The 288,358-nt window shown below is 41.3% G+C and overlaps 3 protein-coding genes and 1 long non-coding RNA gene across 7 annotated transcripts; 2 read left to right on the top strand and 2 right to left on the bottom strand.

Annotated features, from left to right (window-relative positions):
- Window positions 1-10,596: 10,596 nt before the first annotated feature.
- MACIR (macrophage immunometabolism regulator) lies at window positions 10,597-25,372 on the top strand. The gene is made up of 2 exons (XM_075932054.2): window positions 10,597-10,714; window positions 23,015-25,372. The coding sequence occupies exon 2, from the start codon at window positions 23,036-23,038 to the stop codon at window positions 23,657-23,659; it is 624 nt and encodes a 207-aa protein (XP_075788169.1). The 5' UTR covers window positions 10,597-10,714; window positions 23,015-23,035; the 3' UTR covers window positions 23,660-25,372.
- A 49,773-nt stretch (window positions 25,373-75,145) lies between these two features.
- On the top strand, window positions 75,146-152,660 carry LOC102459455 (uncharacterized). Of its 2 annotated transcripts, XR_016349897.1 has the most exons (6): window positions 75,146-76,192; window positions 111,078-111,124; window positions 114,899-115,022; window positions 141,976-142,120; window positions 148,540-148,585; window positions 151,246-152,660. It is a non-coding gene; the product is annotated as an uncharacterized LOC102459455 (long non-coding RNA). The 2 variants fall into 2 exon arrangements; XR_003088001.3 differs by lacking the exons at window positions 111,078-111,124; window positions 114,899-115,022 and having other exon boundaries at window positions 76,019-76,192.
- On the bottom strand, window positions 94,956-139,273 carry LOC149524161 (uncharacterized). The gene is made up of 12 exons (XM_089779304.1): window positions 139,216-139,273; window positions 135,544-138,111; window positions 131,749-131,940; window positions 129,839-130,006; window positions 128,857-128,958; window positions 122,138-122,248; window positions 119,767-119,945; window positions 106,003-106,160; window positions 104,158-104,200; window positions 99,481-99,667; window positions 95,762-95,897; window positions 94,956-95,055 (listed from the first exon to the last, which is right to left on the bottom strand). Exons 1-12 carry the CDS (start codon window positions 139,271-139,273, stop codon window positions 94,956-94,958), a joined length of 4,002 nt encoding a protein of 1,333 aa, XP_089635430.1.
- A 358-nt stretch (window positions 152,661-153,018) lies between the features above and the next one.
- On the bottom strand, window positions 153,019-171,212 carry NUDT12 (nudix hydrolase 12). 3 transcript variants are annotated; one of them, XM_006116118.5, is made up of 7 exons: window positions 170,543-171,212; window positions 167,816-168,029; window positions 163,705-164,285; window positions 161,538-161,705; window positions 159,674-159,787; window positions 156,823-157,022; window positions 153,019-153,371 (listed from the first exon to the last, which is right to left on the bottom strand). In XM_006116118.5, the coding sequence occupies exons 2-7, from the start codon at window positions 168,019-168,021 to the stop codon at window positions 153,261-153,263; spliced, it is 1,380 nt and encodes a 459-aa protein (XP_006116180.3). In that variant the 5' UTR covers window positions 168,022-168,029; window positions 170,543-171,212; the 3' UTR covers window positions 153,019-153,260. The 3 variants fall into 3 exon arrangements, with proteins under 3 accessions (XP_006116180.3, XP_006116181.3, XP_075788167.2); XM_006116119.5 differs by having other exon boundaries at window positions 171,007-171,212; XM_075932052.2 differs by having other exon boundaries at window positions 170,939-171,211.
- Window positions 171,213-288,358: the final 117,146 nt, after the last annotated feature.

Raw genomic sequence — 288,358 nt, 5'->3', positions numbered from 1 at the left:
TTAGAATTAAAAGGAAATAAAAATAAATTGTCAAGATACATTATGATAGTTGATCTGCAAATAACTTTTTTGTTAGTTGAGAGAGGTGCATGTTTATTTTCTCAGAATGTATTCAGTGGTAAAATGTTATTTTAAAAAGTTTGTGTTTAGCCTTTAGAAATATCATGAATGACCATTTTGATACCCAGAAAAATCAGGGGTTTCAGATGTTAATTGTGAACTCTGTTGAAGAGACTGGAGTATTGTATCTATAACAAACATGTTTTTGTCAAAAGTGCTCCTTGGCTGCGTCTAGACTGGCAAGTTTTTCTGCAAAAGCAGTTGCTTTTGCGGAAAAACTTGCAAGCTGTCTACACTGGCTGCTTGAATTTGCACAAGAACACTGACGATCTAATGTAAGATTGTCAGTGTTCTTACGCAAATGCTATGATGCTCCCGCTCAGGGATAAGCCCTCTTGCGCAAATGCTTCTGCGCAAGAGGGCCAGTGTAGACAGGTAAAAACTGTTTTGCGCAAAAAAGCCCCAATGGAGAAAATGGTGATCGGGGCTTTCTTGCACAAAAGTGTCCGTGCCAATCTAGACGCTCTTTTCCGCAAATGCTTTTAACAGAAAAACTTTTCCGTTAAAAGCATTTGCGGAAAATCATGCCAGTCTAGACGCAACCTTTAAGTATGGAAATTAACTAGGTGCTAATAATAATAATAATAAAAATAATAAAGGACCTTAATAGTCATTTGTTCAGCTTTCAATTTTTCTGTTTTGGGGATGTAATTATGTTAAAGTCACCATAATAGTTTTTAGGGAAGACATGACTGCAAAGTATAATGTATATAAAATTTCAAGTGAAAATAAACCCCTTTGACAAAAGCTTTTCAGGCATTCTTTACGGATAAAGAAAAAAAGATCCCTTTTTACTTTTGTAGCTCACCATTAATGTATATAAAATTATTTTAATTCTGCAGTAGGGATGAATTCAGCTTCTACAGATTTCTACCAGTGTGTGCTCCAGCAGTTCTCTGCTTTGGTCTATTGTCAGATTATTTTTAACTACAGCACAGTAACAAAAAGAAAAGTCCTACAGTAGCTGCTGATCTGTATTGGTTTGATTCTTCTAGTAACTATAACAGAACCTCTTCAATACATGCCAAGAGACAAAGCTATGCTTATAAAGAACTAAAGTAAAAGTATGGAGGGAGAAAAGTGGTCAGCAGAGCCAAGAGTTTTAACAAAAACTTGGTTGCTGTGACCCCTGCTTGCTATGCTTGTCAACCCCCACCTCCCCGCGGGGTAGGTGTTTGGCCAGGGGGAAGGGTACAGGAGCAGGTTGGGGTGCAGGGTCTCAATGGAAGGGGTGAGTGAGAGGGCTGGGGGTGCAGGGTCTTGGTGGAGGGAGTGTGTGAGGGTACAGGGTCTCAGTGGAGGGCATGTGTAAGGGGGCTGGATGATCCAAGGTCTTGGCAGGGTGGTGAGTGAGGGAGATGGGGGTACATACTTTTGGCAGGCCAGGCCAAGGCTGCGGCAGCCCTGGCTCTCTCTCCCGGTTGCAGGGGAGGGCTGGGCCGTGGCCACAGCAGCCCCATCTCTCCCCCTGGCTGCCGGAAGACTGAGGTTGCAGCGTGGCATCCCTGGCTCTCCTTCCACCATTGCCAGCCTGAGGCCGTGACAGCCCTGACTCTCCCTGCCACTCCAGCCACTGGGCCGAGGCCACGGCAGCCCTGGCTTTCCCTCCCACTGACTGCCAGAGAGGGCCGAATTGAGGCTAAGGCCATAGCAGCCCAGGCTCTCCCCCCCGCCCTGACCGCCAAGGAGGGCCGGGCCAAGACCACAGCACAGCAGCCCCAGCTCTGCCCTTGGCCGCTAGGGAGGGCCATGACCACAACACAGCAGCCCTGGCTCTCTCCTCAGCCACTGGGGAGGGCAGAGGAGGGTCAGGCCGGGCCGCAGTGCGGCAGCCCCAGCTCTCCACATGGCTGCTGGAGAGGGCCAGGCTGGGAATGGGTGAGACTTCGCTCCAGGGGCAGGGCTGTGGCTAGCTTTCCCCAGATGGACTTTCACCGCCCATGCTTATTCCCCCAGCCTGTGGATGCAGATGATGTGATGACATCATTCTGTTGTCCTGCAGAAATTTTTTTTTTGTATATATAGAGAGATGATATATTTCATTATCAATCATTGGAATTTGGAGGGATAAATGGGGCAGCTAACCTGCTACACAAACTTTCAAAGTGAACAAAAACACTATACTTCTTCAGCTTGAGTTCATGGCTTAGTGTAAATGTTGGATGATTTTGGAAACACTGGAGAATATTGTGAAGTTCTGTACATTGGTATTGTGTTAGTGAAATGTCCTCAGCTGTTGCAAGAAGTCAAACACCAGATTCTGAAGCACAAAAGGACACGATTCTCAAAAATTTGATTTCAAATTGCTGTGAGTGGTCGCAATTAAGCAAACCGCCCCCTTCCCTTGGGTTCGCTAGGACTGTGCAGAACTCTGGTCTGCCCCCTTGCTTACCTGGGAAGTTGTCAATAAATTTAGACCAATTACCAATTTGTGTTTTAATTAATGAGCATAACTTTATGAATGTTGCCACTTAATGAATAACAAATTTAAAAGATAACAGCTAAGAATTAAAAGAAAATGAATAAAAAAAGAAAAATACAAAAAGCAAATTGTATCTGCTAGCATGATTACAAGGATACTTAGTGATGTCAGCTAACTCATTATCTAGTTTTTTAATTTCTTCTAGATTAATTTTTTAAAAGAACTGCAACTATGAGGATCCTTGATCTTATAGCTTATCAATATTATTTTGTTTTTCTTGATTTTTTAGACTTTTTGTTAGGTTTTTCAGAGTCTTTTGTTAAGTTTTTTGACTCACCCCATCAGGTGTAGCAGCATCTTTCTACTGGCCAGGTAGAGGACCACGAATGCTGTTACGATGCCTGCCTTGGTATGGACCTCTTGCCTCTTGTCGTCAGAGAGCAGCACGTGAGTTCAGTTTCCAGAATGAGTTGTAGATGATGAGGTACCTGCAGTCATTACTGCAGAGTATTTATGGCCTGATCTCTCATTGTCTATTCAGTTCTGTGGTTAACCTGAGATGCAAAAAAAAATTTTCTCTTAAGGGCTAGCGAATTAGCTGAGGATCTTGTAAGCAGATGCAAAGAATTGTTTTTACTTACACCAAATTTGGTGCGTTACTCAAGAGCTAGCGAATGACATGAAGCTCTTCTAATTGGATGCAAGGAATTTTTTCTACTTATACCAAACTTGGTGTGTTGTTGAAGAGCTAGAGACTCAGATGAGGATTTTTATTCTTACAAATTTTACTGCTTATCCTTAATTATCATGTTTCCTAACACATTTCCTAATACACTCCTTCTTAACAGCAAAAAGACAATTCATGTAGTCTGTGGTTAGGCTACTTCCTCTTAAACATAGCTGTCTGTGCTTTTGCTATAGAATTAATTTTAAAGAGCTGCTAAGCATACATGACACAAATATAATTAGAATTTAAAAGAAAGGTTTTTGGCAGCTGGCATCCTCTATTGTATTGACAAATTACAGGTGCAGTTTTACACCACAAGTACTTGAGTTTTGGGGGCAAATCTGAAAAAGAAAATGTGTATGTCCTTCTAACAGCTGAATATTTAAAATAATTACTTAGATAAAAATGCATTACAATTTTCCACAAAAGTGCCTATCCAAAACTCAGTTCACTTGCCATTGTTGTTTTCTCACTTTCAACCTCCACCAGTATATGGGATTCCATTTCAAAGCCTGAGAGTTCAACCATCAGCAGTGAGTGCCACCTCACCCCCATTAGTAAAGTTGCAAAAAATTAAACCACATAACCACAGAAACCATTACTGCTAGACTGTACAGATGTGTACAGAAGTTTTATACACTTTATTAAATTTAGTTAAACTAAAAAAAAACCTTTAAGAAATCTAAATTAATAGTATATAATAACAGTAGTTCCTAGGAAAAGTAATTTTCCCCATTATTTTGATTTCACAGTATTTATAAAATGACAAATTGGAAGTCAAAAGCTGACATGCGGTATTTCTCTAGATATTTCTCTGTGCTTTATTTTTTTTTCCAGTTAAGCAATACTAGCAGCAACAGAAGAAAAAACAAAAAGCTCAAGCATCCCAGGAATTATGCATGGGGTAAATACAAGGAATTTCAATTATTTGGTTTCAAAGAAGGTAATTTGTTAGTCTCTTGGGAGGGGAGCAAAGAGTTTCCATTGTCATTTAGCTTACTGTGCTCTGTGCTTACTTTACTGCCTCAGTCCCCATCACTTGATACTTGTGTACTCTGCCATTTCATGAATTTTCCCATGAGCATTGCTATAGTTACCAGAGCTGTGACACCAACTCTCACTGAATTTACTATCACCGATAACTTGGCCTGCTCCTTTCAATTAGTTACCCTATGAGTTTTCAAATTACTGTTCCTGCTTGTAATCTGTTATGCCATTTTGCTTGACTGCTGATGTTCTAAATTTAGCCTGATAATTCCCCCCTATTTGATTGGTCTTGCATATAGCTGATTTGCTAAATCCAGACATTGTCACTGATTCCTTACTTTCCCTTTGCTATACTCTACCCCTGCTCTCGCTTTTCTTGTGTCATTGGCTCTCTTGTTCCTGGGAAGTTGCACAAGGCTATGTTCTTGATCCCTTCTCATTGTTACCCCTTCTTTAGTAATAAAGCTTCAGCTACTACCTTTATGGCAATGACTCTCCCACTTCTGATTTCTCTCTCCAAATTTGCATCTCAGTCCATTTCTCTGATTACTCCTCCTGGTTGTTTTGCAGTCTGCTTAACTCTTTTCTTTCCACCTGAACACTCTGATTTGCTCCCATTTCGTGTTTATAACACTACCATCCTCTCCATCATTCAATATGTAAACTGGGATATTTTTGACCCTATCTCTGTAGCTTCACATAGCCAGGCAGTTGCCATCTTTTCCGCTGTAATTTTCCCAACATCTGGTCTTTCCTGTCTGCCTACAGAGCCTATGTGATTTCTGTCCTGACTACTGCCTCCTCCTCCACCTCTCCTATCTCTCTCACATACATTGCTTCCTTCCAGTCCATTAAAAACTGGAATGCTACGAACACCTGCCTTGCCCTGACTTCTGGCAGTATCACTCTCTTCTCTGTGAATCCCTCCACTAGCTCCCTTTGAGATAGCACATTAAAAATAGCAGTATAGCTGTTACAGCTGGGCTCTCCATTGCAGTGTTCCCTCTAAGTTTTGTATGCACATGTGTGGAATGAATTTAGTTATGTACACCAATGTGGGAGATGTGAAACACATCACCTCCATATTGGTACATGTAACAATTCTGCACATGGACCATTTATTTGTGGTGGGATTTGGGCTGAAGGGTTCAGAATGTGGGAGGGGGATCAGGGTTGCAGGGTTGAGAGCTCTGGCTGGGGTGGGGGTAAGGATGAGGCATTTGGGGTGCATGAGGGCGCTCCAGGCTGGGGTCAGGGCATTTAGAGTGCAGGAGGGGGCCCAGGGCAGGAGGTTGGATTAGAGGTGTAGGGTATGGGCAGGAGGGAATTCAAGTTGGCGTTTGGGGTCTAGAAGGGAGCTAGGGTTGTGGAGAAGGCTCAGGGCTTGGGCTCTGGGTTGGGGTGCACGGTCTGGAGGGAGTTAGGGATTTAGGATGCTGGCGGGGGCTCACGGCTGGGGATTGAGGTGCAAGGTCAGGTGCTTGTGATGACATGGTTCGAGGCAGGATGGGAAGGCAAGGAACAGCAGCATGCAGAGCCGTCCCTATGCACATCAGGGAGGGCTGGCCCAGAATACAGGGGCTTTAGTGGCTGCAGCCCAGGCCCCTGAAGTTGGAGGCGTGTGCCTCTCCATGGGTCACAGTAACTCTGAGCCCCTGCACAGGGCTTATTAGGCCGCTGCACAGCCACATGAACTCACAGCTTAGAGGGAACTCTAGACCACCTGATTGCTTGGGTAGCTATCCTTACTCTCTGCAGGTCCAGACCCACAATATCCACATAGCTATTTTTAATGCACTAACTTGAGCCCCACTAGCGTGAGTCTGTCTATCTGGCCTGGAAAGCCTGCTTTGAGAGACAGTGTAGACATACCCTGAGAAAGACAGACCTAGGAAAAATGACCTGGTTCTATGCTGACCCAGAAGGCTTAGAAGCACATAGGACGAGGAATTGGGTCTACTCAAAGCAATCTGATGCCCAGCTAGACAGGGTGACCGACTTAGGTTGTGACCTTTCCTTTCCTCCCTCCTTTCTCTTATTCTCCACAAAAAGAATGTTAACTATTGGGTGTATTTACTAAAGTCAGTTGTAACAAGTATTGGGATTTCAAATAATTGAGTTTTTGTAGAGAATGGTAGATTCTCATTTCAAATTAGATAATAACAGGCTGTTGAGGAATTTCAGATGCTTTTGACTTTTTTCACCAGCTAAAGAAGGTTTCTGAGTGGCACTTGATTTCATATTTTCAGATCTTCCTACTTGAGTGAATTTTCACTTGTGACCTTAACATACACATTATAGAGCGTTGTTCTCCTGAAAAGTTGTGTCATGGGCCTAAATGTGATTTGAAGATTGTCATGTGATTAGTACCCAATTCAGTTTGTCCTTTATGGTGGCCAAATAAGCCATTTCCCAGCTGCAGAAGATAGACTGATTGTTGAGGTATTTTGGGAAAGTGATAAGAGACTGGAAAGGTTCAGTGGGATTTTTGTGCTTTAGCACAGTGTTTCTCAACCTTTTTTTTTATAAAGTACCCCTTTAAAAAAATTATAAGTACCCCCAGAGCTAGGCACCCCAGCCCTCCTGCTCTAACCCAGTGCCCCCACTCTTCCTCCAGAGCCAGGCACATCCAGCACCCTGTGTTAACCCAATGCCTTCCCCCTCCTTCAGAGCCAGGTACTGGACATATGGTAATCCTACCTTTGAAGTGCTCACTACCACCGCCTGGCCCTGCCTTGGCAGCTTGTGTGCAGGGAGCAAGCGGTTGCCAGCGCTGTGCTCACCACTTGGGGTTGTGCAATCCCACCCCAGCCCGGCACCCTGCTAGCGAGGTGCCTGGGGGCAACTTCCCCCACTGCCCTCCTTGCTACGCTACTGATAGGGGAGGGTCATTTGGAGCAAAGCTTATTGTGTCGCCTCACCACCTTTTAGCTCCTCTTTACACCACAGGGAAGGGACGATAAGGATAAATTGTACTGAGCTGCTGGCGGGGGTGGGGATAATGAATGTCTCCAGTTTCAGCTGCCCTCCCCACTGGAGCACCCCAGGGAGGCTGCCGGAGAGGAAACAAACTAGGAGAGGTGGCCGTGGAAGTGATTATTTTTTCTCCCTGTCCAAACCGGAGCCACAGCAGCCATACGCTTTCCTGACAGGCGCCTGAGTGCGTGTATAGAGTGGCTGTTAATGTCCAGGCATGTGGCTCCAAACGTTCAATTTGACAGGCACATGCTATCGCCTCTTCCCTGATCCCTTTGCAGGGCGAAATCCTGACATTTTTTGCCAGATTTCACTTGTGTTGACGTACCCCCCCAGACTTCTCTTGCGTATCCCAAAGGGTATGCGTACCACTGGTTGAGAAACACTGCTTTAGCTGTATAAGTGTGTTTGCCTCTTCTGCCACCACAAGGTAAGTTTGTCAAAGCCCAGCACATCCAGCATGATCCTGAGCCCATAAAAACTGGAGAGCTGGCAGTGTATACGTGATACTTTCACAGTGTTCCCAGGACAGCAGTATTGACGGAGGTGAAAGTAAGCTGGTACAGCCCAGTATGCCATACCAGCAAAAATGTGGCCATCCAGGTCATGCGCCATACCAGCTATTTATAGCCTATATGGTATATTGAAAAGATACTGTCCTGCCCCCAGACCCTCTATGGAATGGCCTCTCCTCTGGCTTCCTCTGTATAGCAACAGCCTTGTAGGAGAATGAGGATGGGGATAGTACAGCCATAGGTTGTATGGGCTTGTGGTATACCAGCATCAGGAATATTCCTGGCCTGGGTCCAGTTTCCACCAAAGTTTGGGGCCAGATCTCTCCCATTTGCCCCCACCATTCTGCCCTGCGCCACTGCCAGCTCTGCCTGCTGCCCATGGTCAATTTAAATCACCACATGGGATCCCACTGCCACCACTGACAGTGCAGCAGAGCTAGAGAGGCTTCTTGCCACTCCCTCCTTACGGCTGCTGGCAATTCCTTGTGGCCCCTGGGCAGGAGTGTGGGGGGTAGGGGAGAATGTGTGTCCATGCACTATTCCCAGCAGCTGGAGCAGTGTGTGGAAACACATACCCCACTGAGCTTCAGGGACTCACCTGCCGGCAACTGAACTGCTGCTGATGGCAGCGGGGGTCCCCTGGGCACTGTGGTGGTGAGTTATGACCCTGTTACAGCATCCAAGTGACATAAATTATGCCAGCATAGGTTGTAGTGTAATCATAGCTTCAAAAAAAGATGATCCTGGGAAAACTTGATCAGGTGACAGCCCCCATAAAACCACCTCTATGAATGGCAATAGCTATGGGCAAGTCTATGCTACCTTGCTGCATCAATGTTTGTTGTAGCCCATCTGGTGAAGACATACTATGCTGATGGAAAAGTGCTCTGTCATTGGTATAAATACTCCATCACTACCAGTGGCAGAAGTTATCTCTTCAGGTGAATGACTCCTTCTGACCCGGTATCGTGTGAACACTACTTTAAGTTGGTGTTACTGACATTGGTCAGGAGAGTGTTATTTTCATACCCCAGAGACAGGTATATACATCAATTTTTAACCAGTAGTGTAGACCACCCGTCCTATGTGTTATCAGGATGAACAGCTCTCCTACTCATATAAGTGCTGCCAACACAAGCCTTTAGGTTGGTGTCATTTGGGAGTGGCTAATTCACACCCGAGCAACACAAATTACATGGACATAAACAGGGCTCGACAATCTCTGTAATCTACTCGCCTGTGGCGAGATGATTACATCCCGGAAGAGCCGGGTTCGGGCGATCTGCGCATGCGCAGAATGATTTGTACATGCGCAGAATGCTGGACAGCGCAGCTGGCGACCGGGGCTCACCGTGGCTCAGCGAGCCCTGGACATAAATGATAGTGTGTAGATTCTAACAGCCATACTGGCTCTATCTAGTCCAGTATCCTGTCTTCTGACTGGCCAATGGCAGGTGCCCTAGAAGGAATGAACAATCAGCAAGTGATCCACCCCATTGCCCATTCCCAGCTTCGGACAGATGCTAGAGAATACCATATCTGCCCATCTTGACTATTAGCCATTGATGATGAATCTATCCTGCATGAACTTAGGCTACGGCTAGACTGTGAGGTTCTATTGGACATTTTTCCGATACTTTTGTCAGAAGATGCTTTTCCAAAATTTGGCCTGTCTAGACTGGGCCAAATTTTGGAAAAAAAACCCTCTTTCGGAAGCCCCCTTCTTCCATGTGGAATGAGGAATACAGCCGGTCCCTGAGTTACGAAAGCATTATGGACCAAATGCTTAGCCGTAACTTGGAACCCATTGAGTTACATTGTGACCGTGCTGTTTGTAAGCGTGGGTCGCGTTTGTAACTTGGAGCCCGGATGGTCATAAGTCAAGGTGGCCGTAAGTTGGGGACCGGCTGTACAGGGGCTTCCGAAAGAGTGTGTTTGCTCTCCCACAAAGCAGAGGAAGTTTTTTTCGGGATACCTGACACACACACGCACACATACCCCCCAGCCTAGCTGTACCGTCAGATAGCTCTCTTTTGAACCCTGTCACAGTTTTGGACTGCACAGCATTCTCTGGCAAGGAGTTCCATAGGTTGACTGTGTTGTGTGAATACTTTGTTCTAAACCTGCTACTTATTAATTTCATTTAGTGACCCCTAGCTCTTGTTATGGGAAGGAGTGAATAATTCTTTATCACTTTTTCCACACCAGTCTCAATTTTTGTTAGGGCTCTATAATAGCCTCCCCTCAACTGGCTCTTTTCCAAACCAAAAAGTCTGTCATTGTCTTCTTTCCTCAGAAGGCAGTTCTTCCATACCCCTAATCCTTTTGTTGCCTTTTTTTCTGAACTTTTTCCAATGCCAAGATAGCTTTGGAGGGGAGGAGGGAGGAGGTGGAGAATGGTTGGAGCTACCACATCTGGGGACAGTGTTCACAGATGTGGGCATACCATGGAGTTATACACAGGCAAGAAGATATTCTCTATCCTTCAATGATTCCCAACAAGCTGTTTGCTTCTTTGACTGCTGCTGTGCATTGAGTGGCTGTTTTCAGAGAACTACCCACAATGACTCCAAGATCTCACCAGAGGTCACAGCTAATTTAGTCCCCATGGGGGATCTCTGGCAAGTGGGGCACTAGCGAGGGCCCAGGCGAAGAGGGAAGCAGTGAAAGCGGGCAGTGCAGAGGAGACGCACAGCTTAATTCCACTTCCCCGGGTTAATCGGCAGGCGGTTGCGTCCAGCCCTTCACGCCGCCATTCGTGTGTGGAAGTGGGGCTGGGTGAGGCGTCAGGAGCAGCCCCGCACGCAGCGCGGCGGGCGCCCAGCCCGCACCAAGCCCCGCCCCGGGCCCGTGTGATCTGGGGGCGGAGCGGGGCGGGACTCCGCAGCGTCTCTGTGTCTCTTGCCCGCGATCGCTGCCTCCTTCCCGAGCGCCGCTGGCAGCCGGGCCCGGCGCCCCGGACCTCAGGTAGGGCGGCGGGGAAGCGCTGGGGCCGACCCCGTTCGCTGAGCAGCCGGGGCAAGGCCAGCCCGGCCCAGTTCGTCGCGCTGCAGCCGGGCCAGCTCCTCTCTCCCCGCGGGCCCTGCCGGTGCAGCGCGCTCGCCCCCCGCCAGGGCCAGGGCGGAGCGGGGGAAGCGGCGGCATCGCCCTGGCTGGCTGGTGCGGTCTCAGGGGACGGGGGCGCCCCGAGCGCGTGCCGCGCCGCAGCGGGTGCGGTCGGTGCTGTCTGCGCGCGAGGTGCGCGGCGCGAGGGGAGGCGGGATTGTGACGCCGCTGCCCAGAGTGTGCGCGCGGGGCGCTGGGCTGCGCGCTGCTTGGGGCCCGCCGCAAGGCTGTCGCTTCTGCCTCTGTTGGCACAAGCTTTGCCTTGCGTCAGGGGGCACGTGTTCCGGCTGGTGTAAATTGCGTGTGCGTGGGGGGGGGCAGAGCCGACTCGGCGGAGCGCCTCACCTGCAGGGTGCGGGGGCTCGCTGAAGGGCGTTGGTAGGGAGGATCTGTTGTGTACTGTGAGTCAGTGTGGGATACAAAGGCAGTGTTGGAATGTGCAGCGTTGTATTGCATAGGGATGTGTGTGCAGAGCCGTGTTGTGCTGCACTTTTTCCATGTGTGTCCATTGTAGAACATCTGACGTGTGTAATGGTTGTGCTGTCTGAAGGTGTACAGCGTTTGCTATGTATGTACAAGTGCAATGATAGGGCACAGATTATAGACAGTGTGACATGCTGGCAGGGTATCTTATCCCTATAGTTAAATACCCACATTACAGCAAACTCGAAACTTTTTGTGTGTATAACACACACACACACACACACACACACACTCTCACACTCTCTCTCTCTTTCACAAGACCTCAGGGATAAGACGACAACTTAAGGCTTAACATTGAGTGGACAGCCCTAATACCTTTATTCTTCTTAATCTAATTTTAGTTCTAGTTACTTTCTTTCTAGTAAGAAAAGCCAAGGGGGACTGTTACATCCTGCCAGTTCTCTGAAGATATACTTCCATCACCCTTGAGCCATGGAATTACTCTGTGCAGCAGAGTGTAGTGTTTGCAGTAGGACTGTATAGGGGTGGGGTTGGAGAAGGGAGCAGAGTCCACATGTGCAGTGCACAAGTAGTTGGTGCTATCTTTGCCTCATGGGCAAGAGTGCTTTGGGTGGGGTGGGAGACCTTGGTGCTTCTGCAGCTAAAGGCCTGACTCCACTTTCTACTCAGAGCCCTATATATAGGGCATGTATGCATGCAGATCTTCTTTCATACAGACCTACTCTTCTTTCCCCATCCCCCACCACTTGGCTTGTGGGTTGCATAAGGGGTAAAGTGGAGTTGAAGACAAGCCCTTATATGACACAGAAAGGAATTTCTCAGCTGGCCTACTCTGCTGCCTCTTCTTTTCCCCAAATTACACCCATTTTCCTCATGTTGGGATCAGTTCCCCCGTTAATATATAAAAACTTAAAAAATGCATTGGGAGAGGTGCTGGGCAGTGGGAGGGGCACCCTTTTAAGGTTAGAGACAGTTTAGGAGTGAAATAATCTATTTAACATAGATATTAATGCTCATACATCTTCAGAAACCTGAAAGTAATTAGGTTTGCTGAAGTATATTTCTTATCCATGCAATCACTAAACTCAAGAAATCATTCAAAATCTCGGCACCAACCCTTTGCTTGGTCATCTCACTTCCCATTCCTTTTAATGTCCAGATTAAAACACATACACTGCAGCTCCACAACAAATTCCTTTTCAACATGTAACCAAGCACAGTGCTCATCATCTAGTTCTTTAGGTTCTGCATCTGAGTGCCGCTTTAGGACAGTGGTGGGCAACCACACACACGACCCATCAGGTTCTGTGCGTGGCCCATGAGACGGTTCTCTGTGTTCCATCCACATAGTTTTTTTCCTACTGGTAAAATGACACTGGATAAAGCCAAGGCACGGGAGGTGAGGTACGTGCTGATTACATACACTGCTAACTTTGAGAGTCTGACGCTCGCTCTGCATCCAGTCAAAGTACTGCTGTGATTCAATCCGCACATCACACAATTCTAGGTATACAAGTGGCGTTAGCAAAACTATTTTTCTCGGGGAATTGTCTTGGTTATAACCATATTGTAATAAGAGCGGGGGGGAGGGGCTCTTCTACATCTCAAAAGCAGGGAGCTTGGCACTAGCCTGGGACTCAAGCAGTCCCCTGTTGGCCCAGTGCTCCCCATGGAGCTTCTGCCTTTGAAATGTAGCAGGAGCTAGCAGAAGGCTACATTTCAAAGGCAAAGGTGCCCTTATCAGTTAACCGAATAGTCGATGCAAATTGCATATACTACTTGATTAGTTGATTAACTGAAATTTAACATCCTTACTAGGAGGTTAATAAGCAATGGAGGGTGGTACTTTTCAGTCATTTTAAGATGGAGGGAGGGAGATGAGGCAACAGTATTTACATCAGTTAGTGGATAACTGAAATTATTTTTGTTGCATAGCACTGCTGGCATTGTAACATGGCTCTTCTTATCTTTTCTCTTTTGAGCAGCCATATGCTGCTTACTTGGCCACCAGCCTTAAACAATCAGACACATGCTTTTACAATAAAGATGGATTGGCTGACTGACTGGTAATACTCAGTTCAGTTGTCTGGTGACATTAGCAGGAAATTTGAGGCAAGTCTGGTGTATGAAGCAGTATAGTTTGGCTTTTAATAGCCATTTATCTTGAATTCACATTACACTTGTATATAATGAGTTAAGAGCATTCATAGCTTTCAGCATTTGTTAGCATGTGGGAATGAGTTTGAAAAGAAGTAAAAGGGTGATGTACCCAGAGAGGACATCTATTAGAAATTGTAATACGGTTACTGAACTGGACAACAAAGCATTGGGACCTTTGTGCTTTCCCCTTATGTTCCCACTGTTAAGTTTTGAGAAATTATTTCAGTGTCTAAATATTACCTTTTTATCTGGAATGTCATGTTACAAGGTAATCTAGTATTAATTTAACCCTTGCAAAAATTTTGACTATGACATGGGTTTAGTTCTAAATTTTCATTTTGAATTGCATTAAATAGGTGGTGGGGGGTTTTTTTTTTTTGGTTGTCTTTGTTTTTTTCCCCCTAAATTTTGCATTGTGTCCTGACATAGTGGTTGAACTTAGGATAATATAGTTTCAGAAATGGCACATTCAGAAACCTAAAGATTTGTATTTTCATGTACTTTAGCATACATCATAATAACAAACATGCTTCTGTTTTGCTATAAAAGTAAAACTGTGTAGGTAAAACTAACATAATAGCAGAGAACGTTTTGTCTAAGCAAAGTGGTGTATTATCTTAAGATCTCATTAAAATATTTGTAGAATATAATGAATTTTGTGATATGTAAAATAACTCAGATGCAGAAAACTTAAAATTAACAGGGTATTTGAAGTTTTTATTGCATGAAGTTCTGGAAATCAGGTGTTCCAAAATTAAAAATGTCATCTTAAAGTGAAACTGATCATTGTTAAAATGAAACTTACTTTATCATTTGTATTGACACTTGCATGCAAAAAGTAAGATTGCATAAATAATTGCAAGAAAAGCAAATATTCTAAAATACTCATTTTTAAGAAATCTGAGTTATTAGCAATGTAGGGAAATATATTTATAAAGTATGGTTTTCTTTTTCATTTGTCACAATCTGGTATCCCAATCCATTTAATTGAACTGCTTATAACTGTAGCAAACATGAATGCCTGTGACGGTTAGAAACAACATTTTAGTAGTACATGCAAGGAGATGTTTTTGAACTGTTAATAGATGGTTAAATGTAGGAAAAGGGATACAATACCATTTAAGGCAATTTGTAAATCTTCAAGAAAAATTAAATCTGTCAAACACATTATTTGTGAATATCGTGTAGTAATACATGAAAGTATTTCAAGGAGAATATTGAATTTTCTTAAATAGCCTTATATCCAGCTTGTTTCTTTCAACTGTTTTCACTGTCTGTTCATGCAAGTTAACTTTTAAAAAATGTATTTGTCCAAAACTATATTAAGGTTAACTGATTAAGAGTGTGTGGAGCCGGAGAGCTGGTGTACAGGCAAGGGCTGCTCCAGCTGTATTGCTTCCAGCTCTGCATGGGGCCAGGAAAGCCACTGCCGCTTCCAGAGCCACTTCTTCATGGAACTGCTGGCAGCCCTGCACAGGAGCCTGGTGGGCTGGAGCAACCCTCCACCCATGGTGGACTGCTCTCCTGGGTACCGTTTAACCATTACCTGGTAATCACCCAGTAAGAGTGATGCTTACCAGATAACAAGCTACCCATTAATATCCCTATTTTGAAGTCTCTGAATAAATTATATACTCAATCATGCCAGTCTAGTCCACTCACTGTGACATCTACAGGATGAGCTAGTGGCATGTGCTAATTCTTTGGGCCATCTTGGTCTGTTACTTAGCCTGAACATCTTGTTATATTTTGTCCTTGAAGAATGGGCAGGCTATGTTTGGTTTGGTTTGTAGGAATCTGGTTGTTTTGAATGTCTTCGGTGTTCTCTCTGCCAACTATTCCGTCTTTACTAGTGTTTGTCTGGATCTTGTTGTAACTGATACTTCATGGTCCTTTATTATGATTAAGTTATTCCAGGCAACTTTTCTCCTCATTGCCTGAAAGCAATGGTTTCCAATCTTTTAGAGCATACAGACCCCTTTTTAAGCTATTAAAATTTCATGGACCCTCTCTGGGGGAGGAAAAAAAAGAACAGAAAATAAGCAAAGAAAAATAAAGGTAAGGATTGGACCCACCACTTATTTTTAAACTTTCCATGGACCCCCTGCAGTACAGTCGCAGACTACAGGTTGGGAACCACTGCCGTAAAGGGTTTTGCTACTTCACCTGTAACTGCAACTTGTCTTGCCTTTTGAGAGTTGCCATTCCTTGTTAGGTTGATAATGGTACTTAATACAGTAGTTTATAAAATTCTTGCACTTACTATTTAAGTTCAGTTTGACTTCAGTTCCATCTTTTGATTTTCAAGCAGCCATACTCTCAGGAGGTTTCTCTTCAGATTTTTTCCATCTTTGGTAACCCCCAGGCTCATGTCATGCTGCCTTATGTTTACTTCTGCCCTCTTATGCCTCTTCTTACAGAGCTTTCTATGTTATTTTCTTTCCAATCTGAATATATTTTTCTTACGGTAACATTTCAACTTTTCTTCTAAGCTGGTTGCTTTGTATATTTATGTATTTGTGGAACGATTGTCAGTTGATCATGAATGTGTGCAACTCATAGGTATTATTATCCCTGAAGTTTTCTTTCCCTTTATACCCCTGTCAGCTGACGGTCAGGGCAGTGTCTGTGTGTGTGTGTGTGTGTGTGTGTGTGTGTGTGTGTGTGTGTGTGTGAGAGAGTTACCGAGAAAAAGGTTTAACGTCCGTGACTTTACTGCTAGGACCGGGGTCCCGTCGCAGAGGGCAGCCAACAGGCTGACAGATGCCCCGAATTTATAGGAAGAGCTTATTACATCTCAGATTTCAGCCGCTAGGATACAGGATCCCTTCGCAGCAGGCAGTCTAGGGAAGACTGAGAGATGCCCCAACGGATCTGTCACCTGGGAGTGACACAATCCAAACGCCCAAGCTCTTCCTATACCTGCCCCTTATGACCGGCTGAAGTTCTTTTAAATTGTGCTTGGTTCTATTACAGCAACTGAAGGAGTCAGGTTAAAATTTAAACAGTTACAGGTTTATTGTTACAGGGTAAACTTAGCTGTTAAATGCTACTACTGTGTTACAGATAACACAGCCACTACAAAGGACAGGACAGAAATTACACTAAGAAGTCACTTACAGGTACCATGAAACCCTTTTGGTTCGCTGAGCTCTTATTAAATGCATGCAAAATAGACACCTAGCAGGTATACATTCTCACATCTGCGTTCCAGACTTGGCGTGGCATTCTCTCAATCCCTCGGGAAGAAGTAGGACGAGGTTGGGCGTCCCACAGACCTCGGGAGACAATCAGTACCTGCCAGCAGGTGTAGATGATTGGAGCTCAAATGGGGTGGGCTACTAAACCCCTCTTTATACCCCTTGGGTCATGTAGGCTTCTTCCTGGTCTCAAGTGGCCAATTAGGAAAAATGGCTTTGAACACCAAGTTTTCCAAGAAGGGTGCAAAGCATAATTCACACCTGGGAAAATGCAGACAATGGGCACCTCTGGTATGTGATGGGCGAAGATTCCTCTCCTGGGACAGTGCAGGTGTGTCAATTACTGGTACTAGCCATCAGGGCGACGGGAGCCCTGAGTCGTCAGTTAGCCCAATTACTGTCTGGTTTCTGTTTATGGGAGAGTCAGGGACAGGCAGCATACTTGCGTTCCCAGGGCATCAAAGGCTAACTGCCTTTCTCTTGCTCTCAGGGGGAGGGGGGGACAGAAACCAAGATGGGGTTCATGTCTGGCTACAACCCCCCATTACCACCACCCGCAGAACGCAGGATCTGTCTGTTCAGGAAAAAGATGTCTGGCAATTGTGGCTCTCATCTGTGGTTGGATACTTCATTTCGATTCCATTGAATCTATTTACTCGCAAATGAGACTATTATAGCAGTAACCTCTCTGATTCTGAAAGAGCTTATGAGCATGTTTCTCTTTTGATAAGATAATAAACTTAGAATATTCCATCCCACCTTTACCACCTGTAATTTTTTATTTTTCTTGCTAAGGAGTTTGGAATGTTGAGCCTACTGTGAACTGCAGCACAAAATGTTTTTCCAGAACCTGTGTACTGAAAGAATTCCTAATGGCAGTATTGATTTCAAATAAGATTATGGATAATTTTATAGAATGAATGAAGTACCAGTATCTTAATGTCCACTTATGTCATCCTGTCCCATTTTTAATTTTGACTCAGCACTTCTGAATACTGTTTTCAGCTTCAGTCAAAAGTACAGTTTATTAGAGCTTAGATGCATATTATGAAATGTTTTACGCTGGAATTTACCACCATTTGTTACAATTTTATTCTTGACTTTTAAATAAGACAGTAAAACAAAATATAATTTGAAATTGAGTTATATTGCCTCTTACTCTGAAGTGAAGAAATATTTTAAGATTCATTTGGCAGGGCACTCTATCCAAGCTGATTACAGATTTGCATGAATAGAGTATTCAGAACTATAATTTGTTGCATTAAGTTGATAATTATAAGTCTTCATAATTTCAGTTGTATTCAGACATACAGTTCCTCAGTTAGTTGTATTTGCATGGTTTCAGTTGTCTTTTGAGAAATACTCATATTTGGTTTGTTGGATGTGGAACCAAGCAGGAAAATTAATAGGCCTGTTTTTTCCCTAGGTCTTCTGGATGGTGTGAAGTCATATATCTTGGGGGTTTATTTTGGGTGAATTTTATTTCTTTCAGCTATGTGGTTCAGCTATCCTGATGTATATTTCTGTATACTTACTTAGCTCTAGAATGGATATAATCTTTTCAGACAAATAAACAGTTCTTATGTAAGTGTATAATTCCATCAGGAGATTTAGAGCCATCAAAACATACCAGAAATTTCCACATCATACATATTTTGTGTATGTGTGAAACATACATATACAAAACATTTTAATGATTATAAAGTAAACAATCTACATTTTGTTTTTCTCATTTAATAAATATGTGAAAACTGTTTCTTTTACAAGATTACAGTATTTTACAGCTAACAGCCAACATACAGAATCTGTTTGGGCTGCTTTGGCTTTCCTTTGCCATAGCCATGTGTATTAAACACACCAAAGTAACTTTGCTACATTCTTTAGCAAATTGCAATAGAAATAAAATTCATGTGGTTTGTGTTTATATATTTTATGCACTTAAAGTATTAAAATGAGTAAAGAATAAAATCACCCCTTCTATGACCATACTCCTACAGTATGTTGAATGTATAAATTCCTTTTTTTTCCAGGATGTTCTTAAATACAAGCATACCAAAGTGAATTGGTAGATTCAAGGACTGTAACATTGTTACCAATGTGGTTTTTTCCCCCTCTCTATTTGGTGCAGTTGACACCTTGGCCTGGATCTTTTTATGAACAAATTATCTGTGGGAGCTTAAGCCATATTGAAGAGATTTCTGAGCAATCTGGCTTAGCTCTTTATATTGATGGTGTATAATGATTGCATTACCTCCTGTGCATCACTCTACTTCATCTGTGTCTTTTGGTTCCAATTAAAGAACGGCATGAGTCAGATGTCTTAATGTTCAATCCACAGCTTGGACAGGGAGTGCATAAGCCAGAGGTGGAATACTGAAGAAGATGCATGTAGAATGTAAGGGAGGGAGAGCATGCAGGGAATGGAAAGTGATGCACCAAGAGAAAATGGTGTTCATAGTGGATGTGATGGACTGCATGGTAGTTTTACATAATTCCTACATGCACCTACACCCCCTCCAGCCTTTGCAGATCAACACTGCCTCCTCAGAGTTCCATAGCCACCTCTTCCAGGGGGAAATCACAGGTAGGCTCACACTCAACCCCAGGGATGCATCATGAAGAAAAGGCTGTCCTTTTCACAATTGTGATCTCTTCTCTCCTCACTCCCACCTCCAAGCTTCTGCCCTGGACTTCTTTTTTTCTTTTGTCCCTGCTGTTCCCTAAATAATGATGCATGATTTCTGAACACTAGTCTCTTCAGTGCTTGGGTTGGGGGTAGGAGGGTAGGGCAGGGCAACAGGCAAGCACACTGAATGCAGGGCCACCTCATTGAAAGCAATGTGCATGACTCTCAGAACTGGTCAGAGCGCTGATACAGAGGCATCGGAGGGGGAGTGGGAAATGAGTGTAGTTGACAGGATTAACCGATAAAGTTAAGGCTTATGGGTTAATTGTGTAGTAAACTGCTGGCTGCCGGGCTGCGGTGGCTGTCAGAGCTCAAGCTGGCTGTTCCCAGTGGCTCATCTCTGGCAGCCATAGTGGCTCAGGTGGCAGCAGCAGGAGGCGCCTTCCTCCCACCTCTCCCCCCAGTAATAACTGCTGGCTGGGATTCTATGCTCCCCCCTGTGCCCCCACCCATGGGGGCACAAGATGTGCTAGGGGAGGGAGGAGATGCAAAGGAGGAGAGCTGATTTCCCCACCCACACAGCAGTAACTCCCATGCTCCCTTGAGGGGGCAGCCTTGCTGTGGTGAGTGCAGGGGTGGGGTGGGAGCAAAAGGGTGTTGGGTGAGGGCATGGTGGGGTCATGGGGCAAGAGGTTGTTGGCATGGGTTGTAGGATTCAGAGTTTAAGAGTCAAAGGGCATGGGGTGTAGGAGTGGGGGGGGTGGTCCAAAGGGTGTTAGGCACTGGGGAGCAAGGAGCTGGTTTGGGGCTAGGTGGACCGATAACATTTTATTTGCATATTCATTATTTGTGTAATGAATATGCAAATAAAATGTTGCCAGTGCACCAAATTTTTACTAATGGGTTTGCCGGTCCGTGGTATACAAAAGATGGGGAACCACAGGTCTACACGTTACCATCCTTATTACACCCTGTGGCACTGCAGCGTAAAGCTTAAATAAGCTTTATACTGCAGAGCCCACAGTAAAGCCTCCTCGCCTGGAGCAGAGCTGGCAAGGGAAGCTGGTAGCAGCCTTTTGGACTCTGAGTAGACCGAGGGAGGCACTGTGAGGAATAACTGATGTTGAGGCAGTAAAACCGAAAAGCAGGGAGGGAAACTGGGGGAGGGAGTTTGCGTCTAGAGGACTGTGGAAGGTTGCAGAATGTGTTTAGGAGAGTCTGAGAGACAGGAGACAGATGGGGGGACATGAGGGGAAAATGTGAGGGGGAAGAGAGGACAAATATGGGAGAAGGGCACATGAAATAAAAGACTGAGGCTACGTCTAGACTGCAAGCTTCTTTCAAAAGAAGCTTTTCCAGAAGAGAGCGTTCATACAGCAAAAGTGCACCAAAAAAGTGATCTGCTTTTTCGAAAGATAGTGTCTGCATTGATTAGATGCTATCTCACATTTAAGTTGTAATTGCTATGTACGGAGTGGTTACCAGGGCACTTGTGCTTTTTCCTGGAGGCCTCCTCTTTTGTAAAAAACTCCTCTTCCCTGTCTACACATGCCTCTCCAAAAGAGCTCTCTTGGAAAAAGGCTTCTTCCTCGTAGCAAGAGGTTTGCAACTGTCAGAAACCCTCCTACATTTGTTCGACTTTCTGTTGAAAGGACACAATTGCAGTGTGGACAGAGGTGTAGTTTTTCCAGAAAAATGGCTGTTTTTCTGAAAAATTCTGCACTGTAGTCATACCCTGAGATGGAGAGGTGAAGCCATTGTAGCTATACGCAAAGGGAATGTGGAAGAGTAACTTGGCAACTCCACCACGTAGTAGAGGATAAGTAGTGACTTTCTCCTTCCAAGCGAACATGAGGAAATTGTATATTTTTTTCATTAAGGTTGAATTTTGAATCTGAGATCTTGTGCACAAATTGTGAATCAGGAAGCTCCCCATTGTTTTCCTCTGCCTTTTGAATTACATGATTTCCTCCTGATTGTGTGATTTTTTTTTTTTTAAGTTAGCCTCATGATGTAGGAGCCCAATTCCAGATGTATGCATGGTGGTTTTTCAGTTCTTTATCTGTTACCCTCCTTCATTCCTCCCAATGCAATTTTCGATTCGTTCTTCAGGTCCACCCTCCTCAGTCTCAGAATAGAGGCCAGTAGCATACCCTTAGAGTATGATAAAATAGTTCCCCTGGTGGCAGATAATAGGAATCTTGTCAGATACAGATGCTATTCAGTAATGGAATTCAGAACTGTGCTTCTCGGAAGAGCTTGCCCGGCTATTTCCCCATTCTCTTTCATGTCCTAGGATCTGGGAAGCCATAGAGGGACGCTCCTTTTTGATGAACCACTGAAAATGAATTGACCTGAGAGAGCCACCTGTTATCATTCCATACCTGGAAAAGAAGAAAGATGTGTGGGTTTACATGTTGATGTGACAGTCAATGATTAATCATTTTAAAATAAATTAAATAAAACACTTTTTGAAATAGCTAAAATTTCTAACACAGTCACAAAAGGAAGTGAAAATTTAGTTGCCCACAAGTGTGTGCCATCTAACCCTCTGCCTACAGGCATGTATATTTCTACTACTGATACTGTACACCACAACAGTAATTCTTTGCTCCAAGGATTCCAGCTTTCCAGCACCTAATTTATTGTGCTGTTACCTCCATTTACACCATACTTCTATGCCAGATACCCACAAGTAATACCATTGAGAGTGGATTAAGTGGAGAAAGGGCTGTGAAATGAAGATTGAAGGGCAGTCTGGCGTGTGTGTGTGGTTTTTTTAATGTACCAAGAGTGAACAAAAGCTAGAGTCAGTACCTCTCCTTGTCTTACTGTAAGGTGTTTCTTGTAAGTATATGTTTCCTGTGGTCATACTGGAGTGTGAATTTTTAGGTTTGTGATATTCTGGGAAGTGTCATTCAGTAGCATTTTGTTGCTGTTGCATACGTTTGTGATGTGGTAAATGAAAATATGCTGGTGGTTTACATGGATTATTGCATTACATGTGAATGAGTTGGGAGGTTGTTCTTTTGTATTGAAAAAGTTGTTTACATTTTTTGGGGGAGGGGCATGGTTTATGAAAAGGGTTCATGAAACAGTCCAGAGGACACTCTCATCATGATACATAAGTGTTTCATTTCTGAAAATATACAAAGGTATATTCAGATGTGGCTTTTTGCTGTAGTCTTTGGTCAAGTAGCTTATTGGTTGAATTTTTCAAGCATTTACTCCAGTTTTTTCCTGTTCACGGTTGACTATATCTAGAAATTACCTTTAACTACATTAATGGGTTGTGAAAATGGCTTTACAGCAAATGAGAGTAACACTTTTAGAACAAACAGATTAAAAGATTTCAGCTTTAGGGAGTGGAAAGAGTACTTATGTTGTGCTTTGTCCAGTTAAAATAGCACCATACAAAATGAACGCTATACTTGAATTCATTGAATGCATTGTTTGCAGAAAAGCAACATAAAAATATTCCATCTCAATACTTATGTCATTTTTAGTTAAAACAGGCCAAGTAATTCTGAGAGAGAGAAATGAAGTGCATTTGATACGCTTACTATAAGACACTGTGTAGAATGAGAGATGAGGCAGAATAGAGAGGTGCTGCCTGCATTCTCCTACCCTAGTAAGTTAGGAGTGTTAAGCCTTCTGAGATAATCCTGCTTATCTGAAGGCTTTATACGTATTTTTGTTTGTATTTCTAATTCAGCTCTTTTTTATTTTTAGGAGAGTAGAGTTGTATTTAAAATGGAAGTTGACATAAATGGAGAGACCAGAACAACCATAGCTACGCTTCCCTTACCTATTGCAGAGGTGAGTTCCACAGGCAAAGTGGAAGCAGAGAAACCTCGATGCTCCAGCACCCCATGCTCACCAATGCGACGGACTGTTTCAGGCTATCAGATCCTTCACATGGATTCTAACTACCTGGTTGGCTTCACAACTGGTGAGGAGCTCTTGAAATTAGCCCAGAAGTGTACAGGAAGTGAAGAAAATAAAGTGGAAGCTATGCCCACCGTGCGCTCCAAACAACTTGATTCAGGACTGACACGTTCCTCACGGTTGTACAAAGCTAGAAGTAGGTACTATCAGCCATATGAGATTCCAGCTGTAAATGGAAGAAGGAGACGACGGATGCCGAGCTCAGGGGATAAATGCACTAAGGCTTTACCATATGAACCCTACAAGGCACTTCATGGTCCTCTGCCTCTTTGTCTCCTCAAAGGTAAGAGGGCTCATTCTAAATCCCTGGACTACCTCAATTTAGATAAAATGAACATCAAGGAACCTGCAGACACAGAAGTGCTACAATATCAGCTCCAGCACCTTACACTAAGAGGGGACCGTATGTTTGCTAGAAATAACACATGAACTACCATGTGGAAGTTAAAGCCAACTCCTGATAATTTCTTCATTGCTGCAAAAATCCACTATTGTACTGTGTACATGACTGTCCACATTGTAGGTGGTTGTATCAGCTAAGTATTATCAGAACGTTATTTATTGAATTAAATTTTGAACACCCAAAATGTCTCAGATATTTGGAGGGGAAACATCTTTTCTGATCGATTAGCTTCTGAAGAAAATCTGACTCTAATTGGTGGACATTTCTTTGGGACACTTTTTAACAAAGAAAAGGCTTTTGTACAGGTATTTACGGTGATTTGACACTCAGAAATTGGTGATGGTGTCTGCTTGGTTGTTGCTAACTTGGCTTGCTATTGGAAGTTGCTGTCGAAGAAGCATCAAGTTCTCCTTTTGTCATTTTCTGTACTTTACACTAAAATGTATGTATGGTAATTTGTTGCATTACTGAAAAGAATGTGAAAGTGGCTGAATTGGACCACTTGTTATTTAAACTGGATTGTTTTAAACATTTTGAAAGTGGGTCTGTGCTAGAAAAAGATTTCACTGATGCAAATGAACAAATATTGAAAATTATCAAAGTTATTTTTAGTTTCTTTTTTTCTTCCTCTATTTTAAAAACTTAGGTTAAATAAGTATTTGGAATATTTTTTTTAAAAAAAAATCCAGTCTGGAAATGAAGATTTTCATCAAATTTACTTACAAGGATTATTTACTTGTAATAAACTTTGGTTTTTAAAATTTGTTTTGACATATAAGCAAGGACCCAATTTAGATTTCAACATTATAGATTAAAATGTCTACATTAGAAAGTAGCATTGAATGAAATTTGATTTTTTTAAAATATTTATTTGTATTACATGTATAAGTAATGGAAGGTGTTAAAAACACAACTTTAGCATTGGACTGGAAATTCCAGTTATTTGCAGCACTGAACACTTTTTAAAATTAAAAATCCAGATGCCTGAATTAATTTGAAGGAGTACAGTGCTTCTATAGCAACCTTGAAGTACTGAGTCTGGATTTAACAATGTATATCAAATGCACTGACTTAATTTGTTGCTTCATGACAGCAAATGCAATTTTAACTACTGCAAACTTAAATATGTTTGGAAAATAAATGTAGCTTGCCTCTGTAAAAGTACCATTTTTCATTCTTTGTCTTTTAAAGGTGCAAGTTATTACTGAGGGTGTGAAACCATGCTTGGTTCTGCTCAGTGAGCTATTTAGAAGTTAAAGATTTAAATAAGCACCGTGTCTATGAAATAGAAATAATTTATAATTGAACAGTCATACCTAGCACAATTTTGATTTTTTTTTTCCCAGAATGAATGGAAAGCACTAGTGCAGAATGTGGGTTGTGGAAAAACAAGAATTCTTTTCATCCTTTCACTTACTCCACAGTTGTAGTTGGCTACAGTAAAGAGCCTGTGGATAGTTTTGCATTCTACTGGTTTGATTAGTCTTTTAGGTATGTTAGAAATATTTATAGCTGATGTATATTTTAACGTAAACTGCACCTATGTAAACTTATTGTATTTAAGAATGATCTCTAAAGTAAACTATTCCTATATAGTCTCTAGTTTCACAAACAGAATACTGTCAGATGCCAAAGAGAGATGGGTTTTATGTTTAATGATTAAACACCACTATTTATTGATTTTTTTGACCCTATGAACTGTATTTCTGGCTATGAAATAAAAGGGTGGTGTAAAAATATATATTGTTGTGCAGTCCTTTTGTGCAGAAACTGGGAGGATACTACAAATAACAGTCCTGTATTAGCTTAGGACTGTATGAAGCACTATACTCTAAAGATCTGATTTTCAGAAAGTCAGATACAGGTGACCCTTGACTTGTGATGCGATTGGTTCCTGGGGAAGCATTGCAAGTCGGGGGCATTGTAACTCGAACCCTCATTGACGATTCGCACCGTGCACCGTTGTAAATGTGGGCCGAGGACGTAAGTCGGGGATTTTTGGCCCCTTCCGCACTTTTAAACAATAGTTGTAAGTGCGGGGGTCACAACTCGGGCAGTTGCAACTCAGGGGTTTCCTGTATCCAATTGTAAATATGCTTTTGTGCATGCTGCTGTTGCAGTAGTGTGCTACACATAGACTGGCAGGCTTGTGAGTAGCCAAATGCCAATGTGAAATACTAAGTCATCACATGCATCTAACTGTCCTTGGCTCATGAAATCAGATGCCTGTGTTCATCCATGGTAACGATGTACACCAATTAGGCATGAAATTGCACATGCCTTTATACATACACAAGTGAATGTCTGATGCTTTGAGGATGCTCTATCAGTTTCAGAGTACATAAAGTGGCTCTTGTATTTTATTTACAAAAAATCAAAATTACAATCCAGTGAAATCCCTTGCAGTTTTCTTGCATTCCTGGTGCAGTGTCTGCCATTTAACATAATCTTGTCAAATCAGGGAAGATGAATTAGTTCTTGCACTCCTAAAATGGGTTAAAATGTAATCTGAATAATACTGAACTGAGGAAGTGAGAACCTCATAGGTCAATGTTTCTGAAAGTGTTCCGCGGAATCACACTCAGAAACAAATTAACTGGCTGCCCCGGTTTGTTTATTTATCGGTGCCGCAGCTCTGGAGCCTTGCTGTTCTCATTGGCTCAGTTTCATCCTTTACAGCCAAGGGCAGCTGCGGGAAGTGGCATGGGGTAGGCCACTTCTTCCTGCAGCTCCCTTTGGCTGCAAAGGACGAAATGGAGCCAATGGGAGCCACGAAGCTCTGTGACCGTGGCGCCGATAAATACATGGGGGCGGCCAGTTAATGTGTTTCTGAGAGTGATTACGTGGAACACTTTCAGAAACACTGTCATAGGTTATCTTGAATACAGAGTCTTGGTCTATAATAATCTACCAGTAGAAAAAGAATCTTTGAGTAGGCAAAGTCTTTTACAAATGTAACTTCATAATAAACTAGAAATGTGTTGTTTACTGGTGTACTGAGAGCAGCTTTAAATTCTTGGGAGCATTATAGGGCTTTCTGAAGCCTAGAGAAACAATGGTTTCACTTAAAGCAGAGTGAAACCATTAGCTTTAACCATTCACTTAGGCTGTGTCTAGACTGGCAAGTTTTTCCGCAAAATCATCTGCTTTTGCGGAAAAACTTGCCAGCTGTCTACACTGGCTGCTTGAATTTCCGGAAAAGCACTGATGATCTCATGTAAAATCATCAGTGCTTTTCCGGAAAAACTATGCTGCTCCCGTTTGGGCAAAAGTCTTTTTCCGAAAGACTTTTGCGCAAAAGGGCCAGTGTAGATAGCATAGTACTGTTTTTCGCAAAAAGCCCCGATTGCGAAAAAGGCAATCGGGGATTTTTTGCGGAAAACCACATCTAGATTGGCTATGGACGCTTTTCCGCAAAAAGTGCTTTTGCGGAAAAGCATCCTGCCAATCTAGACGCGCTTTTCCGAAAATGCTTTTAACAGAAAACTTTTCCGTTTAAAAGCATTTTTGGAAATTCATGCCAGTGTAGACGTAGCCTTAGCTTATTCAAGGAAGTAAATGTTGTTTAAGTGCATACATACAAATTCTTACATATAGTGCAGAGACTAATATTTGTAATAAAAATAATTAAAACCAGCTCAGAATTCAGCTTTGCCCTTCATATATTCCAATTAGGTTCAATATGTCAATCAACCAGGCAAAAGAGATACATACATGATAGTTTATTCAAAAGTCTAATCAAACCAAAACACTTGTAGCAGGATGTGAGTTTTGACAAACTCTGGCTGTTGTAACAGGTTGAGGTTCTAGCCTGTAATCAGTGTCAGTTTTGTCAGTGACCTCGATGGAGTCAGGAGTTCACCACAAGTTCCGAGGCTCAGCTCAGACTCTCCTGCTACTGATCTCAGAAATCAGATTTCAAAAGCAGATAATGGGAAGAACTCCATCTAAGCAGACATCAACTGCAGAAGCAGCGCATAAGGCAGCCTTTTAAATAACTGTTGAAGACCATGCAGAGCTTTAAAGACTGTGTTAAGCATCTTGAATTTCACTCGGAAGTGACTGGTTAGTGAGTAGGATATACAAAACACACTCGCAGGGGCACTTTGAAAGCACCAATTGAAGCTTTCACAAGCTCTTCAAGAACTCCTCCCTTGACACCTCTTCTCATCGTTTCACTGACTCTCCTTTTTCTCCCACATGAAGAATAAATGATTTGCCATTTTTAGGCCTTTTGTGGCCTATTTTGATCTTTTCTGTTATGTCCTTAATCCATTCCTGCCCCACTGCTGCACCAGCAATACTAGACCATGTTAATTTACCGTATTTTCCAACAAGAACCTTTATGCCTTCTCCCGTGCTGCCCTTTATCCATGGAAGGACGCATGCAGTATATAGAGCCACTACCCTCCTTAAAACCCATCTCTGGTCTGATACCTATAAATTAACTTGACAATGTTAACTGTTGTGCTACGACCTCTGTTTACAACATTAGTAATTGACTATTAACTTTTGGTCCTTTGTATCCTATTCCACCTTATATCTATTTGTTGTATTTGTCTGTTATGTCTCATATTATATTTTAAATTGTACGTTTCCATCTTTTCATTGTTTATGCCTTGCACAATAGGGTCCCTATTATTATTTGTGCTGTGGTTATGCCTAAACTATTAAGAAGAACTAAGTTTAAAACTGATTGTTTAAGAAGGAGAATGAAATAGGTAACAGAAGCTGATTATGTGAATTGTGGGCACTAACGTCAGTGTATGTTGATTGACATACTGTACTAATATTATGTCCTAAATTCTGAATATATCATTTTGATAACTCCTTGGAGAGGTGAGGTGAAGAAAAGCAAGTGCGATTTTTAAAGATGGCTAGGAAAGATCAGAAAGTCCTAGACCTGGAAGAAGTGATAGAGAAAATCCTTGTGATAATGGAGAGGAAGTTATAACAGCTAGAAAAATGAGCTGATAAAAACAGACCGGTCTCGCAAAACCTAAGTCATGTCAAAAATTGGGTCATCTGCTTTTGAAAAGATGCCGAAAATAATGCTGAGAGCATAGTGGGGCAATGCTATGAACTGGAAAAATCTAATTGTGTTTCAGAATGTGTTTTTTTGATGCAATGAAAAATAGCAGAACTTAAAGTTTGGATTCATAACAAAAGTGCTAAAGTAAAAAGTATCCAGCAAGAAAGAGGTGAGGTAAGTGAGTCCTGGAGTATTATGAGGGTCAGTGTGACACCCAATATTTTCTAAACAAATGACTGAAAGTTTCACTAATATGTTTTTTGCCAGTGATACCAGAAGGAACAAACCAGAAAATGTAGAGGTACAAAATCAAATCCAAGATACCTATATTTGCAGAAGGTTGGCCCGAGTTAATTATAATTTCAGTTAAATTAAGTATAAATTCTGGGCACACACAGAGCATACCCCAAAGAGAAACAAAACCAATATCAGTTGAAAGGGAGGATTGTGAAAGAGAACATAAGCAGAAAAGGGGAAAAAAATTCTTGGAAAGATGAAAGGATGGTGTTAAGGGAAATTGAATCGTCACTTTACAAGTATTGGATATTATTGAAAAAAGTAGTCTGAGAAGAAAGTGCAGCCATTAAAAAAGGAAAGTGAAAAACAGGCCACTATCGAACTTTAAAAAGCTAAGGCTGAAACAACCAAAGCTATATGAAGTGATAGTAACTTTCAGAAAGTTACTATTGATGTATAACCAAAATGTTATAAAAGAGAGAGTATGTGCGCAGATAAGGGATTAAATTGGTGAGACATTTGATAATGTCTTTCACTGATCTTTGATTGTATCCTGTCTCCTGGGATTTATTCCAACATTCCAAATCCCTAAAAAGCTTCAAACAAAATCTATTCCCCCCCCCCCATTCATTCTGAGAATGGTTACACCATTCTCTTCTACTCTAAGCATAGAATGCATACTCTCCCCACAATTATCCAGTCCCAAACGATAATTCTTTGTGTGTGCATGTGTGTATCATGTGGCCCACCAGGGTTGGAACCTTTTCTCCTGTAAGATCTAGATAACGTTGTAAAGATATAACATTTTTATGCACAGAAATTTTATTTTAGTCTATTTTGCAATTGTCATTACATTGGCTTTAATTTTTCCCTTCTGAATCCTGTGCAGGTTGTACCGATAATAATCCATAATACCTGCATTTTATGGGATGGGATACAAGGGACAGAGCCATTTGAACATCACTGAGTCATAGAAAACAATTCAAAGAGCTCCCTTATGTCATCTTAGAAACTTACACGTGGAAGTATGGTTTTAAAAAAACTAAAGTAGGCTTAGCAATGTTGCTTAAAGTGAAATTCAATTTCTCATCAAACAATGCTTTAGAATCCTCCTGAGACATCATGCACTAATACCTTCAGCTAAGCTGTATGAGAATAGTGAATGATTATATTAATTCCTTGCCTGTAATTTTGTCTTTCAGTGCTAACATGCCCTGCTTCATCACAATTTGTTCTGATTTATTATATTTGGCAACTTTTGAACATCTGGTTGTATGACATGGTAATTGATTTTCAGTGTTTCTGGATAGAGGAAAAAATGACACTTTTTGATTTATTTATTTTTGGTACGGGGTGAATTAAGCCTTATGTTTCAATATCTGATCTGTTGTAGATTTCACTCATGTTCCTCTTAGCTTTCGCAGTATGGCTTAGGAAATAATGTCCTTGAGACACACTAGTTGAAGGAGCTGATAGAAACTGCATTGGAGAGAAGAGGACCCTCTAGTTTACCTCCAAGACTCGGAAAAGACCATCAGCAATGGTCTCCCATTCTGTAGAAAATAATTTACAGATAAGGGAATGAGTATTGCCATGTTTGAGTCATCTGTGTAAAGATGAATGAGTGAGCTCACCCAAGGAAACTGCGGAGTAAAAGGAGGAAGGTGCCCCAGGGGAAGCACTGTGGGGCGCACCCCTCAACTTCTTAGAAGAATGGGGGGATTCAGTAAGAGAAGTGCCAAGTGAATAGCTAGAGAGGCAGCAATATAAACTTGGAGGTGAGGTGCAGGACCATGAACACGACAACAAGGCTGTGTCTACACCAGTGCGATCTTGCGCAAAAGCAGCTGCTCTTGCGCAAAAACTTGCTGCCTGTCTACACTGGCCACGTGTTCTTGCGCAAGTTCTAATGTATGAAATCAGGGCTTCTTGCGCCAGAACTCTGATGCTCCCACTCAGGAATAAGCCCTTTTGTGCAACTGTTCTTGCGCAAGAGGCCAGTGTAGACAGGCAACATGAATTTCTTGCGCAAGAAAGCCCTATGGTTAAAATGGCCATCAGAGCTTTCTTGCACAAGAGAGCATCTACACTGGCACGGATGCTCTTGCGCAAAAGCACATGCTAGTGTAGACATTCTTTTCTCGAAGAGTTTTTGTGTGAGAACACACCAGTGTGGACATAGCTCAAGAGTTTAAGCAGGAGGGTAAGGTCACACTGTCAAAAGCATCAGAGAGATGTGAAGGAAGAAGAGGATTAAATAGAGGCTTACAGTTCGGCCAGAAAGTGGTTGCTAGAAACCTTTGAGGAAGCAGTTTCAGATGACTGGAGAGGGCAGAACCCTAATTGGATGGCTCTGAGAGGTTGGTGAGAGGAGCTTGGAAGGAACTTGAGGAGGTGGCTGTATTGTATACTCAAAACCTGGAAGAGAAGGTGAGAAAAATCTGAAATCACATGAAAAACTAACACAAAAGTCAGCTGAATATTTTTGCATACACCATTTGAAAAAAGAAATAACATATACCAATCCCTCAACGCTATAAGGGTGCCTTGAAACTCAGGTAAGCAGGCGTGGGAAACTGGCACAATTGTTATGGCCTTGATAATTGATAATGCCAAAAATAAAAGAAGCAATCAGAGTAATGAAGAGAGAAACTGCCTACAAAGTTTAGAGTGTATTTTGATTAGATAGCTTTGGTTTAAAAATTATTCCCAAATGTGTTTGTATATTCCAGTATAAATATGAAAGATAGCGTGTGTTCAGATTACAGACCCTTTATACTAGCTTTGTAAGCCAGTCTCTTTTTAGCAAAATTTTTGCCTACTCTGGATCAACATGATCAGTTATTTCTCTGAAGGGCACGGAAACCTGAGTGTTGAAATGTGCCAGAATTCTGAAACTGGTATTAGAAGCTTGAGAACCTTATGAAAACCTGAGAAGGATCTAATTTTTTGGAAGTACTGTGCAGAAATCTTTTATTCCCACATTTACAAAAAGACTCTACTTGAAAGTGTTAGGAATTGAGATGCTTTTAGCATTCTATTTCAGCATGCAATACTGCAGTGGTCAGAAAGCTGCCCTGTGTGAATTGCAGCCTGCAAATGGATGAAAGTACGAATAGAGGGAAGCATCCCATAGTGCTGGATGTGGCAGAGACCAGCAGAAATAGGACTAAATAAAAGATATGAGGTTGGGGAGAAAAGTGCAGTAAAGTGTATGCAGTGTAAGAGAATTCAATGATTTCATATTTCTGCTTGAGAGCAAGTTGATTAGCATTTGATGAAGGAAGGGACAATTATGAAAGGTATCCAGAACAACAATAGTATTATAAATAATTAAATGCACTGGAGATTTCAAACTGCCCATCTATATTAGTGGTTTTACTATAGCATTTATCATGATAATATTTAAGACCCTCCTTTTAACTTTTATCAAAATCTTTTACAGAATTCGGTTTGTTATTCAGTAGTTTTCTTATTTAGAACCAAAAAAAATATGCTAATATTAGAAGTAGAGGGAAGGGAGATGCTAACAATGAAATCTATTAAAGATGGGTTGGGATCATCTTTCACAGCAAATGATGGTAGCCCCATTGCTTGAGTCATTTTAAAAGCAGGACTGGACCAAAACCCTCTCACTGCTTACTGTAGGAATCTGAAGTAGGACAAGAAACTCTGAAAAGATGGTTCCCATCTCGTAATTTCTGAGAGAGTCATCTTTTAGAGGTGATCAAGTAGCTCATAAAATCTAAACTGAGATTGAACATTTCAAAAGGGTCTTTTGAAGGCTAGGTTATTTAGAAGTGCTCCTCAATTAAATCAGTTATTGCATGCTAGATTCTCATATTGGTCTGATAATACCTAGAGCATCTGAGCAACAATAAGCCTGAGCTAAATATAGCCCTCTTTAAAATTTCTTCAAAAAACCTAAATGGCTGCATGTGTAAGGAAGGGAGCTTAGAGAGTTAGGAGTCTTAATGGTAAAATTACAGGTTTAGAACAAGTATCTAAAGATACTATTTTAAGATGCTTTCCCTTGAAAGGTAATAACTTTGGAGTTTGAATATTCAAAACTACCAATGCAGGATAAGAAAAACATTCCTAAATGTGCACCTCCTCAGATTATCTGGCAAGCTCAGCTGAATCCATCCTAGTCAGCACTTGTTGGAGAGATTCCCAAGGAAGTTCCAACAGTTGCAGGTTGTGGGAATGAAGATGATTCAGTCAGTAGGTCTCTCTCTCTCTCTCTCTCTCTCTCTCTAAATCAGCAGTGAAGCAATATCTGAAAATGTAGGCATGGGACATAAAGGAGATTCTGCTATTAGCTGATCCAAAGTAAAACTTTGCAAGATTGAAGGGCTTCTCCCCAGTTATCTAACAAAGTTCCAGTGTGGGTAGGGAAATTGAAGTATTGACAAATCTATGCATTCAAAATCATAAGGCAGACCCTCCAGGACAATAAAATTGGCTTAAAATCATGTTATTTAAAAATATTAAATAGGATGGGAGAGGGATATTTTCGCCTTATAATCTTGGCGCCTTTAGGATGCTCTGGCTTCATGGTATCAAGGTTTTCTCTGCTGTCAGGAAGGCTATAAAATGAAAGCTGACATTCTGATGTAATCTCTTGATTCCAGCCATTGGGGCTTTACCAACTATTGCAGAGAGCTGCAATGAACGTTCTTAACTACTGTGTGACTGTGAAACAGCTACTAGTTTCCCTTGAAAGGTGATGGGTGGATTTCAGTGAAGGATGAAGTACTAATCTACATATGTCTCTAAAACATATCTGTATCCTTTGGTTTGAGGGTACTATGTAACCGGGTGGTTGTATTGCTATTACTATTATCAGTAATTTGTTCAGTCTGCCCCAAAGTAAAAGGTTGGGTTTTTTAAGTGAATATGTACGTAGGAAATTAGGGCTCTATTCTTCTCCCATTCAAATCAATGGAAAAATGCCCATTAACTTGAGTAGTGTAGAATAGACCTTATAAAGTAATCCTATATTTTGATAACAGTCCTTCCAACAGCTGCAGGTTTCTATTGACACTTTTTTTTACTGATTATATAAGCAGAGCTTGAGCCCCCAGGCCATTCTGGAACAAATGGAATTCTCTCTAGTCAGCAATTTTCAGAAGAAAAAATTTACTTCTGCTTTATACACTTTGAAAATGTGTTTCATTTGTGATTTAGACAAGGTGGTCGATGTCATATCTTTTATTGGGACCAACTTCTGTTGGGGAGAGAGTCAAAGTGCACTAACCGAAGTTGGTCCAATAAAAGATATTACCTTGCCTGTCCAATACCCTGGGACCAACATGACTGTAACTACCCAGCTTTTAGCTATGACTTTTCTATCACAGGCAGTCTTTTTGCAGGCTGTTTTCTCTCCCTCTCGCCCTCAGGACAGTAAGCTGTGTGTAAAGAGAGAAAACTTTTGACAGCTATTAATGCTTAATACAGTACTGATTTGTAAAAATACTGCCTGTGAAGTATACAATACGTACATATCTGGTTAACAAGTTTACAGAGCTTGGAATCAGCTTTAAGGAATGAAGAGAGAAGTGGCATGCATTGCAGATAGGCATTAAAAATGGAAGAAACCTATTTCAGATCTCTGAAGGAGGGTATGTATGCGTGCACACACATTCAAGAGTGACTTTATATGGTGGATCTTTCAAATTCACATTTAATCCTAATCCAGGGGAAAGTAATTCTGACTAGTCAACTGATACCAGTTTATATTTCCTGTGGAGGAATGGTTAGTAATGCATTATTCACTGGGAAAGATTGATGGATTTCCACCCCATATGGCTAAATGCAGTGCCTTGCATGTTCAAAAGCTTCATCTGAAGAAGTGGGCTGTGCCCACGAAAGCTCATGATACCATCTACATATTTTGTTAGTCTTTAAAGTGCTACTAGACTATTTGTTGTTTAAGTTTTTCCTGTTCCAGACTGACTAGGCTACCCTTCTGAAGTGTGCAAACAGTGAGTAATCATTTTGATTAAATCTTTATTGAGATTGAGTGGTTTGATTGGAAGACTAAATCTGCCCTTAAGCATCCTGATAAGCATTCTTCTGACATCACCCAGACACTATAAATTGTCAAAAGATTAAAGCCCTTTTTTCTGAAATGCAAACTTAAACTTGGAAAAATGTAACCAGACTATGTCTGATGCATTGCCTTTTCATACTTCTATGAATTTCATTTACAAACACTGCTATTAGTTTCTGAAGACAAGTGTGGGTGAAAAAAATCCCTTTTGGAGTATAATCTTGTATTGGAGTATAATCTTGTATTATGCATTATTGTTCAGTTCTAGGATATTGAGAGCAGCACTTCGATTATAGTCCTCTACTTTCAGAGGATTTTGATTATGTATCTAAATGTGAATGTACATGTTTACACTGTTGGGTAAAGAATGTACATTTTAAAATAATGTATTATGTATTTAAATGTTTTAGCAATGCCTTTGGTGTTTGAGTACATTATACATTTTAGTGATATATTAACATATATTAGGTAAGAAAATGGTATACAGGCAGTCCGCAGGTTACGTGCAAGATAGGGACTATAGGTTTGTTCTTAAGTTGAATTTGTATGTAAGTCGGAACTGGCTGCTGCCACTGAAACTGACCAGGGGCTGACTACAGGAAGCCGGAGGCAGAGTTGCTCTGCCCTCAGCTTCCTGGAATCAGCCTGATCAGCTGCTGAATCTGGAGCCTGGGACAGAACAGCTGGGGCACTGCCCGGTAGGTTCCCACAGGACCAACCCGGCAGCACCCCAGCTGCTCTACCTGAGGTGTCCCGCAACAAAAGCCTGGTCTGCGGGGGGGGGGGGGGGAGCGCGGTGCACTAGCTGCGCCCCCTCCCCCCCAGCAGACCAGGGAGACCCGAGCAAAGCCGCACAGGCGGAGGGACCCCGCTGCCCGTGTCCTCTGGGGCGAGATAAGCTTCTCCCGGTCTCCCTGGTCTGCTGGGGGGTCCAGCAAAGCCGCTGGACCCCCCCAGCAGACCAGGGACACCCGAGCAAAGCCGCCGCCTGGGCTTTGCTGGACCCCCCCCCCCCCCAGCAGACCAGGGGGACAGGAGCAAAGCCGCCCAGGCGGCGGGGGTCCCGCTGCCTGGGCGGCTTTGCTCCCGGGCAAACGAGCAAAGCTGCCCAGGCAGCGGCTTTGCTCGGGTGTCCCTGGTCTGCTGGGGGGGTCCAGCGGCTTTGCTGGACCCCCCAGCAGACCAGGGAGACCGGAAGAAGCTTATCTCGCCCCGGAGGACACGGGCGGCAACCCGCCGCCCGTGAGGTCCGGGGCGAGAAAAGCCCCGTTCGTAAGTGCGGATCCGACATAAGTCGGATCCGCGTAAGTCGGGGACTGCCTGTATATATATATTGGTATATCTGTGGACTATATTTTCTTGTTGAATGTTTGTTTTTCTTGCTCAGGGAGGAGAAAAGTTTGAGAGTTTCAGATGGTGGAGTTTCATGCTGATTGCTTTGCTAGACTAGAGCAGATTTGACCGTGTCTGTGGAACTTAGATGACACACCTTTAGCCAACTGCCATTAGTTAATGTCAGTGTGTCCACACAATAGAAACTGTGGAGGTAGTCCTCTGGTATTCATGTTGCTTCAAGATTTGTAGCTACAGAATTAAAGGTGGCAGCAGAAATTCCCTTTTATCTTTGTATGGATAATGGTTTAGAAAATGGAATCACTGGCTAGAAACTTTAGGCCAACAACTTAGATAACTGTGTAGTATTCTCTTATGACAAAGGGTTAAAGTGTAATAGGCACCCCAAAATTTCAAAAGCCTGACATTATACTGCTTTTGCAGGTGAGGCGGTGCCTTCACCTACATTCTTCTAGCTTCCCCCCCCCCCCCCCCCCCCCCCCCCCCCCCAAATGCCATTGTATTGGAAGGATCTCTCTGATTAGAATAATCGTCACCTTCTGGTTAAGGTTTGTTTTGGAGTTATTTTAAGAGGTCTCCAAGCTATCTTGGTCCATTTTTAAGAATTTTTCGTGACTCATGGGTTGTTTAGTCAGCTATGAAATACACTGCTCCTCACCACTGTGTCAGAAGCTATGAGGTGTGTGCTTTGCATGTCATGTCATGACCCATAGCTCCATTGCTATATAGCATAGCACAGTAAAATAGATTATGGGACCCTTACTCTTGGAAGGGAGTAAGCTTGTGAAACTTCATGCAAGTGAATTTGGTTTTAAGTGGCTACCTTTTGAGGGGGAAATGAAAAGCAGAGAGCAATTCCATGAGCTCAGGAGAACTCATTAATATGTCATGGGTTTTGTAGTCATGGAGGAAAAATTAGGCTTAAAATAGCTCCGAATTAATAGGTGCTCATGGGACCTATTCTCTGGCAAATGCTTTATACAACTGGAATTGTTGTCCGTACTGATCTGGTAGCTAAATTAGAATGAGCTATTGAACTGCTTTAGCTATGAGGGCAAAATCTCAGTTTAGAAAAGTTATTTAAAACCTTAGATTTTTTTGAGTTTTGTTCTATGCTCATATCAAGTATCTTTCATATACATGATCTGGAAATGGCGAATAAAAAATTTCAGAATGGCATTTTTAGTAGACCTCTTTGTGTAAACAAAATTTGTATTAAAATATTTTTATAGTTCTAAGGATATGAGCATTTTAAGCTGAGAAATTTCTCACATGTACAATAGAATATTGATCTCTGGTGTTCTTCATTTCTAAACTATCCAAATGTTGAGTTAGAACAGAATTTGAGATGATTCAGGGTATAATTACAATATTATTAAGAGCAGACCTGAGTTTTGAGGAATATTGGTGAAACATATCCTGGGTTTAGGATTTTACTCGTAAGTACAATAGAGTTCTGGAATCCTCAAATGTAGCTCCAGATCTAAGATTTTAAAATCTCCCTTGGCAATCTTTCATAATTAATGGATTGAAAAACCATGATATTTTTGAAGGAGTCATTTATGGTGATTTTAATCTGGCTTCTTGCATTCTTGCATCAAGCCCATGATTTCTGGTTAAACTGGATCATATCTTTTAGAGAGACAGAAGATCTTGATTTAAAGATTGCAAGTGATAGAAAATCTAGGTAAGTTGTTCCACTGTTAAAAATATGCACTGTGTTTTAATCTAAAATTGTTCAGCTTCAGTTTCCAGCTGTTGGATTTTGCAGTGCCTTTATTTGTAGATCAGTGGCTCTCAACCTTTCAAGTCCTTTAAGGAATCTGATTCGTCTTGTACACCCCTATGTTATAACTCACTTTAAAACTACTTGCTTACAAAATCAGACATAAGCATACAGACTGTGTCAGCCACACTGTGACTGAAAAATTGCTTGTTGTCTCCTTTTTACCATATAATTATAAAATCAAGTATAAAGCAGTATAAACAAGCCAGTATATGAAATATTAGTTTGTACTGACTTTGCTAATGCTTTTTTGTAGCCTATTGTAAAGTATCTAGCTAGGCAAGCATCTAGATTAGTTGATGTACCCTTTGGAAGAACTCTGCATATATCTTAGGGATGTATCTGGTTAACCAGTTATCACTAAGCATTACCTTTACTGGTCAACTGATGGCCTGGCTGGCCTGGAGCAGTTCCCCACTCAGCATGAGAAGAGATGCTGCTCCAGCCCTACTGTGCCCACCACATGCCATGGCTGGGTTGCTGGAGCAGCTCACAGCAAGGTGCAGCAGGCCTATCTGGAGCAGCCTCCTGCCCAAGCAGCCCTGTTTTCTGCAGGTGCGGGGAGGGCCTAGCTGGGCCTGGGGACATGATTCCAGTTAACCGGTTAACCATAATGTTTGACTGCTAAACTGATTAAATGGGATTTTACATCCCTAATACCTCTAGGGACACGCATCTGATTGAGAACCACCATGTTAGATTAATATGAGCTTCAGAGGCCAATTAACCCACCTACTTGCACCTGGACTATGGGCCAGGCCTAATTAATGATGAAATCTATCTGGGAAGGGGCTGGGTGGAGCAGAAAAGAAATTGCAAGCAGTGAGGAAGAAATTATTTTGTTGTTCTCCTGCTAATAGAGAGTGAAGAGACCTGTAAGGGACAGGAAGCCTCTGGCAGGGTTAGGACAAAATCTGAGGTAAGGTTTGATTAGTTTTAGTCTAGGGAGATGGCAGCAGGAAGTCTGACAGAATGAACCTTGACTGCTGTCATAGCCCAGTGTAGAGAGCAAGCTTGGATTCACATACCTGCCACCGGTAAGGAGACATGAAGGCCTGAGAAGAGGGTTTGCAGACCCTGGAGCCCGGAATGGAGAGTGGTACACCAGATGGAGGGATCAGGCATTTGTTTTTGTTGGACTTTTCATTACCCCAAATGGGGAGAGACTATTGTCTGAGGGGTGAGTCATGCAAAGTGAGATGACTGCAGGATCGGGTGTCTGTCAGCATCAGTCTGGGGTGCTAGACAATGAAACTGGCCATGCCTTGCCACGAGGGGTACCTTAATGGTGAGTCCATTTTTCCACATTGCTATTTTCTGAAACCTTTACAGTTGTTGCTGTAATGTTTAAAATGTAGAGACCAGAAAAAGGTCACAGTATTCAAGTAATGTTCTCAGTAATACCATACAGTGCGGTAATAGCACCTCCTTGCTTCTACTCGGTATTACCGTGCATATACATACAAAGATCTTATTAGTTTTCTTAGCCATTGCATTGCATCAGGAGCTTGTGCCCAGTTATTTGTTCATGCACCATGATCGCAATTAGAGCCATTACTTACCAGACACCCTGCAAGTGTGACGTATGTTCTTTATTCCCAGATGTATGACCTTATATTTGGCTATGGTGTTACCAAATGTTTTACACATGTTCAATTGAGCTAAGTTTATCAAAACAAATGCAGTTTAAGCATTTGTTAAAGTACTTGCCTGGATAGTTATGCAGTTAAGTACATACTTTCCTGAATCTGGGCCTCACTGACTTCCTGAGTTGGGATGTTTTCCCAAATCGGGGCCTTTGTGCTTACTTTGACTAAAAAAGAAACCACATTATTAAATTAGAAGTCTTGAAGAACATTTGGATAGTTGGAAGGAATACAAAGATAGCAGTGCATGTACTGTTAGTTTTTTAGCATGAACAAGAGACAGAGGAGAGTAGAAATGATATAGTGCGGCAATTCTCAACTAGGGATACGTTTACTCCTTGGGGAGACACAGAGGTCTTCCAGAGGTACATCACCTTACTTAGATACTTGCCTGGTTTTACAAGAGGCTATATAAAAAGCATTAGTGACGTCAGTACAAGCAAACATTTCATACATACAGAATGAGAAAGTAAGCAGTTTTTCAGTAGTGATGCAGGTATGCTGCATTTGTTTTTTTATGTCTGATTATGTAAGTGAGTATTGAGGTGAAACTTGGGGGCACACAAGACAAACTTGACTCCTGAAAGGGGCACAGGAAAGCTTGAGCAGCACTGTTAAAAAAGTGATAGAAATGTAGCCGTGTTAGTCTGGTGTAGCTGAAACAAAAAACAGGACTATGTAGCACTTTAAAGACTAACAAGATGGTTTATTAGGTGATGAGCTTTTGTGGGACAGACCCACTTCCTCAGATCAAATAGTGGAAGAAAATTGTCACAACCATATATACCAAAGGATACAATTAAAAAAAATGAACACATATGAAAAGGACAAATCAAATTTCAGAACAGAAGAGGGCTGGGGGGGAGGTAAATGTCTGTGAGCTAATGATATTAGAGGTGATAATTGGGGAAGCTATCTTTGTAATGGGTAAGATAACTAGATTCTTTATTCAAACTTAGGCGTAAAGTGTCGCATTTAAGCATGAATGACAGTTCAGAGGATTCCCTTTCAAGTGTAGTCTTAAAAGGCCTTTGAAGCAGGATGCCGGTAATCAAGTTGTTGAGACAATGTCCTTGCTGGTTGAAATGGCAAGAAACTGTTTTTTCTTTGTGATCCTGTTTAATATCTGTTTTGTGGGCATTGGTCCTTTGGCGAAGTGTCTGAGACGTTTGTCCAATGTACATAGCAGATGGACACTTTCGGCACATGATAGCATAAATTATATTTCTGGATGCGCAGGAATATGTGATCTTGATCTTATAACTCACTTGGTTAGGTCCAATAATGGTATCAGCAGAGTGAATCTGTGGACAAAGCTGGCAACGGGGTTTGTTGCAAGGGAAGGTACCAGGGTTGGTATTAGTGTGGTATGTCCTCTGGTTGTTGGTAAGAATCATCTTGAGGTTAGGTGGTTGTCTATAGGAGACTATGGGTCTGTCTCCCAGAGCCTCTTGGAGTTTAGTATCCTGTTCCAGTATAGGCTGTAGTTTATTGATAATATGTTGGACAGGTTTAAGTTGGGGTCTGTAGGTGATGACAAGTGGTGTTCTATGGTTGGTTTTCTTGGGTCTGTCTTGAAGTAGGTGGTTTCTAGGTATTCGTCTGGCTCTTTCAATTTGCTTTTTTATTTCTCTGGGTGGGTAGCGGAGATTTATAAATGCTTGGTAGAGATCCTGAAGTTTCAGTGGGATTAGAGCAGATGCAGTTGTATCAAAGGGCTTGGCTATAGATGGTGGATTGTATGATGTGTTCTGGATGGGAGCTGGAAGCATGTAGGTAACTGTATGAGTCAGTGGGTTTTCTGTAGAGAGTGGTGTCTAATTTTCCATTGCTGATTTGTATTGTGTTGTCCAGGAAATGGATCTCTCGTGTGGAATGGTCCAGGCTGAGATTGATGATGGGGCGTAGGTTGTTAAAATCTGGGTGGAATGTCTCCAGTGTTTCTTGGCCATGAGTTCAGATCCTAAAGATGTCATCAAGGTAGCATAAGTAGAGAAGGGGTAAAAGGGAATGGGAGTTGTATCCTTTGGTATATATGGTTGTGACAATTTTCTTCCACTATTTGATCTGAGGAAGTGAGTCAGGCCCACGAAAGCTCATCACCTAATAAACCATCTTGTTAGTCTTTAAAGTGCTACATAGTCCTGTTTTTTGTTCAAAAAGTGATATTGAGCACCACTGCTCAAGAACTGATATCGTATTTCTCATCTTCTAAATTGAATGCAGTACCAAAGACTGCTTGTTTTGCTTATGTTAAGTAGCTGCATTGAAGTCTCTAATATGTGGGTAAATTGGCGGGGGGGGGGGGGGTGGCTACAGTGTCTGTGTTACACTGTTGTGCAGTATGCATGCTATATGTAAGGCTATCTTTAAAAAAAATCCGAGTGTCTGTCATATTATTTCTGCCAGTGAATGAGGGCACAGAGTTCAAGGAAATTTTTCAACTTTAATGCTAATTTTCCTGACTTTTTAAAATAACGTTGTATGAATGTCAAAGGGGTTTATTTTAAGATTGCTGATTTTGTTCATATGCAAAATTTAATGCAGTTTATGCTAGGCCATATTCCTCATTCACTTATACTTGTCTTAACCACAGTGCACAAATGTAATTGAAAGGCAGAATCTAGCTCTATTTTAACGATCACATTAAATATAAATACTACTTCTAAAGGTATGACAGCTATTTTTTAAATCCTGTAAATAACATGGAAGTTTTAATCTCAATTTCCAAAACCTAGACAATGCAAATTCAAGATTAACACTTAGTCCACGTTATAAGAAATAACAAACAAAATCCCCAAACTTTGAAAAGTGTGAACTGTGCATCTTTTCATGAATGTGTGTGGTTCAACTTCAACTTTGTTATCCCCCTTTTGTGTCTCTGATGCTCAGTCTTAATGTTATTTCTGTGTAGTACATATGGGGGAGAGGGATTCATTAGTGAATGGTGGCTGTAAGGAGAGAGTAATAAAAACCAGTTCACCTACCAGATGTCAGTACCAATTATTTCTGTTTTTTTTTTCACTGTGGTGTTACATTGTTGGCTCTGTGTGTCTGACTACATTATCTAAAATCTGCTTGGAGTGTTATCTGTTGTGGGTGAGTCACAAAAGGACAATAGCAGTATGCAAACTTGGGTTCTCCAGCCCTCCAAGAACTGTCCATATGTAACATAATTTATGAGATGTATATATTTTCTGATCAATGTATATTAAAATGTATTGCTTAGGTTTTGAAATCTCTGGCTTTTTGTGATTAGGCTTTAAAAACAAATGATTGTGCAACAATTTATGGCGCTCTGTATATCCCCCACGCAAATTGCTAATATAAATAATAGTGTGTGTGTGTATAGTGTGTATGCATATTAATATAACAGTAATATATTTCACTAAGGGATGGCTTTTAGGTGTTTCTATAGTTTTAATGCTATTCTGGGTATGAAGTAAAAATAGAAAAACCTCTAACTAGAGTTCAGCATAAATTTCCTTTTTGTGTGTGTCAATGCTCAAAATAGCACATTACTAGATTTTTATTAATATCCCACCAAAATGTACCCTCATTATTCTTGATTATTTTAAAATATATTCTATAACCAACAGAGCAACTACTAACACATTATTTTCATAATAACCACAAAAGAACAACACTATTAAAATGTAGGATGCAGCTGGGTTGAATAGCAGAAAAAAATGCAAATAAGGTTATATTTTGTTCTCATGAAAATCTGTAGTTCGCTCATAGTTAATATTTCATGTCATGTACTGATGTACATTCTGAGTATAATTAGGGTTTTAACTGGGAGCATAATACATTTTATTTTATATAAATATATGTTACTGAAGAATATAGACTCTCTGAGTGTTACCGGGGACTCCTTGACCATGGTATTAACTATTACAGATTTTATAGAAGTCTTAGGTTTGGCTTCCAATATAAATTACTTTTGTATTTACATGCTTTGCTTTGTATTGGTTTCATTAGCTCTTGAAATGTAAGTCATACCTATTTGACACTGCAATTACACTCTCTTTTATGCTATATGTAATGCAGGGAAAAGGCTACTGGATCTGTGCATAGAAGAGTAAATGGTACAAGATCTACAGTATCTTTCAGGAGATCTGCAGCAAATGGTAAGTTTACAGGGATGTAAAGAAATGGATCAACGCAGGGAAAATGAAGGGTGCCTTTCACCTCCCCCACCCCAGGGTTATTTTCTCTTCCTTTAGTGAAATTCTCATTTTATTCACTGTTTATTTTTTGACTGAGGAGGGAGAAATAGTATAGCCATAAAACTGAATCCAGCTACTTTTATCCATTACTGTATAGGAGAGCCATGGATTATGTACAGTATGCTTATTAAAGGGAAAATAATCGGTACATGGGCATGGATTTTTAAATGTCAAAGGGAAACCCTATATTCTTGCTGCCCTCAAATCTTTATTGCTCAGAGTAGTCCTAAGGAGGTCAAGGAAGGACAAACATTTTGAATAAAGCCCCATGCCTGAACATCCATTCAAACAGGAAGGGAACTGTCCCTGAGAACTCCAATGTGTAAGTGATTCATGCTTATTAAAAATGTATGCTCTTCTAATACTTAGAAAACTCTGTGTATCATGCTTAGTTTATTCAAAACTCCTGCTCTTCTAATATCCAAAACATCTCCTCTTTCTGTATATTTATATAGTATTAATTTTCACCCTTATTGAATGAAACTGTGTACATGGTGACTATAATTCAGAAATATGCAACAATAACAAAGGCATTACTCATAAATATAAATATGCTCCTTAACATTTGTCTGTCTGTCTCTATGGGTACGTCTAGACTACATGCCTCTGGTGACAGAGGCATGTAGATTAGACTACCCGGCATAGGAAAATGAAGCGGCGATTTAAATAATCGTCGCTTCATTTACATTTACATGGCTGCCGCGCTGAGCTGATCAGCTGTTTGTCGGCTCAGCGCGGTAGTCTGGACGTTCCGCGGTCAACATCAAAGGCATTTGTTGACCTCCCAGGTATGCCTCCTTAAAACTCACTTAAAACTGTTGCTTAAGATCAAAAGCCAATAAGTTTCTATAATGTGCTTTGCAGCCTAGAAACAAACTCCCATGTGATGTGGCAGTTGCTAGGAGAGCTAGCCTTATTTGTGAATAGCAAATATAAGGGATTCAGTTTTCGAAAGCAGATATAGTTCTTTTCCCTTGAACAAAGGCAGCACGAATGGCATTTCCATTCTGTATTTTGCAGTAACTTCTGAGAGAGCTTACTATCTGGGAGGTGAGGCCGTTTGTAGGTGTGATTGTATTTATGTGCAACTTATGCTTTGAAAAGCACATTTGACTTTACACCCTTTCCCATGGCGATACATTTTACACATGGTGACGACAAAAGTAATTGCTTTAAGCAGAAAAAAATTAACTACGAAATGTTGAGCTCTGTTGTCTTGCATCATTTTACAATTCAGAGTGCGTTTTTTCATACAGTCTAAGGATAAAAGGACAGGAACATTCCTGGTCTTTCATTTGTCAATGATAACAAAAAACCTATTTTATAGATTGTGTTAATAAAGACTGAAAACTTATAATAGTTTGCTGTTATGGATAGGTGAAGGAACTAGGACAACAATTCAAACAACATGAGTTTTTTGCTTTTATTTCCTTTCTATTTTAAAAACTGAATAACAATGAAACTTTAAAATTATCAGCAATAAAAAATTAATTTGTGACATTTTTCTGATCCTGTTTATTACCTAAATCTATCTAGGTTTTAAAAAAAATGATTACCCCAGGGTATTGTAAAATATTTACAATGAAATTTTCAGTGTTCCTAATTTCAGTCTTCATTGCATTTCATTCTGATGAAAAATAAGCACCACTTTAACCAAAAGAAGTGTTGTAATGAAGAACTATTTTCAAGTGAAATCATTTTTTCTCTGAAATTATGGAAGCTTCAATTTTGTGTGATTTTTTTTTTTTTTTTTTTTTTTTTTTTTGGTAGCCAAATTGCCATTTTCAGGCAACTTTATAAAAACACACAAAATTATATCAGGAAAAACTGGTGAGGGAAAAATTTAGTCTTGTGTATGCAGCCATTGTAATCAGCCTCTGCTTTCAGAGAACAGTGCAGTTTGATTTGGGCTTTCTTAGTCTGTGAAAGAGAAGAGTGGGTGGAGGTTTGATCTCATCCTTCAACCCTGAAGCGGGATTCCATAGTGGATGGAGAGAGGCTGTTCTCAGTGTGGAGGATGACAAGGAACAATGGTATCAGGTTGCAGTGCGTGTGGGTGATCTAGGTTAGATATTAGAAGAAACTATTTCACTAGGAGGGTGGTGAAGCCCTGGAATCAGTTGCCTATGGAGATGATAGAAACCCTCAAAAGATGGAGATTCCAAGGCTTGACTTGATAAAGCCCTGGCTGGGATGATTTAGGTGAGGTTAGTCCTGCTTTGAGCTTGGGGTGGGCCGGATGACCTTCTGAGGTCTCTTCTTATCCTAATCTATGATCCATGTGTAACCCCTCCTGTTCACTAGCCCAGTGCGAGGTTATTCACTATAGGGGAAGCCTTGGGAATTCTTACACAACTGTGGGAGACTAGGCTGAGGGTCCTTGGTGTGCTCTGCATTGTGTATTATGTTTGCACCTCAGACCAGACCCACTCAGACAAACCACCAGGAACAGGCTTTATTCTTTAAAAAAAAAAAAACCCATAGAACAGGATCACAGTTCAGCAGCCCCTCCTTTCTGCATGCAGCCTGCGTGCTGCTTCCAGCTCAGTCTATTCTGAGACCCTGCTGGGGGCAGAGGGCACATCCTGTTCTCCCAACATGCCTCAGTTTGTACTCCTCAACTTGTAGTTCCCAGGGCTGCTGCTGAAGCACACTTGGACCTTGGGTTATATATGCATGTGCAAATAAAAGGCCACAACAATTTACTTAATTAAATGGTGAAGTTAGTACTTTGTCTTCAGTTAGCTTTCAAAATAGTGGGGTTTTTTTTTTCAAAAGCTAGAAAACATAAGTGCCGGAAGTTAGGGACCGAAACCTGTATTTTGGCTCGTAAATAAAAATGGCTTGATTTTTAAGGATGAATCCATTGAACTCAACAAGAGTTATGTCTGTGACCAAGCAGTCTCCCTTCCTAATACGTCCAATCTTTAGAGCCTCGTATGCAGGAACTTTGTTTCTGAAGTGGTTAATATGACCATAAATTGCCAACTGGCAGTGGCCGATGATATCTATAGTTCTCCAGTTCAGTCTCTTAAAGCCTGTCATTACTGGCAGTGCATATGAAATACATCCAGCCTCCGGATGGCTTGTTTAAACAGAGTCCATGTTTCACATTCATAGAAGAGAATTGGAAGTACACAGATTTGGTAAATCCATACTTTTATATCCAGTCTGGCTTTTTTTTTTCTTTGGCTCTATACCTATTACCTATGCAGGTCCTTCATGACCAAGGATACTAAACCATATGTCTTTAGGATGGATGGCTGTCTGCCTATTTAGATGACCATTTGCTGCCTATATAGAAAAGTCATCCGCTATTTATAGTTTGTTCAGAAAAACACTGTTGTCTTGTATCATTTTGTACTGACACTCTGGATTTTGTTTTTGCCCAAGAAACCTTTGCCCAAGAGCAGATGACTTGTGTTGGAAGCTCTCTAATGCATTATTGAGATAATTGTGCCTGGAACCAGGAGGACATCACCCACGTAATCCAGGTTGGTGTAAGAGTTTGAGCCAAAAGTTATTCTGATATTTGTGGAGATGTGTTCAAGGAACCAATTCATTGTGTACCAGAATGGGGTTAGGGCCAAGTCACATCCCTGTTTTAACCTGGGTCTAGTATGAAACTTGTTACACCTATGGATTCTACCAATGCACTTATGCTCCTGAGTTGTGTAGATTTTGAATTACCCTCGAGAGAATGTTGGGAATACTACCTTATAAAGCCTTCTACAAGAAAGCTCTACTTACAGAACTGAAGGCTGCCTTTAGGTCTATATATGCTGCTGCCAAAAGCCAATTAAATTCATGATGGATCTCATGTAAAAGAAGGAGACCAAGTATAGCGTTATTTATCATCAGGGCTCGCCAAGCGGTTCTGCGCTGTGTGCATGCACAGATCATTCTGCGCATGCGCAAATTGCTCTGCACCAGCTCTTCCGGGGTGTAATCTACTCATCACGTGCAAGTAGATTACATCGTTTGTCGAGCCCTGTTTATCATCATTTCCTATTTCAGATGAAGTGCATTCAGTATTTCTGCAAATTCTGAAAAATAATTTGGTTTTCCAAGCAAGTCATACCTGGTAAAATAGGCCAAGATGAGAACTAAAATCATGCCTTGCTTCAGTTTATCATAATTTCATTGAATGCTTTCTCTGTCTTCATATAAAACACAATTCCTTGTGTAAGCAGGGTCAGGATAAACTCTACTCTGGCATCTGGTGGTGAATTGTGGCAAGTGGTGTAAAAAGACTTCAGGAGCTGATCTTGTTTGCATAGGCACACCCACCCCACCTAGTATGAGCTCACAGCAGCCCAAATGGTCACTTTGGCTGCTGTGGGATCCCCAGTCTCTCTGTTATTGAGGCAGAGGGGGATAAAGTGTTGTTACCCTGATTATGTGAATCAAGGACAGTGGAACTGTTTTATGACAGAGGGATTCGCCATCAGCTAAGTAGCACTCACCAGACAAGGGGCATGGGTTCCAAACCCAATGAAGTGAGAGAGGCTGGGGACAGGTATTTGTACCTGGTGGTGGGGCCCCTGTCTGAGGGCCTGAAACACCAACTGCACCTCCTCCTCTCTCCACTGTAGAATATCAGAGCTAATTTGTATTCCATTAGGAGTCTAGTTATAGGCTGCTGAGCTGACATCGCTTTGGGCCAATGGTGCACTAGCACTGAGGCTACTCTACTATGAGCTGAAATTGCTAAAGAGCTGAAATCACTGAGTGCTGTGGGGAGCCTGAAGCTCAATTGCTGAGCCGCTAGCAGAGCAGTGTGCAGGACGGCTGGCAGAGCAGTTTGCGGGAATGACTCAGTGGAGCAGCTGGCGAGAACAACTGGCGGGCGGCTGGTAGGAGCAGTGGCAGGCGGACTGCAGAGCAGCTGGTGGGAACGACCAGCTGGTGGAAATGACCGGCAGGCAGCCAGTAGGAGCAGAGGCAGGCAGCCAATGGAGCAGTTGTGGGAATGACCGGCGGGCGGCCGGTGGAGTGGAAGAAGTTGGAGAGGTGGATCAGGGCAGTTCGCAGGTGGAGTGTGGCGGAGTGATTCGTGTTAAAGGTGGCAGCAGAACCCTATGGAGAGACAGGGACCACGTAAGGTGTATCAATCCCCCGCCTCCTCCATTTCACCCAGGTTGGAAGGTAAAAACCCTGCAGGTAAACTTTTGAACCCTAGGGCAGCACTGACTCAGTACAGAGACTTGTGGGGTGTTGGACTCTTGGGGATTTGGGGTGATTCTTGGCTGGGAGTGGATCTTTGCTCATGGTTTGGTCTATGAATCCTAGTTGTGGTGTTTTCCCAAATTAATGCTGATGTCAGTTCCCTCATGTTGTTAAAGATTTGCTGCTATACCAAGGCTCTGTGCTTGTGAGAGGGGAAGAATTGCCTTTTTGAGGTGCCCGGGGGGGTGTAAGATTTCCCAGGTCACTGGGTGGGGGCTCGAGCTGGTGTTGCACTACGTTGTTGGGGGGGCGGTCCCCTCGGTACTGAACCCGGCCCTTGCTGCTATTAACTTGGCCTAGCAGAAGGGTTACAGTTATAAGAATCAAGCACCTATTTCTGTTGTCTGGAATAATAGAGGCCAAAAAAATGTTATGAAAGCTATTCTTGCTGTGTCAAAATTCTTAGAGGCTTGTTAAGCTCATTAAGCCAGAAAAAAATCTATCACTCTTGCTGAGTACTTTTCTTTGTGTCCACAAGACAGTAAAAAGCAATGAGATTCTGCTTTAGAAGTGATCTGGAGTGGAAATTGTGTTGCAGAAAAAAGACGCTAACAATGAAGAGATATAATCATGGATTCTTGTTTTTGCTTTGCCTAAAACAGTTTTAGCCTAAAAGTGGCTATGTGAATTTTCTATGACAGCCAGAAATTATTACTTTTCAGGACTATTTCTAGCTCATCTACTGACTGCTTGTGTGACTTTGGGAAGTCACTTCACCTGTCTGTGGCTCTGTTTCTATTCCATAGCTGAAGATATGCATGTGTTTATGGCTCAGGCTATTCAGTCTCTTGGTCCTTGTCATAAGGAATATAGCCCTGTCTTTTGTCTACCAACGAAATAATTAACATCCTTTCTAGTGGGAGAACCACAGCTTTCTGCCTTTATTGATGGGATAGTCATAGGATGGAGAGAGGGTGTGAAGAGGAAAAAAGTGTCTATTCCATGGTGTGGATGAATGAGGAAGATGCTTTGATGGTGGTTGGAAGCATCTGAACAGGCTGATAGAAAACACCCATTCCTTGGAACTCTTGAATTCAAGAGACAGTCTAGAAGGAATGAGTAGGAAACAGCAAGGGAAATCTTTGGCTTTTAAAGGGGTAGGATTCTGTTACTTCATACCTTGTGGATTTTATCACAGGTATGAAACCATTTCCCTTAATTTCTGAAATGAATAATCCATGTATGCAAGGGCCTGGCTTGTTACCTAGATGTGACTTTCTTGGTAAGGAGAAGCAGGATAAATAACATAAATACTCTCTCTAGCATGCCTAATCTGCACTTTGATTCACCTGCACTTTGGTCCAAACGCTTCAATAGAAAGTTTAAACACTAAAAAACCCCTTCAAAACCAGACTACAAAGAGAAACAGCAGAGCTGCAATTCATTTGCAAATTTAACACAATCAAATTAGGACGAAAAAGGACTTAGAATGGTTATCTCACTACAAAGGTAATTTTCCCTCACTTTGTATTCACACCTCCTCATCCATCCTGATGGAATTGGCCTGGTTAACACTGGTCCTACACTTGATAATTAATTCCTTTCTTTTGATAAGCTTGTGTGTGTGTGTATATCTATATCTCTATATACAGGGCTTGACAAATACACTTGCCTGCGGCGAGTAAATTTTACAAGCTGGTGAGTGCAGGGGCAGACTGGCCTGGTGGGCCGTTGTGATGGGCTGGCCGAAGCCCGCACTACGGGCAGCGCGGCCCCATCTGATCCGCTGGCCGGCGGAGGAGCAGAGCGCCGCCAGGAAGAGGGAAGAGCAGCGATTCTTGCCACCGGGCTACCTGCATGCAGCTCTGGCGTGAGCCAGAGGATGGGATGCTGCCAGATGCCAGGATGCTGGTGTGATGTGGCCCCGCCGATTTTAAAAGGCCGCGGCAGCTCAGCTCTGGCTGCGTGTTCCCGGGAGCTGGCTGCAGAGTGCAGCGCAGCCAGGCCCCACCCCACCGGCTCCAGTCCTACCACGGCCCCAGCCCGCTCGCCCATGAGAGACCGCTCCCTTTTGACCGCCCGGCTCGCTGCGCCCGCCCTGCACCCCTTTGTCTCTGCGCCGCCTGTTCTCCGTGCCGCCTCTGCTCCCCTGCACCTCAGACCCCCGGCTCTCCCTCTTCCCTGCGACTCTCTGGCTCTGCGCCACCCTTGTACTCTGCACCATGCTCCCCCCGATCCCTGCCCCCCCAGCTCTGTGGTGCCCATTCCCTGCACTGCCCCTAGACCCCGATCCCTCTGCCCCTACCATTCCCCGCGTCCCATTCCCCATGCCTACCTCGCACCCTGCTCCCCCCCATCCCTGCGTCCCTCTGGTTCTATGCCTCCTATTCTCCGCACCACCCCAGTACCCTCCCCACTGTTCCCTGCATCCCTCTGGCTCTGTGCTGTCCCTGCACCCTGCTCCCCATGTGGATCGGGAGTGAGGGGTGCTTGTCCATAGGGAGGGGCTGGACAGGGCAGGGAAAAGGCTGCTGTGACCCAACAGCCAGTGAAAGGGGGATTTCACTTGAAGTGCCTTTGCCTTTATGGAAAAAAAAGAATGAAAATGCTATTTGCTATTTATAGGGCTAAAATGCCGGGAAAAAAATGAAAACAAAACAAAACAAAAAGACCCATTGTGAAATGCAAACATGTAAAAGACAACAAAAAGGGGGGGAGGCATAAAATGTTTTGCTTGGGGCAGCAAAAACCTTAGAGCTGCCCTGGGGGAAGGAGTGGGGGAAGAGGCTGGGCTGGGCTGTGGGGAGGTGAAGGGAAAAATATGGTGAAGAGACTGGTGCTGAGGGGAGGGTAGGGGAGGGGAGGAGATCAGGAGAAGAAGAAGAAAGGGGAAGGCACCAAGGGACTGGTGCAGGAGAGACAAATCCCAGGGGGCCAAGTGCAGACAATGAGGAAAAGGGCAGGAGGGGAGGTGTCAGTGGGAGGGGGGAACAGGGTGATGCTGGGAGAGGAGAGGGTAAGGGTAATGGGGGCTAGATGGGGGAGGGGGAGGTGCTGGGAGAAGGCTTGAAAGAAGGGGTGGGCATGAGGAAGGCGGGGATGGAGCAAGACATGTGTGAGGGCACAGGGACATGAGGGGAACAGGAGCAGAGGGTGGTGAGGGGGAAGGCATCAGGGAAAAAGAGGGCAAAGGGGGTAGGGGCAGTGAGAGAAGGGGGATGCACCAGGAGGGTGCAGGTGCCAGAGGATTCTGGGGGTGAAGCAGAAGGGCAGACCCTGCAGGGGAGGGACCAGCACCAGAGGAGAGAAGCAGGGCAGGTGTGTAGAGGAAGGTGTTAGAAGAGGGAATGAGAAGAGGTAGCTCACATGATCAGAGTGGGGCTACTGGAGGAGTGGGCACAGGGGGGAGAGAAGGGCTGGTGGAGGGGGACTGGTCTCAGGAAGGCTGAGGGCAGTGAGAAGGGCAGGAGTCAGGACAGCAGAGGAGGGTGAAGGGTTGGGGGGCAGCAAGCACCAGGAGAGTTGTTGGAGCAAGGGGAGGAGACATGGCAGCAGAGGGAAAAGGTAGAGGTTTATAAGATATTTATTAATAACTTGGGTGATATTTATTAATAACATATTAGTAATTACTGTTCTTATTCTTATTAGGAATGTATGCCATTAAAAAAACACTTTTTGGGGAGGAGGGTGGCGAGTCCCTTTTTTCTCTACATGCCTCCGACAAAGTGGCATTTACTCATGAAAGCTCGTGCCCAAATCTGTATACTTTAAGGTACTGCAGGACTCCTCACTATTTTTGCTTTAAAAAAAAGACATTTAAACCAACTGTACTTTAAAAGCATATTGAGTGGGGCTTTTGTGAAAACTTGTTGTATAGTGAATTTGATGATTGAAGTATGCATACAGAAAGTGTCTGTGAATTTGTGTATACAGAAAACTGTGCTCAGAATCTGGGTTGCAACTTAAACTCTGCTTCACAGCAGAGAAATGAGCAGTCTAATATGAAAGTGTAAAGCCTGAAATAGTGCCTTTGTTTGTATTCAGTGTAACTTGTGTAAGGGGACTGTTAGCTCCTTACTAAAATGCAGTGGGGGTTTTTGGTTGGGTAGTTCCCAGTACCAAAAGGGGGAAGGGTCCATGAGAAATCAGGGCCCTGAGACTGACAGTCCTCAGGGACAATGGGAAGAGGTCAACACTCCAGGTCAGCCTGATTGACTGGCTGGACAGGCCAATGAGGGTATTAGGAGGCTAGGTCCCATCCTCCATGTGAGCTGGGATTTTTGGGGTCTCTGAGACAGAAGGGGAGAGCCAAGAAGAACAGTAAGGGGTCCAAGCTGTGCTGAGAAGCAGATCTGCAGTGACAGAGACAGAGACCCACATAGCCCAAAGAGAGCAGATCTTGTGCTGAGAAGCAGACCTGCAGTGTCCAGAGCCAAAGAAGTCAGAGATGCAATGCAAGGAGCTGGAGGCTGGCAAAGCAGCATCGTCTGGAGCTGGGTGTGGTGGACATCTGGGACCAGCAAAGCGGTGGGAGAGGAAGAGGCTATGGGAACGGAGATGCCACCAGCCAAGAGGCCTTGCAGGCCAGACTTGGAGAGGGATTGTAATCCCAACTGGGAGAAGGGTCCTGCCACTTAGAGCCTAGAGTCGTGTTGTCACTGCCAGAGCATGTCCAACCTGCAGCCAGGGCCTGAGAGAGAGAGAGCCCTGGGACCTATGAGGAACAGACTGTGGACTGTCCTTATACTCTGCAAACTGCTGTTTGTGATGTCCCTGTGCTACAGAGCGGGGCTGTGGGTTCTCTTTTAACCTTTCTCATTTTTTCCTTATGCTTTTCTTTTTAATCAGTTGCTGTTTAATAAATTGTATCACTTTGAACTGTATGTAATGATCAGTGGGTCAGGAAAGTATCCAGTCTGAAGAGAGTACCCTGGAGAGGGGGCACCTTAGCCCCTGCCCTAAGTAACTACAGGGTCCGGGATTAAGGCCCAGAAAACCTGGGCCCAGCCTTGTTGGGATTTCGAAGACTCTGCTACTCAGGAGAGTGGAAGGGGAGCCCTCAGGGAGGGCTCAGGGTCAGGGAGGGTAAAGGAAGTGGGAGTGGGGACTCAGATCCTCTCGCTGGCCCATTTCACTGGGATGGTGTAGAAGCCAGAAAAGTTCCCCCACAATAGCGGGACCATTCCCCAGCTTACACCTGTATATGTTTGCTTTTCCTTACTGTTTCATCTTTGAATCTGTAGTTTTTCTATTTAATAAATGTGTTGTTTGTTTTAATCCCTCTGGTGCATAAAACAGTGTGTGTGCCAGAGAAAGCTGACAAACCAGAGGGGAATGGTCTGAGGGTCTGGTAACCAAGGGAGGATGTATTTGGAGAGAATCAGGACAAGAAGGGCTGTTGATGTCAATCTGCAAAGGATAATTGGGTTAATGAGGAACAAGGAGAGACCTTATGCTGCGAGTTGGCTGCTGGGTATCAGGGATTTGAAGCGAAGTTGCACATCACAAAGGCCCCAAAGTTACAGGGCAGGCAGTGACAGAACCCCTCACTGGCATGGATAGTCTCCAAAATATCACACTGCCCTTTTAAAATTCTTTAGTAACCTTTTTCTAGATAAATCCTTCTAATGATTACAACTGAGATGAGGAGAGGCATATTCTGGAGTGCAGTTCAGACGGGTGAGGGGATATGACTGCTGCCATTTTTTCCCCAAAGAGGCAAGGTGGGAGAGGAATACCTTGTATTGGACCAATCTTTATTGGTCAAAGGGACATGTTTTGAACTACTTGGGGTGTGTCTAGACTACATGCCTCCTTCGACGGAGGCATGTAGATTAGCCAGATCGGAAGAGGGAAATGAAGCCGCGATTAAAATAATCGCGGCTTCATTTAAATTTAAATGGCTGCCCCGATCTGCCGATCAGCTGTTTGTCGGCAGATCGGGGGAGTCTGGACGCGATGCCCCGACAAAGAAGCCTTTCTTCATCGACACAGGTAAGCCTCGTGAAACCAGGCTTACCTGTGTCGATGAAGAAAGGCTTCTTTGTCGGGGCATCGCGGCAGATCGGGGGAGTCTGGACGCGATGCCCCGACAAAGAAGCCTTTCTTCATCGACACAGGTAAGCCTCGTGAAACCAGGCTTACCTGTGTCGATGAAGAAAGGCTTCTTTGTCGGGGCATCGCGTCCAGACTCCCCCGATCTGCCGACAAACAGCTGATCGGCAGATCGGGGCAGCCATTTAAATTTAAATGAAGCCGCGATTATTTTAATCGCGGCTTCATTTCCCTCTTCCGATCTGGCTAATCTACATGCCTCCGTCGAAGGAGGCATGTAGTCTAGACACACCCATAGAGATCTCAAGCATTCTATTCAGCTTCCAATTCACTGGGCAAATTTTAACACCTTCCAGATAGGACTTGTACCTGTCAAAAATAATGAGGTTTGTTAAAATAGGCAAGATGCAGCTTTCCAAGTCTATAGTCATTAAATATAAGTAGCGGTGGTTTATGCATTTAGGCTCTGTAAAGACGACCTTATCTAAATGTGACAGCAAATGCCAGAATTAAGATTAACTGTGGAAGTCTATTTTTAAAGCTTACTCAGCCAGAAGTTTCTATTTTAGTGATGTTTGGCTTTAATAGCAATAATTGATTAGCAGCCTTTGGGGAATGAACTGCACAGGATTCATGAGCCAAGTAGAGAAGAAATATTATGTGGTAATCCTGCATTAAAGTAAAATTCCATTTCAAGTAGGGTGTTAAAAGAACATGAGTGATTCTGTCTCTAGCAGACAGTCGCTTAGTGACTGTGGTCTGGTTTCATTTGTGAAGCCAAAGCAAAGTTTTCCAGTTATTGGAGGAAGTCTCTGATACAAGAATTGGATTCTGCAGTGTACAGTGTGAGACCAGAATCAAGCCCTTTTTGCTAACTTTGTAAATGGATAATGCTGATGAAAACATGGTAATATTCCATGCAGGGATTATAAATATTTTATTCTGGAACTCTCAAATTTAACATCAATTATTTTCCTATCTATAAGAGCACCCGTGTCAAACACTACACTTTTGGGGTGGATATTGTTGTTGTTTTTATCTAAAAGAGAGGTGCACTAGCAGAACTAAATTTTTGAACTTAGTAGAAATAGGTTAAAATAAAAATAGCAGATTTGAAGTGTCCTGTGTTATAACCAATGGCATCAGTAGTATTCAACAGCACAGTTTACGTTTTAGGTGATTAGACAGACCATAGCTCAAAACTGCTGTAGAGATGGGACCTCCCTGGTCTGGCACTCTTGGGACCTGAGTGGTCCTGAGCCACAGAGTTTGCCAGACCAGGGGAGGTGAAGGCTCCCCTCCCATTCCTGCTTCTGCCTCCACCCCTGCTGGGGTTGCACTCCTCACTTTCGGGGGTGCCAGTCTGACTGCTCTCCCTGCCTCTGGCTGGGCTGGGGCTTCATTTTCCATTGTCCTGGTCCAGGTGGGGCTGCGCTCCCTGCCCCTGTTGCCTGGGGCTGTGCTCCTGTGTGCTGGCCCCACTGCTTTCAGCCTAGGTGGAGCCACACTTTCTGCTATGCCCACCTGGCTGCTCCTTTCCTGGATACTGGCTCTAGTGCCTTTGTTCCAAGCGGGGTTGTGCTCCCCACCACATCAATCTTGCTGCCACGGTGGCAGCGCTTCCCACCACTAGTTCAGCCCTGAACCTGGCCAACCAGGGTGCTCTGATCTAGCAATATCCGTGGTTCCACAGATGTTGACAGACCAGAGAGTCCCAGATTTTAGAGGTTTAATCTGTAAAGTTATTAACCGTGAGCTCTACAGTACAGTTTAAGAAATGTATATTATATAAAATGCAGCACTATCACCCTCAGAAGTAATCATGTGAATTGTCCACAATTTGGCCGCCTCACTTTCTTTCCCCAATCATTATTTTTAACCCAGTTATGTCTCAAAACTGAAGTGTGCAAACCTCTATTTTTGGTATATATTTCTGCTGAAGTAATAGGAGTTGCTAATGTATATCTGAAGATAGCTACTGGGGGCAGATTCAAAGTAGTATTGAAATGAATTCTCAATATCATAATTTGAGGGAGTTTACTGTTAAACTTGTTCATAATTGCATTCTCCTTGCCTCAGATTAGGGCCTCAGAAATGTTTTAGCCCAGCATGCAGTTATTCCCTGGTAAACACAAAATAGTTTACTTTAGTTTTGCATTCATGTAATTCAGGATATAGTAATTCCCTCATGAACTAATTTTATCAGCACTAAGTTTTATTATCAACTAAATTCAGAATCAATCAATCAACTCAGCTCCCTTACCATTTTCTCTTTTATTTGGTGAGCAAAAAGAGTCCTTTCTTACACTCAGTTTCATGGCATTCTTTTTGTAGGTCACACTATCTACAAATCAAAGAACCAAAGAACCAGTTGATGGCAGCTAGTATAATAGCACCACCACCTCAGCTCTGCCCATTATCCCACTATAGTTTACAATGGTGACATCCTGAGTGCAGGGGTGTTGTTGTCATGTGGATTCCAGGATATTAGACACACAAGATGGGTGAGGTAATATCTTTTATTGGACCAACTTCAGACTTGCTTCACTCACCAACAGAAGTTGTCCAATAAAAAGATATTACTTCATCCCCCTTGTCATTCTAGATGTTACAGAGACTTTTCTGCCAGACAGAAAGAAATGAAATAAGAACAGGAGGGAACGGGAGGAAGAAGAGGTGACTGGGGACACTATGCTCATCTTACAGAAGCACTGAAGTGTGCAAACCTCTATTTTTGTATATATTTCTGCTGAAGTAATAGGAGTTGCTAATGTATATCTGAAGATAGAATCTGCCCCCAGTAGCTAAGTAGTGTTGAAATGAAGCAGAAGAGAGTAGTGGTTTTCATTTTGAAATTTCTGCACATCTCCTTGATATCCATGTCCCATCCTTTTTTCCCAGATGATTAAAAAAAATTAAACTGAATGATTCACAACCTCTCTGTGTGTATGTATAACTCTCTTTGGAAGACTTCCTGTCAGACAGGAAAAACTGTGCCAAGTCTTTAGCTTCCTGCATAAATGCTGTGGTTTTCATTTAATGCTTAGCCCCTCTGGTATAGTATGGTAGATTAAAAGCCTGTTCTCAATATTTTATGAGCAGGGGCAGTAAGTTATATGGGCACCAAGAATATTCCCCCAAAGATCAAGGCTGGGTCTCTCTTCCTAGCCCTGTGCATCTCACCCAGTGCATCTCCTAGTCCTGCCTGCTGCCCCTAGGGGATTTAAAAGGGTCCAGGTGTCCCTGCCACCATTGGCAGCACAGCAGGGCTAAAGTGGCTTCTTGTCCCACCACACTCTGCATGCAGCTGTCGACACATCCCTGCGGCCCCTGGGCGTGGTGTGTGTGTGTGTGTGTGTGTGTTGTCCCCACCCCGAGTGTTCCTGTAACCAATGAGGACTATGGGGGCAGAGCCTGTGGGTGGCAGCAATATGTAGAGACCCCTCAACCCCCACGCTTAGGAGCTACTGCCAGAGAGGAGTTCATTCCACTTACAGGAACTGTCCCAGATAAGCACCGCAACCCCTTCATCTCGAATCCCCTCCTATCTGCAAACTGGCTCCCACAGCCTGTACCTCAATTTCCGGTCCCGTTGCACAGCCTGAACCCAGAACCCAACCTCTCACCCAGAGCTTTAGGCAGGCAGTTGTGAGAGGCATTTGGGCACCACCAAAAATTCTGCAAATATGCAGGCCCTGTTTGAGCCATCTTACCTCAATATAATAAGCAGCTATTCTTGGCCTAAAAGTGTTGCTGTGGTTATATGCAATGAGACGTTTTTGCCATTTAAACCCTTTTTAGCACACTCTCTCTGCTTAAAATCATACCTTCTGAAAGGTTACATTTCCAATCCCCTCTATCCCTACCCCAAAAGACAGTTTTCTGTCTCTTGGAGAGTTGCATTGAAATAAAATGAAGTTCTTTACTTGAAAATTGTAGGTTACAGGAGGGGGAGTATTTACCTGGGGATTATCTGTTCTCCATTGGTAACAAAATTCAGTGGGTCATTTTTACTGGGAGATACTTCATCCTTATACTCACAAAGGTATGTTTTCTGATTTTGATAAGCAGAGATCTAAGGGAATTCCGAGTTTCATATATAAATGGCCAACCTTCATACCGAAATATACCAGAAATTGTATGGCACAAAATGCCTGATCTAGCAAATTCTTGTTCAGATAATCCCTGCTTGTGAAAGGGTTACAGGGGATTTGACCCAAAATTTGTTCCTTATGTATGAAGGTCAATTGAAGAATTTATATTTAATTGTTGTAAACAAGCATCTAACCAAATATATTTTATTTATATTTAAATTTTTGTGCTAATACGGCAACACATCAGGTCAGAGTACTTGTAGCCAGTGTGAAATGAGTTAAATTACTTCAGTCCAGTTCTAAGTAATAAGATGATCTTCTCAGAAGTAATCCCAACAATTAGTATGAAATGTTTTGCTGACAGACTCAGAGAAGAAAAGTATTGAAAGGATCCTGGAGGAAGAAGTCATTTCAAAAGATGAGTTATTGAAGATAGTTGTTGGAATAGAGTAAAAGATTTGCACTGCCAGTATTTCAAGTATTCTATACAGTATTGTATCCATTGTGAAGAGAATTGAGTCAGTCTCCAAGACTGTGAAGATGGCATCTTTAGTGAACACTAACATTATCTGAAAATATATACATATAATTTTGAGGAATGTCAAAATAAAAATTGAATGTGAAGCTCAGTAGTTAATTTAAAAATAAAAATGATACTAATGCTGAAGATAATCCTTGGGAAAAGATAATATAGTGACACATTGTATGTTCTGTAAGTAAAATAAGGCAAATAAGGACATCTGTAATATATTTTAAGTACTGAGGATTTTTCATTAGTGTAACAGGAAAAATGACTTGCAAACATGCCAGAAAATTACTGATTACAGAATCTTGTGAAAATATATATATCTCTTTCATGATGATGAATTAGTGTCTTACCTTCTTGATATTAAATCAGGTCACTTCAGTCTGGCTTTTCAATGACATTTTTAATTCTCTCAGAGAAGACACACAGTGTACATTAAAAAGTAGGTCATGCTGTACATAGATTTCACTACCATACTTATAAAATATGCTTGCATATTGAATCTCCTTGGTGTGAAAAATAGATAGTTCTGACATTGGGATGTGATATTAGAAGTATAGCGCATATACAAATTTGATAGTGATATAAAAGCTTTTAACCCAATTTTCACATGAATGGTTGACTAATTTTTAAAATTGTTTGGCTAATTCAGTGGATATTGCTGGGTAGGTTAGACCCAACATTTTTTGTGTAAATATATGTGGATAATACAGACTAGCATAATATTTAAAGCTTTTATCAACAATTTTTGGTTGGCTGTTTCATGACTCGCTATGCAACACACTATACCATATATTTGTATATGGCATCTCCGGTCTAAAAATGATAAAAGCTTGAGAGAATGGCTCAAAATAACTTTTCTGTGCCTACAAAAAACATATTATCTCAGATTTTCTGGGGGTAGAGAGGAAGGCTGAGTCCCATTCAGTCGATACAACTTTACTATTCTGCCCTTCCCATGGTACTGTATAAAGCTCATATTTCTTCAATTGATTGCATGTGTGGCTTCCACTTTTGCTGCCTATGTGCCCAGTGGAAGGCTGTTGAGAACTTTTCCCCTTAGTAATGCCTGTTGAGGGCTCAAGCACCCTCTGCTGCTAGTCAGGCAGGCTTCTGAGACAAATGCATTTTTACTGCTAGCATCAGGCAGGCTTCTCACATTTTACTATACATACCCTTCATTTAGGATCTTATTAAAGATAAGACAGGACCAGGCCAGAGTTATACTCATAGCCATACCATGAACAGGCTCTCCAATCTACTAGAGTTACGAGTAAAATCTCCAATCGCACTTCCACTAAACTTGGACGTAATTTTCTAAGATCATAGTCGCTTACCTCTGCATAAGTGGAAATGTTTTTCCATCTGGTCTCATCACTATGGAGCATTGCCATCCTGCTGAACATATTCTGGACCGCTTATTGCAACTCAAACTTGAAAGTTTAATAGTTCAATCAAAGCACATCTGACAGCTATTTCAGTGGATAATTGATCTATCTTATCCTATGTCATGTCCATACTGTTTTTGAAAGGCCTAGTAAAATTGTATGCACAGGTGGAAGACCTTGTTCTCCCATGGGATCTAAACTTACTATTGTCAAGATTTATGGATCCCCTGTTTGGTCTCTGCTAGATTGGTCAATAAAAGTGGCATATTTGTTGGTAATCAGCCAGCAAGGTAGAAGAGCTGTGTACTTTAAAGATTATCTAGAGAAGCACAAACTTTAAGGACAAGCGTTGTTTCCAGATTAGAGTCCTCTTTTTCATATCAATCAGCCAATGCATGTGTTTGCATATACCCTTGCACCAAAAGATCTCTGTCATTCTTGGTGTGAATCAGCTGCTTCTGTAAGGCTTCCCAACTATTCATAGCACTGGTGGACAGAACAAAAGAACACGTGGTCTCCAGCCAAATAATCTTTTCTTGGATAACTTCCAGTGTATGCATGTGCTGTGATGTGGCTTATGTCTCCTACCTAACAGAGTCACAGCTCATTGAATTAGATGTTAATTTACCTGAATTGCTTTTCTTTCACATGTTTCAACTGTGGGCATTTGTAGAATGGCAACCTGGTCCCAGTCCACATGCTAGACTCCTGTTATGCTGTTGGTCAAGGTGCGTGAAATGATGCTGAATTGGTTGTGTTTTTCTCCAATCTTTTTTTTTAAATAGACTCTAATCTCACTTCCTGTTTTCAAGACTTGTGAGTCACCAAGACCTGACCTCTGGATTCCCTGCTAGAGCCTGCTCCCCTCTGCACCCCAATACCCCTACTCCATCCCAGAGCTTCCATCTGCACCCAACACTCCCAGAGCTTCATCCCTCATCCCTCCTGCACCCAAACTCCCTCCCAGGGCCTGCTCCTTTCATCTCATCAATCCCTTGTTCCAGGCCAGAGCCTGCACCCAGCACCTAAACTTCCTCTCTTCCTTCCCACACAAATTCCCTCTCAAAGTCTTGGGCGGGAGGGAGGGTGAGTAGAGGGATGTGGGCTCTGGGCATTCTGGCAATCACCACAATTTCTGCAAACCTGCTGTCCCTGAATACATGCATTAGGAGTAAGAAGAAGGAAAGGTATAGATACTCTAATTAGCGACGAAGAGCTAATAATAGGATGACTCAGTAAGAATGAAGTATTTTAATGCCTCCTTTGCTTCAGTCTTCACTAAAAAGGTTAATAGTGACCAGATACCAGGGCTGGCAACAGACTTCGCTGAGCCCTGGGCAATATGGGAAAGGTTCAGTTCTGGGCTTGTTGGAAGGGGCGACGCTGGTGGCAGCCAACTCTCCGTGTTGCCTGACCTGTGCTGTCTCTCCACAGTGAGCCCACAGTGCCACCCAGGACTCCAGCGGTGATTTAAAGGGTATGGGGCTTGTGCTGCTGCTGCTGTGGTAATGGCAGCCCAGTGCCCTGAACCCTTTAAAAAAACCAGGCCCTAGAGCAACTGCCCCCTTTGAACCTCCCACCCCCTGTCAGTGACCAGAGAGAATGAATATTAACAAGGGGCAAGGAACATAAGCAAAACAGGGAAAGAACAGATTAACACATATAGAGATAAGTTAGATGTATTCCAATTGGCAGAACCTGAAGAATTTCATCTAGGATATTTAAGAGGCTACATTCCTTGTTTCTAGACACGTTTTCAATTAGCAGTGCTAAAGCACATTTTGTTTGAATGGCCAAGTTTATTAAACAATCCAGATTGTTCTGTATGACAGTCCTGTCCTCCTCATTGTATTCCATGCCACCAATCTCTGTGCTATATTTTGTCAGCAGTGATTTTATATTCCCAATCATTGGATGATGAAAATGTTGAATGACATCAGGACTAGTTTTAACCCTTGTGGACCACAGTAGAAGCAGTCCCATTAAATTATTTATACCCTAATGACAACTACTTTTTGCAATCTGCCAGGATTTCTTAATCTATTTAACTTGTGCCAGGGGCTGCCGACAAAATTGGTGGCAAGGCATGTGTGAGGGAGGGTCTGGACCCCCAAAAAGGGCGGGGCTTTGGGTGAAAGAGACAGGGTTGGGGGCTAACTTCCCCCAGGCAGACCTACAACACTGCCTGGTCTGGGGCTCCAGTGGCAGTGGCCAAAAACCTGGGCCCTTTTAAATTGTGGAGCTCTGGGGAAGGTGTATCTTTTTGGCCCTTCTCCTCCTCAGCAATCCTGCTTGCACTTTTATTAACATTATCACTATACAATATTTTAATAAGAATGGCATGCGGTACTAAGTCAAATGCTTTATGCAGATAAATTGTTTTCTTTCCTCCTGACAATCCTGAAGTGTGGCAGGATTTTCAGTGTTTTCTATCACTGTCCACACAAAACATTATTGTGCGGCAAGTATCACTGTCCACACAAAACATTACTGTGCGGCAAGCTGGTGCACTGTGAATTCACACTTTGGCTTACTGTTCTGTAACTCACTATGTAAACAAGCCATCAGAGCCTCTTTGAATTATTCATTTAGAGAAACAGAGATCCTGGGGGGAGGGGGGGGGGGCGGGGGAACTCATATAAAATATATTAACATGATCAAAATCTATATGACATCTATAACAGAATTAACCTTTAAACAAGGGATTCTAAAGAAAACTGGTGTTTCTCTTGGAAGTGTATTTTCCTCTGTTTCATAACTGAGTCCAAGAGCGTGTGTGTGAAAGAAATATGTATAATCTTCAATAAGGAGTTTTATATGGAGAGTTGTCCTTATTGGGATTTGCGTGATACACTGAGATGAGAAGATATTCAAGTGTCCTAAGCCAAGCTTTTTACTTTTGGAATCTTGGAAATTTTGTTTCATCCAGATTGTTCTTAGTTTTACTCCCTCATAAGAAGTTACAGCTTTTCTGAGGTACAGGAATAAATACAGATGCAGTGTTCCCTACATTTGACAGATTATATATTCAGCAGTATTGCCTTTTCAACTTTTATATATGCTGCATTTCTGTAATGTTTGGTATTTTCATTGGAATTATAGTTTGGGATTTATCTCAGTACATGAATTTTCAAATACAATGGCTATTGACCAGTAACAGTATCATACATCATTTAAAAACATATTTCCTTGGGATTTATTTTGCTCAAAAACCTGTTATCACTGCATTTATGTGCACTTGAAGGAACTTCATTTGATAAATAGTAATTGCCTTTCATTTAACCCAGGTATTTGGGTGACCTAATTGTCTCCTATGATATTTCACAGCAATGTTCAACTCATCTTTGATTAAATAAACATAAATTACCAAATCACCAACTAAATTAGTTATGTTTAATATGTAATTTTATATTAAAATTAGAGATAGATGGACCGTTTTCCATGAACAGTTTAATTGCCAAAAAATGCCATTTTGGTTCGACTGAAAGAATTTGAAATTTTTTGTTGAATTTGTTAAATAGTTTCAGCCAAAACAAAAAATAGAAATATTTTGGTAATACCGAAACATATTTTTCATCCTAAAATATATTTCAGTTATTTTGACATAAGTGCGGAGGGGTGTTTTCATTTATAAGCTATAGCCCAGTGGTCAGCTGGGATGTGGGAGACTCTGGTTCAGTTTCCCTCTCTGGCTCTTGTGGAAAAACATATTTGAACTTGGTTCTCACTTATTGCAAATCAGTCCCCTAACCACTGGGCTACAAGATAGTCTGCTGTGAAACTTTCACGAGTCTCTCGTGCTGTACCACTTCCTATATATAAATAATTATTGGAGTAGGGCAAGGGTTCTCAAACTTTGTGCACGGCCCCCCACTAAGTTGCGTGTGCTCTCCCCCCCAACTTGCTCGTGACCTCCCTCTAACTTGCTCGTGACCCCCCGGGGGGTTGTGACCCACAGATTTGAACTTGCTTCTCCCTCAAATAGATCCCCTAATATCTCTGTATGGGCCACTCACACCCTTTATATTCATGAAACAAAAAACAGGACTATGCAGCACTTTAAAGACTAACAAGATGGTTTATTAGGTGATGAGCTTTCGTGGCCAGACCCACTTCCTCAGTTCAAATAGTGGAAGAAAATAGGCATGACCATATATACCAAAGGGATACAATATATACCCTTTGGTATATAGGGTCATGCCTGTTTTCTTCCACAATTTGATCTGAGGAAGTGAGTCTGGCCCACGAAAGCTCATCACCTAATAAACCATCTTGTTAGTCTTTAAAGTGCTACATAGTCCTGTTTTTTGTTTCAGCTAGACTAGACTAACATGGCTACATCTCTATTACCTTTATATTCATGTGCTTTGACTTTACTCCTCCCATGGATGGGGAATGTATGGCTCTGTCCTTGACTTGCTGAGCATGGCAGGTCTGTTGCCAACTATGAATTACTATTCTTCCTTATTCCACTTTGCCTTCCCTCCCCAAAAGGGTGAGGGAAGCAGGAGAGAAATTGTGATCTGAAGTGTGTTTTGAATTAATAATGCCTTACGGCAGAGTTTTTCAAAGAGTTCCGCAGACCTCCTTTGGGACAGATGCTAGCAGGCCTGTGCTGCTTCGTTTACCTAAAGATTTCGTAGCCACGGAGCCTTGTGGCTCCCATTGGCTCTGGTTCATCGTTTCCAGCCCGGGGAACCTTGGGAAATGGTGTGGCCTGGGCCAACATGTATAGGGATGAGGGGATTGTTCAATCTCTATGAACTGTTAATTCATATAGGCACACTCTAAGGTACTAAAAAAGCACTATTTACAAAATAGAAACTTGATGTCTAGCAGTTGGATTGATAAATTCAGCTCATTTCCACTTGCAAAACATGTGATGATGATAATGACTTCCAGTCACTGTTAACTTGGGCCAACTTCATAGCAGTGGCCTACAGATGAAAGAAATTGTATCCTCTTATGAATGCTCCAAACAATATAGTCTCTAAGTGTGGAATTTTTAAAAAGATTTTTGAAAACTAAATATAAGCATAGTCTGAATTGTTTACTTTAAATAAAGAAAGCAGTTTGCAGCAAATATTATGAGACTGAAAAAATAACTGTAAAAATCCTTGATTTCCATAGCACACAATCCCTTCATGCCAGGATTTAATTCCTATCAAGTCTGACTTTGCCTTGGGTAATTCAAGGAATTAATTAAATGCATTTCACACAAAAATATGCATCAAAGGAACCACATACCCGGGATTTTTCATGTGTAAATAGTAAATAAATAGAAAAAGAAAAAAATGTGCATATACTATGGAATGGATTATCTAACATGCAATAGCGCAATTTAGTTACAAATTATTTGATAATTCTTTTCCTGCAAAATGAATTAATACAAATTAGGTAATGCTAGATGATAAAGAGGATTCATAACCTCTGAGATACTTTTTCTTGGAGGTGAAATGTGGAAGAGGACAGAGCATCAAAATTAAACATTTTATTTCACCTTGAGAATCTTGGCTGAGAATTCCCCTATTGCTTTCTGCATAACCACTTGATATCCATCATACACGCTTGAAGCTGGCAATATTTATGAGTACCGTGTGTGGCATTTGAATATCCATGATCTGTCATTCATCACTGTGTCAGCATTTGATTGAATTCGTTCATGCCATTTTTACTGATATCTCTCAATACAGAACAGCAATTCACAGATGCAAGTGCTCTGACAACCAGGCTATACAGATTTATAGTAGCATATTTCAGTCACTGCTCAGAAATCATGCCTATAAGGGACAGCTGGTGCATACTCCATTTTAAAAACTGTCAGATTAGCTTTGAATAGGATCTACTTTTAGTCCATTATCAGTTTCCTAAACACCCTGAGACCAGCTAAAGCTTTGAGTATGTGACAGTTAAATTTTCTGGAAGGCATAGTACTATTCCAGGAAGGAAGCTAACCTCTGTTATCTCTGTTTCTATCTGTATATCCTAATATTAAATGGTGTTGGTGCAAACTGTGACCTAGTTTATTATTTTAGGGTAAGACACACTCTTAAAAGTTGTGATTGACTTTCAGAGAGGCTGAGTGCTTGCAGCTCCAAGGGATTCTGTTGGAAATGTGTATGTTTAGCAATCCTGAAAATCAGGGTGAAGGTTAGGTCTGAAATTAATCCATTGTAGGGCTATGTCTATACTGTGACCCATACAATTGTACAGTTGTGCCAATAAAGTGCACCATTGTAAGATGTGCTGTGTGGCTGCTCTTTATTGCCAGGAGTGACCTCTCCCAGGGACAAAATAAAATCACCCACAATGAGGGGTGACTCATTGACTGAAGTGGGGTTCCCACTGACAAAGCTATCAGCAATGGAGATGAATTACTAAAACTTTTGTTGTTTGGGGAGTGTTTTTTCATACCCCGAGTCACAAAACTTAGTGCAGCTTAAGTTTCTTTAAAATAGCCGTCACTCATTGAGAAATGTTAAACAAAGCAAAAGCTAGCATTAGCCATTAGCTTTATAGACCCAACAACAACAATAATTCACAGTCATAACCTTCCCTGATTTTCCACAGAAACTGTTAATGAACAAAAGCCATTCTTTCTTCGCTAATATCATTGATACTGGTGCACACACAAATGTATTTTGGTGTGATAATGTGCTATACCTAAAAGACAGCTCTTAATTTTGCCTAGTCTTAGTTTTGTACTTCCTATTTATTTCCCTCTAAGAACAGAAGTCCCTGGAATGTGAATAATTAAGATAAACTGGTTTAAATAATATATGTACTTTGAAGGGAGATATGAACTGCAGCCTCCAATGCAGGAAACATTAAACATGTTGAAATAGCTGTACTTTACATTAATCCTGATCCAAAGCCCACTGAATTTAATGGAGTGTTTTGGCAACAGGTATATAATATACACATCCCACACCATTTTTATGTTGCCTCAGATACACAACAGCTATGAATTTATTCTCTCCTGAGGTTTAAGTAGCTTGTAATGTGACCTTGGATTAGTCAACTTTCTAAATGGTAAGTATTTAAAAGAAACTACAATATTGATTGGTTAGACAGGATACAATTGCAAAATTCATTTTAGACCACATGACCTTATTTCATCCATCTAGAGTGTATTTAGCAATCTGTTGCTTCACTGCTAATAACATTTACATTTTATGATTTCTGTTCTGTCATTCTACAACTTTGTTTCTAATGATGGCTATAAATCAAATTTAGAGGAGGCATAGCACCTTCAATTAGGCTGTGCTCCAGTTCATTCAGAATCAAGTCTTTCAGATCTAATCCTCTGAAAAGTGGATGGTAGAAACTGAGAGAGCTCAGCACTTTCTAGAAGGGGCCCAATGCCTTGTAGTATTGGGCCCTAATTAAGGCCCTCCACTGAAGATATCCCTCAGTTTTGTGCTGTGGCTGCTAGCTTGATCAGTGTAATCTTGCATGTGGCTTTAGAGCTGTCTGCTGGAATGTGTTTTTACAATGAACTGTTGTGACATGAAGAATGATGCCTCGAGTTTGGATGGTGATAAATGCTTTTCAGTCATACTTTATTTTCTCTCTTTTTTTTTTTCCCCCCCTCCGGAGTCTGACATTGGTCCAGCAGCAGAATCACTGCTGGGTGTTTCTGAGCTTTGATGGTGTTTGGGCTTTTAATTTGGATTTCCTTTGACAAGCTGGACTATGGGGATGTTCCCTCACTATACTAATATTAATAGTTACCAGACAGCAAACCAAATAGTCTCATGTGATTATCGTACATAATACAGGATTCTTACTGAGTTTTCTACTGGTTTGTTTTTGTCGTAGCCTTAGAGACTACAGTCTATGATAAAACTATATTTTATATAGCAAATAAGTTGATTTATTTTTTAAAAACATATTTGGTATAGAATTATCTCAGGGTACCCTGCTATCATCCCCAATGGAGAAATTATATATTATGTCCCTCTTCATGCTGTTCACTAACATATTAATCTTGCAGTTCACCTTGGTGAAGGGACTGCAACACTACAAAGTCTAAACTCTGTGTTTGAGTGAGATGTCAAGGGAATGATGTAACTCAAAAGATAATCTGTGGTGCTTAGGGATTTCACAGTTAAGCACGTCTGATGAATCACTTCTGGCAATGAAGGCAAATGAAGAGTGTACACAGATGTGATTTAATGATGTGAATGACTGGGAGTATTTCTGTTCAGCAGAACAGGTCCTCTGCTTTTACCAGACTCTTTTATAAATGGTTCATTGCAGCAAATGCTTCATTCTGCAGTGTCCAGTCTGTTGTCATCTTGATGTGTTCACATTACATAGTACTGACACTCCAAGGGCATCTGGGAGCTGGAACAAGAACACAAGCATTTTATCTGTGAGGCAATATTTAAGTAAATTTGAGTTTTAATTGGTTACATTTGTAAAAGCTTATAGAAGTTGTTATATAGAAGGAGACATAAGAAGATTGTCCAAGTTAGTAATTTCTACAGATGCCATTGATATTCGCCATTTTATTAAAAGAGTGACTCTCTCGATTTTAAACCAGAATGTCAACATGGAGAAAATAAGTTAAGGTTGCTGGTTGTATGCAAATAATAATAATGCTTTAGCTTGCTGACTGTTCTCCGTGTTGTTGAATCCTCTTCCCCTTTTTGGCTTCCTTCCAGCTCTCTCTCCCTGTTGGCACAAAACACTTCTGCTGCTCTGATTACATCACCCTCTCCTACAGTCTCTTCACTAGCTTCTTGTCTCCTGCTGCACCATACAGCCTTTGCATCTCTTTGTCTTGCCATAATTTGTCTTGTTCTCCTGCCCCATTTCATTCGTGTTGCACCTCCCAATCCTCACGTCTTGGGTTAGCCCTACATCCATATCCATATCCATAAAAATGAGCTGTGGATATCTGCGTCCACAGATTTACAGGGCTGTACCTCTTGATGCTTCCTTTTTTCTCCTCCTATTCTCAGGTTTGTGACTTTTGTTATGCAGCCTCCTACTTCTTATTTGCTAAGTGTCCTCATCTCTTGCAAATCCTTTCTTAAAATCATCTTCTTCTAGGAATGTTGACCACCTTGTCCTTTTCATCAATAATCTCTTCCCTTCCTTCATTTACCTGAATGGTTGTCCTCTGTTTTCTTTCTGTTTATTCTTTTTTTTGTAGATTGTAGGCACTTTGTAGCAGAAAATACGTTTTAACCTGGATTTGTATATAATATGTATATATAACCTGTTGGTGAGTGTATGTTTCAGGTCCCTTTCTATGTCTCATCCACAAGGAATACTGGCTTGTTACAGTCCCAGTGAATGAGTTTCAGTTCAAACAGTAGTGTCTCCTGCTTTTAGCTCTAGAGGTCCTTGGTTCATTTCACTGTATTGATCAAGATGGCAATTGCCATACATGCATTTATAGTATTCCGTACATGATTAGTATCCATGATCATTTGATTTGCACAGTGTGAAGGGAGGGAAGGGGGATTTGTTCATCTTGGGTAGATCTCTATGCAAGTGTTACAAAAAGTAAACTCTATTTTTTATGATTTTTTTGTCTTTGCTCTCTCTCTGTTGGGTAGATTATCCCGCAAGGTCTATCCCTGGTGAAGGTTAGGGGTGATTTTTACCATTTGACAACATCCTCTCTATCAATAACTCTGCTAATAGTCCCTCACAATGCTCCTCCTGTAGGCCTCAAAAAGACCTTCTCAAGGCACTGTCGAGGGCTCCTTTTCTGAGCAGCAGGGACTCCATCTGCTCAGTTCTTCCCCTTCCAGCATGTGGGGCTGGGCAGTCTGCTGTGCAGAAAAACTGGGGAGCCAGCCTCAGATCTGGGGCTAGAAATCTGAAGATCTGATAACTTATTTGAGTCTGTAAGAAGCTGCTTCTTTGAATAGTCTCTAGAAAATCATTTGTATTCTTAGAATCCCAGACATATATTACTTGCTTTTATTAGGAGAAGATCTAGAGATTAGCCAAATTCTCCTGTCAGAGGTTCATGCGGACTTTCATTTGTGCCTGTTGTTTTAATTTTGCAAATAGATACTAGCTTTTAAAATTGGCATATTCACCTTAGAATTATTCAGCTTGCTGAAACATTCACACTTTTTTTGACATGTACCTGAGTTTACCTACTTTTTGATGTATCAGGTAGTTTGTTTTTGTTCTACAGTTTCAGTGCATTTACATTAGTAGCATCACAAGCATTTTCATGAACTACTTGCTCTCTGAGACTCTGTATTTGCCCCAGATTTCATTTCAAAGCTTTTCCCCTGTGAGGTAAAGATTTTATTATTCATATCAAGGAAACCCTTTTTCTGCCTGCTAAAATGAAAAATGCTAACTTGCTTTATTCAAGTTCCTCCAGTAGCTAGTACCTGCAAAAACAAAAACAAAACAAAAAACAAAAAGAAACAAAAAACCCCAACCTTGGATGGGTTATAAATGTTTTATTTGTATAATAATAGACTATTTTAAGGCATGATGCAGTGCTTTATGCTTTTGAATTTTCCATAAGAGTTGCGTGAATGATTTTTTTGAGCTCAGTTCCATGTTAAGAAAGAAAAGAAAGCAATAGAAGTAAAAGACTAAAGTTATCTCTAAAAGGTAAAGAGCTGGCAAGAACAGCTGTGTGCACTCTCTTATAACAAAAGACCATTCCAGGTGGTACCAAAAGCCAAAGGAGGAAATCTGCCTTAGGTACATTCTGTAGGAAATCTGCCTTAGGTACAATTTTTTTATTACTAATGTCTTTAGTATGATTGACGAAAGCATCTCTGCAAACCAAGATTATGTATGTTGGATTTATCAGATGCAAAACAATATTATTAACAAAGTCACATAATCGGTACACTCCTCTTAGTAAGAAATGGCTTTCCCTGTCCGCCTCTAAATGCTGTTGTAGAATCACAGTAGTGCTTTTGTACATCTTTGCTGGACTACATGGGTAGAAGAATGCCCTGCTAGATATATAAAGGTGTAGTGTCCCAATCATAATCTTCCTTATGTTACATGTTCCTAAATTCTGCTTCCCTCTGATCTTTATTAATTATACTGTATTGATTTCCTGATGGAATATTCATTTTGTGGCCAAACCTAAATACCCTCCTCATTTTACCCTTCACTCCTTGCACTGAATATCACAGCTTTCTTTCTTGTTGTAGTGCTGTTTACAAGAGGTCAAGGCCAAGCAGCTGCATGCTGTGGATATGTGCAGGTAATTTCTGCTCAGCCTTTGTTCTTTGACCCACATTGCAATGAGACTGATGCTGCAGAGGGACAGAAAAGAAGCTCTCCCTATGCATTTCTTCTACCATGCTACATATTTCTGAACCGATTGCATTTCTGGGTTCACTACTTTTGCAAGGATGCCAGCTTGATACACTAAGCAAACAAGCAAGGAAATAAATGGATACCAAACAAACCTATGTTATGTTTCAATTAGGCAAGACTTTGTATTACATTATACATTTTTTTGTATCCTCTCAACAACCTCTACAGAGATCTGCAATTGATCCCTTGAGGGCTCCTGGGTAAAAACTTTTCCATTCTGTAGAAAGATTGTTTCTGAGCAGCATCTCCAGAGCAAATCATGTCTGAGCTACTAGACTGTAAACAACAGCTGAGGTCCCAGAGGGTCTAGAATGACCTGAATAAGGTTCACATTGAAGATAGTGACAACAGTACAATCATTTCAGAGTGCATGCTCATGTGTGTATAATATCACCTGTGAATATTTTAAATTTAATATTGGTTCAGGTGAAAGTGCAACAATTGATTCTTAAGATCCTGGCAGTAGTCTAGGATCTACATGATGAAATTGTGTTTGTCATTCATAGTAGTCTGTAAATGAATTTAGCTACTGTGTCTTGCTGTGTTCATATCAGTCATTAGAAGACCCTTCTTCATACGCTTTGCTTTAGTGTAAAAAAAGAAGTAATCTTTATTTGTAGCTGGGTGACACCCACACTTTCACAAGTGCCCTCTGCTTGTATGTGTGTCTGCACTTTTAGTCTTCTGTAAACTGGAAGTGTCTCAAGCAGGTTTACTATGACTCAGCCCTCCAGCTAAGTCTCTCACAGACAGTATGTGAAAGAAAACCAATTTCTTCTGGATTATACCATCCACCAGGGCCTATCCAAGTATCTGGGTATTTCTCTGCCTTTAAATAGTCCTGGCCCTGATATGGGGTTGTACCCCCAAGGCTTCCTCCCTTGTGCCATGGCTCTAGCCTTTTCTGGGCCCAGCTGTCCAGCTAAGCCACTAAAATATCCGATCCCTTTTGGAGGAAGAGGGCAGTCTCAGAGTCCTGAAGGCTGACCCTTCACCAGGTCTTTAGCCCCTTTCCTGATCTTCTGTGTATTTCCTTTCCTTGGCACTTCTCTAGTGGCTAATGGGGTGGACCCTGGCCTGCCCACGATTAGGGGGTCCCAGTCCAGGAACCCTATGCCTAGCAGCTGCCTGCTGCATCCCTTTAACTAAGCTGTGCTTCTATTCCCTAGGTCACTTCCCCACAGCCTCAGCACCTTCTTGATCACTTCACCCCTCACCCTTACTATAGAGCTGAAGTCTTTAACTCACAGTGAAAGGATCTCTCTTGTTCCACATGTCCTACCAGCAACTGAGCTCTCCGTGGTTCTGTCACTCCTTCAGCCAGCCTGGAACGCAGTCTTCACTCTTTCAGCTCCAGACAGCAATCTCTGTAACAGACATACTTAGTGGTCTGCTTGTGCCCCTTCTACAGGGTAACGGGACAAAAAGCCATTGTCATCAGTTTAAAAATACAACATTTTAAGAATTGTTTTTAAGAGAGATAACTTTCCCTCTGAATTTCCCAGGTAAACCTTTCTCTCTGTTTGATAATCTGCTATCACCCAATGAGCTCTGAAATACATTTTGGATGTTTACATTTTCATTTTAGAATATATTGGCCCAAATCCTATAGTCTCCTATGCAAATCTTCGATAGGAGTCAACATCTTTCCCCTACCCCCTGAATAACTTAGAACAAAGACTGTAGATTTCAAACTTCAGCGGTGGCAAAAACTGACACTGTTCTGTTTGCCTTTAGTGAGAGTTACCCACATAAGCCAGGGATGAATTTGGTCTACATAGATGTATATCACATTTAAAGGGCCATTCCCTGAGAGGTATTGGTTATGTGAATTCCTGGCTGTTATAGGTGCTCATCATCTCTAAGGCTGTGTCTACACTGCAGAGTTTTTGTGCAAAAACTCGCAGAGCATCCACACTACAAGCACATTTTTCCACAAGAAAAATTACAGTAGATCGTCAGAAGACAGGGCTTTTGCACAAGAGTTACTCCTCTTTCTAGAAGAAATACACCTTTTTGCGCAAGAGCTCTTGTACAAAAAGGCATGTGTGGATGGACAACAGGGGTTTCTTGCTCAAGAAACCCCTATCGAAAAAAGCACAGGTGCTCTGATGAACATTCTGCAAAAAGTTCTTATGAAAGAAGCCTGCAATGTAGACGTAGTCTCTGACTTGAGTCAGTAAATTCAAAATTTTCCAATGTACCTAAATGAGTTAAGAACCTAAGCACCGTTTCTAAAAATGCAACTGTTTTTTTTTCTTATAACAGGGTTAATTGATACCAATAAGAAATTAGCCAACTAAAAATGATATGATAAAGGGTTTATTAAGGATCACTTATTTTTTAAGTACACAATATATAAATCTCATAATTGAATGTATTTTACACGTCATCGTCATACACTGCTCTTTTTATTGGAGTGTAAGTTCTCTGGGAAGAAACAGTGCAAAGTGGTTGTTACAAGAATATAAATAACATGCCGTTCCCCCCCTTTAGTCATAGCCCAGACCTTTAACAAATAAAAATGAAAAAGAAATGAAATTTTTGTCATTCCTTTGTGACAAGCGAAAATGGTATAATTCTGAATTAATAATCTTATCAAATTAGATCCACTTCAGTCCATCTGCAACACAGATGTGAAAGACACAGAAAAGTAAAAATAATATGGCTTTTCATGTAGATTTTTAGTTTTGTTTTACTATTGATCTCTGACCTTGAACCATAGAACCTCAAGCTGCGTTCCTGTCATATGTCAGTAGCTGATAACTAATGCTGAAATGTAATGTCTAAATTATGGGGTCAAAGCAAATTGAGTAATAAAACTGCATCATTCAGCAAAGGGATACTTCTGTACTCCATGGTGCAATGCTTTTGTCTGAAGCCAATAATTTGAAAGAATAAATAGTTAACTCCTTAATTATGTTTTTGAATGACTGTTGAGAAAATAACTTTTGCCTGATGCCTTGAACAACCAAACATCCCCTCAACAAACCGTAAGACTTGTAGGCACATTTCTCTTCACTTCTTCCCGAAGTGAAAAGCAGTAGAATAATCTCTGGCTTGTCATGCCCCTTTTGGGAAGATTGCCCTCATAGGCAATTACCATTCACTACATGGACAGTTTCTGGAAAGTGACACCTCAACATATTTTCTCAGAGAAAGACTTTTAAAACCTTTTGTGTTCTTTCAATTTCCAGGCATCTACCTTCAGCAAAACAAGGTTTGCAACTTATTAGAAACTAGAGACAGGATTCTTTCATGAGGACTCCATGTTTCTCAAACTAAACACTCTTTACTGAGAGAACTATTTAAAAAGATGCTGCAACTGCAGCTAACATTCCAGCCATCTGCAAATAGACTAACTTCTTGGTGCCTCCTTGAAACTTTGTCCTCTGCAGCACGGGCGGATGACAGTTTTGCGGGGCCCCGGGCAGCGTAATTCCACGCCCCCCCCCCTTTGCCACAGCGCACGTACAGTGATGCCATGCGCATGCGCAGCAGCGCCACGGCGTATGCGCGGGGCTTTCTGAAGCGCGGGGCCCGGGGCGGCCGCCCCGTTCGCCCTGCCCTGCCCTATGTCCGCCCCTGCTCTGCAGGTTCTTTACAGGATGCTACATCTCTCCTTTTTAACAACTGTTCTCTTTGCTGACTCACTTTGGCCAGAGGTTAGTAGTACGTTGGCATAGGGATCCTTGATGCCAAATTCCTCACTTCCTGGGGAGTTCTTGACCTCTGCTTCACTCTGCCCTAAGCCCTGTTCTCATCTCACCTCTTCCCACTGCTGCTGCCCTGCCCCCCTCCCTGGCCTCCTCCTGCCTCAACTCTTTTCTCTTACCACTCGGTGTCTCCTATATGCTGCTGAACAACTGATCACAGTGGGAAGGAAGTCCTGGAAGGGAGAGGAAAAAGCTGATTGCAGGGCAGCTGGGAGGCACTGGGGGGAGTGGGAGGCACTAATCATGAGGCCACCGGAGGGTGCTGAGAGCCCACTATTTTTTCCCTAGGTGGTCCAGCCCTAGAGCACCCTTGGAGTCAATGCCTGTGATAGGGATATGACCTTTTCCAGCAATGTGTTGTAGCCTGTTGGACCTGATAGTCTGTCAGGTTTGCGAACAAGTCTTCCATTTCTTGACTCTGCTGTCATTGTTGGTGGGGGGAGGGGGGGCGTGTTTGTATCCTGTTGGTCAGTGCCCTGTTGATCCTATGTGTTGCTCATATATAGTATTTCTTCAAACTCTCCTCCATCAAGCCAGCTGATGGACATGGTCTAACCTTTGGACCCATTTTTTGGGTGCCTATTGCCTGCCACTACTCTGCAGCTGCCTTCAATTTGGTCCCCACACCTGTCCTGCGTTTGTACCTTATTTTGAGCCTCGTATAACTCATGTTCCACTGTTGCTTGGACTTTTCCCATTGCTTTTTGTGGATATTTGATGGTTGGACCCAGGCTTGCTCACCTATGTGTATTGACTTTAGGCCTTTGGCTTTCTTGTGGTAGTGGGGTGCCTTGGCAGTCTCATAACGAGTTCTGTGTCCTGTCCATTATTTTTCCTTTGGGCTGCAGCAGACTACCCTTTGTGGATAGCAGAATCTTGGTGTTCTCTGCCCATTAGGCCCTGTCCTGGCCTAGTAATCTAGTCCCCGAGGGGTTTATTGCAATGATACAATGAGGACTCCATGTTTCTCAAACTAAACACTCTTTATTGAGAAAACTATTTGAAGAGAGACACTGCAACTACAGTTAATATCCCAACCACGTGCATATGGACTATTGTCTAACTATTCCTTCTTGTCTATTTTGCCTTTGCCAGTAAAGCTGTCTTTGTTGTCTTCACTACTAACTCTACCTTCCCATTGTTTTCTGGTTTGTCAGCAGCAGATGTCTTGTGCTTAAATTCTCATTTTTGGCGCTGGAACATTTACATTCTGATGCAGTGTCCATTGTCTAAGCATAGTGTGTCAAGTATGCCATAACTTGCAAAATGTGCTTATGGTTTCTTGATTGCAGTTCTTGCCTGAGTGCACTCCAGATGGTCTATATTCCAGAAAGTGGAGGGGTAATCTACTGTGACCATGTAGTTTCTGACATCAGAATTAAGAAGTCTGTTCTGACCTTTTCCCAGGGTTGGGTTGGGATTTCATCAGGCTGTAGAGTCTCCTTCTGTTATTCACGACTACAACCTGCACACCTTGCAGTTTTCAGTGTAACATCTCATAACTATGCATTTGTGTCTGGTCAATAGATACATTCACTGGCTCAATTCAAAATTGCCTCTGTCCCTACATGTGAAGTGTATATCCCTCTCATAATGTCAACATTTAAATCTGCTGGGATTACTTCTCTATCCCTTTTAAACAAAATCTGCTCTTGCATACATATGTTTCAGAGGGGTAGCCATGTTAATCTGTAACTGAAAAAAACTTAAAATATAACAAATAGTCTTGCAAAACCTTAGAGACTAACAAGACATGTAGATAGTATCATGAGCTTTCATGGGCACAAGCCACTTCTTCAGATAAATGGAGTTAAGGGGTACAGTTTCCAAATAAGTAGCAGGGAATGAGAGGAGATAGGGGGGTGCGGGGAAGGTGTGAAGAGAAGAAGAAAGAAGGGGGGGGAAAAGTAAAATATTGTCAATTAGAGTGTCCATGCTCAATGAAGCTGATTGAGTGGGTACTAAGTGCTCTTAAGTGCCTGGTATTTGGTTTTTTATGTAATTAGGATGTGGAATGTAGCAGATTACCTTTATTTTAATTTTATCATCTCTATTCCCCATAATCAACCCTGTATTGACTCTGTTCTTGCTTCCACACTTGTCCCTCTTTTTTTAGCTTAAAATCCAGCATTCCTGGTAGTCTATCCTGCCTGTTTTATTTGTTTTAGGAAGTTTGTTTTGTTTTCCTGTTAGTCATAATCTTCCTTGCTATGTTTCTCATTCAATTGCCTACTGCTACCATGTTCCATGTACCACGTGCTGGCTAATAATATGACAGAACACCCCGTCTCTAAAATTATTTACAGAGATGTTGCAGCTACAGCTATCATTCAAGCTGTGTGTGCAAACTACTCCTAACTCGTCCCTTCTGCAACTTGTGCTGCTTTTTTCATGTTCAAAGCTTGTTGCTTTCAAGGTAACAAAGCTTTCTACATTGTCTTTCAACTACATGCTTGTTTTTTTTATGTGGGAAGCTATTTTGCCACCTTATACATGGATCCCATTGCTTTTTTTGAGATTGCAGGTATCTAATAACAATTCCACTATGCCTAGTATATAATTAAGTACCTCAAATATACAGAAGCTCGCTAATCAGGTCACATACAGTATTCATAAAATTGCATAGCAGAATATTTGTAATATTATTCCATATCAGCTCCATGTCTATCAGTTTCCCTTTCAGGGGAAAGAGTGCTGTGCTGTCCTTTTAGATGACATGTAGAATTGAGGCCTTTGTCACTAATAGTCATGAAACAGTCTGCTGTGTAGGTCTTAGTCTGACCAATACTAAGTTGAGTGAGTACTTTTGGTCACATAAAATTCCTCCTGTAGATTTCATTTGGGACATATTCTTCTCTTTCCTTCTTAAAAACTATGTTGTAATGAAGCTGATATAATGACTGCAGCATTCTATTTGAGCCTGACTGCTTTTCAGTAGTGGATAAATGACCTTGACTGTCTCTGTACATGGTTTGTGACACTCATGGCAACTGACAGGATTGTTGAGCCCCTGGGCAATGTGTGTAGGGGGGGAGGAGGAGGGAGTGGTGCCTCCGGCAGAAGGGGCCAGCCCTGATCACTGCTTGAACCAGGTGGTGCCCCATTTCCCCATTGGCTCCCTGTGTGGGGCTCTGGAGTGTACTGCCTGGCACTCCAGCAGCGATTGTAAAATGCCTGGGGCTCTGGCCACTGGTGTTACTGTAGCGGCAGCCAGAGCTCTGGGCCCAGGACTGCCCTCTTTACTGTCCTCTGTTGGTGGGCCTGGGGATTCTTATATAAAGAATGTATTTCTTCATGATCTAATTATAATTTTGGACTTATTCATAGTGGGACACATTCATGGGTAAATTTACTGCACTGTGAACGTATTGTAGAGCAGGGGTGGCCAACCAGTTAGACACTAAGAGCCAAAATAGCTGTGGATAGAAGTCAAAGAGCCATTTGTTATATATTTATTTGTATCTATCTGTCAATAGATAGATATAGTACACAAAATGTAGTGATAAAAATGACATTACAGGACATTTTGAACAAAAAACAATAACAAAGTCTTTAGTCACTTTAAAAATTTACAGCTAGTCCAAAGATCTTCATCAAACATCAAATTAAAAAAAAACACACTTTGAAAATACAGTAATATTCTCACATTAAAAATGAGCATCCCTGCCATGTATTTTAAATTTAATACTACTGCCCTATTATGTCCTGTGATTTTTTAAAAATTAAACTGATCTGAGAAGTAAATTAGCACAATTTGAAGTGCCTGTTTCATTCCAGCTTGTTGATCTCTGGTATGTTTTCCTTATTTCTTTTATGTATGAAGATTATAGTTTTTTATCGTTCTAAAAAGTCAGGTCTGTCCCAGACTGCAAATATGACAGGTTCAAAAACAATAAGAGAGAGACTTGTATCTCAGAATAATTGCTTCAGCCTAGCAAGCAATAGCCTTTGAATTTTCTTTAAAGAAACACAGTGTAAACCAGGTACACGCTGATTCTTTTTTTGCCCAGGAATTTAAATATGACATCTGTGTTGGCTGCCTTGTTCTGCATCCATGAAGACTTTAAGGTGCTTCGGCCCTCCCTCCACACACTAACCAAATGCCCTCCTCCTCCCCCAGAGCCAGGCACCCCCAGTCTCCCTGCTCTAATCCAATGCACCACCCCTCCTCCAGAGCCAGGCACTCCCAGCCCCCAGCGTTAACCCAATCCCCTTCTCCTCCCCCAGAGCCAGGAACCCCTAGTTCCCCCAACCCAATGCCTGGGTCTCACTGAAGCCACCGCTGCAGCCATGTACTTCTCCCTCCAGGCACTGGGGCACTTGCGCAGAGTAGCCGTGAGTAGTCCGGGTGCATGGCTCTGAACTAGCAAAAGCTGCATTTCTTTGAGCAAAAAGCCGCATGGGGCTCAAGAGCCGCAGGTTGGCCACACTGCTGTAGAATATAGGCTAAGGGGGTTTCAATTTCTTCTTACTGGATCACAACTTAATAGAGTTTTTCTCTTTGGCACCTCTCAGTCCCTTCTTTTCCCTTCATGACGATGTTGTCCACACAGAGCTCACACAGCATCCTTCTAGTAACCACAATTAGGGATGTCACCAGTAACTGGCAGCCTGGCCAGGCTAGAGCAGCCCACTATCCGCTGGATCCTGTTTAAGCAATTAACTGGGTAAACATAATGTTTAACCTGTGAACTGATTAAAGGTGATTTTTACATCCCTAACCACAATTGACTGTATAGAGAAGTCATATTTTTGACATATATTTAACGTTGACATATTTTTCTTTTTATGATGAAGCAATCTAAATCACTAGCAACTTCTCTACAGCTTTGAACTACTAACGAAAGCTTTTTGACTACCACTTGTGTGATGATGGACTCTTTGCAATGTTGATTTATGTGCCTTGTTCGTTTAAAATCCCAAGATATCTTATACTCCCAATGAGTCATGAGCATAAGAGTAGCTCTGTCTGAATCCTAGGGAAGACAGAAGTGCCAAGGACCTGTTTTGGTCTCTGTCATCTCTGACTTAATTTTGAATAATTGAAAAGACACAATGGTACAGAGCCTCAGGGGCAGTAGTTTAATGTAGCTCTGGCTAAGGTATATAGGATCTGGACCAGTGTAGTTGGCAAAATTTGTATCCTAAACTGAGCCAATTGATTTGTGTGTGTGTTGCATATTACGTCTTCTGCACTTGTTTTCTCTAACAAGGAATTTGAAGGTAAAAAATGCCAGAATGCAGCATTCACCTTTCTTTCTATTACCAGCTGAGACCTCAAGAGATCAGAGTTCTTGAATGGGGTGGCTTGGGTTCACTAATATTGGAGAAGGCATTCTTACTTGTGCAATTTTGAATGATTATTCTGGGAAATAATCACTACTCTCCTCTGATGGCTTATTTCCATATCTTTCTGGAAATGGAAACATGTATGTGAGACCTGTTAAAATTAAAGAATTGTTTCAGATGTGACCAGCAATAAAATAAAGTAGGCAGTATTATGTCTTACTAAAATTATCTGTCATCTTACTGCTTATTTTAAAATGCCTTGTGATTGCGACAGCTAGATGTTTCTTTGCTCATTTAAAAGGCTTTCTAATAATAATATATACTTGTAGGGTGACAAGTTTCATCATATTGCATCAACCTAATGAACCTCTAAGTGTTTTATTAATTATGAGGGAGACCTTAATGGAAATGGTAATTAACTAAAGACCTTAGAATGTCACTGTTTAACACTCTGCACATGACATGCCTTTCTCTTTTCACGTGTAAAATTCTGAGCAACAAAGCTCCCTTGAAAACAGAAGGTGAAGATCCTTCTTGATACTGTAACACCTAAGTATCTTCAGTGAGTCCTTATTCTGAGGTTTCTAGGTAGCCGATTTTAGCATTACTTGTCACTGAAAGGATCTTTCTCTGTACGAGATGTTAATTCCTGCATACTGCAGACAACTCACAACAAACCTTTGGTTGCTTCCAGTTTGTGAAAATTAGCATGCCATTTTGCCAGTGTAACAGATGTGTACAAATCTTAGTATATAACAAGCTGGAGTATTTGGCAACCTGGCATCCATCCAAGAATGCTGCAGTGTTATACATTTGGCTAAGGCATATTCCATCATTTCTGTAGTTTAGCACTTGATTAACTCCAGTAAATGAGACTGTGGAAGAGGGAAATGGGAGGGGAGGGGGGGAACTAAACACTGTCCTTGACCAGCCCTCTACTGCCAGCAATTATGTACTCGGCAAAAATGTTTTTGTGGCACAACTATGTTTCCTGCTAAATTGCTCAGCCCAGTGTGGGAAACACAGAGGTGACCTTCTGTGGCTTCCCCTTGTGTACATTTCTGCTGAATAGGGCAGAAAAAGAGTTCCAGTTGGAGTGTAGCAAACCTGCTGAATAAATCATGCTTCAAGAACATGACCTGATTTCTTCTCAGTGCAATATCATACTCTGCTAATGGAAGCATTCTCATTTCAATATAGCTTTCTTTTTCCTGGCAGAGGTAAAAGAACCTTGAATATGGATGGTTCTTAGCAATAACTATAAATTCTTGAAGGCAAACAAATGAGACAATGTGTATAACTGACAATGTAGTATAGCAATGCCTGTACATGCTGTCTGAAAACACCACCAAAGTTTAATCTTTGAAAGAACTGCAACAAAAAACATTCTATTTTGTTTCTTTTTTTTTGCTTCCATTAAAAATTAAAATCTAAAGTGAAGCTGAACCAAAACTTGGAATCTAAGCACTTCCCCCATTGGTAAAACCTGGACTGGGAATAGATATTCTTGGCTGGCTGCCATTTCTAACAAACTCTGGTTCCACATATCATCGACCACCATCCAGTTTGGAGCTGGATATTCATTTTTGATCAGATGCTGATCTCAGTGTGGTGGTATAAGTGCAGTGTAACTTCAATGAATGTTTTGCTTTGGATTTATACCACTGTGACTGATCTGAAAATCTGGTTTTTGGGGGGCTTCATTCTCTAATACAATATTCACTTTACGCTATCAACAGACATAATTTAACAGAGAATGAGCATTTATTGATAATTAAAATGTCTACTACATTCTGTCGGGTGGTTTATAAAGGTTGTAATTCCTCAGGAATTTTTGCATAAGGATTTTCCCTTGTATTTTTATTTTCCCTGCTTCTGTGTTCTGTTGATATGCTTTTCTAATGCCTTTTCCTATGCAAGAACAGTCAGACAAATACCTTTGTAATGCACCTGTCATCTTCTAATAAAAAATGAAATGTTATGGTTGTTTTCAAACTTAGACCCACATTATGCTGTCTTGGTACTCTGATTATTAGATAATGTGCCAGGTGAAGCTGGCATCAACCAGAGCCAGATTCAATATTTAGAGGTTCGTTTTCAACAATACAACACAGAATTGGCTTGAGTCCCTAACCATGGGAAAATTACATATCACCCCTAGGTGCTTCTGATGGGCAATACTTCTTCACTTGCAAGCATAGAGTCTGACTGTAGAAAATAAACTTTTAATGAAAGGGGGGGGGAAGTCACATGACCTTAACTATGGAAGATTCTACAAGCAGGGTTCATGATGATAGATGTGTAAGCAGAACACCCACCCCTGAGTACATGGGTCAGTGTCTTTTGCCTCATGTTCTTGAGTGCTATAATCAAAAGTTCCTGGACTGTGCCCCCCCCCCCCGCTCCCTCCCCCTACCCAACTGACAGTGGTTGTTGTTGGTCAGTGAGGAACCAGGGTTGAGAGGTCCATCCCTGTGAGTTCATCTCCCACCTGGGGAAGAAGGCATCTTGCTTGCTCTGCTATCTGAGGACTTCCTCTGGCTGGCTGCCCTGTTAGTCACTGTTCTTTCTGCTAGCTGCACCCTCACCAACTGGCTCTCCTGCCAGTCACTTTTCCTCAAGCAACTGCTTGTTGGTGGCTGACTGCTCACTACTTTTGCTGGCCGCTCCCATCAGCCACCAGTCAGTTACCTTGTGCTGTCACCTGCTTCTCTGCTGCGACTGATGAAGGTTATTCTGATAATGATTTTTAGCTCTCATCAGGCCGGACAGCCACATTGCCCCACAACAAATTAGTTCAGTTCTTATTGAATACGTAAGATAAATGGTTTAATGAAGCTTATTTAGCTCTGTCTTTGAACACTGAAGTGGAACAAGCTTACCCAAACCAGGGGCCCTTAGGGAGAATCCCTGCCTCCTGGCTGGGACACCAGTCCCTATTACTTTCACAGAAGTCTGGCATTCAAGCCCCTGGCTAAATGAAGTCTTTTCAGCTGAGTGACCTCTCTCATTTGGGACAGGTTAAGCACTATTCTGTTCTCTTTAAAACATACAGTAAAAACAACATTTCACTACTCTTCATTCAGTATTAAGGGTTTGTAGCCCAACACCAGCCAAAGCTGCTGATGTTGAGCAAAACCGCTCTATCTGCTATACTGGATATCCTTGCAGAGTAGTTGCCCTCAAGTCTCTCTCCTGTCCCACTATCTGTCAGGGGCCAACTTCTTCAGACCCTGATTACATATTAAGACTGCCTTGCTTAAAGCTGTTACTGTTGTGGACTCGGACCGATATCGTTACAAAGCTTTTCTTTCCAAATATATGGTTGATGTTCTCACAAACTTATTAATGGCTAAGTTTTATTTATTTGTCACTAAATTAGAGAATTGGTTAATGAGTAGCAGAACATGAAACAGAGAATCAGGATGGGGAAGGAGGGCAGAGCAGTCTGAACTCATCTGTGTAACAAGCTTTTCTGAGTGCTGCTGCTTTTATTCAGACATGAACTCTGGTGCTCTCATGTTACCAATAATGTAATGTACTTAATTTTCTATTTAAATAAGAAACTTAAAAAATAGCTGCTGCAATTTCATTTTTTACTTCCTCTGCTTTTGTTCATAAGCCATGTTATGGATAAAGCATACCCCTTAAGTAGGTGTGGATGAAATAAAGATAGTAAGGCAACTGCTATGGTCTTTTAGGAGCCTATGCTCAGACAGCAGTTGTATTTCTGCCAATTAAACCACTTTAAAGCTAAGTCTGTGGTCATATTTTTAGTTCTTCAATCCTAAATGAATATAGGCATGCCTAAGTAAAGAATTATCATTATCAGGGGCTGAGCAGTGCTTAACTTACATGGCAGGAATAGTACTACTGAAAGGGGCAGCTTGTGTGTTTAAAATTAGGACAGACTTGAGTGCTTTGTAGGAGTGGGTCTGAGCACCTTTTTGCTTTAAGCTTTTATCCCACATGTATATAATGCAAGAGGGCAGGAGGAAGGATGCATGCAATGTGGGACTCTACCTCCTGTGGGTTCTGTGTATCACAGTGCATTGTGGCATCAAGCAGACAGCGGCGGAAGAGGCTAGCTACTTTTAGTTTTATGTTCTGTTATCTGGAGGAGTATCTAATCTATTCATTTTGACTTCTACTCATGCCAATCCAAAGCTTCAGGCACTTTACACCCTGTAAACCACACAGTACTAAAATAGTACAGATTAAAAGGCTATTTAATGTAATCTAATGCCTCACTGCTAAATTAATAAAATAATAATGCATCCCACAGCTAGTCAAGTCTTCCGGCCTCCTACCTACAGTGGCTTCAGTGCAAGTTGCAAGTGCTGCTGAAGAGCAGGCATGAGCATAATCTACTATATATTTTAGAGAGTTTGTTTGTTTGGTGGTCCTAGCTCTTACTGTTTAGGAGGTGTTGTTGATCAAATTCGGTACACAACTTCCTCTTATCATAACATAATGCAACATAAGAGTTTGGTTGTGCCAGGAAAATGGATTGTACGTAGAATAGGATTGTTTCTCATAAAATCATACGGAAAAGAGAATTACCAAATTAAGTACAGTCTTCAAAACTGACACAGCTGAGTGAATGTTGAAAGAAAAAGAATCAAAACAGGATGAACCTGGAATAGGATTGCTGTTCAATAAACTGTACAGAAAAGAGATAAAAAGAGAAATTTGGAGTAGTGCTCTGTTTTGGCACAGCTACATCAGTACTTAAGGTTTGAAAACAAGAAGAAAGTATTATTGAAAACCAAATTGACTATAGACCTTTTTGTTAAAACATAGTAAAAGATAAAAGTGTATAGGGATAAAGAAAAAATACACTTGATGGAATTCCAATTGTAAAAATGTACTAAAAATTAAATGGAAAAATTTTAACAATCCCTTTTTCTAAGAAATCCAAAAGAAAAAATAACTTCATAAAAATAACAATGTATGTTTGAAAAATACAATCATTTAAATGAAGCATGTACATCTTCCTTTTATTTTAAACAAAAACCTTAATTGAGTTAAGGACCCGAGCAATGCTGAGTAAATCTACTAATTTTTCCTATATTGAATAAGCGTCTGCCGTCATTTGGATCACTATGTGTAGTGATGGAACCCACCTGTGCTTTAGGACAGCTGTAGTGGGTGCTGAAAAGGTCCAGAGTAAGGCAATGATGATGGATTACATATATAGGAAAGTTAATGTGATGATATGAACTGGCTTGAGCTTTACAGACTTAGGGATGTCTGGTGTGAATGCACACTTCACATAATTGTAATGATGAGTTAACTGCAAGTCCCTACCTTGGACAAAAGCATTATGTGAACCTACCCAGATGTTTTGGTCTTTGTGCTTGTTTTTCTGTTTGTTTGGTGGTTTTGTTTGGTGGTTTTTTTTGGCTGAGTATTGTTTTAGAAAAGAGTGTGGAGTTGAGAGAAGGCAAACAAATGCAAAATGTGACACAGACAGCCTGCAGAAAGTCACACAGATGTCTATAAAGCACATGGCAGGGTGGGTGAAGCCACAAGGGAGTATTTGAGTGAGATGCTAGGCAAAGAAGCAATCTCCTGTTCTTGCTTCCTCCTGTGTTCAGAGAAGCAGGACTTTGATGCACTCCTGTTAATTTACAAAGAAAATACCAGGCTCTATCAATTTTTCCTCCCTGGCAGAACATTTCCAAGGCCCTTAACTCTGAATAACCACTTGGGTCAAAAAGGGGTAACAATCTGATGAGAAATAACAATTAACTAGGAAGGACTATTTTTCAGGGAAAGGAGAATAATCAGAAGGTACTAAACTGAGGTATTCAGGATTCTGAAAAGAAGATTAAAAAGTGAGTAAGCTCTCCCCTTGTTATTTTGTCATCTTAATTCAAGAAGCGTGGTCTTTTGTTTAAATGGCCATTAGAGCTAGACATCTAATCAGAAATACTTCATCAAACCGCATGTAGTCCATAGACTTCACTGACATAGGAAGTCATAGAATTAATTACTCTAACTGGATTGTCCAACTTTATGACTAACATTTTATGCCTTAGTTCTACATATGCTAAACTAAGAGAATCGTATTTCATGATTCAAAGTATAAGATGATTTCTACAAGGGTGAAAGAGATTTGTTTTTTATTTTTGTTTTTTCCTGGGTGAAGAGGTGAACAATGGACAGAATACAATCTCCCCCCCCCCCTTCTTCTGAAGCAGCACAAGCAGGATTCTGGACTTGATGAATGAACGGTCTGATAAACTGTGTTTCTAACTATGTGTTAATTTGTTTTAGTGAGAGAGTTGCAGTAATGTCAACGAGTGCATAACAAACACAATAATATAAATGGATTTTTCAAACTACTCTCACTTTTCAAAAATAATTAAATGAGAAGACATATTGAAAAATACCAAACCAAATCAAAATCAACTTCTGCAGCCAGATAGAAACACTAGAAAAATCCTTGACCTCCCCTTCAGGTATCTAGGAAAAAACCTCAAGAGAAAAATGTAATAAACACACCACCATGAGAAACACCATCAATATATTTTAGTGACAAAAGGAACTATAAATTAGGCTGACTCAGATATATGGACACTGAATTATGTACTGCTATTTATAATAAGAGTTGTCCAATTAGTATGAGATTACACATGTAATTACCGTTCCAGAGGAAGGTGATAGTCAGAGTGAGAAACTTATGTAAGTTGAGAGAACATTATTCAGAAAAATTCCTTTTGGACATCTGCAAGGGGACTGAGAGAAACTCCTAGGAGAAACTGCTCAGTTAAAATATTGTATATCCAGTAAGAGTGCTGTGAATACTTTAAAATCAACCTCATTGATGACAGCTAAGTATGATGCTGAAAAGCAGAGCATGACCTCTGCTGGCATAGGGTGACTACAGGTTGCACTTCCATGGTCTGCACCCTCGACCAAGGAATTTGGCAGACCAGGGTAGATCAGTGCTGGCCCTCTGGGAGGGCTGAGGAGGAAATGCTGTGAATAGGGACTGTTTTTTCCCTGTGAATGCCCCAGCCCAGGAACACTCACTGGAATGCCGTACCGCAAATATTACTGGATGATGAAAGTCTGGATTATAGAAGCCCAACCTTTAGTAAACAGAGAACTCACTCTTTACCCAAAGCCGTTGTCCCCAGCAGTGTTGGGAAAGGGAAGGCATGTGCATTGCATGATGGCAATTCTTGGCTGCCAAATTGCCACTCAGACAATGCTTCTGTTAGCCACTTGACATAAATTAGAACAACTCCCAGGCTGCTGGGATCTATGCAGGCATTAGTGCTGGGTTTGAACTGGCTCTGGCTCAGAGAAACATGACAGGCCATATTTTCAATCCCCTTCCTTGGTGTCCTGTAGAATATGGCTGCTGCTGAGAGCTGCTCTGAAACTTTTAAAAGCAGATATATTTTTCATAGGCCATCTATATTTACAATTATTTGGGGAAAAATGAAATGGCAATACATTTTCCTTTAATTTGTTATTGATTTTGCTTCCATTGGGAAGCATAAGAACCACAAAAAATAAAGAGCCAGATCTTGAAGCTATACTTATTTACACCACCTAAGAATCTAGACTTGATTTACAGCATGGAAGTGAAAATGTCAACCATAAAAAACAGTGTGCCAGACTTTTCTTTCATTTATACCAATGTAACTCTATTGACTTAACTGAGTGAGACTATATTTTGAGTTCTGATATAGTTGCAGTAGAATGTGTGTCAAAATAAATCACACAGTAACGTACCACTAGTAAGCTTCAGAGATGATGTGAAGTGTAAAGGAAAAGTGGGGAGATGGGTATATATAATTTATAAGGCACCTATTAGGGATCAAAGTCTTGTAAAGTTGTAAGAGAAAAGGCTGAATTCTATGACCCTTATCACACGTAGAGCACATACTTATGGAAGTATTCTTATTGAAGCTTTGTCTTGTGACCTTTATATCAATTCTCCTAGAACTATTAACTTTCACACGTGACTTGGGAGGGGGAACTGGTCTCCTCCCCCACTGTCATTATTGAGTCCGGCCAGGATATATCTGGCATCAGCCTGCAGGAGGGTGGGGAGGAGGAGGAGGAGGCGGCAGCAGCCAAGGCAGGTGCCCGTGCCCACCAGCCAGGAGCTGCTCCTGACTTTGGACCTAGTTCGCCCCCTTCCCAGGACATCTCCCAGGCTTCTGAGGAACTCAAGGAGGGCACTTCAGTTGAGTTCTCTACCTTTCCCTATCTACAAGCAGGGTCAGGCAATGGGGCTGCAAGGGGTTGCATGTGCCTCTCTTAGCCTAGTCGGCCTGGGGTTACACAACAGCCTATGCACATGGAGTGCCAATCTGGAGCACTCAACTCCGTGATGCTCTCATACAGGAACCCTGTGTTCCTGGGGAGGCCCTAGGCCAGAAGGCAAGGATACTGTGTCAAGGGATCTTCCAGCTGGTCCTCCTTCGAGGCTTAAAATTAGCTAAGAAGTAGATGGTCGCGGGCGCCAATCCCCTGAGATTTTGTAACGTATTACCTTTTTGTATTGGGATCTTTTCTATCTTCTTTATATCTTGGGATAGGGTGGGTTGTGTACATTGCTCCTGTTTTTGCTGTTTATATTCTAAAATACATGGTTTGGCCCTAAACCTCATGTGCCTGATTATTGGATCAGTAGTCCACCGGTGATAGTGATACAGATTACCAGGTGAACCTTGCTTTTGATTCAGGGATCATTAACAGCTAGTCAGAGCGAGTCTAATTCTATTCTAAATTAACGTTATCTCGTTCCCTGGGTAACAGGAACCCATTAGCGTTTCCTCTGGTAAGCAGCGTCTGCTGCTCACACACACCTCCTCAAGTCACCCCTCCTCCAGCAGGCAGAGATAGAAGTTCTCTGTGGGATGCCACCATTGCCAGATACAGAAGGAAGCTGAGCTGCCCCATCCTCCCTCTCCACCCACAGGTTCCTGGCCTGGCCAGCACCTTCCCATGCTTGCTTGTCTGTGACCCATGGGCACTGCAATGCTCCCCAGGGATTTCTGTGCATCTGCTAGAAGTGCCTGCTATCTAGGCAACATATGACCTTCCTTGAAGCATATGACCATTGTTTGAAATGAGACCTTTGGTGTCAGTTCAGAGATGATTAGGGCTAGGCATCATACATAGTGTCTCCTGTGATGACTGCCCTTGTAACTTTTCTTCACAGCTCGGACAGCTGTGAGCTTGGCATGTCCCCTTACATCCCATGCCATCTACTTGACTCAGCAGGATCCACAGGTGGAAATGCACCTGGGAGTAGCTGATAAGGTAGCAGATGGCCTACCTGCAGTCCCTCATTTGGGGGCTCAAGAAAGAGTGCCAGGAGCAGGCCACTGACTGGGAGGAGTGCTGGGTTGACTGGGAGCAGAGAAAAGCCATCTGGGACAAGCTGGTGTGCTAGTATAATGCCATGTTCTCCATCCTCGCCTCGGTGATGGAGCGTATGGCATCGTGCATGGAGTGGGCCACCAGCCACCTCCACACCCATCCCATGGCTTCCCTTCCAAGGCTCCCCAGAGGCTTCTGGGGTCCAGAACATGAAGCAGTAGGACTTCTAGAGCAGCCAAAACCTCTAGACCACCTGGATATAGGCACCACTCCCAGCCCCATCCCTAAGCCCCCTTTTCCCATGCCAGGTTCTTTTCTGATTTCCGCCCCTTTTCTATATCCCCCAAATAAAAAGCCTTCTTTTTTCAAAAAAGTTGTCTCTTTTGTTTGCTCTGTGGGGGGTGTGCGGAACGAGGAGAGAGGGCAGGGAAAGGGACGGGTGAGAGATGAAAGACACACACAGGGAATGCAGGAGACCCCTGTGGAGAGCCATGGGGAGAGTCTCAGAACTGGCTTTGCATGAAACTATCCTTCAAGGCCTCTCTGATGAGCACAGCCCCTTGCTTTGCTCTCCTGATGGTAGTGGTATCTGGCTGCTCGAACTCCCTGGCCAGATTTTCAGTCTGTCCCCCACCTTGGCAGAAAAGTCCCCCCCCTGCTTTTGCACAGGTTGTGGAGCATATAACAGACCACCACTATGAAGGGATGTTGTGCTCGCTGAGCTCCAGACGATGAGGGATCTTCTGAACTTCCCCCTTACCATGATCCTTTGACACCTGCCCAGCCTGGTGTTGAACTCCTCTTTGCTGGAGTCCAGGCTGCCTGTGTAGGACTTCATGAGCCAGGAGAGCAAGTGGTAAGCTGCATTGTCCAGGATCACTATGAGCATGTCCACGTCTATGACTCTGATGGTGCGGTCGGGGGAAAAAGTGCTGGCATACATCTTTCAGACGAGGCAGGAATTCTGGAAGATGCAGGAGGCATGCACCTTTCCCAGCCATCTGATGTTGATGTTGGTGAAGTGTCCCTTGTGACCCACGAGGGCCGGCAGCACCATGGAGTACCCCTTTTGGTTGATAAATTATGAGGCATGGTGGTTGGGGGCCAGGATGGCAATGTGTGTGCCATCTGACTCTACCCCACCCTGCAACTGGGGATGCCCATGGTGGCAAAGCTATTGACGGTGGTGTCCTGTTACCTGAGGGCAGGGGTGAGCCACTCGCAGAGCTCCAGGAAGGTGGCCTTCTGCATATAGAAGTTGTCTGTATGGCTTCAGTGGTGGTACTTAACATAAGAAAGAAGGGTTCAACCTGAGTAGGGGCTGAAGGAAGAACTGGGACCAAACTAGGCACAAGTGCATTGCTGGATCAGGATTGTGGATCCCTCACCATCACATTTACCCTCCTATATCAATTGTTTTGCAGTTCTTTTTTTAATTGTAGTGCTTTTGCTTATTAATACAGTGCAATTTTATCTTTTGTGTCTTTTTTCATTGCAGCTACTCTACTTGCTAGATCTCAACATCTGTTATTTGGATCTTAAAGTTAATTCTCAGGAAATATTTACTGTTGTTAGTCTCAAGCCAGCTGCACTGACCCAAATAAGGAAGTGCCTAGAAGTGCTATTTTGATTTCCATGTAGAAAACAGTAACAAAAAAGGCATAATTTATGATCACTTCATTATCTCCTCTAAGAGCTGTAACAGAAATACAATGTCATGGCTGTGCTTCAAAAGAGGACAACATTATCCTCAGACGTGAGCCATGACCATTAACCCAGAGTTCATTTGTTTTTAAAAATATTTGGGTTGTTTACTTTTATACTAAGTATGCTCTGTGAAAGAATTTGTTAGCATGAGCTGTGGATGGTACAAGAAAATGGATCATACAGAGGATTGCCTGTAATATTTCATTAAACATTGTGATTTCTATATCAAACCATTCAAGCCAATATGGCAATCCCATTTGGAATGTTGAACATCTTTTCCTCATGGGTGAACTGCACTATCGCATTCATATGTCAGGAGTCCAACCCATTCAGAACTCATGATTTTAAAGCTCAACATTTGGAGCTCTTGTCACTTGCCTTCTGGCTTTGCCACATTGAGTGTTTATATTTCCAAACTTATTATCCACAATTATTAGGGCTAGAAATGTACTTTTCCTGTAAAATTAAAGCTGAGCTGGTCATGTAATCAAGTGACACCATAATCTTTGAGAAAAAGACCAAATATCTTGCAATAAAATCTCAAGAGTTAGTAACTTTGAAACTGTTCTTTCAGTTGACTGTAACTGTAATATGTGTGTAGCAATTCACACTTCTACTTCTGTTTTTATAACTGCTGCAAATTGCAAGGGTCCAGTCTAAAATAAGACATAAAGCAACCACTAGAACTGAGTGAATAATTATTAAAAAAGCCTTATTTGTGAAAATTTATAAATTAATTGGCTAGCTCTATACACTGGGAAAGTGATTGACTGAGACTTCTCCATAGGACCTTACATCTGAACAATGCTTTTTTTTGTAATAATAAAAACAAAAAGGTGCTGGTACTAGGGTTGCCAGATGGCAAAATTGTCGAGCAAAAAACCCCTCAAAAAACCTTCAGGAAAAATTGTTGAGAAGAAAAAGCACTGGGGCTGAAATGAGGTTGCGGTCCCTTTAATTGCCATGTGTCCCACGTGGGCTTTCATCTGGCATGAGTGCTTCCAGAGCTGCTGAGGGGCTGTGCTGGAGGAAAGCGACGAGTGCTCCCAAAAGAGGTGACGGTACGCCGTACCAGTGTGTACCATCACAAAAAAAGTATTGCATCTGAACTGTGATAAAATCTAGCAGATTCTTCTGCATAATATCTCTGTAAATATGACCTTTCCTCTCTCTCTACACAGCTGAAACTCTCATCTAGGCTTTCATCATTTTGTATCTTGGTAACTGCAACATCCTTTATATGGGCCACTCATATCTATCAGAATATGGTTGCAGTGATCATTTTCCTAATCCTTCACTATGACTACCTGGCCTCCTTCTATGCTGCACTAAACAGAAGCCATTTGTCTTCATTTTAAAGGTCTTTCACAGCCTATACTCACCCTATCTTTCATCTCTCATTCAGTATTGAGAGGTTGAATGTTCCATGACCCCAGCCACCACTATCAACTTTTTAAATTTGCTTTCTCTCATACTGCCACTCACACTTAGGAGAAATTCCCCACAAACATCTGCTAAGTCTCCTCATTATCCTTCAACACCTTCTTAAATTTCTTTATTTCAATTATGCCTACCAACAACTTTACAGCGGTCAGACCATTGGTGTGTTGAGACCACTGCCTAACATGCTGACCAGTACCGGTTCATCTTGTAAAAATAAATCCTCACAGGGATTACATTTGAATGATAAAAACCAGAGTAAAATGTAACCTGAAATGTAGTGCTTTCTTCCTTTTTATAAGTACAACAGAACTTCAGAGTTAGAACACCCAGAATTATGAAACGACCAGTAAGCTACATAGCTCATTTAGAACCAGAAATATGCGATTCACCAAAAAAGAAAAGCAAATACTGTACAGTTCTGTTTTACATGTTAACTACTAAAAAAAAAAAGTAAAGTTAAAAAAATATTTGATAAGATAAAGAAATATTCTGTGGCTAATTTAAATTAAGATGGTTAAAAGCAGCATTTTTCTTCTACATACTAAAATTTCAAAGCTGTATTAAATCAATATTCAGTTGTAAATTTTCAAAAAAACAACCATAATATTTTGTTGAGAGTTACAAACACTTTGGAAATTGTTGTAACTGGGTTATATGATGCAGCAAGACGTGTAGTTTATCAATTAAAGCAATCCCCTGTTCACTGGTATAAATCCAAAGTGACTCTGCTTAAGTTAGGGGATCATGGGCCACAAACAGAAACATGAAATGACTACCCACAATGTAGATAACATAAATTAGCTTTTATTTACTAATGTTTACAAAAGATGTATGGTACATGCCACTGCTAAAGTATCTTGTCTGGGTAGGAGATACGGTCTTGAAATGTCTTAAGAAAAGTATGAAGAAAAACTAGAATTTTTCACATCTTTGTCTCTTCTGGTGGTCGGTTCATGAAGTCTTGAATGGCCTGGTTTAGGGTTATCCATTTATTAATTGAGATTTGCAAAGCTGTAATCCATCTGAAAGAAAGGCAAGAACAATAACTGCCAATGAACGGGTGCCATATGTGCCCTTGGTTGAAAGAGACACTTCTCCTGAAATTGGCTTTTATAAATCTGTTGTAGCGTCATGTCACTAAAAATGCTAATTATAAGTAGACTGGAGAGGGGTAGGAAGAGAAGAATTGGCTATAAGAGCAACATGTCTGGGCACAACTTCCAAATTATTTAATAGATTACTTGTTATAAATCAAATCCTACAATTTTTAATCTTGGAGACATCCGTGGGAGTTTTTTCTCTACTAAGACTGTAGAATGTAGGCATAGAAAATGTCTTCATAGGCTATTTTTTAAAAATTATGATGATCAATGTTGTGTGTAATTAATCTGTGAGCACTAGGAGTATTCACTTAATCTAACTGATCACGAAAGGCACTTAGGTGCTTCCATTCAGTGTAACTACATGTTCATGAGAGAAAACATAACAAGTTCCTTCTTGAATTGCCACAATTTAGCCTTGTTACTCCAGTGATGACAGTAACAGAACTCATGACTCATATATGCCAGCTAATTTTGCTGCAGTATGACTACAACTAGCATTACAGAGAAATAAAAACAAATAGGTGAAAACGAAATGGAAGGATGTTAGCAAACATTCTTGAACCACTGTGTTCTTACTTGTTCTGAGAGTCTGGCAAAGAGAAGTGAAACAAAAATCTCAATTTACCGTTTATTTTCATTTACATTCTCGGCACATAGGTAGAAAGTCTGAAATTCTTCAGATGGAGGTTTCATTTCAATTACAGATCTCCTGGAGCCAAGTGACTGTTCACTTACAGTGTAACCTTGCAGGTAAATCCCACCTAGAGAAAGGGAAACAGCAAACAGAGTAGCGCGAATCACTTGCTCTTCTACTGTAAACTGTAAATGCACTAAGTCCTTTCCTTCTGCTTAACAATGGAAAGGTTTATACATTCTCTTTTCAGAGACCTAGCCAATGATGCTTCCAAAAATCATGCATCAGAGAATTAAAATATAAAACTATTCATGTCAATTTTTACTCTGAAAAGTGAATAGAGAAATGTTAGGTCCTCAACTGCTCCTCTCTGATTTCCAGCTCAGATATATTCGGTTTACAATAAAACGAATGTTTTCTCATCTGCCAACCCTACAATTCAGCCTGAGACATGGGGGGTCAAACTGAATTCTTTTAAGTTTGCACATCATCACCATCAATGAAGGTTCTACAAATCTTTGGATGAAAAACACTATACAATTGCTAAATGTTTGTATTATTACAGTCCAAATGTTGTCTTCAGTTACACCTCTGCTCTCCTTGGAATTGCACAGATGTAATAACTAACTGATCTGTTACTTATTGAAATTTAGTAAAAACATGGGTTGCTACATGAAAAGTAGTGAAAAAGCATCAGAAGGGAACTTACGTCACTGAGGTCAACAGATATGAATATATAGACAGCAGTTTCTTTGAGTAAGAAAATGCCATTTGTACAGAGCCGCTTTAAGTAAAACTGGACACTAGGGTTCTAACTTGAAGTAAAGATATAAAGTTAAGACTTAAAATTAGTATGAGTCCAAACAGAAGAGCCTCAACCCATGTTCTACATTCATACAGAAAAATCATGCAGCCACCTTTTTGAGCTAATTGTTTTGGTGCAAACCTCAAAATATGGGTGTTTTATTTTAGTTGTGGGAATTTAGAAGTCACTTTTACAAAAGTGACTCATTTTGTAAAGCACTTTGGGGCCATCATCTGCTTTCAGATAATTATTTGGTGAGCTGTAAGATGATCTGTAAGTAAGGAGTGAACTCCATATAGTTTCTCTCTGTGTGTTTACTACTGATCTGTTAATGAGTGTAATTCCAACACACTGCCAGTAATTTAATTGCTTTTCATTTGCAGTTGTTCATGCTGGCTGGCCCAGATGAAGTATTTCTTAGAAAGACTTTGGCTTGTCATTAAATATGAAGGTGACAAAATATATATTTGGTAGCTTTTGATTTTTGTTGTTCCCTTAAATTAAGAAGAAATTTGGAATTTTGAAATTTGCATTTCTTACTGGTTCTAGTTGTTCCCTTTCTTTAAGTGTTACCATTAGACATGGCAGGATCATTAAAAGCAGCCAAGTCAGCGACTCTGAATAGCAGATATCTGTTTCATGACCTATTAATCTATGTTTCAGTGTCAGACTATACTTCCCAAAGAAATAATAGCTGTTCAGTTTACATTTACATGTAAATTGAACATTTACATTTACAAATACAGACTTTTTTTAAATGAAAAATGCAGACTTGAGTTGGCTGAAATATTTTGCAGATTATGCTGAATTCATTAAAATTGTTTTTTGTAACTGAAATACCAAACCCAAAAATTCCTCACCAAAAGGGAAAAAATTGACATTTTTTAAACTAACAATTTCAATTTGACTTTATCTTTTTTAAATAAAATTAAAATCCTCAAAATTGAAATGGTTTGTTGAAATGAGATTGCTGAAAAATTTGAAAAGTTTGTTTCAGGTCAACCTAAACTGTTCAGTTGACTGTACTGAACCATACGTTATTTACATAACTCTACTTAAGAAGAAGTTCATTCAAAGTTTTATCTTCCAAATTACTAGTCCTATTGACATAATATTAGGTAACAAAGAGCCACCATTGTCAGTGGAAACTATTGATAAGGTACTATCTGGAATAAGATTGGAACAGTCCAGAAAAGAAGTTATGGTAGCAAGAGAAGATCCATTACAACATCAAAGAAAGCTGGTTCAGTTTATTTTAAAAATCGTGTATTTAAGAACCAGAAGGGCATGCAACTGAGCAGTTAGAGCGCAGAATTAGCCTCCCCAATTACTGTTAACTAATTCTAACTCTATGGCTTTGGACAAGTTTCTGTCTCAATTTTCAACCTCAGAAGGATATCGTAAGCACTACTTATTTCATTATCATACAGCCCTTTGAAGCTGAAGAGAGCTATATACATACTAAAGATTTTTATTAAATTATAATATAAAACTCTTAATTGATCATGTAACGAACAGTAAAATAGTGTCCTGTACAACAGCTAAATGGACCTGTAAGTGGTTTCAGTTTATTTTTGCATATTAGGGTAAAACTCTGCCCTCTGTCATAGAAACCCCTTTCCTCTACCTTGTACAGCAGCAAGGAAAGATTCTAAACTCAGTCTAAAAACCATGTTGGAGCACAGAGCAGCTAACACACCAGCTGATTTATTGCGGCCTTAAGGGAAGCTTGCTAGAGGATGAGGCCACGTCCCCAACACGCTGGCATATATACTGTCATTAGCTGCATGCATTAGCAAACCTGTTCACTCTGTGGGATTTTCCTGTATACTTTAGATTTTTCCTACCTTGTACATTCCTGCCTGACTGATTACTTTTCTCTCAGTCCCCTTCCTACTGGTGAAAGAAATCCAATTAGAGCCACTACATATGTTGGAGGACAGCCTGGTCTTCTGCAGTATACCTGAAGCGCTACTGAAGTTGTTCATCCTTTGATCTGAGAGCAAGCCTCTTTGGTGTCTCCTAAATCCAAATCTTCAGAAAGAGAGGGGTGAATTTGCTGGCCCTGAGTCTCATCCCTCTCTCTAGGTGACTGCTACCTCCCTTCCTGCTTGCTCCTCCATCTTCTTGAAACACCTTTTCTCCCCAGTACTGTCCTGGTCCCAAGATTCAATGCTAGTTCTTGAGACCTGGCTTCCCCTTGTACCTTGGGATTTTTCTGTGGGGTATCCCTGATGACCTCTCTCTTGGGGCATGTCTAGACTGGTTTTTTTTTCAAAAGGAGATATGAAAATTTGGTGCTAATTTGCATATCTCCTTTCAAAAAAAAAAGTAGTCTAGACGTGCCCTTGCTGTCTTCAAAGAAGCTGCCAAGGAGAGTCACTGTCTTCCCAATGTACAGAGAGTATCAGGTGAATACCATGAGTTGGGGCTGGCCCTGCCAGTACTCTAAGCTTAGCTGGCTCTAGCTTTGTTGGCTCAGTGGAAGTTTCTCCAGTGGTTAGAGAAGTTTCCCTGCCTCTATAATGAGGAAATGCCATAATCACAGGGAAATCTGCTCCAAGCAATAACTTATGCATATTTATTCAATATTAATATATTTGCACAGTTATTGGGAATATTTATCTGACAGTATCAGGGCAGCTTGCAGCACAGTGTGCCACCAATGGGATGAAATTACGGAACTTCAGTGGTTTTTTTACCTGCTTTTGAAGATTGGTTCTAGTCGCTAACATTAAGCTAGTACTATTTCACTCTCTTTATCTACCAACCCCAATATGCTTTCTGCCAGTAAGGGCACTATTTCACTCTTATACTATTCAAATACTTTCCTTAAAACAGTTGACATGTTACATGAAAACACGGAAACATCCACATGTAATCACTTTAAAAGGGTATCACTTACCTACGGCATGCGTGGAGCGAATGCCAGCATAAAAATATAAACAGCCATCCTTTAGAATGCAATAGTGCTGAATCCACACATCCCTGGATTTATCCAACTGATGAAGGAGACCCAGACACTCTGGGTTTTTGATAGCGAGGGGTGGAAGGCTGGTGTTGTGCAGGGTGACATCTACCCAGACATGATTCTGTAGTGTTGAAACACAATATTTCATGAGGAGCATACTTTTATTGTGTGAAGACATTAGCCCCAAATCTCTTTATTGTTACAGTGATTTGGAATGTCAAGGGTCCTGGAAAAAACAGTTTATAAGCATCTATTTTATAGCAACTATTCTTTGTCTTTTCATTACTAAAGGAACTCTCTGTATTTTCTGTGCATATTACAATTCAAATTTTGCTGGAATTAACAAGAATGGACCAAAACTGTACTAAGAGGATTATCATGTTAGCTATTTTAGGAGTCGCCTGACTTCATTTCTCTTTATTCATGACTCCATTTCTTACTGATGCCAAATAGAATTAAAGATCACCCTTTGAAACATCAACCAAAGTTGCACAGACTAAGGATGTTAAATATCAGTTAATTTACTAGTCGAGTAGTCGATGGACTTTCCATCAACTACTCGAATAGTCGATAGGCACTTCCACATTCCTCCTTTGAAATATACAAGAGCTCTCGGGCTCTTGTACATTTCAGAGGAGGAATGTGGAACTCCGCGTGCAGCCCGGGGCCAGCAAGAAGTCCCGCTGACTCTGGGCTGCACCCAGGCATGCCAGCTTTGAAATCTACAAGAGTCCCCAGTGGAAGCTCTGGTGCATTTCAAAGCAGAAGTGCCCTCATGGAGCCCAGGGTCAGCTGGGGACTCAGAGTCCCCCACTGACCCCAGGCACCATGTTGCACTGCCAATTTGAAATGCCACACGGAGCCCAGAAATTTCCCCAGGCTCCACGTGGCACTGCCACTTTGAAACAACATCTCAGTGTTTCAAAGGGGGCAGCGCCACACAGCTGAGCCGGGGATCAGCTGTGCAGTGCTGCTGCTTTGAAGTACCTCTTCTTCCCCTCTCCCCCTTGCTGCCTCTATCTGATAGAGGAGGGATCAACTAGTTGACTGACTATCCAATAAACATTTGCTTATCGGATAGTCCTTAACATCCTTATCACAGACAAACCCCTGAACAAATATGGCAATGAAACTTGGATAATGTGTGATTATGTGGTAGATGTCTGTGATCAGCCTTTCAATTATTGGTTAAATTGGAAAAGATGGGGATTAATATGAAATTTGAGAGGTGGATAAGCAACTGGTTAAAGGGGTGAAAGGTGAACTGTCAGGTTGGAGGAAGGTTAATAGCGGAGTTCCTCAGGGATCAGTTTTGGGGCCAATTTTATTTAATCTTTTTATTGCTGATCTTGGCACCAAAAGTGGAAGTGTCCTAATAAAATTTGCGGATGACACAAAGTTGGGAGGTATTTCCAATTCAGAAAAGGATCGGGATATCATACAGGAAGATCTGGATGATCTTGTAAATTGGAGTGATAGCAATAGGATGAAATTTAATAGTGAGAAGTGTAAGGTTATGCATTTAGGGATTAATAACAAGAATTTTAGTTATAAGCTGGGGACACATCAGTTGGAAGTAACGGAGGAGGAGAAGGACCTCGGAGTCCTGGTTGATTATAGAATGACTATGAGCCGCCATTGTGACATGGCCGTGAAAAAGGCTAATATGATCTTGGGATGTATTAGGCGAGGTATTTCCAGTAGGAATAAGGAGGTCTTAGTGCCATTATACAAGGCATTAGTGAGATCCCATTTGGAATACTGTGTGCAGTTCTGGTCTCCCATATTTAAGAAGGATGAATTCAAACTGGAACAGGTACAAAGAAGGGCCACTAGGATGATCCGAGGAATGGAAAACCTGTCTTATGAAAGGAGACTCAAGGAGCTTGGCTTGTTTACTTTAACCAAAAGAAGGCTGAGGGGAGACATGATTGCACTTTTTAAATATATTAGAGGGATAAATACCAGGGAGGGAGAGGAATTATTTAAGTTTAATACCAATGTGGACACAAGAACAAATGGATATAAGCTGGCTATCAGGAAGTTTAGACTTGAGATTAGACGAAGGTTTCTAACCATTAGAGGAGTGAGGTTCTGGAACGGCCTTCCAAGAGAAGTAGTGGGGGCAAAAGATCTATCTGGTTTCAGGATTAAATTAGATGGGTTTATGAAGGGGATGGTTTGATGAGAGAACATGATCTTGGTAACTAATTGACCATTCATTATCAGTGGGAAATAGGTCAATGGAGGGATGATAGGAGTTACTATAGAGAACTTTCTGGGTGTCTGGCTGATGAGTCTTGCCCACATGCTCAGGGTTTAGCTGATCGCCATATTTGGGGTCGGGAAGGAATTTTCCTCCAGGGTAGATTGGCAGAGGCCCTGGATGTTTTTCGCCTTCCTCTGTAGCATGGGGTACAGATCACAGCTGGAGGATTCTCTGTATCTTGGGGTCTTCAAAGTATTTGAAGGCTTCAATATCTGAGAGGATAGGTGAGAGGATTATTCTAGGAGGGGTGGGTGAGATTCTGTGGCCTGCACTGTGCAGGGGGTCAGACTAGATGATCATAATAGTCCCTTCTGACCTTAAGGTCTATGAGTCTATGAGTCTAGGTCCTACAATAGACAGGTACTTCTTTAGCTATTATATTTATCTTGGATTCAGTTATTTCCACTCCAATTCATCTGATGAAGTGAGCTTTACCCACAAAAGCTCATGATCCTATATATTTTTGTTAGTCTATAAGGTGCCACAGGACTACTTGTTTTTCCTGGAATAAGTTTAAACAAGAACAATGTAATTTGCCTCCCTCCTTTTTACAGTTCAAAAGGACATCTGGTTCCAAACGTCTACATCTAAGTCTAACACGCTTTGTTTAGCTGCAATTTTTAATGTTGCATCAACCTATGTCATTGTCATCTCATGTCCTTGGGGAGAGTGTCTGCAATATCAGTAGCATCATGCTCTATTCCTGGAGGGGTTTTCTTTTTCACTCAATTGTTATTTCTTCCTCATCCCTTGACAAGCCAGAGAGAGAGAGAGAAAAGAGTTGAAGATATATAGCTAATCACATTCTTTATTGTGAAGTAGAAACCTGTTGGGACTTACTGCAGCAGAGTGCAATAGATAAATGTCGTAATACATTGTGCATTAGTGGAAACAGATATCTCTATCTAGGTTCATTAGGAGGACATAGTGTTGGTGTATTAGTGTGTTGAGCTGCTGCATTTGAGATGAAGTATTACAACCCTGTAATATGATGTTTCTGCTGGTGGTTCTAAAATTTCAGTTATAGCACCTTAGGTAGTATTTCAGAAAATGCAAAGGAAAAAAAAACCCTTTTCTGCTAACTAAATGAATGCAAAGACCATTTAAAAAATGGGAGAACACAATTAACTGAAAACAATACTAATGAAACACACTGTGTGATGAAATCAATATAAAACCTCCCTAAAAAGTGAAACCAGTAAAGTAAGCACCTAGTAACTTGGCAAACAAGTCCAATAAATGGCTAATTATGGTGTTAGTATCTGAATCAAAGTAAGATCTTTCTGTTGTAAGAGGCAAGGTGGACATTGATAGCTTAAGTATGCTTTTTATTACTATGATTCTTTCCTATCAAACTAAAGAATTTTTTTTGCTTTAAAGTACTTTTTGACTTTTTTCATCAATGTTTATTTTTTATTTCTTTAGCTTTGGGTGCATAATGATCATGATTTGTATTTGTTTAAGTTACTTAGACTGTTTTCAGGCCATGTGGATTAATTTGCATTCATACGCTCAGGTCAAATTTATTTGTCCCCAAATATAGGTTTTGTAATAAACACCTAAGAAACCTGAAACCAATAGAAATGTTTTTATTACTGATTCTATTCTAATGGAAATAATTTTAAAAGAAAGAACTAGACCCAGTCATTTCCCTTGACTGTTTGCAAAGCCATCCATGCAGCACACTAAAGAAATTACCCTTATGGAGAAATGGACTATAACTTAAAGACTAACTAATCTAAACTGAGAAAAATAAACAGCATGAATAGTGAAAAGAAAATTAGATTTTTATTTTTTCCCTATTTTGTTAATCTAGGATGTAATTTTTAACAAGAGCATTGTTTTACAATTTTTATTTATTTTCTTTACAGTGTCCCTTTAATGGCATTTAGATATTTTTCCTGACCCTCAGTTAGAATGGTCTGTGCTAAGGCTCAAGCCCAGAGAACAAACAAGCTAAAAAACTACCCTTATTTAAAGGGATACTATGAAGAAAAAAAAATTTTTTTTACAAGCTTAAGACTGTGTAGTGGAGGGTAGGAGTTGGCAAAGGTGGATTCAAGATGTCTTTGCAGCTCCCAGATCTTGGTCCTTATCATGTGTCTGGTGCTGTATATTTTAAATGTTTTGTGTAAATGGCATATGATTGTATACAACAACTCTGTGAGTTAGAGACATGAAACTGACATTATTTCACAGATGGGGAAACTAAAACTCAGTGAGAGTGAGTTGCCTGCGGCTCCCACTGCATCAGAAACAGGAGTAGCACTCTGGAGTTCCTGTCCCCTAATCTTGTGCTCAGTTCATTAGATCAGCTTGCCTGCTGAATAATAAAGCATTACCTGATGGACAGGATGCACAGCTTTATCCATAGCCTCCAGCCACCTACAAAATGCCAAAAAAAGAGAAGAGCTTGGTTTGATAAAATGGATAGATATCCTTCACAGAGTCTTAGTTTTCTGATACGGAAATCTTTCAAAGACATCCTAAGGCTTGAAAAGCTATCTATCTATTGACACACACACACAAATCAATTAGAACATTATTTACAAGATGGACTGGTTACTTCTCAACAGCAGCAGACATCATTTGCCAGAAACAGACTAGGCTTATTATAAGTACAGCAATATTACAGTCAATGGATTCTTTTTAATACAAATTATATGTAGGCAAATTAACAGTACTTTCTGTTTCTTTGTTACTAGGCTTCTTAGGAATTGGAGGAAAACTTAAAAGACTACAACCAACTTTGTATTTTAAAACAAAGGAAATTGATTTCCTGTCGAGATTGTGCAAATGATTTGTATGACCACACCACCACAACTATTCTATGCACATCACATATTATTGTTATTTCTAGTTTTAACTACCTGGAAGATTCTCTGATACAACGATAATAAAAGTTGTGTAAGTACAAATAACATATGGATGGATGGATTGATGAGATAGGGTGTATCAAATAATTTTAGATTTAAACGCATCTCTGATAATGAATGCTAGATTGGCCTAATGCGAGTCAGGTTGTTTGAAAGTATTGCTTAAAAGATACATTACATACATCCTGTTTTTTTCAAAACAGCTTAAAACCTTGGCTGGCCGCAGAAGGAAAAAAATAGATTTTAAAAGCTTTAAGGTTATGTCCACATTGCAGCTGGAAATGTACTTCAAAGTCCAGGTAAACAGGTACATGTTAGCTCTGCTTGAGCTAGTGCACTCAAACCAGCAATGGGGCTAAGGGGGGAAGCATGGGCAGCCATCCAAGTACATCCCTGGGGGAACTGAGTGGGTTTAATATTCAGGTAGGCTAGCCTGAGCTGCTGCCTTTGCTACCCATGACCACACTGCTATGTTTAGTACATGAGCTCAAGCAGAGCTAGCACATATCTATCTACCCAGGCTCAGAAGCAGACTCCCAGCTGTCATGTAGGTGACATTTACTAAATGAGAGACAAAACCAATGCTATGGACAGTGAGACTCAACAAACTCTTGTAGAGAGTTTCATGTAACAGGGTGAGCTCTGGAGAGGGTAAGGAAGGGACTGGAATCTTTTTCAGTACTCTGCTGGCCAAACATTGAATGATATTATAGTTGGGTGTGAAATGAGGTATATACAAGTAAAAATCCATTAGAGGATTTACAGTTCCATTTATGAACTGGAATGAGGCTATGGGAATAAGGCAAACTGCAATTTGTGTATCTTTTTCTGCTTTTCTTCCAAAAGAGGCTTTTCCGATATTTGGCCCATCTACATGGGACCAAATGTCAGAAAAAAACCATCTTTTGGAGCATCCCGTCTTTCTCATAGAATGATGTTTACAGGTATGCTGAAAAAATGTGTCTGCTTATCTGAATTTTTTTTTCAGAAAAGCAGACACATTCCTTTTATGTGGCAGAGCCTAAGAGTGTGTGTGTTTTGTGTGTGTATATGTGTGTGGGGGGAGGTGATTTTCTCTTAAGGTCACAAAAATCAGGCACATTTTGACTCTGGGAAATCCTGAATGGCATGAGGACATGATTTGTTCTGAAAACCTTTAAAAAGTGAGAAAGTTGAAAAATAATTTTTGAGGGCTTACAAAATCAAACCCTCATTCCTATAAGTGAATGACAGGAATCTCTGAGAGAGATTTTTTTCACAAAACATTCCTCCAAGCTCTAGAGAAACCAATTCTATAAATAGATTGTTTACCTCTTCATCTCTTGGTTGGAAGTTGCACAAAAGTAGAAAATCTTGTTTCCGGTTTGAGGCATGCACTTGAACACAAATGGTTTACCCAGGCTGCTGTCAACACCAATTACTGCACCTTCTAACTTTGTTATATCTAGAGGTTTGCACTTTCCTTCATCCTGCAATTGATGAGATAAAGGTGAAGGAAACTTGACCATGTCTTCAGAGCCCACTCTTGGGGAATGTAACTGTTTCCTGAAATATGCAAACTGTCACTTTCCGAGAAAACCTTCCCAGTAGGTTGATTCAAGACAAAAATTTCAAACATGGCCTCTACATTTGCTCCTGCAGTTTTGCTCTGGAAACCATTTTTACTTCAGCAAAATGTGTTTGCACAGCTTCTGACTTTTGGGGACACAACATATGATTTAGGAACTCAAGGTCATTTGAAAGCCAATGTGTCTTATCTCCTTACCAAATTCCTGCATCTTTGAAATTCTAAGGGTACGTCTACACAGCAGGGCTAAAGCTGAATTAAGCTATGCAACTTCAGGTACATCAATTGCGTAACTTAAATTGAAATAGGTTAATTTGGCTTTTGGTGCTGTCTACTTTTCCTTTGACTTCTTACTCCTCATATAATGAGTGTTACCATGAGTCGGAGTAAGAAGTCATCCAGCTCAACATTATTTCGAAATAAAGGCTTGTGTAGATGCACACTATGTTATTTCAGAATAATGTCAGTTATTCCTAAATAACGCTGTTGCGTAGACGTACCCTGACTGAGCAGATCTAAAGTAGGAGATTATTGCACTCTCAAAATTGTGGGCATACATTAAAAAGCTGGATTACAGCATATTTGAAAATTTGGCACTTAATTTAAAACTCTTAAGTCATTAGTTTTTCTCATTAGTTTCAGACAACTTTCTAAAGAGCTAATTGCAAAGTCTTTTTGGAGAGTGGTTTAAACCTCTTTGCTTTTTAGCTGTTCCTGCTGGAGCACTGGCAATTGCATCACACTTACCAGTGGCAAAATAGAAGCTGAGAGTTACTTTTGGGAAACAGGGGCAGCATTAGCGCTATTTTCATAATACTCAAGTAATGGGATTTTGTAAACTAAAAAATGCATGATTATGAAATTGCATTGTCTTTATCAATAAGGGACAGCTTTTCAAACACCATGGAAAGTGCTTATGTTTCATCTTAAAAATATACACACAAACAAATCTGGGCTTCCAGAATATCCAGCTATGTGTATAAAATGAGTATTTGTGCATATTATAACCCTTACAATTACTCATTTTCTTCTTTGTGTGTTTTTTTCTGTAGAAGTAAAATGGCCACCTAATTTTGAAAAGTAGAATCTAAAAGCACACTCATAAGCACATTTCCCAAATCCTTGTGCTTTTTTCCCTCTTTCATAGCATCCAAAGTCAAAACCAATACAATATCTGAAAGGCATACCCAACAGTCAGTACTGTGTGACCTACTTTATAAACAGTACTTTCAATCACAAAACACCCACACTGAAATATCAGGCATAACTGAATGATATGTTGAGGCTCAAAATCTTCCCCATGAATAAGCAGTCTTTGCACAAGGAGTTCCACGGGGAGTCAGAGTGACAGAATTCTAATTTCAGCTCCTGTTTTGTGTTCCCTGTTCCAGCCCATAGGCAAATGGCCTGTCAACTGCTGTGCAAGTTGGGGATAGGCCCCAGTGACAGGACCCTTACAGTGTCAGCTCCACATCATTCCTCCTCCAACTCCTTTTGTACGCTGTGATAGGGAGCCTGTGCAGAATTCTCTTTGGCTCTCAGGAAAGTATGTCCCCCCTTTAATGGACCCTGTATGGCTGGTTCCCAAACAATGTTCACATTCTTTTTCAGACTTATGTGCCCATAAAAGTGGGTGGGTTAGATAAGGAGTGTACATTTTAAAGTAACATCAAATGTCCTTCATTTGTTATTGCCTAGTTCTATTTTTGGTTAGTGTAATCCTCCCTAACAATGAGGTTCACTGTGATGGTTTACTTCAATAGTAACTGTAAAATGATAATGCCTTTTTTGTGGGAAATGTTTTTTGCCACTAAAGGCACCAATGGCTTACAGTTAGAAAAAAAACAGGAAACAAAATCTTGGTGTTAGACACAGACCATGCCTGGGCCTGGAATTGACCCCACTGATTCATAATGCCACTGTAACACATAAATGTAACTGTTGGTGGTGGGTGGAGGTGAAAGAGGTTATACTGTTTGTGTTTCATTGTTAATGGCACAGATTTTATTGATGTAAGGGGCCCCATTGTTCTTATTGCATAACAGCCACAAAGATCTTCCCAGAGTTTGGGCAGGAGAAAACTTGCACGTGCCTGAGATTTCTGTTCAAACCAGTTAAAAAGATGAGCGTATGTATCCAATACTTCACTGAATTAACTGGTCGGTAATATAGACTGCATAGCTATATGTTCATGAACCAGCCCTATTTTATTAAGTGTAAACACATCCAGAGAGTAAATGACATGGTGAACATTTTCCAAATGATTTGCTCTGATCAAAGAATTTTGTCTGAATAGAGTCAAATTTACTATTCTAGTTAAGCTGCTTTGCCTAAGAAAAGGAGAGGACTGGAGAGCTATATGAGCACATTTCATTCTATCTGCAGTAAGCAAACTCAAAATCGACAAAAAAATAAAAGATTAAAAATAAACTAGGAAAGAAAAGGCAAATCCTGAGGACATGGTGTAAAAATAACTTTGCAGAGAAAGAAATCAAATCCTAGAAAATAAAATATGAAAGGGAATCTGAAATGTATTCAAAAATATTAAACAGCATTAGAAGAAAGAAAAAAGAGAGATTGGATGGCTCAGAAGACTGGCAATAGGAAATGTCAGCAATGGGAAATCTTGAGGTCATTGGATCAGATGTGGCCTAGCGGCAATTGGAAAGTATTTTTGCCTGTCATCCCTTCAGTGTACTCCCAAAAACGGAACTCTTATTTTCCTCGTAAACATTCATCCTTCCCCTCTTTCCCATTATAGCTGACATGTCTACGATCCTCACTGTCACTCAAGTTCTCAACCTTAGTGTCAGCTTTGACTTCTTTCTATTTTTCTCCAACTTCCAGTGTCACTGACTCCTGTTGCTGCTCCCTGTGTAACATCTCTAAAATCAGCCCCTTCTTCTTTGCCTTTGCTGCCTAAAGTTCAGTTTTACATATCAATGATTTCTTGGCTGTAGCCTCCTCTCTTTTAGGCTACGTCTAGACTGGCATGATTTTTCGGAAATGCTTTTAACAGAAAAGCTTTCCGTTAAAAGCATTTTCGGAACAGAGCGTCTAGATTGGCGCGGACACTTTTCCGCAAAAGCACTTTTTGCGGAAAAGCGTCTGTGCCAATCTAGACGCGCTTTTCCACAAAAAAGCCCCAATCGCCATTTTCGAGATCGGGGCTTTTTTGCGGAAAACAAATCTCAGCTGTTTACACTGGCCCTTTTGTGCAAAAGTTTTGCGCAAAAGGACTTTTGCCCGAACAGGAGCAGCATAGTATTTCCACAAGAACACTGACAATCTTAAATGAGATCGTCAGTGCTTTTGCGGAAATTCAAGTGGCTAGTGTAGGCAGCTGGCAAGTTTTTCCGGAAAAGCGGCTGATTTTCTGGAAAAACTGGCCAGTCTAGACACAGCCTTAATCTCTCATGTAAGGGGCAGGGAGAGGAAACACTTGGTGGGAGAGCATGGGAGCTAATTTTTTTTCTTAGTAAATAGAGGATTTTGGTCTCCAAAGCTGTACATATGGCACATTACATTATTTGTGAAATGTAAAAATACTTAGTTTTTAAAACAATGGACATCTAAAAAGAGGAATACCTCTGACTGAGAGGGAAAAATACCTGAGACAGGCCAGAAAAAAATGAAAGAAGTTAAAAAAGTGATTCCAGTTTTCAATCCCCCTTGTAAACAACCTATGAACCACAGGTGTTCTCATCCATAGGCACAGAAAAGCAGTGTCAGTTGCTGTCATATGAACACAAATACAATTAATCTTCAAGCCCAGTTTAGGTGCTATTGCTGCTATTTTTCATCAGATCTCTGTGTAGCATCAGCAAAAGTTACTTAATGAGAAACACCTTTGATTATTTAGGTTTCCTGCTAGGGTCCACTGCAGGATGCCTTATCTCATAAGAAGTAATCAGCATCTTACAGGATTAAGCCACATAGGGGAAACAATCAATGGACAGAGTTTGAGAGAACCTGAATCAGGGCAAGTTATGTTATCTCAGTGTGTGACTAGATATCTGGGTAAGAGCATGCAACCTGCTGGTCTGCCAAATGCAACTTCTGCATCACATCAGTGAACAGTATTTTTTGTTTTATTTATCAATAAGAGGAATTCAGAGGAAATGGCTGAGACCCAGGAGCCAGTGGCTTTTTAAACATAAATTGATAAACATGTCCTGTAGCAGTGGGAGGCATGAAAGGTACACAGAAGAAATCAGATTGTATGCTGTCTGCAAATAATGTGGTAGCTCGCTGTCTGTGATAATAAAGCTTTGAGCAAGAATGAAGAACAAATATAAGTGGTATCTCTACAAGTAATGGCTCAGACCTAAATCTATTTATAGCTAAGCCTTTTATATAAAGAGCTTAGGCTTAGCAATGAATACCCAGGCCTGAATACGAGAACAAAGAACTGTATGTTTGTCAGACTGAAATGCTGTGAAAGGTCCACACACTGTAGGCAGAAGATTTCTTTCTTGTTAAAATAATTGGACTCTGAATATACCAAAAGAAATTAGGATAATTTAAAGGAATCTCTCATTCTAAAGCTGTATTAAGAACAGCTTTGAGAGTGTTTGCAATCAACTGAGAGAATGTACTATATAGTCTGATTTTCATATTTTTACAAATGCATAAAACTGTCATCTCTGTAGTGCACTGTTCCAAAATATGAGGTGGAGACTGAATTGGCACTTTGGAAAACAGAGAACTACCTACATTAAGGCTACCTGAAAATTCATTTAGCTATGTTCATTTAGGAAGTGTTTTCACTTTGGCTTTATTATTCCTGATTGTTATTTCCCCTGTTCTGACCACCTAGGGAGTGAAGTGATATGTCAAATTCGGATATGAACAAAGCAGAAGAAGGTAAGAGGCATGTGTCTGCCTATGTGTAAATGCTGCTGATGTTGAGCATTGTGTGGACCAAAAAGAAAAAAAATTGGATGCTTTCAAGGTACCCCAAACTAGAAAAATGTTGGAAGAGCACATCTACTAACATAGGCACTTCTCTGTGTTAAAGACAGCTGCAAAATGGCTTGCAGCAACCATCCAAGAAACAAAGCAAAAAGACCTAGTTAGGGAAAGACCTAGTTAGGGTCCTCTCATTTGGAACTGGTACTTTATTACTATATGGTATCTAGATACCACCGAGTTGAATGCATTAAATATACCTTATGTAGGGAAGAGAGGATAAAGATTGTTATTGAGATGGATTGACATAGGCTTTGTAATAGAGACAGACATGACACAACATCGGTTGTTCAGGAGAGGGGATGCTATATATGTATATTAGACTGGGCTCTAATAATCTTTATTGGCTGGAAGGCCATTCTGTTGTGAATTCCTCCTCTTTCCTCTCTTTCCCTAATACTCAAGTTGTCACTCAGTTACTCTATGCCTTAGGCTTTCCTAGAAGCACTAAACCCGGGAGACTAAAAATGCAATTTTTAAAAACTGTACTATATATAGCAATGGTGACTGATACAAAGTGTACTGTCTGCCCCTTTACTGAAATATTGGGAATTCATAGAGACTCTCAGTGAAGGCAGCCATATTCTTATGGCAGGTTTCTCTGTAGAATGTTTCAGAATATTACAACTTTGATGGAACTATATGACAAGCCAGAATTATGAGGTGTGGACTTTATGTGCAGGAGGATTTAAATGGAAGAGTGGCATCCATTTTTATTCCTGTTTCCATCTTTGCTCATGTCCAGATGCTCCATAGATCATAGAATTATAGAAATGTAGATCTCAAGAAGTCATCTAATCTAACCCTCCACACGGAGCCAGATTAAATATATTGAGACTATTCCTAACGGCATAGCTGCCACACCCTGTCTTGAAGTGGTTTCCATTATATGCAGTGTTTACAATTTGGTTCACACTGGTTCTCTGCACCTCCACGATAAAACTGTTCCAGCACTCCTGCCTAACAAGTGTTTAACTCACCTGTTCTTAAAAATCTCCAACAACAGAGATTCTACAACCTCTTTAGATAACCTGTTACTCAGGAAACTATCCTTATCATTATTTTTTCCTGTTATCAAATCTAAATCTCCTTGGCTGCAAACTAAATCTCCTTGGCTGCAAACTCTTGCCTATCCATGCTTTTACAAAATCTGTCCCTTTTTTCCATTCTCAACTGAGATATTTATCGATGTTTATTTGGCAATTTCCTAGCCTAACTACAGTGTTATTGATTCTGTCCATTTTCTCACCCCCAATCCATCCAAAATGTTGCCTTATTTTAAAAGTCTGATTATGAAGTTCTATGCCATTCTGAATTGGTAGAATCAAGAAAGTAGATGGAATAAATGAAAAAGTAATACAGTATGAGGAACTGAAGGACACAAACTTACACTGGGCTATAATTCAAGTCGTCTGTAATCTTTTGAAATGCAAATTAGTTTCTTCTGGAGATGCACATAACCGCCACATTTTCACATTTGACAATAGTCATCTCTGGAGCTCTCCCTATACTATAGTTTGATTTACTTTTAGTTCAGTCTCCATTTTAATTACCCACCCCTCTCTCTCCCTCCCTCTTTCCCTGTATGTGCTAATGGTAAAAATCTAGGCTGTAGATATGGGCATATCAATACACTATACATTAGTTTTTAAGCTGTCCTTTATTTAAAAACATGTTTTATTGTTGGTTTCTTGAAATCCTTGTAAGTCCACTCTATGTTTCTTTCTAGAATCATGGTGCCTTAAATCTTTTTTACTCTGTGACAAATTGATTATAAACCAAAATTATCAAAGTCTTGAATGTAAATGTTATAGTTTCGTAAATTCTTATATGGTCTTTCATCAGAATTTTGTGTGCATTCAACTTGTGCATTGAGATATTTGTATACTAAACAATTGGAATGACTTCTTCAAACCTGTGAGATCTATACTTAATTGCTGGTAGAAACCAAACCCATTTCCATGATGGGAAAGAAGAATTCCATCCCATCACTTACCCAGCAAATCAAATATATGTGGTTCATTTACAAAACCATACCAGCTGTACTTAGAAGAATACATAGTCCATAGAATCATAGCTATGGGAAATGATGGATGAGGGCACCGAGATGTCCCCAGATTTTGCACACAGTTTCCCCAAGGGCCAGCCCTATTGCTGACCTGCTGCTGGCTTCCCACAGTAGTCCCGCCAGGCTTCTGAAGTCCTTGCAATCCCATTGGCTTTGCCACCATCCACTGGTCTCACAGGCTCTGTCAGTTCTCAGGGTCCCATTGACTGCTGTCCACCTCCACAGGCTCTGCAGCCTGCCAGCACTACTGGCCTTGATGTCCAGGAGGCCCAGCTGTCACCCAGAGTCTCACCATCGGCCTGGAGCTCAGCAGTTGCCCCTAGCTCTGACTCCAGCTTGGATGGCAGCAAAGGGCTAGGGCTGCCAATTCTCCCAGGCTGTAGGAGCGGGGCACCATTGCTGTGAATGGTTGTCAACTGTCAAAGGGGCACAAAACAGGTGTAAAGGAGAGGGCATAATTCAGCACTCCCACACTAAAAATTGTTTCAGCTTCACTGCACAGAACTTAACATCCATTGGAATATCTGGGTTAATTTGTGCCTACTCCTGCTGGGGATTCAAAGGTAGAGGGAGAGAGAGTTCAGGGGCCAGATTTGTAAAGCTATTTAGTGCCTGAAAATGGAGAGCAATGGATCAGATTCTCAGCCTGAATATTGTAGCTCCCTTGAAGCCAATAGAACTGCAGCAATTTATACTGAGGACCTGGCCAAATGTTCCTATTCTAACTCTGATACTGCAAACATGTTAGTAGTCCTTGCTGAGTCTAATGAGACTATCACTTGTGTAAAACTACTCATATACATAATTGCTTGCAGAATCTAGGCCAGTGACATCATCTGAAAAGAAGACAAAACGGCCTTGTAGGCAATGTGACTGAAATCTGTTGCAATAGATATCACTTCATGAATGTGTTGATAGAACAGAATAAGACTGCAACAACAACATGGGTAAATTATTATATAAACAACCACAGGAACATCGGGGCAATTAGTTTAACAGTTTTTTTATTTTTATTTTTCTGTGGGATGGAAAAGGAAATTTTGGGTTGGGTAACGTCAGCATTTGACCCACTTGCCTGTAAAATAGAGCTGAAAAGATCCCTCCACCTCTCAGGGTTTTTTTTGTTTTGTTTTGTTTTTTGTTGGTGATATGAACTAAAACAAGGGCTGAGCTCAAAAATGCAATCTGTATCCCATCTGCTGTAAACAGAGGATCTGATTCTCTTCTCACGTGGCCTGCTGTAAATCAGGAGTAACTAGTTGAAGTCAGAGTAATTACAGCAAGGTAAAACATATTTTTGTGATCAGAATCTGGTCCTGGCTATACTTAGAAACTGGTAAATACAACTTAATTGTTGGAAGGAGGTATGCAAATAAGACCCCAGAAAATACTTTACCCTCTGTGTTTTGTTTTAAATAATGTCTTATATTCACTAAGAATCTGTGTTCATCAGTGAGATGAGCTGGGGACATAATGTTTCATGCGTTATCTTATAGCTGACATGGTCATATAAATCTTGAGTGAAAATCAGAGCATAATTTGTAATAGAAAAGAGAGAGGGAAGAGCCAAATCTATATGTATTATTCTTTCCTTCTGGCAGAAATAAATACCCAGAAGAAATGACTTTGCCAAAAGGCCTCATTCAGATCTCCGTGACTTCATTTTGAGACTGGAGCTATCAAAAAAGTGAAGACGTGCATTAGGAGGAAGATCAGATTGAACAGGTATCTCTGTAAAGAGCTCTTCAAAGGACCCTCAGACCACAAAATGCAGTTGAGAGGGCTTCATATTTCTAGGTGTTTAAAAACAGCATTTCTTTGAGGCAATGAAGAAGGCAGGGAGGCTTTTTTTATTGTGAAAAAAAGAAATATTCATTAAAGTAAATCAGGTGATTAGAGGAAAAATACAGAGACTTTATGTGGTCAAATACAAATGATGGTAACAATGAGGAACACTTCCTTGTCCCTTGCTCATGTTAGTTAGAACTCTACCTGATAGAGTTCCCAAAGTGTGTTGAGTAGATAAGTGAGAAAAGAAGGCATGAAAGGGTAGAGATGAAAGAACTGGTTTGGAAGAAACTCTCTCCATAAAAAACCTGTAACACAACTATAGGACCTAGCTCAGATCAACCCTGTTGAGAGTTTTGATATGGTTGAATACTTTCTTTGAGGCCAGAAGAAAGGACTGCAGGAAGACTGAAATATTTCTGGATTCCTCTCAGCTGGAATAAAGTGGTCTACAAGCCCACCCCTGAAGACGCAAAAGGAGCCTATTAGACACACATGAAAAGATGGGGGTGGGGACTGTATACTGGGAAGCAGTGACTCTGAAAAAGATTTGGCAGTTTTGGAGGATAATCAGCAGAACGTGAGCTCCCAATGTGAGTCTGTGGCCAAAGGAACTCATGTGATCACTGGATGCATAAACAAGGGAGTAGAGAGGGGTTATTTTACTGCTGTATTTGGCACTAATTTGAGCACTGCTAGAATACTGTGTCCAGTTCTGGTGGACTCAGTTCAAGAAAGATGTTGCTAAATTGGAGGGAATTCAGAGAAGAGCCTCTAGAATGATGGAACATTTAAAAAACATGCCTTATACTGCTAGGAGCTCAAACTATTTATCTTAATTACCATATTGTCATTACAGTCACTAAGTATCAACACAAAGAACAAAGATTAAATTGTGGGCTCTTCAATCTAGCAGAGTATAATATGAGTCAATGCCTGTAAATTGAAGCTGGTGATTATTTTGAGGAGGTTCTATGGCTTATTTAACAGAGGGAGTCTTGTCTCTTCTTGTCTTGGAATATATGAAAAAGACAGAAGACAAAGAACCTACAGGTCACTGACTGAAGAGGCAATGGGGAGGGAAGATGTCCTTCCTCCTATAGGAGAGAGAGGGCCTGCCATGCTGCTGCTGTCCCCTGCTAGATTATTAATTATTATTTATATAGTGGTGATTTCTAGAGATCCCAGTCAGGAGAGAAGCCCCATTTTGTTAGTTGCTGTATGAACACATTGCTTGAGATGCCTAGAACCTGTGCGGATACAAAATTTGTATATGTATCCACATTGATAGCCACAAAAATAAACTGTGGATATCTGCCCAGATGCGGATACCTGCAGATATAAAATGGATATCCGCTAATTTGAAGGATTTCAAATACAAAGTCTGTATCTGTATCTGCATCTTCATCCGCACCCATATCCACAAAAATGAGCCACGGGTATCCACATCTACACCCATGGATTTGTGGGGCTCTAAATATGGTCCCTTCCAGCCAGAGATAAAAATCTATTATGCAACAAGTGAGGATAAAAAAAGAACAGGTGCTCACGAGAGAGTTCACAGTAATAAGATCACATAGTTACACAGGTGAGCTACATGCACAGTTTGATGGGTCTGAATCATTTAAAAGTTTTTTGTTTAATTAATAATTAAATAAAGTTTGCTAGCTCCAATTGCCCTCTAGTGTAACCATTACAAGTTGGTTAGTGTTTAATAGGAATCTAAGTGGTCGTAGAGAAAAAGGCCTCTCAGGTTGCCTACTGACAATGTCAGATGGAGAAAGAAGATCCAGCAGGCTGTGTCTGAAATTGTCAGAGGGAGTAGCAGGCTGCTATAGCTCACCACCAAAAAGGCAGAATCATCAAGGAGTAGCCTTTGCCTCTTGGGAAAAGGAGTTTAGGCAAGGAAGGCTGCAGGGTCATCCAAGGCTGAGATTGTTCAAATGATTATCTGAGCTACACAAATTAAACCTGGACTCATCTCTTTAGAAGTTTCCCCCCTCAGTCTCTGTGAAGCTTGTTCAATTTTCTGTTCCCAAAATCCTACTTTATATGGAAACTCTGTAAGGATGGTGATTGAAGGTTGTTGCTTCTGTAATGTAAATCCGGCCAATTGATATGGGGTAGGAGGAAAAGGGAGGCAAAGGGGACAACTGCCCCAGGGCCTGGTGATTCTTTATGTAAATGCATAATAAATATCTGGTGCTATATTCAAGCCTGTCACCACATGAAGGTGGACACTGTAGGGACCAGTGTCCATCAGGAGGATTCAATGTAGATGGCATTTCCACTGGAGGCTCAATAGAAGATCTGTTAGGGTATGTCTACACTACCCTCCTAGTTCAAACTAGGAGGGTAATGTAGGCATACCGCACTTGCAAATGAAGCCCGGGATTTGAATTTCCCGGGCTTCATTTGCATAAGCGGGGAGCCGCCATTTTTAAAACCCTGCTGGTTCGAACCCCGTGCAGCGCGGCTACACGGGGCTCGAACTAGGTAGTTCGGACTAGGCTTCCTAGTCCGAACTATCGGTACACCTACGAGGAATAGGAAGCCTAGTCCGAACTACCTAGTTCGAGCTCCGTGTAGCCACGCTGCACGGGGTTCGAACCAGCGGGGTTTTAAAAATGGCGGCTCCCCGCTTATGCAAATGAAGCCCGGGAAATTCAAATCCCGGGCTTCATTTGCAAGTGCGGTATGCCTACATTACCCCGCTAGTTTGAACTAGGAGGGTAGTGTAGACATACCCTTAGTGCAGGCAGATAGGAGATATGCCGTTTCATAGTATCCTGCCATCCCCACTGCAGGGGCTTATGCCAGGACTATGCTGGTGGAAGCTGTCCAAGGCCTTAGAATAAATTCCCAAAGAAGGCTGTTGAGGCCCAAAGCATAAATTAGTACAAAATAGAGTTAGGTTTCTTTCTGGAGAAAAGGGGGATTAAGAGTTATACAATAGGGAAAAAACCCACCTACATAAGAAGATACAATTACAATAAACCAATTAAAGCCATATCTGTTTTTGGGCCGGTAGTCCTTGTCCTGTTCCTAAAAGATCTATGTTGCAGGCACAAGTTAGAATGTTGCAAAAAGGGCCACAATTTCTGGGTGCTTGCTTTTCGCACTGAAGTAAATAACATTTTATAAATTGTTTGAAAACACTGTGAACCAAAAACATGAAAAATCAAATTCATTCCTGTCTCATTCCAGTTTTATGTTAGTTTTTCTTCAGTGATTTATCATTTAGGAGGTGTGCAACATGAGTGTTACATACATTTGAGGGAGGGTGCACTGGCTGGGGAGGGAAGGGAGAGAAATAGTAGTAACAGCAAAAGCTACTGAAGAGGATGTATGTTAAAGAGTGAGACTTGCTGCATAATACATCTTCCTATTATTTTCTATCTGCTATGCCTTTCATTGCCCCCCTTACTGCATGCTTTACACTTATATTGCACATCCATTGACTGACAAATCATTGCAAGGCTCTAATTTACCCCTTGACATTGACAAATGTTTTCTGGCCAGCTGACACCACCAATTATGCTATTTGGCCTACAGACTTCCCTGGAAGTTGGGCCTACTCCAGAGTGAAGGATAGCTAGATCCTCAGCTGGTGACACAGAATAGCTCCACAGAATTGGGACTCCACCCCTGAATTTGACCTTCAGATCTTCCTCCATTAATTTTGTTTTAAAAAGGGAAGAACTAATGCTTGAACTGGTTAATCATGTTTTTTTATAAGCTATAAAGTGTTTTACTACAAAAGACCAAAAATAGACACACTTAGAAATCAGTATATTTAATTTTGGAAGCACAACTTTCTGCTTGAGTAATTTTATTGCAAAGCTACATAAGGGATGGGATTGGCAACTTGTCATTATATGCAACACCTACTAAAATGCTTTGCAAATTGTCCTATAATAGGATTGTGTAACAGATGAATTCAGCTATTTGTAGGCATAGCAGCTTGGAAAAAGATCCGTTATCAAAGCACTCCACCTACTGGATGCACATTGAAATGCAACCACTAGAACCCTTAGGAGCTGTCCAGCAGTATTTAAAATATGAACTCCTGTTACGATGGTGCTCAGGGTAAATAAGCAGATGTAAAGGGAAACTGTAATTTAGATTTTTTAATCTCTTACTATGATTACCAAGAAGAAGTCACTTCGAAGCATTCATACATTCAATCAGTCTGCTGATTTTAGCCTAGAATGTTTCATTAAGATAAAGCATAGGATAGGGTGCCTACAGAAGTCCATACTGTAGTAGAAATCCTGGGAGAAATTATGGCCATCTCAGACATTATTTGTCACGTAGCATCAACTTGCTGTTTTTAGGGAGAGCCTAGTACCAGCTGTGGCATAAGTCTTGTGCAGTACCTTACTTCCCACTCTTGCTATGGCCTGCGCCTCCACAATTTTCAAATTGGGTGCAGGATTACCATACTCATGGCTAAGATTAAAAATATTTATCTCAGTATGTGGGTATAGAACTCCTGCACTTCCAAAATTACCATCTCATTTAATGTCTCTCTGAGCTGTTTTCTTTGTTCATAACACACGCTAGACATGTCATTATATCTGAGCACACTTCCAGTGCATGTCACAGCACACCACTGATGCACCTCTCCATTGTAAATTATGGCATTGTTTGCTTTCTCACCATATCCTCTTTTCCTTACCTTCTTGTGCTTGTAGTAGTGAAGACAGCCATCATGTTTCAGCACAAACCATCTTTTCCTCCAGCCCTTCAATATCCCCGAGTGAGTTCGCTTATGCAAATATCCTCGACATGTTGGCCTGGGGGTGTTGGGACAGCGGCTGATGTCTGATCCAACCAAGAGAGTCAAGATATCAGGGCCTGAAATGTTTCATTAGAGATATTTGAGAGTGGACCAGACCTGGAAATAACAAGTAAGCTAAACTAAAATTGCATTCTTCTTCCTTGAACAAATATTAACCAAGGAATGAACAGAAAAAAAATCTGAACTCATTTTATACTGGAGACAGCACTGTATTTTCAGGATCCATTTTCCAAAAAGCCTCTTAAGCTAGGCCTGCACAATTTTCCTTGAGCCTCTATCAAAATCATATGTGGGAGAATTAAAAGGACTACAGCAAATTGACTCTCAACATGTAAACATGGATGTATTTTGGTTATACTCACTACAGCTACAGGAAAAATATGCAATTTGTTTCTGCAAAATGCTGTACCCTGAAGTAAACTTTCTGCTATCCATACTAGACCCTGGTCCTCAGTAACAAACATACTGCTAATGGCTGCAAAGAGCCAAACTGAATTTTCCCCATGAGGAAATATCAGATATAAATAACATATTAGTGTTTTGGAGGTCCCTTTCAGTAGACAGCTCTCTTTGAGGCATGAGCCCCAAAATCAATATGAAGAATGTGCTCTTTGTCACATGACATTTTTGTCTAGCTTTCAATGATAGCAGAAGCAGATAATATTAGAATTGACAGCAAGGAGAATATTGGGGTCTTTTATCTAACCCACACTTATATCTTGTCATCTCAGTGTGCCACCAGTTTCCATTTACTCATATCACATCCCTGATGTCAAATTCAGACACCCATCAACAGTAAAAATATAGAATACGAAGTCCATCTTGTTTTCTAAATTTAGGAGAATCAAGCCTATAGTGCTTCCAAAACCACAGAAGTAGAAATTTTAATACTTGTCTGTGCTCCTTTCTGTAATTTACACTCTCATTTTAATTACGGAAATAACTTCACTTACGAGGCATTTGCAAAACATCCTTCTGAAGAACATAAATAAGATAGACATAAGAATGTAAGAATGACCATACTGGATCAAACCAATGGTCCCTCTATCCCAGTATCCTGTCTTATGTCCGTGGCAGGTTCCAGAAATGTCCAGAGAAAACAATCAGAACTAGAGCATTTATTGAGTCATCTAGTCTCAGCTTCTGGAAATTAGAGATTTATGAAGACCTAGGGCATAAGGTTGTGTCCCAACCCTAACAGCTATTGTTGGACATATCCTTCATGAATTTATCTAATTCTTTTCTGAACAAAGTTATACTTTTGGCCTTCACAATATCCCTTGGCAACAAGTTCCACAGAAGTACTTCCTTGTGTTTATTTTAAACCTGCTGCCTATTAATTTCATTGGATGATATTTGGTTTTTGTATTATGTGAAAGGGTAAATATCACTTCCTTATTCACTTTCTCAACACCATTCATGATTTTATAGATCTCTCTCATATCTTCCCTCACTAGTCTCTTTTCCAAGTTGAACAGCCCCCAGTTTTTTAAATCTTACCATGTATGAAAGCTGTGCTGTGCTGTGCTGTGCTATGCTGTGCCCCCTACCAAGTTTGATGCCTTTCTCTGTAGTTTCATCTAATATTAATACATCTTTTTTTAGATGAGGTGATTAGAACTTCACATATTATTCAATGTGTGGGCAGACCATGGATTTATATAGTGATATGATATTTACAGTTTTATTCACTATCCCTTTCCTAATGGTTCCTAACATTCTGTTAGTTTTTTTGACTGCTGTTGCACACAAAGCAGATGTTTTCAGAGCTATCCACAATGGCTCCAAATTCTCTTTCTTCAATGGTAATAACTAATATAAACCCCATGATTTTTATATATAATAGGGATTATGGTTTTCCAATGTGCATTACTTTGCAATTATTAACATTGAATTTCATTTGCCCTTTTGTTGCTCTGTCACCAGGTTTTGTGACATCCCTTTGACAGCATTGTGCCTCCAGCAGCAATTTTCTGAAGCAAATTTTTAAAATATTTTAAAAATCAGCTTCCTTTTCCACTCATTCTTTAACTGTGAAGACTTTATTTGGTAAACTGAATAAATGAAAATCATTTTGCCTGCTTGTCCATTTCCCAATATGATTTGGCAAAGACTAGATAAACAAGTGACTCTACATTCAGTTTAGTGTGTTGACATCTTAAACTGTGAATTAAATTTTCACCATCAATTGCTCTCATCACTTTCATTAATCCCTGTCTCATGGAATTAATGATGAGGTCAAGCTTACCCTTTCTTGCCAGATTTGCAGCTTGTGAATGCGGCATGCTAGTGACGTCATTTCCATTGACAGCCAACAGAATGTCCCCCACCTGAAGCCCTGCTTCCTCAGCTGCACTGTCTAGAACCAAATAGAAACAAAGGATTTTATTTCAGGAAGGTACTACAATGTACGTAATACTGTTCACATTAGAAATATTGTTTGTATTTAGAATTTTCTAATATTTCACAGAAATCTTGTTTCCTTTTAAATATGTAGGGACTTGACTCCTCTGCATCTCCAGAAGTGTACTGCAGTGAGTTCAGCCGCTTTTCAATACACTTCTTTAGTCATGTGTTCCCTGAATTCATGAAAATATAGTGTCAGATTTTTTAAATGAATTGTAACTCGTCTCCTAGGTTTTTATTATGAAAAGAACTCAAGTTCCTTGGAGAGCCTGACTTTGTACACCTAAACTTCAAATCCTTTTGAAAATATGTTCCTTAATGTTTATACACAAAAACCCCACTATTTAGAAGGCCTCCTATGCATATTGATAGTCAGATTGCTTGCGCTCTCTCTCTCTCTCTCTCTCACACTCACACAGGCTACGTCTACACTGGCATGATTTTCTGGAAATGCTTTTAACGGAAAAGTTTTCCGTTAAAAGCATTTTTGGAAAAGCGCGTGTAGATTGGCAGGACGCTTTTCCACAAAAGCACTTTTTGCGGAAAAGCGTCCATGGCCAATCTAGACGTGCTTTTCTGCAAAAAAGCCCCGATCGCCATTTTCGCGATCGGGGCTTTTTTTGGGAAAACAAATCTCTGCTGTCTACACTGGCCGTTTTGCGCAAAAGTTTTTCGGAAAAAGACTTTTGCCCGAATGGGAGCAGCATAGTATTTCCGCAAAATACTATGAGATCGTCAGTGCTTTTGCAGAAATTCAAGCAGCCAGTGTAGACAGCTGGCAAGTTTTTCCGCAAAAGCAGATGATTTTGCGGAAAAACTTGCCAGTCTAGACACAGCCACAGAGTATATTTTACAGCATCTCCCTTTACAAGACAGTTCACAAGTGCATGGTTAGCCTAAAAGTCAATGAAGTCTGACATGATGCATTATCTCACTCAGGGTGCATCTACACTGCACCTTTATTTCAAGATAACTAGCATTATTTCGAAATAACAATGCAAGCATCTACACATCCATTCTGTTATTTCAAAATAATTTTGAAATAACTGATGGCTTATTCTGAAATCTGCAAACCTCATTCTACCACGAATAACGCCTATTCAGAAATAGCTATTTCGAAATGACGCATGCGTAGACACTCCACTGCTGCTATTTTGAAATAGCCCCTCACCAGGACCATTCTAAGTACAGTAAAACTCCAATAGTCTGGCATCCAACTGTTGGGCACTCCTGATACTCCGCTTAGCACACTTGCTGGCTGTAACCAGACGGAGCATAAGGTTGGGGGTAAGAGGGAGTGAGATCATGTTACAGTATGGAGAAGAGCGTTTTGCTTCAGCGAAGGGGAAACGGGAGGGGAGGGGAGGGGGAGAAGGATCAGTTTACACCATGGAGGAGAGGAGAGAGACACGAAGAGGAAAGGGGAGGGGAGAGGGAGGGAGATTGTGTCCTGGCCAGCTGTTAAGCCCTGCAGCTGTACCGGACCTCCTGATTCTCTGGCAAATCTGATAATCCAGCACCACTTAGGTCCAAAAGGTGCCAGATTATCGGAAGTCTACTGTAATTCATCCCCAGTGCCTCCTAGGGCTCTAAATTGAGATAGCACGTCTACATTAGGGAAGACTGCCTCAGTCTAAGTTTGCAGATGATACCAAACTGGGTGGGGTTGCGACTTCTTTGGAGGATAGGGACATAATTCAAAATGACCGTAGCAAGTTAGAGAAATGGTCAGAGGTAAACAGGATGAGGTTTAATAAAGAGAAGTGCAAAGTGCTCCACTTAGGAAGGAACAATCAGTTCCATACATACAAGATGGGAAGCGACTGTCTAGGAAGGAGCATGGCGGAAAGGGATCTAGGGGTCATAGTGGACCATAAGTTGAATATGAGTCAACAGTGTGATGCTGTTGCAAAAAAAGCAAATATGATTCTAGGTTGTATCAACAGGTGTGTTGTAAGCAAAACTCGTGAAGTCATTCTGCCGCTCTACTCTGCACTAGTTAGGCCTCAGCTGGAGTACTGTGTCCAGTTCTGGGCGCCACATTTCAAGAAAGATGTGGAGAAATTGGAAAGGGTACAGAGAAGAGCGACAAGAATGATTAAAGGTTTAGAGAACATGACCTAGGAAGCCAGGCTTCATGAACTGGGCTTGTTTAGTTTGGAAAAAAGAAGATTAAGGGGGGACATGATAGCCGTTTTCAAATATCTAAAAGGGTGTTACAAGGAGGAAGGAGAAAATTTGTTCCTCTTGGTCACTGAGGACAGGACAAGGAGTAATGGGCTTAAAGTGCAGCAGGGGAGGTTTAGATTGGACATTAGGAAAAAATTCCTAACTGTCAGGGTGGTCAAATATTGGAATAAATTGCCAAGGGAGGTGGTGGAATCTCCCTCTCTGGAGATATTTAAGAACAGGTTAGATAGACATCTGTCAGGGATGGTATAGATGGAGCTTGGTCCTGCCTTGAGGGCGGGGGGCTGGACTCGATGACCTCTCGAGGTCCCTTCCAGTCCTATTATTCTATGATTCTATGATTCTATGAATCTAATTTTCAGGCTTCCCTGCAGTGTAGACATGCTATTTCGAAATTCTGGAATAGCCTATTTCAAAATAGCTCTGCAGTGTAGCCGTATCCCCGGACTTTTCATGTACCTTGTCTTGTGGGCATGAAACTATATGGAACCGTTTGAAATCCAGAAGTGAAAGGGAGAATTTTTAACTCACTTTCAGATCATTCTGCACAAACACTTCCACTTGAGCAAGCCAAAAATGGTTTTGAAAATATTATCATTTTTAATACAGTAGAACTTATTTTAGATAAAATCTTTATTGTCCAAAACAGGGTTATATCCCTTTCCAAGAAATATTTACATAAAAATTCACACTCTCAGTTGGAATCCCAATCTTCAGAATAAAGTCCATCTTCCCTATTAGATTAGGATAAATAAGATTCTGTGATACTACACATTGAAAAAAAGACTGAGACTAAGGTACTGGAACAATTTTTTATAATGGGGGTATTGAGAGCCACTGGACCAAGCTGTAAGTCCTGTATATGATAGAATCCACTTCAATCCAGGTGTGGGGAGTATGATATGGTAGCTCCCCTGCATTGCTAGTTCCAACACCTGTGGGCTGAGTGTAGTAAGTAGGAAAAGTTCCCATTAACTGCACCAGGCCTCAAAATTGTACTTTTTAGTCCAATGGCTAAATTCTACTTTGCCTTATTTCTGTCATCCCCATTGTTTGGGGTCTAGTTGTATGAAGAAGGCTATCAGAAGTCAGCCCTAAATATTTTTTAATCTTTCTCCTTTAAAAGAAAAAGCATCTGCTATATGGACAGTAAAATTGTTCCTGCTTCAGTACTGCTGTTGGATCACTTTTGTGTTGATACATTCGTTCTTGAAAATGACACATACAAAAGACTAATGCAAATGCCAGCTAGGAATATAGGATAAGTTATATATGCAGAAAATATGCTCCCTTTAGGAACACTAATGCACAATCACTTAAATTCTACCTATGTGTGTCTCAGACTCACATTTTTCTTTCATTGTGTAATTAAGCATTTCTAAATGTACCACACAATAAGGTTCTTTAGAAAACTCACTCAGTGTCCTTAATGTTTAAAATATGTATAATTTTAAATTACCCAAACACTATCATTTAGTAAATGTGTGTTCTACAATATATTTCCGGAGGCTGTTTATAAGCAGTGGGGAACAAATTAGAAGGTTAACAGTAAGTAGTAGACGCAGCAGTAGTATGAGTCTCTACCAATTTCAGAAAAAATAAATTCAGATGATAGATCAGCTGTGCATAAAATGGTAACTCAACCATTTAGAGTTATATCAGGCTTCAAGAAGCCGTACAAGATTTTGCCAGTTGATTTTACCAGTCTTCTATTTCAAAATATTTAAAAAATTCATAAGGATCTCACCTGCAATTTTTATGTTGTTCCTTAATACAATTAGCCACACTTTAAAGACACAGATTTATAAAGCAATCTGGCTTTAAAGACTAATGCTTTTTTGGCAAACAACAAAAGTATTTACAAATAATAACAGAGATAGATAATTTATAGTAGCTACTGATTTTTCAATCTATTTTCTTAGCCATGGTGTTAATGTTACTTCTGTATTATATGTATGCTTCAAGCCAAAATTGTCCCTTCATCCTACTCCCAGTTACCCTACATAAACTCTTATTATGGGTTACATTTGCTGATGGAAGAGGCCAGGTGGAAATTTTCTGCAGTGCAGAAGCAGGCTAAGCTGTTTAGTACCAGGAAGAACAAGAATCTCTTCTTTTTTCCTCCTTAAGAGCAAAAGTAGAGGTGACTAACTTTGCATGGGTGGCAATGAGAATTTTTTTTTTCTCGGCCTAGTGTCAAAAATGAGTTGTGGCTGGCCAGACCTAGCAGTTAGACCCAGAGTCTGCAATCACAAAACAGGAGGCAGGAGTCAGCTGGGTCAGAATGCCAGGGGAACAGGAGCATAAAGCATGGGGTACACAGCCGAGAACAGAGTGGAACACAGAAGTTTGAACAGCTTTCTTTTCCTGCTCCTGTCCTGAGAAGAGCCAGCAGACAAACCACCCAATAGGTCTGGAAGGGTGCAACCTCATTTTGGGGTTCAGATAAGTAAGTACCTGCAGGTGTGTGGGACTTTGGCTACTCTTTTAAACCCTGCAGATCTAGGTTTGAGATCCATGGAGCAACTAACTATTTCTGGATGATACCACATTTTCACTACTTTTAGCAATGGTAAGTGCACCTGGTAATTTGATATAGCTGCTAAAATTATTAGTAGTGAAATTATTAGCAATGTTGATATTTAGTTTTGTCATCATTCTGTTCAGAGTCAACACCCCATTGATAGAAGTTAAGAGCTGTAGTTAAGCAGCTCACAGTTAAGCAGCTCACAGTTCTCTCAAAATGACATCAGTGTCATTTTACACCTGATTCATTCTGTAAAGGTAATCTTAACAACAGATCTAGAGATTTCAATTTCAAAAAAGGAATAGAAGCTTACACTCAAGTAAAATTACATGGGACTTTTTGGAAATAGGACAATTATGAGGCTATTTGAACCACTACATAATCATACTATAGATCGGGTCTTGCGTGTATGTGATTCAAAAGTCACATTCCTCTGACAGGAAAAATTAATGGTACACATAACATACAGATAAACAAAATTATGATTTTCTTGAATGTGTACCAAAAATGCAATGTTTATTTACTTTCATAATACATGCCAAGAAATCATGGGATAAATCCTAGACAATATTGCAAAGGAAATGTAATATAAATTATCCACTTCTAACATATTATTTTTTACACTGAATAAACCTGTACTTTGCATGGGAAGCTCTTCTAATCTGAAGATTTTATTTTTATCATTTAATAAGCAGAATATTTGCTCTGAGGCAACAGGTTAGATTGACTTTTAGAGCTGAGTAGATGCTTCACATACAAAGCATGACTGCAATATAAATCTAACAATGTTCAGACCTTAAAGCTTTGTCTGGGTTTCTGATCTAAGTCATAAAGCTGGTAAGATTTTTGACCTTTTCTGCTATGCCCGTGGTTCTATGTATTGGTTTCTCTACGCTCCATTTCTTTCTAGTAATCTTGATTTTTTATACGAGTATGATACTGTTTGGTAGTGCAACATAGATTGATCTGAAATATATTTTTCATGGTTCTATACAGTAGACAGATTTGCAGCCCTCTGAGGTGCAAACTCTAAAGCCCATATAAATTGTCTGAACACCGGGCCATCATTCGGGAGACAAGACAGTTTGGCACATAAGCCAGGAAAAAGTCCCAGCTGCTCAGCTTTGAATAGCACAGTTATTCTTAGTTAGTCTCCCTCCATGCTACTGGAGTGACATAAACAGGCGATGTTGATATACCCACGGCCAGAATAACATTCATCAAGCGGTTCTACCTGCATGTGGGAGGAGCATGAACAGACTCTGGATAGACTTTCTTTTTTCCTCTGAGTTTCTGCTGTTTCATGTGTAAATAAGGAGCCTTTTTTCTAAATCATCCCCAAGGATTTAGCTGCCAATTATGGCAGGCAGGCAAGCAGAGTTTCAAACCCCTTCTTTGGGAAGAGGATTGAGTCATGCAGCTATATACAGCAGAAACTGGCTTTATGAGGCCACTTTAGAGGGGAAAGAATCCCTTCCACATAAGGAGTATGCAGGGGCAGTTCGTAAGTATAGGCAGACTCGGCGGTCACCTAGGGTGCCGCCTTCAACGGGGTGCCCAGGGTGCCCAATGATTACGTTACGGCCATTGATGGCCGTGCAGGCGGGAGCGCCGATTGCATGTTCTGCCTGGGGTGCCAGCTGCTGCAGGTGGCCTCGAGGTGCCAGCTGCCACAGCCGGTCTCACGCCGCTCCTGAGAGTATGATAGCATCTGTGGTGTGAGACTTGTTGAGCTCCCAGCTGACTAGAACCTTTAGATAGCTTGGATTTGTTTTACCTAGTCCTATGTAAGTCACTTTAGTATAGTTTCATAATAAAAATTAATCATAACAGACTACACTTACTAGTATCCACTTCTGTCACAAGGATGGGCTTTGAGAACTGGATTCGGAATCCCCAAGGGTAATCACCAATTCCTTTTGTGATTCTCACTGTTCGTTCACGAACTGTAAAGGAAGGAAAAGGGTTGACCTCAAAGTCTCTCTTTATCTCTGCAAATCAAACTCAATTGAACCAATAGACAGACATCCTTAAAATCTTGCCATCTAAGTTCAACAATGTGCTGAATTTTGAACAAGTATAACTCCATCCCTTCCCAAGGCTATCATTCTTTTTTTCATGCTAAAAACTTATTTATCTTCCAGAGCTCTGTCCCTTCCTCCCATTCATGGCCATTTATGCATCTATTCAAATCCAAGCCTGAGCCTCGCGGGTAGGGTTGCCAGGTGTCCGGTATTGACCTGGACAGTCAGGTATTTTCGCCTCCTGTCCGATTATAAAAATCAGAAAATACTGGACACCTAAAATGTTCAGTATTTTCTGATTTTTTCCCATCAGGTTGCAAAAATACCGGATTGTCTGGGTCAATACCGGATATCTGGCAACCCTACACACACTCAGCAACTGGGCCCAGCCTGCCATTCCCCGCTTACCTGGTTCTGCAGGAGAGCTATCTGGTCTGGAGCAGTGAGAGAAGATGGCTGCCGGCTGCCGGCAGCCTGTTAGGAGAGGCAGCACCCAGCCCCTGTTCTTAAAGGGGTCATGCTGGTTTTTTTTTCCTCAACAACTTTGGTCTCCCCCCCTTTTTTTCCAACAGAAATGTTTGGGTTTTTGGGGGGGGGGGGGCATTTGGTATTTTTGGTTAAACCATCTGGCAACCCTACGCATGGGCAAGCCAGAAGCTGGATCCATCTATGGGCCATAGGTTCCCCATCTGTGCTCTACTTCCTGCCCTCCATATCTGGAGTTCTCTGTGCATGACCATACATCCACAGAACACCTAGACACATTGTGAGGACACTGTATTTGTAAGTTTATAATGCTCACCTGTTATTGGCCTAGGCCTTCTACTGAGACATCTGGGGCTATCATCTGGGCTGCTGTCATCCCCTCTGAAAACCCACGAAGCTGAATGAAAGTTCTCTGTGTAGAAACCACTCTCCTCATTTTCACTACGGAGACTCAGATCCACTGAACGGGATTCCTCTGAGTTTACTGGGAAGATACAAATGAGAATAATTTACTTTCACTAACAAATAAAAAACATGCCATATGTGTAAAAGGAGTGACAGCAAAGGATGGAGACTAGTTGACACATTTTATTACATAAGAATAAGGATGGAATAGGAAAAAAGGATTTAAAAAATAAAGTTGTGCACTTTTTGATTTTCTTGTTTAAAGACAGCCTGAAAGGTTTTTAATTTTCCTTGCATCAGTCAGGATGGGATTAGTTCACGGAAAAGACAAAGGAAGAGATGGGACACTGAAGTTGGGGGAGGGTGGATATCTGAAAAAGAGAGTGAAGCTGACCTAGTGGATGGGTGGAACTAGAAGGAACTAGAGAAAACAGCCCGTCAACAAAGCAGAAAGAATATCCAAATGTACTATAATTCCATATAGTTCCTAATATAATGGTCATAATCTTTTTATATAGTTCTGTAACTGTGGTGCTACTCAAAGTGCATGCTCTAAAAGCCAAAGGATATAAGATAAGACTACCTGAATCCAAAGGAATAACGCAGTCTAATTGTTCTTCCAAAAGTGGAAATATTTCTTAAACATGAACATGTCTTTCCTACCCATTCTTATCAAGTTCAGTCTGCTGTAAATGGGCCCAACACTATTGGGTTCATGGTAACTGTGCTGGCTTACAGGACAGGTCTGAACTTACATCTACACCCTTCTCTGCAGTCTTATTGGTTAGCAAACATTGAATACAGTTTCTGAAAATTCAGTGTCATGATTCAGTATTATAAGTTCTTGGAAATTACCATACTGTAGAAACTGAAAAACAGCAGGAGTGTGTGGGAAGGAAAAATCAGGAGCTAAAATAAGTGAAATCACTCAAACAGTAATTGAGATATTTGCCTGTTATATTTTTAGTGTTGTTGAAGCTGTGCTGATCCCAAGCTATTAGAGAAATGAGGTGGGTGGTGAAATATATTTTATTGAACTGACTTTTGTTGGTGGGAAAAACAAGTTTTGAACTGACACAGACTTCTTTTCAGTTCAGGGAAATGTACTAGGATGTACACATTTCTCATACCTGAAGAAGAGATCTGTTTAAGGGCGAAAGCTTTTCTCCCTTACTAATAAAAGTTGGCCCTGTTAAAATATTTAAAAGGTATCACCATCTCATTATTATTATTTTGGTTCTTCTACACATGGGTGGTGGGCTTAAAAAGTAAGGGGAAGTAATGCTTTCCCCGGGTCTTAGTGCTCAACCTGTCCCCTCTTCCTATACCTATTGTGACCATTCCTGAGGGTTCCTCAGCAATCTACTGCTGCTTCCAGACTGGTGACTCTTCTCCCTACAGAGGAACCCAACTTACATGAGGGGGAAGAAGGAAACATAGCTCAGCCAAATCAGATATAATCACAATGAGTCTGGGAAGGCATATTTCTATTTTCTCCAAGATTGTGACTGAGGTTACAAACCTATATCATATTCACACATACAAGAACTAGAGAAAAGCCTCAGGATCAGGAAGTAATTTCCAGTTTATACTGTGTACCCAATTAAGGACTAGACAGGCATCCAAAATGAATGAAAAATTCCGTTTAGAGGACAGCATCAGAACACTCAGCAGTATATTCTTCAGACGAGAACAATATAACCTCCCGTTGGTTACTTAGGTTGTGCCATCTGAAGATGAAGTCTCCTGGGTTGATAGTTCTGATGGCAGTGTTGGTCATATAAGGGAAGAGGTACATTTGTAAGCCCATTATGTACTCACTTGATATCTCAGTAATCGTGCTGTTTATGGAGCTCCCTCCAGTTGAACTGCACTTTTTACTATCTTTGAATTGCTTCCGTTGCCTGGCCCATCTGTCTATTGCTTCTTCCTGGGAGCTATCACTGGCTCTTGTATCTTTTAACACTGGATCACCAGGTAGCTTTATGGTCTTATTCACATCTGACTTCAAATCTAAATTAAGATGTTATCTGAGAGTTAGATATGTGAGATATAACAGTTCTTTTACAAAATGTTCTGTCAATTATATTTTTTTAAAATGGATTTTTCCCCTCATAAATTATGATATAATGCATACAACAAAACATAAATCTGTTTGCAAACATATCAGACACAGAAAATCAAACTAGCAAATAGCATTTTAAATAGTCATGGGCCACATTCAAAGAACTATCTAAAGCCTATATGCAAAGGGTGCTAGCTGAATCCCTTCATGCTTGGGAGGACAAAGATGTCTGAGCAGAGAGGGCAGGCAGGTTTATCAGGAGAGGGCAGTACCAGGAAAATCGAACCTACCTGGAACTCCATTGGAGATGACTGAATGAGAACATACTTCTTCTAGGTAGCAGTGACCCAACAATTTCTTTACACAGTTCTCAAACCCTGGATGATCAAGATTTATGCCACTGAGCCCTTATTCCAAGCAGACATTCTGCTGCTGAGCGGTAGGAAACTAAATTCTACTAGGGTAGGTTGTTCAGAAGCAAATAACGGGAATATTTTTTATATAATTTAACGTTTGAAAAAAATCTTTTCTCCCCATACAATTTATATACTTAAATTATTATTTACTTTCAATAACATTCTGAAAACTATTCAAATTAAGGATGCTTTGTGTAGCATATTTTAAATATAATGTGATTTGGAATGCTGATACTCAGTGTATTTTGTTAGAGCTATCATTTCATGTCAACATTTTACACAGAAAGGGGCTGATTTGACATTCCTGAACTGATCAGGTTTTGCTTGGGTTGTTGAATCAAATCAAAATGCATAATATATCTATTTCTGTCTGAACCACTGTGGTATGTCACGTCAGCTGTACTACATGTGCTTCATGCCTCCATTCTCTTTTATGGAGGGTCTCCCTGGCCCGACTACATATTTTATGATTAATTGAAATCACCAGTATCCCATGATGCATCCTCCTCAGTCAGAGAGTAGACTACACTGCATGATAATGTAGTCTAATCAGAGATCCCACCACAGAGGGAGAATAGGGGCATGACGTACCATGATATTGAGGTAGGTAGACACAGATTAATCTTCAATTGACCCAAAATATAATGTTTTGATTTGGTTTACAAAACAAAATGTTTCTATTTGACTCAACCCGATCTGAAACAAAATATTTTCTTTAGATTTTTCAACAGAATTTCTGGAGGGAGAGAAGGAGATAAAGTATTTTCCTACAGAAAATTTTGATTTTGCACAAACCACAATTTTAATTTAAAAAAAAATTGATGGAAAATTCACAAACAGCTTTAATATTTATACTGTAAAAAAGGTACACCTTGATTTTCATGTACAGTGTGAGTGCTGAATGACTACATATTAATATTGAACTGAAACATAAACAAGGATATTTCCTCATAATCTGACTTTATTATAGACAGCCACTGTTGCACATGCTACTCTTAGTGCTTATTATAACACTGGGCAGTGGTATCTTTTCCACGTTGTGGTGATACAAAACTAGATGGTGGTGGGTTTTTTTTTTTTTACACCTTTGAAGGCCGCTGTGGCTTTAAGAACAAATACGGTAGCACACTTATTCAAAGATTTGCCACAAAACATGGAACAGCTAGTTCCCATGTTTCAATGGTGAACTATAAATAAAATCCTGTTGCTATTAGGAAAAGTAAGGGATACTATTCCTCAAAAAAAGAAAGAAAAGGCTATGTATTTTAGGCCATTTGAAAGGACTTTTAGGGTACGTCTATACAGCGGTGCTATTTCAGGATATATCTGGTATCCCAAAATAACATTTTCTGCTCGTTATTTCGAAATGCAATCAAAATAATGGACTTGTTATTACAACATCCCAGTAAATCTCGCTCCATGAGGATTAAGGGACTTGTCAGAATAGTGGTCTATTTCAAAATTTGGTGCTGTGTAGACTGCGCCAAATTTCAAAATAAACGGTCTTGAAATAAGCTCAAAATAAGATACATAATATGTGTAGCTCAAATTGTGCAGCTTATTACAAGCTAGCACTACTGTATAGATGCACCCTTAAAAACTGAATTTGTGGTCCTGAGGTGATCTGGTCCTTTATGTTTCTGAGGCACTATTTCAAACAGATTTGGGAGAGGGCAAAATTGTGTCAGCATATAGAACATTACATTGTATTCTGCAAAGTTGGGAAAGTGGATAGGAGGGTAGAGAAGACATACTGGAACATATAAGCCCATGAAAAGTTAAGGAAGGGGCAACTGCTCTTTTCCCCTTAGTAAATGATGCTCCTGATATGTTTATACCATACAAATGTATGGTAAGTCACTATCAAATATTTTTGTTAAAAAGAACTATGGTTCCACTTAAGTCCCCCCCTACAAACTATTACACTTTCTTGACAAAATTTTACACCTTTAGAATTCCTTCTGAAATGTTAATAATGTCTGAAAATGAATGATTAAGGGATCTAATCAATGTAACACATCACTACTATCGCCTCACTGATTTACCCAGCTCTGGGTAAATCATTTTTGGTCCCCTTCTTTGTTTTGATCTGTGATGGAATGGTAATTTTATATAGGGCTCTACTTTCAATGGTGCACTGCACTGGCCAAATTTTGCTCCCATTTAAGTGAATGGTAAAACTCTCATTGGCTTATATCTGTCCTTAAGTTAACCATTATTTCAATGGGTGCAGAGTTAGGCCAATGCTGAACGTTTTGAAAATCTCATTTTATGTGTGTAAAGTAATATATCTAGAAAATGTTAAGCTAGAATTAAGGAGGGATCATGATAACCATGTTGGAAATTAGAAAATTAAAAAAAAAATTCAATTGAATTTCCTAAGGATGATCTATATATAGAAGATAACTCAAACTGTTAAATAAGGGACTAGATAACTGAGTCTTTTTACACTGCTTATTATATTTTACAATTTACCCAGATATTCTTATGGGATATATAGATGGGAGAAAAGAAGGCAAATAGGAAATTTCAGAACAGCTTACAGCATATGGTTAGCATATATGTCTCTGTAAGGGCCAGTTTTCTCAGATAAGTAGAAAGAGACAAAATGTAAGTAAAATAATTTGATTAAGGTCATCTAACATGCTGAAGACTCAGCCAGGATTAGAACCAGGATGTACCTGGCTTTCAGTCTTTTGCTGAGGTCACTAGACCACATGTACTATTAAACATGCTTATGTGGTTTCTAAATACAGTACAGAGCTCTGAACACATGTCTCATGACACCTATATTAATCCTGCTCAGGCATCTATGTTACTCACTGGGGGATCACATTGGTGTGTTGTTAGGATATGTCAAACTCTATGTAGCAAAGCTGTTTTAAAGTGTTCTTTTGCTAAAAAAGAACTGGCTTGTCTGTTTCTTCAGAGAAGGGAGTGATGAACAGAGTATAAATAGCTAAACATACTACCAGGAAGATGACACAATGAGGATAAGAAGCAGGATGATCCTTGGGTATTCCACTTCTGTTTTTTCCAATCTATAATTCATCAAAGCACAAAGGGCCAAGCCATTCCCAAATATGCAGCTTATGCAAAACTATTAACAAATACAGACAGTTCTGGAATGCCTACCTTTTTTACTAATCTGCTTTCTGGGTGACATTGGTGTGTCTGTATTCTGGCAACAATTCTGTGTCTCACATTTTTTCTCAGTTTCTTCAGAGCTGGATTTAACTAACTGCTCTATTGGACATGCTACAGGCTCTGTTCTTGAATGATCAGATAATTGGCTTATCTCTTGTTCACTGCAAAGGTTCTCATTTGTTTCTTTGGTAAATGTGCTCTCGGTGAAAACTTTCTTATCTTTGGGACTCATTGAGGAGCTGGACATTGAGGTAATCTGTGTGGAATCATCATGGAAATTGGCTTCATCCGTAAAATTGCTGGATATGTCCCGGATCTCAGAAAAGTTCTGTAATTCATTATCTATATCTGACTCTTCAGTATCCAACAAAGGGGACATACATGATTTTTCTCGTATGCTGTAGGGTAACTTAGGCTCATTTTTTATCTCAGAGCCAAAGGAATCAGCCATCCCCTTACTGTCACTTTGAATGATGAGCCTTCGTTCTCGCTCTCCAGTTATTACAGTCATCACTGATCCTTTCCGTTTCTTTATTGCTACCTCAGGCTCTGGAGTACCTGGATGAGCATACTGACTTGACTGTAGTGCTGAATATTGGCTTTGGACATAGTCTATGCCTACTGTATTAGCTATGCTTTTGTCACTAGCCTGGTCATTTGAAGGGCTTCTTGAAGGAGAAGAGATTGGAATTATCAGGGCTTTATGCTGTATTTCACTATGGTCTTGTCCATCAAAATGATGGTCACTCTCTAGTGTCTCCTCATCAAAACCACTTTCTGTAAACTCAGTGTGTTTATCATATACAGCAAAGTTCTGCAGAGGCTCTGAGTATCTATGCTCCAGTTTCTGTTCTACATTAGAATTAATGCTGGAATTGAAAGTTTCCACTAATGTCTCTTCCATTTCTTTAGGGTCCCCCATATAGTCTGCATAGTGAGTCAAGAAGAAAGCATCATCTATACTTCCTTCAGGCTCTGAATGGTAAATGGTCATGTCATGATTGAAGGAGGTGAAGGCATACTGATAAGATTTGAGAGCTCGCAGACTGCTGAATGATGTGAAGCTGGAACATTTACAAAGTTCTGTACAGCTAGTATGAGTCTGAGTATTCTTGCTGTAAACATCTATTGCTTTGGCCTGCTTGGGCAGTACTTTTAAGGATAAAGATGGCAATGAATAAAAGCCAGAGTCTCTTCTGAGGTGAACTGGTGACAATACATCAACGGTGGTATCTGGAAAAGACTTTCTTCTAACTGCTTTTGGCTCCGGATATGAAGCTAACGTAGTATTCTTTATGTCAACAAGACTGTGGTTTCTTATTTGCCCTGCTTCATTGGTCTCATCTATAGGTTTCTGACCAAAGCTTTTTTCACTTGATCCATTAGTATCTAAAGGGCAATCACTATTATAACTAAATTCTGAGAAGATTATCTTGTCTTTACAGCTGTCTTCTTTTTCACTGGCAAAATCCTGAGTCCCAGTTTCCTCCAGTTTACAGATATGAGTTCCTTCCTCCCAAACTGGTAAGGCCGTAGGAAAGGTGTCAGGTTCCTTTCTGTCACTGATTGGGAGCAAGGATGCAACCTCTGCAGGGGTAGCTAAACATATTTCTTTGCTGTCAGCAAACTCTTCAGGTGGAGGAAGAAGAAGATACCAGTCTGTATATGTATCGTTTGTAAAAGACTCTTCCTTTTCATGAAGGCTAAAATCTGACTCATAATCCGTGCTGCAAGATACCTCTGTTACAGAATAGTCTGTATCACTGGAATAAGTGTTTGAATATTTCTTGCTGCAAGTTCTGTCATGGGTCTGTGTGTGCTTACCTGATTCTATATGAATTATTGGATTTTGCTTTCTATTGTAGTATTTCACTTTAATTTCCGTTCCTACAATGCTTACTTTCAGTATGATGTTCTTGTTGCTGGCAATTTGTATTTTGTGCTTAGAGGATGCCTTGTAATTCTCATTGTCATCTACAGAATGATCATTTGATAGACCTTGGTGCTTATGACATGTAGAAGAGTGACTTTTCTGATATTGCTTGTTGCGATAGCACTTTCTGTTCTTTTGACTTTTCTCAATTACAAAGCTTGTACCAGAATCAAATAATGATCCCTTCTTCATTTCTACTTTCATATTAAAACCACCACATTTTAATTCTGCAGTAGTTACTTCACTAGCTGAATCACAGGACTCTGGAGAACTTGGGTTGTGCTTCAATGTAATTTTTCCTTTTGGTAAGGCTTCTGATTCATCAAAAGTGAATGCAGCTAGGACTTCTTCCTGCTGATGAGAGAATGTCAGTGGAGAGCAATCTTTTTCCTTCCCACCTTCTTTTTCACTGTCATCTGTATATTCTTGTTCTTTATCTTCACATGCACCTGAGTTATTCTGTTGCTCATTCTTTGGTGCACAAGAATCATCTCTCCTATTTCTTTCAGACTGCTCCGTATCTACTGGCTCAGAGAAGTTAGCTTCTACTGCGTCCTCATCTGCTTTATTTGTAAGGCCTTTTACATTTTGCTGGCATTTACAAATGGCTGGCAAATGTTCATCTAAATGGAAAAAAGGATGAAAGGCTTTTGTAAAGATCTATGTAAGCAGCATCTTAGTCTTACAGTGTTTTTCATACTCAGTACTTATGTCACCGAAGGGTAATACTTTAGAAATCCATACATATCATAAGAATTGACCTATTTTTCTTCTTTTTAGTATCAATCTACTACACATTTAATGTAAATGCAAATTATTTGTTTTGTACTGTAAAACCAAGTAAGCAGTCTCTCTCACACCAAGAATCAGCCTACCCATCTGGAATTAGTAACAACCACTCATTTTTATCCTTAAAATGCTCACACATGAGATTTTACACAGTACAAATGTACTATGGCATAATGTGTTCATTTAGAAAGATCTATTTTTCTTTCTCTTGTCCCCTAGGATATTTGTTCCTCTCCTGAGCACACATGGAACAATCAATAGCTTATTGAATGTGCAATTTTGGATACATTATATGAGAGCTGTACTTATTATAATCCTTTTACAGATGAGCAAACAAGGAGATTAATTAATTTAACCAAGGTCACACAGAAAGCCAGTGCCCAGGCATCATAATATGCTATCAGACAACACTGTTTCCCAATGGGAGTTGTACTGTGCAAGATTTCATTTGTAAATTATATGAAAATACATCTGCTTTGAGCCCTTTTTGAATAGTCTTTAAATAACAGAGAACAATAGATTATAGTAACATCTATTACATTAGGATTAGTTCATATGTTATGCTTTATATACTTTCAGAAATATTATTTTCATTTGTGTCCATATTATAATTTCTCCACATAATAAATCTGAAGTAAATTTGGAACATTTAAACACCACCTTTGACTGCACATTTGCAGAAAGAGAGAAGATACAGTCCAACACCAAGTCTCAGGAAGCTATCATCTCTGTTTATTTAATAACGATGATTTGGCATGAGCATAAAACAAATAGCCCTCGCAGGAAATAGCTTTAGGGATCTTAGATGCATTGATCTCAGTCTTTAATCTTGTTTTAATTATGCTACTATAAATCAAGTATTTCTAGAAAATCTCTAGAAAATGATCAGCTCGGATGCTTGTGCTATATATTCAAACTAACTATTTCAGTGAACTTACATTCTCTGGCATCTGAGCTTTTTCTGCCCTTGCAGCTTTTTCTTCTCTTTCTGCTCATTTCTGAGACCTGAGGACATCCAGATTTTACTCTCCTGCGTGGGGAAGAAAAAACATTGAATCATAAAAATTATTCCCTCTGTAACTGCAAGGTTGCTTTCTTTTCTATTATGGCTTCTCTTCTTGAGTCCAGTAGGACTACAGATTGGAATTCTGAATTGGAAATTGGAGCTTGAGCTTCTAGTTGTTTTGCTTCATGATTCAGGGACAGATTTTCTAATCTGTTTAGATACCAAGATTGCAGATAGGGTCTAGTGAGATTTTCAGAGGCACGGTCCCAATCTGGTAGCTGGTTCTTCCCATGCTTTAGGATGTGGGGTGGTCACTCAGCATTGTGGGGATGCAATGGAGGTGAGAGGCTTGTGCCAAAGCTCCATTCACTCTTTGCTCTTTTGTATTGGAGTGGGCTGCTCTCCCACCAGGGCGGTTACCTACAGTGTGGGTAATCCATGCAAGGGACTAAGAGAAGAACTTATACAATGTAGTTGTTAGTCCTTTTGGACACACACAGGGAAATGATACAAAGACAAAATCACTTTATCATCTGAACATTTTTCACAAAGCAGTAATTCCATATCTGACCTCATCCTCAAAGGAAACCTGCACAGCCCTTTCAAAAACACAGCCTATTAACTCTGTTAGGCACTAAAAATCATGAACTGAACAGAGAAACAGGATTCAATAGCTAACTACGGGGCTGTGCTCTCTGCTCACTATGCTTGCCTACCCTCTCCTCCCTCCCTCCCGGCTGCTCTCACTTTGCTGAGAGAGGCTGATGATGTGATGACATCATTCTGTCACTCAGCAGGAACATTGTGTTATCCAGAAGAAAAAACTTTTATATATATATAGAAAGATTACAACAAAGTGTAACACACCCCACCCATCCCTTCTTTCTGTCATATGACTGCACATGTGTTAATGGGTCACTCTACCTTTAGAATATATTCTAACTATACTTTTCATTGTGTTGTGATGATAGGAGTACCTTTCCCAGACCTGAAAAAGAGCTCTATGAGGCTCCAAAGCTTGTCTCCCTCTCTCTCTCTCTCTTACCAACAGATGTTGGTCTAATTAGAAGAGATGGTATTTTGCCCACTGTCTCTCTCTGACCACCTTGTGTTGTCACATAAGTCACATTAAAAACCCCTGTGAGAAGCAGTGCCTATCTTCCCATAGGTACTTCTCCTGAAGCCCTCAAAGATACGTTGGCTATGTCGATACTGGCAATTGAATGAGGTGTTAAAGTGACTTCTCCCAAAAGCAGTGGTGACTGCTGGGAAGGGACACAAGGGGGGGGCACTGGCCATGTAACTTCCCCCCAGGTGACTCCTCCTTGTGACACCCCTAGCCTGGGGGAGGGTCCGCCTCTTCCTGCCCTTGCCAGGCCCTCACTCCACCCTTTTCCCCAAACACTTTCTCTGCCCCCTCCCCACTTCTGCTTCATGCCCACTCCACCTCTTCTTCCCAATGTGATGTGGCTTGGGAGATTAGCAGGGGCCAAGCACTGGCCACAGGGGTCAGACTCCTTCTGCACTCACCAGCAGCAGTGGGAAGCAGCCTCAGACAGCACCTCTACCTTCCGCGCCACCAGTGTGTGTGGGGTTCCTTCCCTCAAACAACATGGCTGAGAGCTGGGGAAGCAGGGAGGTCTAGAGCCTGATCGCTCTGCTTCCTGCTGCTGCTGGTGAGCACAGGGAAAGGCTGACACATACTGCCGGTGTCAGGCCCTCCCAAGCACAGGATGTAGGGTAGTTGCCCTCATTTGGGATGGCTCTGCCAGATGCTGGCCTCTTATCCCCTTTGGTATTGGAGGGCACGTGACCTTTCGTATCCCCACCCCATGAATTACCCTTCCCAAAAGACAAAGATTTGCCAACAATAAGCACTGTAGTGAACAGTACTTTGTTGGCAGGGGAGCACTCATCAGAGATGGAACTTTTTTGTGGTCAAAAGAGATGACAAGCAGCAGCTACTCTACGTGACTTTTAGTGACATGGCTGTTGAGACACAGTTGTGTTGCTAAAAACTGCATAGTGTACACAGTACCTTTGTCTGCATGTTATAAACCGTTGTGTACATTAACAGTACCCAATAAATACAGTTATCAACAATTAAAAGTCTATACTATTTAATATGACCGTGTAAATTGCCAGTATTGCTGCTGGTGCTTCCACTACCTAGGAACCATTGTTTAGAGGGTTTAGGTTTATACACTGGATTAGCAAAAGTATTGGTTAAAAACATGAGATTGTCAGGTCAAGTACTGATGTTAGCACTGGAATGCAATATTTGATGATGCAAGCTGAGTTTGAGAAAGTAGCTGTGTAGTGAATATATTGCTCTCTGATAGGGCATGTCAGCCAGGTCACTTGTTTGATATGCTAAAGTAAATATTGCTCTTTTTTTTAAAGAACATTTTACCAGACAAGGAGAACATGTTCTGTAGTTTAAAAAAAAAAGGCAGAATAAGAACGGCGTGCACAAATATAGAAACACCTCTCCTGATGTACAAACTGCTAAATGTAAGACCAGATTTGAAGCTAAGGTTAGTTTGGCAAGTCAAACAAAGGAGAGGGTGGCTAAGAGATCATCGATGGTGCAGCTCTATTACAAAGTAGTGCAGCTCCATTAGAAGTTTCATTTGTGAGGTCCTTACAGTTTTTTTTATTGTTGAAGTATTTTCTAAATCTTTCTCTACAGGAAGTGTCACCATCTGGGTGTAAGAAGCAGCAGCATAATTCAACAAATCTCACTACAGGCTGAAACTCCATAATCCAGACTTCCTTAGCTCAGCAACATCCCAGGTCCAGCATTGTTGGGGTGACCTCATGGGAGCACTCACAGGGTAAGCTGGCGGGCTGGGGTCAGGACTGTTGCCAGACTAGGGGAGGCCGAGAGAGCAGAGCTCTGTGTGGCAGCAAAGCTGTTGGGCAGAGTGACAAGTTCGCAGTCACCAGGAGTAGGGCAACAGCCAGCAGAGCACCTGGGGGGACTGTGGAGCCGTCAGGCAGAGCACGGAGTCCTGGGTGGCAACAGGACCCCTTGGGCAGTAATGGAGACTCAGATGACAGCCAGGCCCCTCTCAGGGGAGAGCCCCGGGCAGCAGCAGAGCAGTTGGGAGCACAGAGCCCTGGGCAGCAGTGGAGCCGCAGGGGGAAAAGCAGAGCTCCTTGCCACTGAGGGGAGAGCAGGAGGCTGAGAAGAAGAGTGGAGTTCCCAGAGCATTGACCTCCCGATCTGGCAAATTCTCTGGTTTGGGACTAGTCAAGTGCCAAGGGTGCCAGACCAGGGAGGTTCAACCTGAATTAGGGAGGCAGTGTGGCCAAGTCTATAGTGCACTCTGGTGACCTGGATTCTGTCCTGAGCTATTTTTTAAGCTTCATAATACAAAAGTGGTACCAGCCAGCAGAGATTGTCATGGTTTGGCTTAAAGGCAATTCTAATATGAAGCTAGAGATTTTGACTTGTGCTCTAAGGGTACGGTCTGGGTCTGGGTGGTCCAGATGGTTAAAACTGGTTTGGTGGAGTCTTTCTTTAACAAGGAAAGCTGGATGGTGTGATTTACTCAGGGTGATTGGCTACAGCTACTCATGTGTGGTAAAGACTATCCTTGTTTATTAATTTACATTTGTGCATTGTTATTTATTAATGTTGCAGACTCTGTGCAATTAGTCACTCTGTTCGATTGCCTAGGTCAGAAAACAATTGGCAAATAAATCCTAAAAGGCACACACGTGATCCAAAAATGTTGATGTTTTTACTACTTCCCCTGATACTATTTATCCCCTCAGGTTCTCTGCTTCACATAGCACAGGTCTTTTGGTTGCAGTGATGTTAGCATCTTTACCTTCACAGCTTTTTCCACTGTGTTCCTTCTCAAATGTTGTTTTCCCCTTACAGTACAAGTCTACCTACTTGGTTTTTTTAGTTCCACGTCGTAGATTGGTAGTGAGAATTAGGAATCTTACCACCTATAATCCTTAGTCACATGAGCAGTCCCATTGATTGCAGTAAAGATTACTTGAATGAATAAGGATTGCAAGATAAGACTCTTAACCAGGACTCAATTCTGTACACTGCTGTGACCTTCCTGTGAGAAGCTGAGCATTGACAACTCTCATCATCTTAAATGGGTGGTAAGGGTGCACAGGAGTTTGCAGGAATGAGCCCGAGCTCTATGTGCTAAGGTTATTCCTGATATAAGCTGCTGCACTCTGGCTGGCTCAGAATAAGTGACCAGTATTTATATCTCCTTAACTAACAGACGTGAGTGGCAGATTATCCCCATCCATAAAGCTAATTAAAGCTTCTGTCTATAGCTTTGTTGTGAGCACCATAGTTCCTATTTCTAATAATGGACAATATATTTCAGTACTTCTTACATGCCTTGATATTAACTCTTTGAGACCAAAAAGCTGCCTTAACAACATGCCTTTTTTTAGATCCCACTGTTCTCTGTTAGGTGTGAATGGCTGTAAGGAAAAAAAAATTCTTTAACTCATAGTAGGGATTCAAATGTCGGGCTGTGGAACAGAGTTAAATATATTTTATTATTTTTCTAAAACACTTGATTGTTTTTAAGAAAGCAGTAAATATTAAAAACATGCAGTGAAGTGACATTACAATAATGGACATTGGCCAGAAAGGGCAAATAGAGCAAGAACATTAAAGACAAATATGGAGAAACAAAGTATATAACTGAAGAAGAAACAATGAATCTGAATTAATTTATTTTCTTTTCATATCAGACACACTTTGTAAATGTTTGGCATTCTTTCAGCATAAAAATGATCTGCAAAGTAGTGTTCATTCTTTTTAGTAATTAATTATTGTAGGTTTAAATGACATAACTCTAGCTATAATACACACAATGTTACATTGAGCAGTCCTATTCAATCTTGCAGCTAAACATTTTCACACTCCAGAAACATATAATGCTTTACACAATAGTCAGCTCTCCTAGCTACCCAAAATGTCATTGCTAAAATAATTGGCCTCTTGTCCTTCCTTCCTCCCCCATATGACTCTCTTACCAGGTTTTAAATAATTTCCTGTCTTCAAATTCAATATCATTTTCTTCACACTCAAGGCCCTACATAAACATATCCCTACCTACTGCTCTTTCTTATTGCCTTGCATTACCTCTCTCACTCCCTAAGTTCTTCAATATCCTCTCTCTACTGCTGTGTTCATCTCCTTCTTCAACGTGTTTTTGCTCCTTGTATCATGTTGCTACTTGCCAGCTATGTTTAGAACAGTCTGTGTCTGCTTATTTTCCAAATATTCTCTCTCCTGCCTTCTTTGAAGTAATTTTTAAAATCCATTTGTTTCTGAATACTTCCTATTTTGCTCTCCCCACCCGAAATCTGTTGATCTCTACACCCATTTTTGTTTTGTTGCATCTTATCTATGTTCTAATTTAAACTCTTTGTGGTACAGAGAGGATCTTGTCCTTCAATTTGTCAATGTGAAGCTTACAGATAACTCTAATGAAGGTCCAATCTTTTCATCAAATTATGTAGGCAGAGAGACTCCTATCTTGCTACCTTTCATATTTTATATGACTCATTCCGCACTGCCTCTTACTCTAGGAATGCCCTTCCACTAAACCGTTCCACTGTTGACTGTCAGCTCAGTTTGATTACTCCTTAATATGCATTTCTGTAGTATAACCTGTAAAAAGAATTTTTTATGTTAAACACACAACCTCACAAACATAAGAAAAAACACATGAACTGCCATGACATGTGTGCCTCAGTTAAGTATTTTTTTTTATCTCCTGCTTCTACTGATCTATATTTTATTCTCACTTTATTCTCAGGAAGAGACGAGACTTGTCTTTCTTTAAAATATCTTCAGTAGAGTGCCTAGCAGACAAAGCTTCTGTCGACAAAGAGCGTCTACACTACATTCAGTTCTGTCAACAAAGCAAGCTGCTTTGTCGACATGGCAGTGTAGACGCAAGGACAGTTTACATGCAATAACACTTTCTGTCGACAGAACTCTGTCAACAGAAGGCGTTATGCCTCATAAAATGAGGTTTACTAACGTCGACAAAACAGAACTCAGCAGTAGTGTAGACGCAGGTATAGTTTTGTCGACAAAAGCCCACTTTTGTCGACAAAACTCTGTAGTCTAGACACACCCTGAGAATTAGAAGTAATTTAAATACAGACAAAATTTAAAATTATACCTGGGCTATCAACGGGGGCTGTGGAAAGAAAATGGAATTTACCCCTCCCCCTTTTCTTTTAAGGAAGGAAAGAGAAATCCTAGGACTCTGAAGGTATATCTATCTACACAGCAGCATTATTTCAGAATAACTGATGTTATTCTGAAATAATTTGGTGTTTGTCTTCACTACAAGCCTTTATTTTGAAATAATGTCGAGCTGGAGGACTTCTTACTCCAACTCATGGTAACCTTCATTTCACAAGGAGTAAGGGAAGTCACAAGGAGTAAGGGAAGTTGAAGGAAGAGTATTCTTCCTTTGATTTCCTGCTGTGTAGACAACACCAAAAGCCAGATTAAGCTATTTCGATTTAAGCTATGCAAATGACATAGCTGAAGTTGCATAGCTTAATTCAACTTTATCTCTGCTGTATAGATATACCCATACTGTCAACCAGACATGACTCTGCACATCCCAAGTGCTTTAATGACAATGAGGCTGTTCTGTAAAATGGACCACAGACCCAAAACACATTGTGACCTCCTGAGTGTAGTTACTAATATTATAGGTAAAGGATTGTTTGACTTGTTTTATATCTGGTTGGTTTGGTTCAGTTGGTTACTCACTAAAAGCTGCTTTCTATTTGACCTCCAAACTCTCTGTGTCTAGTGTAACCTGGCACTTAGTAAATGTTCATTTTATTTTTTCCTCCAATCATAACATACATACTATTAATCTTAAATCTTTTCTTGATTACACTTACAATTCACAAGTCCCACAGAAAAAAATCTTTGACATGGTTGCAATACTGTCAGTGACAATATTTCTTTGGATGAGAGTCAGGTTGACATTTAGCAAAGATTATTGTGACTATGGAATACACACAAATAACACTGATTCTAAGGGGAAAAGAAGACCAAACAATTTTAGATAAAATGAAAGTTAAAACTCCATCCTGGTAGCTTGCAGCACTACAGTGCCCCGTCCTCAACGCTCTCATTCCCTAAGGCAGAGGGGCTATTACCTTGTGCAGCATCGTCTGCCCATGCAACAGCACGGATATGAATTGGGGTCACTCTCTGGAGTGTATCTGTATGGGATAGGATTCATGAGTGATGATTATGATAGACAGGAGAGGTGTTAAATATTAAAGAGGTCTGCCTGAATTGACTTAGTTCAGGATAGATATGTTAGAAAACACCTGTTTCTTGGTTAAATTGTTTTTATTGGGATTGTTGATAGAGTACCTATCTTCTTGTACAGGAGTAGGGAAACATTCTCTAAAGAGGTAAAATACGCAGAGGGAAGAGTTGACATAACCAGTTTTAGTTAACTATCATATAGTGCACAGTTGGTAAATTAGCAGTTACCGACTTGCAGTGCAACAGGCACTGCTGGTTAAGACATCACAACTCTCTGTTCTACCTGTATCATTCCTTATAGCCACCACTACAGTTGCTCCTTGAATTCTATCCTATGCAGGTATATATTCTTCAGAAGAGTGCTCAAGTACTATTTCAGATGAGTGTAATATAAATAACTGGGCAGATAAAATATTTGTACATAGAATTTAAGTACTAAATAAAAAATCAGATTTAACACAAGGAACCAAAATCTATACTTTAAATATCAAATGTTATTTAGGAAACCTTCATTCACATTTAATTTACAGAATTAAATGACAAACTTCAATGTAACTCATGAAGTTACTCAAATTCCTTAAACTGAACTTTTTTTCTTGTTGTTTTGAATTTTTATAGTATTTCTGTATTTTATAAAAAAAAAAACCAGATGATGTGAAAGAGTTACAACAATTATGTAGCTACAAAATCCACTTCTGACATTAAGGCCAGTTATTTTGAAACAAAAAAGATGTTTATTGAAGCATCTGTCATATGAGCGAAGATTAATTTTTCTTAGCTGTTCACATTCTCCATGTGTTAACACAGAAGCCTCATGAGTAGTTTTGTTTTCTAAGACAATGGACGTGCTGGGTATCTTGTTGGAGTGAAATGTTTCCCTTTGCACTTTTCCCTTCCTGTACTCTTAGTCCAGCTTAGCAATAATAGTATAACTATAGACAGGCATCATTCCAATTACCAAAGGAAAAAGACACCCTTCTTGGCTAAAATAAAATAGGAAGAACAATAAACAACTCACCTGGGTAAAAACTTTATCAACTCTTCAGGAACGTCTGGGTCAATGCAGTTAGTTACATTAAAAATAAAGAGAAGAGACAGAATTCTTCAGCGTGTTGGCCTGCTCTACTTCTTTTGATTTCTATTTCTGTCCCTTAAGCACAGAATCTGATTAGTATATTTAATTCCATGTAGCATCAGGAATGGTCCACCTTTAATCAGCCTCATTGGCCTCCACCTTTTTTCCTTCATATATTTTACAGATTGAAATATAATAATTAGAGATGTTCTTGTTACTAATCAAACTGTTAAGATACTTACATAGCAAATTCTCATACAAAATTCAATTTTGATAGTTATTTGCCAGGTTAAAATGTGCAGCTCAACAAAATTTGTAAACTGAAACTATGAACATTTTCCCCACAGGTTTATATCTGTACAATAATATATTTTAGTTATAAGACATATGCTTAAGGGAAGAGTCCTAGTACGCATCAAATATTTAATTGTATATACAAAAGTCACTTCTGAAGTCTCAGATAATATATGCTGTATTTTTAATGTGAGCTTATTGCTCAGTGTTTCTTCATATATATGTACTATTGCTTTGTTTTTTATTTTTGCACATCTCTAGCATATATGTATTAATGCATTATATGTTTTTAATGGAAAAATGTATTTTATACAGGATAAAAATGAGAAGTAATCAATGTAAAAGTGAATAGGAATGTATGCCCTCAAACAGCCCTCCTACTCTCACATTTCCATGTAATCACAAATGCTTTTCAGTTGCTTTAGTATGAAAGTGGGGGAGGAGGGACTGTGTTTTAAACAAGTGCCAAGGAGGTTTCTTTCATGTATTGAGCCATAGAAATACATCCTTAATCGGATTAAAGCAAAAACAATAAAATAGCATTAGTAGTTCAATAGACAATATTTCTCTCTCTCCATCAGTACTGGTCCAATGAACTGGCATGCTTCACAGGAATACTCCGCTGTGGTAAGTGTATTCTACTGACTGAGACATAACATTAAAATCGATCTAATCTTGGTCAAATTCCAATCTGAGTAATTATATTCTGTCTACTTTAATTCCCCATGCTACATTTCAGTTGCGTACATTCCCAATGTGCTGCAATGCAGCCTTTCATACAAGAGGTGGCAGCATTTCTGTTAGCTGATCCAAGTATATATTTGCCAATAACTATCTTTAAGAATTAAATGAATGTATGTGTGGAGCAGATATTTTTCAAACTAAAATTCAGTTTTACTACCTTCAGATAATCAAATGATACCAACAACAAGAGATTTCATTTAAACTAAGTGGCAGCACAATATAAATGAAGTCATGGCAAACAGCTAGCTAAAATATTCTTTATTTTCCAAAATAACATATCAGCATTATCGTTTCATTACAGGCATATCTGATATATTAAAGAGAGGGGATATAGTGTTTTTGACCTTCCTGAAAGGTACACCTTTGGGAAGAAAAAAAGGGATGTTCATTTACAAGTGGCAGGGAAGAGGGTCAGTTTCACATTTATATAATGTAACTGTTTAAAAAAATGAATGTCCTTATAGGCTACAAATAAAACCAGAGAGTAAATGATTATGAAAACATTATTTTATTTTTCACAATTTACCTTTCATTTTCTTTGGGGAAAGAAATACAAAAACAGTAAGTGACTAGGAAATAAGGGATCTTTCCGGCTCTTTTACAATAGCACATGGAGATTCAAATTTTTCATAGTGTGGTCTGTGTCATAAGAAAGAGAATGTATTGGGATGTCTGCCTATGAACTTCACATTCATTCTATCTCTATGACAACTAACATGAAAAATTATTATTAGCAAAGGGGTATACATCTATATTTTTAGCTGCTTGTGATAAGTGATTTGTCTTTAAAATGTCTACATCTCCTCACTTTACCTCCCCCTCCCATATGTTCGAGTTTCTCCCCTTGTATATCTTTCCCCACTTTTAGTTATCATCCTCCCTCCTGCCCACGCTTACATACATCACTTAGTCCTCCTCTCTACTTCACATGCTGCCCACTATTCCTCTGCTTCCCTCAACATGATGCTACCTGATCATTTCTCTCCACTTTCCTCCATCCCGGGGATGTGCCTCAGGGTGCTCCTTCCCCAGACCTCAACATAGTCCAGCTCCCCACCTACTAGGGGAGGTGAGGTCATATCCCAGCTGTGGCTGGAATGACTTGGACCTGCTATGATCAAGGTATTCCTACCCCTGCTTGAACCCAGCTGCAGTGAGGCAGCCCTCCCGACCTGAACAGGACACCTATCCTGCAGCCTCAGCCCCAGAGTTGCTGTGGCAGAGAAGGGTGCTTCTTTTCCCCTCTCAGGTGCTGCTGTAAGAAGAGGGATTCCCCCACTCCATCGCTGTGGAGCAGCTCCTGCATCCCAAACCCCTTATCTTCAGCCTCACCCCAGATCTCACTCCCCTAGCCAGAGCCATCACACCCATTCACCCCAAACATTTGCCCCAGTGCCGAGCCCCCTCCCATATGCCAAACCCAGTGGCTCCTCCCCTCATGAATTTTATGATGTGCACCAATATGAAGTAGACATGTCAATGTATAGACGACATGTTTAACCAATAAACCTAGACTTATCGCTTAATACTGTTGACTACACACATTCCTCCTTCCCCCTTGCTGCCTCTGCTACAGATCTGCCTACCCTCCCCCCCTGCACGACTGCCTCTGATAGAGAAGCAGCAGCGCAGAGGGTGAAGGTGACAGTATGCGGATTCCACTTGCTCCCTCCTAGAGGTGGTGGTGGTGGGGGAGGAGAGGTGGCCTAAAAGGTAGCAATGCGGTGGAGGGGACAGGGAAGGCTGCCGCAAAGCAATTTCTGTCTGCAGGGAGCTTGAACCCCCCTACAGACAGGGGCTGGTGCCTCCCGGCACAGCTGCCTCTGTATGAGAAGCAGCAGCGTGGGGCAGCAGGAGGGAGCTGGTCTGCTGCCCCGCTCCCAGGGGCTAACAAATAGTTGTATAACTGCTAAAATATGATACGGTTACATGACTATTCAATTACAAGCTATCTAACATCCCTAATATGAAAGTGGTGTGTCACACATCACTTCGATATTGGTGCCCTTATCAGAATTCATTCTGCAGATGGGAAAGATTAGAGGGAACATTTAGCTTGGGTAAGAGTTTTGCATGTTGATGTAGTGTAATCTTGTCTTTGTGCAAAACGGTTTAGAATGGCTATGCCACAAGCACCAATTTCTCCTACCCATCAGGCAGAGGTAATGGTGAAAATAAATGCTGTTTTCATGGACAGATCAATATAAAAGCATGTTGCCATGGGCTCCAAAAGTGGTCTGGTCAGGGTGCGATTTTGTAATGTGTGGGTAAAGGTTCTGGAGACCTTTCAGGAATCTCTTCATGAATAGATGAGTGAAAACAGAGTTGACAGCTATATTGGATTGTAATGAGAGGGCAATCAAGTGTACATGAATGGGATTGATAGCCCCAATCTTTTAAGGTGTAAAGCATAGTCCAAGATGAGTGGTAAAGAAGTGTTCATTGCTTTGATAAGGTCAGAACCTTGTCCATTTTTTATGTTAGTGCAGCAAGTTGTGACACATCTGTCATTCAAGAGGACATTTTTTATTGCCTCTAAACAGGTCACCTCTGAATCATGAAACCAGGGAGAATTCATGCCTCGCCTTCAGCTGTGGATTGGGATGGAGGATTTGACCAATATTCTGAGAGAAGCAGGGTGGACTTGGTTGCAGAGAGATCAGAGTACATAAATATATCAAAATTGTTGTGGCCATGCTGGAGCTATAAGGATGACCCAGACTCAATCCCCTTGCATCTTATGAAGCACTTGAAACAAGAGGGAAAAGGGGGCAAAGCAAAGAGTAGCAGAGCATCCCATGTGAAGAGGAACTCATCTTCCAGAGATATGAGGCTTTGACCTGCTTTTAGGCAGAACTGAGAACATTTGGTATTTTCTAGTGTGGCAAAAAGATTTGTGACTGGCAATCACCAGCAGTTGAATAGGTGGTGTAGGGTTTGTGTAACTAGCCCTGACTTCTGGTCTTGGGAGTATCTCCTGCTCAGTGGGTGTGCTTGGGTGTTCTGGTGTCCAGGTAGGTATGTAAGCTATAGGGCTGGAGCATCAGGGAAGTGAAGTGTCTTAATTGGTGGCCACATCAGTGAAGGTTGGAGGTTTTTGGAGGGTGATTTTTTTTTTTTTTGCTTCTCACTTGTGTAGTCTCCAACTGATTTTTCTGTGGGTCAGTAGCCCCCGACCCAAAAAAGTTTCCCCACTCCTGCCATAAATAAGACAATGTTGAAACCCGTTGCATTAGACATAAATTAATATTTTACTTTATTTAAAATGAAGTTTAGTAAACTAAGAATGAGAAAGTTAAATGCTTAATCTGTCCAATAATTTAAATTAATATTTCCTTTCTTACTGGTTAAATTAAATCATTCTCCCCAGCTGCAGCAATAGCAAAATGGCTTGGGTGTAATTATATAATTAACTTCAAGATTCCATTAGCAGCTGGTGATCTGCAGAAAGGTTTGCATCGAGCCAGGCGGGCCGTGGGCCACAGGCCAAAAAGTTTGAGACCCTCTGCTGTATAGCCTTCCATTTTGAAAGAATTCTTAATTGTCATTAATTTACAATGAAGGCTCAAAATCTGAAACTGTACTATAAATTACTAACATTAAACAAACAACAATAAATTAATATTTTATTTTTCCAAAAGACTGTCATCTCTTCATTACTTTTACAATTGGTATATTTAAGTTAACTAACATTTTTGGTTATACTTTACTTGCATAAGCAGCATTCCTTAATCCCTGAAATTTTAAAACGCTATTTTGTATTTAGATTAAATGTTGTTTTAATTACTGTCTTGTCTAATTTAATTTACTTGATTTCTGAGGTCTGTACACTAATTTGCGCTGACTAAAGAAGCTAATCTGCGATGTCATTTGCTATCTACCAGTCAACAAGTCAGTGACTGCTTATAACAGTATTTTATTTTAAGACTAATATTAGATATAAAACACATTACACATATAGCCTCCATTGAATGTACTGCTAACATGCGATACCTGAAGCTAATAGATGTTCTAGCATTAAATGGTGACATAGCAATAAATTTTAGTAGCAAAGTGTCTTTTGGGATGTGGGAAAGTGACGAATAGCCAAAAGTGAGAGAAGTGTGGAAAAAAGGGAAAAAACAGACAAAATTGCAGGTAAACATAGGGGGAAGGAATCAGACACAAGCATAATCAGCAGAGTTATCACAACTTACACCATGGCTGACTTTAACCTAATGTCTCAAACAAAAAAAAAAGCAGATCCAGATGAGGTCAGACAAGTGCTGGGAAATAAAAGGAGGTACAGTGAAGTGCAAAATCACCTATTACAAAAATTCCTGAAAAATAACAATTTAATGTTGACTTTTTTTGGTTTGGGGTAATCAGTGGGTCACTGGCCCACTCCAACACATTTCTGAAAGGAATCACTGAGTGCAGGTATGTATCAGGAGCTAAATGACAAACTCAAGAACAACTGTGGTCACACACCTTAGTAAATAACCAGTTATTTCTAATATATTTACATTAGCAGTCACTGGAAACAGTAATTTAACACAAATAAATCAGTTCCTTGCATTTAAAGGTTAGCATTCATTCCAATCCAGTGTTTTATCAACTGGTGTGCAATAGCTTGACTCGGTGGCACAAGGAAAGAATGCTGGTTTCCTTTAATGAGAACGTCCACAACCTGCAATAGAAACAGATTTTGTGTTGGTAAATTTATCTTATAAACACATGGAATGCAAATTTTATGAATATAGGAATTTCCAAACTGGAGCGATTTTGTGGTCCTCTCCATCTACATTATCATTTCTCTGATGGCCATTACCAGATGCTTCAGAGGTGCAAGAGATCAGTAGGAAGGTTTTTTAACCTGTCAAGTAGTAAGTGAATTATGCACTAAAGCCTGCAAACTCACTCTTGTAATACCTTCTAATGTAAGTGTATACACTTTCATTAACCATATACATGTTTAACTTTTTTGTGAAGCTGATTGCTAAGGCATGAATCACCAGATGGCACTGTTACACTAACCTAAAAGTCCTTTTTCTTTGTGTGTGAACAAGCTTTTAGTTTGAGAAGAAAATCTTGTTTATTTTTCTGATGCAGATTTTTGGGGATCTGTGGCAGACACCATTGGAATTGAATAGCTAATTAAATCGTAGCGGCAGAGTTGCTCCCTGAAAAGCAAGCATTAGTGTTTATAGTAGAGATCACCTTCATGCTATTTGTGATCATCTCTGTTCAAAACATGCATATACTGTTTAAAATAAACAAGTTGCTCTAAGAATATTCCTAAACTCCATGCTACTGATGTCTCTTTTAATGGGAAACTGACTTGCAAAGCTCCAGCATTTGAAATTTCTCTGCAGATAGGTGACACAGTTAAGATATTGGACTAACGGTTTCACAGGGCAATGAGGTGCAGAAATTACATGGTGTATTTATTAAAAAGCATTTCCTTTCATAAATTGTAAATGTTTTCTATTTTTATGAATATTGCCCCTGGTTCTGTATTATGAAATAGTGAAGAGGAGCTCCTGATTTAACTTTTCTACATCATTCATTATTTTATACTTCTACATGCCCTCTCTATTAGTGATATTAAGAAGCAGTTATTGGCTAATTGAGTAGTTGATAGAATTTTTATCGACTACTTGATTAGATAATAAGAGAAGGCAGCCCAGCTTGTACCGGGACCCACCCCCACTGCGACTCTGCAGTTTAAATGTAGTAAGAGCCTGGCTGTCTGCCCGCCTGATCCTTGTACATTTAAACTGCAGAGCCGCAGTCGGGGTAGATCCCAGATGCAGTGCAAACCAGGCTTCCTGTCTGACTGGAGCAGCCCCTGTCCCTGGCCAGCTTGGGCCACGGCAGACAGGGGCTGCTTCTGGAACAGACTCCCCTGCCATCCCCTCCACACTGCTACCTCTGATAGAGGGAGGGGAGGAAGCACAGGGACAGGGAAGGAAGCAGCACTATGGATATGGTGCTGGGGTGCAGCAAAGGGGGGGGGAAATGTGAGTAGCGGACTAACCAATAAGCCTACTTGCTTACATACCTACTCTCTACCATGTTCTCTTTTATTCCAACTTCTCCTCACAGCAAAGTCTTTTTATGCTTCCAATTATTTTCTCTGCTTCTCTTAGTACCACTTTTTTTTTCATTCCAGTTGAAGATATCTCTCTGATACATAGAGTGGCATTATAATTTTTTAAATTAATTTTCTATTTCATTATTTTTTCTACCAATGGGTGTGGGGTTGATCGTCAATGGAGACTGAAAAGATGTTTCCATTGAATTCTCTGCAACGATTACTGGGTCTTTTACAGGGTGGTCAAATTTAATTTAAAACCCAGAAATGTGTACATCTAGTTAAAATTGCGTCTTCCAATGTGCATTACCTTCTCATTACAGTAAGATGCACAACAGAGGGATGTTAAAAGTTGGCTAAACAGATAACTGTGGAACTACTGAAAATTTCAGTAGCTATATTGTTACACACTTTATACTCTTCAGTATAAAGCTTAAATAAGTAGCAAAACCTCCTCTTCAGGAGCCAGGGCAGCAGCGGGCAGCCCTGCCTGCCTAGCTCCTGGGAAGGAGGCTTTGCTGCTCTGCTCCACCAACGCTGCCTCCCTGGGAGCCGGCTGAGTTTAACTGACACCATTAACCAATAAGCATCAGCTTATCAGTTAAACAGTTAGTCGGTTACTCTAACATCCCTAGTACAAAGTACCCTCACTTCATGCTATGAACATATCTGCAGTATTTTAAAATTAGTTTTTGATAGATTCTTTCAAATTAAGGACAAGATATTGTCACAGAAGCGATGGATTCTGTGACTTTCAGAGACTTTCACTTGAGTCCTGTGCCCTGAGGTGGCCCTGGACTGTCAGCCCCTTCCAGGTAGTCAGGTGCCCCTATTATTTTTAATAGGCTTCTATGAATTTTTGCTTATTGCTCAAGACTTGTATCTAAGGCAGCAGCAAGGGAAGGGGTACACATGGGAAGCTGGCTTAAAAGCTGCTCCCCTCCTCTCCCAAACCCTAACCCTTCTCCCCTCCCCCGTGGAGATGGTGCTGGGAAAACCAGCTCCTGCTTTCCCTGCACTTGCTGTCTCTCTCTAAGAGCGGCAGCGGAGGGAAGCGACTAGTTGAGCCACTACTCGACTACGTGATAAGCATATACTTGAGCAGTCGACTAGTCACTTACATCCTTACTTCAGACAGTGAAAAATTACATAATAAAAACAGACCATAGATATGAGGAAGATGGAATTGAAAGCAATATGAAAGTAGAAAACAATGCACACATCTTTCCCCTTAACTTCTATTTTTAAGGTTTTACATGGAGTAATATGGCCTGGTGCCACCTTTACTGTCAGTGAATGAAGTTTTTGTTATTTATAGAACATCACAGACACACATTTGCTTTACATATAGAAGACAAGGACCCCACCCCAAAGAACTTGCAGTTTAAAGTATATATAAATATATATATATATAATAATATAATGCTAACCAACAGAAAAGGTAGGAGAAGCAATTCAGCAACAACAAAATCCTCATGTATTTGTTTTATATTTGTTTAAAATTCCTTCAACAGAGTTTTTCATTAGTTTTTTAGTTTTACCCATTTAGACTATGATCCTGAAGTGTGCTGCACAGTAAACTGCAGATCAGGGGTTTACAACTGTATAAAAAAATGCCAAAAAAATAACAAATCCTTTTCTGTCTCTCAAAAATAAAAAATATTTCTAATATTTTTAAAAAGAAAAAGCCTAAAAATGAATGCTGGTTAACATTTTGTATCTAGATGTATGAAAAATCTGAAGAAATAAATGGAAAGGAATTAGAATAATCAACAGATTCTTCCCCAAGAGAAGCACTGAATAATTAACCATGGCAAGAATGTGTTGTAATAGGCTTGCAGTTTGCACAGAATTACCATGCAGTCTTTTATGAGCCAACCTTTCACTGGCTGTGTGTAATTTACAATTACAAAAATAATCACTGTATGATGTAAGGCATATAAGCACTTATTCAACTTGCTGAAAGAGTGCATCCCTATTGTACACTAGAACAGATACAGTCACAGAACAATCAATAAGAGAAAGAAATTAAATTGAACTTTACCTGTTCTCTAGTGAACCAACGGGCATCCTCTATTTCATTCTTGTCAACTCTAATTTCTGTAGATATTGCAACAGCTAAGCAGCCAATCATTAAGGAGGAGGGCATTGGCCATGGTTGACAAGAGACATACTGAACATGACCAATTTTGACTCCACTCTCCTCCTCTACTTCTCTTCGAACAGCATCTTCTATTGTTTCCCCTAATCAAACAGGGCAAAGAACAAGCATCCGATGAAAATTCTCCCAGCAAGAATTAAATTTTGTGCTTTGAAGTGACTCAAAAGAATTAAAACTGCCTTGAACATTTATCTACAGGGTTGCAGCTCCCAGATTAAGACACAGATCTGAAGTGTGAGAAGCCGAAGCACAATAAAAGAAAGGCGGGCACCAAAGCAACATTTTCAAAATGAATAAAAATAACATAAAAATTATAAAAATATCAGAATACCAATCATAATGTATATTTTCTATGTATAGGTACCATTACTCCTTGAAATTACTATGAGACATATATAGAAAATAACATACTTTACTTCAAATTAACTTTGAAACAAGTAATAATTTGCTAACAAGTAAATAATTTTGTTAGCTTTAACTTAAGATTTCCACTATGACTATAACAGTGTGAAAAGTTAGTTTAAAAATTAACTAAGTCTTTCAAAATATGTCATTCAACAGTAAAAAGATGGTGGATATTCAACTACACTCACACCCATGCCTACATTACCCACTCATACACATTCTTCATCTCTTCAAGGAGTTCTCTTTGCACCTCATAACATATAAAGAATCAAAAATACCACACACTAAATTTCTCTCTCTCAAATTGTAATGCAGAACTTAACTCCACCCGCATGAACATTAATATTTATTCACTGTGGACTTATGTACAGTGCATGAGTTTATAATACATTATTTGTATAGTGAAAGCTTTGTTATCCAACACTCTTTTAATCGGAAAACTTTGTAAACCAGCACTGTCCCCACCACAATCCTGTTGCATCTTCAGGCGTGTGTGCCTGACTCTTGCCTGTCCAGCCAGCTGTTACGAGGCTTCTGACAGCAGCACTGTCAGCCAGTATCAGCAGCAGCTGCCTTCTTCCCTTCAGCCTGCCTCAAGCTGCTGGGAGTCGGATCTGCCAGTAGAGGGTGGGGACACAGCAATAAGCGTTGTTATCTGGCACATTCAATTAACCAGTAACACCTATTCTCCATGAGTGTCAGACAACAAAGCTTTTGGTGTACATGGGTAACGTTTGAGGCCAGTTAATTTTCTTACCTTCTCGCTCTTATTTTTGAAAATCTTGGTCTACAAACTTCAGAAGTCTAGTATCCTATATATTTCCCATATAAGAAGGAGTTTTGTTCAGCAAAAGGATGAGCTGCCAGGTATGACTAAAACATGAATAAATGTCACCTTTATTTTGTAAAAGCTCAAGTGCAAAGAAATACACCACCCTTCTGCCAAACGCAATGGTGATAAGTACCACTTGGTACAGTAATATAAAACTCAGGATTCTCTCTCTTATGTCTTGACAGTGCCTCTTGCTCCTTTTCTTCTGTGGATAATAACCAATTATTTTCTTCCTGCTTTGCTTTAGATATGCAAGTGCCATCTCCCCTGCCCGAATTAACATATTGTAACACAGATATTATGGTTACGTAACTCCTGATCTTTTTCTGAAATTCTATCATTAAAGGCTCCTTAAAGTAGATAACCTAGAAGTCAACATAGTGTCTTATCTGCAGCTATTTCCAAAATTTCCTTCTCTGAAGTTTAAATTGGATCTGCAGTTACTGGAATTTCTCTCATACAGATCTCAATATACTCTGCATCATCTGGGTTTTCTGTTCTGACTAGAAAGAGACTAGCTCATTAATGCAGAAGGTTGTGTTTAAACAACTGGGCATTTCACTGCCAGGTAAGAGGCAGTCCTTTCATAGTCATTTCATAATTAATAAAATGTTGGATAACGTACATAGATAAAAGGGGAAGACAGAACAAGCGAGGGAAAAAAAAATCTTAACTTTTTCAAATTCTTATTTTATCTGAACCGGTTCATTCAATCATACAACAGAAATCAGTCACACAGAGAATTTTTGGATCTAGCTATGCATTATGATTCCTTTAGTGAATAAAACAAATTAGTGTGTTTCATGAAATAATTTTTGCTCCTTTTCCACACAAAGGAATGTCACTACAACAAACTACATTTAAATTACACTTAAGGATAGTGACAAAAACCAAGCAATTCACTGTTATGCCATAATCTCTGCTCCTAACATGTGCAGTCAAGCACCCTTCTTCTCCCCTGCTGTTCATTTGTACTAAAAACTTCACAGTAATGAATGAGTGGTTTATTTCTACTGAATTAGACAATAAAGGAGAAGTTTCAGCTGAAAGGGATGCCAACAAGCTGAAACTCTCATGTGTGTAAAAATGTTGCACTCTTTATAATTATGTTATTACCTGAAACTATTATTGCTGAAAACAATAATTTAGGCCTTGATTCTGCAAACACTTTAGCACATGCTAAATTGTAAGCATGAGAAGTCCTGATTACTTGAATTTTAGTTTCTTCCTGGCCAAATATATTCTCAGAAATACCATCAGGGGAAAGGAAACAAATCCATAATAAGTAAGGTGGGTGGAATATTTATTATAAAACACATAATAAATACTATGCACATTTACTTGACCTAATGTGGATCAAATTCCTGACATGCTTTTCAAAGTATAGTACTGTTTAAAATCAGGAAAATCCTTTTGATAAACTCCAGGCAATTTCAAGGGTAAGTTGGGACAGAAATATAAAATAGATTGTCACTAAAGCCATGAAGAAAATCTCACCAGGCTCTACAAATCCAGCAAGGCAGGTAAATAAGCCAGGAGGAAACCTCTTCTGCCTGCCTAAAAGGCACTGGTTCCCATCTGGATGAAGGACTTGCATTATCACTACAGGATCTGGAATGTACGTAAAAGAAATATATTAATATTTAACTTTTCGCAGGCTCAAAATATAGTAATAAATTGCAGACATATATAATCTTTTTTTAATATTCAGGGTATAAATACAGATATAGCACATTTAAGAGCTTAAAATTCCAATTCTGAAGATACCCCCAATAGGATGACCATATTTCCCTATGCTGAAAACATATTGAAATGAGGGATGTTAAATTTAGATTAACTGACTAACTGAATAGTTGATACAATTTGCATTGACTATTTGATTGGATTATAAGGGTACCTCTCCCAGGGCTGTTGTTATGCTTCAAAGACGAAAGCACTGTGGGAAGCATGGCCAGCGGGGGACTCAAGCAGTCCCCCAATGGCCCCGTGATCCACGCAGCATTTCAAAGTGGCAGCGCCACGTGGAGCCCGGGGTCAACTGCGGACTCCCCTGCTGATCCTGGGCTCCACACGGTGCTGTCACTTTGAAGTACCCTCTTTTCTTCCCCCCACTTTGCTGCCTCTTTCTAATAGAGACAGCTACGGGTGGGAAAGCGACTAGTGTGTTATCTATTTCAGTTCATCTCATGCAAGTACTACAGTGCAATCGCTTTATTGTGAAATGTAAATGTATATTTTTTTACCTAACTGCACTGAAAAACAAAACAACTTTAGAGCTTATAAGTCCACTCAGTTCTACTTCTTGTTCAGCCAACTGCTGAGATAATGCTCCCCACTTCTTATTTACAGTTGTCATCAGAAAGTGAGAACAGACATTTGCATGGGACTTTTGTAGCCAGCATTGCTTATTTGTGCACCAGATATGCTAAATATTCATATATCCCTTCTTGATTCAGCCATAGTTCTAGAGGACATGCTTCCATGCGGATGACTCTCGTTAAATGACTAAACTACTTGGGGACGAATTGTATGTCTATTGGCTCTGTTTATGGATTTAAATTGTAACAAGGAGGATTTAAGTTAGACATTAGGAAAATTTTCCTAATTGTAAGGGCAGTTAAGCACCGGAACAAATTACCTGAGGAGCTTGTGGAATCTCTGTTATTGGATGTTTTAAAGAACAAGTTAGACAAACAGCTATAGAAGATGGTGGTGGACTATTCAGAGGTGGGGAATATTTTCTGGTTGGATGCTACCCACCAACAGCCCCGGTGCCAACTCTGCCCACACATCTACACACACACAAGTGAGAAGCAAAAAACCAAAAACAAAGAAAGCCTCAAACCCTCATTAACCTAGCCCCTCAGTTAGAAGAAAACAAAACAAAACTCTTACAACAGACCTGGTTACCAAATAAGAAGAAACTCCCTCCCCCCCCCCCCCCCGCCACCACCACAAAACAAAACAAAACACACCCACAAACAAAACAAGCCTAAATAGATACCTATCACTCACTCTTGACTCAGGACACTGAAGCTCCTCTCGCGTGCTGGCTTGGACCTTTCCCCAGCAGCGGGAAGAGCCAGTACTTGTGTTCCAGCTCCATGGGCAGACTTGCTACAGGACTGGATCACAAGTGCTGACTCACCCAGCTGCAGGGGGAGGCCCCAAGGAGCGAATCAAAGAAAGCAGGGGGCCGGATCCAACCCGTGGGCCCTGGGTTCCTCACCTCTGATCTGGATAATACTTAAGCCTGCCTCAGTGCAGGGTACTGGCCTAGATGGCCTATCAAGGTCCTTTCCAATCCTACGTTTCTGATTCTACGATACAAGACAATTGTTTATTTTTATGATATTCTTACCAATTCTTGGGTATGATGTATTGTGAACACCTTGGAGGCTAGGACAATCTTCTTTTAAACAAGTCTTTTTGTAGCCTCCTTCCTCAATCTTGGTTGAGCTGCCACATGTTGGGCAGAATTGGTATCGGTTATGCCATGCTAGCACAGATCTGGCCTGGGCTACTATGCCTTTAAAATAATGTATCAAAATGATAGAGTCACATAAAATCAAACTACAAATCTTTTAAAATATATAGCATAAGAATATTCTTGTAATTCAACAGGAAAATCAAACTAATAGCACAACTCAAAATGTTCTCTTGATAATCTCATATTATTCCAATTCCCCTATATGTTTTCCCTTTGTAATTATGTTAACTTGATGCCTGCATTGTTCTGAATCCTGTGCAGTTAATTACACGAGTGCAGGATATAACAGCTTAACGATAATTGTAACTGTGTTCTGCCTTCTGTGGTCCCTAGATGGCACCAACATTAGGTTTCCAGCCACCAGCTGGGGGAAGATCCACATCTCTCTCCCTCCAGATGGAAGATTAAGGCTGCACAGCTCCCTGATTTACACTGCAATATCCTAAGAAGCTGTTTTGACTAAAGGCCAACACTTGTGCTTTGCTTTCTCTTCAAGTGGCTATGAACAATGTTATTACTAACAGCTATAAGAGATTTTTCTAGGCACGTGCATTTATTCTTAAGATAAAAGTATTAGAGAAAGAACATAAAGAAAACATTATACAACAGTCTTATGGGGCCCTACTAGTCCAGACATTCCAATCCTTGGTTGGGGCCCAACATGGATATATGGTCCTGTTGTTTGCTGGTTCAGAAAGATAGTCCTGAATCAATTTAAACTCAGTCTATTTATATTAAAAGCTCTTTGTCGGCTGATTTCTGGAAAATCCAATCTGACCTACTACAGGCAGTCCCCGGATTACGTACAAGATAGGGACTGTAGGTTTGTTCTTAAGTTGAATTTGTATGTAAGTCGGAACTGGTACATATTGTAGGGGAAACTGTAGCCAAACATTTCTCCAGAGCTCAGTTTTATTCTCCCACACCTCACTTCCCTCAGTCCTTTATTCTCAAGCTGAGGTGTCTGCTGAGAAAAGCCGCTCCGCATCTCCCTGGTCTGCTGGGGGGGCGCTAGCTTCGCGTCTCCCTGGTCTGCTGGGGGGGGGGGGGAGCGCTAGCTTCCCGTCTCCCTAGTCTGCTGGGGGGAAGCAGCTAGTGCACGGTTGCCTCACCCCGTTTGTAAGTAGGGATCCGATGTAAGTCGGATCCATGTAACCCGGGGACTGCCTGTATATGAAAAATCTTCCCAGGGATAGCACTTCTCTGGGGATATTTATAATTAAGTAATTTACCTTAATCATCCCCTACTGTTTTTAGTTCCTGATGAAGCAGTAGTAACCCTCCCCACATAGAAGTAAATAAACTCCTGGGGCCACAGTGTTATATAAACCATTCATAAACTTAAACACAATATATTCCCCACAGATATTGCATACACTTGGAATATTATTGCCTGGTTTTGCACACATTATTATCTTTCACCTGTGTAGGCAAATTTTTGTACAAGCAGTGGCAGCTAGTGACAAAGTCTGGTCATGGATCTATATATATCCCTGGAAAAAACACAATTTGCCTGTATTACAGCAGCTCCCCAAGTGGCGAACGGTCGAGTTACAACCGTTTGCACTTACGACCAAAGCTCCCATGGAGCGGTCATAAAGGTGGTCCCCGAGTTACAAACGTGACCCGCGCTTACAAACAGTGCAGTTGTGTGTAACTCAGTGGGGTCCAAGTTACGAATGGATCGAGCTACGGCCAAGTGTTTGGTCCGTAACTCATTCGTAACTCGGGGAGAGGCTGTAGTTGGCCAGCTTTCTTTTCTTTTTAAAATTGAAATTTCTATAAAAAACTTTGCACCTTTTATTTGAGGATCTCAACACGTACTACAAACAAACAAAAAAAACTCTCTTGTGTGAAAAACATATATTATTACAGATTATTATAGGCATACAAACTGGGCAAGGATTTGCTGAAGATCAAGCAACTAAACAGTAGGATAGGAGCAAAAATAGGCACCAACAGCGGAGTCCTTCCATGGACTTGATCCCACACTTTCCTGTCTGGATAGTTGCTAAAAGTTATATTTTGGACACCTTACCAGCTTCTCTTTCAGGCAACTGCAGCAATGCAGGCATCGGAGGATGAAGAAAATAACAGTCTTCATGTTTCTGTTTAAACTGTTCAGCAAAGGTGGCATCTATGCTAAGGGCAAACCAAGCAACCAGTCCATCATCTTCATCTTCCTTCAGAACTCTTCCATTCAGAGAAGCCAACTGAAGTTCTACTCCAAGAAATATCAAGGTGACTTCTTCAGTTTGACTCATGTATTCCTTTACATCCTTGTGGCACAGTCTGCAAAGCCTGACTTCAGGCTGCTGATAACTATCTTCACCACCACCCAAAGTGACCAAAGGGCTTAAATTTGAGAAAAGGATGTATATTGTAGCTGGATGATTTTGTTTTCTGTTTAACCATTTAGAATCTGTTCTTTTATCACTTCTTCTATCCAGAAGTGTCCTGCTAAAATAATTTTCATATTCTCTTACATAATTTGGCAGAAAAAAAGGCTTCTGCCCACCTTTAACATTTTCTAGTAAATTGGCTATATGCTTATACCCCCAAAATTTAGCAATATCCAGTGCAGTCTGGCTTGATTTATTGACAATGGACCTGTCACACCTATAAATAGAAAAGAAAAATGATGGTTACCATAGTGACTGTGATTCTGTAAAAGTCTTGCTGGACGACATTTTCATTGTAAGTCACATCCATATCACCACTTAGCTTTGGGGACCTTTAGGAAAGCAGTCCCAACTGAGGCCATGCATGTATTCTTTCACAGCACTGAACATTTAGAAATGTGATGATAAAATGACCATATGGTCCCAACACTTTCACTTCCTCTTGCTAAATACAAGTGCCAGGGTCTTAGATTCCAAGGCAAGAAGGGACTACTGTGATCATCTAGTTTGACTGTCTGTATAACAGACACAGAACTTCAATAATAATTCCTATAGTATAAGGAATTACTTTAAGAAAAACATCCAAATATGATTTAAACATTATCAGGATGAAGAATCCACCATGGCACGGTAAACTGTTTTAATGCTTTATTACCCTCATTGTTAAAAATGTATACCTTATTTCCAGTTTCAATTTGTCTAGCTCCTGAATTGTGTTACCCCTTTCTCTGCTAGATTAAAGAGCCCCTGTGAAATATTTATTCACCCTGTAGATACTTGCAGACAGTAATCAAGTCACCCTGTAACATTCTTTGTTAAGCTAAACTAACTGAGCTCTCTGAGTCTGTGAAGGCAGGTTTTTCTAATCCTTTACTTACACATCTCTGAAGCCTCTCTAATTTATCAACTACCTTCTTGAATTGGGCAGAGATTTCTAACAATGGTTGCAGGAATGCCATGTACAGAGGTAAAACAATGTCTCTGTTCCTACTGGTGTCACATGACAGTAGGATTTGGAGATAATTCTCTCATATTTTATAACTACCTAATTAACTTTAATGGAATACAATATTAGAAATTAAAGACATTTTGGATCAAAACCCTAGAAATTGTTCCAGGCCTGGAAAGAACAGGTTTCCCTGCAGAAGGGGAAGAAGTAAGGCACACGGACCACATGACCCTTTCATACCTTTGGCTCTGAATGTTCAGTTCTGCAAGAGGGAGCTCATGAAGCTGTACTGGGTGATGCTTTCTAGAAGGATCTCAAAGGTACCAAAAGACACACCAGAAGTGAGAATATGCGGAGGCAAAACTATCAAAGAATAATCAGGAAAATATACTGGTAGCAAAACATTTCTACTTTTAAGAAAATATTTTTGTTTTTAATCACTCTCCATTTCTTGTCTAATTCATTCAATGGAACTAGATTTCAGCCTTATGGACATCACAATTCACTAACTTGGAAACAAGAGGCAAAGGCTCTGGATGCTCGGTCTTCAAGCCGTTTTGGGAGATCTGCCGAATGAGCATTTTAAAATCATGCTTTGGGAGATTAACTGATCCACATAAGCATCTTTCTTTTTCATAGCTGTCCACAAAATGAAAGAGCTGGAAAAAAAACTGCTATAAGGCATATATTTAACTATTTATAGAAAAAATCAGAATACCTAGTAGTACTTGCTATCATGGGATTTCAGCACATATAATCTGTTTCAGACTAGGGGAAAAAAGATCACAAAAATAAATAATTGAGTCAACCATACAATTTGATAGTGAATTTTCCTTTTCCAATTAGGATTACTTGATCATTTAGAGACAAATTCTGTATCACTGACATGGCCTCCGAATGAGAAGTAGAAAGGCGCTCCCCACACTCCCCTCGCACACCAGAACTTAGGAGAGCCTAACCTAGTAGAAATGAGGGGTTCAGTGGGAGAGGGCTGCCCAGGAGTGGACTGGGGGTGTGTTATGGCTCAATTCCCCAATGTGACAATCCGAGTGCAGAGATGGGGGGCCAGTTAGAATAAACTCTGCAAAACAAGTCTTTGTGACTCCCAGAGACAAACTTGTTTGATCTCAGGCCCCCTGAGATCCAAAAAGACACTGATTTCTTGCTGCCACCACCCAAGTGACTAAAAGAAAATATTAAATGATTTTCCAATATACATGATTTTCCAGGGAAGAGATCCTTTGGGAATCCTTTCGCCAAAGCAAAGCTCTCCCCTCAACTTCCATTTTGCTTGGAGTTGGAAAAACAAACAGAGGGAATCTGCAGTGAACAGTGGACTCTGTACAGTAACTAGGCACGTAACCTTAAGGACACAACAGTCAACCAATATCGGTTAATCAAAACAAAACTACTGTTGTAAGCATAGTAAATGACTAGGTGTTAGCTAGCTATGAAGTGACATAGACTCAGAGAAAATCACTGGGCATAATCCTTATTTACAAAAGAGAAAAAAAAATTAGCCAGCTCAGTCATGATTTCCAAACCCCCAAACAAAGAAAACAATAAACCCTGATGAACTAACTAAACTTTTCCCTACTTACACATTTCAAGAAGTCCGTTCTTGGAGAAAGAACCCATCTCCCTCAGTACCTGGGAGAAACTGCTCTGATCTTAAACAGGCACCACCCCTGCTGCTCTTATTGGCTGCAATTATGGCCAGAGTAGTGGTGGAAAAGCCTCCAGGTAGCACTTTGATGCACTGCAATTTCCCCCATCTGTGAGTGAGGGGGTAGAGGAAAAGCAGAACGTGGAGCCACTTCTTCCCCTGCCAGGCAGAGTTCAAGGGTCAGATCTGGCCCAGCTTACCTGACACTAGCCTGCAAGGTTCATGCCTTCCCCCTGCAGTGGGGATCAGGTGCTAGTGGTTAGTGCCTGCATCAGCTCCCTGAAGCAGGGAGCAGGGGGAAGCTACAAGCCTCGGGGCCGGATCCAGGCAAGCCAGGGGTCATATCTGGCCCCCAGGACATAGGTTCACCCCCAGAATATTAGCAGACATATCTAGCTCTACCATGTTTGACTTCAAGGCAGACAACACAATATACAATCTAGTCAGTCTTTGATATTGATTTGTTGGGCTGACATGATAGGAAGATAGTAAGTGGTCGTCCTGTCTCCTGAAAAGCTACACTTGTAAAAGAAGTAAGGCAGTGGTACACTGAGGGAAGAGTTGAACCAACTGAAAAGTAAGTGCCAAATGATAAAGCAAAGAAATGTAGCACTAAGTAGCATTAAGATCCTCTAATAAAAGGTCTGGCACAGTACTGTCCTAACTCAGTTGCCAGTGAGAACAGTACTAGCAATGTAGCATTGAGAAATGTAAGTGAAAATACCACAGAAATACTGAGATACTAGACAACAACTGTGCCAAGAAAGCCACTGAAACAGAACTATTTGCACTATAATGCAAAAGCAGGCTCTGTACTAATGTTAAAGCTCTGAGGAAAAAAAAGTAACTGGAATATTTAGATTTATTCAATTTAATATACTGAACTTATACATGCAAGGGGAGGTGAGCAATGACCAGTTTAGGGCATGGTTCATGCTCTACCCTGTTACTGCTATTCTCAAGAATGAAAATAACCTTAAGAGACAGGAGAGTTCCACCAATATGAGTGAGACCCCAACAAAAAAGGTAATTTCAGAAAAGAATAATGTTCATATGGATCTGTGTACAGTGATAGGAAAGACAGGAAGGGCCTAAGTAGATCCTATGTAAAGGATCCTCTTATCTTTCTTACCCTTTTTCAAGAAGAATCTGCACAATCTCGAAGCGGCCATTTCTCGCAGCATACATCAAGGCTGTCCAACCATTCTCAGCAGCTTCATTGATAAGGGATGGAGACTGACTACACAGTGCTGTCAACCTGACCTTGTCTCCAGTAGCAGCAAAATTGTGTAGCTGAGAAATCATTTGCTGCTTGGGGCTCCTTTCAGTGTTTGTCATTGTTTTAGCTGTGTTAAAAAAAGAAGAAACAGGTCTGAAAACATTTCTGAACAAAATTTGGATTTTGTATTTTTTTTTTAAAAGAACACTGTTATATAACAATGGAACTCTGCCAGAATTATCACCACGAAAAATGATACAACCATAAAAATGTTATTTTAAGAAACATTATGAAAGTGATAGATAATAAATATCTTAACACTGCTACTTTAATCCATGATGCGCACACATCTTGAATATCCCTTGCATTTCTGGTGGCCCTATTTAAAAAAAGAAATATTGGTGTTGGAAAAAATCACAGAAGAGCAACAAAAATGGTCAGACGCATGCAACAGCTTCCATCTGAGGCAATTTATCAAGTGTGGGGCTGTTAGTTTTAGAAGACATAACCAAGTGGGGCTATGGTAGGTCTATAAAATTCTGAATGGTATGGAGAAAGTGAATATCAAAGTGTTATTTACCCCTTCACATAACACAAGAACTAAGGGTCACCGGAAATCAATAGGTGTCAGGTTTAAAATAAATGTAATAAGTTAGGGATGTTAGATCTAATTTAACTGAATAATCATGTAACCACACCAAATCCTATCGGTTACACAATTATTCTATAGTCCCTTGGGGCAGGGCCAGCAACCAGTGTGCTCCCAGCCACACTCTCCCTGAGAGTGGAGGAACCCTAAGCAAGCAGGGACTGCTTGACTCTCTGCTGCTCTTCTGCCTTTTCAATGTAGTAAGAGCCACGGGTGGCTCTTACATTGTAAAAACAGAGGCGCAGTGGGGATAGCAAGTGCCCCATCCCACTCTTTATCGACTACTCGATTAGTTGATTAATTGAAATTTAACATCCCTAGACTAGAGGCGCCTCTACCTGCAGGGCATGTGAGGGTGGAGGGTATATCCCAGAAGCCATCAGGTGGGTGAGGGAAACAGGGCAGGAGGCTACGGATCCACATGCACAAGTTAGTCAGAGAGATTGAACCATTTCACTCAGAGGTTGTCCCCTTTATTTAGGTCATCAGGTCATTTTGGAAGCTTGCATGATCACTGCCTCATTTTGAACATGTAGGACTTATGTATTATACGTTTATTTGTCTGTCAGTTAGTTCAAGAATTCCTAAATGGTAAGAGCTAGAACCACTAAATTCAGTATTCAGCTTCCTCTTATCATAACTTAAACCAATGTAAGGGTTTGGTGGTGCCATAAAAATGGGATGTTCATGGAATAGAATTGCTTCTCATAAAACCATAGGGTGCGTCTAGACTGCAAGATTTTGCGCAAAAACTTGCCAGCTGTCTACACTGGCCGCTTGAATTTGCGCAAGAGCACTGACTTTGTAATGTACAAAATCAGTGCTTCTTGTGCAAATACTTTCACACTCCCGCTCGGGAAAAAGCCCTCTTGCGCAAGAATACTTGTGCAAGAGGGCCAGTGTAGACAGGGAAGAACTGTTTTGCACAAAAAAGCCCCGATGGCTAAAATGGTGATTGGGGCTGTCTTGCGCAAAATCGCGTCTAGACTGACCATGGATGCTTTTGCGCAACAGCACTTTTTGTGCAAAAGCATCTGTGCCAATCTAGACGCGCTTTTGCGGAAATACTTGTAATGGAAAAACTTTTCTGTTAAAGTATTTCCGCAATATCATGCCAGTCTAGATGCAGCCATACAGAAAAGAGAGAACCAGACAGGTGAAAAGGCTGGCTGGGGTGCAACTATCTCCTCTGGGACTGCCCCAGCCTCCCAACCCCCATGGCTTAGAGTTCCTCCACTCTCGGGGAGAGCGGGGCTGGGAGCACACTGGTTGCTGGCCCTGCCCCAAGGGACTATAGAATAATTGTGTAACTGATAGGATTTGGTGTGGTTACATGATTATTCAGTTAAATTAGATCTAACATCCCTAACTTTATTACATTTGTTTTAACGTCTCTGCCTCACCTCAATTCATATAGGGACATTGCTGGCTGTTTCTCATCATTCCCTGATGAAGGGTAAGTGCATACTTTGTTGCACTCTTCATCTGGCTGGGGAGCACAGGGAGCAGATGAATCTGGACCTGCCCCAGCCAGAGGCTGCACCCCTGCACCCCTTCCCGACTATGGCCTGCTAGAGTTATAGGGGCCATGGAGAGGTGCTTCTTACCTGGCACCAAGCAGTGAGAGAGAGCTGAGGGCTCTCTTCCCAGATCAGCCTGCATACTGAACCCCTCATCCCGAGGCCCATTCTAAAGCAATGATTTAAATGAAGAAAAACAAACTTTTTTTGAATTATGGACCTGAGCAACACTGAGGGGAGAGAGGGAGGGAGGGAGTGAGAGATTGAGTGTTTGTCTGCGAGAGTGTAATAAAGTTTCTGCCTCAGATTTACCAATAAGGTAAATCGGTTACATATTACATGAATATAATAAAGATAAGAATTATTTGTAGTCTCTACTATTTTCTTTTTTTAAATAAGTACTTTCATTGACACATTAAAAGGCTCAATTCTATGACAGATCACAGATGCTCCATTCTCCTGGATACCTACGGTGAACTATAATGGACACACTGGTGCTTGTTTCTTTTCAAGAAATTGCAGCCTATAAAACACGTGGCAAGATCAACCTCTGCGCTCCAGTAAAGTATTTCTGGGCACGTGTCTGCAGCAGCCAGGCCGCTGTGCGCGGTGACCAGAGCAGAAGCCACCTAAGGGAACCGGCAGGCTCCGAGCTCACAGGAGCCGGGGACGGAGCGCTGCCCGCGCTTGCAGAGGCCCGGGACTGCACGGCTCAGCGGCGGGCGCCGGGCTGGGAGCACGAGCAGGGCAGGAGAAGAGGCGCTGAGGCAGGAGGCTCAGCGCGGGCCCGGGAGGCGGGGAAACACGCTGGGCGCGCGGCGATGACTCTGGGACCTGCCCGAGCGGGACAAACCCCGGCCCCGTTACCGTGGTGGAGCCGGGCGCAGCGGCACGCGGACAACCCCAGCCACAGCCTAGCGAGAAACAAACGTTACCGTCTGCTTCCGGTAGGTCGCCGCGGAAGCACCATGTACTTCCGGCGGATGTGCGCACTGCATCCCGGGAGCAGTAGTTGGCGCTGGCCTGCTCGTGGGAGGTCTTGCCTTGCGCGCGTGTCGCGGATTCGCTTCAGGCGCCCGCACGGGATTGGTGCATGCTGCGGCGCGGCGTTTCTGCGCGCTTCCGCTGGCAGGCCCTGTCACGTGGGTAGAACGACGCACCTAAGCTGGGGCTGGTAGAAGGCGCCTGTCTCGCAGCAGCGCCGCCTTTGTCGTCAAGTCACGTGACTCAGGCAGCCCAGTCATGTCTTGGGCGAATACAGAGGCTAGTCTGCACTGGCCTGATCTTGCCAAAAACTCTTTAGTGCAAGAGTTCTTGTGTTAAAGTAGTTGCACAAGAGCGTCTACACTGGCATGTGCTTTTGCACAAGAGCATCAATGCCAGTGTAGATGCTCTCTTGCACAAGAAAGCTCTGATGGCCATTTTAACCATCGGGCTTTCTTGCGCAAGAAATTCATGTTGCCTGTCTACACTGGCCTCTTGGGCAAGTACAGTTGCACAAAAGGGCTTATTCCTGAGTGGGAGCATCATAGCATCTTGGGCAAGAAGCCCTGATTTTATACAGTAGAACATCAGTTTACTTGTGCAAGAACAGACGGCCAGTGTAAACAGGCAGAAAGTTTTTGTGTAAGAGCAGCTGCTTTGGCGCAAGGTCGCTCCAGTGTAGACACAGTCTAGATGCCCACCTTGCACAGGCCAAATGGCCAGAGGAGAAGCCTACCCACCTTATGACCAAGGACCCAGGGCTCCTGACAGATTTGCTGGCCCCCCTGGAGAAGATGGAGCTGCAGGGGAGGGTGAAACAGCTGGTTCCAGGCCCCTGGAAGAGGTGGGGCTGTGGGCAGAAGAGGCAGGGCTGGGGCAGAGGGTTGGGGTGCAAGCTGTGGCGGGGTGTGTGCAATCTGTGATAGGGTTGGGGATGAGGGGATCTGAGTACAGGCTTCCCCAGTCCTCTCTTGTTGCAACAGCTCTAGGCTAGATAAGAGGTGAGCTTCAGTGAGGCTGAGTTGGGCTGGAGGAGGGATGTCTGTCTCCCAGATATGGCTGATCCGTGCTGCTAGGGTCAGTTTGGTGGGGACAGACTTTGAGAAGCACCTCTTCCTCTGCCACGGCACCTCTTCCTGCTGGTGCCGGAGCAGACCCAACAGAGAGCTGCCATGTTTGGGGGAGAGTTGCCCATTTAGCCTCCCCTCAATCAGCAGCCCATGCACAGCACTGAAACACATCATGGGTATGCAATCTGGCCTTTTGCATTTTTTTCTCCTCATACTATACAGTAGGGGTTCTCAAACTGTATTGCACCACAATTCCCTTCTGACAATAACAATTATTACATGATCTAGGAGTGGGGACTGAAGCCAGAGCTTGTTTGAGCCCACTTCCATGGGTAACGGGATCTGTGATGAACTGGAGGGGTATTAGCTAGGGATGTAAGGGACTAGTTGCTTCTCCCCTGCTTGCTGCCTCTATCATAGTGAGACAACAAAGGGAGGGAGCAGGAGCTGGTGCTGGGGGGAGCCAGCTTAAAAGCCAGTTCCCCAAGCACCATCTCCAGTATGGCAGGGGCTCCGTGGGAACTGATGACGCTTCCTCCTTTGAAATTCAAAAGCAGAAGTGCCGCAGAGAGCATGGGGTGAGCAGGGTACTCAAGCAGTCCCCCATTGGCTCTGTGCTCCCTGTGCTCTTAGCTTTTGAAATGTACAAAAGCAGAAAGCAGGGGGCCAGCGGGGGACTGCTTGAGTCCTCTTCTGGTTCTATGCTCTCCATGCTCTTTGCTTTTGCTTCAAAAGCAAAGCACTCAGGGACTGCTTGAGTCTCCTTCTGGCCCTGTGCTCCCTGCAGCGCTTCCTCCTTTGAAATGTAGCAAGAGCCAGTGGTGCTTTTGCTACATTTCAAAGGTGGAGGTGCCCTTATCGGTTAATTGAATAGTTGATCCAAATTCTATCGATTATTTGATTAGTTCATTAATCTAAATTTAACATCCTTAGTACTACCCTTTTCTAGTCATCCTAGCCATTCAGATAATTAAATTGCCTGTAAAGGGTGTTAAACCCAGAAACAGTGGTTGCCTGAGAATCTCCAGGAAGTGTCGGCATGGAGCCAGGAGACCCAATGGGAAGAGAATGTGAAATTTGAGTTGAAACAGGTTCTGCATGCTTCAGTCTTTTGTGAAAGCAGAGCAAGAGGTGGGAGAGATGAGTTAATTAGGAACATGGCATGAATTTCCCAGCAATATCGATACCTAAGAAAAGGACTGATCCTTGGAACAACAGATAAGAAAGTAAATAAGGAATGTTTAATTAGGTGTGATCAAGTTATTTGCTTTAATTTTGGGTTTGGTGGAACACCTCTGTGCTGATTTATGTACACTGACCCCCCCTCCCTTAACTTTTAAAATGAATTGCAGGGAAGCAGTTATCTGTGCTTTTAATCTGCCTTTTTTCAGTTCCTCTGTAACACCTAGCACTAAGTATGCTTTACCAAATATATCTTCTTTGTTTTGATGATAAAATGACCATTTTAAAACTATAATCTGATTCCTGTGCCCTAGAAAGCAGGAGATTCTGTGTTTATGTAAAACCTCATTTTTGGGGGCATTACAGTTTTTTCGAAAAAGGGTTGTTTTTTTCGAAAGAACCCCGTCTAGATGGCAGTTTCACTTTCGAAATACCTGTTTTCAAAAGAACGCATGGCTGCCATTTTGCAAATGAAGTGCGGGAAATTCAAATCTCGGCTTCATTTGCAATTTCGATCTGTCTAATTTACATCCCTCTTTCGAAAGGGGGATGTAGTTTAGACATGCCCTGACACTGCCTCTAAAGACTTCTTAAAACTCCCCAAAGTATTTTTAAAGTCTCCTGTGGGTCCTCATCTTCTGCACTCCAAGTGTCAGAGTTGGGAACAGCCTAGACAGGGCCTGAACCAAAGCCTGAACCTCACTGCTTTGGGTGAGGGAGCAATTCTGAAGCTCGAGAACTTGAGCCCTGACTGGTGGGGAATTGGCTCCAAACCCCAGAAAGTCTGGGCCAGGCCTGGCAACCCCATTAAAATGGGTTTGTGACCTAATTTGGAGTCCTGTTTGACAACCCCTGCTATACAGTGGGGGAGACCAGCATTTCTCAAATTGGGAGTCCTGACCCAAAAAGGAGTTGCAAGGGGCTTCACGGTTATTTGGGGAAAGTCATGATATTGCCATCTTAATTTCTGTGTTTCCTTCAGAGCTGGGAAGCTGGAGATTGGCAGCTGTTAGCCAGGCATCCAGCTCTGAAAGCAACAGCAGTGCAAAAGTAAGGGTAGTATCCATGAAAGGGTTTTTGTAAAGTCTCCTGTGGGCCCCCACCTTCTGCACTCTAGGGCTGTGTCTAGACTACATGCCTCTGTCATCAGAGGTATGTAGATTAGACACATAGGCAAAGGTAAATGAAGCCGCAATTTAAATGATCGCGGCTTCATTTACATTCACGTGGCTGCCGCGCTGAGCCGACAAACAGCTGATCAGCTGTTTGTCCGCTCAGTGCGCTAGTCTGGACACTCCCCTGCCGACATCAAAGCCCTTTGTCAGCATCCCCGTTATTCCTCATGGGACGAGGTTTACCGGGGCTGCCGACAAAGGGCTTTGATGTCGTCAGGGGAGCGTCCAGACTAGTGTGCTGAGCGGACAAACAGCTGATCAGCTGTTTGTCGGCTCAGCGCGGCAGCCATGTGAATGTAAATGAAGCCGCGATCATTTAAATCGCGGCTTCATTTACCTTTGCCAAAACAACAAATCTACATGGCTCCGTCGACGGAACCATGTAGTTTAGATGTACCCCAAGTGACAGAGTGAGAACAGCCTTGACAGGGCCTGAACCAAAGCCTGAACCTCACTGCTTCGGATGGGGAAACCCTTGCTTCTGTGCTGCTGCCTGTAGAACTGGAAGGTGGCCAGAGAGTGGTGGCTGCTGACTGAAGGGCCAGCTCTACAGACAGCAGTGTAGAAGTAAGAGTGTCAGTGTCATACCATACCATGCCAGAGTTCTGTGCTGCTGCTGGTAATGGTTCCGCTTCAAAGCAGATGCTGCTCTACAGGTGATCAGCTATGAAGGCAATGCTACTACCAGCAGCAGTGCAGAGTAAGGGTAGTAATAACACTCCCGACTACAATAACTTTGCAAATCACTATAAGTCAGGGATGGGCAAGATAGGGTCTGTGGGCTAGATCCAGCCCACCAAAGCATTTGATTCAGCCCATAGCTGCCCTGGTGCTCTCCTGCCTCCATGCCAATCACAACCAGGGAATGGGGGAGTGCATGAGGGCTCTTCCCCCTGCCAGGAGTGCATGGTGTCTAGAGGGAACCACCAACTGTTCAAAATGGCTGGCAGTTCCGTCTAGGCGCTGTGTGCCCCTGGCAGCCTGGGGACAGTGGGAGAGTGCTAGATCTCCTACCCCTGCCAGGAGCGAGCCTTTTTTCTGTCTGAAGCTCCTCCCATTGGGGGGAGGGTGTCTCACGACCACTGTCAGAATTAATGAAGTGGTCCTCCTGCAAAAATTATTGCCCATCCCTGCTATAAGTCCTTTTATGGGGATCAGGACCCCTAGAATTGCAATACTATGACATTTCAGATTTAAAATAGCTGAAATCATGAAATTTGCACTTTTAAAAATTCTTCAAAGTAGGAATAAGAGCCTCCGGAAAAGGGCACTTTTTCCGGAGGATCGGGGCCAGTCTAGACGCTCTTTTCCGGCTTTTTTAAAAGCCGGAAAAAAGCGGCGGACATTTTTATTTAAATGCCGCGGGGGATATTTAAATGCCCCGCGGATTTCCCTACGACGACTAGTGAAATTTACATGCCCCTTCCGGAAAAGGGGCCAGTGTAGACGTAGCCATTAAGTAGTTAAAAATGTATGCGTTTATTGTGTATTCTTTACATTTTGAAGCTGGACGTTGTCCAGAATTGTCCATTAGAGGTCATTTACATGTAAGCGCACCAAGGATGAAACTCCTACAGAAAAAGCTGGAATGCTGTTCAATAAGTGCAATCAGTCAGTAAAGGAGTTGTGTGGGTTAAAGCACTCTCCTTCGTCAGGCAGCAGAAACTCTCAGGTTCCTTTGTGTTGCAAAGCAGTTGTGCAAAAGGAGGGTAAGCACTAGATGGGGCCATGTGGTCTTGATAAGCAGTCTTGGAACAGGGCCTCTTACCTGATGTCTCTGCAAGATGGAGTTGCTGAACAGGACTTGTACTTTTTATAAATAAAATTACTTGAAGAAAATATCTAACTCAGAAGCACTGATTTATGGGTCAAACCAGAAATTGATTTGCAAGGCACTGAATTCTGCTACTAGACAGTAAAGGGGCAGCAATATCAAACAAATACTGTAGTTTGGAATATTAGGCACAAGTTTAATAAGTGTTGGGTTGGTAATGTCCATTTTGGCTATACCTTTATTATGCCTTGTAGGTGGCAATTTGAAATAGCATTTGTGATGGGGGCATAGCTAAATGAACTCATACTTCAACACTCATTACTATATCCGAGACTACATATTGTTGCTCTTAAAATAGCTAATTGGTGTTCTTTTAGGGTACAAACAAACACTTAAAATCACTCAGTCATGTCAATGGTAATTTTTATCTGAGACTTGAATTTATTTTAATATATGTTTTAGGATTTTTTGTTTTGCATGTGTATGCTAATATACTTATGTCTATTAAACTACTTCATTATCTGTTTATTTCTACTTATAAATTGTTAGTGTCATATTCTGGACCTCCATGGCAAAACCTGAATAAAATAGGTCATGGGCTATAAATCTATGTGGGAGCTGCCTCTGTGAAATCATGCTCCTGAAGAATTACTTATCAGAATTTGCTAGGCCCTATGAATCTCCTCCCTGATTCATAATTGCAGACCCACATCTTTATATCTCCTGTTGTCTACCCGAGCTCCTCTATTCTGTCTTGCTAAAGAGAACTGCCATGGAACAGTCTCTGAGTGATCTTTCTATGAACAATCTCTTCCCCCGGTTGAAATGAAAGGATCCGTGTCAATTGTATAGTCATTAAGAACCTTCCTTACTCATGGGGTAGGTAGCAGGATCTGGGTCTTAAATGATAAGCTTTTTCGCTTTTGCTCTTGGTTATGACCAGTATCCTAGCTGTTGTAAGAGTCCATGCAGAACAATAATACTATTTAGATAATTAATAATAATACTTCATTTTGTGGTGTATATAATAAATTAGCCACCATGATACATTAATGTACCTGAAATGGAGCAAAATTAACATCACTGGAAATATTTATTTTTGGTGTGTTTAAGTTAATTGATACAATAAATTCATCATTGAGCTGTTGTACACATTTTGTGTCAAAGTGACTGATTGATTTCTTCTGAATATTTATACTAAATAGCATGTCAGTGAGTTTATTGTATTTCAGTCCCTTTAGTGTAAAGTCTTAGAAAACTTACTGTAGCACTTCAGTTACTATGTCCAAATTAAGGGTGCATCTACACAGCAGAGCTTAATTTGAAATAAGCTAAGCAAATTGAGCTACATCAATTGTGTAGCAAATTTCGAAATACAGGCAGTATCCGAGTTACACGGATCCGACTTCTGTCGGATCTGCACTTACGAACGCGGCTTTCTCGCCCCGGAGCTCGCAGGCAGCGGGACCGCCCAGAGCGCAGCGGTCCCGCCACCTCGACCTCCGGGGCGAGAAAAGCTGCTCCAGGTGTCCCTGGTCTGCTGGGACCGTCTCCAGCAGACCAGGGACACCTGGAGCAAAGCCGGGGAGGCGGAGGGGTCCCGTGCCTCTGAGGCTTTGCTCTGGCAAAGCTGGGGAGGCGCGGGATTCTGCCGCCACTGCGGCTTTACTCCCGGTGCCTCTGGTCTGCTGGGGACTGTCTCCAGCAGACCAGGGACACCCGGAGCAAAGCCGCAGCGGCGGCGGGGTCCTGCGCCTCTGAGGCTTTGCCAGAGCAAAGCCTCAGAGGCGCGGCACCCCGCCGCTGCTGCGGCTTTGCTCCCCATGTCCCTGGTCTGCTGGGGGGGGAGAGGCGCAGCTAGTGCGCCCCCCCCCAGCAGACCAGGCTTTTGTTGTGGACCCTGGGGTAGAGCAGCTGGGGTGCTGCCGGGTTGGTCTGCAGGGACCTACCTGGCAGCCCAGCTGTTCTGTCCCAGGCTCCAGATTCAGCCGCTGTTGAAACTGATCCGTGGCTGATTCCAGGAAGCTGGGGGCAGAGCAATTCTGGCTCCAGCTTCCTGTAGTCAGCCCCTGGTCAGTTTCAGCAGCAGCGGCTGAATCTGGAGCCAGTTCCGATTTACATACAAATTCAACTTAAGAACAAACCTATAGTCCCTATCTTGTACGTAACCCGGGGACTGCCTGTAGCTTATTTTGAAATTGAGAGTGTCTACACAGCACTTATTTTGAAACAGAGCACTCTTCCTCTGACTTCTTTTACTCCTTGTACAATGAGGGTTACAGGAGTCAGAGTAAGAAGTCCTCCAGCTTCACAATATTTTGACATTATTTCAAAATAACTGCCGGCTGTGTAGATGCGGACTGTTATTTCAAAATATCGCTAATTATTTTGAAAAAATGTTTCTGTGTATACATACCGAGTCACTATATTTCATCCAAATACTATACCCACACTAAGCTCAGATTTTCCACTTTTTGCATTTGATACCTTTAATTGTTTATATTTAATGAGGGTTGAAAATATTTAATTATGTGTGTATGCTCCAAACTCCAATTTTTAAAAATATATATGTACACATACACACTATTATTCAAGACATGGAAAATCAAAATTATCTACTAACTGTAATGAATTGTAGGAGATATCAGATTCTGTTCTCTGGCTATGTAACCATCTCTGCACTTTTGGTTCTGTGTTGCATCCAAACCAGAAGGATCCTTTTTCCTGGGTCTAACTGGACATGTTCTATGATGATAGAAATATTGCAAAAATGGCTAGTTTGATTTCCTACACTACAAATCCTAGAATCTATACTTAATCCAGATGCAAACTGCATCCTCCTTTTCTCTCTAGTTGTTAATATTTCCAGACAGTTTTAATTATTATATTGTATATCTTTGACTGCACATGCAAGCAGAGTACCTTTTCTTTCTTATTTTTCTTAATATGTATCTTTTGATCTCCTATGCTTTTGCCTTTAAATTTGACTTGGTTGTGATTGCAACATCTAATCTTTCACCTAGAGACACACAAAGCCATTCCTTTTGAGAGCAGTGAGTGCTAAGTGTATTCTCTAAATTGGCTGGCAGGGAACGTTGCCCAGGCAATGCATTCAGTGACCCGCTGCTGAGTGAGTATCTGCAATGCACATTAATTCCTCCAACCTGGAAGTTGAGAGCTCTGAGTCTTCTATAGTCTGCAATGCATGGAATCCATGCCTGTTGCACTGTAGGGACAGATGATTTAATATTTAAAACCACAGGGATTTTACTTTGCTTTTCTATTTTTATGTATTGGTTAATTTATTATTAGAGAATAGAAATGAGTTTCTGAATCACAGGGAATATTACAGAAGCAAATGTGGCAATGTATGACTGGAAATTACTTTTTAAAAAGGGTTTTCTTCATGCTGATCATACTGTATCTGGTAGCCTGAGAGCTTTGCTATATTATCTTCTAGTACCCCAGAGTCAGAGAAATTATGGAGAGAAAGTGTATGTCCGCTATTAGTGCAGTGAGGAAAAAATACACACAAGTGGGTAGAACATATTTGTTTTATAAATAAAGAGTTTTTTTCAACAAATTATGTGATGTTTCTGATTATGTAGATTCAAGGTTGTTATTGGAAGCATCCAAAATGTGATATTTGTCTAACAAATAAAAATAAAACCAAGAGAAAAAGAAAAGAAATGGATAGCTCACATTCTAGCTAGAATAAACAACAGGCATTTACCTACCTCCCTTCCCCCCCCCCCCCCTCCATCCCCCTTCTATTCTGAAATTTGATTTGTCCTTTTCATATGTGTTCATTTTTTTAAATTGTATCCTTTGGTATATATGGTTGTGACAATTTTCTTCCACTATTTGATCTGAGGAAGTGGGTCTGGCCCACGAAAGCTCATCACATATTAAACCATCTTGTTAGTCTTTAAAGTGCTATACAGTCCTGTTTTTTGTTTCAGCTGCACCAGAATAACACGGCTACATTTCTACCACTATTCTAGCTAGAATAGAGTCTCAGAGTTAGTCAGATTACAGACAAAAATAATTTATTCTGAAGATATTCAGTCTCATTTGCTGAAACAGCAGCAAAGTCATACAAGGTTTGCCAGTTCATCATTTGGTCCTGTATTGCATTCTTATTACCTCATTTTAACATGTTTTACTGCGACTCTGTTTTTCCCAAGGATTACCACACTAGGTGAAGGCTAAAAGGCAGCTTTCATTATAAAATGTTCATTGAAAGTGAACAAAAATAATAACGATGGATCTGGGAAAGAAGTATGTTGCCAAACATTTTGGGTTTTGTTCAGTGCATTACAATGGATTCATCTCTTAACACTTTGGCTTCAGCTCAGAACTGAAAGGAACTTAAGGCTGTATGAGGCAGGTAGAAATCAGAATGATCTGACTGGGATTCTAGAATAGCGATTGTAATGCCTCAGAATAATCCTCTCTGTGTTTCTAACCACAACTTTGCTACAATCAAACTAGGCTTAGTCTCAAAAGACTCTTCTCTAAGAACTGATGCTTGCTGACATAGGACATGTAGGGCTTAATCCAAAGCCCACTAAAGATAACAAGAGTCTTTTTACTGAGTTCAGATCTGTTCCTTAGAGATTTGCAGTTATTTCATTGGAAGACCTTTAGCAAAGCTGGATAAATAAAGCTTCTTATTCTCTAAGTCAACTAAGTGGTATTAATGGAAGGCTTTTTGTTAGTTTTGACACAACCATGACATATTCTACTTTTGATAAGCTGCAAGGAATCAAATACCATTTGTGTTGGTTATTTCTTTGTTTCTATATATGAAAGTCATTGCTATGTTTAAACCTTGGCCTTTTGTCTGTTTTATCTATTTAATGATGATAGATATATTTGTCTTCTATAGGCAGTACATTATAGACAGAGCTGGTAGCTTCGAATCTTCTTAAAAAGATTGTGATTAATAAATAGTGTGAATAGAACATAAAACAAAATATTAACTCAAAAACTTGCATATATTTGATTAAATTGTTATTTTAAAGAAAGGAGATAAAAGTACTGAAGTTTAAATAAAATTAGAGGATCAGCATCTGGCATGAAAGTTGGTAAAAGGCAAACCCATTTGTGAACTATAAGCCATTTGTCATGAAGTTTGAGAAAAAACATATTCAAAATGCTGAGTTTATCTACTTCTGAAATATTCAGATTTAGAAAAAATTGCAACACCAACGAAATATCTAATTTCTGCATGACAATTGGCTACAAAGTTACAGTACCGGATTCCCACATATGATTGGATTATCAGCCAAAAATTAGAGAGATGATAGTCACTAACAATTCCTTGACCTTCCTTAATACTTGAACAGTTCCCTTTGTAATACCCCACCTCCCAATGCCACCTCTTCTTTCTCTCCCTGAAGTGGAACCTCTGTCATTACAGTATTTATCATATCAGTAACCCTAATTTTTAATAGAATGCTCTATATTTGCAATATCACAAACATAAAAAGTACATTAAAAGATTAAGGTTTTAAAGTCAAGCACTCAACAATTAGGAGAGATGCCAGTATTAAGACTGCATGTATAAGCTTAACTTGGCTTTTTTGTTTTGTGTTCACATTATGATACAGTCTGGGTTGTGGGGGTGAGCTGATGGGAGCATTGGGATTAGCTGTACAAAGAGTCTAGGATAAAAAACAAGGGAGGGATGAGCCTTGGAAAATGAGCTAGAGAGGGGATGATTGAATGAGGAGCCTGTGGAGAATTTAAGTGATTTGCCTAGCATCACAAAGGAAATCTCTGTTGGAGAGGGACAGAATCCATTTCTCTGAAACAGCATTAGACTGCCATAACCATGAGACCTTTCTCCCTCTCTTTGCTGTTCCCTGTCCATCATCCTATGCACTTTACAACTTCTGCAGTAAATGAAGCAAGAGTTTTTCAGACCACAGCTTTTTTCACATCTATCTCTCCTTCTCACTCCTGGCAGTGCTCTCCCCCTATAGGTTTCCAGTCCCCCTGCTCAGCCTCCCATCCCTGGCTACCAGTCCAAGTATCCTTCAGAAAGTCCCTGTCTCCCTTCATCCCTCCTAGCTCCCAGTCTCCCCTGTAAACTCTCAGTAAGAGTCTCTGTCCCTAGCCCAGCTTTTCCAGGTCCTGTGTCCCAAATGTCTCCATTTCTTCCACCTTCAGGTCTTGTCCCCTTTGCATTCAAATCAGTTAGGTTCCTCCACACATCGGCAGGGGTACTGATAGCACAGGGGAGACATTTCTGCTCTTAATTTCAGTGCCTGGCCTCATCCTGGTCTGAAGCAACAGAGAGCATCAATTATAGGGAAAGTCCAGCTTTGACCCTGTAGAACTGGAGTGAGCATTCTCAGGGCATGTCTACATAGCAGGCAAAGTTGAATTAAGATACACAACTTCAGCTACGTCAATTGCGTAGCTGAAGTCTAAATAGCTTAATGTGGCTTTTGGCGTTGTCTACACAGCAGGAAGTCAAAGGAAGAACACTCTCCCTTCAAGTATCAGAGGGGTAGCCGTGTTAGTCTGGATCTGCAAAAGTGACAAGGAGTCCTGTGGCACCTTATAGACTAACCGATGTTTTGGAGCATAAGCTTTCGTGGGCAAAGACCCACTTCATCAGATGCACGTAGTGGAAATTTCCAGAGGCAGGTATAATTATGCAGGCCAGAATAAGGCTAGAGATAAAGAGGTTAATTCAATCAGGGAGGGTGAGGCCCATTTCTAGCAGCTGATCTGAAGGTGTGAACACCAAGAGAGGAGAAACCGCTTTTGTAGATAGCAAGCCATTCACAGTCTTTGTTTAATCCTCAGATGATGGTGTCAGAAACTGCTGAGCTACAGTTCATCTGCAAATTTGACACCATCAGTTTAGGACTAAATTTGACCAAATTTGGGCAGATTTTCACAGAAACAGCAAGAGGCACATTCCTGAAAGAAGGTCCACCTTCTTCCATCCTTGTTCCAAAACATGGGGGCATTAAATTGTAGTTTGTAATTGTACGATCTATTGATGTGTAATCAGGGGCGGCCCGTAAGCATAGGTGAGCTAGACTGTTGCCTAGGGCTCCACTGTCCCGGGTGCCCAATGATAACATCAAGGCCATTGATGGCCGTGCAGGCAGGGGCTGCGATTGCGCCACCCCACATAGGGCGCCAGCTGCTGCAGCCAGCCTCGGGCTGCTCCTGTGTGTAATGCTATACATTGAAATGGGAGAAAATAACTATTAGCAGCTCTCAGAAAAATAGAGTTACAGTGGTCATTAAAAATAAGCTGTCAAAAGAAATGTAACTAAAAAGCAACAGATTTCAAAGCTAACCATGTAAACTGTAAAGGCTCACTTGTGAATGTTACGCTATTTGATAATTTATAATCACGTACTATTATTGCTCATTTAATATAGACTTTATTTACCTATGTCTATGCACTTGTGTTGCATTTGTCATCAGATTTCTATTGCAAATTTGATTTACTGGTTGGCTGAATTAATTTGTTACTTGTACATCATTTTTTAATGCTGCCAGCAGTTTACATGTTATCTTTATTTGAGTATTGAATGCCAGCAGGCGGTCATCATTATGTTATCCTACATTTAAATAATTGTTAGTACCTAGAGCATTTCTTACAGGAAACTTAAAAAAAAAAATCTAAATAAATAAATAATTTATCAAATTCAGAGGATTGTCTTACATTCTGGTGATCTTTCACAATGTATGCACATTTACTTCATGTAACCTCAACTGTCAGGTGTTTTATGATGGAAATTAGCTGTCTTTTTATAGTGTTTTAAAGTGATGTTCATTATCTGAATGTTGCCTATTATATTACTATTGCCACAGGACTCATGAAATACTCTGATGCATATTCAGTACTAAGATTTAACTCCTAGTCCTTGTCATTTTCTAGACCACCATTCAAGGCTTTGCCATGAGCTGCCATATGTGCATGTGCAGGGTACTATGGTTACTTAATCCCCTGTATGGGCTGTGTGCATCTGTCCCTAGCCCGGGATGCTGGATTAATTTTGATAGTGAAGGTGTTGACAGCCATTTAACCACACTGTAAACCTTGCATATGATGGAAATCACTTCTAGCCAAAGAGTGCCATAGCATCCCCAACACCTCTATTTCTAGCAATTGTGTTTGGTAGCAGGGCAGCTACCTTCTAAGCGCACACTCATGACAGCGGGTAACATCCCTTTTCATGTTAGCTCCCCTCTTGCAGGCCTTTTACAAGCTCCACATGGTTTAATTTGTGGCTCACAGTGCCCCCACTTGGGACTAATTTAATAATGGAAATGGTTCAAACAATCACTGGAGTCCCAACACAAACATCCACAGCCATCAGGGCTGTCCTTATCGGCAGAATATGCAGCTACGTAGGGCACCCAAACATTTAATGCCCACTCTATCTATTGCTTCTTCCTATCCCTGTTCTGTGTGTTTTCTTCCTCTGGAGAGGATCTAGTTAACTTAAAACTGAAAAAGCCTACCAGACCTATTAGCAGAACACTGAAGGTGTGAAAAAAGCCAGTCAAGTGGTAATGAAGCCATTTAACAGGCATTTGCCAACTGCAGGTTGATATACACTATATTTACATGCCTGGCAATAGGTACTGGCAATTGCAGTTCCCGTTGGCTGCAGATCACTGTTTCCAGCCAATGGGAGCAGCAGGAAGTGGTGCAGACTGAGACATAACTTCCTTCAGCTCCCTTTGGCTGGGAACAGTGATCCATGGCCAACGGGAGCTGTAATTGCTGGTACCTGCTGCCATGCAGGTAACTATAGCAGTTGGGGCCCACCAGGAGCTAACACTGGCAGACTGGATCTTGCACACGGGCCACTTTTTGATCACCCCGGTATATACTGTCAGTTTCTGAATTAACTGCGTTAGTCTACAGACCTTAGTTTAAAAATTGCATTAAAACTATATTGTTAATGTGTTGAAGATTATAAAATCATATCTCTAAAAAATCATCTCCCCCAGGCTGTTGTCAGGGATAGGGGCCTAGGGGCCACCTGTTTAATATTACTTCATAGAGCCCCATAAGTCCTAAAAATGTCCTTGATAGCCATAACTCAAAAGTTCACACACAGTTTTTCTATCCCACTCAAAGTTCTTCTTCTGTCCCAGTCTGCTTCACCCAAAATTGCCAGTCTCAGCTTTTTAAAGGCTGGAGTTCAGCCCTCTGGCCCTACCCCTGTTAGTCACACCCTGTTTCCTTCCCCTGTTAGTCACACTCTGTAGCTTTCAAACCCTCTGACACAAGCTCTTCTTTACCTGACCCTTCCTTCAGTTTCTTGGGCTTCAGCCTTCACTTCAGCCACCTGCTATCTTTTATAAGGAGTCACCTGATCGAAACCACGTCCACCTATTTAGTAATCAGGATTGGCTGGCCTCAGGCCCTGAAGTCCTTATGGGACATGTCACCCTGTTACACTCCCCCTCTCAGGGAGCACTGGCTCCATTCCACCCAATGTGCTAAGCTGGTATATAGTGGGATGGGGTAACAGGTAATGGCTGGAGCATTTGTTTTCCTAAATGTAGCAAAGACAGAGGAAATTATGGCTCCCAAGGGCATGTTGCCCCTTATTTATTAGCAGCTGCCTTAACTAATTCACTGAAAGTTTGGTAGGAATCTTGTCTTTTATATTGGCTGGACATGCTGTTCCAACTCACCATTTTGTTGACAGACACCGGTAGTTTTTCTTGAAAGACCTACCACTCACCTTTCTGAAAATTACACAGGGCTGTTTACTGATATACACATTCCTTTGCAGCTCAAAGATGGCCAATGATGAGACTCCAGGAAAGCTTCAAGCATCTTCCATTCTGTGACTACTAGCAATATTATATTTGCCTGGAGAATAAAAAGGCAGTGTCAGGAGATGAATCTGCTACTGTGAAAGCTTGGCATTAACTCTGAACCATAGATGAGTTTGTTGGTCAGGTCTGATGCCCACGGCATTAGACTCTCTGCATCTGCATTGTCGTCAGGATATTCTCAATGTGAAATGAAGTGGTCACAGTAGATAGAGGGACATGGAAAGGGGAGCAGAGTGGTGACTGGTGAGTTCATTGAGGGATGCCTATAGACATTAATCAGTGTAAGCACATTCACCTTTATTGCTTGCCATTTTATGATATCATTGGGCCCAGATGTTGATATAGTGACAGTGGATAGATTTTCTGTAAAGAAGATGACGTCCCATATTGCTTGTGAATGTGATAGGCATCCAGAGCATAGCCTGGAACTGAAAGTTTCATGCTGGTGATGATTATCTTCTGAAGTAAGATTACACATGTGCCAAGGTTTGTAATGAGTTGGAGGAAGACATCTTGCTTTGCTGCCAATAACCCCTTGATATTGAAATGCAGCATCTTGAGAATTGTCCCTAACATTAGGGTTTTTGGCACTGACCCTAAAAGGGGCCCCACTGGAGATTGTTCTTTTGAATTGATTGTTCCTTAGAATGGTCTACACTAGGGAGTTATTTTGAAATAACTCCCCTTATTTTAAAATAACAAGCAGCATTCATACTACCACGCCCGTTATTTCAGTATAAGGAGCTGGTTATTTCAAAATAATAATACCTGCTTTCCACGAGAATAGTGCTTATTTTGAAATAGTTATTTCGTGAGTTATTATTTTGAAATAAGTGATTTTGAAATAATTTCCTAGTGTAGACATGCCCTGAGCCTGATTTTGCATTTGTCTACTTTTATTTTGCTTTGCACTACTTACAGGGGACACCATGAGAAGGTAATATATCCATGAGTAGTTCTGAGAGGTAATTAAGTTCTTTCAAGTTTTTAAATTTGCTGGTAATGAACAGAAGGCCTATAAGATAAGGAACCTGAATCAAGCTGGAGAGAGAAAGTTACAAAGATGGAATTTACTCATTCTAGCTGAAAAGACTAACAGACCATCAAAAAAGTTTATGGAGATTCCAGCATTGGCAAAAGGTGTTTCCAGTCACTATAAATGGTACTGCATCCCTCCTAGTGGCTAATGACCATACACAGATCTTTAGTAAATCTTTTAACAGTACAGTCAAAACTGAGGTTGCAGAGAAGTGGCAAGCTCCTAGTACAGATTTATGTTGATGGCTCCTTTTTCAGACAAAGAGGTTGACGAAGTCTTAAAGCTTAAGAGACTGGAAAAGGCTCTAGGTCTGGATTATATTCATATGGAGATATTTCATTTAGGCCCAAACGCTGGCTGCTTCCTCAACTATTTCTAGGACAATTACTTTCCAAAATCTTATGCAGGGTAAAGGCTGTACTCATTCTGAAACTAGGAGAACTGCTGGAAGATCTCAGAAATTGATGACCCATCTTTCCTTTGTGTCATATATAAGCTTATGGAGAGATTAATTCTGAGATGCATCAAAGAAGTTATTGAACAACAACTGCTTTTTGTTGGGCTGGCTTCAGATGAGTTTGATATACCCAAGATCACGTAATTTGCCTAACACATGATATTAAATATGCCTTGAAGAACAGTAAGAAAGTTGGTACTATTTTGATGCATCTGTCAGCTGCATATGATACTGTTTGGAATGTGAATCTGACTGCCAACTTATTGCTGGCTTAGGCAGGATCTGTTTTAGTTCCTCTCTTTTTTTCAGCATATTGTCTTACACCCGAACAGCTAAGGTCAATAAGTATGTATATGCAGATCCATATCTGCAAGACGGGTAGTGGTGCTTTACATGATATTGAAGGATCACTCATGCAGCATCTGAATACTCTGGCCACTTACCTCAGCTAAGACCTACACTGAGTCTACAACCATGACCACAACCTACCATCTGAATAATGGCTTGGTCAATCAGCCCCTTACAGTTTGTGTTCAGGATTATCCACTCTCTTTCCAGCTAGCTATCACATATTGAAGAGTCAAATGGCAGTCTAACATGCCAGTCTACCCAGAACACTTGAAGAACGGATTACATCCCACACCGTCTTGATCCAGGGGCTACTAGGATCCTCCTAGGGAACAGAGGCAAATGTTTACAAACCTTAGACATGGCTCTGGTATTTACTCAAGTTTCCACTGTGCAGTAGGTTGGACGAGTCAGCATATGCATCTTGCTGATTTGGAGTTGATCACAGCCATCCGCTTTAGTAGTGGTTGCCTTAGCTACATATTAAAACTAATTTGGCTCTCCCAAAAATGTTAACCTTAAAACTACATCAAGGGCTATGAGAGAAGAAAATGAACTGCTGAACACAAGGTTGACAGTAGTTCTAAGAAGTGCAAATAAGCAATGTACATTTCCTGCAAGAAGAACTGCCCACCTGCTGATGAAAACATCTAGACTTACAGATGCTGCTTACTTGCCCATGCCTGAGTTTGTGATATCCTTTTGTGGCAGCTGTTCATTTACTCCTCTCACATGCTGGTGGCTCAGGCTTGGATAAACAAGGGCATATCAAGGTTGACAGCTACTGCCTTGTGGAGTGGCATCAACTCTGAGACAGAAGCAGGCAGTCTGATGAATTTTAGAAGCCCTAACTTCCATTCACCCAGTTTGCCACCCAGGATATAGGCCCTGGACTAGGCTGCTGATTGGAACAACCAGAAATTTGCATGGAAATTTCCCTTAGTTGAGATTTTGCAGCATGACTGCAGGGCAGAAATATGTATGGTCATTGGTCAAGCATGTAGTGGAGGAAGGAATAGTTAGAAAATGGGAGGGTAGACTACAACATATTGCTGTTCTTGATGTGCAACAGTTAAATTACTGAACAATCTGTATATCATCTTGTGACCCATACAAAAGAAAAGAATTCTTATTCTGTGTTTGTACTGACTTGAGGAAGGAAGATCTACTTTTGGGGTTTGTATGTATGTAAACAAAGTATATTTTCCTTATTTGCTTGCCATTTTATGATATCATTGGGCCCAGATGTTGATATAGTGACAGTGGATATGAAGAATTTTAAATTTTATAACAAAACTAAGCCTTGATTTTAATGAGCTATTGACTTTATAAAAATTCAGGATAGGTGAGTTTAGGTGAGCAAGAGGCATTTTAGTTTACTTATAAATACAGTGCACGCCTTGCATGAATTGTTCCATATTACCTTAGCATTAAAAAGTAGAACAATCCAAGATATGGTATGAGAAATTATTTAAAAAATCCCAATATATTCCCCTAATACTTTTGTTTTCCCTATCAGGGCTGGCTTTAGTCATGTCTTAGTTTTATAATTTAAGGGTTATTTATGGTCTTACTTTACTCTTCAAAACTTTTAACTTATTTTAGTTTTTACAGAAATCACATATAAAATTACAAATAAGCACTAGAAGAGAAGGGCTTTTCTAATGTTTATTCTGTGTAATCATCTGCAAAAATAACAGGAGAGACAAAGATTGTCACATAACTGCTTCCAACTGGAATCTGGAACAATGAGTGTTTTAAAAATCAATGTTGATAATGCTTACTTCTTATAGATTAGGCCAGTTTAACTAAGCAATAATGGTGTTCAAAAACTAGTCAGCTGGAAACCAAATTAATATCAACAGCAGGTGGCAGTGCTAGCAAAGCTTGTTTGTCTATGTGTAATCAGCCAGGTCTGGGAATATGACAGCTCTCAAGTCAGAAGTGAGTTAATTTATTTTGCACAGAGCCAAAGTCATATGACATCGTAGTAAATGCTTAACTAGACTCTAGTTAAGTTGTTTCAAAAGTTATTCAAGCTGAAAATTTCAACTGATAAGGTTAGGTGCATATATTTTCAAGACTTTTTATCCTGAGGCTTTCTAACAGGTTTCTGTTGATCAACTGTATCTATAAAATACTAGGTTTGGTTTGTTGCTTGTTTTTCAAGTATGATTGTTTTTTTAACTCTGAAAGGAAGTGAAAATTCAAAAATAATCAGAGTTTGGGTGAGGGGTTTGGGCCACAGAGCCATGGGTCCAACCTGAGCATGCACATTTCTGTTTTTAACCTGTAATAGAGCTCTGGGAGCCTAAGTCAGTTGACCTGAACTCTGAGACATGCTGCCTTGGGCCTTTTACTTTTTTTTCCACAATGTGCTTGTACCCTCTGTGTCTACAGCCAGGGTTCATTACATGCATGTGGATTACTAGTATCATACAGTTGCCCAATGTCTGTGACTCTGTAACAGTGTAATGCTTGGTGTTGCCTCTGGGCGGCACTGTTACCTCTATAACGTCCTTCGCCTTCAGCTGTGACACTCGGCTGGCTTCTGCACCACTCAGCAGGGGCTGCTGCGCGGGAGCAAGCGGCACAAGCGGCCATTTGGGCTCCGCGGTCCCCATGGAGCATGAGGATGCTGCATGGGGACCGCGGAGCCCAAACGGCCGCTTGTGCCGCTTGCTCTCGTGCGGCAGCCCCTGCTGAGTGGCGCAGAAGTCAGCCGAGCACCACGGTAGGAGGCAAAGGGGGGGGTGGGGCGGTGACATACATGGCCAGGGGGCGGGGCCTGAATGAGCGTGCATCCCCAATGGAGACAGAGAAGGGGTGGAGGAGAGCAAAGGAGACGAGAACGGAGGAGGCAGGAGGCGGAGGAGAGCTGCGAGAGAGAGAGGGGTAGGCATTAGGAGGAGGAGAGGGAGAAAGAGAGAGAGAGATGGAGCGAGAGACTGGAGGCTCAGGAGAGAAGAGCAAGATAGAAAGGGAATAGGACGTGGAGGAGAGACCTGAAAATCCCGTCTTATGACTGGCTATTGGGTAGTATTTCTATATTAATTAAAACATGTATTTTTCCTTGTGTGGGCGTAGAGAAGCAAGAGTATCATGGGCATCTCATTGGTGAGAACTAGGAATAATTTGATGGAGTTAACACCCCTCTGGCATTCGCCAGGCAGTTCATTCCTCTCAGACCTATTGACGCATCCTCTCTGCTAAAAGAAGTAGCCATCCCTTTTATAAATCACAGCCAAGAGGACTAACAAATTCCTTTTTAAAAACTGAAAGCTTATTTTCGAATGTGATCAATTAATTCGACAAACAAGAGGCCTTGAAATGGGCTAATAGTTTTATGCCTTGATCTAGCCCTGTTTTAGTAACTGACAATAGGTTGTGGCAAGAAAAGTGTAACAAAAGCATACTTTATAAGAAAAATTGTTTCTAAATTGAAAATATTTCAAGGTTTTCACCATAAGATGTCAGCACTGGTCTTTAACGTTAATTAATTTTCATATTGAATTCAGTTTTGCAAATAAGTTTTGATAACAAAACTTATTATGAATGGTAATAAACACAGTGTAATTGGCCCCTGATAGTTCATATGTACTTGTGATTTACAGAAGTAAAATGAAAAGACAGGCAAATCACCATGTCACCGAAGAGGCTTAGGGCATCTTCAAAACTAAGTTATCATGCCTCAAAAAGTCAGACTTTATCAAGTTTGGCCTGTGGTAATCTATGTTTTAAATTAAAGCACAGCTCACGTCAGATCAATATAATGAATTGATTTGTACACATTTCAAGTAGGACTGCGTTCTTTGGATTTTGAGTATTGAATGTGCACTGCAGTTAAAGCATCTTTTCTGCATAATTAGATCTATATTTGTTGGCTTTTTCATTGAGTTGAAACTGAGTTTAAAAGGCAGAAATGTAAGTTAAAGCAAAAATTATGCATTCCCATTATTTAGCCTTTCTTTAAGGCATTGAGATTTTTTTCTGTGAAAATTAAAAGATGGAAAACTGAATATCCGGTGTTTTGATTTAAGTTGCTAGACTTCTTTTTAACTGTTTCAAGTTTGGATGCAGGTGAGCAGGTAGCCTCTTTCAATGCAACTGCCAATGTGCCCAAAAGAACATTTTGCTGCTTTGGTGGTCAGCATCTCTCAGGCTCTTTTGGAGCAGTGATGCCTTTGTTTAGAGATAGAGCTCTGTATAGCAACATGATACAATTTTTACACACAGTACTATGAGATAAACAAAGGATAGTAAAGGGATGACTTCTCTTTTAGGGATTATAGAAAGATTTAGGTGTGGGTCTCCGGTAGGGGTAAAGGGTTTATAGGATTAGATGATATGGATGACAAAATTAATTGATATAAAAAGACAATAAACAGAGGAAAGTAGAGGAAGCTACCACATGCGAACAAATTTAGTACTTTACTTTTCTAAAATTTGTTTTCCCTGTCACCCAAGAAACAAGAAAAAAAATAAGGTTGGGATATATATACACATATATAGTGAACACCTGTTCTCACACATGGTCTGATGTCTATACCCTCTGAACCTTTGTACTAGAATTTATTTAACAGGAAACACTTACTGGCTCATCGGTTAACTGTGTACATGGTTACACTTTCACATCCCTATCACTGACTTTGTACAAAGATTTTTAAAATTCTCCCCCAGCAGCTAAGGGAGAATTTCTCTGGCTCAGGCCAACATATGACAGATTTAAGCTGTTTTAGAAGTCCTCCTTGTTTAGGGGAGTTGCTAGTGTGAGACCATACATGGTTTGGTCATCATTCTGGGATGCATTACCAGGAGTATTGTGAGCAAGACATGAGACGTCATTCTTCCTCTCTACTCTGCACTGATTAAGCGTCAACTGGAGTATTGTGTCCGGTTCTGGGCACCACATTTCAGGAAAGATGTGGAGAAATTAGAGAAGGTCCAGAGAAGAGCAACAAGAATGATTCAAGGTTTAGAAAACATGATGTATGAAGGAAGTCTGAAAGAACTGGGCTTGTTTAGTTTAGAAAATAGAGGGAACATAATAGCAGTTTTCAAGTATCTAAACAGATGTTACAAGGAGGAGGGAGACATTTTTTTCTCCTTATCCTCTGATGATAGCACAATAAGCAAAGGGCTTAAATTGCTGCAAGGGAGATTTAGATTGAATATTAGAAAAAACTTCCTAACTGTCAGTGTGGTAAAGTACTAGAATAAATTGCCTCATGAGGTTGTGGAATCTCCATCACTGGAGATATTTAAGAGCAGGTTACACAGACACCTGTCAGGGATGATATAGAATAGTGCTTGGTCCTACTATGAGGGCAAGGGACTGGTCTTGATAACCTCTTTGAGGTTCCTTACAGTTCTAGTTTTCTATGATTCTGTTCTGGGATGCTTTGGGTTGCAGCAGGCTTGGCCAAAGAGTTTGTGGGGCCCAAGGCAACTTGCTGACAGCAGCTGCACCGCACAGCTGGGCAGCTCCCAGCCAGGGCAGCCAGCAAGTGGCCAGGCAGGTGAGTGCTGGACAGTGTGGGGCCCGGAAGGCATGGGGCCCAAGGCAACCACCTTGCTCGCCTTGCCCTAAGGCTGAGGCTGGGTGGCAGGATTGCTGTAGTGTACAGCAGCAGCTACACTAATGATCCTGGCCAGCTTGATGGTATAAGGGTGGCTTGAAGCCACCTTTACTTCACCACCATCTTAGCTGTGTTTGTTTGGGCTGCCCCTTTGGTGTACCACACATAGTCTCACTAATAAATATTTTTAGAATTACAGTAGTATTCTTTGTTTAGTAAGTATAGTTTCTCTTTTGCTCCTTATTTTCTTTCTCTGAGGTGGATTTATATACTCCTGTGATTAACTAACTTTGTGTTCCAGATGTATATCAGAAAAGCTAAGACACTTGAATACCTATTTCACCTGTTAGGAGAATCACAGTCCGCAATTCTATGGTGCAAGCTACAAAAAAAATTGGTCTTAAGCATATTATAGCATGACCTCACTGAATGTTCTGGGCTTTTGAGGTGAAAAATAACTAAGAAAGCTCTTCTTTGATTATAGATGAACAAATATTGTGTTAATCTGGAAATGGAGTCTGTGACCTCCATTAAAATAGCATTCTTACCAATGCACACATAACCTTCACATTAATACCATTGCTTCCAGCTACTTATATTAAGGTGTTGCTGCCATAATTAAAAATAATCTTCTAAATGTGCTCAGCAGTTGTATTGTACACACTACAGTAGAGCTAGAACACATAACAAAACAGACATAGATATGTTAACAAAAGCTGAATGCTGATGTGGGTGCTGAAATCTTGACAACAGAATCCTCTTGAATACCTAAGAATATAAATTTGCCACTAGAGGGTGCACTATGGCCAGGTATTGCAAAAAAGAACTAAATGCTCCTTGAATGTTTTGTGAGGATCTGAGAAAGACATGTCTGAGGAACCCTAAATGTTTAACATTTCAAGGGGCAGTCAAAGGTTTCCAGAGAATTTCTCTGAGCATCTGTCTGAGCATACAGCAGACTTTATTTGGGGCAACTTTAATGTTAGCTTTCTTTCACAGTTTCTTCTGAAAAACAAGTTGTCGTGTTCATTCTTGCAGATCTAAAATATGTTTGAAACTCTTTAAGATTGTAGCGTCAATGAAGAGTTGAATTTACACTTTGATAGATTTAGTTATTGCTTGTTTTTACAATCTGAAAATGTAGGATTATTGTCTGAACTACAACTAATCCCAGCAAATTCACTTACATTTTACATTATACCATTGACTGAAGAAAGCTTTAAGAAGAACGTCACTTCCCTGGAGAGTAGAGATTAGGTGCACTGTCGAAGCAGGGAGTATTTGGTAGCATTGGGAATCAAAGGATAAAATAAGTGAGGCAGAAGATTATGTATCATAAAAAAATTTGATTTGAAATTTTCAAGTACTGAAAGATTGTACAGTCTAGTTCTTTTAATCTGTTGGGTGAAATCCTTATGCTTGCTCCAGACCCTGCGTGCTGCTCAAAAAAGTCCGGAGACCTATAAAGAGGCCCTAAAAGTCCCCAGCTGAAGAGTTGGGATTCCCCCAGTGTAGAAATTGTAGAGACCAGCCATTAAGCTGCATTCTGAGCATCTTTTTGCAAGCCCTAGCAATGGGAGGAGCCTGGCAGGGTGTGGCTAGATGCAGAAGTGTTGCAGTGGGGGTGCAGCTGCAGCATACAGAACAGCTGTGATTCCAAGTATAGTGCTGTGGCCCATATGGCAGTCAGAGGAGGCTTTTGTAACTTAAACTGGCCCTAGAGGCTGTCTCAATTAAGCTGGGGGCCTGTTCACCCCCAGAGCATCCCAGTATATCTTAAATTTACCTTTGTTCTGTCTTCCCTGGGGCTGTGGGTTCTATTTTGCACCTCTTAAAGTGTGTCTAATTGCAGCTGGGAGTATGGTTATACTCAAGTGGCTAGTGCAAGCTACTTCCAGCTATGCTGCTATTTTTCATGCACTAAATTAACCAAAGATAGCATGTGCCTTGCATGCTCTGTGAAGCATAACAGCAATGTGGATACTCTTTTAGGGTGTATCTGCACTGCTCTGTCATTTTGAGATCACTAGTATTATTTCGAAATAACAATGTGAGCATCTACACAGCCATTCCATTATTTCAAAATAATTTCAAAATAATGGACGGCTTGTTCCAAAATCTGTAAACCTCATTCTATGAGGAATAAGCTCGTAGAATAATTTGAAATAATTCATGTGTAGATGCTCCACTTCGGCTATTTTGAAATAACTCCTCCCCAGGGCCATTCTAAATTATTCCTCCCCAGTGCCTTCTGGTGCTCTAAATTGAAATAGCACATGTACATTAGGGAAGCCTGCCTCAGACTAATTTTGAGGCTTCTCTGCGCTGTAAATGTACAGGCAGTCCCTGGGTTACGTACAAGATAGGGACTGTAGGTTTGTTCTTAAGTTGAATCTGTATGTAAGTCGGAACTGGCGTTCAGATTCAGCCGCTGCTGAAACTGACCGCCAGTTCTAACTTACATACAGAATCAACTTAAGAACCCCAAGCGTCCCCAAGTCAGCTGCTGCTGAAACTGATCAGCAGCTGATTCCAGGAAGCCTGGGGCAGAGCAACTCTGCCTTGGGCTTCCTGTAGTCAGCGCTGGTCAGTTTCAGCAGCAGCTGACTTGGGGACGCCTGGGGCAGAGCAGCTGGGGTGCTGCTGGGTTGCTCCAGTAGCGCCGCTCCTCGGCGCTACTGGACCAACCCAGCAGCACCCCATCTGCTCTGCCACAGGCGTCCTGATTCAGCCGCTGCTGAAACTGACCAGCAGCAGCTGAATCAGGTCGCCTGGGGCAGAGCAGCTGGGGTGCTGTCGGGTAGGTCCAGTAGCGCCCAGAGCGGCGCTGCGGGACCAACCGGCAGCGCCCCAGCTGCTCTGCCACAGGCATCTGGAGAAAAGCCTAGTCTGCTGGGGGGGGGGGAGGGGGCGTACTAGCTGCGCCCCCCCCCCACCCCAGCAGACCAGGAAGACGCGGGCGGCGGACCGAGACGCACCGCGGTCCCGCCGCCTGGGTCCTCTGCGCCTTTGCTCCCCGTCTCCCTGGTCTGCTGGAGACCAGCAGACCAGGGAGATGGGGAGCAAAGCCTCTGAGGACACCAGCAGCGGGACAGCTGCGGGGCGTCTGGGCTGTCCCGCTGCCGGCTTCCCCGAGGCTTTGCAAAGCCGCGGGGGGGCTCGGGCAGTGAGGCAGCCCAGGCGCGCCTGGGCTGCTCTGCTGCCGGCTTCCCTGCGGCTTTGCTCCGCGTCTTCCTGGTCTGCAGACCAGGGAGACGCGGGAAAAGCCCCGAAGTACACGGGCGGCAGGACCGTGAGGTCCTGCAGTACGTGTCCTCCGGGGCGAGCCCAGTTCGTAACTGCGGATCCGACGTAAGTCAGATCCGCGTAAGTCGGGGACTGCCTGTACTGTTTTGAAATAAGCTATTTTGGAATAACTATTCCGGAATAGCTTATTTCAAACTAAGCATGCAGTGTAGACGTATCCTATGTAGGTCCAATGAAGATCATCATAGAATCCCATCATTAGCTCTAGATTTTAAATTCACTTTTAATTCTTCTGACGTACTGGTCTGGATTCAGAGCAGTAGGTAACAAATATATGTTAATTTTACCAACAATTTCAGTTTACTACTTACTACCATGACTATCCAAGTGACTTCAATAAGACTTCATTTGGCAATAAGCGTTCACAGGATTGTGCCCTTAATGATGAAAAACCAGATTTTCAAATAAGCTCCAACCCCAAAAACTCTCACTGAGAATACATTTGGCCAATCTTTAAGGGTATAAGGTTGTCTCAGCAAAGAAGTCTATTGTGTAGATTTAATTGAATAGCAGTACACAGGCGTAGGTGCTTTGATCCTTTTTAATATTTATCTGAACTTAAATTTGTGTTCCAAAAATATCTCTCTGCCTCTTTTTTTTAGTAAAAAAACAGAATAAAAATGTAATCCCCCAATTACTTGCATTTAGCCTTTAATGAAAAATAATGTTGCTAATTCATTAAAATATAAAGAAAATAAAAATCTTTTTTTAATCCTTTGATAAAGCTGGTCCTAAATGCCATGTAGAATCATGGGGGTTTTACTCATGTTGGGTTTATTGAAGGCATTTTCCTACTTAATTTTTTGGATTTCTTTATAGGTTACTGCAGGTGTCAAAGTTTTGTATTTTCTTCATTTTTTGACAACTATAATTCTCTCTGGAAGAAATTAGGTAGGTACTGAGCCAGCCCTCGGATACATGAATTCTGTGGTTTCCTGTTGTGGGGCAAGTACACACTGTCATAGTCTGTACATTGGACAAACATCTCAGACACTTCGCCAAAGGATTAATGCCCACAAAACAGATATCAGACAAGATTACAAAGAGAAAACAGTTTCTTGCCATTTTAACCAGAAAGGACACTCTCTCAATGACTTAACCACCTGCTACAAAGACCTTTTACATCTGCACTTGAAAGGGAATCCTCTGAACTGTCATTCATGTTAAAATTCGACACTTTCCAACAAGGACTTAACAAACATTTGAACTATCTCACCCATTACCAAGACAGTTTCCCCAATTATCACCTCTAATACCATTAACTCACAAACATCCCACTCTCCCTACCTCTAATATAATCAATTCACAGACACTTACCTTCCTTCCTTCCCCCCCCCCCCCCGCATCCCCCTCCTGTTCTGCAATGTGATTTGTCCTTTTCATATTTGTTCATTTTTTTTAATTGTATCCTTTGGTATATATGGTTGTGACTACTTTCTTCCACTATTTGATCTGAGGAAGTGGGTCTGGCCCACGAAAGCTCATCATCTAATAAACCATCTTGTTAGTCTTTAAAGTGCTACATTGTCCTGCATTTTGTGTCATCTTCTGGGCCATGGAGAAGGGCATTATAGCCCCAAGGCTGAGTCCCATTGGCCAGTCTTAGCCTCTGGCATTATTGCCTAATGATCAGATTCAATAGGCCTGCCCTCTCAGTCATGCTGTGTGGCCAAACAACCAGTGGGGAACTGGGCTGCTACTCAGGATGAGTGGCAGCTAGGGTAAGTAGACCCAGACCCTCCCTTCTCCACCAGGCCCCATTCCAGAGTCCTGACAGCAGCAAACAGATTCACCACTAGGAAGCAGTGAAACACACTGATTTTGTCTCAGTTCCACAACTGGATCAATGTCTAGTTCTCCTGAGTTACTTCCTACCCTATTTTTCAGTGCAGGTGTTCAGAAGCCTCCTGGGCCTCTGGGATCAAAACCTTCTGATGACTCTGTCCCCCCTTGGGCTTCAACAGGCAGCTGGGTATCCACCTGGGTCTCGGTACATTTAGCCTCTGCGATCTAGGGCTCTGGCATCTCCCAGGAGGGAGCCTACAATGTTCATCCACTTTCCTCAGCAGTCCACCCAACTGAGCTGAGCTGTTCCCCCTCCTCCCCTGTTTACCAGGGATCTTTTGTCTCCCCCCAGCTCTCCCAGACACCAGAGTCCTTTTCTTTCTTCTCAACACCCCTGTCCCTCCAGGCTGTCAGGAGCCTTTCCCCACCTCCAGCACTGTGGCCAAGGGCTGGGGGGTGGGATTTGGGGCAGTGGTGCTACTTATCCAGTCTGGTGGCACGAAAGATGGCAGAGCCCCAGCCTTGCTGGCCACTCTCTTGGGGCATGTCTACACTACAGAGTTTTTTTCCATTCCCCCCCCAAAAAACCCTCCCAGTTATATCCACACTGCAATTGTGTTCTTCTGAAAAAAAAATTGAAAGAACAGAGGGGTTTTTCGACATTGGTAAACATCCTTCTACGAGGAAGAAGCCTTTTTCTGAAAGAGCTCTTTAGGAAAAATGTGTGTGTGGATGGGTAAGAGGGAGTTCTTTCAAAAGAAAAGGAAAGAGGAAAAAGCACAGGTGCCCTGATGGCCACTCCATCCATAGTAATCACAGCTGAAATGCGAGATAGCGTTTTGAAAAAGCAGATCGCTTTTTTGTTGCGCTTTTGCTGTGTAGACGCTCTCTTTCAGAAGAAGTTTTTTTGGAAGATCTCTTCCGGGAAAGCTTCTTCCAAAAGAAGTCTGTAGTCTATATGTAGCCTTGGTGGTGTAGCTTCCTCCAGTGCTCAACCTGCAGTATAGCTCTCCCCTGTGGGCTCATTATCCCTGATGCATCCCTCCTCTCTGTGTCCCTCCCATTCCAAATTATGGAAAACAGTCCTATTCCTGGCACTTTCCATTTTCTTGGCACAACCCCCCCAACCTTGTTTTAAGTTAGGATAAGAGGAAGCTGCATACCAAATCTGGTCATCCTTGCTCTCCCACAAGGGTGCTATTTATGGGGGGCTAGAAGAGCAGTAGCCTCTCCCCCAAGTTTGAACCCCTGGATTTCATAGTTGAGGTCTGCTTAAAGCTGCATGCCCTGACTCTAGAGGCAGTTCTTAAATGCAGCAGCATTTGAGCTGCTTGTGGCTTTGCCTTTTGGTCAGGAAGTTTGTTATAAAAAGAGAGAGGCAGGTGATTAATTTAAACTAGCTCTGTTAAACTTAAATGTTCTTGAAGAAGGGGTAAATAGCAAGGTGGCAAAATTTGCAGATCCTACAAAATTACTCAAAATTATTAAGTCCAAAGCTGACTGCAAAGAGTTACAAAGGGATCTCACAAAACTGTGTGACTGGGCGACACAAGGGCAGATGGAATTCAGTGTTGATAAATACAAAGTAATGCACATAGAAAAATATAATCCCAACTAACATATAAAAATTATGGGGTCTAAATTAGCTGTTACCACTCAAGAAAGAGATCTTGGAATCTTTGTGGATAGTTCACTGAAAACATCTCCTCAATGTTTAGTAGCAGTCTAAAAACTAACAAAATATTTGGAGTCATTAGGTAATGAATATATAATAAGACAGAAAATATCATATTGCCTCTTTATAATGTCATGATACAGCCACACCTCGGATACTGTGTGTACATTTGGTCACCTCATCTAAAAAAAGCTATATTGGATTGGAAAGAAGTACAGAAAGGACAACAGAAATGATTAGGGGTAAGAAACAGCTTCCATATGAGGAGAGTTTCAACTTGGAAAAGAAAACTAAAGGATGGGAGGATATGTTAGATGTCTAGAAAATCAAGAATGGTGTAGGAAAATAGAATAAGGAAATCTTATTTACTCTTTCACTAATGTAACACAAGAAGCTCATCCAACTACATTTATAGGTATTAGATTTAAAACAAATTATTTCTTCCAAGTCAACCTGTGGAACTCTTTGCCAGGAGAGGGTGGAAAAACCCAAACTATAACAGGGTTCCAATAACAGCAAAAGAAGATGGGAATGAATGATGGGGGATGGATACTTTGATGATTGTCTGTTCTGTTCATATCTTTTGAAGCCCCTAGCATTGGCCACTGTTGGAAGACAGGATACTGGGCTAGATGGACCATTGTATGACCCAGTATTGCCATTCTGATCTTATATAGAGCCCAAATATATCTGCCCCCTACTGTCACCCACTAGACCCCCCCCCTCCCTTTCTAGAGCTGAGATAGAGCCCAGGAGTCCTGGTACTCTCTCTTTCTCACTCTCTCTCTCTTTTCCCTCTCCCCCACTCTCCCCCCCTGCAGTTAGTAAGAAAATAAGAACATATATATATATATTACATTTTTAAGCCTAACCAGTGTCTCTTGAGTGTCTTGCCAGAAGATGTCAGAATGTTAATATTAGAATTGAGTAGGTCTAATATGTATTTACATTTTCTTTTTTTATATAGGAATTAGATATAGTGCTCTTTTCAGCTAATTGCTAAGTTAGCCCAGTCAAAAAAGCCCTAGGGTTTTCCAGTGCCTTGGTAGCCCTAGAAAGAGGTCATATGTGTGTAGAGGGAGGGTGTATGGAATTGGTTCCTCCCCCCATTTGCTGCTTGGCTTGTACGAAGCATGCTCAGGGTGTGTCTAGACTACAGGGTTTTGTCGACAAAAGTGGACTTTTGTTGACAAATCTATACCTGTGTCTACACTATTGCTGAGTTCTGTGGACATAACGTCGACAGAACTCGGCAGTTTTGTCGACAGCGGTAAACCTCATTCTATGAGGATTAACGCCTTTTGTCGACAGAGTTCTGTCAACAGAAGGCGTTATTGCATCTGCACTGTCCTTTGCGTCTACACTGTCATGTCAACAAAGTGGCTTGTTTTGTCAACATAACTGGATGTAGTCTAGACGCTCTTTGTCGACAGAAGCTTTGACATACTGTCGACAAAGCCTCTATCGACAAAAGCCTATAGTCTAGACGTACCCTCTGTAAGACTGCTGAAGCTGCTGTCTTCAGTCTGCCTTCCTCATGCTTTCACTCTCTTCCTCCTCCTTCAGGGCATGCACAGATCACCACCCCCACCAAAATCTGAAATGGTGCTCCTCTCTCCTCATTTAGGAGGACTTCATGAACAAATGGACTCATAGACAGACCCAGAGACAGAAAGACTCACAGACAGATACACAACTCTAATATATACATAGCTAGATAAAAACCCAACCATATAGTAGATGGTAATGACATTTAGTCATTGTCACCCTCATGTGGGTTTGAACTTAGCATCTACCACCATTTTCTCTAATTGACATTACACACCTTCCTGAGCCATTCAGTTTTCCCTGCTTTGCAGCCTGCTCTAGTTACAAAGTAGTTTTTTAAAAAAACAGACAGTTAAGGACTATTAATAGTATGCATCATTTTATCAAGAGTATAGAGCAAACGGTTTTGGGGAGGGACAGAGAAAATATCAAAGTAGGACACATACTTTCAACATTAAAAAAAAGATTGAAGTAGAATCAAGAAAATTCCTTTCCACTGTGACATTGTTTATTTCTTGCTCATTGATTTGAGAGGTCAGAGGGAGAAAGCATTTCTTGCTCTATTCTGAAAAGAATCAGTGCCTGTCTTCTTACAGTCTTTCTTTATTTTTTAAAGTTATGATTTGTGTTGAAGTGCTTTAGAGGGTGCAGAATAACAGAGAATGGAGAAAATCTGTCAGGCAAGATATGTGGGGGAAAATAAGAGGTGGGAGGAACACCTGAATTCTCTTCTGCTGCCTACCGTTTATTCATAAACCACTTTCTGCCTTTCATCTGGTCACATCTGTTTCTTAACATTGGTGTTTCTCTCACTCTTGCCATGATGAGTATGTTGTATGTTATGCAGAGTTTTTCGGTGGCAGGCATAAGACGATTCTTCCGTTAATGATGATTGACAGTGGGGAAAGACTGGCATTGCAGCTAAAAAAGGCCTGGAACCCTGAAAGACCCCATGCAGAGGCCTCTATATGCTGCATTGGTGTGTAGGGACTGTCTGATAACAGTAAGTGGTATGGGGAGAATTTCACTGGTGTGACAACAATGTAGAGATTGCTGCTTCTCCTCACAACACTTGCTGGAGAAGATGTGGAGGACAAATTGAGGTCAGGACTAGTGGAAGGAGGATGAAAGTCTGAGCACTCTGGGGATTTGGACTGCTGCATAGGCAGACCTAGGGAGGTGGCTGTAAGTTAGAGTAACTTAGAATGCAGACTGAGCTGAGGTGTTCTATCTAAACCATCCTTTCCCACATACCCTTTGGTCTAGACTTAGGACTAGCTTCTTAAGAGAGGCAGCCCAAGGATATCATCCCACATGGGGAATTTTTCTCTTTGTACAGGTTGCACCTCTGAAAACTGGCACTCTCTGGTCATCGACAGAGGGTCTTGGACCAGAGAGCCCAGGAGCCTAATGACAGGATAGCCAGCCTGGGCTCCTGGCAGCAGGGTTGGCAGCCTGACTGGGCAGTGTGGGTCCAGGGACGGAGCCCTGTGGTGGCCTACGATAAGTGATGTTGGGGCCTGAGTCCCGTGGCAGTCTCTGGAAATCCCCAGCAGTACAGGACTGGGGTCGGAGCCCTATGGCAGGAGCTGGAGTTTGCAGCAGCCCATTAGCAACTGGGTAAGCAGCCCAGCCAGGCTAGTGGTGGTGGTGGGGAGTGGAGGCATGGTACCTGCTGGGGCGATAGCCTGCCAGCAGCACACAGAGAGTTTGGGGGCTGGTGGCAGGGGATCTCCCCTGGCCCCGCAAATTCTCTCCTTGGGACTGGTCAGGTCTGAAGGTGCTGGACCAGCAAAATATGAGAAGGGTGAGAAGTTTGCATAAAATCTTGGCTCCATCTTCAAACAAATACTTTCAGACCTGCACCTGGCAGGAAAGTATGTCACTCATCAGGGTGCGTGGATGCTTTGCAAAATGTCTGAGCAACCTGAGACTGGACTCTGTGGGTAAGTCTAGACTACATGCCTCTGTCGCCAGAGGCATGTAAATTAATCTACCCAACATAGTCAATGAAGCTGGGATTTAAATATCCACGGCTTCATTAAAATAAAAACGACCACCACTTTGTGCCGGCTCAGCTGATCATCGGCACAGTGCATGAGTCAAGATGCGGATCGGTTGACAAGAGAAGCCTTTGTCGACCACTCCCTTATGCCTCATGAAATGAGGTTTATGGAGCGGTCTACAAAGGCTTCCCTTGTCGACCAATCCGCGTCTTGACTCGCGCGCTGTGCCGACGATCAGCTGAGCTGGCACAGAGCGGCGGCCATTTTTATTTTAATGAAACTGGGGATATTTAAATCCTGGCTTCATTGACTATGTCGGGTAGTCTAATTTACGTGCCTCTGGCGACAGAGGCATGTAGTCTAGACATACTCGGTGTGCCTGGGTTAGAAGAAACTCCAAGCCAGAAAGCTCTTTTTTGTAACATTTCTGGCGTATAGTTAAGAGTTGTTCTTTTCCTGATACTTCAAAGGTCTCCCTGAGAATGGTGTATGACTTCTTTGGCCTCGTTGTTGTGCCAATATGAAGCAGGATGGTTTGAGAACACTGTTGCATTACCGTCCTTCATGCAGAAAATACCAGTTACAATAGGTGCGTTGATTGTATATATAATGACAGCACATTTTATTATTAGCGCACTTGCTAGAAATGTGACTCATTATACCACACCCCTTGGAAACCAATGGATATCATTATTTACTAACAAGTCAAATTATCATTCGCAAGATGACGGTGTAACAGATAAATTACTGGTGTGAAAATTGCATTGGAATGAAATGGAATATAGCAGTGACGAAAACTACAGCAAAAGTCATTTCAGTAACAAGAAAAGGCCATCTGGCCTAACACACCTGCCCTTTTGTAGCCTATTTTAATTCCACCTTTGTACTTTTTCAATCTCTGCCTTCTACAGAAATCCATACGTGTCTCTCGACCTCATTTACACTAATTTATTTACTCTCCAAAAGCACTAACAGCCTTACTCTGCAAGATACTGAACAACCAATACGTTGAGGGAGCTCAGCATTTGACAGCATCAGACCTCCACATCACACCACCGCAAAGGAAGATGGATTTCACAGATGGGTGAAATGATCTCTCTTCAGCCTCACAGGAGTGTAGTCAGGATGAATTAGCAAACTATTCTGAAATGTTTTGAGATCTTTGGGTGTAATGTGTTATATAAGTGCAATGGTTATGATTGCTATTATTAAGAATTATTAAGGCTAATAAGCAGGCAAAAGATCTTGGTGAATGAGTTTGATATAATTTCAGCATGTTAAAAGCTATTAAAATATATTGCCATAGCTTCTTGAAAGAGTAACACAATTTACAAGGATATATAGGTAGTAACATCTTTACTAAATACACTTGATATTTCACATGATTTGCCTAAAATTACCGGGTCATTCATCGATTGCTCATAATTTTTATGAAACATGCATATGGTCAAACTATCTAAAGTGCATTTTGATTAATGAGGAGAAGTAGGTGAATAATTTTTGACCTTCATCCCCATTCACTAACCCGCTAATACCAACAGCTTTAACATGTTTGCATTAAACTACCCATTACAAACTTGTTACAGTACAGTTAAATGTAATGGTATTATAAATGAACTCTGCATTAAGAGTAGGAACTGGAATGGAACCAATCTTTCCTCAGAATTCCTGAGTGTCAAGGTTTCAGATGGAACCTGCATTCTCCAGTCTGATGCTGCCAGTTGCCTCACTTAAAGCAGTTGTTAAGCTTTCTTCGGTGGGAATGAGATCTTGACTTTCTGTGTAGGCTTGCCTGCTGAAACCATGGGTGTCATTTGCAGTTGGTTCTGTTCTTTGTGTCTCTTCTCTGTAAGTATAAAATAAAGCAAAGTAGAACATAAACAAAGAAGGAACAGAAAGGAGCTTTAAAGTGGTTTTTATTTTACAGAAGCATAAGTGCACCAAAGACAAAATTGGCTGCTGGCACAGGTTGCTGCAATCACACTGAGTGCAGCAGAGTTAGACCAGCAACACATTTTACCCGAAGTATTAGTATGAATAATAGATATAGCAAGTTTTTTTGATAATTAAAACCTTAGCAAACCTAGGGAAATGAGGGCGTATTATGATTATCATTGCTGTTATATTTCATTAAACACACTGATGTAGATGGAAGTTCTGCATGTGCAGGAAAAACTGTCTTGGGCCTATATTGTAAATTAACAAATACCTAATAGCATAAGAGAGCATTACCAAACTGGATTGCATAGAATCATAGAACACTAGAACTGGAAGGAACCTCAAGAAGTAATTAAGTCCAATCCTTTGTCTGCATGGCAGCACCAAGAACCACGTAGAGCACCCCTGACAGATGGCTCTCTTACCTATCCTTAAAAATCTCCAAATAATAGAGATTCCACAGTCACTCTAGGACTAGGTAATTTATTCCTGTTTTTAACCACTCTGACAGGAAGTTTTTCCTAATGTCCTAATCTGTGCTGTTGTTGTTGAAGGGATGGGAAGGAATTTTATAGAATTTTTGTACCTAATTCCTTTAGACTCTTCTGAAAATCTTAGCCTAAGTCTTTTAAGTCAACTAATCAAAAATTTGGCACTATACAGAGGTACTGGTGATATTTAATTGGCTAGTAATCATGCTGGTTTGGGGACAAGTGAGCAGAATGATTGTCTTGGGTGCCTCCTTCCATTAAGTTTCAGATTGCTGTGCTGCTCACCTTTATTTTATGTTTTTTGTATGTTTTCTGCTCTGGACTGGCTGTTTTCTGTTTTGTTGGTGATTGATTGGCTATTTTTTTGTTTGCCCCAATGGCACTGGCCATCAAAAATGTTTTCCACTTTGGTCAGCAAAATGGATAGGGTAATTCTTGCCTATGATACATACAGACTGGGTGAGCCAATAGTGTCTGATCTTAAACTCTAGGCTCATCCTTTCAGGCTCCAAGGTCCCAGATGGGCTTGCTTACACTTTGAACCAGTGTTACTATGTAGTAGAGGAGAGAAGAAACAGATATTGCTAGAACACTTTGGGTCGTTAAAGGAGATCTTGCTTCTTTTAATTCTTGAAAAATTTATTGTGGCTTGTTCTTTGTTATGTCAACAGTTTAATTTCTTTTGTGTTCCCACTGTACCTCTCCTTTGTCCCAGTTTTCCAGCCCATAAGTGTTTGAACTGCACTTTATGAGTAGCCCTTTGATGTTGCTTGCATAGGTAAATGTTGCTTAGTGTAAGTAGTGGTTGGAGAATCTGTCCCTTTAGCTACAATATAACACAAAATTATGACTGCTTCTGAAGCAACTTTGAAAAAAAAGAACTGATTTCATTAGGGTTGCCAGGTGTCCGGTATTCTACCGGACAGTCCAGTTTTTTCACCCTCTGTGCAGTAAAAAAAATCAGAAAATATCAGACACGTGCAATGTTGGTATTTTCTGTTTTTCCGGCTGGGCGCCAGACGGAAGCCTGGCAGGGGTGGGGGGAGTGGCTGGGAGGCGGGGCTGCGATCGGCGCAGGGAGCCTCTGGTTGCGTGCAGAAGCTGGGTGGGGGCGGGGGAGTGGCTGGAAGGTGGGGCACAATCGGCACTGGGAGCCATCAGCTGATTGCATCTGAGGAGGAGTGACGCCTTGGAGAGGAGGAGAAGCCCTGTCCCTGCTCCTGAGCACTTTTCAAGTGCATTGTGGTGCCGCAGTCCAGGAGAGGTGCTTTGTAGTTGCATTTAGCGCCTTCCATGGCCTCTCAGCCAAAACTGACTGGGGTGGAATTTCTACTTCTTCCCACTGGAACACCCAAAGACCTGGCTGTGGGGGAGTCATCTTCCTACCCCTGGTCGCCCCCCCCCCCTCGCCCTGCTATTGTGTTGCACCCAGGGTCTGCCTCTCTCTGCTTTGGGGAGCAGGCAGCTGCTTTGCAGAGCAGGCTCTGCTGCCTCCCCCTTTGTTCCCAGCTTGGTGGCTCTTGTTAGTAGCCACACAGGATATGTGGTCGGTGTGGGTGGTTCTGAATATCTTCAGAAAATGCAATAGTTTACTGAACCTTCAAATTTGCCATCACGTCCTTACTCTTATCTAACATAGAGCTAATAGTGGCTTTTGTGTGTGTGCGCGCGCTGACCTCTAATTCACTGATACACCTTCCTTTCATAGCAATTTAAGGCACTGCCAACAAAAGATGCTTTGCCATGTGTTGAATCTGTCAAGCCTTTAACTTGTTTCTCCTCAGGTGTCCATTGAAGATGAAGCAGATTTTGAACAAATGTGTCCCGGGGACTATTTGTTAGCTAATTTTTCATCTGAGTTTCCAGCTGTACCAGCAAACTGTGTAAGGAAAAAAGAAGGTGATTTTCAAGACAAATCCTTGCTCAAATGGAATCAGCAATATAGTGTTGCTGTGATGGTTTGTGATACGTTATTTTCACGAGTTATTTTATTTTGCTTTCTTATTTATTTAAGATAGTCAGCAACAAAATATAGCGGAAGGTACAAGAACAGTTTTTTAAAAGCAGATTTTTCTGTCATCTCTTGGAGACATATTTCTGAGGCTACTACTGTTTCTGCTGTTGGAAGACTCAGTGATTTTGAAACACTGTCTGGTAGCAAAGGATGTCTATTGAGAATTGGGAGTATCTATCTCTAATGAGGTTGGAGAATGTAGAATCACCAAAAACTCTGTTTTAGATGATCATGTGAATTGCTATAAAATTCACAACATCTTTGCTAATGCTTCCAAGAATGGTCAGAATAATTTAACTAGCATAATTTTTTACTCTCCTGTTTGGATTTGTTCAAGAACACCTGTCCATCTGCACAGGAATACAAATAACTCCAGGGGAAGGTACAACCCAGGGAATCAAAGAGTTATGTGCTAAAATGTACTTACCATGCTGTTTGGCTCCCGGACTCTGTCTATGATGGCCTAGCTGTACTTTTGCTACAAAGGTCCTGAAGAGTGTAAGTTCCACAGGTTTCTTTGAAGGACTGTGTGTGAGGCATGCAAGCTGTGGTTCCCTGCTTGGACATATATTTTTAGAGCAGGGGGCATCCAATAATTTTTGATGGGGGGGGAGAGTCCACTCCAAGAATTTGGTAAGTGGTTAAGGGCTGCACTTTCTTATGCTATTAATGGAGGGTGTGCAGAATCTGGGATGGAAGTTGGGTACAGAAGGGGAATCTGGGTAGAGGATAGGGCTGCTGTAGAGGATGAGGGGTCTAGGAGGGAGTTTGGTTGACAGAGGAGGTTGTGACTTGGAGCAGGGAATTGGGGTGCAGCAGAGGGTGCAGGGTTTGGGTACAGGAAAGGTTTTTGACCTCAGGAAAACTTGTAGGATGGGGTGGAGGGGGGGTGCAGAAGATTCTGTTTGTGACCTGGTACAGAAGATTTGGGTTGTGACCTGGAGCAGGGTGTTTGAGTGTGACAGGGGGTGCAAGGTCTGGGTGCCGGGGGAGGGGGGTGGGAGAGGGTTCTGACCTGGGGCAGGGAGTTGGGATGCAGGATTGGGCTGCAATAGTGTAGTTGATTAACCAATAAGCAAAAGCTTGTCAGTTAATGCTATAGACTACACGCATCCCCTGCCCCGCCAGCAAATTTGTTAACAGGCTGGCCAGCAGCCCCGCTCAGTCCCAGCTGGCACCGGGTCTGGGACCTACCCCTGCTGTGGCTCTGCACTTAAAGTGTATTAGGAGCTGGGTAGGCAGGCAGCCTGACTGAGTGCTGGTTCATGCCAGGTTCGGGAGCTCAGACCCTCCCCTGGACATGGGCTGCTGCCACCTCGCGCTGCTGCATTTGAATCAGAGGCAGCAGCACGGGATGACAGACAGCTGGTCCATGAGAGGAGCTGGTTTGTAAACTGGCTTTCTTCGCAGACCCACTCCCACCTGTTACCCCATGCTGCTTCCTCTGTTACAGAGGCAGCAGCGTGGAGTGGCAGGAGGGTACTCGGGAGTGGGTCTGGTGCACACTGGTTGCTGGCCCCACTCCTGGGGACTATAAAATAGTTGAGTAACCAATAGGAATTCATGAGGTTAATCAACTATTCAATTAACTAATATTTAACATCCCTAGTGCAGGAGGGGTTGGGGTACCAGATACAGGCTCTGGCTGGGACATGCTTACCATATGTGGCTCCTGGTCAGCAGCCAATCGGGACCCTTAAGAAGTTTCCCTACCTGCTGCACCCCCACACACTACTCAAAGTGGATGGATGCTGGGGCCCAGTGTGTGTGTTTTGGCATGGTATGCCCATTGAGGGGAAGGGGAGAGCAGGTCTCCATGAGCTGTGAATGTGCTACAGATAAGATTGAAGCATCCACAATCAATCTTCCAGGATTTGAATTAGTGGATCTGGTGAAGACATGCTAATTCTAACTGAGAGGGCATTCCTGTCAATGCCAGTAGTCCTACTTCTGCAAGGAGTAAGGGAAGTTGAAGGAAGAGTGTTCTTCCTTTCACTTCCTGCAGTGTGAACAGCACCAAAATTTGAGTTAACATACTTCGACTTAAGCTATACAATTAACATAGCTGAAGTTGTGTATCTTAATTTGAACGTATTCCATAGTGTAGACCAGGTCTTTAAGCCTAAATTATTATTTCTGGTATGAAATCAGGCTCTCCATGAATCAGTTCCTAGTGTTTCTTTACTCTCCTATCCACCTTAGGCCAGATCCAGGGTTTTTGGCATGTCATTTTTGATTTTTGAATAGTGCTCTACATCCAGCATAAGAAAGGAGAATGTAAGGTTGCATGAAGTTTATAAAAACAACTCAGACAGGTTTGTTATGGTGTACTGTCATATCTTCTTATTTTTTTTACCAGTAAATCCAGCAATGTGCACTAAAACATCAAGACCCATCATTTCTAGAGAGGGCTCCTGAAAAACAAAGGTGGGATGTATGTGGAAATTTGCAGTCCTGCTGCTTCTGTTGTACCTCTTCTGTGGATCTTCAGGGCTGTCAACCCAGTACCTTTCACAGACTCCAAAATATACTTATTTATTTAGTTATATTTCAGAAGCATTAAGTACTGATTTCACTCCGTATTTTGAGTTAAATAAACTGATTGCCCCTTTTCCACTTGGATTTTCTTATCTCCCTCAGTAAAGATACAAGTGATATTTAAGCTTTCTAAGTCTCATCTCCCCGTTGCACATTTTTTACCCTCAGTAACTTAGTTTCAATCATATTTCAGGGAAGCAGTCTCACAGTGCTATTATGAAATCTTTTCTCATTTTAGACCTTTGCCTGTGAACCAACAGTCTTGCTCCTTGTAATCAGGCCATTTTAGGGCAGAGTTTTATAGACACCTAGCTCTTTATTGAAGTGGGAAGCAACTCCAGATTGTTGCAGCTTCAAATCAGTCACTGAATTACAAGGTGCAGCCTTGAAGCCACACTGAATTTTAAACAAATAATACAAATTAATGAAAATAAATGCAAATTTGGGCCCTGTTTGAGGAAAGTGCTTAAGCACATGTTTAAAGCTTAATAGGTACGTAAGGGGCTTTCCCGAAGTGGTGTCAAAGTTGGGAAAACTACAGCCCGTTGCCAAATAAAACCTTTTCATAGTCTTCTAACTGACTTCATATACTGTTCTGAACACTGAGTTAATAAAAAAAGTTGTCTTATGAGAACACCTCCCTATAGTAATATCTGTGATGTACTATTGCCAACTTTAAATTATTTAGAATAGAAATCCTGTACAGAGGTAATAAAGCTATCTGTAATAAATTCAGGGACAATATAAAACATTTTATGGTGAGTTCAGGAAGATAGTATTTCTGATAATTTTTCTGAGAAAATGAGAAAATAAGATGAATTGCAGCATGTGGAGGGCTTGTACTTTTGGACATGCAGCATTTCCTATGGACTGGCTGGAGTCTGATTCAAAGTTTCTTTAAGTGTACCATTTTTAAAATAGTGTACATTATTATAGTTCCTTATGAATTTATAATGAGCTTTATAGTTTGTTCTTATTTTGCTAGCATGTAGTGATTAATGTCTATCACAATGGGTGTGTCTACACAGCACCCTAAACTCAAAATAAGATACACAATTTGCATATCTTAGTTTGATTGAATTTCAAAATAGGCTATTTTGAGATTTGGCAAATCTACACAGCACCACATTTTGAAATAACATGCTATTTTGAGACATCCCTTACCCCTTATGGAATGAGGGTTACTGGGGTGCCAAAATAGTGTGCCCGTTATTTCAAAAATATTTTGAAATAGCGGGCGGCTTGTGTAGACATGGGGCAGCTATTTCGAGATACCACTGGTATCCCGAAATAGCCATGCAGTGTAAACATACCCTATAATAAATATTTAGGAAAGGCTGATCTATACAGTTGTTTTTACTATTTCTGACATATCTTTGGATATGTATTGCATGGTAGACCTTTTATAGAAATCTATGGTGTTGGAATTCTAATCCACATTACCATTTTGTAAAGAACTCAGGTTGAAATGACTACACATCTTGAGAAAAAAAACCTGTCATCTTGAGGCTACCGAAATTGATTTAAGTGTTGTGTATCCTATGTGAAGTAGTTTCTTGATATGCAACAAGTATTTATTGAACAATGGGAGTTTTATTTTTTCAATCTAATGGATCAAATGCTTATTATTATTATAGCTTTTTGCCAACTTTTTCAATCTAAATATATCTATCTTCATAAACAGGAGGATTGAAAGGAGAAGGTGCAGAGCCCAATTGTTGTTCATGCTTTATAGATTGTAAAATTGAGATACAAAAAGATTGAAGTTAAAATGGAGGTAAGTCCTGAAAGCAAATAAAGGCAGGAAAAATGCAAGAAGCTTTCAATGTTAAACTGACTGGTAATTTCTAAAGATAAATGGGCTTTGTTTTGAATCACCACCACCTGTTATGAGTGTCATACAGACAGACTTTAGTCAATTGTGACTGTTGATGCAGGCATTCTTATAAGGAAAAATTGATTAAAAAGCCAACAGAGTATTAACATTTTAGGTTTTGTTTAGTGTTAGATCAATATTTTTTCCTTGAATTTGTGAAGTGTTCAGTAATAACCCAGGCTTAAAAAAAATCTGGGGTTTGAGTAACTGGCTTTAATTTGCTGTCTTCCCAGATGTGTACAGATATCATAAACATTTATAAAGGACCATAATGCTAGATTTCAGAGATTGTATTTGGTATTAAAAATGTTGATACCTTTAAGGTAAGAATTGCAATAAGAATTGAATAAGAACTACATACAATTTAGTGCAGTATTAGACAGGCTCAGACTTAGGGGAGCAAGGAGAAAAAGATTAGACTAAGGTTGCCAAGCTGAAGTGTGTGCACTGCAGAAACAGTCACTGCACTTATTCACTGGATTTGAGTTTCAGTATCATTAGCGCTCCTCTTTTCTGAGTATCCATAATTCAAAAAATTAAATGATTTATTGAATTATATGCAATACTTCACAAAGAGCTGAAAAATGTCCAGTTATAAATATGTCAGCATAAAAATCAGCATAGGTATTAGCATGCATAGCACATTACTGAAAAAACACAAATAGCTTTGGAACCGTTCTGAAAAATTCTCAGTTTGTAGTTGGCATTCATAGCAGTGAATTGTTACACAAAGGAATAGATTTCAGTTATGAATTCCCTGCACTCTCCAATAGGAGTTTTGGGTGTGCAAAGAATAAAAGATCAGGGTAACATTTTTATCAATGTATAATCAACATATTTCCTATTCTGTTCTATTAACAATCATAACATGTATTATTTGCTGTAGAAATGGACAGAGGGTATAAACATTTATTTAGGCAGTTATCACATAATGTTTGTTCTGTTTGTACTGATTAATCAGATACAATAATTGCTAGATTAGCGTTCTTCAATTTGGTACTTGTAGTAATTGACAGTGAATTCAAATTAAGCAGCTTGTCTGTTGGCTACCATTGTACCTATTATTCTATGTATATATGTATTAATTATAAGTGTCTGTTTAATCCCCTTTCTAACTTCTCCTGTATCTAGTATATTTATAATAATAACTTGTATTGCAGTGGCACTATTCACACAACTATAAATTAAAGTCTGTGGATATTTCATTGGTAAATGTTTATTTTCATAGATGTATAATTTAGCTGTAAAAATGTCCCAGGAAAGAAATTTGGCATTGAAGATGTAGGCTTGGGAAACAGTATTTTTTTCAGAAATGAGTCAGCTCATTCATTAGAGATTTTGAAGTCCTTTTTTTATGTTAGTATCTGAAGCCATTACATTTCAATCTGCCATTTTACAACAATAAAACAGCAGGAAAAGGTATGCTTTCATGTTAAGATGTGTATTTAGTTTGTATTTCTAAAAGTAAAATACATACATGCACCTAGACGGAGGAAGAAAAGTTCTTCCCTCTAACGTTTGTTGTAGTTCCCTTACCTATAAGTAACATGGGGCAGATCCCTAGATGGAATAAATTGTCATCACTCCATTTAAGTCAATAGAACTATGATAATTTATACTAGCTGAAGATTTGTCTGTTATTGTTCATTTCCCACAGAGTTTGCAGAGGTTCCCTGATGTTAATCACAAGACCAGGGTAATCTGAGGAGGCGAAGACCATCCACATGAATGGACCATTACTTCCTATGAGATACCTTTTTAGTGTTCTATCTAGCTTTAAGTGTCTTATATCATGTAGTTTCCTCAATGTCCTATGAGCCTGCAGCGGAACAAGGCAGGCTGGGAACTGACAAGGAGGCCAACTGTGAGGTAATTAGGAACTGGGGGAACCAGCAGGATTTTGGTCTGAACTGACCTATAGGGAAGCAGCAGAGACAGAATGCAGGAAGCATGAGAGGACACAGAATCCTGAGAAAGCAGCTCTCCATGGAGTAATCTGAAATAAACGGTTGCAGTTAAGGTACCTCAGACACAGGAAAATTAGGATGGGGTCCAATGTCATCTAATGGTACATTAGGCCCGGAAAAGAGAGGCATAAGGGTTCTCACAGGAGTAACTAAAAAACCCACAAGGACAGTAAGGGGGTATTGTAGCCCAATTGTCACCCACAAGGGATGCAGCTTTAAAGCAGGAGATGTTAGGCAACTGCTTCAGCTACATAACAATATCAGGACACCCCGTAATGACAAAACAGACAATGGGATTGAAACCAGGCAGGGGACATACAGACCAATAAGTAATTGCCTCTTAATACAGGTGCATGGCCTGAGGAGCCCCAGGATGTGAGATTACCTTTATTTTCATCTATTTAACGGCCCCCTAAAGCCTAATTTAGGAGCTATCATGTTCATCTAGTGTAATTTACTAAGCCATTGTAGTCAGGGTACTTGCACCCATTTCTTTCTATTATCCCTAATAAATAGTCTTTTAATTGGAACTGAGCTTATGATATATCTTACATGCAACCAAGTATCTAATGACTGATATACCATAGGACTCCAGTGACCCCTGGAGAAAAAATGGCTCCATGAGAATTCTGTGTCCCAAATGTGCATTAAAGAGCCACGCAGTGGAAGAATAGGAACATTTTGCCACTTGTTAGGATAATGTTCTGGTCCACACTAATCATTTGAGTACCCCATGGCATCAGGGCAGGATGCTAGAGAAAATTCATCTTCCACACCTCCTGTTCATCATCTGCCTTAGTGTATGCTGTGTGGCTCTGCAGGATAATACAGTGGAAATGACACAAGAAGAAGAGCTCTACATGAGCTCCAAAGCTTGTTTTTCCTCTCACCAGCAGAAGCTGATCCAGTAAAAGGCATTACTTCACCCTTCTTGTCTCTCTGATTTGCCTTTATACCCAGTTCTTTTCTCTGGATGAGAAGCATCTAATTCTAGGCAACAAAAACCTCAGATAAGTGTCCAGTAAGTGCTTTTTTTGGGCTGTGTCTTCAATTGACTCTGTACCTATTCCAGATTCTTCCCCCTCGCTCTTGAATAATGGTTCCTCAGACTTTATCTGAGGCATCAGTTCTTCTGCAGGCCTCTTCACAGAAATCCTTCCAGTCCCTGAAATTCCACCTTACTGACAGAACTCATTCCCTTTTATGGGGCCCAAATGTCCATCTAATTATCACCTGTTGCTTCTTAATCCTGCCTCTTTGGCTGAGAAACAGCTAATTAACTACAGCAGAGGTGAAGAAGGTGTAACTAAATGGCTCTTACCCCCTCTTCATTCTATGATAGATTTCACCATGTCGGAGATGGATTTTGCATTTTTAATTAAAAAAACCTTTATTCATGTGAAAAAAATCATTATTAAAATATTCTCAAATGTAGATCAGCTTTGCCGTAAGTGGCTAGGTAATGTAGAATGTTAATGCAATAACAACCTTTAAACAATACAGATCTGGGCATAAATCTGGCTTCTCTCACAAGTGAAAATGAATTTTGTGATATCTATTTAGTCCTTAGTGAATATCTGTCCAAATCACAGAACCACAATACCTGATAACTTGTGTCAGTCTCTACACAGGAGAGGTCCAGATCTGGAATAGCAGGGGTGTTATAGGTCAGGAATGAGATACATTGGCAGAGCTCTGTAGGGAAGCTTGTGTAGCATCTGCTAGCACTATGGCATTTGTAACCATTGCTATCAATTCCTTACTTCAACAAATACACAAAATTCACCCTGAACTTAAAAACAAACAAAATAAAAAGCCCTCCCTACTAATCTATCAAAAAGAAATTCAAAATACAGTAATCAAGCTAAACTTCTCATTTTCAGTTACAGAATCAAAGATGTTTAGAAAAAAGGCAAAAAATATGGAGACACATACTGTTCATTGCTCATTATTGTTTTCCTTTGTATGGAGACATTTGTAAAGGATGGTTTTAAATTAAAAAGTGAGACATGAAATCTGTATGTGCAAAAATGTGCATCTTTTTTGTGTTTGCAGAAAGCAGAATTGTACTTGTAAAGCAGGTAATTCCATTGGCATATGAATATTGAGGTAGTTAGCAGATGATTGTATTTGCCCATTCAATCACCTAATTGGTGTATGCAATCATGGGGCTTACCTGTATTAAAATCTGGTCCTTATTTTAATATTCTTACTTTGGAAGGCTAACTATTTATGAGAAGGCAGTTTAGAAACTCCACTTATAAAAAAAAGGAACGAAAGACTCAACAATTGATTATATTCATAGGTGAAGAAAGCACCAATACTACTGCAGTGCAGTATATATCTTTGTGGCAAAGGCTATTTTGAAAGAGAACAACCAGTTTGAAGATAAAAATGCATACTCAGTTGTGCCTAGAAGATAAACTCCATTGAGTGCATTGATATGGACACAGTGGTAAAATAAGGAGAGATAGAGTATGTCTACACTTGCTCCTTATCTCAAGATAGGGATGCAAATGTAGTGTACCAAAATTGCTAATGAAGCACGGGATTTAAATATCCTGTGCTTAATTAGCATAATTGCATCCAACCGCCATTTTGAAATTGCATTATTGCGAAATAAAACGCCCCGTGTAGCAGCATTATTTCGAGAGAAAACCCTTCTCTTGAAATAACTGTTACTCCTCATACAATGAGGTTTAACAGTTATTTTGAGAGAAGGATTTCTCTCGAAATAACGCTGCTACATGGGATGTTTTATTTTGCAATAATGCAATTTCCAAATGGCAGCCGGATGCGATTATGCTAATTAAGCGTGGGATATTTAAATCCCGCACTTCATTAGCAATTGTGGTACACTACATTTGCATCCCTATCTCGAGTCAGGGAGCAAGTGTAGACATACCCATACATACTTGAAATTAGCAGCAGACTGCAACTTTTATTCAACTTTAACAGAGGGAAGGGAGTGCAACATGCCCATCACAATTGGCACAAGGATTATAAACTCATAATGTGGGATAGGGCCTCCTCAGTCTACCCCACAGGACTCAGCTCTCTCTGAATCCTAGTACCCTCCCTCCTTTATGGAGGACAGATAGGACAGCTCAACAAGTCCTGACCTCAGCCTGCGAAGGCCAAATGATTTTATCTATCACGTGATCTCAGGTCTATGAACAAAATCTCAGGTCTTTTACCTCTGGAAATCATTGATTTTATTTTCTTCACTAGAAAATGATCATAAGTTAATTGAGATGAATAAACATTATCTCAGTTAGATATTCAGCATTGCCCTACTTAACCCACTATGGCTTGAAGGTGCTGCAAAGAAGACAATATATTGCCCAGGCCATTAATAAATGGCCCATGTGGGGAAAAAAACTCTTTCCTGCCCACCTATACAAGCAATTGGCTAGACCCAAAGCATCTGTTTGGCTAAGTTTCCACTCCAAGGTCAGGTGGGTAGCGTGTGCTGCTTGAATGGAGATGAATGCTCCTGTGTTGGGCTAAACCCTGGGAGCTGGGAAATGCTGGCCAATCAGCACCTCTTCGCCCTCCTTCCCCCGGCCAATGAGTGCCAGAGACTCTTGAGGGAGGAGCTACCTTTTGTTCCTTGGCAAGTATCTGCCTACCTTGCTACTGGGTCTCTCCCTCTTTCCTCACCAGTCTCCATCAAGTTTCCTCACCCACTGAGGTAACAGGGTGCCACTTATCAGTTCTTTCTTTTCTCTGAACTTTGGTCAATACCCCACATAAGAAAAGTGCATTTAGGATTGTAGTAGTCTAATAAAACAATTAATTTTTATTTAATTTATATGATTTTATAGAGAGTGTTGTCACATATCTTCATGTCCATTTTTTTCACTGAAATCTAAGGTTCACTTAAGCTGTCTAGTTTGCAGAGAGTTTTGAGTTCTACCATTCATATGAATGTGGATCTACATATATCCTTTATCCTAGTTAAAGAATACAATTACATTTCTGAATCAAGTGAAAGTAAGACAAAGAGTGACAGACATTTGTATAGATGTGTGCAGGCCCACTGATGGGGCAAGGTGGACAGTTGCCCTGGGGCCCAGAGGTTCGAGTCATTGCTGCAATTGCAGCAGCAATAGCAAGAGCTCCGGGCCCTTTAACTCACTGCCAGAGCAAGGGCACCTGTGCTCCAAGTGGTGCAATGGACTGGGAGGCTGGGTGCACTATGCTCCAGGAAGCGTTGAGCATTATCTACCCTCAGTCCTGACCCTTCAGCCCTCAGCTCTGCCCTTTTTGGGGGCACAGAGGCCCTCCCCCATTGCCAAGGGCCTGTGAAGGCTGTCAGTTCTGCCATGTATATGCTAAAATTAGTCAAAATTAAAATTTCTCTAGGCAAGAATTGGAGCATATTAATGACAAAATATCTAGGCCTCTGCTATATTCATATATGTAGCTTAAGGAATCATTATAATGAATATAAAAATTGATATATATTGGCAAGAAAGTATAACTAACTCACAGCTTAGTGAGAAAATGAATGAATAAAAACAACAGAACACCATTCTTCCTAATTTATATATGGAGTGGAAATCCATCAACTTCACAAAGAAACTCACACAGATCCAAATTGACATCATCTTCCTTTCCAAATGCAAACAGATGGACATCATATCTAATGGCCTAAGGGTGGAAAAACCCACTACAATCTACATACCCCACAGATTACAGCCAGAGATTATGCCACACCCTCGCAAAAAAACTAAGGAACCACTATATCAGCATTCTCTACAACAAACAGAAAAAAAAATCAAGGAGGAGCTCTCTACATTAAAAAAGCAAGCCTCCACACACATTTCACCTCTTCAAAACTTTACTACTATTCAACAAACTACCTACAAGGACCACTTCATCTCCTTTCAGAGGAAAAAGGACAATAAACTATCCAAACTGCTATATTCCTCAGGATCTCTCATTACAGATACTTTCAACTCACCCAACAACATCATCAATCTATCTAATCACCATCTCAGCCCAGCAGAAGAATCTGTCCTATCCCATGGACTCTCCTTCTGCCCTACCACTCCCACAAATACGATTCAGTTCTGTGGGGATCTGGAATCCTATTTTTGCCTCCTCCACCTGAAGGAATATTTCCAACACACTGATATACAACATACTGACCTCACTGCTCCCCACCACCAATCCCACAAGAGGAAGGCTTCTATGTGGACCCCCACCAACGGACGTAGCAAAAGTCTTGATTTCTACATCGACTGCTTCCGCAAACGCACTCAAGCTGACATTATCAGCAACAACAACATATAACATACAACTTCAGTCATGCAGAATGCAATTCGTGGAATGAGGAATAACAGTAGTTCGAATTAGGATCTTTAATTCGAACTACCTACTCCGTGCCGCATGTAGCCGCAGGCACGGAGTTCGGACTAAGGGGGATTTAAAAATGACGGCGCCCGGGAACATGCAAATGAAGCCCGGGATATTTAAATCCCGGGCTTCATTTGCAACTCCGCTTGCCCTCATTACCCTACCTAGCTCGAACTAACAAGCTAGTGTAGATGTACCCCTACTTTACTTATGCTACATCGATGACATCTTCATCATATGGACCCACGGAAAAGAGACTCTTGAAGAATTCTACAAGGATTTCAACAACTTCCACCTTACTATAAACGTCTGCCTGGACCAGTCTACACAAGAAATCCACTTCCTGGACACTACAATACAGTTAAATAATGGACAAATTTCCACCACCCTATATCGGAAATCCATCGACCGCTACACTAACCTTCATACTTCCAGCTTCCATCCCAGACACATTTCTCAGTTGATTGTATACAGCCAAGCCCTATGATACAACTGAATTTGCCCTGACCCCACAGACAGAGACAATCACCTACAGGATCTTTACAGAGCATTCCTAAAACTGAAATACACACCTGGAGAAGTGAAAAAAACAAACTGACAGAGCCAAAAAAGTACCCAGACATGAACTACTTTAAGACAGATCCAAAAGAGAAAATAACAGAACTCCTCTTGTTGTTACCTACAGTCCACAACTCAGATCCCTCCAACGCATTATACACAACCTACAATCCATCTTGGAAAATGATTCTTCATTCTCAGAGGCCTTGGGAGAAAAACCTATTCTTGCTTACAGACAATCCCCCTAACCTGAAATGTATTCTTTCTGGTAATCATACCATACAACCACATCATAAGCCTCCAGGAACACAGCCATGCAACGAAAAGAAATGCCAACTCTGCCCATGTATCTATACTGATGAATTCATCACTGGAGCAAACAACATAAGCCAAAAAATCAAAAGGTCTACACATGACTACACATCCAGTAATTTGATCTATGCCATCAAATACCAGCAGTGCCCCACTGCTATATATATTGGACAAACTGGACAGTCTCTGCGGGAAAGAATCAATGGACACAAATCAGATATACATAAAGGAAATGTACAGAAACCTGTTGGGGAACATTTTAACCTTCCAAATCATACTATGACAGATCTCCAAGTAGCTGTCTTGTCTCCAACCAGCTCTACAAGCCAGATCCACAGGGAAGCCTTGGAATTAAAGTTCATCCGCAAATTCAGTTCTTATGCTAATGGACTCAGTGATGAAGGTTTTTTGGGACTCTATCAATTTAACAACCATTGAAGGTGCTAACAGCTCTCTGAGTAGTATCCTTCCTGACATGGGAATCTATCTACTATTGACTTTGATTTTTATCTGCTTAGGTTTAAGTACCCATTCTCCAGATACTTACTGATGTTCTGTCTCCCCCCCTCCTCTCTTCCCCCCCCTCCCCTCTCCTATTTATTTTGAGTGTTCACATCCCAAACTCATGTGGTCATCTGAAGAAGTGGGCTGTGCTCACAAAAGCTTATGATACCATCTACATTTTTTGTTAGTCTATAAAGTGCTACCAGACCATTTATTATTCTATTGTGGGTGTTTATTATTTCAACATATGTGGCTCATAATTTAAACAGTATTTTTTTTACTTCAACAAACATTAAACAATCTGTCCAAACTTAATTTCTGCTTCTCACATTTTATACTTTTTTCTGGGATAAGATAACTTTAATATTAATCGTCGTCATACCACTGAGGTATAGTCATATTCTCTGAAAGTAACAGTTATACTGTTAGGCCCATAGAGAATACATAGCTATCCTGAAGCTCTGCACATATGTGTTTATTTTAGTACCTGTGTACAACCCCTACAAAACAGTGTTTAAGATTAAGCAGAGTAGTATTGTATAAGATTTAACTATCGTGTAACTAAATATGAAGAATAATTTCACTATGTGGAGGAGGAAAGAGTCTGGATATCAAATCTGTTGCTGGAAGTATTTTAGAATGGAAGAAGGATATTTTTCAAAGCATAATATGTATTATGTACATTTTATTAATTTTGTATAATCTATAAATCAGTGACCTGGAAGAATGACAGTTGAAGGGACTCAGTTCAATGGAAGAGGGTAACATAGTTCAGCACATCTTAGATTAACTGAGAACATGGGCAAACGGGAAGAATATGCTGTTCGAGGGAAAGAAATGCTAGGAACAATAATGTGGGTTAGGACTAACAAAAGGAGGGAGTATGGCCACTGCAATCTCAAAACTGTAGAAGGATCTGAGGGTAGTGACTGATGAAATCCTAGCAGTCATAAAAAGTAAACAGAAGTCTAGGAGGCATAAATAGAGGTATCAAACATAATATAGGAAAGGTATTCTACCCATTGAGGCCACATTTGGAGCATTGTGTATGGTTCTGTGTGTACTTTAATATAACAAATAATAAAATCATAAAAATGAAAAAATACAAAAATATAGCAGATGGCAACAGCAAATAAATTGATAAATTAAAGCTAGGACTCCATGAATTTGATTATTCTAAAAAAATGAATCTATATTCTTTGAAAAGAGACAATTACAAAGAGACCCTCAAGGAGATACAGGATACAATTTCTAAAAATGCAATAGGTTATCTGTAAGGGCTCAGAACAAGGACTTGTGAGTTTAAATTAAGGAAGTCAGGCAACTAAAAGCTTTTAGATTGAATTCTTTTGTACAGTCTTTGTATTACACAGCATAAACTACCAAGAGCAGCAGTACAAACAACTAGTACCAAGAAGTTACACATATCACACATAGTAGATCCACTGAGAAAAAGAGAGAATTCATTGTATTCTATGTTTCCTAACTTTGACAGCAATTTACAACCAACTTAATACATTTTCAGAATTAACACAAAGCAGCTTTTTCTGTAGCTACAGCTAATTTCTGAACCCCTCCACCCCTGGATTTGGATTTGGAATATGTGTTCATGTGTGACATTTATGCAGGTTATATGATTAAACATAAATTACATTAACTTCACATACGTTTGGGGTTTTATATGTGACTGCAAAAGAATCAGAGAAGTAAATGTCTCTCTTGTGATTAACCAAAAGGAACTAAAGTAAATGTTAATTTATTTTAATGAGTTCAAGCTTGTAGGTTTGGGCCTTATTCTTTAATATATGTCCTATTTAAATGGGCTTTAATGTAGGATATGTGTAAACATGCTCAAGATTATTTTGACATGTAATTCAGAGTACATAGTGGCATCAAGTTGCATTGTTTGACATTTAAAAGGGGATTCACCTGTAACAAATCTATGTACTGAAGAAAATGGACACAAATGCAAGGTAATCTCTTTCCATTCTCCTATGCACACAGAGCCCACTTGAATGGTCAGGATTAAAATCTTGATTCTTCAATTCCAAAAACCACAGACTTCTGCCAGTTCAAATCTGTCATCACTGAGGCAGTCCGCTGCAAAGAGCATTTATGGTCCCCTCTGCTGAAAAATGGTGGAACCCACAAAACAGGAGAGAAACAGTCTCAAAAAGAATATGTGAGGAGATGGGATCACAGGAAGCCAGTTACTGAACACTCAGACCTGCAGAGAGACTGCTAGTAGCTGTCAATCAGGTAGTAGCAGGTGGAAGTAGGGATCTATCTTGTCAACTTTAACTTGCCATTTTATGAGATGGGCATGGAGGCCAGGCTTGTATGACCACTACACTGAGATCTGCCAGAGCTTAGAAAGACACTCTGCGTATGCGGGAGGGGACTAAAACCCTGCCTTCCAACTAAATGAGCTTCTTCTCTCTAGTTCAGGGGCAGGGAATCTTTTTTTGGTTCAGGGGCTGCTGACCCACAGAACCCCTCCCCCCTGAACAAACACGCAGGTCCAGGCTAGTAGATTTTGTGTGCTCCAGCCCCACAAGGTGGTTGTGTGTGTGGGGGGGGGAAGGGAGACAGAGGAGAAAGAATGCCAGCATGGGCTCCCCAGTGCTGGGGGGGGGAACCCCTGAGCCTCAGGGGCTGGATCTAAACAAGTTGGGGGCCACTCTTGCTCCAGTGGATTATCTCTAGGTCAATGCTGAGGCACATTATTGGTGCCACTGCTGTCCATGTAATACCTCTTCCATGAAATAAAAGAGGCCTCTAAAAGTCTCAGGTTAGCACCTTAACAAGCTTTACATTCCCCATAAAATACAGTAGTTAAAATTACAAAAACATGCAAATAAGTACACATCAGCAATCAACATAGATACATTTTCTTAATACTAGGAGTTGAAGATTCCATAAGACATGGAATATCTTATATCTGTAATGTTAGCACCTATGTGTAGAATTATGGGAGATGGTCTAGTGCAGGGATGGGAAAAAGGGAGCTAGTGGCCCAGATGTGGCCTGACAAGCTACCAGATCCGCCCTGCAGCCAACATACTGTCATCCTTACTACTGAGCAGGGGCAGCCACTTTAAAGAACAGGCTGCTAATTGGTCTGCAAGCTGGGCAGGGAGGAGAAAGCTTTGCATGCTGTCCTGCCCCCTAGCAAAATCCCTAAGCTCCCATTGGCCAGTTTACAGCCAATAGGAGCTGAGAAATTTTGCTTAAGGCAGGGGCAGCAAATGAAGCCACCCGTCTCCTTTCCTCCCTATGCCAGAGCAGATCCATGTGGAGAAACCCACAGGCTGGGAATCTGCAGAGCCATAGCCTGCCTCTGGCATCCCACTTCCTCTCTCCCCCTAGCTTCCTGCCCTAAGCCACCATCCAAAACCTCTGTATCCCCTTTCCCCACCCCCTCCAGGTTATAACTCCCTCCCAGACCCTGCACCCACTTCTGAATGCCCTCCTCCAGGCCAGAATCTTTTCCTACATACATACCTCTGTCTGACCTAACATCATGTTCCCCTGCCCCACATCACCACCCAAACCCTCTGCACCCCCTTTCACCCATCTCTTAGATCACAACTCCCTCCTAGACCCTGCACCCCATTCTACACCTCACCCCAAAGCTAGAATCCTCTCCTGCAACCATACCCTATCCTGAACCCTTCACCCCAAGCCTCTGCCCCAGATTATAACCCTCTCCTTCACCCAAACTCCCTCTCAGACCCCACACTCCCTCCTACACCCCAATCCTCTATTCCAAGCTCCCTTCTACACCCCACCCTCTGTCCCAGAACCTGAACCCCTCCCATAAAAGTGCGGCCCTTGATCACTTATCAAAAATTTGGAGTACCGCCCCCCATTAAAAATTATTGCCCTCCCCATGTCTAGTGCATATGTTACCCACTGGGCAAAGTATGTTATTTGTTTCTCTCTGTGCTAGATCCACATGGGACATGTTTTCATCTTCGGGTATGTTTACACTGCTATGTGAGCCCAGGGTTAGTAGAACTCAAATTAGCAGCCTCTGCTTTGTTAATCTAGCTAGGACTTGAGCATCTACACTCATGTGTAACCCTAGATTAGGAATTGTAGAATATCACACACCTCCTAGTACCCTCCCAAAGCATGGCTGTTCTAGCCCTTGGGGGACAAGTCAAGTTTTCGCACACCATGAACAAACGTGACTGTCTAGAAGATGCACAAAGCCAGTGGGGCTGCATCTACACTGCAAAATAATAGGTCTTGAATCCCGAGTTCCAACTTGACTCAGAGTTGGACTCTCCACACCCATAAAGTACTGGGAACTTGGGTCCAAGCCTTGGGCCAGTATGATTCATGTGTAGAGGGATTAGACTTGAGCCTGATTTTGAATCTTGGTCTTATGTTGTAGTGTAGACATACCCTTTAAGGTCTCTAGCTTCAGATTCTCTAAAAGTGGAGAACTGATGAAAATGAATTCTGTCAATACTAAGATTTGGTAATCTCAATTATTCAAATCCACAAACCTCACTTGCAAATTCATTGCTGGGCATCCAGAAAAGTCAATCCATTTTTAAAGTCAAGTATCTCTTCTCTATGACCAACAGTGGTAAAGGTAGGGGAGAAATAGAGGTGTTCCAGGTACAGTAGTGGACTATATTTTGAAATAGAGAAAAAGGTATGTGGGGATACTTCCTAAATACCAAATAGCTTCTACATTTACTGAGGTCAGGAGATCTATAGAACTGCTTACTGCTGTGAACTATTGAGAGGGAAAGTAAATTTCTGCTGAGTCTCATTGCAAGAAAGTTTTCATGCAAAGTAATTGCTATACAGTAAGAATTTTCAAGCATGAGAAAGAGGTGACTCATTGACATTTAAGTTAAATATGACAAATTAATAAAATCCCAGGATACTAGACATATATCTGAGCCATGCAATTCTTACTATAGTCAGTTATCAGAGATGTGACTGAAGATTCAAACAATATTTCGCACATGTAGGAGTTAACAATATCTAATGGGGAAGGATCATTCTTAAGCCATCCCATTTGTGGTTTGATATCTAAGAGATTCCAAATTGTGTTTTTTTCTTTTTATATTACATTCTGTAGGCACAGTTCCTACCTGATTTGTTCATTTCTTTTCATTTGGTTGCAAGTCCCCCATAGTTTTTAATGGTTTGCTTAGAAAAACAAAGAACAAACATTTCAGGTAAGTATAGAGCTGACATGATAGCTCCTTTATGGAATTCATGGTCTGACTGAATAAATACAGATTTTGGCACTTTTTGAAAATGGATATATCATTTACTCAGTAGACTGTAATGGCTTCAAAAGAGTCATTATGGTTGGTCAGTTAAATATGTATTTTTTAAAATGACTGAAATGGTTCTTTTAGAGTAATAAAATAATCCAACATGTAATGACAATATGAAAAAGGGAAAGATTCACATCATTGTTAGGGCTAGTAAAATATCATTTTTTTACTCATTGAAAGTCAGAATAGGACCTCCAGAATTTTACACTAACACTGGTTTTACTCAGTCACTTATCTCAGAAGTCAAATTGCTATTTATAATCTTAGACAATATCATTGATCATTGTGAATTCTTATATAGCCTGTATACTGCCGTTTGAATGTCTGACACATGCTTCTTTCAAAAGAGTGGCAGTAGGACTTCCAGGATATGATATTCAAATGATTATCACAGTTCTCATGTTTTATTCAAATGAATAACAGTCTTAACAGAACCAGCCTACCTCTTGATTGCACATAATGGGGCAAATTCTACCTTGAATTACTTTGCCTTTGTTTTCATTGCATTCTGCGAGATATAAATCAGGATGTGAATTGGCCAGATGGATGGCAATAAATTCAATAAACCCTTTTAAAAACATATATTATAATCTACAGAGGTGAAGGATCAGTCCAGCTTCTTCTCAGCTTTTAGGTACATAACAAGTTTTAAGAAGATCTGAACTTAATATGCATGACAAAACTAGCAAAATTATAATGAAAATTTTCCAGCTTAGGTACAACATCTATTGGCCTGCCATTTTATCATGATGACTGATGATAACTAAAAAGCTAATGATATTTGACTTTTCTGTCAAATAAAAAAGAACTTAGTCTGAATGAATGGGCAAGTAGAATTTTGAAAGACTGATTTGTAATATAATAGCTTGTGTTTGGAGGTGTCCTAAATTAGAATGCACTCAATAGATCAGAATGACATGAGGTCTAATTCTTCAGGAGGAAGGAAAAGAACATCAAACTAAGTCTCTTGTTATAGTTTGTTGTTAGCAAAAGCACATTAACAGAAATAGAATTTTGGAGGGCCTGATCTAAAATTATGGTAAATGCCTTTCTCCCAGAAGAGGATCCACCCTGTAACCTGCCGTATCTAATCTCTGGGGGTATGTCTACACTGCCACCCTAGTTCGAACTAGGGTGGCTAATGTAGGCATTCGAAGTTGCAAATGAAGCCCGGGATTTAAATATCCTGGGCTTCATTTGCATCTTGCTGGGCGCTGCCATTTTTAAATCCCCATTAGTGCGGACTCCGTGCCCGTGGCTACACGCGGCATGGAGTAGGTAGTTCGAATTAGGCTCTCTAATTCGAACTACAGGTACACCCCGTTCCACGAGGAGTAACGGTAGTTCGAATTAGAGAACCTAATTCGAACTACTTCGAATTAGAGAACCTAATTCGAACTACCTACTCCGTGCCGCGTGTAACTGCGGGCACAGAGTCTACACTAATGGGGATTTAAAAATGGAGGCGCCCAGCAAGATGCAAATGAAGCCCGGGATATTTAAATCCCGGGCTTCATTTGCAACTTCGAATGCCTACATTAGCCACCCTAGTTCGAACTACTGACATACCCTGGCAGATTTTGGAACCAAATAACCACAGAGTTGATGTCAAGTTTAACAGTATATTGTGAACACCACAGATAAAATGCAATAGCAATAAAGCAACACTGAATAAATCCACCCCTCTTCCCACTGATATAGTAGATGACAGTACAGATAAGAACATAAACTAACTGTGGAATACTGTACTCTGTCAGAGGCTTAGGGTTGAAGGGTATGTCTACACTACAAAGTTAATTCGAACTAACAGACGTTAACTTTAATAGGCGCTACACATGCAAACCGCTAGTTCGAACTTAATTCGAACTAGCAGAGCGCTTAATTCGAACTAGATAAACCTCATTCCACAAAGACTAACGCCTAGTTCGAATTAACTAGTTCGAATTAAGGGCTGTGTAGCCACTTAATTCGAACTAGTGGGAGGCTAGCCCTCCCCAGCTTTCCCTGGTAGCCACTCTGGCCAACACCAGGGAAACTCTTCTGCCCCCCTCCCGGCCCTGGAAACCTTAAAGGGGCACGGGCTGGCTACGGTGCCCGTGCCAGGTGCAAGCCTGCCAGCACCCAGCCAGCAGACCCTGCACCTGGCATGGCATGAACCAGCCACCCGCTGCCACCCAGCCCTCCGCCTCTTCCCGGGACCAGGCTGGCGGCTCCCGGGAGCTTGCCCGGGTCCGCAAGAGGCGGGTGCCCACCTGGTCTAGTGTGGACATCGTGGACCTCATCCATGACCTCCGCACTAAGCACAGGAAAGTGGCCGTTTAGGGCAGGAGAGCTGCCAGCCTGGCCACCCAGGAGCAGGTGTGCATGAAAATTAGGGTGGTCCAGTGAAACACCCGACCCTGAGCCTTGAGCTTAGAATGGCCGTACTGGGTCAGACCAAAGGTCCATCTAGCCCAGTAGCCTGTCTGCCAACAGCGGCCAACCCTAGGAACCCTGGAGGGGATGGACCAAAGCAATGACCAAGCCATTTGTCTCGTGCCATCCATCTCCAGCCTTCCACAAACAGAGGCCAGAGACACCATTTCTACCCGCTGGCTAATACCACTCCATGGACCCAACCTCCATGACTTGATCTCACTTCTCATTAAACTCTGTTCTAGTTCTAGCCTTCACAGCCTCCTGCAGCAATGAGTTCCACAGGTTGACTATTTTCTTTGTGAAAAAGAACTTTCTGTTGTTAGTCTGAAGCCTGCTACCCATTCATTTCATTTGGTGTCCTCTAGTCCTTCTATTATGGGAACTAATGAAGAACTTTTCTTTATGCACCCTCTCCTCACCACTCATGCTTTTATAGACCTCTATCATATCCCCCCTCCGTCTCCTCTTTTCTAAGCTGAAAAGTCCCAGTCTCTTTAGCCTCTCTTTATATGGGACCTGTTCCAAACCCCTGATCATTTTAGTTGCCCTCCCCTCTCCCACCCTCTCTTCCCCTCTCCTACCTCCTTTTCCCAGTCTCCTCGAGTTTTTTTCAATAAAGAGAGTTTCTATTTTTGAACACACGTGTCCTTTATTTTGTACATCAGGAAGGGGGGCTAGGGAGGGGTAAGTGGAAGGAGGTGAGGGAGGAATGGAGTATGAGCCCCTGATGGGGAGGACTGGGGTGGATCTGTGGGCTCCTCGGGGTGGAAGCTCTCCTGCAGCCCCCCGATTGACACCCCCCCCGGATAGCAGCCTGTGGCAAGTGCAGCCGGGCTGATGGCTGAGTGCTGTGATGTGCCGAGTGTGGGAACTCAGGGCACTCCAAGCCAGGACTGCTTTGCTGTCCCTCATTGAGGTAGACAAGCAAGGGGGGGGACCCTGAGAACTGTCTGTCCGGGGTGGGGGTCGGGTCCCTTTAAGCACAGCCCTCGGCTAACCTGCGACAGCAGCTCCACGCTCTAAGTCCTAATCTGATGCCCTGCTGACACTGCTTCCGGCCAGCCTTAACCTCGGTTTAGGGTCCACTCAGTGTGGACATGCTAGTTCGTATTAGCAAAACGCTAATTCGAGCTAGTTTTTAGGTCTAGATGCACTAATTTGAATTAGCTTAGTTCAAATTAAGTAATTCGAACTAAGTTAGTTCAAATTAGTGCTGTAGTGTAGACATACCCTTACAGATGCTCAGGACCTTCTACCTTTTGGCTGTGGGTAGCCTTAGGGAAGGAACTCTGAGGAGTCCTTAGATGTTTGATGTAAAGTCTCATGAGGCTCTGCTGCAAAGGCCCTTCACCATTAAGTGTGAGTTTTGCCTCATGGATTTGCTGTAGTCTCATGGTAAGAGACACAGGTAGCTAGGACTTATTACACTGGGCTATTGCCACAGCAGTTGGTCCAAGCACCATGAGGATGGTGGTGGGACGAGGTCTGTCCGTACTGGAGGTAGACCCGGCCTTCACCACAGCTTGCAAGGACGACACATGACTCTCCTCCACAGTGATGACAAGCTGGCCGAACCCGATTCTCTTAGGAACGGATGAATCCTGATACTTGAAGGACTTGAAGGGTGGAAAAACAACTGAAGTCCTGTGTGCAGATGAGTGGTAATAAGTGCACAGTCTTTGTGCTAAGTGCAAAGTTCTGTGCTGAGTGCAAAGTTCTGTGTTGAGTGCACATAATCAGTGCCATGTGCACAGCCTCAGGGCACTGTGCAAAGGTGTTTTGATGCTCATGGTTCCATTTTGAATTGCTGTCCTGACATTCGAGCATTCTTTACATTTAATATTTCTTTAATTACATATAACATGGTCTTCCAGAAAAAAAGATGGTGGCAAAACACAGCCTACACAAATCATGGAAAGCAAAGATATTCTGAACAAGTGGAGTTATAAACGCATAATAACATCTCTAAAATAGTTGTTTGTGGGCTGTAAACTCAGGACATCTGGATCTCAAAGCAAAAGCATGTACACTATGAGATAAAAGAACAGGTCCATTATCTTGGGGGTAGTAGTAGGTTCTTGAGGGCTAGACAGTAGAGGAGACAAAGAGCTACTCTGTAGTTTTATGGGATGCACTTCAGGTGCACATATATATAACCTTCTAATTTAGTCTATACCATGGAGGAACAAAATTGCTCTCAAAATTTGCTATTACATAGTTATTGTGGTACCTATAGAATGTCCTTTTCTAAATATTGGAAGACACAACAATGGCCATAGCTACCTGGAGAGAGAAAAATTCTGGGTGTGCAGAGCTACATCCACACTGAATGATTATTTTGGAATAAACTATTCCGGAAGAAATACTCTGAAATAGCTTATTTCAAAATAGCGTGTCTGCACTACAGGGAAGCCTGGAAGTTAGTCTGAGGCAGGCTCCGCTAATGTGGATGTGCTACCTTGATTTAGAGTCCCAAGAAGCATTGGGAATAATTACTTTGAATGGCCTGGGGAAGGAGCTATTTTGAAATAGCAGCAGCGTCATGTGGTGTTATTCCTCGTGGAATGAGGTTTACAAATTCTGAAATAAGCTGCCCATTATTTTGAAATTATTTCAAAATAATGGGCTAGCTGTGTAAATGCTCACATAGTTATTCTGGAATAATGGACGTTATTCCAAAATAATGCTGCTGTATAGACATACCCTAAGTTTACACAATATATCTTATTTCAGCATATGCAAATGAATGACTAAGAAAGATTATTATGGATTATTGTCAACGACATTGCAAGCTTTGATTTTTTCCCACTGTAATGATAACTTCATGTAAAGCATTTACCAATCTAAGTAATCATGGATTTTGAACACCAGTATTTTACAAGGATGGGAGTGAAGGCCATAAATAAACCTTCTATGGTAGTGAAATGATAAAACTAGTGATATGAAACCTAAAGTGTTGTAAGGAAATGCTTAATGATAAAAGGTTAAGATAAATTTGTCACTTTCTCATATGCTGAATATTCATCACAAACTATATGCATCTGTATTTCAGAATGCTGAGGACTGTTGTTTGTACATAAAGTTGATTATGTGTGTAACTTATACATTAAACTAGCTCTTGCAAGTCAGCACAATATATCTTACTTTGCTTTTTCAAACAGATATTTTCCTTTGACCTTGTACTCAAATGCCAAATAGCAAATGCCAGATAATTCATATTTAGATTACCATTTAAAAAAATCAAGAAGCAACAACCAGAGAAGAAGATTGGTTTCATGTTTAAAATCATGACACTGCAAGTTAAGTGATTTGGGCTCTAGTTCTGCCATAGACTTGTTGTGTGACTTACATTGAGACTGTCCCACAAACTTTGTGTATGGCCTTTTGCAAGTAATTTAATCTTACTGTTCCTCTGTTTCCTCATCTGTAAAAGAGAGGCTATTCTTATGACATAGGGCCCAATTCTGGAAAAACATTTAGGGTCAGATTTTTCAAGCTATATAGGCACCTAAAGATATAGCTTAGTGGAATTTTCAAATGCAGCTAACTCCCCTTGAATAATTGATCTGCTTAGGGTCTTCTGAAAATCAACGAGACAATACCTTGGAAAAATAAGGATCTTAACAATTGTTTAACTCCTATTGACCCTAATTTTTAGGGTGTTTGTAACTCTTAATTCATCCAGGTGTGTAAAGGTCTGCTGTAGTCTTACATGTAGAGCAATATAAGAATGGATTGGCTTATTGTGTATACTTAGCAGTGACTAAAACCCTAACTCTGAATGGGCAAGAGATTTATGCATGCTAATAGCAATAAATTCACATTCTTAAAGTTACACATGTATCTAAGTACCTTGCTGAATTGGGGTCCTAAGTAATAACACGATGATCTACTAAAGTCCTGTAAAACACTCAAAGTTTACAAATCTGTAACCTTGAAAGTTATACTTGCAGTGTTTTTTTTTAGTTTTGAAGCTTAAGTGACAAGTTAATTAAAATACTTTATTTAATAAGTCAGTGCTTGATTAGTGTACAATAATCATATTTAAGTTCTTTGTTAAATGACCTAGTTTAGACAAAGAAATGAATAAACTAAGAAGAGCATGTGCCTAAGCGTCCTTAATGATAAAATGTCTCAGCTCTATGAGTAACACAACTGTTTACAACTGATAATGAAATTTAGAATGTAAATAATTTCAAACAACTAAGTGGATATGTTTACCTCATTAAAGCAGCACAATGATGTATAATATGGAACACAAGAAAAGAGATTAAGGTGATGGAATATATTTGGTAACAATTTTAATATGGGTCAGTCAAGGAAGAGGCATTAATCTCCTAGGCAGAAATTCTAAATATTGCCTACACTGTATTATTAATCTCCATTTTTCCTAAGAGAATAATGCAACCAGTTAGTTTTAAATTTGAGTACACATTTATAAATCTCCCTGATAAGGTACTGTGATATTTATTTATTGCTTTGCTAAGATTTATTTATGTTCTCTTTAAATCTAGAAATTCTCAAGTGCCATTCATTGGAACTATGCTGTTTTATACCAGCTGAACATGTTCCCTAATGTTCTTATGACAATATGCCAAATGCTGTTCTCAAGTAAACAGCAAAAACAGATAAATACCAAGAAGCCCCATTTAAGACTTTGGATTTGCCTGAGTGTAAGGCTATGTCTACACTGGCACGATCTTGTGCCAGAGCTATGCAATGAGGCTAAGCGTGGAATATAGCGGAGCCTCATTTGCATATATAATGAGCTGCCTTTTTTGTGGAAGAGGCTCTTGTGCAAGAAGGAGCTGTCTACACTGCAAGCCTCTTTCGAAAGAGTGCGTCTAGACTACAATATGCGGATCGGAAAATTGATCCGCTTTTTCGAAAAAGAGCATCCTGACTGCTGGACGCTCTTTCGAAATTCAAAGCCACCCGGAACCGCTTCTGCCAGGGCATGGGGGCAGCATTTCCTTCCGGGTGCTGCTGCCTGCCTTCCCTTTGCAGAAACGCCGCGTGGTGAAAGGGACACTCCTGAACACCCGTTGCTCTGCTCCTGCAGCTGCCTTTGTTGTCCCTCTAGGAGGTAAGCAAGGCATTGCAGTGCTGGTTTGGAGTGCTCAGCTTCCTGGGACACCCCAGCAGCTTTTTTCTGTGGAGGTTTTTCTGTTTGAGACCCATTTTTGTGGCATGGAGCCAGAGCTGCCCCTGGGCAGGCGATGGCCCCACACCATCATACTGCAACTGTTGCTGCATCTGCATGACACAGTCATGAGGCTACTTCCCCAGCTGGACCCAGACCAGAGGTACGAAGGGCTCCTCCGTCAAGCAGCCGCACTGCCCTTGCCTCCAAACTTCTTTGTGGACAGGCATGTTTGGAGGCTTGAAACCAGCTCTGACTGGTGGGACCGGCTCGTGATGGAGATCTGGGATGACCAAGACTGGCTACGCAACTTCAGGATGCGAAAGACCACTTTCCAGGAGCTGTGTACCTGGCTCGCCCCTGCTCTGCAACGGCAAGACACCCACCTGCGGCCCGCTATCCCCCTGGAAAAGAGGGTCGCCATTGCCCTCTGGAAGCTGGCAACCCCCGACAGCTACCGCTCCGTGGGACACCAATTTGGAGTGGGCAGGTCTACCGTTGGATCCATCCTGATGGAGGTAAGTCATTGTCTGGGGACAGTCACAGTTTGGGGTGGGGGGAAGGGAGACTGTCAGGAAGGGCCAAGTGGAGTGAGAGTGGGAGGGAGCTCCTCCACTCACCCTGAATTGTTGGGGGGGGGGTTCTGAGGAGGGGATTCCCGGGGTGTTTGAGAGGGAAGGTGGGCGGTGGGTTCTCCTCCTAAGAGATAAGGCACCCCTTCTAACATTTTGTTGTCTGTCTCGTTCTGCAGGTGGTGAGGGCCATCAATTCGGAGCTGCTCAACAGGCTCATCTGTCTACAAGATCTGGACAGCGTCATGGCCGGCTTTGCTGCCCTTGGCTTCCCGAATTGTGGAGGAGCGCTCGATGGGACACACATTCCAATCTGTGCACCGCCCCATCGAGCAGCCCAATTCATTAACAGAAAGGGCTACTTTTCTATGGTCCTCCAGGCCCTGGTCGACCATCGTGGCCAGTTTTCGGACATTTGTGTTGGGTGGTCAGGGCGGGCACATGATGCCCGCATCTTCAGGAACTCGTACCTCTACCGGAGGCTTCAGGCAGGAACATTTTTCCCGCATCACGAGTTTGCGGTTGGGGATGTGCACATGCCAGTGTGCATAGTGGCTGATGCCTCCTACCCCCTGATGCCGTGGCTGATGAGGCCCTACACCGGCCACCTGGATGTGAGCAAGGAGCAGTTTAATGCTCGCCTTAACTGGGCTCGCAACCAGGTGGAATGTGCATTCGGACGTTTAAAAGGCAGATTCCGGTGCTTGCTCACACGCCTAGACATGGGGGAGAGCAACATCCCTGAGGTGGTGGCTGCGTGTTGCGTTCTCCATAACCTGGTGGAGAGGAAAGGGGAGGCCTTCCTACCAGGGTGGGGTAGAGGTGCTGATGACCAGGAGAGGCACTTTGCCTAGCCCCGGACAGCTGCCATCCGCCAGGCTCACCGGTCTGCTGTTGGCATACGGGAGGCCCTACGGGAGCAATTCTCAAGTGGAGGCCACTGACTCTACTGAGGGACTTCTGCCTGGGGACTGGGCCCTGGCCCAATAGAAGCTTCCCTCCACAACCCATCTCCTGACCCTGTTTGGACAAATCATTAACACCAGGATTTGTTGCAAAATAATATGTTCTGTTTAATTTTTTTACATATCTCTCAAAAAATAGTATATGTGTTGCAAACATAAAAAAGCTTTTTTCATTTTTGATGTTGACAAAACTATGTACAATAAACATATTGTTGAACCCTTTCTTTGTGATTTAACTGGGGTGATGGGGGTGCTTGAAACCTGGAGGGGGAAAGGGGACTTGAAACCTGGAGGGGGGAAGGGGACTTGAAACCTGGAGGGGGGAAGGGGATCAGGTTGCACGGTGCTTGCCTGATTTCCCTCTCCTGCCTGGGCCTCGTGTTCGGGGTGCTCCATGGCCACGGGATCGGGTGGTGCACCTGTCGGTTGGCTGGCTGGGGTGCTCTTGGGACGTGGAGGCCTGGGGGAGAGGAGGGCCAGGGGGAGAGAGGGGCTGGGGAACTGGGGGGGCTGGGGGAGAGGGAGGTCCAAGGGGGGAAAGGGATGCTGTTGTCGAAGGGGGGTTTGGTGGGGCGGGGTCATGGGGTGCTGGAGGAGCAGGACCAGGCACAGGAGCAGGCAAGCCGCAGACCTCCCTGAGAGTGGCAGTCAGGGACGTGCGCTGCAGGACCAGCTCCTCCATCAGCCGGTCACGCCAGCGATCCTCTGCCTCCGCCCTCTCTCTCAGGATGGAGTTGAGCTCCTGCATGGCCTCCACGTTCTGCCTGAGGATGTCCGCATAGACACGCCTGTGTCTGCGGCTCCCATGTCCCCGAGATGGAGATGGAGGTGGGGCTGGGGTGCTGCGGCCCTCTTGCATGGCTGGTCTGGCTGTGGAGGAAAAGAAGAAGACACAATCAGTCCTAAAAAACTGGACTCTGTAGCACTTAAAATACTAACAGGATGGTTTATTAGGGGATGAGCTTTCCTGGGCCAGACCCACTTCCTCAGATCAGAGTAACACGGCTACATTTCTATCACAATCAGTCATGTGTGCAACAGCTGTCCAAAAGGCCATGCCCTCTCCTTGAGACAGGGGAATCAGACATTCTGAAGGTAACACTGTGTGTGACCTGGGCATCAGACTGAGCATGACAGGTTTCCCTTGTGCATCACCCACTGTGCACCCACCTACCTCCCCCCCCCGGGTGTTACACAACCTCACTGCACTCACCTGCTGCGTCCTCTCCTGCGCCAGATGACACCTGGGAGGCCTCTGGGGTCTGGGTGACTGGCTCCAGGGTGAGGGTCGCCGTCTCCTCACTGTCCTCCTCCTCTGGCACCATGTCCCCGTCTCCAGACTGCTCTGGGTCCTGCTCGGGAGCGTCCACCACAGGGTCTGCCAATCCTGACTGGACGAAACGCTGTGGTGTGCGTGCTTCGCCACTGCCACCCAGGATCTGGTCCAGCTCGGTGTAATAAGGGCAGTAGTAGGGGGCTGCCCCAGAACGGGAGCCCTCCTCCCTGGCCTTGACGTACCCCTGGCGCAGCTCTTTTACTTTGGAGCGCACCTGGTCCTGGGTGCGGGGGTAGTGGCCCTTCTGGGCCAGGGCTTCTGCCATGCGGCCATAAATGTCGGCATTTCGCCGCCGGCTTTTGAGGGCTTGTAAGGCCTCCTCCTCTCCCCAGAGCTCCAGAAGGGTCTTGAGCTCTGGCCCAGACCAGGATGGTGCCCGGCGTTTGGAGCCCTTGGCTGGGTCCCCAGAAGGCTCTGTGGAAGGGCCAGGACGGTCTTGGGGCTGGGACATGCTGCACCAAAGTAGCCGTGTGCTCTGGCTCCTTCTCTGCAACAAGTGGCTGTGAGGGTGCCTGTCCCTTTAAGAAATGGCTGCAGACAGGAACCACAGACATGCAACCCATGCCCCAGATTGTCCACCAGGGCTTCTTCCTGGAGGCCAATATTTTCGAAAAAAAGGCCTCCCCCGTCCACACTCACTTATTTTCGACGGATCTCCGTCGAAAAAGGCGTTCTTCCTCGTGGAATGAGGTTTACCGCCGTCGAAAGAAAAGCCGCATTCTTTCGATTTAATTTCGAAAGAACGCGGCTGCAGTCTAGACGCAGGTGAAGTTTTTTCGAAAAAAGGCTACTTTTTTCGAAAAAACCCCTGAGTCTGGACACAGCCTAGGGGTGCATCTATACAGTAACAATATTTTGGAATAACGGCCATTATATCAAAATAAGAATGTGAGAATCTACACAGCAATTCCATTATTTTGAAATAATTTCAAAATAACAGACGGCTTATTTCAAAATCTGTAAACCTCATTCCACAAGGAATAATGCTTATTCCGAAATAGCTACTTTGGAATAGTAGTAGTGTGGACGCTCCACTGCTGCTATTTCTAAATTGCTCCTCCCCAGGGCCATTCAAAGTAATTACTCCTCAGTGCCTCCTGGGGCTCTAAATCGAGGTAACACATCCATGTTAGGAAAGCCTGCATTGGACTAATTTTGGGGCTTCCCCATAGTGTAGATGTGCTATTTTGAAATAAGCTATTTTGGAAAAAAAATTCTGCAATAGCTTATTTCAAAATAAGCGTGCTGTGTAGACATATCCTAGCGGTATGAACCAGAGAGAAGGAAGGGTCTGGGGAAGGTGGGGGGAAGTAACCCAGAGGTCTTGCAGCTGTTTTATAGCAGGTGTCAAGGATTTATAGGCCCTGGCTGGATCCCGGAGCAGAGAGTGGGCCTGGGTTCCCCCCCAACACCCACCACTCCATTTCCCCTCAGGGAAGAGGACTTTGGAGTTTATTCTCTGTTAAACTATAAACTATCCCATGATGAAAAGAGCTCAGCAAATTGCAAACTAAAGCCCTAGGTGTGGTGCCTAAAACTGAGGGCTGCTGTGAGCCTCTAAGGAAAGCAAAAATCCACCAGGAAGTGCAGGACCCACTGAGTTTTCATAGGAGCTTTGTCACAACTCCCTCTGAGGCTACATCTAGACTATAGAGTTTTTCCCGGATACTGGAGATATCCTAAAAAACTCCACTGTGCCCAGGGAACACGTCTGCTCTTCCGTTTTTTTTTGTGGAAGAGAAAATGTGCTCTTTCAGAAACCCTGTCTTCCTTATCCCCCAGTATAGATGGGCCAAATTTTGGAAAGCCTCTTCTGAAAAAACTATCAGAAAAATATATGCAAATTGCGGAGCGCAATTTGCATACCTTTTTCCAATAAAGCCCTGTAGTGTAAACATAGCCTAAGTAATGTTACTAGAACTTGATTAGGAGTAGACAGTCTAGCCTAGGTAAAGGGGATAAACATTTCTGTCCTAGGGTACGTCTACATTGCAACACTATTTTGAAATAACTAGTGCTAATCTGAAATAATTTAGTCTACATTGCATGAAGTTATTTCAAAATAGTGTCAAAATACTGTCAAGCTGGAGATTTTACTCTGACTCCTGTAACCCTCATTGTACGAGGAATAAGGGAAGTCAGAGGAAGAGTGCTCTATTTCAAATTAAGTGCTTTGCGGACTCTCCCTATTTCTAAATAAGCTATTTCGAAATAAGATACGCAATTGACATAACTCAATTTTCATAGCTTATTTCAAGTTAAGCCCTGCAGTATAGATGCACCCCTAGCCAAAGGAATGTGGGTTTATGTCAATTTGCGTATTATCAGTAAAAAAGCCATTGAGCTAAGCTGTCTCTGTGTGTGTGCATTATTTATATGTTCCTGAACTCAAGAGGCAGAGAATTTGCATGGCTTCTGCACTAGAGTGATCAAAGAGCAAGTGTGAAAAATCAGGGCAGTGTCTGGAAGGTAATAGGCACTTATATAAGAAAAAGCTCCCTATATCAGCACAGTCTCTATACAATTGGGACATTTGGTCACTCTATTATGCCCCCCTAAGAGATAGAGGAAACAGAATTCCCAGGAGGCTTTCCTGAATTGAAATTGTACATCTTTGGGGATATAAGGAACAGAGAGAGACTCAATTTTATCCTTCACTGTAGAAGACAAAGACATTAGCTGATGTGATCTCTGTGAAGAGTCCTGGTGAGTCCAGAAAGAGACTGAAAGTGAGAGAAATCATGTTGAAAAAAGACTGTATCTTACTATGTAAAAGCTGTAGACTTTTTAGATGCACTTTTTTTTTGCTTGTAACCATCACTACCTTTATCTTTTTGATTGGTATCACTTAATCCATGCTATTTTGTTCATAAACTTGTTTTGCTTTCATTACAAATCATCAGTGCTGTGTAAGTTTAATAAAATGTGTATTTCTAGAGAGTAAACAGGTTGGGGTGTTTTATTGTCTCTGCAAAGGAAGAGAACTTAACACTTTCTCCATGAGGTGGACCGATCTCTGCAGTAGGATGATTTTGGGGTGAATTCGGGATTGGAAGTGTTTTAAGGCCAGCCCACAGGGAGTAACAAGGGTGAGTCTTTCTGGGATTCTGGGAGGCTGTGGGGGTCAGAGCTCTGAACCAAAGCTGCATAGGCACAAAACATCCAGGGTTACAAGGTAGATGGTCACCCAATTTTTTATTTCCTTGGATGAAACCCAAAACATCACAGCATGTCTGTACAAATAACACAAAACTACCTGGAGGGAGCACATTAGGAAGACAGGAAATGCAAAAATTTGCTGCCGGAATACTAATTCCAACATTTTTCACTATGAAATATTTTCTATTCCTATTTCCCATGAGAAATGTATACCTTCATAAAGTACTTTATATATTGTTCAATAAAACTATCACTGAAATTCATTCAGAAGCTTTAACCAGTAAAGTAGTGGAAATCAAGATGTTCATTTTCAGCTATGGAAACATAACTGGCTCATAGTCCAGAACTTAAATCATGGAACTCAGCCATGGATGTGGACTTCAGTGGGACTTGGCATCCACAAATGGATTGGCGCATGCAGTTCTGATTGTATGATTGGGGTATTAAGAATTCTAAGTACTGTAGTGGCAGATAAGAATAAGTTGAGGAGCTTACCCTCACAGTTCTCACGTCTTAACTTTGGGAATCCAGAGGCAGGACATTCTCAAAGAACACTCTTTTGTTTTGGAACTCGTTTTTCCTACTGGCCTGGCTAAGCTCAAATTTGTTAATCTCCAGGACACAGAGTATGGTACATTAGTTTATGCTGGCTTTTGCCCAAGTATAGTGATGATATATTAAGACAATGTTTGGAAGAGTTCATTTCAGCTGCTATCAGTAGTTTCTTCTGAGACTATAAGTATACATGCTTATAGATAGAGTGAATGTTACATTGTAAAATAAAATAAATTCCCACATCAAGTTTAAAATAACTGTACTACGATTGACAGATACTTCCTTTCTTCCCTGGCAGCATTCTCAACTCAGAACCATTGAGCCTATGCAATGATACAGTGAATAAAACCTGTTAAAATCATGTGCTGTGTGATTTTCTTTGTTACATGTTGGAAATTAATTGCATTTTAATGGATATATTGCTGTAAATTCTAATATTGGACCAAATTCACCCTGATGAAGCTCCACTGACATCAGTGAGCTTGGGGATGAATTTGGCCCAGGAAAACCTATCAAATTGTTAAAGTGGTGCCAAAATAGAGTTAAGCTAATGCAAGATCCCCAACTGCTTCTCTAGTGTGACTGTTTTTGAGGCATTTGGTGTGGCTGCACCCAAAGTACTTAATGCTTCTGTGTGGTTATTGAAAGTGGAGGGGGAGGGTTGCTAGAGGGCAAGGCACCAGATGTGCTGAGTTGCTAGTACTTACAGCTTGCCATAATGAAAATTGATATATTCTGTTCAATGTGTGAAGACTGTCACCCCAACGTGACATGTCAGCATTATCATAGCAAGCATTATGTTACCTGTCACAAGTGATTCTGTTCCCACCTTGAGGCACTTCTAAACTTGGCATCCTCCATATTTACATGAGTTTGTTCCTTTTACATGCACAGAAACGTACATTTAAACATCTAGAATTATACAAAAGCATTACACCCAGAGAGATTATCCACTGGAATTACAGAAAAGAAAAAAATAAACCACTGGAATTACAATGAGCCAGTAACAACCATTCTTAATTTATTTGCAATGACAAATTGTTGTATCTTATTGAATCTTCCTCAGACTGATTTCTCTCTCCCTCTTTCTCTCTCTTCCCTTTGTGTAAGGTCAAATTTTGGAGTATTATTACATTTGGAATCAAAGTGATGTAAATGATTTCTAATAAAGAAAGATACTTTTACAAATATGATGGTACTTGAAAAAGCATGTAAAAATTGCCAGCTACTGTTAGCACAGGAAAGCCATTACAGCATGAAATTAATTCAAAGAGCACTTCTCCAGGGCATGTCAGAAGAATCTTTTTTCTGGTATCTTCACATTGCTTATTAGAATAAGGATGGCTCCCAATGCATCTGCGCTGGTGCTGGTTTGGCTCATTCACCTCTTAACAATGTTTAACTACGTCAATATGTTCTCATTATCATAACCCTGCATTTTGTTATAGCATGCGTAAGGCAAAGTGTAAGAATTCACTTTGCAGGAAATCTAAACATAGTTTGTTTCTAGTAAGTAGAACCTCTGCCATGCAAAAAGATTTAGAAAAACAAGATATAGAGGGAATGAGGGAAAGAAAATATATATTCCATCCAATGACTACTAGAAGGTAGCTCCAGACATTAGCAGTGTTATAAAGTTTAATCTTAACAAGAGATACATTGCCCAATAAAGCAGCATTATTGACAGTAGAGAAAGAATTGATTTTTTTGGTACAGTTGATATTTGCTGACATGTAAAATACAGGTCAGAACAAGTTTAATCATGTATAAATAGAGTATCACACCTTCATTAAACTTGCTTGTCATCTACCCTCTCCGTGTCATATTACATGCAAGATTCTGCTCTCGTATCCTCTGGCGTAAATCTGTAGCAGCTGTATTGATATGCCAGTATAAATCCACTGCACTCAATGGATTTATCCCAGATTTGCAGCAGTGTAGCTGAGCTCAGACTTTTGGCAAATTTGAAACGAACAGTTCATCTTATTTACACAGGACCTGTTTCTTTTAGAAATGCTGATTTTGCAGAGGGGGAGCAGGTGGACCAACAACTCAGGGAGACATGAAACACAAGTGTAATCACATCAATCAGTGCTAGTAGTAGATTTCAGTCACACAGCTGGGTAAGTGGCCAGAGGGAAAAATCATATTCATTTTCTGACTAACTCCTTCAGTGTGGTTTTAATGGAAACTAAACTTTCCCTTAAAATGTGAAGACTAGCTTGCAAGCATCTACCATTGGCCCACTGTTGGAAAACAGGATAGCTGGGCTTAATTGGCCAGTGGTCTGACCCAGTATAGCTATTCTTTATTTTATGTTCATTAAAATTTGAGCATCCAGCATGGCACCATTACATGAATGGGAAGAAACAAGAGAATATATCTACTATTAACATTTGAGGGTACCCAATGCTTTGGGCCCAAATGGGTTTTAAGACTGTTAATTGTGCTTACACAGCTGGTAAAGTACAATTGTTTCCCTTCCAAAGCAGCTTTCCTAGGGAGATTCTTATGATGGAGTCAACATTCTGGCTATGCGTTCCTAACAGGAATCCAACTCACAGGAAACAGTGCACCTACACTGTATTGATGAAGGAATCAAAGACATTAGGGCTGTGTCTAGACTGACCAGTTTTTCCGGAAAATCAGCCGCTGTCAGCTGTCTACACTGGCCGCTTGAATTTCTGCAAAAGCACTGACTTCCTACTGTAAGAAATCAGTGCTTTTTGCAGCAATACTATGTTGCTCCCGTTCGGGCAAAAGTCCCTTTTGCGCAAGTTTTGCGCAAAAAGGCCAGTGTAGACAGCTCAGATTTGTTTTCTGCAAAAAAGCCCCAATCGCAAAAATGGTGATCGGGGCTTTTTTGCAGAAAAGCGCGTCTAGATTGGCATGGACGCTTTTCCGCAAAAAGTGCTTTTGCGGAAAAGTGTCCATGCCAATCTAGACACTCTTTTCCGAAAATGCTTTTAACAGAAAACTTTTCTGTTTAAAGCATTTCTGGAAAATCATGCCAGTCTAGACGTAGCCTAGAGCTATAAAGAACCTGGTAGGTCACACTCCATTCCCCTTTTAATGCAGGGTTGTTCCTTGCACTGCCTCTTACTAATGCTTTATTTAAATATCCTAAGTAAAAAGGCTCCCACAACTGGATCCCAAACTTACTTAAAAGCAGGAAGTGATGAGCCCAGCTAAGCCAACTGATTTCTGAGAGATAAATAGTCTCTAGTCTGTGTTAATAGCTAATGTAAACAGCTGCACAGTGGACTTATTTTAGTGCACAAGAAGAAATAGTTTTCATGGGTAGGACACAATCCAGGATTCTCTTGTCCAGCAACATCAGCGGTATGACAGGACCACAGATTTCACTGGACCACAGAGCCCCAGCCACAGAGCTTGTCAGTGGCTGGGAGCTCAGCCAGACAGGCATCCCAGAGGGCCCATGTCCTGGTGTCAAGCAAACCAGCCAGCAGCAAGCCACTGGAGTAGGGTTGGGCAGGGAGTCCTGCCAGCCAAGAGCATAGCTTCGTTGGCTGGGGACAGGGGGCCCTGGCCAGCTGGGTGTGCGGAGCTGCTTCTGGTTGGGGACACAGAGCCCCTGCCTGTCAGGTGCACAGATCCTCTGCTGTCCAGGGACATGGAGCTTTGCCAGGTGGTGGTGTAGTTCCACTGGCCAGGAGCAGGGAAATCCCTGCAGTTAGGGGTGTGGAAGTGCTGCTGGCCAGGAACAGGGAAACCCCTGTTGCCAGGGACGTGGAGCCCCGGAGCACAGAGCTGCTGCCAGCTGGAGGCAGGGAGCCCCATAGGTTGGGGAAGGGAGCTCCACGGACCAGAGTGGGGTTGCAGCAGGGAGTGGAGTTCCACCAATGGCTGGGAATAGTGCACTGGCTGGGCTGGTCACCAGGAGGGGAGCCCCAGAAGAGCTGGAGGCTTGACTGTCTCTGGTCTGGTAAACTCCCTCCTTCGGGGCCACTCAGGAGGGGAGATGATGTCAGACCAGGGAAGTCCAACCTGTAGCCCCTGATGGACAGATTGCCATTGCCTTCTCTCTGTTTTTTTCCCAGAAATGTCCAATATCCCCAGTTGTTGAACTGTACACGCTCTTCTTATTTTACAAGCCATTTACTGACCCATAAGGTTTCATCTAACACTATTAAAGGACAAAAAGGAGGAAAACAGGTTGCTGGTGCCAGTTTTCCTCTGTTCCCCTGGATCTGACAGAAGGGGAGATAACATATACAAATAGAGCTCTTTCATATCAGTCTGGACAAAGAGAGGTATTCTGAGTCCCATCTGCAAACTCCAGCCTTCTCGGACTACTCATTATCTGGAGGTCAGCTCGGGTGCTGTGTGGATTGATACCTGTTCCTCTTCTCTAATGGAGAATACTCAGGGAGAGAAAGTTAATGAGGGAACTTTCCCCTTTGACTTCTATACTAATCTGCCCTCAGAATGCTAATACCAGTTTGCTGAAAGAAATCTTTCTCCTTCCAATGAAAGTGCTAAGGGATCCCTTTTCTCTGGCCTCTGAACTTCCCTTGGATGGTGTAGTATAGCACAGCACATGGCATCACTGTATATCAATTTGTTTTCTGGTCAGTTATAAGGAACATTTTCCAAGACCCAAACATGCAATCTCCTTTGATGATCTATTCTACCCAATCCTAAAGAATGCTGTAGTACAGCATACACAAACTATGCACATCACTATGCCTGATACCATTTGGTTTTTTACCTTAAGGGAGAAGAAAATGAGTTAAGGTACTGTAAATTTGTGTATAGAACATGCATTTGAAAAGGGGAATCTAGCTACAGTATTTTCATTAGCCTTAAATGAAATAAATTGATTGATCTTTAATGCCTTGCATACCTTTTCAAGGTTCACTTCTTATAAAGGCATACCAATATAACATGTGAATATGGGAAAAGTATATTCTTAGTCTCAGATCTTGGTATAAATTGGTATCACTCCACTGACTTCAAATGAATGACGAAGATCTGACCCTGTGAGTTTTGCTACCTTCATGTACACACAATGTAGAGATATAGGGATTAAAAGAACCTTCAAATTAATTTCTAAATGTATGCATCTCACTAATAGATCCATTACCTTTCCTTTTAAAGGAGCAAAAAATTGGTTGTGAAAGATCAGATTGTGAAACCTGAATGCAACCCCTGTGTGCCATGTAGATGGTGTAAAGGGGGAGCATAACGTGCAACAGTTTCTATGCATGCATAGTAGAGCTACCAGCCAATGCAACTGTGCTGTTCCTGAGCCCTCTGCCTATGCCTGCCTCTGCTTCCAGGATGGGTGTGTCAGAAGTGAAGAGGAGATCTAGTGGAACTCTGCTCTGTTGCAGAAATTCTCCTCTGAGGAAGAGACTGGCAGCAGCTCTTGGTGATGTCTGAGCTGAGACTGGCTTCCTTAGAATCCAGGAGACAGGAATGACTCAGTCTCTGATATGTCTTCTCCTTTGGCCATTATCTTTGAAAACTTGTGGAGATTGGGAGAGGTCTCAAATGATTGGAAAAAGGAAAATGTAGTGCCCATCTTTAAAAAAAGGGAAGAAGGACAATCTAGGGAACTATAGACCAGTCAGCCTTACCTGAGTCCCTGGAAAAATCGTAGAAGGGATCCTTAAGGAATTCATTTGACGCACTTAGAAGAGGGGAAAGTGATCAGGAATAGTCAACATGGATTCACAAAGGGCAAGTCATGCCTGACCAACCTGATTAGCTTCTATGATGAGGTAATTGGCTCTGTGGACATGAGGAAGACAGTGGATGTGATATACCTAGACTTTAGCAAAGCTTTTGATACAGTCTACCACAATAGTTTTGCCAGCAAGTTAAGGAAGTATGGATTGGATAAATGGACTGTAAAGTAGATAGAAAGCTGACTATATTGTTGGGCCCAACAGGTAGTGATCAATGGCTTGATGTCTGGTTGGTAGTCAGTGTCCTGTGGAATATCCCAAAGATCGGTTCTAGGGCTGGTTTTGTTCAACATCTTTATTAATGACCTAGATAAGGGGATGGATTGGAACCTCAGCAAATTTGCGGATGACACCAAGGGTTTGTCTACACTACCACCCTAGTTCAAACTAGGGTGGTAATGTAGGCAACCGGAGTTGCAAATGAAGCCCGGGAAATTCAAATCCCGGGCTTCATTTGCAACTCCGGTTGCCTACATTACCACCCTAGTTCGAACTAGGGTGGTCGTGTAGACATACCCTAAGCTAGGGGGAGAGATAGCTATGTTGGAGGTCAGGGAAAGGGTCCAGAGTGACCTAGACAAATTAGAGGATTGAGCCAAAAGAAATTTGATGAGATTCAACAAGTGAAGATTCCTGCACTTGGGACAGAAGAATGGCAAGCATTGTTACAGGCTGGGGACCCACTGGCTAGGTAGCAGTTCAGCAGAAAAGGACCTGGGGATTACAGGGGATGAGAAGCTGGATATGAGTCAACAGTGTGCCCTGGTAGCCAAGAAGGCTAATGGCATATTAGGGTGCATTAGGAGGAACATTTCCAGCAGATCTAGAGAAGTGATTATTTCCCTTTATTCGACACTGGTGCGGCTACATTTGGAGTACTGTATCCAGTTCTGGGGCCCACACTACAGAAAGGATGTGGGCGCATTGGAGAGGGTCCAGCGGACCAACCAAAATGATTAGGGGGGCAGGAGCACATGACCTACAAGGAGAGGCAGAGGGATTTGGGCTTATTTAGTCTACAGAAGATTAGATTTGATAGCAGCCTTTAACTTCCTGAAGGGATGTTCCAAAGAGGATGGAGAGAGGCTGTTCTCAGTAGTGACGGTTGGCAGAACAAGAAGAAATGGTCTCAAGTTACAGTGGGGGAGTTCTAGGTTGGATATTAGGATAAACTATTTCACTAGGGGTGTGTCTAGACTACATGCCTCCTTCGACGGAGGCATGTAGATTAGCCAGATCGGAAGAGGGAAATGAAGCCGCGATTAAAATAATCGCGGCTTCATTTAAATTTAAATGGCTGCCCCGATCTGCCGATCAGCTGTTTGTCGGCAGATCGGGAGAGTCTGGACGCGATGCCCCGACAAAGAAGCCTTTCTTCATCGACACAGGTAAACCTGGTTTCACGAGGCTTACCTGTGTCGATGAAGAAAGGCTTCTTTGTCGGGGCATCGCGTCCAGACTCTCCCGATCTGCCGACAAACAGCTGATCGGCAGATCGGGGCAGCCATTTAAATTTAAATGAAGCCACGATTATTTTAATCGCGGCTTCATTTCCCTCTTCCGATCTGGCTAATCTACATGCCTCCGTCGAAGGAGGCATGTAGTCTAGACACACCCTAGGAGAGTGGTGAAGCACTGGAATGGCTTACCTAAGGAGGTGGTGGAATCTCCATCCCCGGAGATTTTTCAGTCCCAGCTTGACAAAGCCCGGGCTGGGATGATTAAGTTGGGATTGGTCCTGCTTTAGGCAGGGGGTTAGACTTGAGGACCTCCTGAGTCCTAGGATTCTATGCTTCTATGATTCTCCTGTGCTGAGTGGAGTTCTGGCACAGAAGAGAACCTGCCTGATGATTCACTACCTCACTAGCATCTACACAGAAACACATTATTTCTGCAAACTGTACTCATGTCATGCTGTAAAACCCTTCCCCCATATTGTACCAGTTATATTTAGCCACCTTTTGCTTGGCTGGTGGTAATTTAAAAATATATTAACACTTATTGCCATGTTAATTAGATGACACTGGGAAGACTGAGAAGCTATCAATAGTTATTGAATAGTGACTATAAATAAACTAATCATGGTAATTGGATTTGTCAGCTGACATGGAAAACAAATAACTTTTTATGGATGCTTTAAAGGTAAGATCAACCTATTGTAAAACGTTTTTCTAATCAACCTAATGGATGCAAACTCAGCTGGCAGTAACAATCATAAAGGGGGAAAATTGTCCTGGATAGTAAAATTGGCTGTTTAGCTATTTCTTTCAAGAATAAGGTGAGATTCTTGAACCGCTAAAGTTTTTCTGAGAACATGAGGTAGACTAAAACACTAATTAGACGTAGCAATGTAAAAACAAGAGGAAGAGACACAAATCATCACTTCTCCAGACAAGGAAATTAAGAATGAAGAATTGGAAATATTTTCTGGACCACTTCAAGATAGATTGTTTTATCCTTGGAGATTTATAAAAAAGCAACAAGAAGGGTCAAAATTAGGGGCAGTTAGTGTGTGGCTAACAATAAATAATAAATTAACAAAAGCAGTACGCAGCAGTTCTCCTGAGGCACAATGCAACCACTCTTCATTATGTGGTTTATAAGGGGGAATGGACGTACTTCACTAGACTTTGGTTGGGGCAGCATTTTCACCCCTCTGCATTTGAGCTGCTGTGTTGGTATGTAGAAGGATGGTCTTGTGATGTAGGGCCCAAATCCTTATCCTGGGGACTGGATCCTGAATATCTAATTACCCATTGTTAATCTTCCTTCTGTGGATAAAGATAATATATACAGTGTTCATTAGAGCACTTAATTTATTTAGCAATTTGGCCCCAAAGCAGTGGGCTACCATGCCCTATAGGTGAAAGAGATTAGGGCCATTACACTATATTTTCCCAAAGAATGTTATATTACATGACAGCTTAGAAGAATAGCCAAAACATGAAGAGGTGAACAAAGTAAAGAAAAGGCAAAGGCACAAAGAGGCTTATCCTATAAGTTCTCGTGTCATCACCCTTTGAGTCCTTATCATTTTTCACCTTATCTTAGCTGTTTAGCTTTACTGCAGAGAGCTGATCACCAAAATACACTACATGCTTGTTATTGTGAAATACAATGTGAGGCTTAGCATAGCTCATCCTCTGTCAGAAAAGGCTGCTTAAAGGACCACTGCTACATGGACAAACATTAAACAAAGTGGCAGTCTACCAAAGCTTTATCAAGCCCTTGAATCGAGTAGAATAACATGATTTGAATCAAAGGAATGCAGAGACATATGGCCTCACTGGAAGTAAGTCATCATTTTATGGTTATCTTTATGGATACACAGCAAATTTTTATAGGGCATCAAAGCAGCTAAGATGCATGTTATTTTCTGTGTTTACAGACTTTCATTTTTAATTAATTACAAAGACATTTGAGCCCAAGACGGCTTCCATGGAAGTCAGTGAGAGTTCTGTTATTCATGTTAATGACAGCAGGATTAGGCCTTATAAATCTATTTCTCATCTAAGCACGTGAAATGAAATCCATTATCATAGTGCAATGCACCCACTTGTAGTATAACATAAACAGAGTTTGCATTCAGAAGCACAGGATACAAACTATTATTTAAGGAGCAAATCAAAGCAGATTGATAAGGGCCAGATGTCTTGTCCTAACTGTTTTTGCCCTCTATTGTCAGATTGAAACTTTGGAAGAAAAATCAGACTATAAGAAGTGGAGAACCACCTGAAGTCCAAGGGTATGTGTACACAGCAAGTGGCAGCGAGTCTCAGAGTCTAGATCAAAGGACTCAGGTTTGCAGGGCTCGGGCTACTATTGTACTAACAATAGCTGTGTAGACATTGTGGCACAAGCTGGAGCTCAGGCTTTGAGGCAGGGGACTGTGCTTCAAAGCCTGAGCTCCAGGCCTAGTCCCATCATGTACATAGATATTTTTAGTGTGAGAACTTGAGACTGTTGACCCAGGCTCTAAGATTCTGTGGTTGGTTCGGGGGCCAGTTTTGTTCAACATCTTTTTTAATTACCTTCATGAGGGGATAGATTGCACCCTCAGCAAGTTTGCAGATGACACTAAGCTAGGGGGGACAAGTAGATACATTGGAGGGTAAGGATAGGGTTCAGAGTGACCTACACAAATGGAAGAATTAGACCAAAAGAAATCTGATGAGGTTCAACAAGTACTCTGCACTTGAGATGAAAGAATCCCAAGCACTGTTACAGGCTGGGCACCAACTGGCTAAGCAGCAGTTCATCAGAAAAGGACTTTGGGATTACAGTGGATGAGAAACTGAATATGAGTAAACAGTGTGTCCTTGTAGTCAAGAAGGCTAACGACATGTTGGGGTGCATTAGTAGGAGCATTGCTGGCAGATCTATGGAAGTGATTGTTCCACTTTATCCGGCACTGGTGAGGCCACATCTGGATTATTATGTCTAATTCTGCCCCCTCCCCCACATTACAGAAAGTATGTGGACTCATTGGATACAGTTCAGCAGAGGACAACGAAAATGATTAGGGGGCTGGAGCACATGACTTATGAGTAGAGGCTGAGGGATTTGTGCTTATTTAGTCTACAGAAGAGAAGAGTGAGGGGGGATTTGATTGAAGCTTTCAACTCCCTGAAAGGAGAGGGTTCCAAAGAGGGTGGAGAGAGACTGTTGTCAGTGGTGACAGATGACAGAATGAGGAGCAATGAAGTTGCATTGGGAAGGTCTCCGTTGGGTATTAGGAAAGCTATTCCACTAGAAGGGTGGTGAAGCATTGGAATGAGTTGGTTACATAGAGAGGTGGTGGAATCTCAATCCCTAGAGGTCTTTAAGTCCCAGTTTGACAAAGCCCTGGCTGGGATGATGTTGTGATTCATCCTGCTTTTAGCAGGGGGTTGGACTCCATGAGGTCTCTTCCAACCCTATGATTCTATGATTCACTGCCACTTGCTGCGCAAACATACCGTAAGTGGTAAAGACCTGTGTTTATTGGAGCTTTAGGTCAAGATTTTCAGATGTGGTTAGTGATTTTGGGAGCCTTAATTGTTAAGGGTCAAATGTAAGGAACATTAAAAGGGCCATGTGTTCAGAAAGGGCTGAGCATCTACCCTTTCAAAATCATTTCAAGCGGAGCACACAGCATTATTAAGCACATTTGAAAATCTTGGCATAAGATCTTTGCAACACCTTGCAGGTGTGTATAATTTGCTATGAAGTGGAGTAGCTTCTTTATAGATGAAGTTACAATTATTGATCCACTGTAAGATAGAATTTGATCCCCCCTGTAATGCCAAAGAAAAAGAAAAATCCTCTGTCTTTCAAAAGCTTTGGTTTGAGTTTTCACTGACTGGTAAACATTATAAAATTCCTGATTGAACTCAGTATTTTTAAAATGTCTTTCTATGATAAGATTTTGCTATATAATATGCTTAATTCTCATTTTATTACTATGATGAATTATGCATTTATTATTACTTAATGAAATTTATGTGCTTGTGTTTTACATGAGTGATGTAAAATTCTTAATTATGCACACCCTTGCTTTTACAAATGCTTGGCTTTGGAAATGAAATGATAGGTGAATATACAGCTGTCATTTGAAACTGAGTTTTGGTCCAATGTTTAGGGTTTTTTCCATTATAGAATTGCGGTGGTGTTTTGGTAACATACTGCACTATGTATTGTGTCAGTGGGCAGTGATTGTTTAACTGGAAATCTGGGCAGGAAAGAAGCCAAGATTTCTGAAGCAGAAATTCCTTACTTTTCATGAACTGCCATAAAAATGTTGACCCATTTAAAGAAAGAAAGAAATTCATAATGTTCTGCTACTGCCAATTCTGTCATATGGTGGAGTTTCACACAGGAATACAGTAGCAATGTTCAACAGATCAAAATTCACATGAAAATAAATTAATTTCTTCACACACACATGAACATCTTGGATCTGATTTACTGACCTCAGAAAACATTGTTCACTGGAATATAGTTCTGTAGTAGTTTGCGAGTTGTCTGCCACAGGGTAAATCTCTCAGGTTTATTCATAGCCCTGCCCTTAAAACTCTGGAAAACAGCTTTTGGAAACAACAAAGGTGTCCCTGCTGTGGATTATGGAAAAGGACTTATCCTCACTGGTGACTGATGGCTCAAGTATCAAAGAAACTTTCACTGGTGTCCAAGTTGGGGGCACCTGGTGATCTGGAGAATTCATCTCCTTACAGAAGTAGCTTACAGTCATCTGCCACAGAAACATTTATAAAAACATAAGAACATAAGACTGGCCATACTGGGTCAGACAAAAGGTCCATCCAGCCCAGTATCCTGTCTGCCGACAGTGGCCAATGCCAGGTGTCCCAGAGGGAGTGAGCCAAACAGGTAATGATCAAACAATCTCTCTCCTGCCGTCCATCCATCAATGCAACTATAGTAGCAGGACAGTGCATTGACTAGCTCTAATTTATTTCAAGTTGAACTTGGTGATAGGCAGCACATTCTTGCATCCATGGTTACCCTGAATCAAATAATAAGTACAGCTTTTCTTTTATTCCTTGGCACCTTCACAATTGCAAACAAATCCATATATGGATATTACTGAGGGTAGTGTTAGAAAGGTGTCACTAGGATAATTAAGTTAATTGAACCTGCTTTGCCACAGAAAACACAGCTAAATAATGCCTGTTGTGAGATGTGAGAATGGGCTTGTTATCTTAAAACTTCATATAAAGCATGATTTTCATATAAAGCTTCTGCATCTCTCAGGGTATGTCTACACTAGCCCCCTAGTTCTAACTAGGGAGGCTAATGTAGGCATTCGAAGTTGCAAATGAAGCCTGGGATTTAAATATCCCGCGCTTGGTTTGCATCTTCCTGGCCGGTCACCATTTTTGAAATTTATAAGTCCGGACTAACTGCCTGCATCTACATGCGGCAGGGACCCGGTAGTTCGAATTAAAGCCCTAGTTCGAATTACTTGTTATTCCTCCTGCAAGGAGGTTTAACAGGTAGTTCAAACTAGGGGCTTTAATTCGAACTACCGGGTCCCTGCCGCATGTAGATGCAGGCAGTTAGTCCGGACTTGTAAATTTCAAAATGGCGACTGGCCGGGAAGATGTAAATCAAGTACGGGATATTTAAATCCTGGGCTTGATTTGCAACTTCGAATACCTACATTAGCCTCTCTAGTTCGAACTAGGGAGCTAGTGTAGACATTCCCTCTCTGACTTCAGCTGGAGTTGTGGGTTCTCAACACTTCTACAAATCAGGTGCATTGTCTCTCATCATCACAAATATGTTGGCAATTAGGAGGCGTTCTCATTTTATATACCAAAGGCACATAATCTTCATATCGGTAACAGGTACTTATCTAGCTAAGCAGCAGCCTATTCAACTGTCTAGGCTTTTATTCTGTGCTCACCAAATAGTGTATGAAAGTCCCAGATAAAGGGTTTGATTAGAACTCAGATTCTCCTGTTAGACAGGCCCCCTAGAACTAGTGAGATTTCCTTTAACAATGTGTAGGCTTTGGAGGAACTAGATTTGTTATTGATAAATGTAGATTTCACCATATTCTCATAACTTGATAAAAATATTTCAATCAATAATAATAAAATAATTGCAGATAGGCAAAGTAAGAAAAATGCCACTTATTATAGCTTGATTTAAGGATATTTATTTTGTATATTTGTGACATGTGATAGCAGTTATGGGGCATTAGCTATTTAAATCTCATTGGCTACTGTCATTAAATAGTGAGGGTCTGTACCGGTGTAATTTCTTGCAACTAAATATTTAAATGTATAAACATCGGAAAAAATGCTTAGAAATAAACAGCAATATTATCCTCTGAAATGATTAAAAATTGCATTCTACCAAGCTTAAGATATAACACATTGTAAAGTGGTTCTAATTCCATCAAATAGGTGTCAGTAGATAATTTATTTTATATAGTATATTCATCTATTTGCACAAGATATAAAAATTTTCACATTTCTCTCATTCTCTTCCCAGAATGATCAATGCATTTATTCTCTGCTCCATATCCTTTGGAAATTCCAGCATATTTTATACAACGTAAACACACAATAGCTTTACATCCTCCTTCTGTCTAAACTGACATTTCAATTTTGTACATGTCGTGCCAGAAACTGCCCAATACATATAAAGTAACATTCCATACCTCTTCCTTTAGTTGGTTTCAAACATAGAAATAGTAATTTGAATCAATTCTTGCTGTGACTTCCCTTTGTCCTTTCTCTGGAACTTACAGTTCATAACTAAATTAGCTTTTCCTGATACCACTTTCAAATTCATGGAATGACAAACTTTGGATAAAAAACATTATAGAGTTTATTACATCTTTAGTCTTGTTCCATTAGTAAATACTTTATAGCATTCTAATGTTGACATCTGACATTCTAGTACCAGTAGGTATAATTTTAAGAGTTTTCCATACATGGAAGTTGAGATTCAGTGCAAACCTCTATTATCCCAGATCATTTAATTTTTGGGCTATGCAGTTCTTTTATGTACCAGGTTACACTCACAATCTGATTTTGTAGAGATATTGGCAATGACTTCAGGTCACTTACTATGTATTACAGACTCCCCATGTGAAGAAAAAGATAAGTTAAGTAAAAATAATTGTAACCCCCCCCCAAAATAAATAAATAAATCCAAAATAGAAACAAAACATATAAACCCTTACAGCACTGTTAGGAAAACAAATGGTTTGAAATGCACCGAGGGGCTTGATCTAACATCCACTGAAGTCAATGAAAGACTGCCATTGTCTTTAGAAGCACAGACCATAGCAAAGCAATGAAGCCAATTATTATACATTAGTGTTTTGATCTGAAGGGTCTTTCAAAATGAAACTCTTTAACAAGATAATTGTAGACAGCTGGTCCATGTGCTGTAGTGATGACACAGCCAACATTTCCTAAACTCTTCTATGTGTTTACAGCTTTAAGCAAAAGGACATATTGGCAATTCAGTTTGTATATAATAGACAGACTATGCAAAAATACAAAGCTGGAATTCTGCTTTGTTAAAGAAATGCTCAATGTCACCAGAGCTATTGACTTCTCCCACCTGGCTTGCAGACATTAGGAGAGGAATAGCATATGTACCTTAATTGTAAAATGTGGGCTTAATGAACACATAGGCATTATGTTACACCAAATGTAACAATAGACATGATGACAAGCTACTTAAGAACATGTCACAATGTTTTGTTTGTAACAGATTTGCCTTTGGCAGTGTTAAGAGGAAGAATATAGACAGTAAGCTTCCAGTCCAAGTATAAATATAAAATATTGGGCATATATACTTGTGTACAAAAATATTTTCCATTGTTGTGTCAATATTTTTGTTCAAAGTAGGTGGAGTTTTGTGCCTCAGAGAATTCACTGACCCATTCTGTGATTGTTATTTATTTGACTTTGATTTAACTTTTTTGTATTTTTCAGATTTCCACTGAAGCATCTCTTGTGGATCAGGATATTACAATAGTATCATGAGCTGTTGTGCTAAAAAATAACTGAAAAATGAAGTAAGTCACTAAATAAATGTACAAATGGAACAAGCTTGTGGTTAGATGTCCTCATTCAGTAACCTTAGGGGTTTGCAGAATTAAAGTCTAATCCTGCACACACTAATGCATGTGAGTAAAATTACAAATGGATGTAAGCACTGAAGGTTACTTACTGTTCACTGTAGATTCTGGAAATTTCTGTGGAACTAAAATACAGAGGACCTACTCCTGCTCTTATTGGTAAAACTTCTGTTATGTTCTAAGGGAGCCATATAGTCCAAAGGGCAGGCCCCTGGACTAGTAGATGAAAGAGCTGTGCCCTTTTTTCTCCCATGATTGTCACTCATTTCAGGGTCTGGACAAATAATTTTGGCTAAAAATTATAAATGGCCTCTGATTTTGGGTGACTTAGTTTTTGTGTACCCGACTTGAAACACTTTAAACACTTTAGAGGCATCCTTGTCAGCAGACACCTTTGAAAATGTTAACCGAAACTGCTCTCTCATTCTGTTTCTCCATCTATCATATGAGACTACTAGTGCTATTTGCCTTGGTAAAGTGATTGGGATCTTGGAAATAAGAGCAGACCCCAGATCACATTTTGTCAAATAAATAGTCCCTTGGAGCTTCTTCCTGGTGGTTAGTCCTCTCATGTGTGTCCAGAAAGTAGGTCAGTCCTTAAAATAAATTGAAAATCCTAAACCACTGCTTCCATTAAGGAATGTTATAGAAAACTCTTAAATCATAATAGACTATTTCCTGTTTTTTAGCCTATGTGTGAAGTTTCCCTGCCCATAAGACAAAAAATATCATATTGTATCTATATAAATCCATGGTACACCCACATTTGAATATTGTGTGCAAATGTGGTTGCCCCATCACAAAAAAGAGATATTGGAATCAGAAAAGGTTCAGAAAAAGGCAATAAAATGATTGCGGTGGGCAGGGGCGGATGAGAATTTTGTGGGACCCAGAGTGTGGGCCTATTGAAGAACGGGGCACGAGGCAGCACAATTTTGCACATGCGCCATGGCCACAGCTGACAGGTAGTAGTGCGTGTGTGGTGTCTATTGAAGCACGGGGCCCGGGGCAGCCGCCCCGCTCGCCCTAGCCAATATCCGTCGCTGGGGGTGGGTAACAGCTTCCATATGAAGAAAGATTAATAAGATTGAGACTTTTCAGCTTAGAAAAGAGATGACTTGGGGGGAGGGGAAGGAAGGGGAAATTATAGTGGTCCATACAATTATGAGGAGTGTGGAGAAAGTAAATAAGGAAGTGTTATTTACTTCTTCTCATAACAGAATAATTAAGGGTCACCAAATGAACTTAATAGTCAGCAGTTTAAAACAAACATAAGGAAGTATTTCTTCACACAAGGCACAGTCAATCTGTGGAACTCTTTGCCAGAGGATGTTGTAAAGGCCAAAGTCTGTTACAAGGTTACAAAAAGAACTAGATACTTTCATGGAAGGTAGGCCCATTTATGGCTATTAGCCAACATGGGCAGGAATGGAGTCTCTAGTCTCTGTTTGCCAGAATTTGGGAGTGAGCAACAGGGAATGGATCAACTGACACCAACCTGTTCTTCTCATTCCTGTTGGGGCACCTGGCATTGGCCATTATCTGAAGACAGAATCTTGAGCTAGAATGACCTTTGCTCTGACCCAGTATGGCCGTTCTTATGTTAATGCTGTGAGCTCTTTCCCTTAGGCTATATCTAGACTGCAAGCCTCTTTCGAAAGAGGCTTTTTCGAAAGATACTTTCAAAAAAGCCTCTTTCGAAAAAGAGCATCTAGACTGCAAACGGAACTTTCGAAAAAGCAAGCTGCTTTTTCGAAAGAAAGCAGCGAGTGAGTCTGGATGCTCTCTTTCTAAAAAGCCCTGTTGGGGAAATGAGGAGTACCGCCGTCGAAAGAAAAGCCACGTTCTTTCGATTTAATTTCGAAAGAACGCGGCTGTAGTCTAGACGCAGGTGAAGTTTTTTCGAAAAAAGGCTACTTTTTTTTGAAAAAACTCCTGAGTCTGGACACAGCCTTAGAGGTGTAGAATAGGTAGGTAAACTCTCTGGTAGCGATGAGGAAAGCTTATGCTTCCATAGCCCTTTATGAAATGTAGCTCCTGGTCCTATGCTGCACATTGGTTTTGGCTAGGCCAAGGAACCTCCCCACTTCATCCCATTTGGGGTGCTGTATATTCACCTGGGGGGAAGGAACTTACTACTCTGCAATTTTCCCTACTTCTGATATGGGCTGTGTGAAACTCAAGGCATCAAGAGCCTTTTAATTGGTTTTAGTGTACGTTGGGTTAGGCCCCTACCCTGTAACCTTGTAAGGCCCCAAAAGAATCTGATATAATGCGATGGCAACAAAAACTGTCCAGTTAAGAGTGCCCCCTCCCTGTTCTATCTGTACTATCTACATGCTATTGGGAAATTTTTAATCCCAAGAACATTTCTGACATAAATTAAAGAATCCTTTTTATGACAATAACATAACAGCACATGTGTAATCTGTAGGGTTAGACTTAAATAATTATTGCATTTATAAATTAAACTGACATTTTTAAAGGTTAACAAAAAGCTGTTTTGCTGTCTGTAATAGACAGAAAGAGGATTTCAAGTAATTAAAAAGTCTTTTGTGAGCATTTCTTCTTTGGTGCCTATTAGAAGGACTGTGAGTAAATAGTCATAAGCATGAGATATAGATGAAACAGGTCTGGCTCCTAAGAGGTCTTCTTATCTAAAACATGAGTATAAGTTTTCAAATAGATTGAAAAAATATGTTAAATATTGAAATGATTTTACACTTATTGGTGCACATGGACAATCTGTGGTGGGGTATAGGGGTTCGAAATGTGGGAAGAAGCTCAGGGTTGGGGTGATGAGGGCTCTGGTAAGGGATGCAAGCTCTGGGGTAGGACTGGAGATGCGGTGTTTGGGGTGTAGAAGGGAGCTCCAGGCTGGGGCCAAGAAGTTTGTGGGATCAGGTTCAGGGCAGGAAGTTGGAGTGGGGTGGAGAATCTGGGTAGGTGATAGGGTGCAGCAGGGGGGTCAGGGTTGAGGTGTGGAGTCAAGGAAAGATCTACGGTGGTGTAGCAGGCTCAGAGCTGAGGCAGGGGAGTGGGGTGGAGTGGGGCATTTGCCGAGGGCAGCTCCTGTTTGGTGGCGGTAGGGAACAGGTGGCTTCATGCTGCCCTGTGCCCATCAGATCCCCTCTCCCATAGGTCCCTGGGCTGCAGCCCCTAAAGCCCATTTGTTAATCTGGGGCTGCTATTGGGGCCAGAGGAATGCACCTTTTTTATGGTTATGGAAGCTCCTGGTTGGGGTGGGAGGAAGGCACCACTCCTCCAGACCCAGCGGAGCCAGCAGGGAACTGCCGGGGCTGGAGGAAAGGCAAAATCCACCAGGGACTTTGCGTTAGTATCTGAGAACCTTCCATGTAAAATCAATTGCAACGTCAATGGTCACCAGTATATATAATTGTAGAACAGACTGGCAGACTGAGAAATGGCTATTGGTCCACAGCACACAGAGGGTACATCTATACTACAGAGAAGATTGAAGCTGTTGATCTTTCAGGGTTTGAATTAGTGGGTCTAGTTAAGACAGTTAATTCAAAGTGAGAGAAGCACTCGGTTGATGCTGGTATTCCTGCTTTCAGGAGGAATAAGGGAAGTCCAGGGGAGAGTGTCTCCCTTTGATTTTCCGTTGTGTGGAGAGCGCCAAAAGTCGAGTTAAGGTACTTTGACTTCAGCTACATAATTAACGTCGCTGAAATTGTGTATCTTAATTCAACCTTATCCCATAGTGCAGACATAGCCATAATGAAAAAGATGTAGCTGTGGAGGAGAAAAGGAGGATTGCCAAAATGACACATGGCATACTAATTCTAGACAGTGCTAACATGGATACCAGTGGCATAGCTTTTTTCTCACCATGGCACAAAAAAACCCAGACTATGCTCTTTGGGAAAAAGCAGTTAGTTGCCATTTGGGGACATGGCATAAGCTGTTAGCAAATTGCAGGGTGATATCAGTTAGGTCAGTATTCTAGAGAGGAACATTCATCTGTGGCTGGCAGTGACACATGCCTTAGCTTTTCTTTTTTTGAGAGAGATCATGGTGATCATGACAGTTGCTCTGGAGGATAAAACAGGAGAAGCATGTACATGAAGCAAAGACATGAAGATATCATTAGTGATCAGAGCTCTGTGGAGAAGATCTGCTAGTAATTAATTTATACAGAAAGCACGGGGTGCCTTTTTGTGGAGACTTAGGCTAATAGGGAAAGTGTGAATGAGGCCACGAATACCAGATGCAGCAACTGGCAGTCAGTCACAGCAGACACTAGTTCTAGTCAGCATATCAGAATGATGTCTCAGATGTCTGGCTGGTTTATGTTCAAACTGATTGCATCCAAGCAGTCCATATCTGTGTATACTCTGCTAGGGTGTGTCTAGACTACATGCCTCCTTCGACGGAGGCATGTAGATTAGCCAGATCGGAAGAGGGAAATGAAGCCGCGATTAAAATAATCGCGGCTTCATTTAAATTTAAATGGCTGCCCCGATCTGCCGATCAGCTGTTTGTCGGCAGATCGGGGGAGTCTGGACACGATGCCCCGACAAAGAAGCCTTTCTTCATCGACACAGGTAAACCTGGTTTCACGAGGCTTACCTGTGCCGATGAAGAAAGGCTTCTTTGTCGGCGCATCGCGTCCATACTGCCCCGATCTGCCGACAAACAGCTGATCGGCAGAACAGGGCACCCATTTAAATTTAAATGAAGCCGCGATTTCCCTCTTCCAATCTCGCTAATCTACATGCCTCCGTCGAAGGAGGCATGTAGTCTAGACACACCCCTACAGTTTGAGAAGTGGAGGTATTATTTTGTATGTATGTCCTATCCTTAGCTTGTGTTCTCTATATCTTGCAGCACATATTACTTGCAGTTCATTTTCCTGAGCATCTATACGCTGCTGTGGAACAGGGCTACCCAATTGCACAGATGAACAAGCCAGGTCTCAGTGGGTTGATTTTAAGGGGAAATAGGCAACATAAAATCATGCTCCTGGAAGAACTGGCCTTTTCCTATTTGCAGTGTTTGGCAATCCAGATCTTCCCCTCTATGTGTGAGTGTGTGTGAGGGGTGGGGGAAGGAAGCGCAGGATCTCTCCCTGACTGCTGGGGGAAGCTAGCTCTGCTGCTGCTTAATGCTTGGAACAGTCCTTGTGCTAAGGAAAATGCAAGGACAGCCATTGTACTCAATCCCTCTGCCAGGGCTCAAAGGGAAAGCTTCCTGAATGTCTGAAGCAGACCTTTACTATGCTGGGCAAAGTTAAGACCCTAATTTCTCTATTCCTCTGCATTCCGGCACTCTCTTACTCTTCCAAAAAACATTTTCCTTAATCTCTCCTGCCTCTTGCCCCCTTATTCTCTCCAGTACAGGCCGGCTGCACATTTTTCTCCTGTCTCTTCCAAACAATATAACATATCTGCATTTTTTGCGCAAGTCAGGGTACACACACAGTCCCTATAGATCAGGACTTTAAAATGTGGGATGTATTTTATTGAGGTACTGCCCCCTTCCCTCCCCCTTCTTTTCAACACAACCACCAGCAGTGTAGTAGCAGAGGTGGCATTGTATTTGCTTTATGTTATCCATAAAGCTTTTTGCCCAGAAGGGACTAAAATGAGAACACATACCCTTTCAGCTATTGTTTCTACACTAGTGCCATAGGTGCTCTAAGGAGATGAGAAAAGAAGGGAGAGGAACAAAGACATAAAGCAGGTAATACATTCTTGAACTCTGACTTCTAGCAGCTGCATTTTAAAAACCTCCATTCCATTTTGCTGGTATATCTGGGAGGCCTATCCATTATGCGTACAAACACAATCTGATTAGTATTTTTTATAAGCTAGTCTTGTCTGCTTTTATTACAGACATCACCTTCAGACGTGGGGCCATTGCAGCCATTAAATCAAGAATATTTAGCTATTATTTGTAATAAATGTCAGCAGAGCTGAACTGAAGCCAGCAGGAAATGTTCAGGGCAGAAAACACACTGACATTCATTCATGCAAATTTGTACCAGTAGTTGAATTAATCATAAAGAGGGAGGGTACAACATATAATGCATTTGTATTAGTGGTGACCAGTTCTGATTCATCATTAAAATGAGAGTTAAAGTGGACAAATAGCAGTCTACTGACAACCAGCCATGTGTAAAGTACAGTAAGGCTAGGATATCTTTCAAGACGGGACGTTTAGGGGATAATTTTAAATTGTGATGGGTAAACATACAGCATGCAATGGAAGTTACAGCTATTCGGGCATATATGCAGAATGAATGATGAGCGAAAAGTTAAGACCCTGATATTCGGCATAATGGATGGTCCGAATAGAAGAGGCAGACCCCACAGAGAATGGATAGATGATATAGTAGATTGGTGCAGAGCTAGTCTACAGAAACTGAGCCACTCCGCACTGGACAGGGAAAGATGGAAGGAAATAGTGAGGGAGGCATTGGACACTAATGGGCATGGAGCCCATGGTTGTTGTTGATGATGAAACATACAGCCAAAATCAGAAGGCCTATTTTTTTTAAACCAAACAAGACACCAGTCCTGAACTATAAAAATTCAGACAACCGCTGTTACCTTTATATATTTTGCATTTCCAGGTTCCAACATTAGAACTGTAAGCCCCAAAACACTGAGAACTTCTGGTCTCATGGTATTTCTGGCCAGGGCTGGAAACAAAAGTGCCATACATTTCTCAAAGTCTTTTCTTATCAGGTTTTCAGGGCCTTCAAAGGACCCAGTTCTGATCATATATTCAGACCTGTGGATTGGTGGGGGTGGGGAGCAAAGGAGGCAGTTGCTCTGGGGCCTGGTGATTCAAAGGGGCCTGTGGCTCTGAGTCCTTTAAATCTCTGTCAGAACATCATGTGTTGCTCTTAGGATGGCCGGGGGAAGCAGGGGCACCATGCAGCATGCTCCAGGCAGCTCTGGAGATGGGGGGGGGGAAGGGGTGTGTCACAGTCTGGACAGTGCTTGGCCCCGTCCTTTCTGCTCTTGGCTCCACTCCTTCTGCCCTTGGCCCTGCCCCTTCCAGGAACATGGAATTGGACCCTCCCCCCCCATTGTCCAGGGGTCCTGGGATGGCTGTTGGCTTCTCTAGTCTATACTAGTTGTAATGAAGCATAGCAATGTCAGGCCAGATTCTGGCAAAAGATTGCTAATAGAGGGTGTAAAACCAGGTTGGGCGCTTGGTTGGGTTCCACTTAGGACCTTTATGCCAATGAGGAAATCAAAGCATTATTAGGTTGTTCTAACTGATTCTGGGGCAGGCCAGTACAAGATCAGCAATCTCCCATTCTGTGTGCCGAGCAGAGCTCAAACACAGGGGACAGTTCAGCATAATTACTTCATGTGTGAGACCAGAATCAGTCCAAGAGCTCTGGAAATACAACATTAGATTCTCTGGTGTAACTGCATTGTGCTCAGAGTAACGTAGTGGGAGGCAGTGCAGGGGAAGGAGGAGGTGGCATCTTTACACTCTATCTTTAAACTACTTTTCTCTCAACTGATTTAGAAACTAGCTGGTGGCCAGTCTAATCCCAAATACTGAATTTTCTACATTATGGCTGGCTATGTATAGCCAAATGCATCTGTTTTAGAAGCTAAAGATCAGCTGGATGTATGGCCAAATACATCTGTTTTAGAAGCTAAAGATCAGCCGGATGTATGGCCACCTCAGCCAGACTCTTTTTTATCTACCAAAATCTACTCTGCCATGGGGAATGGGAAAGACTAGGAGCTGATGTTAGCTTCTCACTACCAAAGGATTTTTCCTCTTGGAAAGGGGCAAAGCAACATGTCATTCCGGTGAGTTTAAACAATGCCTTCCCTTCCACAGCAGATCCTCTGCAGACTCCAATCCAAAGGAAATAGACTTTAATACAATTGCATCAAACACTTCACAATCAGAAGAAGAACCGGAGGAGGTATTCTTTCATACAGACAGGCCTTTGCTGAATTTAGCTTATCCTATTTATAAAACAAGGAACTAGTATTCCATTTTCATATCACTTTGTTAGAAATAAACTTGCCAACCATCTGGTTTTCAACCAGAACACTCAGTCAAAAATGGACCCTAGTGGTTCCGGTCAGCAGTGCTGCCTGGGCCACTAAAAGTCTGATTGGCCTCGGCGACCAGCTCTGCCTGGCTCCCAGTATCAGCATCGCATCCCTCTGCTAGGTGCAGAGGCAGCCAGGTGGGTTCCATGTTCTGTCTCTGACTCAAGTGCTGGTTCTGCAGCTCCTATTGGCCAATGGGAGCTGCAGAGGTGGTGCCTCAGATAGGGAAAGCATGTAGAGCTCCCTGGGTGCCGTTGATCTGGACATGCCAGCTGCTTCCTGGGAGCTGCCTCAGAGAAGCGCCTGATGAAAATGACTAAGGGTGAGTAAAACTGAGTGACAGAGAAAGGGAGATTGGTGTGACTGGGGGCAGGAGTGAGAAGAGGCAAGAGGCCTGGGAAAGGCCAGAACAGGGTAAGGGTGTTTAGTATTCTACAGTCAGAAAATTGGCAACTCTATTTAGAATTGGTGGACTGCCGATTAGGAAATTATTGCCTGACAAAAGGAGGATATTTTTAAACTCATTTGAATTTATCTCAGTTCAATATCTCATGAAGCCCACACAGCACATTAATTTAGCCCATCTGAATGAAAACCATAATCATCGTTTTCATACAGAAAGAGTAACCCTTTGCACTAAACACAAAGGAGTATCATTTAAATTTGTGAGTGGTTACAGTAACACCAGAAAAGAATTAGAATAGCATTTTTTTAAGAAATAAGCATAATGTAGGATGAATGCATATATTTTAATCTTTTCCCTTATCTTGGTTCATAAAAAGGCTTCATACCTGTACCTGAAAAATTAAAAAAGCCCTGAAGAAAGGGATTGATATAACAATTATAGGTGAATTTAAAGACAATAATTATCCTCATGGTACTTCAGTTGTATAATTTGTATAAACAAAAACAGAGAAACAATGAGACCAAGATATGATTCATGCAGATAAAAATCAAAAACTTTTCATATCAGAGGCTCAAGAATTCTGAGCCAAATATAAATTCAGAGTATTTCTGAATTTCTCTGCGGATTGAGGAACTAAATGCAAAATAAATATTCTGTTACTATTACATCGTTTCAGTGTACTATTCTCACTGTTTATAATCAGTGTGTTAAGTGTTATCGTGTGGAGACTTGGAGGAGATGTAAACAAAAAACACTCTACGTGCCAGTAGCTTTCAAAGTAAATTATGTTTCTTTAGTGCTTTTATTTTTAATTGCTAAAGTCAAGGGAAAGAACATAATTTGGTCAAGGGGAAACAAGTGCTTCCTGTTTAGCAAAAGCTAGATTAATAATGTATGATTTGGATGTTCCACACTACTACTTAACCCATAGAACAAAATCATAATTACTGTATCACATTCTGGGATGGAAATCATGGTTAGTAGCCTTTATTCATTTTGGGCAAAATCCTGTTTCTGTCTTATACTACGCTAAGATGTGGGTTAGCTCTCCCCATTGTATAAAGAGGCTTCACAGACCAGTCCAGTCCTGAGGGCAGCTGGGCTTGGGGAGATAAAAGTTTCTTGCTAGGAGCCTCAGGAACTCAAGGACTGGTCCTGATGAACAGGCCTCCACAGATTGAGCCTTCCCCATCTTCTGCTGGATTTACAGTAAATAGAAGGCTACCAAACTCCTGTATCAAGATAAAATAATCTATTATTGTGGGATTTCTACAGGATTAAATAAAAAAGCAATCTGTTTCAGGATAACTTTTTGGTCCCCTTTGGGCTCCCAATAGTGGCTATTGTGAGTGTTCTTTCATACCACTAAGTTGCTGGTCGCACTTTTGGAATGATAGTTCCTTTTCAGGCAGGACAGTCAAACCTCTTCAGACACAGACCCTGTGATCTTCCTACAAGACTGACAGTTGGAGAGAACCCTTCTTCTACTTCTTCCCCTCAATAGTTGGTGCATTCTTCATATTATGGCATGGAAAGCTTGCATTTATAACACCATTTTAAACAAACAAATATAACTAAATTGTCGGCAGTTTCAGCATCTTCTGCTATTGCAATACTGAACACTGCTTTCCAAAATGGGGCACCCCCCCTTATACAAAAATAACAACTGCTTCACATATTCACAGATGCATAGCACATTTACTTATCTCCAATACTAAAGAGTTAAAAACTCATAAATCAGCTCCCACTCCCGATATCATGAGGTTGGTTTTAAAATCAGAAGATTTATAAAAATAATCTTTTTAAGGGTTTGTTTTTTTAATTTTCCTTTTGGTGTCACAGGGTGTGTCTATACTACAGGGTTTTTTCGAAAAAAGTGGCCTTTTTTTGAAAAAACTTCTTCTGCGTCTAGACTGCTGTCGCATTCTTTTGAAAGTAAATTGAAAGAACACGGCAGTTTTTCGACTCTGGAAAACCTCGTTTTACGAGGAAGAACACCTTTTTTTCAAAAGTGCTCTTTCAAAAAAAGGTGCTATGTAATGCAAACTGAGCTTTTTCAAAAGAAAGCATCCAGACTGCCGGGGTGCTCTCTTTCGAAAAAGTGGCTTGCTTTTTCGAAATTACTGGTTGTAGTCTAGACTATCTTTTTTGAAAGAGGCTTTTTCAAAAGTATGTTTAGAAATAGCCTCTTTCAAAAGAGGCTTGCAGTCTAGATGTAGCCACAGTGTGTAATCCTTACCTTTTCTCTGCATCCATGAAGGCTAGACACTTACTTGTTTTTAAAATGTAAGCTAAGATTCTCATGTAATAAATGGATTCCAGCATCTGGACCTTTAAGACACACCAAATATCACAAACCACATATTGCCATCATAGGCTGGCATAGAGGTAGTATTCCAGAATATTCCAGAATACTCCCATCATATGGTGGCATAGAGGTAGTATAATGATTCTCTATCAGCTTTTCTCCTGGCCTTTCGGGTAGGAGTGTGTGCCGGGGGGGACACTGTCTTTAGTGGACTATACACCAGTGACCAGTGACGAGATTGATGCCGCAGTTTCAAGAGGGGTCAGAATTTGCCCCTGAATGAATTGTCATTATTTTCTTGGGACCCCTTGGTCCAAGAGGATATGAAATAAAAGCTTCCATCCCTTTCTGGTTGCAAATTCTCTATTTGTTGTTTCATCAATACATTTTTAATTCTAGGTGATTATTATTACAAATTGTACCTCCCTTAACCGAGACTCTCTGGTTCAGTAACATCCATTATCTGGCAGGATCAGGGATGTTCCTGGACCAGAGCCCAGGTATAGGGAGGTCGGGCCATGAGGCAGGAGTGTGGCAGGGAAACCAGCAACTCACTTTGGAGCCTCATGTGGCAGGGAGGGACACAGAGGAGTGGGTGGTGCAGTGGAGAGATCTTGCTCCCTGTGGTGGGAGATGGCAGGTGTTGGTAGTGGTCGGTAGTTGCTACAGACCTCTGGCCCTTGTTGCAGAGCTTGGGATTTGGCTGCAGCTGTAGAGTTCTATCTGTGGAGCTCGAGGGCTGGTAGTGGCAGCTAGGGAGCTCCAGCCTGGGGACCCATGGCCGGGCAGGCACCAGTGGTCCCAGGCAGGAGGCCTGAAGGTGGGGCAGCAAGATAGCATGGGCCATGTTGGGAGGGACAGCCACTGGTCTGGCAAATCCCCTTGTTCTAACCAGTCAGGTCTCCAGAGTGCTGGACGAGGGAAGTCCAACCTGTAGTCTTATAAAAATTTAGTAATCATCCTGAGAATGAAAATGAACATTGTGCCTTTGTGCCTTTGAAAATTTCTCTCAAAGGGGAGACTTTCATTAGAAGCGAGGTGCCAAATCTCCCATAGAGGGAATATTTCCCAGGGTTAGTGTCACACGGAAGTTTGCTTGTACCAGGAGTATTTAATTAGGTGCCTAGGAGTTCATACATAGGACCCTGAGAATAGAGCTGGGAGTGGAAAGGATTATGAGAAAAAAGCGTATTTTGATAGAATAGCATAAATAAAATTAGTATAAATTGTGAAAATATTTGCTGGGTTGCAATGCAAGTGTAAGCAAACAGGGTTGGGGGAATCAACTTACTACACAAAACATTAGCCTTAAGATTCCCCTTTTTGCTACAACTACTCTAAAGTTTTAACAGACGTCACCTGACTTTTTGAAAATCCTTGGTTAATTCAGCTTAATTGTACACAGAAGAAATATATTTTAAATGGCAGATGAATTTCTTATTGCAAGTACACAGCAACTCAATGACAAACAGATGGTAATTTCATTTTTTTTTGGAAAGAAAATACAAAATAGTTTCTACAACATACCTTAAAGACTTACAGTCTTATTTAAAATAATATGGACAGTAGTGAATTTGAGGTTTTTGCCCATTTAGGGAGACACTCATTATTCTCAGAGTTGAATGTATCTGAAATTAATGCCTCTAAACATTTAAAGGTAATTCATGCATTCATGCAATTGCTACCAAAACCAGCCTTGCTTATAGGTTGGTGTTCTTTTTTTCTATACCAGATGTCTTACTCTATACGGAGACATAATCTGGGAGTAAAACTTTTTTTTAAAGTATCAACAAGAGTAGTATGTTTTTAGAAGAGATAGAAACAGTGGGGGAAGAGCTTTAATGTTTATTACATCTAAGCTTAAGGTTCCAACATTCCAATTCCTCAGCTGAAGAATAAAAAGTAAAAGGGTTTGTCTTTTAAAACTGATTTTACAATTGGTAAAAGTTATTTTTTCCTTTCTGTTCTTTTCCACTTCCCAGGTGAGAATGTGAAGTTTGTCATGTATAGTTAGGGTTTGTTTGGCTGTGATTTTACTCAGCATGAAATTCACTCCTCCACATTGGACCTTATCCAAAGCTCATGTCAGTCAATGGAAGCCTCTTTAAATGACTACAGTGGACTTTGGATCAGGACCATAAAGTCGTAGTATTTGGGGTTTATGTAGATACTATATGAAGTGAATGAAGTAGCCAAAGGCCATGCTTGCAAGCTAGGGTAAGGGTGCAGAGCTACTATCCACCTCTTTGTGGCTACAATTTCAGTGTTAGTTACCCAGGATTAGATTCCAATTTAGTAAAACATGAGCATTTTGTGATAGACAAGGCAATTTCCTTCAATACTGTTGGGAGACCACATAGTACAGAGTGTATGAATGGTTTTGGTATCATTATGGGATACCATTATGGGATTGTATGCATGGGGGGGCAGGAGTAGATTATCACATTCTTGCAGGAAATTAAATTGATAGGGGATGATTTAGGCAAATCATTCCTCTTATAACACCTTATTAAAACCACCCCTGTTTTGCATATTTTAGTTCAGACTGGATTCTCCAGTGACCAACAAACAAATAAAAGACTTTTGGAGAACTAGCCCAAGCATAACTGAATTGGGGCTCTTCATTTTAGTTCCTGATCTAAAGAGTGATATTAACTTTGGGTATGTCTATACTTGCCCTCTAGTTCAGACTAGAGAGACAAATGAAGCATACCGAAGTTGCTAATGAAGCGCGGGATTTAAATATTGCACGAGGAGTAACAGTTAATTCGAGGGAAGGGTTTTGGATCGGACTACCGCATCTACATGAGGCAAGTTAAATTGGGCGACCGACATTTTAAAATGGAGACCGGCCGCGAATATGCTAATCAACAGCGGGATATTTAAATCCCATGCTTCTTTAGCAACTTCGGTATGCTTCATTTGCCTCCCAAGTCTGAACTGGGGGCAAGTGTAGACGTACCCTTTTATTCACAGGGAAAACTCAGTGACATGGTTTGAAGGACTAACACCTACCCAGTGGCCTCTGCTAAACACATTTGCATGTGTATAGATTCTTTTGGTTTTGTGTGCTATCTCTGTAATAAATGTCCTAATTATAGATATGTTTGATTAGGAGCTGTGCAGTAACTTTGTATATACAAAAAGAGTGGCTCTAAATGATCTGTTATCACTCAAGAAAGAGATTTTGGTGTCATCATGGATAGTTCTCTAAAAATATTTGCTCAGTATGCAGCAGCAGTCAAACAAGCTAATGGATTATTAGGAACCATTAGGAAAGGGATAGATAATAAAACACAAAATAGGTGCAGATATCAAAGGGAGGAGAATGGTAAGCCTGCCCAAACTGGGTACATGGCCCTCCTAACAGTCCACCTCCAGTTGGGAATAGACTTCTCCCTTCCTGCTTCATGCCATGTTCTTCTGCTGGGGATCTTGGCCAGTGGCATTGGAACAAGAGGAGAGAGCACCAGAGGGCCATAGCTCTCCTACATTTTGACAGTGGATGGGTCTTGCCCATGCATTTTTTGCTGGGTCAGAACCCGCTGCTTCCCCCCAGTGTATTACCCTATCACATAATACAAGAACCACATCACCCAGTGAAACTGAAAGGTTTAAGAAACAAAGGAAGTACTTCTTCACACGACACACAGCCAACCTATCAAACATTGCTGGGGGATGTCATGAAGGCCAAAAGTATAAAATGGTTAAAAGATTACTTGAATAAGTATATGTAAGTATATTTTCTCTGAAACATTTGGCACAAGCCCCTATCAGATGACAAGATCCTTGGTGAGACTGATCATTGGTCTGACCCAGTATAGCCATTATGTTCTTACATAGCTAACTTTATAGAAATGCTTAAATTCTATTGACCTGCATGGGATTTAAAGAGTTACTGTGAGCCTTTCCTGAATTAGAGACTTAATGCAGATCTGTTACACTTTTCCTGGTTTGCCACTGGACCACTGCAGTTGCTTTCCCTTGATATATCCCATGCAAGACTGACAAAAAGAACTTTTGCAGCTAGAAGACTATGCATGGAGGGCATAATATCAGATCACAACACCTGGGTGAATTTCATCCTAGGTGATGAGAATTTGAATAAGGTCTCTTTTGTGATTGCTACTATTAATTCATTTTTTTCAATGTGATCTTTAAATAATTGCAACTGGTTGATATTGGGAATGATTCATGGTGGCAGAGAGTCCAGGACAGTATTGATTATATTTGCTCTATGTTACACAGCTATGACTTACATAAACCTGTCATTTGATAATAAGACACAAATAATACATTTTGCCATAGGTTAATATCATTGCTGTACTTATTTTTAATGGTCATAGTACTCTGAACTTTTACAAGATGTAAAAGCAGGTAGTGATAGCAAGGGAGCAAGGGCTTGCTCAAGCTCTTTTAAATATCTTTGTTTTATTCTGTGCATCTGTAAAGGATGTATAGCTGTTAGTATCAAGGAGTGCAAAAATTTAAAAGGTTATGATTCTTGTGCCTCTGTATAATTTTTCTTTGATTCTCTGATCAAAGATAGAACTTATTCTTTCTACTAAGGCTAGCAGCAATTTATAAACCTTTAAAAATGTTTGTTAAAATAGTGCTTTTTCTAGAAGCAGAAAATGAAAAAAAAAATCGTTTCCTTAAATGAAGACATTTGATCATTATTTGCCCCCCAAGGCGTTAAGCTAAATCTACAAATCTTAAAGCGGATTGGGGCATTTAAAGGAAGCTTAGGAATCAATTTAACTTAGATGCCATCTATGCAAATATTAAGCCTAATAGTTACAAGGTACTTCTTCCTGCTTTTAAAAGTCTTTTTACATGAGACCTGTAATCCGAAAAATGTCTGGGATACATTGTAAATGGTTTGACTAATCCTTCACAGTCTAGATTTCCAAGTAAATTGCTGGATGGGAAAGCTCCAAAAAAAACCCCCAACGTGCTGCAGGAAGGTGATGCAGTGAAGGGCACTCTTCTCCTAGGTTACCTCAGAACAAAATGCTTCAGGTTTGTGTCAGAGATCCTGTGCTGCCTTTTATATGAGGTATAAAACCATGTCCATGACATCATGCAACCCTCAAATATTCCATGGCACAGTTGGCAAAAATAGGGATATTAACCTACTGGCCTGGTTCAGAATCTAATTGGGGGGTAATTACTTTCTGAACTTCCCTAGACATTCTGTTGGGATGGTCTATTCTAGGGATGAGCAATAATTTTCATAGGGGACCATTCCAAGAAGTTGTAAAGTGGTCATGCATTGCACTTTTCCACTAGATTAATGGACGGAGTGCAGGGGATGGAGGGAGTTTAGGTGGAGGAGGGAACTCCAGGCAGGGGATTAGGGTGTAAGAGGGGGTTGGAGTGTGGGAGCGGACCAGGTGTAGGTTCTATTCGGGGGACACTTACCATAAGCAGCTCCCATCCAGGGAGCTCTGGCAGGCTGTCTGCCTGCCACAGTCCCCCTCACAGCTCAAAGCTGCCGACTGCTGGGGCAACATGTCTCTGCATGCCACTTGGGGTAGAAGGGCAGCGGATCTCCACACACTGCCCATTCCCACAAGCACTGCCCACGCAGCTCCTATTGACCTGTTTCCAGCCAATGAGAACTGTGAGGATGGTACTGGAGGTGGGGCTTGCAAAGACATGTTTGCCCCAGCAGTTGGCAGCTTTGAGTGGTGTGTGGGGCCATGGCAGACAGGCAGCCTCTCCAGAAAAGGAATAGCAATGAGAGTTGGGGAGGGATTCCTTTGCAGCTTGGGTTTGGCTACAAAGAGCAGCAATGTGCACTACAGGGGTATGCTTTGTGAAGTATATGTTAAAGTGCTAGGGAACTTTAGGTGTGCACCAATATGTTCTTCACAGAACAATTAATGCACAGCACATTCGTGAACTTTAAAAATCCCCATACAGCACATCTTCCTGCCATGTAAACTAGGCCATAAGAATTATTCATGGCACTAGTTGCTGGGGCAGCGTGACCCTACTAGAATGCTTAAAGTTTTATATGGTATTCATAGAGTTAAATAGGCTTACGTTTTGGTCATTTTAATGCTTCAGCAAATTTCATGCACATAAAACCTTAAGTGCTGAGCTCTTAACTATCTGAGGACTAAAATGGCTTTCATCTATAAGTATAAAAATGTAAGTAGCTCAATAGGTTCAAGGACTACCTCTAACTCCCAGTTCCCTGGAGAGCTGCTAAATTCCAGAGGTCCTCAGGCTCCCCAGAGCTCTCACTAATTTGTGGAGTTTCTAAATTCTGCAGTGGCCCTAGCCAGCACTTAGCAATCTGTGCATTGTTTCACAGTGAATACTTTAACCAGCAGCTTGGTTCACATTGGAAGATTTATACATGAGTTCAAATTTTCAATGGCAGCATGATATAGTTAGAGGGAGGGGATCCAGTCCCTAATGACAAAGGCTGCTAAAAATATTTTGATGCACAACGTATTTCCTTTAAACCTAACCCATGCACACGCCCTTAGAGACATCTAATTATGGAATAATTCAGAAATGTAAAATATTTCCATTTCTGCGTGAGAGACAACTAAAATATGAGATATTTTCAAAATTTTCATTTGAAGTATATTTCCCATAGTACTGGAAGTATGGATGAAGGAAACTAAACAAGTACTCTCATACACGAATGGCAAATAAGTTCAGATGAAAATTTCATTTCTGCAAACACTTGTAGAAATCCATGCATAAGTTAGAATAAGGTGTGAAATGGAGTTCTGATCACACCTTTACCCATGCACTTCATAACTGACATCCTTTAAATGTAGCAACAAGCACTTTAGACTCCTTGAGGCTGAATGACTTTATAAAAATGTAAGAAAATTAATAATGATATTTTAGCCAATGGGATTGGTTCTAAGAATAATTCACATTTGTACTTTATATGGTTTTTCCTGAAGATTTTGACTGAAGATTTCTTTATTTTGACTGTACTACATTTAATCTATTTGGATATGATTATTAACTATAATACGTAGAAACTAAAGGACCAATCAGTAAAAAAAAACATTTTGTGCTATCCATAGCATGAACACATTGTAAGGGATGGACTCTGCCTGGAACAGCTTACAATTTAAGGACCTGATTCTGCCAACATTTATACATATGACTAAGTTTATTCCCTCTGGTGGTCCCAGTGAATACTTTGCCTTCTCACTCTTTTTAATAGACACATTCCCATTAGCTTCTTGATTTAAATCATGCCTGAATTCTGTAAACATTCATGTGACTAACTTAGTCCAGGTCTATACTAGACCTGAAAGATTGGCTTAAGGTATGCAACTCCAGCTACATAAATAACGTAGCTGGAGTTGAAATATCTTGAGCCAATCTTGGCGCCATCTACACAGTGGGAGGATGATGGGAGCAAATGCTCCCATCAGCTTTCCTTACTCCTTGAGAGGAGTGCTGGTGCAAACTGGGGGTGGCCTGAGTGTTTGATTTAGAGGATATTTACTAGATCTGCTAAATTGAGCTCCAGAAGATCAATCTCCAGTGTGGCAAGTGGAGATGTGGCTTTAGGTAGAGCTGTGCTCAAACTGGCCAGTTCTAGCAATGAGGTCATCGTTTAGAGTCTCGAGAATTCTCTGCCTCTAGCAACATAAAATGTCATCCCTGGATATCATTGACTTCAAGGTTCATGGAAGGAGAAACAGTCTCTGACATACACTAGTGTTGTTCCTTGTATAGAATTAAAGATTCTGATGAGAACCTTGAATATGACCTACAATTGAATGAGGAGCCAAGAGATCACACAAGGATATCGATGTACTATTTTTTCTCAGCTCTGACTTGTTCAGAGGGCAATGTAGTTGAGGTGTCTGTTTGTCCTTCACTTTTGACCTCAGCCAGAGAGAGATGTAGATGATCAATCTGCAGGTGACAAATCACTTTTGTGAAAAAGAATTAGGAGTCTTAAGGGTATCATGGTTTGGTCTTATCCTGTTTAATAGTTGTGTTTAAAGAACTGTGCTCAGATAATGCTTTTAGCTCTATCAGAGTCCTTTAAGGTTCAGTTCTTGGCTTGTTACCGTTATCATTATATATTAATGTTATTGATCCAGGCTTTTGAAGCTCAAAGTTTCATCTCTGTGGGGATGACACTATTATTTATAGGTCAGATAAATATTTACATGGTATTTCATTTAGACTCTCATGTGAGTTTGATAAATTACAAGATTATGATAAACTGGATAATGTTGTTTTAAATTGAAAAATGCGAAGCTTGGGTAGTTGGTTTATTTCTCAGTCTGAACTCTCTGATTCTACACAATGTAGTTCCAATTCTGCTGACTCCCATTCTGTAGGCCATACATTGTGAAATGTCTTTGAATGTAGTTAGATTAGACCTTGAAATGCAATCATCATGTTGAACAAGGAGATACTAAATGGTGCTTGTGGTTGGGATTATTTCATGCAAATAGTCATTGTTTTAATTTTGCATTCAAAGCAAAACCTATTCTATATATCCAGTCTTGGAAGAACTGAAATTGATATTTTAAAAAATAATTAATTGGTAATACCATTTTTACAGTTGTACAAAATTATGGATTTTAAATATCTTTTTCAGATATAGGGCTAGGTGAGTGGCTAAATATCTTGACTGTGTTACACATAAGTGTGTGTTACCATTAATCTTCTATGCATTATCATCAGTCTGGGTGACGAATCAGATAACAAAAAAGCATCATAGCCAGTGTAACTCCATAGTTAGTGGAGATGAGTTATATGACCACAATTTTGCCAATTACATTTCTTTATTAAACATAATGTCGAAAGGAAAGACTGCCCTGTAACAAACCTTACAACAGGACACTTCAAAAATCAGATTGAAAATAAATGCAGAAAAAACCAAGATTTTGAAGATGGGAAACTGGACACAGATGCAAAAGTGACATGGATGGGTGAGACATTGAATAGGTGGAAGAACTTTATCTGGGGAGCGAGGCCACTTGTAGGTGGCTGCAATAAAGATATTTTCATACATTAGGAAAAGAAAACTTCACTTTTGGAAGCACTAACGTTGGTTCAAATAGATGTCTTAAGCAAACTATAACTCAGATTGCATCATGCAATTGTACTGACAACACTACTAGGCCAATGACATAAGATAATAGAAGGATTGATAGCTACCCATCACGGACAATGGGGAAGATACTGAACATTTCATGGAAAGACAGAGCAACAAAGGCAAGAATAAAGGAGCTGGCAAAACAGGACATTTTAAGACTTCAGTGGTTGGGATGTGTATCCTGTATGGAAGATGGGAGACATCCCTTGTGAATGTCTGTAATCAGTCAAGAAACTAGATAGTCTGATGTGTCAGTGACATAGGAAGAATTAATATCTAAAGCAAAGTCTTCACACTCCCTTTGCATTCACCTTCAGTAAAAAAACAAAATAAAAATTCAACTTTACTTTCATGAATGCTCCCAGAAAGCAGATTTTAAGCTTGCATACAAATGTCTTAATTCTCTACTGCTATGACTACTTCTCTACACTGTGTGTGGATGAGCATTCTGCGTGGTTAGTGTATTTTATGTGGGAAACAGCTGTTGAGGAATGGAACCTCAGTGATGACTTTATGATCCAAAAATGAAAAATGTAGGGCTGTACTCTTTCTTGAACCAGAACTCTGCTCAATTGAGGAGAAAGTGGAGTGTACCAGGTAATCAGTTAAGCCTCTCTAGTTCTCAGGACCAGCCTTAGTCCTGATGATACTTAAAGCAGCAGACTGTTCAAAGCTGTGCCAGTGGAGGATCCTTCATAGGCTACAACACTAGTGTTAGACATAACTCTGTTTTGCCATGGACTCTCTCTCTGCTTTCCCCTTACATAAGTTGGTCCGTGTGCTATCTGAGAAGAATTCTAGCACAGGATTCAGCTGCAGTATGCTTGTTCTAATAGGATGTTCCCCTTTGATGAGAGAATTCTCTGCTGAGCAACTTTCTCCAGCTTATAGCTCCTTTGCACCACCTGAGTTATGTAAAAGGGATGGAAGCATAGAGACAATTTGTCCCATAATATTTTCTAAAATATCCTAATGCCACTTTTTTTGTTGAATCTTCCTTACCTGTTACTTCTTCCTGACATAAATATACAAACGCAACTGGCTTACAACTGGCAAATGATTACATATTATCTGTCAGTCCAATCAGGGAACAGAAGCAATATCACGTGATTTATGTGTATCATGATGAACTAGCAATGCCCATATTTTGAATATTGAGGATTGAACACTTCAGCAAACTGTTGGCAACAAATCCATAAAGTTGTGGACATAAAAGGAGCATTTGTCAATGAGATAGTTTGAAATAACTTGTCACTCAACATCTTTTCATTTTTATAACATAAAAACGTACATGAACACATGATGGGTAAGTTAAAATCAATACTTTGAAAGAAATTGAAAGTTGTTCATGTATATTTTGTGAGAAGAATGAGAGGCTAAGAATACTGAGTAAACTATTTTTTGCAAATTCTTCTCTCAGGTCTATTAGGATTAACAAGGAAAATCATTTATAAGTGAAAACAGCGGAAAGTGGAACAACATGAATAAAGCATATCAAACCAACAGCAGGGAAAAGTGCCTCTATACTTTGTTAGAGTTCTTTGAAAAAGTTAACAAAAATAGTAGATAAAGGTGACCCAATGGATATAATTTACTTGGATTTTCAAAAAAGCTTTTGATACAATCTCTCAAAAGAGGCTATAAAAGAAAATAAATAACCATGTGCTAAAGATCAAAGCTTAGCTAAGTGGATCAACAGCTGAGTAAGTAACAGGAAAGAAGGAGTCCTTGATTGGCTACTCCACTTATGGCAATGATGTGGATGGCAGAGTGCTCCACCGTTAGTTATTTGGACCAGTATTCTTTATGCATAGTTTGAAAGAGGATTTGCGCAATGAGTTAGTACAGGTTCCTTATGACATTCAGCTGTTACCACCAGTGAAACCTATGGCAGATTCTAAAATATAACTGATGTCACTTGAATAAAGATAAATAACACATCTGCTAAAATCCAGACTTCTCTTATTTGTTGTTGGGCTTTGAGCTTGCAGAGAACTTTGAAGAAGACATAGGAGTCATGGTGGATAGGTTAATGAAAATGTATTCCAAATGTGCAGTGAGAGTATGCAATAAGAAATAGGTTACATGGAGACATTATCCACTCTCTCCTGAGAATAGTACAGAGAGTAATTGCTTAATGCACAATGATAAGCTCTTCTTTATCTAAATTTTGGTCACATTACCTTAAAAGATACTGTGGAAATGGAAATATTCCATAAAAAAAGCACCAAAGAAATGGTTAGAGGTACAACAGGCCAAACATATAGCGAGAAATGGGAGCACTGGGATTAATATTTCCTTCCAAGCTAAATAGAGCAGATATGATTGATTAATTCAGAATTATGAGAGCACAATGAAAATCGATAAGTTTCTCCTTTTTAATTAGTCACATAATAGAAGACCCTTGGGAAACTTAGTGAAATTAAAGGGCAGCACATTTAAATCAAATACAAGGAAAAAAGCTTCACTTGATCTTAGATTGTGCCACACTTACTCATGTTGGACAGTATCTACTTACATGCACAGTATCGTTGACATGAGAGAAGACACTTTCTAATGTGAATACAGCTGACTCAAATTAGCCCAGAATGTACAGTCCACAGATAGATGCATTTCTGAAGAACTGTAGAGATGGCATGATTATTAACAGACAGTCAGTCAAGCTGAGGTATTAAGCATGATCGATTGATTCTCATGCTTCAGGATATGTCAATGTGCCCCCTTTACTCTCTATGGGTAGGGCTACACTGTGGGGGGTTTTTTGGAAGAAGATATGCAAATTACACTCGTATTTGCATATCTTCTTTCAATTCTTTTTCTGGAAGAGGCTTTTCCAATATTTGTCCCATCTAGATGGGGCCAAATGTCGGAAAAAACCCTCTTTAGGAAGCCTCCTTATTCCTCATAAAACGAAGTTTATAGGGGCTTCCAAAAGAGGTTTTTTCCCAACATTTGGAAATATCAGAAAAGATTGTTCTGGGAAAGGAATCAGAAGAAGATATGCAAATGCAAGGGCAATTTGCATATTTTCTTCCAACCCCCCCCCCAGTCATAATCCTAGATTGAGAGCTCTCAGGGGGTACGTCTATGCTGCATGCTTATATCGAACTAAGATATTCTGGAATAGTTATTCCAAAATAGCTTATTTTGAAATAGCATATTTACACTGCAGGGAAGCCTCAAAATTAGTTGGAGGCAGGCTTCCCTAATGTGGACATGCTATCTCGATTTAAAGCCCCAGGAGGCACTGGGGAGGAATAATTTAGAATGGCCTTAATAAGGGGTTATTTCGAAATAGCAGCAGTGGAGCCTCTACACACACTTTATTTTGAAATAGATATTTTGGAATAGGCATTATTCCTCATAGAATGAGGTTTACAGATTTCAGAATAAGCCGTCTGTTATTTTGAAATTATTTCAAAATAATGGAATAGCTGTGTAGATGCTCGCGCTGTTATTTTGAAATAACGCTAGTTTAATACTATACAGCATTTAATACAATGGAGCCTTCATCCTTGACTGAGTCTTTAAATGTTACTGCAGTACAAAAATATTAACAGTTAACAATAATGACTCATTAATAAATACAGCAGTCAGGAAAGATTTCCACCCTATATACAACTCTGCATAATTGTCATTTTTCACAGCCTCTAAGAAAACATAAGTTATGGACTGATGTGGCAAATCCTATATGTTTCAAAAGCACAAATGTTAAAGATAGATAACTATTAAGTCATCTAGTCTATCACTCTGCCAGTGTAGATTGTTTCCCACAACATATTTTTTTAGTGTTTTGTTCAGTCTAGTTTCAAGTGTCCCTAGCAATGAAGGTTCTACCACTTTTCTTTGAGATTATTCCACAGTTTAATAGATTTCACTGTCAGGAAGAGTGAGATCTGTCCACAGGAGATTAGAATGTCGTTAAATCTTACAGACTTTCAGATGAAATGTCAGATACATCTGTCTACTACACTTGCCTAAAAATAACTACCACCTCTGACAAACTTTAACTAAATCATCATATGACAGTAGGAGAAAGAAATATCTACATACAAAGGAAAAAGGGTACAGAGAAACAAAACTTCATCTATATTCAGACTTTTGTGACTTGACCTTTTTTTCGTCAAGCCTTCAATTATTGTAGCTAAAATATCTAGATGGATTTGATGTACAGACAGATAATGACTCCGGTTTCTATAACAACAGATAGAGCACCAGTTATGAAAGGATCCAAGACATGTTGGCTGTGTCTACACTGGCATCCCTTCCGGAAAAGGGATGCTAATGTAGCACTTTGGAATAGGCAAATCCACGGGGGATTTAAATATCCCCCGTGGGATTTGCATTAACATGCCTGCCGCTTTTTTCTGGCTTGGAGATAAGCCGGAGGAAAGCGCCAGTCTAGACGTGATTCTTCGGAAAATAAAGCCTTTTCCGGAGGATCTCTTATTCCTACTTGAAATTCCCTCTCTTATTCCTACACAGCTGTTGTGTAGAAAGAACCCTGATTTTCTGCTTTTTTAAAACTATCATTACATTATACATCAGCAAGTACTAAGTATATAAGGGTATGTCTACACTACCCCCCTAGTTCGAACTGGGGGGGGGGTAATGTAGTCATACGGAGTTGCAAATGAAGCCCGGGATTTGAATTTCCCGGGCTTCATTTGCATGAAGCTGGCCGGCGCCATTTTTAAATGCCGGCTAGTTCGGACTCCGTGCCGCGCGGCTACACGTGGCACGGACTAGCTAGTTCAGATAGGAAGCCTAATCCGAACTAGCTAGTCCGTGCCGCGTGTAGCCATGCGGCACAGAGTCCGAACTAGCCGGCATTTAAAAATGGTGCCAGCCGGCTTCATGCAAATGAAGCCCGGGAAATTCAAATCCCGGGCTTCATTTGCAACTCCGTATGACTACATTACCCCCCCTAATTCGAACTAGGGGGGTAGTGTAAACATACCCTAAACGAACTCTCTTTTAACCAGAAATTGTTGACATTCTGTGTTTCAAAGTTTGCTTGATTATTACCTTTTATTAATTGTACTGTGCTAGTATTCAGAGGTAAGTTGTGGTACATTACATAACAACTTAGGGCAGTGGTCTCCAACCTTTTACAGCATGAGATCACTTTTTGAATTTAAGTGTAATCCAAGATCTACCTCAAACCCAAATACCCTTGCCTTGTCTCCTTCCCGCCCCTTCTTTGAGGCCACCCCTGATCACTCCATCCTCCCTCTCCAGGCTTTCACCAGGCTGGGGCAGAGGGTTGGGTGCAGGTTCTGGTCTTGGATTAAGGAATTGGAGTGCGAGATTTGGAGGGCTCTGAACTGAGTTTGGGGGAGGCAGTTGAGGTGCTGGAGGAGGTTCTAGGTGCAGGGGCTCTGGGAGTTCAAATTCGAACTAGCGGAGCGCTAGTGTAGCGGCTATGAATGTTAGTTTGAACTAACGTCCGTTAGTTCGAACTAACATTGTAGTGTAGACATACCCTTAGGGAATGTTCGAACTAACATTCATAGGCGCTACACTAGCGCTCCGCTAGTTCGAATTTGAATCGAACTAGCAGAGCGCTTAGTTCGAACTACGAAAACCTCATTTTACGAGGATTAAGCCTAGTTCGAACTTACTAGTTCGAATTAAGGGGTGTGTAGCCCCTTAATTCGAACTAGTGGGAGGCTAGCCCTCCCCAGGTTTCCCTGGTGGCCACTCTGGCCAACACCAGGGAAACTCTATGCCCCCCTCCCGGCCCCGGACTCCTTAAAGGGGCACGGTCTGGCTACGGTGCCCGTGCCAGGTGCAAGCCTGCCAGCACCCAGCCAGCAGACCCTGCACCTGGCACGGCACAGAGCCACCCACCCAATGTCCCCCAGCCCACCCCCTCTTCCCGGGACCAGGCTGGCGGCTCCCGGGAGCTTACCCTGGACCGCAAGAGGCGGGCACCTTCCTGGGCTAGTGCGGACATTGTGGACCTCGTCCACGATCTCCGCACTAGGCACAGGAAAGTGGCCGTCTAGGGCAGGAGAGCTCCCAGCCTGGCCACCCAGGAGCAGGTGTGCATGAGACCCCCGACCCTGAGCCCTGAGCTTACAATGGCCGTCCTGGGTCAGACCAAAGGTCCATCTAGCCCAGTAGCCTGTCTGCCGACAGCGGCCAACCCTAGGGACCCTGGAGGGGATGCACCAAAGACAGTGACCAAGCCATTTGTCTCGTGCCATCCCTCTCCAGCCTTCCACAAACTTTGGGCAGGGACACCACTCCTACCCCCTGGCTAAGACTACTCCATGGACCCAACCTCCATGACTTGATCTCACTTCCCTTTAAACTCTGTTCTAGTTGTAGCCTTCAGAGCCTCCTGCAGCAAGGAGTTCCACAGGTTAACTATTTGCTTTGTCAAGAAGAACAACTTTCTCTTACTAGTTTGAATCCTACTACTTATTCCTTTCCCTTGGTGTCCTCTAGTCCTTCTTTATGGGAACTCATGAAGAACTTTTCTGAATGCACCCTCTCCACCCAACCCCTGCTTTTAGAGACCTCTATCCTGTCCCCCTCCGTCTCCTCTTTTCTAAGCTGAACAGTCCCAGTCTCTGTAGCCTCTCTTCCTCTGGGACCTGTTCCCAACTCCTGATCATGTTAGTTGCCCTCCCCTCTCCCAGCCTTTCTCTTCCCCTCTCCCACCTCCTTTTCCCAGTCTCCCCCAGTTTTGTTCAATAAAGACAGAGTCAATGTTGGAAGAAACGTTATCTTTATTTTGTACATCAATAAGAAGGGGGGCTAGGGAAGGGTAAGTGGAAGGAGGTGAGGGAGGAATGGGGCACGAGCCCCCGATGGGGAGGACTGGGCTGGCTCTGCGGGCTTCTGGGGGTGAAAGCTCTCCTGCAGCCCCCCGATTGCCCCCTCTTCCCAGATGGCAGCCTGCGGCAAGTGCAGCCGGGCTGATGGCCGAGTGCTGTGATGTGCCCAGTGTGGGTACTCCGGGCAATCCACGCTAGGACTGCTTTGCAAGCGGGGCACCCCTTAGAACTGTCTGTCTGGGGTGGGGGTCGGGACCCTTTAAGCGCAGCCCTCGGCTAGCCTGAGACAACATCTCCACGCTTTAAGTCCTCCTCTGATGCCCTGCCGGCATTGCTTCCGGCCATCCTTAAGCCCTGTTCAGGGTCCACTCAATGTGGACTTGCTAGTTCGAATTAGCAAAACACTAATTCGAACTAGTTTTTAGTTCTAGACGCGTTAGTTCAAATTAGCTTAGTTCGAATGAACTAATTCGAACTAAGTTAGTTCGAATTAGCGCTGTAGTGTAGACGTACCCTTAGATATCATATAGACAAAGGACAATGTAAAAAACAATTTACATTATCAAAATGGCTGAGTCCTTTGGAATCTATATCTTAGATGCAATGAAAATCCATCAATAATGCAGAAAGGAAATTGGGAGATAAAATAGTAAATTTGCTTACTAGGTAAACATAGTAAATGTTGTCTATAATTAAGAGAAATGTGTAAAATAATTGACCTGGGCTCAGTGGTTATTCTACCCAGCCACCATTCAGCTGCAGATGATTTTATGCCCAGAGGTATAAGAACCATGTCTGGAATGACATTATAGTGACAGCAAATCAGTTTTTTGGGTTCTCTAATCATGACATTCTGTTTTCTGAAGGTCATTACATTTAGAACTTATATAAGAAATGCCAGTATGAGTATTTTTCATGAAATATTATATTGGGACATATCAATATCTGCCCCACTTGAAGACTGGCTCTGCACTTCCCATAAGGTCATTTTCAATAGCTATTGAAATATAATAACTTTAAAAGAGGCTTGAGGACTGGCAAGTTAAACTGGTGTGCAGGCACATTCTACACAATCATATGTAAAGTTTTGCATCTGTCAGCATAAAGAACAACTTTTCATTTCCAAGATTTCTCTCTCACTGTATTACTGTTTCTCTCTGTTACATTGATATTGAACAAGTTGTAAATGGAATAGTGTGAAACAAGTAGGGGAAAAGCTCCTAATAACCTAGTAAGTCTTCACTTCTGCCAAGCTATCATTGGCACTGCTATAGGTAGTCAAGGGTGCGCTCTTGCTAGTACTTTTGTCACAGCTATTGGTGCAATTAGTGCCATTCTAAAAAATACATGCTGTTAGCATCGCCACAACAATTTCCCAGCTTTAGGTAAACAAACTACTTTCAACAGCTGTAGAAGCCCATTTCTTTCTTCCCCTTGGAAGCAAATACTTTCCCTGACAAATAAAAATGAAACAATCCAGGCATGCTATACAAGTAACAGATGAATCAAATAATTTGCTCATGTTGTGCACATCAATATCAGATTTTTTTGACACCTGTCCTCCATTGGGAAGGAGACCTGAAGTTAAGGTACAATAAAATGTGTACTAGAATGAGAAATAGGATTAAATCCATTGAAAAGGAAAATAATCAGTGATGGAATGTAATGCAACTCAGAGTCCAATTTAGGGAAAACACGGAGAAACAAAAATACAAGGGCCAAAGGTGTATGCAACAAAACAAACAGAACTGCAAAATGATCTTTCTGGCATATACATAAGCATAGTGACTCATGACACTCAAAATGCATCACACTGGTACAGTAATTGAAATGAGAATGTGAAGTGTCATTTTACATGCACAATTACTCATTTTGGTTTAACAGTTTGCACCTGGAAGTGGATGCTCATATACTTTAAGAACAAAATTGTCCCTCTGGGTTTTGAAATTTTGGCCTGAAATGTCAACTTTCAATCTAAAATGTTAATTCATAATTGAGTATTACATTTTTTAGTTTTGGTAATTCATGAAGCTACTGTGAATATTAATTTTGATGAGTAGCTCTGATATATGCACATGAAGCTCAGTATGTAGTAAATGGAAGTATTTTAAAAGAACTAATAATAATTATCCACTAATAAAAAATTATAGTGATGACCTATAAGATTTTGTATAAGAAGTTTTTTGGTAGAGAGCTTAAAAAAAGGCAAATTGAAGATTTCTGTGTAAAGTAAAGTAATGGTTAAAGAAATCTACTCATAATGTTGCCTGGACGGGCTGTCTGTAGAGCATGAAGCAGGGGTCTCTGATTCTAAAAGCAGGCACCTTTACCAGTTGACATAAAGGATCAAATTCTTTAACTTGGCAGCAGTAGGAGACTCTAACCTCTCTAAATGATCAAGTGATTAAATGGGCAGAAAACCACATGCTTTGTTAGCATGGGTTAAGTAATATTTCAAAATGTGTTATTTGATAGTATGGAAGACAGAATTTGAACTTTCCAAGTTTAAAAATATTTAATTTTGAGGGAATCTCCCCTAGCTTTCATGAGGTTCAATTGCAGTTTACACTTGACATCTTCTCTCATCTGTTACATTCCCATTGTGACCGTGTGCTGGGAGTGGACGGCACGGGGAATCCAACATAAGAACATAAAACCATAAGAACAGCCATATTGGGTCAGATCAAAGGTCCATCTAGCCCAGTATCCTGTATTCTTTATACTGTACCCAGTATCCTTTCTGCTGACAGTGGCCAATACCATATGCTTCAGAGGGAGGGAACACAACAGGTAATCATCACACTATCCCTCTCCTGTCATCCATTTCCAGACAGAGGCTAGGGACACCATTCCTACCCATCCTGGGTAATAGCCATTGATGGACCTAACCTCCATGAATCTATCTAGCTCTTTTTAATAAAATCCTGTTAAAAATCCTAGTCTTCACAACATCCTCTGGCATGGAGTTTCACATGTTGACTGTGTGCTGAGTGAAGAAAAACTTCCTTTTAAAATAATCTACCTCATGGCAGACTGCAAGAAAAAGGGCACACAATCCCCCCAAACTGGAGGTTTATTTTATAATTAGATTCACCAAACCAGCATCAAAAGAGCTTCTCTAGTACCACGCTGGTTAACAAGTAACCTAACACAATCCTCTTTAGGCACTCCAGACTAGAGACATGGCTGGGGCCAGGTTGGAGGTGGTACAGGATGTAAAGGTGGACTGGATGGTGTTACCTTAATTACCATAAATTACCTTATGGATGTCACCCCAAGGACAAACTTGATAAGCAAATACATAGACAATATTCATAACTTTATAGACAAAATTGATATATGGATTTAATCAGGACATTCATAGAATGTAACTTTTCCATTGACACATTATATAATACACATTATAAAAGAGTTGTTGTAATTGTTTAACAAGTGGTAGCAACAGTGCTATAAATGGTCATTTTCAGTCATACAGCATCACACCCATATCCACCTCTCTGTTCTCTCCCATTCCTTACAACCTCCGGCTCCTGTAAAACTCCATCACCCTGAAAACTTGGAATCATAAAGTTGCAGACGTAATGTCTCAGTCATCCTTCAGTTAGTGTTGTCACTCAACATGCTGTCAGTTATGTTTAAACTTGTATCATAAGTTCTGCAGTGCAGATCCCACATCTTTTATTTGTCTTCAAAATACCCGTCATGCTTTGGGTGTTCTATAAACAATAACAATATAACTAATTGATTTTTCTTTAAGGACTGCACATTTTGGAGCCTAAACAGGTTTACATTATCTCTTTAATTCCCAGTTTATCAGTTCTATTATCTATAAATAAATGCTGTAAGTGCTGCTGCACAACAATTCAAGAGACAAGTTTTCTCTCTTCCTAGACCATGGAGTGATTGCTGAAAAGGTTACACTTCCATACACTCTCCTGTGATTTTTAATTAAAGTATTTAATTGTTGGCAGGTGTGTAAGAGTATTGTTAAATGTGTTGCCTAATTGTTTATTCTTACCTCTTTGTTATAAATGAATGGATTTGAGAACGCATTAGTCTGAAAATGAGACTCAAGAGGTCTGTTCAGTAAATGTGCTCATAGGCAATACTATTTCCCTTCTAGAGGACAAAGCAAAGAGCTATTTTATAGGCTTATTTTGTCTAGTATGGCATGCTGTCTTTGCTAGAATGTGATAAAACCAAATACTGTCCTGGAACTTTACAATCTCATTTGTCCTGGAGTGGATTTCCTGCTCTGTGGGGTGAAATCCTTGCAGTTCCCTTAAAAAAGGCAGATGGAAATGTAACACTTTACTAACCAAATAACTCCAACTAATATGATAGTCTCATAAAATAACAATTCTAAGTAATAAAATAGCTGGATAACAGCAAATACAGCAAGGAATTAGTAAAGGATTAGTCAGGTAAACAGCCAATTTATACATGATCTAGCAAGTTATACAAATAACTTGCAAATATCTCCTATTTGTGTGTTGAAAACCTTAGGATGAAGGTCAATTTTAGCTGAAAGTGAGTCTTATTTAACTTGGCTATACACTTGGCTAATCTGTTCTATTTTGGCTGTTTTCCACAGATTAATAGAAATTATAGATGGAAAAGTCTATTAGATCATAGGTCCTGTATCCTGCCAGTGCGGGATTAGGCACCTCAGAATACTCACAGCTGCCTCAACCTGTTCAGCTTTGTATGGCTCAAGGGCTGGTGCTGGTGCCTGGGAAAACTACATAATGATTTAACAAAACTCAGCGATAGGGGTTTTTAATAATCTTCAGCATAATTTTTTCTAAGCTGAATTTTGTCCCCTTATTCCCAGTTATGCTCCCTAAGACCATTATTTTTCTGATAGTGATACCCCCACAATACCTGTACACCCTACTTTATATATATCTATATCTATATCTATATCTATATCTATATCTATATCTATAGCTATATCTATATCTATATCTTGCACTTTCTATTGTAATGTGGCCTTATTTGTATAAACCAATGTTGTCCTTTCCACACACAGTGCCTTTCTTTTATGGTAGCCCAAAGAGGTATGACCTGAAAAAAAGACTGGGTATGTCTACACTACAAAGTTAATTCGAAATAACAGCAGTTATTTCAAATTAACTTCAATAGCGTCTACACAGCCAAACCACTATTTTGAAATAAATTCGAAATAGTGGAGCACTTATTTCGAATTTGGTAAATCTCATTCTACGAGTTATAACACCAAATTCGAAATAGCTAATTTGAAATAAGTGCTGTGTAGACACTTATTTTGAATTAGGGGGCCTCCAGCCCTTCCCAGTTTCCCCTGGTGGCCACTCTGGGCACAACAAGGAAAACTCTTCTCCTCTCCCTCAGTCCCGGGGCCTTTAAAGGGGTAGAGTCTGGCCACTGGGCACGTGCAAGAGCCAGGCCTGCCAGCAACCGCAGCCCCTCACCCAGTGGCTGCACAATGCCATCCAGTGGCAGCCAGCCATCCCCCGCCCAGTCCCCCAGCACCCAGGG

This window comes from Pelodiscus sinensis, chromosome 6, assembly GCF_052426305.1.
Source record: "Pelodiscus sinensis isolate ZL-2025 chromosome 6, ASM5242630v1, whole genome shotgun sequence".
Classification (NCBI taxonomy): domain Eukaryota; kingdom Metazoa; phylum Chordata; order Testudines; family Trionychidae; genus Pelodiscus; species Pelodiscus sinensis.
Note: the sequence above shows the minus strand (reverse complement) of the source record. Positions and strands in the feature narration are given on the sequence as shown.

What these genes read in the sequence shown, in the direction of transcription:
- NUDT12 (XM_006116118.5), bottom strand. Translation starts at nt 168,021, where the DNA reads ATGACAAACACTGAAAGGAGCCCCAAGCAGCAAATGATTTCTCAGCTA. An exon ending in CAGATTCTTCTTGAAAAAGG is followed by an intron (nt 164,286 to 167,815) that starts GTAAGAAAGATA and finishes TTCTATTTATAG; the next exon opens with GTGTGACAGGTCCATTGTCA. An exon ending in TGCTGGATTTGTAGAGCCTG is followed by an intron (nt 157,023 to 159,673) that starts GTGAGATTTTCT and finishes CTGTTTGATTAG; the next exon opens with GGGAAACAATAGAAGATGCT.
- MACIR (XM_075932054.2), top strand. Translation starts at nt 23,036, where the DNA reads ATGGAAGTTGACATAAATGGAGAGACCAGAACAACCATAGCTACGCTT.
- LOC149524161 (XM_089779304.1), bottom strand. Translation starts at nt 139,273, where the DNA reads ATGAGCAGAAAGAGAAGAAAAAGCTGCAAGGGCAGAAAAAGCTCAGAT. An exon ending in TGTGACAGAAGTGGATACTA is followed by an intron (nt 122,249 to 128,856) that starts GTAAGTGTAGTC and finishes ATTTGGTTCTAG; the next exon opens with ACAGTGCAGCTGAGGAAGCA. An exon ending in TCCAACCAAGAGATGAAGAG is followed by an intron (nt 104,201 to 106,002) that starts GTAAACAATCTA and finishes GGCATTTTGTAG; the next exon opens with GTGGCTGGAGGCTATGGATA.